Genomic DNA, 288,358 nt, shown 5'->3' with positions numbered 1-288,358 from the left:
GATTTGCTGTGTGTGTCTTTTCACGTACAGTGGGGGGGGGAAAGGCATGTATTAACCAGTACTAGAAATATCTGGGGAACAACTGCTATTTAGTGTTCAAATGAATAAGTAGCATGTAATTCACAATTTTTATCTAAAAGCTTCAAGAAATCCAGATGTAGAATCAGTAGAATTGGTCTCATATAAACCCTTTTAAAGGGAGTCTGTCCGCCTCTAAACCTGAAATTTGGGCATACTGACCCTGGAGTGGCCAAGCGCCTGCATACACATTGTCTGTGCATGGGTTCCTCCTCTCTTGTGTGCATCAGCTGCTAGCTGCACAGAGGATTATAAAGCAGCATGTGGTCATTATACACTGGAAAGAGAGATAAGAGCACACACTGGCATTGTGCTTGTTCTCATCCCTTTTCTGTCGGCATAGATTGTCACTGATTTGTAATCCTGTGTGATAACATTGAGGGTATGTGCACACGTCCGGATTTCTTGCAGAAATTTCCTGAAGAAAACCGGAAATTTTCTGCAAGAAATCCGCATTTTTTTTTTTTCCCGTTTTTTTCACCTTTTTTTAGCATTCTGCAGGCGTAATTAGCTTGCAGAATGCTAAAGTTTTCCAAGCGATCTGTAGCATCGCTTGGAAAACTGACTGACAGGTTGGTCACACTTGTCAAACATAGCGTTTGACAAGTGTGACCATCTTTTTACTATAGATCCTGCCTATGCAGCATCTATAGTAAAAGATAGAATGTTTAAAAAAATAAAAAAAATGGTTATACTCACCTGCAGGCGTCCGTTCCTATAGATGCCGTTGTGGTTCAGGACCTTCCATGACGTCGCGGTCACGTGAGCGGTCACATGACCGGTCTCGACCAATCACAAGACAGTGACGTCATCGCAGGTCCTTCACCGCACACCAGCTTTAGAAACCGAAGCGGCAGCATGCAGCGGAGAGGCGGGAAGACATCGAAGGTGAGTATAGGACTATTTTTTATTTTAATTCTTTTTTTTTTTACCAATTATATGGTGCCCAGTCCGTGGAGGAGAGTCTCCTCTCCTCCACCCTGGGTACCAACCGCACATAATCTGCTTACTTCCCGCATGGTGTGCACAGCCCCGTGCGGGAAGTAAGCAGATCAATGCACTCATAGGTGTGCGGAATCACCTGCAATTCCGCATTTTAATGAACATGTTGCTTTTTTTTCCGCTATGCGATTTTTTCGCGGAAAAAAAGGCTACATTTGCACAAAAAATGCGGAATACACTGAAAATAATGGGAGGCATATGTTAGCGGTTTTTTCGCGTTTTTATCATGTTTTTATAGCGAAAAAACGCGAAAAATACTGAACGTGTGCACATGGCCTGAGGATACCTGCAAACTTGTGCACTTATTTGTTGCCTTCATACAGTAGTGCAGTGTGTGAACTCAGCTGTATAGCTCAAAATCCAAACAAATCAAGACGCGTTAATATATTTTTTGTTTTATTGTATACATAAAGGAACCCATCTAGTTTCATACGGTTTTTATTGCTTTTACATTTCAGATTTGAATATCTTTTTAATTTTGACAACACGTTTGAAATACATGATGATATAGAAGTACTAAAGAGAATGGGAATGGCATGTGGGTTGGAGTCTGGTAGCTGTTCAGCAGAGGATCTAAAGACTGCAAGGAGTTTAGTACCAAAGGCTCTAGAACCATATGTTACAGGTAAGAACCTACTATTACTGTTTCAGATATTAAAGGTATTTTCTCTTACAAGTGGCATATGCGAGCATACCTAGCATTAATTCCCTTTGCCTTTGAGAGAGAGAGAGAACCTTGTCAGAATGCAGCATTACTGCTGCACAAGGTGGCTCTTTTAGTTAAAAACGCCTTTTGGGTGACAGTTTCCCTTTAATTAAAAAAAAAATAATTCAACTCCTGACAAAATAGAATCTTGAAAATGTGCTGCCCACCAATCTTAGAATTGTGTTCTGGCTGGTTGTAGTGGTGCACACTCAGTGTGCATATGTGCTGCACACAAGAACACTTAACATGATTGCAGGTGGTAAACTGAAAGATACTCTGATTGGGAGGTCCATCCTTGGTGATTTATGTAAGTGTCTGAAATAATTTATCCAGAAAAGAGCTAAATATCTGCAAAAGATTTCCTCCAGTAATGGATCACCAAGAAATAATATTACGTTATTTCGAAGAGGCTATGGTGAATAGCATAATTTAAAAACAGGGGACATCCGTTGACAAATGTACTTTTGTCACTGTATCTTAAAGTGCAGAAGACTTTGTAGAACCTTTTTGTGAAAGGCTGGTAGTCCTTAAAGGGTTCCTCCAAAGCCAAGAAGTAATTTTCAATTAATAGATTACCAAAGTTATTAATTTTCAAAGATGTATGTCTTGGTAATATTCCTTACCATCCACTCTGTAATTTAACTTGGGATTCTGTGTATATTACCCACTTCCTATGCATGATGGGATACTCAAACGAATAGTCATCTGCTAGCTGAAACTGCTGTCCCTCCCCTTTCTACCCTGAAACGAAGCGTCATTGAGAAGGGGAGAAAGGTGAGGGCTGGGACATTCCAACCCCGATGACTCTTCATTTCGGTGTGGAAAGGGGAGTGACAGCAGTTTCTGCCGGCCGATGATGAGTCATTTGAGTATCCCATCATGCAATGGGGATTCTGAAACGAATTGTCATAGGAAGTGGGTAATATAAACAGAACCCTAAGGGTATGCTTCCACGGTCCGTATTCGCTGCGGATTGGACGCAGCTGCCAGATGTTACAGCATAGTGGATGACATTGATTTTCACTATGCGTACAGGGACGCCTCCGGCTCCAATGCGTAAACGGACATGTCTTTCTAAACCTCAGCATGTCCGTATATCTTGCGGAGATGCTCCGCCTCCGCAAGACAAATATCACAGTCCAATGTATAGGATGCGGTGATTCCGCTTGTTCAATGAACACATGCGGAATCACCGCGCGTACAAAAGCCGGCAGCGCTTTGGTCGGAGCTGCGTCCAGAGCGCTGCCAATACTTCCTGTGAAAACATACCCTAAATTGCAGTAGAGAGTGAATGGTAGGGAATTTTACCATGACAAGTTTTGTGTGTGTTTTGGACTAACCCTTTAAAAAAAGACAACTAATTTAGGCTTAGTTCACATTACGCCTCTGTGCGCAGCGTATCATCTGCATGCTCAAACGCATGGTTATGCTGCGTTTTTTTGTCCACATATCTTTTGCTGTTGTATCCAGCTGCAAGATGGATCTTGGCATGGAGAGCTTCTATCGTAATCTGGATTTGGAATTGAAATTGGCTTTTGCCTTTGCTGTGGCTTGTGAAGAAGAAAGAAGAAAAGCAAGACTGAGAAGACGTCATCGTCGTGGCAACACCCCATCGTTCAAGTCCGAGAGAGACGTGGAGCCTACCACTCGTTGTACACCGAGCTGTGTGAAAACCCAGGGAGAAGTTTTTCAAATACATGAGGATGTCTGAACAGAGCTTCGACGAATTGCTGCAACGTGTCCAAGAATCCATCACCAGGCAGGACACACAACTACGTTGAGCAATTCCTGCTGAGGAACGTCTGTTGGTGACCCTGAGGTACGTAATTTTGAAAAATAAACACATGTCGTTTGTATTATTGTTGTAACAGCCATGTACTGATTTTTTTTTTTCTTCCTCCATTTTCTGTTCGGCAGATTCCTGGCTACCGAAGAGATCTTAAGATCTCTACATTTTCAATTCCGGATTGGAGTGTCCACCCTTTCTGGAATTGTTGGAGACACCTGCCGTGTTTTATGTGACGTTCTGCGTACAGAATTCCTCCCCCAACCGACATCTGAACTCCTGCTGAAAAATGCAGCAAAATTCAATGAAATTTGTAATTTTCCAAACACTGTGGGGGCTGTGGACGGCAAACACATTCAGATTCTGAAACCGCTGGAAGTGGATCCGAGTATTTCAATTACAAAAAAATACTTTTTGGTTGTTCGCATGACTATTGCAGATGCTGAGCGTCGATTTGTTGACGTTGGCTCATTTGGACGAGGAAGTAACTCAGACTTTCAAAAACTCTGACATGGGCCAACGTTTGTATGGTAATTTAAATTTTTCCACCGCCACAACTTCTTGCGAACACTGAAAAGCCGCCAATGCCGTTGTGGTTGGGGATGACGCGTTTCAAATGTGTGCCAACCTCATAAAAGTCGGGACTTGAATCACACCAAAAGGATTTTCAACTACCGACTGACAAAATCACGAAGAACTGTGGAGTGTGCCTTTGGTTTGCTGGCATCTAAATGGCACATTTTAGGAACACCGATCAATCTAAAAACTGAGACAATTGATGATGTGGTCACAGCGTGAGTTATGCACAATTACATCCTGGCAAAAGAGCGACAACAATTAGAACTTGATGAACCTGTTGCTAGCACTTTGCAGGATTACCGTGATCACCCTCTGAGGACTACAGTGGAAGTTGCCCACATGAGGGAAAAGTTTGCTGCTTACTTTGTTTTGGATATTGGACATCTTGCATGGCAAGACGATATGGTTTAATACAATTTATGTAAATGTTATATCTTTGCTGACTTTACTACTAATAAAACCCCTCCAGTTAAACACCCGTTACAACTTGACTCAACAATACAATACACACTTGTGTTTTCACATAAAGAGACAAAGAAAACACAGGGATTGTGCAAACAAAAGAAACATTTTATTTAACAAACATAACCATCTGTTTATTTTGCATTAAACAACAATTGGGTTTATGTTCGGGGTCTGTATGACTGTTGAGATGTTGTGGACCTTGGGGGTGTTGAGCTGTGATGATTGGGTAACATTCAATGATGATGGGGTTACAGGGAAAGGGGCAATAAATTGTAGGATTGGCTCCTGGATGGGACTGGACACATTGGGAGTAGACGACACATTAGGAGTTGAACTGTGGGAAGGGATAGACAAATTGGAAGGGAGAGAACCAAGGGAAGGTAGTGACATATTAGACAACAGAGACACATTGGGAGGTGGAGGTGGTAGGACCATTTTTGGCTGACATTTCTTGCTCCGGGTCCTTATTTTACGGTGCAACGCCGAGTCACTAGTGGGATTCTTTCTGCTTTTCTTTGTTGGATGAGTGGTAGTTTTGGCCTCTGTAACAGTGTGCTGGCGTGGTGCTGGACTGTGCAGCGTGATGGATGCTGCTTGTTGCAGGGGTGCTTCACTCTGGAGCGTGGTGGATGCTGCTTGCTGCACTCTGGAGTTTGGTGGATGCTGCTTACTGCAGGGCTGCTGCACTCTGTAGCATGGTGTAGCTGTGAACTGGGTTAACAGGCCAGTGATGCTGTGCTTGTTGATGCTGGTAGAATCCGGCCTGCGGCTGATAGCTTTGGGACTGCTGTTGCTGTAATGCCTGGCTGTAAGCAGTCTGGCAGGCCTGCATGATGTTCAGCTGGAGTTCAGGGGTAATGTTTTCAGACACGCCTCGCTCTATTGCTGAAAAAGAAAAAAATGACTTGCTGGTCTCTGAAGGTTTGCTTCCAGGCGGTCAAGGTGTCGGTGACCATCCTGGAAAAGTGTGTTCACCTTTGAACCCACTGTCCAGTCTGTCTCCAATCCCCTTCATCCCATACTGGAAGACTGAGCTTAAGTGAATAAACACGGGCATGACTGACCTCCCAGGCCCTCTGCCACTGATGAGAAGTCCCAACAAAAGCAGTGGCAGAGGGCTGGGAGAGGGGAAAACCTGATGGATCAGCTGCCTGTGAAGCCTGCCTGGTTGCTACATCGCTGGTGGATGATTGGGACAGTATTTTGGGCCTAGTGACGTCCTGTATTCCGAGCATACGCTGGAGTCAAGCCCTCTCAAGGCATCTACAAGAAACGATCCTGTCAGCTTGGAACAAACATCTGTCAAGGCTAGACAGAAAGCTAAAGATCTCTTCAAGCCTGAGAGATTCCCTGTCGTGGTGGACATCACGAGGAGACTTCAAGAAGGAGTGCCATTTGTTCTTGTCCCCTTCGTCAGCATTACTGACGCCGGCCAGATAGGCTCTGGATCGGAAGTGGAAGGTCGGTACCTTCAGAGTACATGGTTCCTGGAAGATAGAGAAAAATCATCCAACAACAGGGAGTTGAAGGCAGTTTGGGAAGCTCTGCAACAATGTCATGACACGATCAGGAATAGTCATATCGGTCTTTTCAATCATTGTCACGACCTGCGTCACCTACAGGCCATGGCAGAGCAAATATTTCGATGGGCAGAGAGGTGTTCTTTCCATCTCAGCAGTTCATCTCAAGGGCTCAGAGAACAAAGTGGCAGACTTTCTGAGCAGGGAAAGACTTAGTTTCTATTCGGAGGCCCAATCAAGAAGTATTTCTCCAGTTAACCCAGAGATGAGGAGTTCCACGCACAGACCTGTTCGCAACACGGAAGAATGTGAAAGTAGCCAGATTTCTTTCCTTAAACCACAGAAGGGGTAGATGCATTGTCTCAAAGTTGAGAAGCAGATCTTCTATATGCATTCCCCCCATTCCCTCTTATACCAAGAGTTTGAAGAAAGATTCAAGAAGACTGAGCCACATTTATATTGGTGGCCCCCCTTTGATCCAAGAGAAGTTGGTTCCTGATGTTATGCCACATGGCCCTGGAAGATGCAGTTCTTCTACAGGACAGATGCGACCTGCTGTCTCATGGTCCCCTTCATCAAGATGCACGCTTTCTACACCTAGCAGCGTGGATCCTAATAGGCAGATCTTAAGCGCCAAGAGGCTATCACATAGGGTAATAACTATCCAAGCAAACAGGAAACTTGTAACATCAGCCATTTATTCCAAAATATGGAAGCGGTTCTGCTCATATGTGAGAATACATCGCAGAATCATCCTAGAATTCCTCCAGATAGGTTTCAATATGGGTTTGAAACCCAGCACGTTAAGGGTTCAGATCTTGGCCCTTAACACATTATTTGACTACCCTCTAGTGCAGTGTTCCCCAACTCCAGTACTCAAGAGCCACCAACAGGTCAGGTTTTCAGGATTTCCTTAATATTGCTCAGGTGATAATTGCAGAACCTGCACAGGCAACCAACAAGTCCATCACCTGCGCAATACTAAGGAAATCCTTAAAACATGACCTGTTGGTGGCTCTTGAGGACTGGAGTTGGGGAACACTATTCTAGTGGATCACCCATGGGTTACGAGATTTATTAGAGCCGTTATCAGGCTGAGACCCACGATCAGGAAAACTGTTCCATGGGACCTGAATCTAGTGCTAGGTGCCTTATGTAAATCACCATTTGAATCACAGGAAGAGGCTAGCACTAGGTTGCTGTCCTTGAAAACTTTTCTCAGTGGCAGTCATGTCTGCAAAGCGATTAGAGGAGATCCAAGCACTATCATTAAAAGTTCCTTATCTGCAGATCTTGGAGGACCGTCTAATACTTGGGCTTGACCCTTCTTTCAGGCCAAAAGTAGTACCAAGGCAAACTTAAACCAGGAAGTCGTCCTCACATCATTCTGTCAACATCCTAACAATGATAGAGACTTTATCATACCCTGGACGTAAGGAGATCAGTAACGCAGTTGAAAATTTGCATAAAAAAGCATAACGAAAAACTGCACGAACTCCTAGTGTGAACTCACCCGAAGTCTGAGTAATCGTTATTCGCTGTGACGTAGAACGGCAGCACCTTGTAGTTTGACCTTCGGAAAGTGCACTCCCGTTAAAGGAAACCTGTCAGCAGGATTGTGCACAGTAACTTTCAGACAGTGTCAGGTTGTTGCCGTTATAGTAATTAAAATGATACCTTGGTTGATGAAATCCGTCTTGTGGTTGTTGTTTAATCTTTATTTTCAGTTTTGAGTTACTGATCTGCTCGTGCTTCGGGGCGGCCTGTGGGGGGGGGGGAGGGGGATCTTCATTTGATGCTCTAATTGGTTATTATTTCTGCATGGCTTCTGACCGGTCATTGATCCATCAGTCACCTGCCCCCTTTTTTTTTTTTTTTTTTTACCCCAATCCTGTGTGTGTATGCTGCAGTGTCCGTGTGTTAATATACTTGCCTATAGCCATGTTATCCGGTATCCAGCACTATTTCCTCTCTTCTGAGTCACGGGATGTGAATTCAGACTCTGGATCACACTGTGTGGGCCAGAAGTTTTTTTTTTTTTTATTATTTTTATTATTAATATTACAATGTAAGCCTATGACGCTCTCTACACTTACATTGCAAAAGCCACTTCCGGGTCACACAGAGCGCAGTGGGATCCAGAGAGTCTGAAGATGGGTGATGTTACTGAGAAGAGGACAGGAGAGGCGCTGTACGTATACTGGAGTAGTTGGCGGTAGGTGAATATATTAACACATTGACTAGACTATATACAAAAGTTAATGGGACTGCTTCTTTAAAGGGAATCTGTCACCCCAAAACTGGCCTATAAGCTAAGGCCATCGGCATCAGGGGCTTATCTACAGCATTCTGTAATGCTGTGGATAAGCCCCGATGTCACCCGCATGATAAGAAAAAGGAGTTAGATTATACTCACCTGGGGGGGGGACATTCCCGGTCTGATGGGCGTCTCGGTCCGGGTCCAGCTCCTCCCATCTTCATGCGATGACGTCTTCTTCTTTGCTGCCTCCACGGCCCCTGTGCAGACATGCTTTATCTGCCCTGTTGAGGGCAGAGCAAAGTACTGCAGTGCACAGGTGCTGGGCCTCTCTGACCTTTCCCGGCGCCTGCGCACTGCAGTTCTTTGCTCTGCCCTCAACAGCGCACATAAAGTACGCCTGCGCAGGAGCCGTGGCAGGCAGCAAAGAAGACGTCATCGTATGAAGATGGGAGGCCCGGACCGCGACACCCATCGGACCGAACCGCAACGGGACCGCCCCTGGGTGAATATAATCTCACTTGTTTTTCTTATCTTGCAGGTGACATCGGGGGCTTATCTACAGCATTACAGGATACTGTAGATAAGCCCCTTATGCCGGTGGCCTTAGCTTATAGGCCAAAAATGGGGTGACAGATTCCCTTTAAGTGATGAAGGAGCAGACCGCTTCAACATTGTGCACCCATTTTAGCGAGATCACCCATGACTAAAGAAATGTTCACTTGTAGAAATGTAGTTTACTCTTTTGGCCACCTGCACTTCCTTCTTTTAAAGCTCAAAGATAGCCAAGACCAAATGCGGTATTACTGGGTAATCCGTATTTATTTGCTTATTCTTCCATGATTTTACTTCCAACAATGGAATAGCTGCATTCGGCACAGTTACATAGAAAACACATTCTTCCAGGTACCATAGCGTAACTGTAGAAGGTCAAGTAGACTGATTGCAAAATTGTATTACTTATTAAGCAGTATATAATTGCCACGATTTTTTTTCTTCTTTTTAGAAATGGCTCAGGGATCCATCAGTAGTGTGTATGTGTCGTCTACTTCAGGTTCAGTGTCGAATGGTCGAAGGTTTTCTGCCAGGTAAAAAGCTTACATTTTCCAAAATGCTTCCCTTATGGCCAATGAATCTTCTTGATCTAGCCACGTCCACAAATTATGGTTCTGACTGTTTTTTTGTGTTTGCCCTCCGTTGAACACTACCTTGCAACGCGTGTTAAAAAATAATCTACGTTACAAGTTGGGTAACTTTGTAAAGACATTGCACCGCCTCCCTCATGATATCTTAGTGATCCTGCTAATTTTTGTGTAATCGGTGTGTTGCTGTTTGTGGGAAAATCTAATTTCACAGTGCACTAAATAAAAATATTGCAGAAGTTCACAGCCAAAAAATGTTGTCATGTGGAATTGAAGAGGTTTTCCCATAAATTAACCCCTTAGTGACAGAGCCAATTTTGTACTTAATGAACAAGCCAATTTTTACAATTCTGACCACGCTTCCTTTAAGGTTATAGCTCTGGAACGCTTCAACGGATTCCACTGATTCTGTGATTTTTTTCGTGGCATATTGTATTTCATGTTAATGGTAAAATTGCTTCAATATGACTTAAGTTTATGAAAAAAAACGGAAACTTGGCAAGAAGTTTGAAAATTTAGCAGTATTAAAACTTTGAATTTTTGTGCCCTTAAAGGGAACCTATCACCCCGTTTTTTTCGGTATGAGATAAAAATACTGTTAAATAGGGCCTGAGCTGTGCATTACAATAGTGTAGTTTGTGGACCCCGATTCCCCACCTATGCTGCCGAAATACGTTACCAAAGTAGTCATTTTCGCCTGTCAATCAGGCTGGTCAGGTCGGATGGGCGTGGCTTCTTCCCCCAGATATTGCGTAGTTTTCCGTTGGTGGCGTAGTGGTGTGCGCATGTCCAACGTCCCCAATCCTGCACGGGGGGGTGAAAATAGCAGCGATGTCCGTTATTCCATTGGTGGTCGGTGGGCGCGGCCATCTTCCTTTGGCCGCGCGTGCGCAGAAGCGGCGCTCTGCTGGCCGCGGCTTCAGGAAAATGGCCGCGGGATGCCGCGCGTGCGCAGATGGAGATCGCGGCGGCCATTTTCCTGAAGCCGCGGCCAGCAGAGCGCCGCTTCTGCGCACGCGCGGCCAAAGGAAGATGGCCGCGCCCACCGACCACCAATGGAATAACGGACATCGCTGCTATTTTCACCCCCCCCCCGTGCAGGATTGGGGACGTTGGACATGCGCACACCACTACGCCACCAACGGAAAACTACGCAATATCTGGGGGAAGAAGCCACGCCCATCCGACCTGACCAGCCTGATTGACAGGCGAAAATGACTACTTTGGTAACGTATTTCGGCAGCATAGGTGGGGAATCGGGGTCCACAAACTACACTATTGTAATGCACAGCTCAGGCCATATTTAACAGTATTTTTATCTCATACCGAAAAAAACGGGGTGATAGGTTCCCTTTAAATCAGGGTTATATCACACAAAATAGTTAAATTTCCAACATTTCTATTCTAGATCAGCACAATTTTGGAAGCATAATTTTTTTTGTTAGGACGTTATAAGGGTTAAAAGTTTTCCAACAAAATTTGCAAAACCTTTTCCTTTAGGGACCACCTCACATTTGAAGTGAGTTTGGGGGTCAATATGACAGAAAATACCAAAAAGTGACAGCATTCTAAAAACTGCACCCCTCAAGGTGCTCAATACCACATTCAAGAAGTTTATTAAGCCTTCAGGTGCTTCACGAGAACTAAAGTAATGTGGAAGGAAAAATTAACATTTTTACTTTTTTCACAAAAAAATTATTATAGACCCAAACTTTATTTTCACAAGGGTAACAAGAGAAAATGAACCACAAAATGTGTTGTGCAATTTCTCCTGAGTTCACCTATACCCCGTATGTGGGGGAAAGCCACTGTTTGGGCACATGGCAGAGCTCAGAAGGGAGGGAACACCGTTTGATTTTTTTGAACCCAAAATTGGCTGGAATCGATGGCGGGTGCGGAGACCCCCCCTGATGTACCTAAACAGTGGAACCCCCCAATTCTAACCCTAATCCTAACCCCAGCGCCCCAGCCATAGCCCCAGCACCAACTCAAATGGAAATAAATACTTTTTTTTATTTTATTATTTTTACCTAACTAAGTTGGTGATAAAGGGGGGGGTTTATTTACGGTTTTTTTTTTATATATCACTGATGGGGTCAATGACAGTGATCAAAATTAACAAATAGGAAAAATCTCGTATTGTTGGCGGGTGCCGGCAGACAGAGCTTGGTTGGCACACTGCGCATGCGCTCGCCATTTTCTTCCCAGAGGAATACTTCGGGTGACAGAGCCGGAGGGTCCAGGGACACCGTAGGTACTGGGGGGCTCGTTGAACCCCATTTCTCTCTCCTCTGGTGTGCTAGATCATATCAGATCAAAGAGAAATACTGTATTTTTCGGACTATAAGACACACTTTTTACCTCCCAAAATGTGGAGGAAAATGGGGGGTGCGTCTTAGTCTGAATATATTGGCTCGGGAGGTGGGGGGAGCGGTATCGGAGGAGCAGCAGGTCACAGAGGCAGGAGCCAGCAGCTCCGGCTAACTCCTATGCCCACTGCTAAAGAGAAATGAATATGCACTGCATTCCACACCCATGGGCGTGGAGGGCAATGAATATTAATTTCTTTCTGGCATAATGGTATGATTGATTGGCCCCATCCCCTTGCTGGTATGATTGGCCCCATCGCAGTCCTTGTATCCATGGCCCCATCAGAAAAGATTAAAAAGAAAAAAAAAAACCCTTACGATTACCTTCCTCCCCTCTTTCGCAGTTGCAGCGTCCTGCTCCGGTGCCAGCAGCTGCTTAATGCTTGTAAGCAGCGCATGGGAGGGACATCATGCGCTGCTCACAAGAAGAGCACAGATGCTAGAATACTCACCCGGGACCATTCATCGCAGAGAGCGGTGAGTATCCATTCCTCTTCAGTAGCGTGCACTGTCAGCCGCCTGCTTCCTGCTGCGGCGGTCACGTGTGCCAATACTTAAGAGAAATGAATATATTGTGAGCGGCACCGAGGAATAAGTACCCTTAACTGCTGCCATTAAAAGGCGTATCAACGGTCGTTAAGGGGTTAAAGCTAATTTTCAATAGATCTTTGAATAATAGCTTTCACATTTGGATGTGTTTAACCCCTTCCCGACCTGTGACACAGCGTATGCGTCATGAAAGTCGGTGCCTTCCCGACCTGTGACGCATATGCTGTGTCACAGAATGATCGCGTCCCTGCAGATCGGGTGAAGGGGTTAACTCCGATTTCACCCGATCTGCAGAGACAGGGGGAGTGGTGCTTCAGCCCAGGGGGGGTGGCTTCACCCCCCCGTGGCTACGATCGCTCTGATTGGCTGTTGAAAGTGAAACTGCCAATCAGAGCGATTTGTCCGCCCCCCTAATTCGTTCTGTCCGCTCCTCCGTCCTCCTGTCCGCTCCCCCCGTGCTCCTGTCCGCTCCCCCCGTGCTCCGGTGCCCCCTCCCCGTGCTCCGGTCCCCCCCCCCCTGTGCTTTTTATTTTCACGGCTCTACGTTATAAACTTATGTGAAACACTTGGGGGTTGAAAGTGCTCACCACACATCTAGATAAGATCCTTTTGGGGTCTAGTTTCCAAAATGGGGTCACTTGTGGGGTGTTTCTACTGTTTAGGCACATCAGGGGCTCTGCAAATGCAACGTGACGCCCGCAGACCATTCCATCAAAGTCTGCATTTCAAATGTCACTACTTCCCTTCCGAGCCCTGACGTGCGCCCAAACAGTGGTTTACCCCCACATATGGGGTACCAGCGTACTCACAACAAACTGGGCAACAAATATTGGGGTCCAATTTCTCCTGTTACCCTTGTGAAAATAAACAATTGCTTGCTAAAACATCTTTTTTGAGGAAAGAAAAATGATTTTTTATTTTCACGGCTCTGCGTTGTAAACTTCTGTGAAGCACTTGGGGGTTCAAAGTGCTCACCACACATCTAGATAAGTTCCCTTGGGGGTCTAGTTTCCAAAGTGGGGTCAATTGTGGGGAGTTCCCACTGTTTAGGCACATCAGGGGCTCTGCAAACGCAACGTGACGCCCGCAGAGCATTCCATTAAAGTCTGCATTTCAAAACGTCACTACTTCCCTTCCGCTCCCCGACGTGTGCCAAAACAGTGGTTTACCCCCACATATGGGGTATCAGCGTACTCAGGAGAAACTGCACAACAACTTTTGGGGTCCAATTTCTCCTGTTACCCTTGGGAAAATAAAAAATTGTGGGTTAAAAAATCATTTTTGAGGAAAGAAAAATAATTTTATATTTTCATGGCTCGGCGTTATAAACTTCTGTGAAGCACTTGAGGGTTCAAAGTGCTCACCACACATCTAGATTAGTTCCTTGGGAGGTCTAGTTTCCAAAATGGGGTCACTTGTGTGGGAGCTCCAATGTTTAGGCACACAGGGGCTCTCCAAACGCGACATGGTGTCCGCTAATGATTGGAGCTAATTTTCCATTCAAAAAGCCAAATGGCGTGCCTTCCCTTCCGAGCCCTGCCGTGCGCCCAAACAGTGGTTTACCCCCACATATGGGGTATCATCGTACTCAGGACAAACTGGACAACAACATTTGGGGTCCAATTTCTCCTATTATCCTTGGGAAAATAAAAAACTCCGGGCTAAAAATCATTTTTGAGGAAAGAAAAATATTTTTTTATTTTCATGGCTCTGCGTTATAAACTTCTGTGAAGCACCTGGGGGTTTTAAGTGCTCACTATACATCTAGATTAGTTCCTTGGGGGGTCTAGTTTCCAAAATGGAGTCACTTGTAGGGGAGCTCTAATGTTTAGGCACACAGGGGCTCTCCGAACGCAACATGGTGTCCACTAACGATTGGAGCTAATTTTCCATTGAAAAAGTCAAATGGCGCGCCTTCCCTTCCAAGCCTTGCCGTGCACCCAAACAGTGGTTTACCCCCACATATGAGGTATCTGCGTACTCAAGAGAAATTGCCCTACAAATTTTAGGATCCATTTTATCCTGTTGCCCATGTAAAAATGAAAAAATTGAGGCTAAAAAAATTTTTGGGTGAAAAAAAAAAGTACTTTTTCATTTTTTACGGATCAATTTGTGAAGCACCTGAGAGTTTAAAGTGCTCACTATGCATCTAGATAAGTTCCTTGGGGGGTCTAGTTTCCAAAATGGGGTCACATGTGGGGGAGCTTCAATGTTTAGGCACACAGGGTCTCTCCAAACGCGACATGGTGTCCGCTAACGATGGAGATAATTTTTCATTCAAAAAGTCAAATGGCGCGCCTTCCCTTCCGAGCCTTGCCGTGCACCCAAACAGTGGTTTACCCCCACATATGAGGTATCGGCGTACTCAGGAGAAATTGCCCAACAAATTTTAGGATCCATTTTATCCTGTTGCCCATGTGAAAATGAAAAAATTGAGGCTAAAAAAATTTTTTGTGAAAAAAAAGTACTTTTTCATTTTTACGGATCAATTTGTGAAGCACCTGGGGGATTAAAGTGCTCACTATGCATCTAGATAAGTTCCTTGGGGCGTCTAGTTTCCAAAATGGGGTCACTTGTGGGGGAGCTCCAATGTTTAGGCACACGGGGGCTCTCCAAACGCGACATGGTGTCCGCTAAAGATTGGAGCCAATTTTTCATTGAAAAAGTCAAATGGCGCTCCTTCGCTTCCGAGCCCTGCCGTGCCCACAAACAGTGGTTTACCCCCACATATGAGGTATCAACGTACTCAGGACAAATTGGACAACAACTTTTGTGGTCCAGTTTCTCCTTTTACCCTTGGGAAAATAAAAAAATTGTTGCGAAAAGATCATTTTTGTGACTAAAAAGTTAAATGTTAATTTTTCCCCTATTTGTTGCTTCTGCTGCTGTGAAACACCTGAAGGGTTAATAAACTTCTTGAATGTGGTTTTGAGCACCTTGAGGGGTGCAGTTTTTAGAATGGTGTCACTTTTGGGTATTTTCAGCCATATAGAACCCTCAAACTGACTTCAAATGTGAGGTGGTCCCTAAAAAAAATGGTTTTGTAAATTTTGTTGTAAAAATGAGAAATCACTGGTCAAATTTTAACCCTTATAACTTCCTAGCAAAAAAAAAATTTCTTTCCAAAATTGTGCTGATGTAAAGTAGACATGTGGGAAATGTTATTTATTAACTATTTTGTGTCACATAACTCTCTGGTTTAACAGAATAAAAATTCAAAATGTGAAAATTGCGAAATTTTCAAAATGTTCGCCAAATTTCCGTTTTTTTCACAAATAAACTCAGAAATTATCGACCTAAATTTACCACTAACATGAAGCCCAATATGTCACGAAAAAACAACCTCAGAACCGCAAGGATCCGTTGAAGCGTTCCTGAGTTATTACCTCATAAAGGGACACTGGTCAGAATTGCAAAAAATGGCAAGGTCATTAAGGCCAAAATAGGCTGGGTCATGAAGGGGTTAAAAAAAAAAAAAAGAAAAGTTTCTGTGCTGAGATAATCTTATAAATGTGCTCTTGCTGTGTAATGGCTGTGTCTGACCGTACAGGTACATGGTCTGATCATACCACAGCTCCTGGACAGAAAGGAAGCAAAATAATATAATACAGACATAGCAGCACAGGGATCACAGCTGATTCTTTCTTTGAGGTAAAACATTGCTTAAAGGGAAGGTGCCACCAGTTTTCTTGTAGTTTGCTTTTTTGTGAAATTAAGCTTTAAAATGGCAATTAAATTTAATGCAATGTTTGCAAACATTTCTATATGGCAAATTTATATGAGGCATCGAGATTACTCGCTAATCCCGCCCCTGCACAGTAGCTCCGCCCCCACAACATCACCACGCATAATCCTGCCCCCCACCCCATTACCACATACAATCCGCACCACATCACCACACACAATCCCGCCCCCCACAAATCCCGCCCCCACCACATCACCACACATAACGCCACATCACCACATAATCCCGCCCCTTCAACACATCACCACACATAATCCCACCCCAACACATCACCACACAATCCCGCCCCCCCACTCCATTACCATATATAAACCTGCCCCCCACCCCATTACCACACATAATCCCGCCCCCACCACATCACCACATATTCCCGCCACCCCACCACATTACTACACATAATCCTGCCCCCCCACCACATTACCACAGATAATCCCGCCCCCCACCACATTACCACACATAATCCCGCCCCCACCACATTACCACACACAATCCCGCCCCCCACCACATTACTACAGATAATCCCGCCCCCCCACCATATTACCACACACAACCCCGTCCCCCACCACATTACCACAGATAATCCTGCCCCCCCACCACATTACCACACATAATCCCGCCCCCCACCACATTACCACACACAATCCCACCCCATTACCACATATAATCCCGCCTCCCACCACATTACCACACACAATCCCGCCCCCCCACCACATTACTACAGATAATCCCACCCCCCCACTACATTACCACACATAATCCCAATCCCCACCACATTATCACAGATAATCCCGCCCCCCCACCACATTACCACACACAATCCCGCCCCCACCACATCAGCACACACAATCCCGCCCTTCACCATAACAGCACACACAATCCCGCCCCCAGCACATCACCACACTATTGTTATGAACTTCATTTTAAGTTAATTTACCACCTGCGTAAGCGCTATTGAATGTTGTCATTATTTACTTTAGTTTAATCACCAGCAGCGTTAATTGGATAGCAATGAGCGTGCCGAGCGTTAGCTGGCTGGAAACATCTAGTATTATATATTTTCTTACAAATATATACAATTACCACTAGGGGGAGCATTTTCCATTTTAGACCTCAAGCAGCAGTAGGAAGACGTACCAGCTTTACTGTTAGCTGTAAAATTGGGGCAGCAACTGATGACATCACAATTTCCCTCCCCTTTTGGGTGTTCTAGTATCCCTGGGGCAGAATGAAGAGCAGCATCACAGGGCAGCGCCATTTTGCGTGTGACAGCCCTGTGATCTGCTATCATCAGCAGTTACGGTCTCTCTCTCCCATCAGTCTTCACATCTCTCTCACCCAGACTACATGTATCTCGCCCCCCTCCACAAGTTCACTGCAGACCAGCAGCTCCTTATCTTAGCTGAGGGATGAGTCACAGCTCCTGCTGACGGCTCCTGCTGGGATAATGCTGATCATACACTGTTCCTCCTTGATGTCTTTGCAGTCTGATACTCTGCAGCTTTTCTCCAGCATTTTACTCCTATCAATCCAGTATCTGTTCTGAAGCAGTACTGCTTCTGTTAACATATCCTAATGACAGGAGACAAATTGACAGCCGAGGGCTCCATGAAAATGGCAGCAGAACACTCCCACTACTGTGAATTGTGCAGCCCACAAAGGCGTGCCCAGTTCACAGCAGTGACTGCTCCATTACAATAGATAGGGTCAGTGGCAGTCTGTTATCTCCCATGACCATGGGGTACCGTATTATGACACTGATAGTGTTGTGCTGCTGCTGTGAAAGCAAGATGTCAGCCTCCAGTGCTTTCTTTAAGCTCCTATAACACACAAAATGTTTCAAATGCAATCAAATCTTTGTTATAACAGCATTTTATGCTACATTACATTGATTTATCAATGATCTACAAACGCGGTACCTTCCCTTTGAAAACAGGCAGTGAAATGTTTTACCTCACAAAAAGAATCAGCTGGGATCCCCTGCTATAGTGTCTTTATACTCTCTTGCTTCCTCCCCTGCCCAGGAGCTGTAGTGTGATCAGACCATGTCCCTGTATGCAAAAACAAAGGACAAAAACCGAACTAATGCCCAAATAAATTGAATTTATTTTGAAAAGATAACACTACATAAATTGGTAGGGGGGGGGGGGGGGGGGATGAAACCACAAAATGGGGCACAAACGGAGATACAGCAGCATATAACAGTCCCAGAATATTACAGTACTGACATAATATGAGTAAATAAATAAATAAATGCATATATATCATTAAAAATAGGACTGGTAAGTCTTAATGTTACTCTATTTATAACAGCATAAAGTGCAAAAGAAGTATATACCAAAGTGCAAAGATAAGTGCAAATACAAAGTGCACAGGTGCAAACATAAGCTGCTGGAGTAACTAATTAATGCAGGTAACTGCTAACTGGTATATGGTATATTGGGCACTAATACAAGTATCATTCCAGGTACCGCTCATAAATGGTTAAATATTTTACGTATATAACAATCAGTAGTAAGGGGTAAAGGAAAGCGCAGCATTTCAGGTAAATCCTGCTCTGGGCAGTCTCCTGGATGTGCCGGTCCCCGACGTGCGTTTCGGCGCAAGCCTTCCTTCCTGGACCCTGTATGGTCAGACACAGCCATTACACAGTACACAGCAGGGGCATAATTATAAGATGATCTCAACACAGGAACATTTTATTTTTAACAAATCCAATTGTGGAAGTTATTTTTATTCTAAGATGTATTAATTTAAATCTTTGTTCACAGAAAACCCCTTTTATTCTAAGTTCACACTATGCATTTTTTTTCTGCAACAAAACCCGCACTCTTTGCAGAAACGAAGCAGCGTCAAAAATACATGTTTTGGTGCAGATTTTGTTGCGTCTTTCAGGATCCCAGAGTTCAGCTTTGCCTCCGCCACAGAAGCATGAACACAGGTCACCAATACAATACATATCTTCATGAAAAAATACACATACAAATGTAACAGCTGAGGGAGGTGTATTGGTTTGGAATAATTTACCTAAGACCCTGGCAGTGCATTGAGTTTGTAGGACACTATTTAACTTTCACTCTTTGCTCAACCATTGAGTTACTCAGGCATTGTGCACCCTCACACCTTGGTCAGCCACAGGCATTATTCAATTTCACACCTTTTGTTAGCCAATGTTTACTTTGCATGCATCACTAATTTAATTCAACTCTACTAATCCAAACTGCCATCTCAGGTGGCCAAGAGTTTCATATACTATATACTTCTGTACTTCCTTTCTTCATTTTGTTAATTTTGTCTCTGAAAGTGACATGCTTTATTTCCCCCAAAAAAAACATGCAAAACAGAAAAAATGATGACAAAAAAGTGTGTACATGAGATTTCTGAAATCTTATAGGCTTTGCTGATACTGTGAAAAACGGCTGAAAATCAGCATAAAAAAGCGCCCATTGTGAACTTAGCCTATAAGGGTATTCTCAAGTTGCTTCATAAGCAGCTCAGAGTCTGTCAGTGACTTATGAATCTACATTGTTATCACTATATTTGCATATAGAGATAACATTGCATTTGAACAAGCATAAATGTCTCAGGAAAGTTAGAGCCATGATCATAAACTTCCCATGTCAGGAGCTGAAGGAAAGGGAGGTGAGCAGCTAACTGCTTCATAGAAATCAATGTACTGGAGAAATGTGGCTTGGATGTTAGTGTAACTCGTCTCCTAGAATGTAACTACTGCACATACTTGACCAGGCTCTCTGAAACCAGCTGTACATGGTGTAAGCTAAAAGCTCTCACAGCAGGTAGAAAATGAAAATCAATTGCCCACTTGCTTGTTTTCTTGCTGTCTAAAGCAATGTAATAAAATGAGACTACCCCTTCAGCAAAACTGAATGCGACCATGGAAAGTTGTACAGGGCAGTCAATGGGGATCCAGTTTTTGGCCAATGTTGGCCTGTCAAGTTTATTATAGAGATTCTCCCGGAATAAAAAAAAAATGTAAACCACTAAAGCAAATGTAATTTTTCATTCATTAAATGCCTTTTTGATTAGCAATTTATATTCATTTTTGTGTAGAATTAAAATGTCCTTCTGTTTGTTACACTAGCCGTAATTGTTCTAGAATTTTGATAGTACAGGTAGCTGTGAGGTGTTGGTAGCTGCAACCCCCTTCATGTCTAAAGAGAGGCTGCTCATACTACTTTTCCACTGCTGACTAGCATAATTTTCTGATCTGACACTGGAGATAGCAGATGTTTTGAGATAAGATGGTGCTCACACTGCTGTACATGAAGTCCTTGTGACTGATCTAATACTGGAGATGTCAGGGGTGCTCAGCTAAAGCGAGGCTGCTCACGCTGCTGTCCACCCATCTATCTGATCAAATACAGTGATATCAGGTGTGTTGAGGTATGAAGAGGCTGCTCACACTGCTGCCTGTATATCTGATCTAATAGTGGAGATATCAGGGGTGCGGAGGTAAGAAATGGCAGCTCACACTGGTGTCCACTATGTCTTTCTGAGTGTTGAGTGACTGCTATGACCTGGTGATAACCTATACAATGAACGGTCATCTCCGGGTCACAGCAGCATCCCTGCTTTCAGAGAGGCAGGGTGGAATTCAGTTTCAGCTGCCTTTTCTTACCTCAACACTCCTGGTATCTTCTGTATAAGATACCCATGTGGACAGCAGTGTGAGCTGCCATTTCTTATCTCCACACCCCTGATATCTCCACTGCTAGATCAGATATACAGACAGCAGTGTGAAGGTACCTTCACACGAAGCGACGCTGCAGCGATAGCGACAACGATGCCGATCGCTGCAGCGTCGCTGTTTGATCGCTGGGGAGCTGTCACACAGACCGCTCTCCAGCGACCAACGATGCCGAGGTCCCCGGGTAACCAGGGTAAACATCGGGTTGCTAAGCGCAGGGCCGCGCTTAGTAACCCGATGTTTACCCTGGTTACCAGCGTAAAAGTTAAAAAAACAAACAGTACATGCTCACCTGCGCGTCCCCCAGCGTCCGCTTCCTGACACTGACTGAGCTCCGGCCCTAACAGCAGAGCGGTGACGTCACCGCTGTGCTTTCACTTTCATTTTAGGGCCGGCGCTCAGTCAGTGTCAGGAAGCAGACGCTGGGGGACGCGCAGGTGAGTATGTACTGTTTGTTTTTTTTACTTTTACGCTGGTAACCAGGGTAAACATCGGGTTACTAAGCGCGGCCCTGTGCTTGGTAACCCGATGTTTACCCTGGTTACCAGTGTAAAACATCGCTGGTATCGTTGCTTTTGCTTTCAAACACAACGATACACGGCGATCGGACGACCAAATAAAGTTCTGGACTTTATTCAGCGACCAGCGACATCACAGCAGGATCTTGATCGCTGCTGCATGTCAAACTAAACGATATCGCTAGCGAGGACGCTGCAACGTCACGGATCGCTAGCGATATCGTTACAAAGTCGTTTCGTGTGAAGGTACCTTGAGCAGCCTCTTCATACCTCAACACACCTGATAATCCCTGTTTTGATCAGATAGATGGGTGGACAGCAGTGTGAGCAGCCTCTTCTTCTTATCTTAGCACCCCTGGTATCTCCATTATTAATCACATGTCAGGGTGGACTGCAGTGTGAGCAGCATCTTTGTTTTCAACGCACACATGGTTTACTAATAAATCAAAATATACATTGCGATCACATCTTCCTACATATAAAGAGAGGGGGTAGAAAGGGAAGAGCTTCCTACTACACATGCCCACAGGCAGATGTCTTACTAACATTCTAGAACAGGTTTCTGTTAGTGAAACAAGGTGGCGAGCAATTTAGTGATTTGCTAATTATTTGAATTTAGGAATTTATTTAGAAGTAGGTTTCCTTTAGCTTTTTTTTCCATTCCCACTAAACTCGTATAATCCTGAAATCTAAAATGATGCAAAAAACTGCACCAATCTGCTCAAAGTAGTCACTGGTAATAAAGGCCCCAAATTATTAGGCACATTTTATTTGACTTTAACCCCTTCATTACCCAGCCTATTTTGGCCTTAATGACCTTGCCGTTTTTTGCAATTCTGACCAGTGTCCCTTTATGAGGTAATAACTCAGGAACGCTTCAACGGATCCTAGCGATTCTGAGATTGTTTTTTCTTGACATATTGGGCTTCATGTTAGTGGTAAATTTAGGTCGATAATTTCTGAGTTTATTTGTGAAAAAAACGGAAATTTGGCAAAAAGTTAGAAAATTTCGCACTTTTCACATTTTGAATTTTTATTCTGTTAAACCAGAGAGTTATGTGACACAAAAGAGTTAATAAATAACATTTCCCACATGTCTACTTTACATCAGCACAATTTTGGAAACAAATTTTTTTTTTGCTAGGAAGTTATAAGGGTTAAAATTTGACCAGTGATTTCTCATTTTTACAACAAAATTTACAAAACCATTTTTTTTAGGGACCACCTCACATTTGAAGTCAGTTTGAGGGTTCTATATGGCTGAAAATACCCAAAAGTGACACCATTCTAAAAACTGCACCCCTCAAGGTGCTCAAAACCACATTCAAGAAGTTTATTAACCCTTCAGGTGTTTCACAGCAGCAGAAGCAACATGGAAGTAAAAAATGAACATTTAACTTTTTAGTCACAAAAATGATCTTTTAGCGAAAATGTTTTTATTTTCCCAAGGGTAAAAGGAGAAACTGGACCACGAACGTTGTTGTCCAATTTGTCCTGAGTACGCTGATACCTCATATGTGGGGGTAAACCACTGTTTGGGCGCACGGCAGGGCTCGGAAGGGAAGGAGCGCCATTTGACTTTTTCAATGAAAAATTGGCTCCAATCTTTAGCGGACACCATGTCGCATTTGGAGAGCCCCCGTGTGCCTAAACATTGGAGCTCCCCCACAAGTGACCCCATTTTGGAAACTAGACCCCCCAAGGAACTTATCTAGAAGCATAGTCAGCACTTTAAACCCCCAGGTGCTTCACAAATTGATCCGTAAAAATGAAACAGTACTTTTTTTTCACAAAAAAATTATTTTAGCCTCAATTTTTTCATTTTCACATGGGCAACAGGATAAAATGGATCCTAAAATTTGTTGGGCAATTTCTCCTGAGTACGCCGATACCTCATATGTGGGGGGTAAACCACTGTTTGGGTGCATGGCAAGGCTCGGAAGGGGAGGCGTGCCATTTGACTTTTTGAATGGAAAATTAGCTCCAATCGTTAGCGGACACCATGTCGCGTTTGGAGAGCCCCTGTGTGCCTAAACATTGGAGCTCCCCTACTGGTGACCCCATTTTGGAAACTAGACCCCCCCAAGGAACTTATCTAGATGCATAGTGAGCACTTATAACCCCCAGGTGCTTCACAGAAGTTTATAACGCAGAGCCGTGAAAATAAAAAATAATTTTTCTTTCCTCAAAAATGAATTTAGCCCAGAATTTTTTATTTTCCCAAGGGTAATAGGAGAAATTGGACCCCAAATGTTGTTGTCCAGTTTGTCCTGAGTACGATGATACCCCATATGTGGGGGTAAACCACTGTTTGGGCGTACGGCAGGGCTCGGAAGGGAAGGCACGCCATTTGGCTTTTTGAATGGAAAATTAGCTCCAATCATTAGCGGACACCATGTCGCGTTTGGAGAGCCCCTGTGTGCCTAAACATTGGAGCTCCCCCACAAGTTACCCCATTTTGGAAACTAGACCTCCCATGGAACTAATCTAGATGTGTGGTGAGCACTTTGAACCCCCAAGTGCTTCACAGAAGTTTATAACGCAGAGCCATGAAAATAAAAAATAATTTTTCTTTTCTCAAAAATGATTTTTTAGCCCACAATTTTTTATTTTCCCAAGGGTAACAGGAGAAATTGGACCCCAAAAGTTGTTGTCCAGTTTCTCCCGAGTACGCTGATACCCCGTATGTGGGGGTAAACCACTGTTTTGGCACACGTCGGGGTTCGGAAGGGAAGTAGTGACGTTTTGAAATGCAGACTTTGATGGAATGCTCTGCGGGCGTCAGGTTGCGTTTGCAGAGCCCCTGATGTGCCTAAACAGTAGGAACTCCCCAAAAGTGACCCCATTTTGGAAACTAGATCCCCAAGGAACTTATCTAGATGTGTGGTGAGCACTTTGAACCCCCAAGTGCTTCACAGAAGTTTATAACGCAGAGCCGTGAAAATAATAAATGTGTTTCCTTTCCTCAAAAATATTTTTTTAGCCCAGAATTTTTTAATTTTCCCAAGGGTAACAGGAGAAATTTGACCCCAAAAGTTGTTGTCCAGTTTCTCCTGAGTACGCTGATACCCCATATGTGGGGGTAAACCACTGTTTGGGCACATGCCGGGGCTCGGAAGGGAAGTAGTGACGTTTTGGAATGCAGACTTTGATGGAATGGTCTGCGGGCATCATGTTACGTTTGCAGAGCCCCTGATGTGCCTAAACAGTAGAAACCCCCCACAAGTGACCCCATTTTGGAGACTAGACCCCAGAAGGAACTAATCTAGATGTGTGGTGAGCACGTTCAACCCCCAAGTGCTTCACAGAAGTTTACAACACAGAGCCGTGAAAATAAAAAATCATTTTACTCTTCGCCACGACAGCACCCCACTGGAGAGAGGGATCCGCCCCGCAGGAACAGGAAACCTATTGAGAAATAAAATGGGGCGGTCCGCCTCTCCTCCTCAGTTTAGGTTTCCTGTTCCTGCAGGAACGACAGGATTTCTATGAAGATAAAATACCTGGGCATGCAAGCCGCCTGTGCGGTGTCTTTTAAGAACGGCAGGGGCTGCAGTCCAGAGGCAGCGTCGGGGGAGATCCGTTTGACGGCTCCCTCCTCGCCTGACAGAAGCCCGGATGATGACCTGGTCCGGGTAGGGCCGCCGGGCATCATTTCCTAAGCAGGTGGCAATAGCAGGCGCCGGAATCCTCGCTGATCAGGTGAGGACAGCGTTCCGGAAGTGAGTCCGGGGCCCGGACTGCGCACGCGCCGACCACCACCAAGGATTTACCCGGAAGTATAGTTTGAACTTCCGGACTATCCAAGCTGCGGCCGGCGGCGGGGGGAAGGTGCGGTCCTTGCGCATGCGCAATATGGAGGACGCTTAGGCGCCATATTTAAATCAAATGAGCGCCACTATCTGGCGATGTAAGATGTCATCCCCAGGTGCCATGGACCCTGAAACAGGAGACCAAGTACCCCCTGCCAAAGATCGTCCCAGCAAAGGATCTTCAGACACCGGTCATAAGAGCGGTTCGGTGGTCAGATCCAGGACAGGATCTCGGGCTTCTGATCCGGTATTATCAGCTTCACTGGGTGAGTGTGAGTGACTCTACCTATTAAGCTAATGCTATTTCCCCTCTCTCTCTCTCCTCCCTTCCCTCCTTCTCTCAGCGCACGGGTCAGGGGAAAAAACGTGAAAAAACAAAACATAAAGAATGTGCTCTATGTAGCCAGCCCCTACCCGACTCATACCCCAAAAAACTTTGTCAAGGCTGTATAACTGAAACCACACAAGGAGCGGCAATGTCCATTACGGACTTGCGTACCATTATCAGGGAAGAATTAAGAGCTATATCCCAAGATAAACCGCATAAATCCAAACCCAAAATACCGACACCCTCGTCAAATTCAGACAGTGACCAGGTTGTGTGTTCAGACGCCTCCTTATCATCATCATCATCATCATCTTCATCGTCTGAAATTGAGGGACGTCCTTGCTTCCCGGTGGAAAGTGTGGACAATTTAGTGAAATCAATACGAGACACTATGGGGTGTGAAGAGACAAAAGGAGCACAAACCACGCAAGATATAATGTTTGCGGGTTTGGCAGAGAGAAAAAGGAGATGCTTTCCGGTCATACCGGCAGTAAAAGCGTTAATAAAAAGGGAGTGGGAAAAGCAAGATCAGAGAAGCTTTTTACCCTCATCGTCAAAACGAAAATACCCGTTTAGTGACGACGAGCTTCTCACATGGACAAAAGTCCCTAAAGTTGACGCTGCTGTAGCCTCTACCTCGAAGCAGTCAACTTTGCCTGTAGAAGATGCGGGACTGCTCTCGGATCCTCTGGATCGCAAAGCCGAGTCCTCCCTAAAAAGATCCTGGGAGGCAACTACGGGAATATTTAAGCCAGCAGTAGCAAGCACTTGCACAGCCAGATCAATGCTCATATGGATAGATCAATTGGACCAACAAATTGAGAATAAAACCCCAAGAGAGAAATTACGGGCAGCCATCCCCTTAATACGGGGTGCAGCAGCCTTTATGGCGGACGCATCCGCGGACTCCCTTCGGTTAGCGGCAAGGTCTGCAGGTCTGGTAAACAACGCAAGGCGTGCACTATGGATGAAAAGCTGGAAGGGCGATGCGCAGTCAAAATCGAAAATATGCGCCATCCCATGTGAGGGTGAGTTCCTCTTTGGCAAAACTCTAGATGACATACTAAAGAAGGCGAAAGACAGGGAAAAAAGCTTTTCCTGACTCTTCCATTCCCTTTTATAGGAGAGCCTTCAAAAGGAGACCGTTTGGCAAAAGAAAGCAAACGGATAGGTCTACAACATGGACCGCTAAAGATGAAAAGCAGAGAGGTACCATGTTCAGAAGACCCAACCCCTCAAAAGATAACAAATACTGAGGATATACCAGTTGGGGGTAGACTGAAGTTTTTCACTACTCAATGGGAAAAGATAACATCTAGCTCGTGGGTTTTAAATATCATCCGAGATGGAATTAAATTAAAATTCTCTCGTGTCCCCCACGAGTCTTATATTATAACATCTTTCAGCTCGCCTATACAGCAACAGGCGTTAGAGCTTGAAATTCAAACCCTATTATCAAAACGGGTCCTAGTCCAAGTTCCGGTGGGACAGGAGGGTAGGGGGTTCTACTCTCCCCTATTCTTAATTTCTAAGCCCGACGGTTCTTTCAGGACAATCATTAACCTTAAAAAACTCAACTTATTTATCGAAAATTATACCTTTAAAATGGAGTCCATTAGATCCACCATAAAGCTCCTCTTCCCAAATTGTATGATGGCGGGCATTGATCTAAAGGATGCTTACTATCATCTCCCTATTCATGATAGATACCAAAAATTCCTCAGAGTGGCGGTAAAAATCAACAACGAGGTTCGTCACTTCCAGTATGCGGCTCTGCCCTTCGGCCTCTCAACAGCGCCGAGGATCTTCACCAAGATAATGCTAGAGGTGATGTCCTATCTTCGCCAGAAGGAAACTTTGATTGTGCCCTATCTGGATGACTTTTTGGTAATAGGAAATTTAGTTACTCAATGTTCTGATCGTTTAGCTCATGCAATTTCCTCCCTACAGGACCTGGGCTGGATAATCAATACCGAAAAATCCAGACTCACTCCACTTTCCCGTCAAGCGTTCTTGGGGTTCCATTTAGACTCTATATCTCAAAAGTGTCTTCTACCACAGGTAAAAATTCAACTGATCAGACACAAAGTCCTAGCTGCAATAAACAAACCACGTACATCCCTAAGACAGGCCATGTCATTATTAGGGTCTCTTATCTCTTGTATACCTGCAGTAAGATGGGCTCAACACCATACTAGAACACTGCAACATCAAGTTTTACAAGAGGATAGACGGTTATTGGGTCACCTAAATACAAAAATAACCTTATCTCAAGAGGTTTTAACTTCCTTAGAGTGGTGGCTAGACTCAAACCATTTGATGAGTGGGGTTCCATGGGTAATAACACCATCTCACATCATAACCACTGACGCCAGTCCTTATGGTTGGGGCGCTCATATGGGAAATGATTACTGCCAGGGATTATGGAACATGGAGGAAAGCTGCAGCTCCTCAAACTTCAAAGAGCTAAATGCTGTAAAATACGCCTTATATCATTTCCTCCCACAGCTTCGGGGGAAAGACGTCAGAGTCCTGTCCGACAACACCACCACGGTGGCGTACCTAAACCGGCAAGGAGGTACGAGATCAGAAACTCTGATGTCTTCTGCTACAGAAATTTTAAACCTAGCAGAAAGTCATCTAACATCCCTTACTGCATTGCACATAAGAGGAGCAAGCAATCAGCAGGCGGACTTTTTAAGCCGACACACCCTGAGACAAGGAGAGTGGTGTCTAAACCAGCAAATATTTCTGGACATAATATCTCTTTGGGGCCGTCCTCAGATAGATCTTTTCGCCACAAGAAAAAACAGAAAAGTCCGGAGATTTGCTTCTCTATATCCAGCGGATCACCCGGACATTCTGGACGCTCTCCAAGCCCCTTGGCAGTTCAGTCTGGCGTACGCGTTTCCTCCGATCATATTGCTACCTCAAGTTATACGCAAAATCAGAGAAGAAGGGGCGAGAGTTGTACTGATAGCTCCATTCTGGCCCAAGAGACCATGGTTCTCATGGCTACAGACTATGTCGGTCTCAGATCCTTGGGTCCTCCCCTCAACGCCCAACCTTCTCTTCCAGGGTCCGTTTTTCCACCCTCAGGTGGACAATCTCCACCTGACGGCCTGGAACTTGAGAGGCAGATGCTAAGATCGAGAGGATTCTCGGGGGGTTTAATTGATACGCTTCTCCATAGTAGAAAACCCTCTACTACAAAAATTTATACAAGAGTATGGAGAAAATTTTTTCAATTCCATACATCTACCAACACATCAGAGATTCCGATACATTCTATCCTGGAGTTTCTTCAAAAAGGGAGAGAACTAGGTCTAACTGTAAACACCTTAAAGGTTCATGTTTCAGCACTAGGAGCCCTCTATGGCCATAACATTGCGGGGGATAGATGGGTATCCAGATTTATTACGGCCTGCGAAAGAATGAATCCAGTTAACATACCTAGAATTCCACCCTGGGATTTAAATTTAGTCTTACAAGCCCTAACAGACTCTCCATTCGAGCCAATAGACTCAATACCAATCAAATGTTTATCACTAAAAACGGCCCTCTTGGTAGCACTGACTTCAGCTAGGAGAATCAGTGACATCCAAGCACTCTCTATAGATCCACCTTTTTTGTTAACTTTTCAGGATAAGTTAATTCTTAAACCAGACCCTTCCTACCTACCCAAAGTAGCGAAAAAATTCCACAGGTCACAAGAAATAATCTTGCCCACTTTCTTCAGTAATCCCTCCACTCCTGAAGAACAAAAATATCACACTCTAGACGTTAAAAGAGTAGTGTTAAAATACATTGAAAAGACCAGCAGCTGGCGACAGAGTAGGGCTCTGTTTATTTCCTTCCAGGGAGTCAAGAAGGGTCATGGAGTAACAAAAAGCACCTTATCCCGGTGGATCAGAGAGGCTATCAGACTGGCTTACTCCGCGAGGAAAGAAATCCCTCCGGAAGGCATAACGGCACACTCCACCAGAGCGATGGCATCCTCCTGGGCAGAGAGGGGAGACGTCCCGATTTAAACTATATGTAAGGCGGCAACGTGGTCAAATCCTTCTACATTTTATAACCACTATAGGCTAGACCTATCGTCAACTTCTGACCTAGACTTTGGCAGGACTGTCCTCAGCACGGTGGTCCCCTCCCTAGGTGATGGTCTCTGAAAGATCTCCAGTGGGGTGCTGTCGTGGCGAAGAGTAAAAAGCCGGATTACTCACCGGTAATGCTCTTTTAGTGAGTCCACGACAGCACCCTCTTACATCCCTCCCTATATTAACATAATGCATATTATTGGAGTAAAATCCTTTTAATCATAAGCAAATAAGTTTAAAGAACGAAATAAATGATATTTGCCTAACACTGGCGGTCCTCCGGGTACTCTGAAATCAAAACTGAGGAGGAGAGGCGGACCGCCCCATTTTATTTCTCAATAGGTTTCCTGTTCCTGCGGGGCGGATCCCTCTCTCCAGTGGGGTGCTGTCGTGGACTCACTAAAAGAGCATTACCGGTGAGTAATCCGGCTTTTTTCTTTCCTCAAAAAAGATGTTTTAGCAAGCAATTTTTTATTTTCACAAGGGTAACAGGAGAAATTGGACCCCAATATTTGCTGCCCAGTTTGTTAGTACGCTGATACCCCATATGTGGGGGTAAACAACTGTTTGGGCGCACGTCAGGGCTCGGAAGGGAAGTGGTGACATTTGAAATGCAGACTTTGATGGAATGGTCTGCGGGCGTCACGTTGCATTTTTAGAGCCCCTGATGTGCCTAAACAGTAGAAACACCCCACAAGTGACCCCATTTTGGAAACTAGACCCACAAGGAACTTATCTAGATGTGTGGTGAGCACTTTCAACCCCCAAGTGCTTCACAGAAGTTTATAACGCAGAGCCGTGAAAATAAAAAATAATTGTTCCTTCCTCAAAAATTGTTTTAGCAAGTAATTTTTTATTTTTGCAAGGGTAACAGGAGAAATTGGACCCCAACAGTTGTTGCCCAGTTTGTCCTGAGTACGCTGGTACCCCATATGTGGGGGTAAACCACTGTTTGGGCGCACGTCGGGGCTTGGAAGGGAGGGAGCATCATTTGACTTTTTGAACGCCAGATTGGCTGGAATCAATGGTGGCGCCATGTTGCGTTTGGAGACCCCTGATGTGCCTAAACAGTGGAAACCCCTCAATTCTAACTTCAACACTAACCCCAACACACCCCTAATCCCAACTGTAGCCATAACCCTAATCACAACCCTAACCCTAACACACCCCTAACCACAACCCTAACCCCAACACACCCGTAACCCTAATCCCAACCCTAATCCTAACCCTAATCCCAACCCTAACCCTAACCACAACTGTAACCCCAACACACCCCTAACCCTATCCGTAACCCTAACCACAAGCCTAATCTTAACCCTATTTCCAACCCTAGCCCTAATTCCAACCCTAACCATAAGGCTATGTGCCCACGTTGCGGATTTGTGAGAGATTTTTCAGCACCATTTTTGAAAAATACGCAGGTAAAAGGCACTGCATTTTACCTGCAGATTTACAGCGGATTTCTAGTGTTTTTTGTGCGGATTTCATCTGTGGATTCCTATTGAGGAACAGGTGTAAAACACTGCGGAATCCGCACAAAGAATTGACATGCTGCGGAAAATACAACACAGCGTTTCCGCGCGGTATTTTCCGCACCATGGGTACAGCGAATTTGGTTTTCCATAGGTTTACATGGTACTGTAAACCTGATGGAACACTGCTACGAATTTGCAGCGGCCAATCCGCTGTGGATCCGCAGCCAAATCCACTGCAGATCCGCAGCCAAATCCGCTGCGGATCCGCAGCCAAATCCGCTGCGGATCCGCAGTCAAATCCGCTGCAGATCCGCAGCCAAATCCGCACCGTGTGCACATAGCCTAATTCTAACCCTAACCCTAGTTCTAACCCTAATTCTAGCCGAAACCCTAACCCTAAGGCCAGGTTCACACTGCGCTAGCAGCAGCCCGTTCAGCACATATGTTAACGGGCTGCTGCTAGCGCAAGTGGCGACGTTTGCATCGCGCTAGCGCAGATAGAGCATCTGCTAGCTCTATCTGCGCTAGCAGTGACGGACCCGGAAACGCTGCAGTCCGCCTCTCTGGGTCCATCACTCAATGACGGCACATCCCTAGCGCACAGCCATTTTGGGCGTGCGCTTGTGATGCGTCCGACATTGCTGTCAATGGCGGCTGTAACGGACTACGTTATACCGCGTTTATGCCGCGGTGTAACGTAGTCTGTCAAACGGACTGCTTAGGCGCAGTGTGAACTAACCCAACCCTAACCCTAGTGGGGCAAAGAAAAAAATAATAATTCTTTATTTTATTTTTGTCCCTACCTATGGGGGTGATAAAGGGGGGGGTTATTTATTTTTTTTTATTTTGATCGCTGTGATAGAACCTATTACAGCGATCAAAATGTATCTGTAACGAATCTGCCGGCCGGCAGATTCGGCGGGCGCACTGCGCATGCGCCCGCCATTTTGGAAGATGGCGGCGCCCATCGAACAGACGGACCGACACCGGGAGGGACACAGGTCGGTAAGTATGAAGGGGGGGGGGGGGGTGATCGGAAAGCGGGGGGGGGGGGTGATCGGAAAGCGGGGGGGGGGAGCGGACAGCGTGGGGAGCGCACAGCAGGACGGAGAGGAGCGGGGGGCGCTATATGACAGGACGGAGGACCGGAGGGGAGGAGATCGGTGGGGGGGGGCTGATCACGATCTCCAGCCATGGCTGATGCTATTGCAGCATCAGCCATGGCTGGATTGTAATATTTCACCAATTTTCAGAAATATTACTATCGCTCTGATTGAAAGTGAAAGTGAAACGTCACTTTCAACAGCCAATCAGAGCGATCGTAGCCACGGGGGGGCGAAGCCACCCCCCCCTGGGCTAAAGTACCACTCCCCCTGTCCCTGCAGGCCGGGTGAAATTGTAGTTAACCCTTTCACCCGGCCTGCAGTAGCGCGATCCGGCCATGACGCATATGCTGCGTCACAGGTCGGATTGGCACAGGTTTTCATGACGCATACGCTGCGTCAAAGGTCGGGAAGGGGTTAATGCAATTCCATTTAATGGAACCTTCCTTATTATATGCAGTCTTATTTGAGACAGGATCATATAAAGAAGAAGCTAGGCAGAATAATATAAAGCTTTTTTGTAGTATATTCGGTATAACGTGTGTTTTATTTAGTTAAATCCCTGGGTCGTCCTACTCAGTGATTAACAGACAGTCTTCCCTGTATGACTATATGCAGAGATAGCGGTCAGTCACTGAGTGTGACTGCCACAGAGATTTTCATTAATAAAATGCAAGTTTTGCTGAAACTGTTCTCAGAAAAATGTATATCAATCTTATCAGCTCCTGCTCTATAACCATCTCCTTGCAGATCTGGTACCATTTTCATCTTCTCTGGCTGTATTCTCATATCTGTTTTTCAGACTGTGTGGACAATGCTTTCTGGACCCCTCCCACAGATTTCCCGACACAAACGCAACAGCCTCCTATTTAACTGTGAGGCTGATTAGTTAGGGATAGGAAACCCACAGGTCATCCAGAAATCGCAGTGTGTGTATGGACCATGAGACAAGGTCATGTGAATTCAACCCGAGCCCAGCATATAAAACTATCTTAATAAGTCGCCCCTAAAATCTCAGAAAACTTTATAACAAATCTGTTCCACAGAATAAGTCTATGTAGGTCCCTGAAAGTTGAATAAAGTGATACCTTCATATCTGCAATCTGATGTTTTATTAAAGAGAAATCCACATTTTTCTTATCTGTAAACGAGGTTTTACGATCTATGGGCTGGTGATAGATCTCACTGAGAATCTGCCTCCAGAGCTTATTTTAAATGAAAGGGGCTTTACCAGTGTGATGTGTAATGACCGCTCTCTGCTCTCCTGAGCTACATGTCTCACACTGGTAACACCGCCATTTCATTACAAATAAGTTCTGGAGGCAGAGTCTCACAGAGATCTAAGTTGGGCCTATGTTACTGAACACCTAATGTGCATTTCTCTAGAATAGTACATTGGATCACTAATATCAAGGTATCATTTTATTCGTCTTTATGACCTGCATCACTACATAGACTGCTTAGGAGGCTTGGCCCTTCTGACAGATTCTCCCTTTAACATATTAGGCTGTGGATAATATTTGTTTGCACACAAAATGATACAATGCTTTGTTTTGCAGTGACTTGACCACAGATGGGATGCTGGCAACCAGTTCCAATGGGTCACAGTACAGCAGCTCCAGGGTGGAGACACCTGTCTCTTATGTTGGAGAGGAGGAAGATGAGGACGATGATGACTTTGAGAATGATGATGATGACTGATGTGAAATGTGTTCAGTAGAAAAAAAAAAAGCTAAAAGAACTTTGTTTTGTGTGTTTCTTTTTCCTCTTGTTTAACATCACTGCTGAGAAAAAAAAAATTGCTAAGGCAACTTATTGTAACAAAGCAAAGGTTTTTCTAATCTAGGTGATTTTTCCTATTTCCATTTTTGTGCAGTGACTGTTTGAATACATTTATTTTTATTCTAAATGTTTTTTTTTCTGCCCCTTAATATTACATCATTTCATCACTGATGTATTGTCTCTTGAGATACAGAATAAAATGTCCTGCTTATGTGGAAAGAAATGAAACACAATGTTCAGATTTGGCGTTTACTCAGTTCAATAATGAGGGGTAAGGTATGGTTTTATGAAATCATGCAACTTCCCAAGACACTTTTTTTTTTTCAATTTGCATATGAAATTCACATAATTTAAACTATAGCCATTTTTATGCTTCCTATTGTATATGTTTTGGAGGAAAATGACATACATTTTCTGGCAAAGGATTCTTCTGCAATGCTGGAGCAGCCGTGTGAAAAGTCCAGAAGGTTGCTATATACAGTATATAATTATAAATATTGCTTATAGTATAATTTGCCTGAATTCTTCCAGGTAAACTTTTAGATTTTTTTGTTATCTATATATATATAGTTTACATAATTATCATTTTAATGTGTTCTGAAGCAAATGTTTTGTATTTGTTTCCTAAACATGCATTCTAATCTATTATAATGTTAAAATTACAGCGTTTTTAAGCTTTTTTTTTTTTTTTTCTTCGCCCCTTGCCCTTCTGGATTTGTGAATCGTGTTTAGCAGTTCATATTTTATATGATGAATTTCAAGGCAAGCTGTGGTAGTTTCAGATAAATTCATGAAATGGTTGACTGCACAAATGCTTTCAGCTGCCTGCTGAAATACAATAATCTTTTTATTGGAACATAAATACTTATGTAATTTTATTAACTATACAGAGACTTATAAATGATTTGTTTAACTTGGCACTGTTAGTTTTATTAATAAAAAAGTGCATGGGCATTAAAAGTTGCTTTTTAATTTCAAAGAAATTTGTTAAAAAAAAGTCTGAAACTTGCTTAAAGAGAACCTGTCATCAGGATTATTCATGTTAAACCAAAGGTACAGGCATAATGGTGCATTCATACTCATTTAATAGGTAGCTTCAATGTAGAAATCTGCAGCCTTGTTTTTCTTAAATCCTCAGAAGTTTTGGATTCCTAAACTCTACGTGCATTATGGCAAAACTGTAGGTAGGTTGTTTGGCTCTGCCATGGCCCCTCCGCTGTCTGTTATCTTTACCTTCTTCAATTAAATTTCTCGCTGGCTCTTGCGCAGATTGATCTGGTGGCTGACGTCAGGAAAATGGCGCATGTGCAGATCAACTTCCGGTGGTTGACCGTAAAATGGTGCCTCTGGCGGCACATGCCCAGAATGAGATCTTGACTCTCCATTGAGCCGAAATCTAAATCTGCGCAATTTTTCTGAAGCCCACCACCGGATCAGTCTATGCAAGCACCACCTGCAGCTAGGATGGCACCAGCACAAAATTTAAATGAGAAAAATGGGTACAAGAGGCATCGGAGGGGCCATGGCATGGAGCCCTACCTACAAGGTCCTGCCCCACAGAAACGTCTAATGATGGATTAAGAAAAACAAGGTTGCAGATTCTACATTGAAGGTATCTATAAAATCAGTATGACAGTCCTGTTATGTCCATATATTTAGTTTAATAAGGATAATCCTGATGACTGGTTCTTTTAAAGGGCATTTTAATATGCAATTATTTCTTTTCGAGCTTTCCTGTGTTTATAAAATATATTTTTTATTTTTGCAATATTGAAGAAAATAAATGCGGCACTCACAGTTCAAATGAATGTGAAATAGTCCTTTATTCCATACCTTGGGATTAGGACTAAAACCTGATGTGCAGGTTGGCATGCAGGGAGAGGCAGAGTGCACACTGGCCGTTTCACGTCACAACACTTCAACGGGATGGCACAATGATGCTTTACATGTGCTGTCCAGTTTCAATGCGGTAACTGGTAGGAAGAGCTTTGGGTATACAAGGAAATCACTAATGGTAAAAATGGACACACTGATCTGATCACTTCTTGATGGTTTTTTCATGCTATTTTATGTCCTAATGCCTTGAACAAAAATGTTCTGCCCTTCTCTTGTGTCCATAATTTTCAACAACGAGAGAGATTCTGTTTTATAAACTGTTTACAGACCATAGCTTTTGCTGTAAATTACAACTAAGGAAATGGCAGGAAAATGCTACTAGAGGAGCTAAATTTTATATGGGATTAATCCGAATCACTTTGAATAATGGCAGCTGTGTACTGACTAACACTGAAGTTCAAATTCCCCTACCTTGCTAAATTTGATTTACGGTGAGTACATTTAGGCTGTGTGCACACGTTGCTGATTGTTCGCGTTTTTTTCGCGATAAAACTGCAAAAAAACAGCATACAATATGCATCCCATCATTTAGAATGAATTCCGCATGTTTTGTGCACATGATGCATTTTTTTCCACGAAAAAAAACGCATCGCGGTAAAAAACGCAGCATGTTCATTAATTTTGTGTGTTTTTTGCGGATTTCCCACTATAAAATGCATTGGGAAATGTCCGGAAAAGAACGCATCAAAAACGCGCAAAAAACGCATGCAGATTTCTTGCAGAAAATTTCATGTTTTTCTCAGGAATTTTCTGCAAGAATTCCTGAACGTGTGCACATAGCCTTACACAAATCTAAGTATCAGAGCTTACAATTACAGGAAAGAAAGGTACTCTGTTGGCCATATGAACTTACACTATAGTAGAGTACCCAGTGACTGTGGAGATGGGAAATTACTCCGCCATACAAACTATGCTCTACTTTGATCTGGTTACTCTTTCAGATTTATTTTTTTTTTCAACTTATGGGTGACATGGCGGGAAAAGTTCAGAAACTATTTTTGGTGATATATATATATATACATACTTATATTTTTAATATGACAAAAACCTGTCATTTTAACACATGTGTAGACTTTTTAATATCCACTGTGTAATCTTTATATTTACCTTGTTAATGTCTTCACATCCTGTTCCATCCAGATGTGTCCGGATCCCAGAATTCCAAGCGACGGAAGTTCACCGACCGCCATATTGGGACACCCAATTGATGGCTGTCTCAATATGTAAACTGCTGGTGGTACCAGCCTCTTCCACGGTACCACCAGTGGAACACCATCTCGGGTGTACACACCAATTGCACGCGCTGTATGCGCCATATGCACAACGCACGCAGTATACGCCATATGCACCCCACACGCACTATACGCTGTCTCCACACACTGTATACGCCGTACGCATCACACACAAACACTGTATACACCGCACACAGCCTCTTGCGCGGTACCACTAGTGGAACACCGTCGCGAACACGCCACCAGGATCAGCTGAATGATTCGCTGCCATCTTTGTACAGGAGGATCGCATGGGCAGTTTTAATGTGACTGCCGCTATCTGTCTGCACAAAAAATGGCGGTGGTCTGATTTACTGCGCCTGCGCGAATTCCGCGCAGTGAATCATTCGGCTGATCACGGCGGCAGATGCGCGACGTGTCTACAGGCAGAGGAAGGCCGGTCACATTAAAGGGATTTTCCCACGAAAGAAAGTTCATTTTAAAAATTGTCTGACTGGGTACGGAGCATACCACATCTCCTTGGAAGGGGAGGAAGCAAAAGACAATACTGACATTACAGCAGGGGATCACAGTGGATACATTTTGTCAGGTAAAATATTTCACTGACTGTTTTTAAATAATATTTTACCTCGCAAAATGTATCCTCTGCGATCAAAGCGCACAGGGGTGAGAGAGACAGAGCAAGGGGGGGAGAGACCGCTCAAACGGGACAGCACATGATGGGAGAACACAGCTCAGGAAGGAGAGAGACAGCAGACAAGGGGGATAGCACATGGGGTAGACAGGTCAAAGAAAAGAAGAGAGCACAGATGGGAGAAGTCAGCACAGGGGGAAAGAGTGGATAAGTGGATGAGCACATATGGGGGGGGGGGGGAATTCTCAACACTGCAAAGCCAGTCCCCATCGCGACATTACCTCCCTCCCGATGCGATAGTATTGGGCCTCCAGCTAGTTTATTATAAATGCTAAGCTGGTTTCTGGATAAGGTTCCATGTATATGAGCTATATTGAAGATTGACAAAAGAAAAAACAGATCACCACCAAGTAACTGGGATCCACCTGTATTATGTCAAATAGAGACTGGGACAACCAAGAAAAATAAACATGCCATATACACAGGGATCACCATAAAATAAACAATTCTTTATTGGTACATAAGATGGCAACATGAAAATTTAAAAATCCACAAGATGACACATAATAAACATCAACACACAATAGTTGCAACCATATATCAGATGACACCCATTCACACCTTGAGTTCTTCAGTTTTCGTTTTGTGTTCCCCTTCTTTCCATATGCATAACGTTTTTATTATTTTTCCGTCAATATGGCCTTGTGAAGGTTTATTTTTTGCAAGACGAGTTGTATTTTTGAACAACAACATTGGCTTTGCCATACAGTGTACAGGTAAATGGGATATAAATTCAAAGTGTTGTGAAATTGCAAAAAAAAAAAAAATGCAATTCCTCAAATTTTTAACCATGTTCACTAAATGTGAAAACTGACCTGCCATTATGATTCCCCAGGTCATTACGAGTTTATAGATACCAAACATGTCTAGATTTTGTTTTTAAGTGGTGAAAAAAGTGCAAAGTTTATAAAGAAAAAAAATAAAAAGGCACCATTTTCAGATACCTGTAGCATCTCCATTTTTTTGTGATCTGGGGTGGGAGAGGGCTTATTTTGCTTGCCTAGCTGACATTTTTATTAATGCTATTCTGGGGTTGATGCAATGTTTTACTCTTCCGTTACTGCATTTTAATGTGGCGACCAAAATAACGTTATTCTGGTGTTTTTGATTTTTTCCTGATCGGATTATTTTTTGTATATTGATGTGGCTATTCTGAAATCGGCGATATCAAATGTGTATTTTTAATTTTTTAAATTGTTTATTTTGAGTGGGGGTGATTTGAACTTACATTTTTTAAAAAATATTTTTAAACTTTTTATTTATATACTGTTTACTGGCTTCAATAGTCTCCATGGGAGACTAGAAGCTATGATCATCCAATTGCCTGTGTTACACATAACTGGGCTCCAGCCCTGCTACCAGCCCTGCTACCTGTAGCTTAAATGCTTATCTGCTATGAGCACAGGGTGGGCCCATAGAAATCTGGCAGTGACAATCACCGAGGTCTCTTGGTCATGTGGTGCGGGTGCTGATGGGCAGAGGTAATGATGCGCTTCTGGTGCGAACATGTTAAGTCGTAAGTTAATCAGTTGATTAAATCAGCTGTCATGTGCAGGAAAAGTTGCAGGCTCAGTGCTGAAGCCTGCATCAAGCGGGGAGGCAACTTATGATGTACCTGTATGTCATAGGTCGTAATGGGGTTAATAGAAAGATATAACAAATAACGGCCTATTTGTGGGGTAAAATGCATATACTGTCAGCACCCGTTATAGGAAATGAATCTCTAATAGTGCTAAATACAACAAATATGTGTAACTAGTATAAAATGCAACTCTGCTAATACGTCTGCAAAAGTTTCACAAGAATGACCCAGCACAAAAATTGGCAAAAATATAGACACCAGTTAAAATAATGTGCAGATGCCTTGCCAATAAACAAATAACTAAAAATAATCCCTCAAATATAATTAAATGTGCAACAATGCTTGAAATGGCTTGTTACATGCACATAGGCCCCTGAGGAAGCCATCTTGGGTTGGTGACACACTTCGCGCATTTCTTCTGTCACAGGACATTACTGACATATGCACGAAATATAGTCTGTTTGGGGAACCAGCCGTTACTGTTCTGTGAGTAGGGCATGGTTTGTAACCTGCTTGATTTGATTGCCATATGCATGCAACAAGCCATTTTGTTTTTTCAGTTGAAAAAGACGACATTGAAATGTGTTGTGAATAAAAAGCCTTTTCCTAATCATCATTTCTGAAGAATTGATTTACTCCAGCAGCGGAGCCCACCTACGTGTTCATCCAACTGGATCCATGATATGATAACAAAGCATGCAAGTTTTGGTGCCAAATGTTGCAAAAATGTTTAGACAGAAGACTATTTTTGACTTTATCCCAAATTCATGAATTTTTTGTGCTGATTTAAAGAATTTTATGAAGGAACTAATACCACAAGACCAAAAAAAGAAAGTGACCTTAAAAATGAATCGGAGCCCAAGTCAATAAATAATTGCAAAGTTGCAGCAAATAATTGTAACATTTCTATCAATTTTATACCTGGAAATTGGTGCAAAATGTTTGAGTTAACATTATAGTTCTCTGCCACCCTCCACCTTTGTGATGATTCATACAAATTCCAAGAGAAGATGAATGCCATGTTCTAGATATAATTGTAAAAATCTACCAAGTTATCATAGTGAATACTGAAACAAGGCTAGCACTCTATTAACCTCTACATGACCCGTCCCCCTTGCTGTGAAAAGGTAATTAAAGTTGGTATCTACTGGATAGCAGAAGGAAGCCCATCACCAGCATGGCTAAGAATGTGGGAGGTGACAGATTTATGGCCGTTACCCCCCCCCCCCCCTTACCCCCCTTTCTGCACAGAACTACAAACCAACTGATGTGAGATCCTTTGTTCCATTCATATTATGAATATTGAGGCTTTTTATGAACACCCAGGGTCCCTAAGGTTCTGAAATTCATTTTTGTAGTTATGACGAAGTGGCTAACGTAACGCATTGTCTTGCGTGAATGGGCGGCTACAGTAACACTTCCAAATTAGATATCAGAAGATGGATGATGCTATCCATACCATGTTTGCTCTCAATGGATAGATAAAATTGTGCTTGGAAACATGACCGTAATATCCCTTCTGGGATCTCCAGTGGCAAATATATTGTGGAATTTGGGAATCCCATAATGTGTAAAGACTGAGCCACATCCCATGACCAGCCCTATTATGAGTCACCGGAGGGGAGTTATATGGGTGTAGCTTGTGTTAATGAAAGCAAATGTCAAACTATAATTTTTGTCAGTCCTGGGAGATACAATTGCGTAATTATCCTGACTGAGCCAACAGAGTGTTGTTCACTGACATATTGGTAACAGCTGTGGGATCTGCATAATCTCCCTGGTATCCTTGAAACAATATTAACCCCTTCATGACCTTGGGATTTTCCATTTTTCCGTGTTCGTTTTTCGCTCCCCTCCTTCTCAGAGCCATAACTTTTTTATTTTTCCGTCAATTTGGCCATGTGAGGGCTTATTTTTTGCGGGACCAGTTGTACTTTTAAACGACATCATTGGTTTTACCATGTCGTGTACTAGAAAACGGGAAAAAAATTCCAAGTGCGGTGAAATTGCAAAACAAGTGCAGTCCCACACTTGTTTTTTGTTTTGTTTTTTTTTGCTAGGTTCACTAAATGCTATAACTGACCTGCCATTATGATTCTTCAGGTCAGTACAAGTTCATAGATAAAAAATAACCTAGTCATGTTAGGTGTCTAAGTGGTGAAAAAAAATTCCAAACTTCGCTAAAAAAAAACAAACAACATTTTCCGATACTCGTAGCGTCTCCATTTTTCATGATCTGGGGTGGGTTGAGGGCTTATTTTTTGCGTGCCGAGCTGGCGTTTTTAATGATACAATTTCAGTGCAGATACGTTCTTTTGATCGCCCGCTATTGCATTTTAATGCAATGTCGCGGCGACCAAAAAACGTAATTCTGGCGTTTCGAATTTTGTTCTCATTACGCCATTTAGCGATCAGGTTAATGCTTTTTTTTTTTATTGATCGGGCGATTCTGAACGCGGCGGTACCAAATATGTGTAGGTTTGATTATTTTTTTATTGATTTATTTTGAATGGGGCGAAAGGGGGGTGATTTAAACTTTTATATTTTTTTTTATATTTTTAACTTTTTTTTTTTTTTTTTTTTTTTTTTACTTTTGCCATGCTTCAATAGCCTCCATGGGAGGCTAGAAGCTGGCACAACACGATCGGCTCTGCTACATAGCAGCGATCTGATGTTCGCTGCTATGTAGCAGAAATGCAGGTGTGCTGTGAGCGTCGACCACAGGGTGGCGCTCACAGCTGCCGGGGATCAGTAACCATAGAGGTCTCAAGGACCTCTATGGTTACTATTCAGAAGCATCGCCGACCTCAGATCATGTGACGGGGGTCGGCGATGCGCTCATTTCCGGCCGGAAGCGCCGGTTAAATGCCGCTGTCTGCGTTTCACAGCAACATTTAACTAGTTAATAGCGGTGGGTGAATCGCGATTTCACCCGCCGCTATTGCAGGCACATGTCAGCTGTTCAAAACAGCTGACATGTCCCGGCTTTGATGCGGGCTCACCGCGGAGCCCTGCATCAAAGCAGGGGATCTGACCTCGGAAGTACTATCCCGTCCGAGGTCAGAGAGGGGTTAAAAAAAAAAAGTCGGCCTACAACTAATCGAAGAGTGAAAAAATAAAATGCTCAAGAAAAGGATCTATACGATGACCCACAGAATGCTTTCAACTTTCTAACTTACAACCACTGGCAAAAATTATGGAATCACCGGCCTTGGAGGATGTTCATTCAGTTGTTTAATTTTGTAGAAAAAAAGCAGATCACAGATATGGCACAAAACTAAAGTAATTTCAAATGGCAAATTTCTGGCTTTAAGAAACACTAAAAGAAATCAAGAACAAATAATGTGGTAGTCAGTAATGGTTCCTTTTTTAACCAAGCATAGGGGAAAAATTAAGTGACACTTTAGGTGTCGATACGCATGGGTCTTGGCACTTGCGCAGCCTACCATGTAACTGATCTAGGGGTGATTCACTTAGCATTATTGGGGTAAGGTACAAAGACCTTTGGTTAAAGCCTTTTGAGAATCTCTACTCTGAGCACTGGGCCTTTTCATGCGCTATTGATATATTCTGGCTATTCCTCACTTGTTTGTATTGTTATAGGATATTCAATTGTGCTAGGTGTATATATAACTTGTCACTCCAAAGAGTTTGTGTTTTTACATTATTACTTAAATTGGATAACTGCAAGCATATACTGGTTATTTAATATTTCAACATTTGGTTTATATGGTATATGCATTAATGGATTTGACTGAAGTGCGCCTTTTGAGTATTTAACTCATGTTTGGGCTAGTTTCACATTTGCGTTTAAATCTGCAGCGTTTAAAACGCATCCGCAAGTGGTGGAAAAAACGCATATAAAGGCGTACAAACGTGGTGTCTTTTAGACGCATGCGGTATCGCATGCGGTTAAAAAAAAGCCTCGTTTGTACGTGTTTATATGCGTTTTTTTTCCTGCGTTTGCGTTTTTGGTGCGCATGATGTGAAATTTCACAAGAGAAAAATCTAGACAACCAGACACCGCCAATGGGACTACAGAGGGCGTGTATTATGGAATCTCTATATATATAGATCCTTGAACAGCTGAAATGTTCAGATTTTGCTCCTGTATGCTGTGTCATAATGGATCTTCGCATGGAGAGCTTTTATTTCAACCTGGATTTAAGAATCAAGCTGTTTCTTGCCTGTGCGTTTGCTTGGGAGCAAGACAGAAATCGCGAAAGATTGGGGAGGAGACAACGTAGGCATTTTTGGAGACACTCCATTATCGAACTACGTGAGAGCCGTGGAGCCTATCACACGCTGTATGCCGAGCTTAATGCCAACCCGGAGAGATTCCATGAATATACAAGGATGTCGCAAGACTCCTGACATGTATGTTTTTGGTATTTTCCTTTCTTTCTTTAGCGTAACCACACCATAAATAGAATAGATTGTAATTTTTTGGGGGGTTTTCTTACAGATTTCTGGCAACCGTAGAGAGTTTATCATCCCTCCACTTCCAATACCGGCTTGGAATATCCACCCTGTCGGGAATAGTTGCGGACACCTGCCGGGCTTTGTGGAATGTACTGCAGGATGAGTTTATACCCCTACCCACCTTGGACATGTGACTTGAAATTGCGGAAAAATTCTGGTGTGTGTGTGTGTGTGTGTGTGATTTCCCCAACTGTTTAGGAGCGGTGGATGGAAAGCACATCCGCATTATCAAACCTGCCAGAACAGGATCGGAGTATTTCAACTACAAAAAAATATTTTTCTGTTGTGCTCATGGCAATAGCCGATGCGAACTGTCGCTTCATCGCCGTGGACATTGGAGCTTTTGGCCGTGGCAACGATTCCCAGACTTTCAAGAACTCGGATATGGGCCGCCGTGTGTATGGCAAAAATTTCAATTTTCCACTGCCACAACCTCTCCCCAACACTCAAGGTCCACCGATGCCATTTGTTATGGTTGGGGATGAGGCCTTTCAGATGTGTGAAAACCTACTGAAGCCCTATTCCAGTCGGGACTTGAACCACACTAGAAGGATCTTTAACTACAGACTGACCAGGGCCCGAAGAACAGTAGAGTGTACCTTTGGCATTCTGGTCTCTAAATGGCGCATTCTTGCATCAGCCATAAATCTAAAAGTGGAAACAGTCGACGAGGTGGTCAAAGCCTGTGTGGTTCTGCACAATTATATAATGGCTAAGGAGCAACCCAACATTGAACTTGATGAACCAGTTGCACACCCACTGCCCGATTTCCAGCATCACCCGCTGCGGTCAACTGCAGCAATTGGTCACATGCGGGACCAATTTGCTTCCTTTTTTGATTCAGATATTGGACGTGTGTCATGGTAGGACAATGTTGTGTAAATGTCCTGTTGTAATTCGATCTGTACCAGTAATTTTCTGCAATGATGATAATATTTCTCATTAATAAACTTTATTTTTGGTTGTGTTGACCGTGTCTCCTATGTATTTCCTCTACAAACCAAGGCTGTCCTAAAACTAGCAGTATTTGGTCTGTATTTAATATCAGTATTTGTAATCCAAAACCAGGAGTGGGTGATAAAGGCAGAGGTGATAGAAGTAAATTATGATATTAATATAATAACTAATTGTTCCACTCCTTGTTTTGGCTTACGAATACTGATATAAAACAGTGGCCACATACTGCTAGTGTAGCAGCCATGTTGCTTTATTGGTAAGCTTGTTGACGTCATTGCGTCCTGATTCTGTTCTGCTTTATCCATTGGACACAGACTGAAGAGACAATGACTGTCAAACTAAAGAGATCTATACTCCTCAAGTCAGGTGTCAGAAATAATGAATTCATGATGCACATATAACAGCTTCATGAATTCACTACTTCTGACACCTGTGCAAGTGAGCATAGATATGCAGTGTGTGACCACCATTGTCCGTTCAATTTGTGTGTAATAGATTATGTACAAAGAAGAGAAAATGGTGGTTATACAAGGCAGTTCTATACTCACCAGGTCAGGTGTCCCAACTACACCTGACCTGTTCAGTAGAGGTCTGCACTGTATTTCCACCATTTTCTCTTCAGACTGCCACACTAGTCACAGACTGAGCAAAAAGAAGAGATTATGGAGATCATACATCTAATATTTTTGGGCCCACCTCATATCTGTATACTAAAGACACACAAAGCTGCAGTCTTTTTTTTTTTTCTCTAACTACTGGAGATAAGATGTGGCCCAAAAAGTAAGTGTGTGGCGAAGTTTCTTAGTTGGCGCACGGTGTGTGTTGCCGGCGGCGATAGACACAATAAACCAAACCTAATTTGGGCAATTCAAATTGTATTTATTTTTTAACAACCAAAAAACTTTATTTAACTGCGCCAGCTTGGGGTAGAGTGATGTAAACGTGGAGTGTGAAGCACTGAGGCCTGGCTAACCGTGGACGACGCAGAGGTGGCAGGAGAAGGGGCAATGAAACAAGGACACTAAACTTCAGGAGGGCAAATTTCCAACGGATGAGAGAGGATCTTGGTGCAATTAACTGGGACGATATCCTGAGACATAAGTACACAAAGAAAATGGGAGACATTTATTAGCATCCTGGATAGGACCTGTGCACAGTATATACCGTATGGGAATAAACATACTAGAAATAGGAGGAAACCAATATGGCTAAATAGAGCTGTAAGGGGCGCAATAAGTGACAAAAAAGAAAGCGTTTAGAGAATTAAAGGAAGTAGGTAGTGAGGAGGCATTAAATAAATACAGAAAATTAAATAAATTCTGTAAAAAGCAAATCAAGGCAGCAAAAATTGAGACAGAGAGACTCATTGCCAGAGAGAGTAAAAATAATCCCCAAATATTCTTTAACTACATAAATAGTAAGAAACTAAAAAATGATAGTGTTGGCCCCCTTAAAAATAGTCTGGGTGAAATGGTGGATGAGGATGAGGAAAAAGCCAATATGCTAAATGACTTTTTTTCATCAGTATTTACAAAAGAAAATCCCATGGCAGCCAATATGACTAGTGATAATAATTCCCAATTTAATGTTACCTGCTTAACCCAGCAGGAAGTACGGCGGCGTCTAAAAATCACAAAAATTGACAAATCTCCGGGCCCAGATGGGATACACCCCAGAGTACTGCAGGAACTAAGTACAGTCATTGATAGACCATTATTTTTAATCTTTAAAGAGTCCATAATAACAGGGTCTGTACCACAGGACTGGCGTATAGCAAATGTGGTGCCAATATTCAAAAAGGGGACAAAAACTGAACTCGGAAATTATAGGCCAGTAAGCTTAACCTCTACTGTGGGTAAAATCCTGGAGGGCATTCTAAGGGATGCTATACTGGAGTATCTGAAGAGGAATAACCTCATGACCCAGTATCAGCACGGGTTTACTAGGGACCGATCATGTCAGACTAATTTGATCAGCTTCTATGAAGAGGTAAGTTCCGGTCTGGAACAAGGGAACCCAGTAGATGTAGTGTATATGGACTTTTCAAAAGCTTTTGATACGGTGCCACACAAAAGGTTGATACATAAAATGAGAATAATGGGGATAGGGGAAAATATGTGCAAGTGGGTTGAGAGTTGGCTCAGGGATAGGAAACAAAGGGTGGTTATTAATGGAGCACACTCGGACTGGGTCACGGTTAGTAGTGGGGTACCACAGGGGTCAGTATTGGGCCCTCTTCTTTTTAACATATTTACTAATGACCTTGTAGGGGGCATTCAGAGTAGAATTTCAATATTTGCAGATGACCCTAAACTCTGAAGGGTAATCAATACAGGGGAGGACAATTTTATATTACAGGCTGATTTATGTAAGCTAGAAGCTTGGGCTGATAAATGGCAAATGAGCTTTAATGGGGATAAATGTAAGGTCATGCACTTGGGTAGAAGTAATAAGATGTATAACTATGTGCTTAATTCTAAAACTCTGGGCAAAACCGTCAATGAAAAAGACCTGGGTGTATGGGTGGATGACAAACTCATATTCAGTGGCCAGTGTCAGGCAGCTGCTACAAAGGCAAATAAAATAATGGGATGCATTAAAAGAGGCATAGATGCTCATGAGGAGAACATAATTTTACCTCTATACAAGTCACTAGTGCGACCACACTTAGAATACTGTGCACAATTCTGGTCTCCGGTGTATAAGAAAGACATAGCTGAACTGGAGCGGGTGCAGAGAAGAGCAACCAAGGTTATTAGAGGACTGGGGGGTCTGCCATACCAAGATAGGTTATTACACTTGGGGTTATTTAGTTTGGAAAAACGAAGACTAAGGGGTGATCTTATGTTAATGTATAAATATATGAGGGGACAGTACAAAGACCTTTCTGCTGATCTTTTTAATCATAGACCGGTGACAGGGACAAGGGGGCATCCTCTACGTCTGGAGGAAAAAAGGTTTAAGCATAATAACAGACGCGGGTTCTTTACTGTAAGAGCAGTGAGACTATGGAACTCTCTGCCGTATGATGTTGTAATGAGTGACTCATTGCTTCAATTTAAGAGGGGACTGGATACCTTTCTGCAAAAGTATAATATTACAGGGTATATATATTAGATTCCTTGATAAGGCGTTGATCCAGGGAACTAGTCTGATTGCCGTATGTGGGGTCGGGAAGGAATTTTTTTCCCCATGATGGAGCTTACTCTTACCACATGGGGTTTTTTTTGCCTTCCTCTGGATCAACATGTTAGGGCATGCTAGGCTATGGGTTGAACTAGATGGACTTAGTCTTCCTTCAACCTTAATAACTATATATGTAACTATATATATGTAAACTACTGGGTCTGGTAGTTCGGGGATGGGGCTTGACACATGAGAGGCTTAAGACGCACTGGAAGGGTGAGCCAAACCTAACATTACAGACAAATTGGGAGGTGAAGGGGGAAGGAATGCTGAGTCCTCTTTTTTTTTTTTTTGCTTTTTTTTTGGTTTGCCTGGTTGTGGGAGGTCTTAGTGGGCTCATAAGGCATGGTGGTGGGTGACCTGTCAGGGTCCGGCTGCACTGTGTCGGTCCATAGTGCTCGTAGAGCGTGCAGCCATGCCAGAGTCCATAGTGCTCGTAGAGCGTGCAGCCATGCCAGAGTCCATAGTGCTCGTAGAGCGTGCAACCATGCCAGAGTCCATAGTTCTCGTAGAGCGTGCAGCCATGCCAGAGTCCATAGCGCTCGTAGAGCGGAAGGCCATGCCAGAGTCCATAGCACTTGTAGAGCGGTAGGCCATGCCAGGGTCCTGCTGCATCGTGGTGGCTGTACAGAAGGCCATGCCAGGGTCCTGCTGCATCGTGGTGGTGGCGGTACGGATGGCCATGCCAGGGTCCTGCTGCATCGTGGTGGCGGTACGGAAGGCCATGCCAGGGTCCTGCTGCATCGTGGTGGCGGTACGGAAGGGCATGCCAGGGTCCTGCTGCATTGTGGTGGTGGCGGTACGGAAGGCCATTCCAGGGTCCTGCTGCATCGTGGTGGCGGTACGGTAGGCCATGCCAGGGTCCTTCAAAATCGTGGTGTCGGCGGTGCGGAAGGCCATGCCAGGGTCCTGCTGCATCGTGGTGTCGGCGGTACGGAAGGCCATGCCAGGCTTCCTGCTGCATCGTGGTGTCAGTGGAGGAGGTCCAAGCAGGAGCAGCAGTTATGGTGGTGGCGGTGGGATGTCCAACTGCACTTGGCATGGTGGTGGTGCTGTAGTGGTGTCCGGCTGTCGAAGGAATTGAGGTGGCCGTGCAGTGGTATGCAGCAGAGGTCGGCATTAAGGACAATCGTGACTGAAGGCACAGGTGGATATGCCGACACTGTCTGCTGGAAATAGCGACTGCTGCATAGCCTGCACGTAAGAAGCATTGCAGGCCTGCATGACACTCAGCTGGAGATCAGGAGTAAGGTGTTCCGACATGCCCTGCTCAATTTGGTTAAAAAAATGATGTGCTGGCCTCTGGAGTTCGGCTTTCACTTGGTCAAGGCTTTTGTTGACCACCTGGATACGTGCATTCAAGAGGCTATGTGAAACATCCATTCGGTCACCCAAAGCCTTGATTGCTTCGTGTAAAACCGAGCTCAAGTGCAAAAACTCGGGCATGAGTGACCTATCCGAAGCCCGCTGCCGGGAGGAGCTAAAAAAAAAAAGGCAGTGGAAGAGGACTGCGAAAGGGGAAGACCTGATGGACCAGCTCCCTGGTCTCCGGTTAGTGTGGAAGGCCCACTTGCCGCGCTGCTGGATGGCTGGGACGGGTCCGTGGCTGTCGGATAAAGGACCGCTCCAGAACCTGGGCCAACAGTAGTGGTGTATGTGCTGTGAAAAAAGAAAATTAATACCAAATATTAACCAGACGCAAAATCCTGTGGAATATAAAAATACAGATTATGGCAATACAATACAACGTAATGCACGTGATAAATACTTACGTTCTCTGGGAAAGGACCGGTCTTAAAAATGCCATGGTATTTGTATCTTCTGATCCTTGCTCCTGAACCACTGGGAACACGGCTCTCTTGACGCAGGTCCTTGTTGAAGCGGTTCTTCATCGAACGCCAACGTGTTTTGACTTTGGCCACCGTTAACAAAACAAAATTGTGGTCAGAAAAAGGACTTTTGGCCATGCTCACACAACTGTGTGTGATGACAGAAACTCCTGAGAGTTTTTCATCACACACAGTCGAGTGAGCACGGCCAAGGTCTCTGCTGCTTCACACTGCAGTGCAATACTTACCAAATGCATTTCGGACCCGTGTCGGGTCACCTCATTCCATAAGCGCCGGATCGTGACGACGTTTGAGTGCAGTGGATCCCGGGTGTCCCACAACGGGACTCGCTCCTGGACCAAGGAGATGAGGAGGTCATTCTCAATGAGATCATCCTCCCATTGGGAAACCTAAAAATTAAAGTTATTAAAGTTTGCTCAATTAACATAAGGAAAAGAAAGAAAAAAAGATGCTGAGAAATGGCATGAATAGGAAAGTCAACATACAAAAGGATTCCAGAAGAAAAAAGTAAAGAAATACGCATGGAAAGAAAGGAAGATTCAAGAGAACAGTCAGACTTGTATACGTACCCGCTGCTGTCTTTCCACCGGACCGTAACTCCACTGCTCCTGCCCTGTCTCTGCCGCAGTAAAAGAAGAGCTCTAAATATTCAAATTGTCACATGTGTAGATGTGACAGTGAATACTTACCAATCTGACGAGGCAAGTACTCACCTCACTGACGTGCTCGACTTCAGACAGCCCAGGAAGAAACTCCTCATGAGAAGAATCCGAAGAAGACATTCTGATGCATGTAGAAAGAAAGAAATGGCAGAAATTAGGACATGTAGAGAAAGAAATGAGAAAATAAAGGCATTGGCTAGGATATACTCACATTGTTCAGAGGCTTGTTTGCTCCAAGGTGCTGTGGTCTGTCTGCTCTGCTTGGCTGTCTGCTGAGTAGTGACCTGCAACTGTCCACACCCTCCCTTTATCACCTTGTATGTGGGGGGTGGCTTATCACTGTCTAGACATGTTTTTCTCTTGTGGAACGCATGCGTTCATGAACGCAACCAAACGCATGTGCTTGTGAACGCATGCGTTCATATAGACAGCAATGCGTTTTTTTGTCGCAATCCTTGCGCAATCGACCGCATGCGTTTCCAGGCGGCAAATTGACGCCTCTAAAAATTACTACATGTTGCATTTCCGCGCCAAGCCGCAAACGACAAAACGACGCACGTGGCAAAACGCGAAAAAGCAAAAACGCATGCGTCCCTAATGTTAAATATAGGAATACAAAATGCATGCGGATATATGCGGTACAAACGCTGCGGACACAACCGCAAATGTGAAACCAGCCTTACTTGGACCCTAATCCTCTGCCCTGTTTGAGGGTTTTTAAATGGTTTTAGCACGGTCTTTGTGTGGGGTTTACAATAAAAATTGTTATATTTGTATCAAAATTATTAGTGTGGCGATCCCAATTTTTGATGCATGCACATATATTCATGTGTAAGTCGACCCAAGTATAAGCCGAGGCAGCTAATTTGACCGCAAAAAACTGGGAAAACGTATTGACTGGAGTATAAGCCCGGGTATGCATTGTCCCCTCATCCCTGTCCTTTTATGCATGGCTCCTCATCCCTATCCTTGTATGCATGGCCCCTCATCCCTTTCCTTGTGTGCATGGCCCCTCATCCCTATCCTTGTATGCATGGCCCCTCATCCCTATCCTTGTATGCATGGCTCCTCATCCCTCTCTTTACATGCATGGCTCTTCATCCCTGTCCTAGTTTGCATGGCTGCTTATCCCCGTCCTTGTCTACATGGCTCCTCATCCCTATCCTTGTATGCATGGCTCCTCATTCCTTTCCTGGTATGCATGGCTTATCCCCGTCCTTGTCTGCATGTCTCCTCATCCCTGTCTTGGTATGCATGGCTCCTCATCACTGTCCTTGTATGCATGGCTTCTCATCCCTAGCCTTGTGTGCATGGTTCCTCATCCCTATCTTTGAATGCATGGCCATCATGAGAAAAGCATAAAAAAAAAAAAACAACTTCCCTGAGCGCCCTCGCAGCATCCTGTTCTGGCTTCCAGCTGCTCCTGCGGCCCGAGCGATCACATGTCCCCGCTCATTAAGGTAATGAATATTCACCACTCTCCACTCACCGGGACACGTGATCGCTCAGCCTTAGGAACTGCTGGAAGCCGGAACAGGATGCTGCAAGGGCACGCAGGGAAGATAAGAGGGGTTTGTTTTTTTGTTTTTTTTTTACAGCTGCTGTGTGCTCTATAAAGGTACCGTCACACTAGGCGATATCGCCAGCGATCCGTGACGTTGCAGCGACCTGGATAGCGATATCGCTGTATTTGACACGCAGCAGCGCTCTGGATCCCGCTGTGAAATTGCTGGTCGCTGCTAGAAGGTCTGCACTTTATTTGGTCGCTAGGTCGCCGTGTATCGCCGTGTTTGACAGCAAAAGCAAGGATACCAGCGATATTTTACACTGGTAACCAGGGTAAACATCGGGTTACTAAGCGCAGGGCCGCGCTTAGTAACCCGATGTTTACCCTGGTTACCAGCGTAAAAGTTAAAAAAACAAACAGCACATACTCACCAGCGCGTCCCCCAGCCTCTGCTTCCTGACACTGACTGAGCGCCGGCCCTAAACTGAAAGTGAAAGCACAGCGGTGACGTCACCGCTCTGCTGTTAGGGCCGGAGCTCAGTCAGTGTCAGGAAGCAGAGGCTGGGGGACGCGCTGGTGAGTATGTGCTGTTTGTTTTTTTAACTTTTACGCTGGTAACCAGGGTAAACATCGGGTTACTAAGCGCGGCCCTGCGCTTAGCAACCCGATGCTTACCCTGGTTACCCGGGGACCTCGGCATCGTTGGTCGCTGGAGAGCGGTCTGTGTGACAGCTCTCCAGCGACCAAACAGCGACGCTGCAGCGATCGGCATCGCTGTCGCTATCGCTGCAGCGTCGCTTAATGTGACGGTACCTTAAGAGAAATGAATATTCATTGCCAGTGCAATGAATATTAATTTCTCTTTAGCAGCGGGCACAGTTGCAGACGCCGGCTCCTGCCTCCTATGACCCGCAGCTCCCCCTCCCCCACCGGCTTCTGGGACAATGACTTGTGTCTAAGCCGAGGGGGGCGTTTTCAGCACAAAAAATGTGCTGAAAAACTTGGCTTATACACTGGCATTTCAAATTCTTTTCCCATTAAACTGTGTACCAATCAGATTAATTTATTTTATATTTTGATCATTTGGACTTTAACAAATGCAGAGATATCAAATGTGTATTAATTTTTTTGTTTTATTTTTAATGGGGCAAATGGGGTTTTTTTTTAACTTGTTTTTAATTATTTTTAAAACTTTTTTCGCTTTTAACTGTACTTGTTAGTCCCGTTAGTGGACTTGAAGCTGCAACCGCCGCTTGTGCTATAAAAAAGCAGTGCATCAGCACTTCAGTGTATAAAGAAAATCATAATTTCCTATTAGCACCGACTTTCACAGGAGGATCGTAATGACAGTCACTGAAGGTCTCTATCTGACCTTTGGCTGTCATGACAATCATTGGCACCCCACAATCACGTCACAGGTGCACCAATGGGCAGGTGGAATGATGCGCTCTCTGCCAGTTCTGTCAGGGATTGATTTTCACTTTTTGCTCATTTTATTCCCGCTCTCCCTTGAGTATTCTATTTTTATTTTATTTAAGATGTATCTGACGGGATTTTCTTGAGGCTGTTCTGCATTATTACCCTGTGAGCACTGCTCTCTTGGTAAAGACTATAAAAAATGTCTAGAACCATATTGCTATGTTCCCACAATGAGTTTTTGGCATTTTTTTAATGGTCTGTTTTGTAAATAAAAAAATGTAATTTATTTTACTTAATGGGTGCAGAAATGGTGCAGAAAATCTGCAACATCAAAACTTACAAGGCTCATTGTGCGAATGTAGCCTAAAAAAAAATACTCAGGGGAGCAGCAAGATTGAATAAGAGCAAAAACTGGCCACTTGTGACCTGGTAACAGGTCTTTTTCAAGGAGCAGGTACGCAACGAGGCAGAAAGCCTTAAAAAGTCCTTGAAGAATAATTACAATAATGCATGCTCAAAACAAGAATGAAAAATTCGATCTCCATTCCTGACCCGTATTTGGTATTTTGCCCTTCCTGCCTTGCTGGAACAGTTCAACGGGAAGTCGGACAAGCCAGGTGCCTTACTTTCCTTCATTGCCGTCACCTCCTGTTGGTCTTGCAGCCATTATGGGTGCTTTAGTTTGTCCAAGATGTCGAAGGAAGATAGTCACACGGTCTCTATCTAAATAAGTTGTAATCTGAGAATCCAACATCTGCAATCCAGATATGTCATCATAAAAATCCTGAAAAACACTCAGAATATCTTTTCACTGTTACTACCAGAGCTATTCTTAACAGCAATTATTATTAGTGATGAGCGAGTGTACTCGTTGCTCGGGTTTTCCTGAGCATGCTCGGGTGGTCTCCGAGTATTTATGGCTGCTTGGAGATTGTTTTCCTCGCAGCAGCTGGATGATTTGCGACCGTTAGTTTGATTACATATGGGCATTCCCTAGCAACCAGGCAACCCTCACGTACTCAGGCTGGGTAGTAGCTGTAAATCATTCAGCTGAGGTGATGAAAACTAAATCTCCGAACACTAAAAAATACTCGGTCACCCGAGCATGCTCGGGAAAACCCGAGCAACGAGTACACACGCTCATCACTAATAATACATTTTTTATAGCACCATTTATTCCATGGCACTTTACATGTGAAAAGGGGGCAAATATAGACATACAATAAACATGAGCAAAAAACAAGTACAGAAGGAGGGAGGGCTCAGTCTGCAGGGGATGGGTGAGGATACATTAGGAGAGGGTAGAGCTGGTTGTGCGGTGGTTCATTAGGTTGAGGATCATTGCAGGCTGTAGGCTTGTCGGAAGAGGTGAGTCTTCAGGTTCTCTTAGAAGGTTTCTATGGTAGGCGAGAGTCTGATGTGTTGGGGTAGAGAGTTCCAGAGAATGGGGGAAGCACGGGAGAAGTCTTGGATGCGGTTGTGGGAAGAAGAGATGAGATGGGAGTAGAGAGGATCGTAGGTTGCATATAGGTAAGTACTGGGAGGCCATGTCACAGATGTATGGAGGAGACAGGTTGTGGGTGGCTTTGCATGTCATAGTAAGGGTTTTTAACTGGAGTCTCTGGACAATAGGAAGCCAGTGAAGGGCTTGGCATAGGGGAGAGGCTGCGGAATAGCGGGGGGGAGACAGGTAGATTAGTCGGGCAGCAGAGTGTAGGATGGATTGGAGTGGTGCCAGAGTGCTAGAGGGGAGGCCAGAGAGTAGGAGGTTGCAGTAGTCAAGGCTGGAGATAAGGGCGTGCACTAGTGTTTTTGTGGTTTCGTGGTCAAGGAATGCGTGGATCCGGGAAATATTTTTGAGTTTGAGATGGCAGGAGGAGGCAAGGGCTTGGATATGTGGCTTGAAAGAGGGCAGAGTTGAGGATCACCCCGAGGCACCGAGCATGCAGGACTGGGGAAAGTGAGCAGCCATTGACATTGATGGATAGGTCTGGTGGAGGGGTAGAGTGAGATGGGGGAAAGATGATGAATTCTGTTTTGTCCATGTTCAGTTTTAGAAAGAGCAGAAAAGGCTGAGATAGCAGACAGACAGTGTGGGATTTTCTGGATAGGTAGATCTGTGTGTCATCGGCGTAGAGATGATACTGCATACCGTGGGATTCTATAAACGCCCAGGCCGAAGGTGTAGATGGAGAAGAGTAGGGGTCCTAGAACAGAGCCTTGAGGAACACCGGCAGACAAAGGGCGAAGTGAGGAGAAGGCATAGGAGAGGGAGACACTGAATGTCTGGTTTGTTAGATATGAGATCCAGGATAGGGCCAAGTCTGTGATGCCAAGAGATGAGAGGATCTGTAGCAGAATGGAGAGGTCCACAGTGTCAAAGGCAGAAGACAGGAGAAGGAGGACAGAGTAGTGTTGCTTGCTCTTGGCAGTTAGTAGGTCATTGGTGACTTTAGTTAGGGCTGTTTCAGTTGGGTGATGGGGTCAAAAGCCAGATTGTAACTGGTCAAATAGGGAGCAGAAGGAGAGGTGGGAGGACAGTTCAAGATGGACATGCTGTTTCAGTACTTTTGAAGCATAAGGGAGAAGAGATATCGAGCGATAGCTAGACACAGGATGGGTCGAGGGAGGGCTTTTTGAGAATGGTGTCTTGGCATGTTTGAAGGATGAGGGGAAGTCACCTGTTGTGAGTGAGAGGTTGAAAAGGTGTGTTAGGGTTGGGATGAAGACCGTGGTAAGGTTAGGGATGAGGTGGGATGGGAGCAGGTCAAGTGAGCAAGTGGTGAGGTGTGATCTTGACAGGAGGGTGGAGAGCTGATCTGTCATGGTGGAGAAGCTGGTTTTGGAGGAACAGGGTTGAGCAGCTAAGAGGGGCATTGGGCGCTGTGGGCGAAAGCTTCCTCTGATTGTATCGATCTTCTGTTTAAAGAAAGAGGCAAAGTCTTCAGCAGAAATGAGGGGAGGGAGGAGATGCAGGGGGATGGAGTAGCGAATTGAAAGTGTTGAAAAGCTGTTTAGGGTTGTAAGACAGGAAGGATATGAGAGATGAGAAGTAAGTTTGTTTTGCATAAGTGAGCGTGTACTTGAAGCTGGCGAGGGACTGCTTGTATGCAGTGAAGTGGTCGGCAGAGCGGGATCGCTCCATCTCTGCTCAGCAACCCTGGAAGCCCGTCTCAGTTCTTTGGTCAGGCTGGTCAGCCAGGGCTGCCTGTTGATTGTACGAGTTTTGCTATGCATGAGCTGGGCAGCCGAATCGAGTGTTGCTGTTATTGTTGTGTTATAAAAATTGGCAGCAGCATCTGTGTCATGAAAGGAAGCTATGTCTGTAAGAGGGAGAAGGGACTCAGAGTGTAAATTGAGGTGTTTGTGATTTCTGCAAGGGTGAGTTTGTGGAGTGGGGGTTGCACACGAGGAAAGGAAAGAGAATGTCAGTAGGTTGTGGTCAGACAGGGGGAGGGGTGAGTTAGATTAGTAAGGGAGCAGAGGCAGGTGAAGATGAAGTCCAGCGTGTGGCCATCTTTGTGAATGGCCTCAGAGGACCATTGAGTGAGGCCGAAGGAGGCAGTAAGCGATAAAAGTTTAGAGGCAGCTGAGGTGGAAGTATCAATGGGGATATTGAAGTCACCCATGATGATAGTGGAGATGTCAGCAGAGAGGAAATGTAGTAGACAGGTGGTGAAGTGGTCGAGAAAGGTGGAGATGGCTAGTTCTGGGGGGCGGTAGATGACAGCCAGCTGGAGATTGGAGGGGGAATAGATGCGGACGGAGTGCACCTCAATCGAGGGAAGAGTAGTGGAGGGTGGTAGCGGGATTCGAGTAAAGGAGCAGGTGTCGGACAGGAGCAAGCCTACTCCACCATGTTTGCTGGGGCGAGGGGTGTGAGAGGTGGAATCCGCCATAGGAAAGCACAGCTGGAGAGGCCGAGTCAGATGGGGTGAGCCAGGTTTCAGTGATGCCAAGGAAGGAGAGTTTGTTGGTGATGAAGAGGTCATGGATAAATGGCAGTTTGTTGCAGACAGAGCGTGCGTTCCATAGTGCTCCAGGTAGGGGGAGTGGGGGCTGGATGAATGGGTATGAGGTTATCATGGTTGGAAAAACGTGTAGAGGCTCGTGGCAGGGGTTTAGAAATGAGTGTGGGGATCTGTTAAGGAGGGCCAGGATTTGGGGATACATCACCAGCAATGAGGAGTAGCAGACAGAGCGTTAGAAGGTGGGAGCAGGATAGGACATGATGTGGCCTTGTGTATCTAGAGAAAAAGGATTGTATGTGGGGGGACAGTTCTGAGGAGAAGGTGAGATGGTTGGGGAGTATGGAGGGAGAATTGAGTAGTTCTTTACTAGGTGGAGGGATTGCAGGAGATTGTAAGAAAGGACGTAGTATGGAGATTAAGGAGAAAAGAAACCGAAACATTGTAGTGGTTTGATATTCTGTTAACTTCCAGTCAATTCCCGCCCAATTCAGTCTAATTCAAAGTAATTAGAAATATGGCATTTGAAAGATACATGGATCAAACTAGAGTCTGGATCAGACTCCTGAATATATCTGCTACTAAGAGGACACAGCTGTGAGGGGGTGTGGCCAGAACACAATAGTAGCGAGCAGGTGCCCTCCCTTCTCCCCTTCTTCATAACTCATTTGTTTAGTAAAGAAATGTTTATTAGCTGCCACTTCAATTGTATGTCCTTTCAAAGCCTCCTGTGCGCCTAGCCATTGCACAAAGGGCTCACTCACCCTCTTACAAGCACTTAGTGAGGGTCTCCCCATATTTCCAAGTTTCCATTTTTTTCTATTGTTGTCATCACACACAACAAAAGTCAGCTGAACCTATGTTATCACTATAATATGTTTGAATATGTTCAATTATCAAAGATTCATTCAATAGGGATATCCAAAATGGAGTAAATGTATAAATCCTCCTATTTCCTACATGGCCCACAACAGTATTGATCTTTATACTCTCAGGGGTGTGGTGAGAAAGTACTCTTGGTAGTCTACCCGTAATGCTCTTAGAAGTGAGAAGTTATTGATAAGACATAGGTCTATAAAAGACAGTTATGGGAGGCTAAATCACAAGAGATGCAGACTTCTGGGTGTCAGGCCCTCCACACATTTATCAGCATAATCTCATCAAGCATATATCCGAATGTAGTAGGCGGTGAATGAGGTCCCTCCACACCTAAACCCAACTGATACCCAATATAGATGTGATATATTATAGTCTCCAAGAAGCAGAGACCTTACATTCGTATAGTTCCCCATGGCTGTATGTCCAATAGCAGGGTCACAGTCCTTCACAGCCCTTATTCACATTTTACATCACTTGAAAAATAAAATAAATTTTTAATACTAGACGTTAGTACCATCCCGAATAGGGTCACCTTGAAGTGGTGGGATGGCCTTTGTTTTTTTTAATCAAAACTATATTAACTACACTGTGTGCAGAATTATTAGGCGAGTTGTATTTCAGAGGATTATTTTTATTATTGATCAACAACTATGTTTCTCAATCAACCCAAAAGACTCATAAATATCAAAACTTAATATTTTTGGAAGTTGGAGTAGGGTTTTTTTTAGATTTGGCTATCTTAGGAGGATATCTGTTTGTGCAGGTAACTATTACTGTGCAGAATTATTAGGCAACTTAATGAAAACCAAATATATTCCCATCTCACTTGTTTATTTTCACCAGGTAAACCAATATAACTGCACAAAATTTAGCAATAAACATTTCTGACATTCAAAAACAAACCCCCCAAAAATTAGTGACCAATATAGCAACCTTTCTTTATGATGACACTCAACAGCCTTCCATCCATAGATTCTGTCAGTTGCTTGATCTGTTTACGATCAACATTGCGTGCAGCAGCCACCACAGCCTCCCAGACACTGTCCCGAGAGGTGTACTGTTTTCCCTCCCTGTAGATCTCACATTTTATGAGGGACCACAGGTTCTCTATGGGGTTCAGATCAGGTGAAAAAGGGGGCCATGTCATTATTTTTTCTTTTTTTATACCTTTACTGGCCAGCCATGCTGTGGAGTAGTTGGAGGCATGTGATGGAGCATTGTCCTGCATGAAAATCATGTTTTTCTTGAACGATACTGACTTCTTCCTGTACCACTTCTTGAAGAAGTTGTCTTCCAGAAACTGGCAGTAGGTCTGGGAGTTGAGCTTCACTCCATCCTCAACCTGAAAAGGTCCCACAAGTTCATCTTTGATGATACCAGCCCATACCAGTACCCCACCTCCACTTTGCTGGCTTCTGAGTCTGAGTGGAGCTCTCTGCCTATTACTGATCCAGCCTCTGGCCCATCAAGAGTCACTCTCATTTCATCAGTCCATAAAACTTTTGAAAAGTCAGTCTTAAGGCCCCGTCTCACTAAGCGATTTACCAACGATCACGACCAGCGATATGACCTGGCCGTGATCGTTGGTAAGTCGCTGTGTGGTCGCTGGGGAGCTGTCACACAGACCGCTCTCCCCAGCGACCAACGATCAGGGGAACGACTTCGGCATCGTTGAAACTGTCTTCAACGATGCCGAAGTCCCCCTGCAGCACCCGGGTAACCAGGGTAAACATCGGGTTACTAAGCGCAGGGCCGCGCTTAGTAACCCGATGTTTACCCTGGTTACCAAAAAAAACAAACACTACAAACTCGCCTTTCGGTGTCCAGGTCCCTTGCCGTCTGCTTCCTGCTCTGACTGAGATCCGGCCGTACACTGAGAGCAGAGCGCAGCGGTGACGTCACTGCTGTGCTCTCACTTCTCACTGTACGGCCGGCAGTCAGTGAGAGCAGGAAGCAGACGGCAAGGGACCTGGACACCGAAAGGCGAGTATGTACTGTTTGTTTTTTTTGGTAACCAGGGTAAACATCGGGTTACTAAGCGCGGCCCTGCGCTTAGTAACCCGATGTTTACCCTGGTTACCAGTGAAGACATCGCTGGATCGGTGTCACACACACCGATTCAGCGATGTCAACGGGGCCTCAACGACCAAAAAAAGGTCCAGGCCATTCTGACACGACCAGCGATCTCGCAGCAGGGGCCTGATCGCTGGTACGTGTCACACATAGCGAGATCGCTATGGAGGTCGCTGTTGCGTCACAAAACTTGTGACTCAGCAGCGATCTCGCTAGCGATCTCGCTATGTGAGACGGGGCCTTTAAGATATTTCTTGGCCCAGTCTTGACGTTTTATCTTATGTTTGTTGTTCAAAGGTGGTCGTTTTTCAGCCTTCCTTACCTTGGCCATGTCCTTGAGTATTGCACACCTTGTCCTTTTTGGTACTCCAGTAACGTTGCAGCTCTGAAATATGTCAAAACTGGTGGCAAATGGCATCTTGATTTTCCTCAATTTATGGGCAGTTATTTTGCACCTTTTTTGGCCAACACGCTTCTTGCGACCCTGTTGGCTATTTGCCATGAAACGCTTGATTGTTCGGTGATGACGCTTCAAAAGTTTGGCAATTTCAAGACTGCTGCATCCCTCTGCAAGACATCTCACAATTTTGGACTTTTCAGAGCCCGTCAAATCTTTCTTCTGACCCATTTTGCCAAAGGAAAGGAAGTTGCCTAATAATTAAGCACAGCTTATATAGGGTTTTGATGTCATTAGACAACACCCCTCCTCATTACAGAGATGCACATCACCTGATTTACTTCATTGGTAGTTGGCTCTCAAGCCTGAACAGCTTGGAGTAGGACAACGTGTATAAAAAGTATCATGTGATCAAAATACAACTTGCCTAATAATTCTGCACACAGTGTAGGTAGCCTTATGTTATTTTCATGCATTGTTGCTATTTACTGCATAGTATTTGCTTATTTGCTTATCTTATTTTTATCTTGGGTTTTGTCTGTTTAGTGGCCAGTGTGAACATGCACCTACATTCTGCATGCACGCCAAAATCTCTTTAGGTTTATACTGTATATCTCAAGGCAATATAGGCGGTGAATGAAGTAATTCCAAACCCGAACCCAACTTATCCCAATATAGATGGGATATATTTTTCTAGTCTCCCAGAATGAGTTGGTATTGCTGGTGTACAAGCAGTGAATAACAATGCTTGATCCAAAACTACAGCAGAGTAGAGAGGGGGACACACACACATTGCTATAATATTCCATGCCATATGTTTTGTACTGTAAACACACTTGTCATCCCTGTGCATCAATTTCCCTCTATAACCAGTTCAAGACAAGGCCATTTACACCAATTTCTGACCAAGCACATTTTAGGTTTTTTTTTGTTTAAAAAGCTCTATTTTTTATTGTGATAAACGGGGATTCAATTTTTTTTATCACTGTCATATTCTCTTTTTTTTCTTATGCTGATATGAAGAAAAATCAGTGGGAAAATAAGAGAAATTTAATAGTACACATGAAAATGAACTTGGGATATATTATAAACAGAGAAATCTTTCTCTGCAGGACTGATAGATCATTCGCAAAATTCTCAATTCTATGTAAAATCTGTATTCAGTGAAGACTGACTTTCCCATTATAGAGAGAGGTGATGGCGGCTACTACAGATACAATTCTATGACACCACAAAAGAAAAATATGAGCGGCACCGACCCTACTCCAACGGTATTATCCAACTATTTTCGGGGAATATCACCAGGTGTGACTCATCTGTAAGCCGCTGACACAAGACCTTGGATGCTCCTTCCAGAAAAAAAAGACTTCTATACATGCAATCCTTGTGAGAAGAATGAGGGCACTCACCAGTCTTCAATAATGTCACTTCTTTATTAACAACAACTCCAGATAAAATTCATGGCCGGGGGAGAGGGAGCCGAAGCTCGTGTGAGCAGGGGAGGACGACGGCCGTTTCGCTCTGTGCCTGCGCTTCTACGGGACCCGTAGAAGCGCAGGCACAGCGCAAAATGGCCGTCGTCCTCCCCTGCTCACACGAGCTTCGGCTCCCTCTCCCCCGGCCATGAATTTTATCTGGAGTTGTTGTTAATAAAGAAGTGACATTATTGAAGACTGGTGAGTGCCCTCATTCTTCTCACAAGGATTACAAGATACAATTCTATGTAGGGATAGCAGAGGAGGAGAATGGAAGAAATCCTCCCCCTTCTCCTCCCTGCCTTCTACATAGGAGATGGCAGTTTTCTTTTATTAGGCTGTGTGCCCACATTGCGTTTTTATGCGCAGCGGAAATGCCTAAAAAACGCATTCCCATGCAATCCTATGGGATTCCACAGTTGCTGTGCCTATGCTGTGTATTTTCCCGCTGTGGAATCGCATATCTGTGAAATCCGCAGCATGTTCATTATTTCTGCTTAATCGCGGTGATTCCGCTGCCATAGGATTGCATTGAAACGCTCACTTTACACATGTGGCTATGCCCACCATGTGTAAAGTGAGCGCTTCATGTGCGGATGCTACCCAGGGTTTGGAGGAGAGGAGACTCTCCTTCAGGCTCTGGGATCCATACTCATGTAAAAAAAAAATTAAAATAAAAATTAGGGATATACTTACCTTCTGATGGCCCCCGGAGTCCTCCTGCCTCTCAGCGGTGCATGTGGTGGCTTCCGTTCCCAGGGATGCATTGGCAAATCACCTGAGATGACGTCGTGGTCACGCGACTATGACGGCACAAAGGTCCTTCGCTCAAAGCATCCCTGGGAACGGAACGTAATATTTCCATTAATATGCTTGGATATACAGCTCTCTGTGAAGAGCCAGCTTCTTTAGCAATGACCTTTTGTGGCTTATCCTCCTTGTGGAGTGTGTCTATGACTGCCTTCTGGACATTTGTCAAGTCAGAAGTCTTCCCCATGATTGTGGAACCCATTGAAACAGATTAAAGGACATTTTTAAACACTTAGGAAACCTTTGCAGGTGTTTTTTGTTAATTTTTCTAATTTACTGAGATAATGACTTTTGGGTTTTCATTGGCTGTAAGCCATAATCATCAACATTAACAGAAATAAACACTTGAAATAGATCACTCTGTTTGTAATAACTCTATATAATGAGTTTCATTTTTTCTAAAAGGGGCGGCACAGCAGAAGCTTTTTAAGAGGCAGGGCTCTATGGGGGACTCCAGCCCCGACGAAGAAGGATCGTATCCTTCGAAACGCGTTGGATTGGTTAATCCACATACGCGCCCGCCCACTAGCTGTGACGTCACACTGTTGCTACGCCCCTTCTCAACGCCGCCACCGCTTCAGCGTTGCTTCCGGCCGGGGCACGCTAGAAGCTGGCAGCTTCTACCTAACTCCCGCGTCCTTCTACCATACCTGACTCACGTGGAGTGAGTCCAGCTCCCCTGATCTTACTATCGTGCAGCGGTGAACCGGACCCTCAGCGCTCTTACCATCTGGCAGTGACAAATCGGACTCTTAGCACATGAAAGATTTGCAGCCACGATACTGTATTGGGATCTAGTAAGTACTCATGTACAACCATTGAAAGCCTTTATTTGCCTATCACTATTCTTGGGGGATTATTTAGCTTTCAATTACCAGCGCAGGTGATACACTATCAATTTCCTGTTTTTCTCAAAGCTCACAGGGTACGCACAGACCCTGTTTTATCACCAGCAGCTATTCCCTATTCCCCGCTCCTCCTTCTCGTTTTTTACTCTCCAAGCGCCAGTGTATTTCTCTTTTTCTTTACATTTTGTTTAGTTTCTGTGCATTCCACACGCAGGCAGCTTGGTTATGGCTATTGACGCTCTCATACATGACAGGGATTTTCGCCGTAGTTATATATTAACACAGTTTTCCCAACATAAACTCTCAACCAACGAGCATGATCAAGTCAAAACCTTATTAAAATCACTAGAAAAACAATTGACTAATGAAATGCGGAACCTTTGGGAGATTGCCTCACTAGAAAAATACGCAGAAGCTGGCATTGTCCCAAAGGGCCTTGTTATTCAAAAGACCCTTGCAGGCGATTTTGGGGATCCTGAAATCCAAAGGGAGTGGGAATCTCTATTTAGAAGTTTCTCTAGTCAAGCTCTCAATTTTATTATTGAGAAACGCCGTACTAATCTTAAAGGGATCAGCCAATCGGTTACACAACTCTTTGAACAATTAAAATCATATAATCATATCGAAGATCTGCATGATCTCACTTCTAACATCATGTACAGGCTCAAAGAAAGAGAAAAAGAAATTATCACCAAAAAAATGAAAAAATTCTCAAGGGACAATCTACCTTTTGAAAATGTAAGATCTATGAATCAATATAGTGAACCTATTCCCAGTTCAGATAGTCATTTTATCACAGTGGACGAATACAATTCTACTCCAACTAATCACCTAGAGGACATCTCCTTGGTATTTTCTACTTATACAAATACGAACTCTACCCAGTATACGCCTGTGTCGGTCCGTACCAAGACTGACTATGGCATTGAGGTGTCTAATTCTCCAGCTAATGAATTAGTTACAAACCCATTTAATAATGAAGCAAATTCTTCAATAATCATGCCTATCCCTGAGGCAAACATTCAAATCCCCATAACCAATAGGTTCTCTCAGTTATCCACAACGATGGATGATTCTGAGGCTACAGCCGAATGGGAACAACCCACCACAAGTACCAATGGTGACACTTCCCACCAAGTTCCAATGAGCAAACCCAATTCAAAATTTCCTACTAAAACGTACCTCAGGCACAAACAAGCACCAGTTTCAATTCCAAGGAAAATACCTAATAGAATGCTCAATGGCACTAATAGGGTCTGTAATATTAGGACCAATAAAACTGTACAATCCACTATCAAACGGGATTTTTTCCAGGCTCCAAATTCAAAACCAAAAGAGGCAAGAGGGGTGGGCAACTCGCCAAAAAGAAAATGTTAAAAAAATCACTGAAAAATCATACACAAAAAATTTTCAATCTCAGCTCGTACCAACTAACCCCCAGTGAAATCAAACTTCTACAAAAAGGTTTAAAATTTGCCCCTGTAGCATCGGCTAATCCCTTTCATCTATACGTCAGTATTAAAAAGTTCATGCGTAATTTAGCTTTGAAAAAATATTTTTTAAAAAAGCAACATACTAGCAATATAACTCAAGCACCTGTAATTAACATCCAGGAGTATTCGCATACAAACTTAGCACCACAATCTTCATTTAACCCTATTAACGAGTACTCTAGTGCTTTTCGGTCTTTTGAAACTATGATTACAGCAGATCTACGAAAATCCTATAAAACTAATCCTAAGCATATTTCATATAACCTAAGCACTAGTGAAAATAGATCCATCATAAATCTTCAAAACAACCATGCCATTGTTATCCGCCCAGCTGATAAGGGCGGGGGAATTGTGGTTCTAGACAGCACCACATATCATAACGAATCACTGAGACTTTTAAATGACGCGGTCACTTATAAAAAATTAAGCTCCAATCCTACTGTAAATTATATAAAAAAACTTAATATTCTAGCCCAAAAGGGTAAAACCTTAGGGGTATTGAACAAAAAGGAATTTCAGTTCATTAACAATCAAACACCTACTACAGCTATGTTTTACCACATACCCAAAATTCACAAGGATGCCACCAACCCTCCAGGTCGCCCAATTATATCAGGCATCAATTGCTTGACCGCAAATTTGTCTAAATATGTCGATCTGCACTTACAAAAATGTATGTCCTTAATTCCAGCGTATCTGAAGGACACCACCCACACCATTCAAAGTTTGGAACCCGTAATTTGGCAAAGCAATTATATTTTGGGAACTTTAGATATTAAATCCCTCTATACGGTAATAAACCATAAAAAAGGGTGTGAGTCAGCTAATTTTTTCTTGCACACTCTGGGGGTATACCATGAAGCCCAGATCAAATTCATAATTGACAGTATTGGGTTCATATTGGAACACAATTTCTTCCAATATGAGAAACAGTACTACCTGCAAACGTGGGGCACCGCAATGGGCACACGTTTTGCGCCTAGTTACGCTAATCTATACGTGGGGTATTGGGAACAACAACATATAAGCAAGGAAGGCGTACTACATCCAGGATTAAAATTCTGGCGTCGTTTCATTGACGACATCCTGTTTATTTGGGAGGGATCTACAACTGAACTTAATTCCTTTATTGTAAACTTAAATAACAACCAATTTGGTTTGGAATTCACCCCGACTATCAGTAATTCCCAGATTAATTTTTTGGACCTCACAATCTATGTGGAACACGGACAACTGAAAACTAAGTGTTTCCGCAAACCAGTAGATTCAAACAGCTTCATACATCTAACGAGCTGTCATCTCCCAATTTGGCTTACCAACATTCCCCGTGGACAATTCACTCGTATTAGGAGGAATTGCACTGATCTGAAGGACTATTATGAGGAGTCCACATACATTACCAAACAGTTTGAAGCCAAAGGCTATAATATACAAACCCTCAACACGGCCCAACAAGCTGTTAGCCGTATATCTAGAGTAAGTCTTGTTCACAAAGTTAAAACAACCAATAATCCTCAGGATATTCAGGCACAATTAAAGAACTTACCCATAATTACACAATTTCATGCAGGGCACAAAAAATTTATAAATATAGTTAAAAAACACTGGCCCATTCTTCAAAGTGATAAAAGTATTGGGGGCCTAATACCCAATAACCCAAGATTTGTGTACACTAAGGCACAAAATCTGGGCCTCCTCTTGGCACCAACAACAAAACCAATTCTTGCCAGGGAAGCGGTACCCGTACAATCATCAGACCCCTTAAGGTGGGGTTTTAGGCCATGCGGCAGATGTTCATGCTGCATACGCACATCTAGGGACAAGGTGGTTCAAACCACATTTACAGACTCCAGTGGTACCACTCAATTCCACATTAAAAATTCCATTACATGCGAATCAATGGGAGTAATCTATATATTACAATGTCCCTGCAATATGATTTATGTGGGCCGAACCAAGAGACATCTTAAAGTCAGGATCAAGGAACATCTTGACAACATTCAGAAGGGCTTCCAAGGTCACCCTCTGTCCCGCCATTTTCTAGAAAAACACAACAAATCTTGTGGAGGGATTCGTTTTTTTGGAATCCAGTTGGTCAAGCAAAACCCAAGAGGCGGTGACTTTCTTAAAGCTATGTCTAGGGTCGAGTCTAAATGGATTTTTATGCTAGACAGCTTAGCCCCTAGAGGATTGAATCATGAAATTGAGTTATATGCTTTTTAATCTACCTCAATGGGAACCATCTATACTAAGCTATACCTCCATATTGTTTTAGGGTCCCAGGGACGGTTCTATTCCATCTTGTTATTTATACTATAATATTTATTTTCAATCTTTGAGCTAGGGCTTTTAATTCATATATATTTTAGGGCCGCTTTTAGCCCTCCCTTTTAAACCATGTATCTATTTGGAGTGGTTTTATTTTAATTTTTTACTCCACCAAAAAATCTCATTGGAGTTTCTATTTATGTGTATATGTCCTACTACTAAGCACGGTCTTATTCCATCTAGGCATTTTTAATATACAATTTATGTGTATTCTTTTGAGTGTAGGTTTCTAATTCATATATTTATTTATTTATATTTTTATTTATGTTTGAGCCAATTTTAGGGCCGGTTTTGTGCCTTCCTTTTATATTGCTTATCTATAGGGTGGGGTATTACTTGTTTTTATATTTTTCCACTCCACTAATAAATAATATTGGAGTTTTTATCTATGATTATGTTACAGCATTCTATTTTCTCTAGTGTTGTCCCATTAGTTTCTAACTATCACCTTTATTGCATTAGTCCTTCATATATATTCTTAGTTGTACTAATCATACAACACATCTCACTATCTTCATTTTAATAAATGGATCTCTTAGCATAGGAATCACGCTGCAACTTCTAATATCTGTTGTAAGGAATGGTAACCTGGGACGCCGGGCATTTTTTCTAAAAGGGGCGGCACAGCAGAAGCTTTTTAAGAGGCAGGGCTCTATGGGGGACTCCAGCCCTGACGAAGAAGGATCGTATCCTTCGAAACGCGTTGGATTGGTTAATCCACATACGCGCCCGCCCACTAGCTGTGACGTCACACTGTTGCTACGCCCCTTCTCAACGCCGCCACCGCTTCAGCGTTGCTTCCGGCCGGGGCACGCTAGAAGCTGGCAGCTTCTACCTAACTCCCGCGTCCTTCTACCATACCTGACTCACGTGGAGTGAGTCCAGCTCCCCTGATCTTACTATCGTGCAGCGGTGAACCGGACCCTCAGCGCTCTTACCATCTGGCAGTGACAAATCGGACTCTTAGCACATGAAAGATTTGCAGCCACGATACTGTATTGGGATCTAGTAAGTACTCATGTACAACCATTGAAAGCCTTTATTTGCCTATCACTATTCTTGGGGGATTATTTAGCTTTCAATTACCAGCGCAGGTGATACACTATCAATTTCCTGTTTTTCTCAAAGCTCACAGGGTACGCACAGACCCTGTTTTATCACCAGCAGCTATTCCCTATTCCCCGCTCCTCCTTCTCGTTTTTTACTCTCCAAGCGCCAGTGTATTTCTCTTTTTCTTTACATTTAGAAATAAACACTTGAAATAGATCACTCTGTTTGTAATAACTCTATATAATGAGTTTCACTTTTTGTATTGAAGAACTGAAATAGATTAACTTTTTGATGAAATTCTAATTTTGTGAGAACTTAGCACTTGTATTTCACAATCTGCAGAATTTCAATGGAATGTGCTGTCTGGGGATCAGCCGGCATGTATCAGACACTGGCTGTGTGGTTTCGGCAATGTGTGTTGACTCTGAAACATTGTGCTGCATTTCAGACAAACGATACCTTAAATACCAGTCTGGGACTAAGCTGCATGAGTGACTAGTCAGCAAGGTTGGTCGCTGACGGTTTCTCCCCTCCCGTTAACCATTGAGTAATGGGGCTCTTCCAAAGTAGGTGTATAGGGAGAGACCTGTCAGACATTGGCAACCTGAGGTGTGAAGCTGCCAGGGACCAGCCTATTCAATACTTACCCGTACATGCTGGTATCCAACTGGCTTTTTAAAGTGTGTGCTTCAGAGTGAAACATACATGGCTTAAAACCCAAAGGCAGTGCCTGGTACATGCTGTTCATGGTTCATCCAGCATATTTTAGCTGTCAGGTTACCTTTAAAGTAACTGCGGATAACATCTTAGGGCTGCGTACCTCAGGACACTTTCAGAGGTCTTGTGGGCTCCATGTCTTGACAGGCTGGATTTGATTTGGTGCTGAAAGTGGAAGATATGCAATATTAGGTGGTTTTAATGTTCTGACTAATGTATACTTTAGACACAAAGCCACAAAAGGACCAGATTGCATTGTACGCCAAGTAATGAAAATGGTCAATTCTCGTCTTATTCTGAATGGTCAGTTACAGATTACTTCAAATGGATTCTGATATGTGGTTTTTCCTCCACAGCTACAAATGCATTAACTGCCCCATGTAAGGAACAGGTTCTCTAAACATAGTAATAGGATTACTGCACTCTGTGCCATGTAAGATCCGATTACTGATTTAAAAGGATTGTAGCCTACTGACAGATTATTTAGCAGGACCTCACCTGGTCTAGGTTTCATAGGATGACTTTTCTGTCAGTCAGACAGAGTCCCATCTAGGAAATAACTGGTAATAAATACGAATACTTTTTTTCCCATGTAGTTTTTTAGTTCATGCTGCCTGTGCATATCAATGAATTAATAAGGCTCCCATCACATCTCTGGCTAAGGTCAGTTTAACACATCTATGTATTAGCATACATGAAGTTATTATTATTGATTCCATGGTGCTGTACATGAGAAGGGGTTACATACAAATTACAGATATCACTTACAGTAAGCAAACTAACAAATACAGACTGATACAGAGGGGCAAAGACCCTGCCATTGCGGGCTTACATTCTACAGGATGGTGGGGAAGGAGACAGTAGGTCGAGGATTGCAGGAGCTCCGGAGTTGGTCAGGGGGTAACTCCAGTAGTGCTGAGGAGGCAGCGGGGTCAGTGCAGGCTGTAAGCTTTCCTGAAGAGGTGGGTTTTCAGGTTCTGTCTGAAGGATCTGAATGTGGTTCATAGTCAGACATATTGGGGCAAAGAATTCCAGAGGATGGGGGATAATCAGGAGAAGTCTTGGAGGCGGTTGGGTAGTGTGGAGGAGAGAAGAAGGTCTTGGGAGAGATTACGTGAGGGAAGATATCATGAGATTAGTTCAGAGATATGGTGGAGACAGGTTATGGATGGCTTTGTAGGTCAGTATTAGTAATTTGAACTGGATATGCTGAGGAAATGGGAGCCAGTGAAGAAATTTGCAGAGGGGGGAAGCGAGGAGTAGTGAGGAGAGAGATGAATTAGTAAGGCAGCAGAGTTAAGGATGGACTGGAGAGGTGCAAGGGTGTTAGCAGGGAGGCCACAGAAAAGGATGTTGCAGTAGTCGAGGCGGGAGATGATGAGGGCATGCACAAGCATTTTAGTAGATTGACGGTTGAGGAAAGGACGGATTCTGGAAATATTTTTGAGCTGGAGCCGACAGGAGGTGGAAAGAGCTTGGATGTGCGGATTGAAGGACAGTGCAGAGTCAAAGGTTACTCCGAGGCAGCGGGCTTCCGGTACGGGGGAAAGTGTGATGTCATTAATTGCGATAGATAGGTCAGGTAAGGAAGATCTATGAGATGGAGAAAAGATGATGAGTTCAGATTTGTCCACATTGAGTTTGAGGAAGCGAGAGGAGGAGGATATGGCTGATACACTCCAGGATTCTGGACAGCAGAGAGGTGACGTCTGGGTCAGAGAGGTAGATCTGAGTGTCATCAGCATAATGGTGGTACTGGAATCCATGGGACTTTGAGTTGTCCCAGGCCAAGTGTATAGATTGAGAAGAGTAGGGGTCCTAGAACAGAGCCTTGGGGGACTCCAACAGAGAGAGGGTGGGATGAGGAGGTAGTGTGGGAGATGCTGAATGTGCAGTTGGAAAGGTATGAGGAGATCCAGGATAAGGCGAGGTTTTTGATGCCAAAGGAGGAGAGGATCTTTAGTAGGAGGCAGTGGTCAACTGTGTCGAAAGCAGAGGACAGGTCTAGGAGGAAGAGTATAGAGTATTGTCCGTTAGCTTTGACTGTAAGTAGGTCAATAGTAATTTTGGTCAGGGCTGTCTCAATTGAGTGATGGGGCGGAAACCAGATTGTAGATTGTCAAAGAGCAAGTTAGATAAGAGGTGGGAGGAAAGTTCTGCCTGGATGTGCTGCTCCAGGAGTTTGGAAGCGAATGGGAGCAGGGATATTGGGTGATAGCTGAACATAGCAGTTGGATTGAGGGTTGGCTTTTTAAGGATAGGCGTGAGTGTGGCATGTTTGAAAGCAGAAGGAAAGGTGCCAGAAGTTAGTGATAGGTTGAGGAGGTGGGTTAGGGATGGGATAAGAGTGGCGGTGAGGTTGGAGAGGAGGTGGGATGGGATGGGGTCGAGCGCACAGGTGGTGAGGTGCGATTTGGAGAGGAGCCAATTAAGTCCCCCTTCAGTGATGTTGGATAGGGAGGTTAAGGGGTTTGGGCATTGGTCTGGTATACAAAGGGGTTGTGGTGGTTGAACAATGAAGATTTGCATCGCTTGGTCGATCTTATTTTTAAAGTGTGTGGCAAAGTCCTCAGCAGAGATGAGTGAGGTTGGAGGGGGCAGTGGGGGGCGGAGGAGGGAGTTAAAGGTTTTGAATAACTGGGGTTGTAGGATAGGGAAGATACAAGGGTTGTGAAGTAGGCAGGTTTAGCAGAGGTGAGAGCAGCTTTAAAAGCGAGTGTTGCTTGTTTGAGTACAGTGAAATCATCTTGCGAATGCGTTTTCTTCCAACGCCGCACTGCAACCCTGGACATTTGCTGGAGCTTTTTAGTGGTGTTATTGTGCCAGAGTTGTCTATTGATACATCGTACTCTGCCATTAACGAGAGGGGCAACCATGTCAATAGCTGATGCGAGATTGGCATTGTAGAAAGCAGTGGCACTGTTTGTGTCGTGGAGTGAGGATATGGTATAAAGTGCACAACATATTCTAAATTAGAAGTAAAATATCCCTTGAGCCTATATTTTCTTCCTATATGGGAATTACAGAAGAAAAGTGCCATATTTAGGTTTGGACAGGAACCTCTGGATATTTTTTTTTCCTTTCAAGTTAGTTAGCTCTATCGAATGTTTCTTTAATTGATCTAGGTTGGCGATACAGCTTGATAGGTGGCTCCTTAAAAATTTCAATATCTTGATGTGCATCACTAATTATATGCCAATGTTTTCTAGCAATATTGGCTATATCCTTACTGTTTTAGGTTCCAAAGCCCCTTTTTGTATAACCTACCTCAGAGATGAGTCCAGTAAACAAATTTGATACAGTTGTCCCTTCTACGCAGAGACAGATATATCATTCCTTCTACGCATCTCTTTGATATAAGATATGTAACATTTATCTTAATATGTTATAATTGACTCTTGGGTATAGTGTGAATTGTTGGCTTGGAGAAAAGATCAGTCACCAGCTGGCCCTCCTTGACATAGTAAAGCTCTGTGTGATGTTGTGCACCGAGATAGTCTATAAAATCATGTCAGGGGGCATCATTACATGACCTGTCCAAATTGTGAAAATGCTGTACAGTGGGGGAAATAAGCATTTGATCCTTTGCTGATTTAGTATGTTTGCCCACTGACAAAGCAAATAGATAATGGTTGCACTCAATTTTATTGTGCTAAGGCAAGGAAATGTGCAATACATGAAATGTGAACAGCATAATGGCTTGTGAAATTTATGAAAAAACACATGAGATTCTTAGCACAAGATTTGGCCAAAAGTTGTGAGCCCATCCACCAAATGTCAAGGTAATCTCAAAACGGATGGGTAACTAACCTGTCTGCCTAGTGTGAACACTTACCTATGGCTAATAACATGGTAAAGCCTGCATTTATAGGGAGGTTAGAACCAACTGTGTTTGGATGTAATTAAAATTACAGCATGGTGAAGGGCAGGGCGTTCAGGTCAGAAAAAGCAATACATAGTAAATATAGAAAAACTGACTGAACAGCCATCTAGTCTGAACTGGTGCATAACCAAAAAGTCTTACATAGCAAATAGATAATGGCTGCACTCAATTTTATTGTGCTAAGGCTCACAACTTTTGGCCAAATCTTGTGCTGAGAATCTAATGTGTTTTTTCATAAATTTCACAAGCCATTATGCTGTTCACATTTCATGTATTGCACATTTCCTTGCCTTCGCACAATAAAATTTAGTGCAGCCATTATCTATTTGCTATGTAAGACTTTTTGGTTATGCACCAGTTCAGACTAGATGGCTGTTCAGTCAGCCTTTCTATATTAACTATGCCCACTGACAAAGACATGAACAGTCTATAATTTTAACCCCTTTCTGACATTAGACATACTATCCCGTCGAGGTGGGGTGGGCCCGTATGACCACCGACGGGATAGTACGTCTTATGCGATCTATCGCAGCTGACATCCAGCACTATGTGCCAGGAGCGGTCACGGACCGCCCCCGGCACATTAACCCCCGGCACACTGCGATCAAACATGATCGCAGTGTTCCGGCGGTGTAGGGAAGCATCATGCTTCCCTGAGACCCCCCGGAGCAACGCGATGTGATCGTGTTGCTCCGAGGGTCTCTTACCTCCTCCTCCCTGCAGCAGGCCCAGATCCAAAATGGCCATGGCATCCGGGTCCTGCAGGGAGGTGGCTTCACAGCGCCTGCTCAGCGCCTGGAGCTGTGCACGTTAGTGCACAGCAAAGTGTCAGATCAGCGATCTTACACTATAACATGATGCCCCCCCCGGGGCAATGTTATAGTGCAAAAAAATATATATTCACATGTGTAAAAAAAATAAAAATATATATATTGTTCCTATAAATACATTTCTTTATCTAAATAAGAAAAACAAACAAAAGTACACAAATTTAGTATCGCCGAGTCCGTAACGACCCGACCTATAAAACTGTCCCACTAGTTAACCCCTTCAGTGAACACCGTAAAAAAAAAAAAAAGAGGCAAAAAACAACGCTTTATTATCATACCGCCAAACAAAAAGTGGAATAACGCGATCAAAAAGATGGATATAAATAACCATGGTACCGCTGAAAACGTCATCTTGTCCCGCAAAAAACGAGCTGCCATACAGCGTCATCAAAGAAAAAATAAAAAAGTTATAGTTCTCAGAATAAAGCGATGCAAAAATAATTATTTTTTCTATAAAATAGTTTTTATCGTATAAAAGCGCCAAAACATAAAAAAATATAAATGAGGTATCGCTGCTTTATCAATTTTACCAAACGTCGAACGGTATAAGCGCCCCCCCAAAAGAAATTCATGAATAGCTGATTTTTGGTCATTCTGCCTCACAAAAATCGGAATAAAAAGCGATCAAAAAATGTCACGTGCCCGAAAATGTTACCAATAAAAACGTCAAAAAACAAGACCTCACATAACACTGTGGACCAAAATATGGAAAAATTATAGCTCTCAAAATGTGGTAACGCAAAAAATATTTTTTGCAATAAAAAGTGTCTTTCAGTGTGTGACGGCTGCCAATCATAAAAATCCGCTTAAAAACCCGCTATAAAAGTAAATCAAACCCACTTCATCACCCCCTTAGTTAGGGAAAAATTAAAAAAATGTATTTCCATTTTCCCATTAGGGTTAGGGCTAGGTTTAGAGCTAGGGTTAAGGCTACAGTAAGGGTTGGGGCTAAAGTTAGGGTTAGGGTTGGGGCTAAAGTTAGGGTTAGGGTTTGGATTACATTTACGGTTGGGATTAGGGTTAGGGGTGTGTCAGGGTTAGGGGTGTGTCAGGGTTAGGGGTGTGGTTAGGGTTACCGTTGGGATTAGGGTTAGGGATGTGTTTGGATTAGGGTTTCAGTTATAATGGGGGAGTTTCCACTGTTTAGGCACATCAGGGGCTCTCTAAACGTGACATTGCCTCCGATCTCAATTCCAGCCAATTCTGCGTTGAAAAAGTAAAACGGTGCTCCTTCCCTTCCGAGCTCTCCCGTGTGCCCAAACAGGGGTTTACCCCAACATATTGGGTATCAGCGTACTCAGGACACATTGGACAACAACTTTTGGGGTCCAATTTCTCCTGTTACCCTTGGGAAAATACAAAACTGGGGGCTAAAAAATAATTTTAGTGGAAATTTTTTTTTTTTATTTTCGCGGCTCTGCGTTATAAACTGTAGTGAAACACTTGGGGGTTCAAAGTTCTCACAACACATCTAGATAAGTTCCTTGGGGGGTCTAGTTTCCAATATGGGGTCACTTATTGGGGTTTCTACTGTTTAGGTACAGTAGGGGCTCTGCAAACGCAATGTGACGCCTGCAGACCAATCCATCTAAGTCTGTATTCCAAATGACGCTCCTTCCCTTCCGAGCTCTGCCATGCGCCACATATGGGGTACTAGCATACTCAGGAAAATTGGACAACAACTTTTGGGGTCCAATTTCAACTGTTACCCTTGGAAAAATACAAAACTGGGGGCTGTAAAAAAAAAAAGGATTTATTATTTTCTCGGCTCTGCGTTATAACCTGTAGTGAAACACTTGGGGGTTCAAAGCTCACACAACACATCTAGATGAGTTCCTTAGGGGGTCTACTTTCCAAAATGGTGTCACTTGTGGGGGGGTTCAATGTTTAGGCACATCAATGGCTCTCCAAACGCAACATGGCGTCCCATCTCAATTCCTGTCAATTTTGCATTGAAAAGTCAAACGGCGCTCCTTCCCTTCCGAGCTCTCCCATGTGTCCAAACAGTGGTTTACCCCACATATGGGGTATCAGCGTACTCAGTACAAATTGTACAACAACTTTTTGGGTCAAATTTCTTCTCTTACCTTTGGGAAAATAAAAAATTGGGGGCGAAAAGATAGTTTTTGTGAAAAAATATGATTTTTATTTTTACGGCTCTGCATTATAAACTTCTGTGAATCACTTAATGGGTCAAAGTGCTCACCACACATCTACATAAGTTCCTTAGGGGGTCTACTTTCCAAAATGGTGTCACTTGTGGGCTGTTTCAATGTTTAGGCACATCAGGGGCTCTCCAAACGCAACATGGCGTCCCATCTCAATTCCAGTCAATTTTGCATTGAAAAGTCAAATGGCGCTCCTTCGCTTCCGAGCTCTGCCATGCACCCAAACAGTGGTTTACCCCCACATATGGGGTATCAGCGTACTCAGGACAAATTGTACAACAACTTTTGGGGTCCATTTTCTCCTGTTACCCTTGGTAAAATAAAACAAATTGGAGCTGAAGTAAATATTTTGTGAAAAAAAGTTAAATGTTCATTTTTATTTAAACATTCCAAAAATTCCTGTGAAACACCTGAAGGGTTAATAAACTTCTTGAATGTGGTTTTGAGCACCTTGAGGGGTGCAGTTTTTAGAATGGTGTCACACTTGGTTATTTTCTATCATATAGACCCCTCAAAATGACTTCAAATGAGATGTGGTCCCTAAACAAAATTGTGTAAAAATGAGAAATTGCTGGTCAACTTTTAACCCTTATAACTCCCTAACAAAAAAAAATGTTGGTTCCAAAATTGTGCTGATGTAAAGTAGACATGTGGGAAATGTTACTTATTAAGTATTTTGTGTGACATATCTCTGTGATTTAATTGCAAAAAAATTCAAAGTTGGGAAATCTTTAAAATTTTCTCAAAATTTCCTTTTTGTTCACAAATAAACGCAGGTAATAGCAAATACATTTTACCACTATCATGAAGTACAATATGTCACGAGAAAACAATGTCAGAATCACCGGGATTGGTTGAAGCGTTCCAGAGTTATAACCTCATAAAGGGAGAGTGGTCAGAATTGTAAAAATTGGCTCGGTCATTAACGTGCAAACCACCCTTGGGGGTAAAGGGGTTAAGGGTAGGTTAAATTTAACATTGAGAGACAGAATATCAAAAATAAAATCCAGAAAATCACATTGTATAAACTATATAAATGTATTTGCGTTTTGCAGTGAGAAATAAGTATTTGATCTCTCTGGCAAACAAGACTTAATACTTGGTGGCAAAATCCTTGTTGGCAAACACAGCAGTTAGACTTTTTTGTAGTTGATGATTAAGTTTGTGCACATGTCAGGAGGAATTTTGGTCCACTCCTCTTTGCAGATCATCTCTGAATCATTAAGATATTGAGGCTGTTGCTTGGTAACTCGGAGCTTCAACTCCCTCCTTAAGTTTTCTATGGGATTAAGGTCTGGAGACTGGCTAGGCCACTCCATGACCTTAATGTGCTTCTTTTTGAGCCACTCCTTTGTTGCCTTGACTGTATGTTTTGGGTCATTGTCTTGCTGGAAGATAAAGCCACGACCCATTTTTAATGTCCTGGCAGAGGGAAGGAGGTTGTCACTCAGGATTTTATGGTACATGGCTCCATCCATTCTCCCATTGATGTGGCGAAGTAGTCCTGTGCCCTTAGCAGAGAAACACCCTCAAAACATAATGTTTCCACCTTCATGCTTGACAGTGGGGACGGTGTTCTTTAGGTCACAGGCAGCATTTTTCTTCTTCCAAACATGGCGAGTTGAGTTAATGCCAAAGACCTACATTTTTGTCTCATCTGACCAGAGCACCTTCTCCCAATCACTCATAGAATCATCCAGGTGTTCATTAGCAAACTTCAGACGGGCCTGCACATGTGCCTTCTTGAGCAGGGGGACCTTGCGGGCACTGCAGGATTTTAAACCTTTACAACATAATGTGTTACTAATGGTTTTCTTGATGACTGTGGTCCCAGCTGCCTTGAGATCATTAACAAGTTTTCCCCGTCTAGTTTTAGGCTGATTTCTTGCCTTCCTTATGATCAAGGATACCTCACGAGGTGAGATTTTGCATGGTGCCCCAGATTGATGTTGATTGACAGTCATTTTGTTTTTCTTCCATTTTCTTACTATTGCACCAATTGTCTCCTTCTCGCCCAACGTCTTACTTTTGGTTTTGTAGCCCTTTCCAGCCTTGTGCAAGTCTATGATCTTGTCCCTGACATCTTTATAAAGCTCTTTGGTCTTGCCTATGTTGTAGAGGTTAGTCTGACTGAGTCTGTGGACAGGAGTCTTTTATAAAGGTGACTATGAAAACTGTTGAAGAAAAGAGCGCAAATAGTGACTTATCTGAGAAGGTTAAAAGGTTAATCCATAGGACTGCAGTCACCAGATGTAGCTTAGTTGAAGCATTGAAAGGATTCACTGCAGCAGATCCACGAGTCCAGGAAGGACCAGCCATTAAATACAGATTGAGAAAATTGTGGCAAATTTCTGTGCTGCTGAATTACTAGAATTCCAGAATTATTAGTACATGTGGCTTTATTATTCTACCTGTGGTGTTTCCTGATGAAGGAGTCCTGAACTCTGAAACGCGTAGAATAATAAAGCCACATATACTAATAATTCTGGAATTCTAGTGATTCAGCAGCGCAGAAATTTACCACAATTTTCCCAATCCTTATATAAAGGTGACTATGTAAGACAGCTGTCTTTAATGCAGGTAACGAGTTGATTAGGAGCGTCTAACTGGTCTGTAGGAGCCAGAACTCTGAATGGTTGGTAGGGGACTCTGGATTATATAGATGATATAGGTTGACTTAGTGGGTTGGGACTATGAGCCTTTACCTCCATTCTGTACAGCAGTTGTATACATTTGTTCTTATATCGTTTTTATTTACATTTTTATCCTTGGGCTTAACAGTTGCCATGACAATCAGGGTGGGCACAGAGGAGGAGAAAGACGTGGAGTCCATTTCCAATGGCGTAAAAATTGCTGTAAAATGTTCTTATATGTATTGTATTTCTGTACCTGCTTGAAAAAGGCTGTATTGCTGAAACGTTTCTATATACTTTGCTGCTCACCATTATTGGAACCCTTTATTTTTTTTCATAGACTGTGCAATATCTTCAGAAATAAATCGATATGTTCCAAAGTTATATCCTCAGGAATTTTTAATTATTGGTCCAAAGTAATACAACAATAAAACGTTGTTTTTCAATTTACATTTTGAAATTTCGAAGAACAAAAAATAATAAATAGCATGCACAGCAATAAAAGCACCCCTAATTAATGCTTGGTTGCACGACCTTTGGCATTAATTGCAGCCTCCAAACGTCTCTTGTAGCCATTTATAAGCTTCTTACACTTCTCAGCTGGTATTTTCTCCCACTCCCCACTCTTCCTTTGCTGCTTGTTCAAGCTTTTGAATGCTTGTAGGGTTCTTTTTCCCAATGGAAAATTTCAGCTAATCTCAAAGATTTTAAATGGGATTGAGGTCATGGCCTTTTTAAAACATCCATTTTTTCTTTTTCAATCATTCCAGTGTACTTTTGGTTATGTTCTTTAGGTCATTGTCTTGCGGGAGGACCCATGATCTTCGACTCAAACTAAGTTTTCTTATACTGAGTATGACATTTCACTCTAAAATCTCTTGATAATTCTCTGATTTCATGATTCCTCCAATATGGTCAAGGCCTTCAGTACCAGACACAGCAAAGCAACCGCACAGCATTATGGATCCTCCACCATGCTTAATTGTTGGTAAAGTGTTATTTTCCTTATAAGCTTCATTGCGCTGTCTGTAAGCAAACTGTTGCTTTGCATTGCCAAATAGCTCTATTTCTGTTTCATATGTCCACATGAATTTTTATTTTTTTGCTAATTCAATTATAGTTGTAGCAGCCATAACTTTCTCAATAAATTACACCTTTCTATTTTGTGTCTGTAAGGCTATATTCACATATAGTATAAATACTGTGATTTTTGTTTTCTTCAAGTCTTATGCAGGTGTCTGCATTGAACTACGTAGTAACAATCTTCTTTTGTTATTGTATGTTTGCTGCATTTTTTATGTTTTCACCTTATTTGATGCCTCTTTCCTTGCCAATTTGAACCAGTGTTTTAATGTGTATTTTATAATACAGAAAAGTTTTGATACTGCCCTTAAAAAAGCAACTGGACTTTTTTGCATGCATTTTTTTTCAGGCTCTGCATATAAGCCTTAAAAGAAAAATAAAAGGACTCAAACCGCACAGTTCTGCAGCATCTTTAGAAGCAGAGAGGATCAAGTTTTCATAAAATCACATCTGATTTGCTAGGAAAGTTAAAATGCAGCACAATTTCTGCACAAAATAAAACATAGTATATGAAACGCAGCATTTACACTACATTTGAAAACTGTTTAAATGTCTAAGCAAAGTGGGTGTGGTTTCATGTATACTCCTTCCCACTCCTGTTTGGTATATTTTTGAAGCATAAAAAATGCATGTAAGACAAATGCAGCTGCATTTTTAAGCATAGAATAAGATTTTCTCTTTTATAAGCTGTATAAAAATTCAGCACCACTATCGGGGTGTGTTTAATACCCCTAGGAGTCCTTTCAATGATATTTATCATATGTAAATTGCCAGTTGTGATCCTCTTCAATCCTCAGTGAATGTCAGAAGTACGGCTGAGCAGTGTGTAGGGCAGGCCAAGAGAAGTAATACAAGAATATTCATAAAGCAAGGCAAAGAGGAGATGCTGAGTAGATGTGGTTTTAACATTCTAGAACATACAGACATATTTAGGAATAATTACTGGGGGGTGCAAGTCTTCAGACCATTCCAGCAGTTTGAAAGGGTAAACCTAGGTTAAAGGTTCCCTTAACTTTAAGCCTTGACTTATGCGGCTTAGTATCTCGGAGTATTTTATTAAACTGGAATTGAGCAAAAAAAATTGTAGGCCACTCTTCCCTTTATTGTAACCTTTATGCTTAAACTTTGATAAATAAGTCTGTGTGACGACAATGTACAATGAAGAATGAACACATTCGCACTGCTAATCAGTGTTACACTTAGGATTTTGTTTGAACTTACTCTACCAATCATACTACTATTTGGGAGACAAATATAGTGTATCATTATATATTGTACATACATTACAGTATCAATTTTTTAAGTCAACAAGTCGTTTTTTTCTTTACTAGCTATGAAGTAGAGCTAGTTTTGGAGGAGTTCCATGGAATAGCTTGTGATGGGCATATGTGGATAAATATGTATGAAATATGTAAATATCTAATGACATTGGTATCTCCATGCATTTGTATTTCTGATCTACATATATCAGTGCTAGTTTACAAAAGAGTATTCAAGTTACTCTTGCTGTGAGTCTGTGATTTGAACATTTTGTAGCAGAGTTCATGCGTTTTGACTGAATGTTGATAGTAAAGTCTTTTCCATGACTAAATTCCTTCTACTGGGCACAGATCTGTGGAGGAGAAGAACAATATTATTTATTATAACTCCTATATTTACGCAGATATTCCACAAATTTAGTCTACTATGTTACAGGATATGTTCATTTTTACTGTACTCATCAATTAAGTATGATTTGTAGTAAAATATATATCCTACTTTTAATTCAGATAGGGCTCAACAATGTAAAAACGTGAAAAGCTCTTCTATGTGCAGTCCTTCTAGGAAATGGCACATTATATTTGATGGTACTGTAACATTGAGGCTATGTGCACACGTTGCGGAATTGCCGCAGAAATGTCTGCGGCAATTCTGCAACTCCCTGCCGCGGGAAATACGCACGTGGAATGGGCATGTGTATTCCCGCTAAACACTAGCTTTTTACAAGCATAATTAGCTTGCATAATGCTAGCTTTTTCCAAGCGATCTGTATCGTTGCTTGGAAAAATGATTGACAGGTTGGTCACACTTGTCAAACATAGTGTTTGACAAGTGTGACCAACTTTTACTATTGATGCTGCCTATCCAGCATCAATAGTAAAAAGATATAATGTTAAAAATAATTTTAAAAAATTAAAAATTGTGATATTCTCACCTTCTGGCGGCCACCGCAGCCTTCCCGATCCTCACGATGCTCGCAGCAACTCTCGTTCCCAGCGATGCCTCGCGTCAATGACCCCAGATGATGTAGCATTATGTGAGACCGCTACATAATCACAGGTCATTGTCGCAAGGCATTACTGGGAACGGGAGCATTTCTAAGGCCTGTGCTGGATCCGGGGGCCGCCAGAAGGTGAGTATATAACTTTTATTTTAATTCTTTTTTTAGGGCGCGGAGGAACGTCTCCTCTCCTCTACCCTGTGTACCATCTGCACATGATCCGCTTACTTTGCGCATGGTGGGCACAGCCCCATGCGGGAAGTAAGCGGATCACTGCATTCTTATGTTTGCAGAATCACTGTGATTCTGCACAAAGAATGAGCATGCTGCGCATTTTTCTGCGATACGATTCCACCACAGAAAAATGTGCAGCATTAGCACAGCATTGCGGAATCCCATTGAATTCAATGGGTTGTGTTGTGTATGCGTTTACGCAGCGAAAAAACGCGGCAAAAACGCATACAATCCGCAATGTGTGCACATAGCCTAAAGATGCAGACCAGGCAGGATTTTTTTTCTATCGCTACACCACCCACCTGATTGTCACACTGTTAATAATATGCTAATGCTGAAAAAAACAAAATCTTCAAAATATCTCAATTCATTCTGCATTGATTTTGTGTGCCATGTGCAAAAACACACACACTCACATGCCTTGACATGCTACCATTGAGGTTATGAGATCATTAATAGTTCTGTGAGGAATGTTCTGACATGCTGAATGCAATTACCAATCAATGACATCCCAAATATGCTTAATGAGAGATCAGGGCCACCATCAGGGCATTACTGCCCTTACTGGCATATGGGGCCCGATAAGCAGAAGGGCCCGCATCAGGCCCCCTCTCCTCTGCTCAGCGCGCCCCAGCGGCGGGCTTCTGCCGGCTCAGTAACTGTCCGTGAGCCCTCAGATGCACAGGCAGTTAAAATTTGTTGTCGTGTGGGAGATTCCCACACGGCAACAGTTAACAGCTGCCGGCCCATCACAGGCCGGCAGCTGATGTGAGCGGGCACGACACCGGCGTATGATGTCACTGTCATACGCCGGAACGACTCTGCGTGCCTCAGATGTATTGAGCCGAGAACATCGCTGTATCTCAGCCAGGTAAGGAGAAACTTTTTTTTATTTTTTTTGTAAAGCTGCGGTATGGGGGTGCATTATACCCCTATGTTTTTGCATTATACCCCTATGGGGGAGCATTATACCCCTATGGAGCTGCATTATATTATGCTGGAGCATTATAACCCTATGGGGCTGCATTATATTATTGGGGAGCATTATACCCCAATGGGGGAGCATTATACCCAAATGGGGGAGCATTATATTATAGAGGTACCTTATACCCCTATGGGGCTGCATTATACCTCTATGGGGCTGCATTATACTACTATATACTACTATATATGACTATAGGATGCATTATACTATTATGGATGACTATGGGGCAATATGGAGAGACATAAGGCAGAATGGGAGGACACATGGAGTCCAGAGTGGAAGGACATGTGGGGTCCAGAATGTGGGATATTATTACTGTAGGGGCTAATTAAAGGATATTATTTTTCAGGATACTGTGAGAGGAGAGACCCTGTTACTGTGCAGTGATCACTTTTTTTTTCCATCTGGCATAGTATAGAGGTTGGGGAATGTTTTTTTTCCTTGTATGTGCCATTATTTTTAATATGTAGTATGGTCATGGCGTGGTGGTATTTGTTCCTTGTATGTGGTATTATTGGTCTCCATGTGGTGGTAATGTTTTCTGGTCCAGGTGTCCGGCGGTCCTGCTGCGGCTGTTCGGCGCTCTGCTGGTGTGTCCGGTGCTTCAGGTGCCTGGACGGTGCTGCCCTGTGCTGCTGCCGTGGTCTCTGGTGCTGTCGGGGCTCTGCCAACATTTTGTGAAAGGCCAGAGCCCTGGCAGTCCCATGATTTCCTGTGCAGTGGGCTCCAGGAAAATGGTCACCGGGGGAGCGGCACATGCGCAGATTGAGATCTCGGGAGATGAGATTTCAGCACTGAAATCTCATATCCCGAGATCTGTGCAGAGATGTCCATCTGCTCATGCGCCGCCCCGCCTGGCGGCCATTTTACCGGAATCCACTGCACAGGAAACCATGGGACTGCCGCGGTGGACCCCGGCAGCACCGGAGACCGCCGCAGCAGCATCAGGCAGCGCCGACCATGCACCCGCAGCACTGGAAACACCAGCAGAGCACCTGGCAGTAGCGCCGCCGGACACCCCTGCAAGGCCACCAGGCACCGGAGACACCCGCAGAGAACTGGATAGCAGCGCCGGACACCCGCAGCACCGCCGGACACCCCTTCATCCCAGCCTGCGGCCTGCAGCAACAGTATCGGTAAGGTACATACGCATTATAAAATGCACCCCCATTTTCCCCCATATTATAAGTGCATCTTATAATCCGAAAAATACGGTACCTAAAATTGTATTGGATATTTTAGCAAATGTATAAAAAGTTACAGTAGAGTAGAACCTGGCCAGAAAAATCTACCTAGTCATGGTGGCGGTTTAAAAAATCTTTTCGCCAAAACAAAAGCTGCTGGCTATGTTTGTGATCTGGTGATGTGAACTGTTAATGTGTGATGGGGAAGACATGGTGCAGAAGTGGAGTTTTTCCAAGAGAGGGTGGTGGGACTGTGGAAGGTTCGAGGGGTGGAGCCTGGGTGGATTTTCAAGGGGGCCCAAAAAAATTTGCCAGTGTGGGGCCTCAAAATTCTTTGTGGCAGCCCTGTGAGAGATATATCCAGAGTAGCACATTTAGCCATTGCAGGCAGTTCACAGTGGCAAGAGCAATATGTGTCCTTGTATTGTCATGTTGAAAAACATCTCCTAGGACACATTATAGATATGGTGATATGACTGGTTATACAACTAAATCAATGCAACTCCGAACTCCTGAAATGAAGGGAAGGGGGTCCTGTCACCGCACACAGTGATTCACATGCTTGGAACACAAACATTGAAGGCTTCAACTTATTTACTAGAAACAGGATTAACAAGAAGAGAGGATATGTTGCATTGTATGTTAGGAAAATGTATATCTCCACAGATCAAAGCTTCAGAGACTGGTAACTCTGTAGAAACTAAGAATTGAAGGAGAGAAGCACAGAAAATAAACACCTACAATAGTGTACTATAGGCCACCATCAGATGTCTCTGTTCTAAAAAAAAGTATAACATAGAGATCATGGGAGATTTTATCTATCCAGATATTTGATGGGAATCTCTCTCAGGCCGGGGTCACACTTATGTATGTAATGCGAGAAACTTGCACATGTTTTTCGCATCAATACCCTGCACTGCCGCTGGCACTCGGGCCCGGAATGTGCGGCTGCATGAATTTCTATGCAGCCACACACTCCGGTCCCAAGCGCCGGCGGCAGTGCCAGGTATTGATGAGAGAGACTCGCGTAAGTTTCTCGCATTACACCCACAAGTGGGATACCGGCCTCAGGCAAAAGTACTGGGTCCAGAAAAATTTTATCTTCTCTTGTTGACAACTTTGTCTTTCAAAACATAGAAGAGACAATAAGAGGATCTGCCATCTTTGATATTCTTACCAACAGGGAGGAAATGGTTGAGGAAGTAAAGGTGGCTGGGAATTTAGGAGGCAGCAATCATGCTGTCCTTGAATTTTGGATTACAAGAGGAGGAAGACCAGCAAGGACTCAGACTTTAAAGGGAACCTGTCACCCCGTTTTTTCGGTATGAGATAAAAATACTGTTAAATAGGGCCTGAGCTGTGCATTACAATAGTGTAGTTTGTGTACCCCGATTCCCCACCTATGCTGCCGAAATACGTTACCAAAGTAGTCGTTTTCGCCTGTCAATCAGGCTGGTCTGGTCAAAAGGGCGTGGTGTCTTCCCCCAGATTTTGCGTAGTTTTCCGTTGGTGGCGTAGTGGTGTGCGCATGCCCAAGGTCCCGAATCCTCTGCCAGGGGATTTAAAAGAGCGCGCTGTTCGTTATTTCATTGGTGATCGGTGGGCGCGGCCATCTTCCTTTGGCCGCGCGTGCGCAGAAGCGGCGCAGAAGCGGTGCAGGAAAATGGCCGCCGCGATATCCATCTGCGCACGCGCGGCATCCCGCGGCCATTTTCCTGAAGCCGTGGCCAGCAGAGCGCCGCTTCTGCGCACGCGCGGCCAAAGGAAGATGGCCGCGCCCACCGATCACCAATGAAATAACGAACAGCGCGCTCTTTTAAATCCCCTGGCAGAGGATTCGGGACCTTGGGCATGCGCACACCACTACGCCACCAACGGAAAACTACGCAAAATCTGGGGGAAGACAACACGCCCTTTTGACCAGACCAGCCTGATTGACAGGCGAAAACGACTACTTTGGTAACGTATTTCGGCAGCATAGGTGGGGAATCGGGGTCCATAAACTACACTATTGTAATGCTCAGCTCAGGCCCTATTTAACAGTATTTTTATCTCATACCGAAAAAACGGGGTGACAGGTGCCCTTTAAGGTTGGATTTCAGAATGGCAGATTTGAAAGGACTCAGAGAGAGGGTAGGAAATGTCCAATGGCTGGATGTTGTAAAGGAAAGAAATGTTTAAGAAAGATGGGAGATTTTGCTAAATTAAATTCTCACCGCACAATCAGTAACAATCCTGAAAAGAAGGAAGAATTGGAAGCATTTAAAGAGACCAGGGTGGATGAACACAGAACTTAATTACTTGATAAAAAGGAAAAAAGAAATGTATATCAAATGGAAAGAGGGGGGCATATCTTATGAAGAATATAATGCGGTTTGCAGGGAATGCAGGGCAAGCGTTTAAAGAGCTAAAGCCAGTAATGAAGTAAGGCTTGTAAGGGAGGATTTTGAGGTTAAGTCTAATGCAAAAGAAAAGTCAAAAGATGCTATAGAATTTTTATAGGATGAAAAGGGTGAAATTCCTATTTTGCATCTGTGTTCTTTAGGAAAGCAATTGTAACATCAACTGATCTTCACGGTGGCATTGAAGGAATAAAAGAATCCACACTATTCATAAACCGAGAGATGGCGAGGGAACACTTAGCTAATTTAAATTAATTTAAATCTCTTGGTCCAGATGAATTACAGCTGTTTACATACCCCGGCAGAATTTTTGCTTTATTGGCCTTTTTCAGAGAATATAAATGATAACACCAAAACTTTTTCTCCACTCATGGTTAGTGATTGGGTGAAGCCATTTATTGTCAAACTACTGTGTTTTCCCTTTTTAAATCATAATGACACCCCAAAACATCCTAATGACCCTGATCAAAAGTTAACATACCCCGGTGATTTTGGCCTGATAACATGCACAGAAGTTAACACAAATGGGTTTGAATGGCTACTAAAACTAACATCCTCACCTGTGACCTGTTTGCTTGTAATCGGTGTGTGCGCATAAAAGCGGAGTGAGTTTCTGGGATCCAGACAGACTCTTGTATCTTTCATCCAGCCACTGACGTTTCTGGATTGTGAGTCATGGGGAAAGCAAAATAATTGTCAACGGATCTATGGGAAAAGGTAGTTGAACTGTATAAAACAGGAAAGGGATACAAAAAGATATCCAAGGAATTGATAATGCAGTCAGCAGTGTTCAAACTGTGACTAACAAATAGAAAATCAGGGGCTCTGTAAAAACAAAATCACGGTCAGGTAGACCAACAAAAATGTCATCCACAACAGCCAGGAAAATTGTTCTGGATACAAAGAAAAACCCACAAATAACATCAGCTGAAATACTGGACTCTCTGAAAACTAGCAGTGTGGCTGTTTCAAGATGCACAATAAGGAGGCACTTGAAGACAAATAGGCTGCATGGTCAAGTCGATAGAAGAAAGCCATTACTGCTCAAATGCCACAAAGTATCTCGCTTAGACGCTTACGCAAAACAGCACAGAGACAAGCCTCAAAACGTCTGGAACAAGGTAATTTGGAGTGATGAGACCAAAATATAACTTTTTGGACACTTTTTGGGCAGATTATCATCTGAGAAAATAAAGAACCTCATCCACAACTACCACAAAAGACTTCAAGCTGTCATTGATGTTAGAGGGGGTAATACACGGTATTAAGAAATGAGGTATGTGAACTTGTGATCAGGGTCATTTGGATGTTTTGGGTTGTCATTATGATTTAAAAAAAGAAAAAACAATGGTTTGACATTAAATTTCTTCACCCAACCACTAACCATGAGTGGAGAAAAAGTTTTGGTGTTATCCTTCATAATCTCTGAAAAAAATGTCAAGAAAGCAAAAATTCTGCTGGGGTATGTAAACTTTTGAGCACAACTGTACATTCTTTGGTACTGAAAGAGTTTGCAGAGGAAACTGCAGAACCACTAACCAGAATCTTTGAAAAATCCTGAAAAACAAGAGAAGTCCCAAAAGATCAGAGAAGGGTAAATATTGTTGCTATCTTCAAAAAAGGAAAGAAGACGGAGCCAGGAAATTACAGGCCAGTGAGCCTTACTTCTATACCAGGAAATATATTTGAACAAATTATTAAACAGCATGTATGTAAGTACTTTGATAATAATACAGTAATTCACCAGAGTCAGCATGGGTTTGTAGCAAACAAGTCATGCCAGACTAATATACTTCTATGATGGAATCACTGACTGGGTGGATCAGGGAAATGCATTAGATTAAGAATATCTCGACTTCAGCAAAGCATTTGATAAATTCTCATACTATCTTTTTTGAAAAAATTTACCAAGTATGGGATTGACAAGGCTACTCTTAGGTGGATTCATAACTGACTCAGTGGTCATACCCAAAGAGTGGTAATAAATTTTTGTACATTCAATTAGAAAAGTGTTTCAAGTGGGATACCACAAGGCTCTGTCCTGGTCCCAGTGTTGTTCCACATTTTTATAATTTAGCTAGATGAGAGAACTGAAGGTAAACTAATCAAGTTTGCAGACGATGCAAAGCTAGGAGGGATAGCTAACACTAGAGAAGATAGGGAAAGTATTCAGAAGGATCTAGATAAGCTTGAACAATGGGCAGAAACTAATAGAATGGTATTTAGCAGGGAGAAATGCAAGATTCAACATCTAGGTAAGAAAAACAAAAATTACATCAATAGAATTGGAGGAATAGAACTAAGCAACAGCACATGTGAAAAAGACTTAGGTAAACTAATAGATCACAGACTGCACTTTAGTCAACAGTGTGATGCAGCAGTAAAACAAAAGGCAAACGCATGTTATTTGTGCATCTGTGAGCAGCAAGTGTAACTTAAATATACTACCATGTTCTAAAGCATCTTCCAATTTGTCTCTTAGGGCTGCTCATTTGAAACATCATTAGTCCACAATTGCAAAAGCAGTTGCAAGCAGTGGGTCTTGGTGATTTACGTGCCCAAGTGCATTCAGTGTGAAAGAACATTCTTCAGACAACCATTAATAACCTCATTGATAGCCTGCAAAGGTGTATAAGTGCATGCATTTCTGTGCATTGTGCTCCTACTCCTCACAGTATAGAGATGTTTTGATTATTATGTTTCCATTTTGTCATCATTTGCATAACATTAACATGTCTATTGAGCCTGAAATTTTCCAGAACTTTTCCTCCTTTGTGTTGCAATTTCAGTATTGACGAGTGTGTACAGTCAGAGGCTGAACTGAAATCTCTACGATTACAACTGTATGACAGGATCTGTGCAATCAATGTCATGATCTGTGATATGAGTTTGTACCATAATGACAAGTACACTATGGATTTTCAGATATAAAACCAATAAGCAAGATAACACTATTTGAATTATATATACTCTGGCAGGATGAATAAAAAATAAAAAACTGAAATGATACTTCAATAACCTTTATCACATTTGACATTTCATTATATAAAAATAAATGCAAGGTAATCATCATTCAAAGTTTAGTTGAAGTTATCTAAAGCAGTGCATGGACATAAAATACATGTTGGCTGAAACAACTAGCAACAGTTGCTGCTGCTCATGATTTTTGGATTAGGTAAAAGAACAAGAAGATAGGTACATATCTTCTTGTTCTTTTACCTAATCCAAAAATCATGAAATGACAATCTGTTTTATTTTTCTCCTCTCCATATACTGCATCAGTTTGTCTGGATTGTTAAAAGCCATTTTAAATACTGTGCTGGGATATTCTGAATTCCCTTACTCAGTACCTTCATTAATTATCAAGAGAAGAGTTAAACAGAACACCAATATAGGACATTGCAAGAAGAGGAGATTGCAAGACGAAACTATTGATTTTAAAGTTCAGTATATGATGCTTAATATGTCCTGTGATAGCGCTACAGAGGAACTGAATAGTGATGAGTGAGCGTGCTCGGATAAGGTGTTATCCGAGCATGATCGAGTGCTAATAGAGGATCTTAGGCATCCTCTAATACTATGCTCAAGTCACCGTGGCTGCATGTCTCGCGACTGTTCGAGAACCCCATCACATGCAGGGATTGCTTGTTTGTTAGGCAAAAAAGTGTCATGATTAAGGGAGCTTAAGGTACCGTCACATTTAGCGACGCTGCAGCGATCTAGACAACGATCCCGATCGCTGCAGCGTCGCTGTGTGGTCGCTGGAGAGCTGTCACACAGACAGCTCTCCAGCGACCAACTATGCGAAGTCCCCTGGTAACCAGGGTAAACATCGGGTTACTAAGCGCAGGGCCGCGCTTAGTAACCCGATGTTTACCCTGGTTACCAGCGTAAACGTAAAAAACCCCAAACACTACATACTTATATTCCGGTGTCTGTCCCCTGGCGCTGTGCTTCTCTGCACTGTGTAAGCGCCAGCCGGAAAGCACAGCGGTGACGTCACCGCTGTGCTCTGCTTTCCGGCCGGCCGGCGCTTACACAGTGCAGAGAAGCACAGCGCCGGGGGACAGACACCGGAATGTAAGTATGTAGTGTTTTTTTTTTTTAACGTTTACGCTGGTAACCAGGGTAAACATCGGGTTACTAAGCGCGGCCCTGCGCTTAGTAACCCGATGTTTACCCTGGTTACCAGTGAAGACATCGCTGAATCGGCGTCACACACGCCGATTCAGCGATGTCTACGGGAGATCCAGCGACGAAATAAAGTTCTGGCCTTTCTGCTCCGACCAACGATGGCACAGCAGGATCCTGATCGCTGCTGCCTGTCAAACACAACGATATCGCTAGCCAGGACGCTGCAACGTCACGGATCGCTAGCGATATCGTTCAGTGTGAAGGTACCTTTAGTCTCCAGAAACGCGTTGGGATTCACACCCACATGGTTTGTAAAGTTTGTGAATAAAGAAACTTTTTCTTCACGAATTCGGTGGAGCTGAACATCTTTCTTCTTTTAGACAAAAAAGTGCCCTATTTTTTATGAAAATTGCCTCTTCAGAGAAAAAGAGGACTTGAACTCTATAGTGCCACCTATTGGAAGTAGCGATCCTACAAGTCACAATCAACCCATTAATGAGTCTTGCAATATGACTTAGGATAAGAGCCAAATCAGTATCTCAATTGCAAATTGAGAGCAACTTCTGCCAACAGAAAGCAAAATTGATAATTAAGTGGCTCAGTGAAAAAAAAACATTGAAATTTTAGAACAGTGCCCTGGAAACTCCTCATGATCTCAGTACCATCGATAACCTGTGAATAAAACTCAAAAAAGTGGGTGGGTAAATGAAATAACAGAAATTGTGATAAACTCCAAGCACTGATTAAGTAAGAATCTATCAGGATTTGACCCAGAAGTTGATATCCAGTATGCCAGGGTGAGTAGCGAATGATTTGAAAAAAATGCTATACATTTTATTGAAAAATGCTATAAATATTGAGTCTTTGCATAAGTTTTATGTATTTTTCAATAAGAGTGAATACTTATGAAATGCTTATAATTGTACTTCAGTAGCCATAGAAACAAATAAAACCCAAAATTTGTCACTATCCAAACTTTTGCCCATGACTGGATGAGACTGTTGAGTTCTGGTCAGCAGACGCGCTCTTGTTCTGGAGATTGCGGTCTGTAAACAGACCATATATACAGTTCAGTATAAGGTTCATTTTTATATACTAGAATTTGGCAATGAATGTTTTACAATCGTTTTACGTTTTATTGTGTTGGTCCTTGTGTATTATCCGTGTATGCATACTTGGAATTAACATGAGTACCCTGATAACTTATCATCTTGCATTTCATCTGCTTATCTCTAAAGTAATTGTTAGCAAATACACGTCCAAAATTTGACTTTCCTCCTGGTTCATTGTTAGTGTACCTTTTGCGTGACGTTTGTAATGAAACGTCGCCACACTGTTCATACCTTGTATTCCAGTTATAGAGGTCAAATTAGTTATGTATTTTAAGCCTGAACGTCACTTTTCCTTCATAGGGATCATGAGGGTTCTCATTTATGATGTGGCTTCCATTAACTTTACAAACAATTTCAATTTCCTTGTCGAGTTTAACATTGGAAAGTTTCACCGCCACTAATGGATTGGTGTAGTTTGGCTGAAAGAAATGAGGGGGAAGATATTGTGAATTTTAGAAAAATAACTAAGACTGGATAACTGGATTTTCACTCTAGGATACCTGTCTCTTCTTTCCATAGTATGGGAAGTACTGTGCACCAAAGGATCCATGCGGAAAATATTCTACATGTCCAAGATCTTGTTCGTCCTATGTGTTGTAAGCATGTATAACATGATTTCATTATAATTAGTAGTACTTTATATTACATTATACAAGCATTCTAGGTCAAAAATTAGGTTCCATGATCAAATGCATAATTTTTCTTTACAGGTCCTAACATTATATACTACCCCAGTTTGTCACTAGCTTGAACACAAAAGTAGAAAAATGGAAACCTGATGTATCCTTTACAAATTAATGGGATAAATCAGCCTTGTTTTGGGTCTGTTATAGCTCAAGCCTCATGCACATTCCTGTATCACTGCTTCCTATAACCTTTTAGATGTTCAGTGACATAACACGGCACTAATTAAAATTACGGGGCTTTACTGGAGCTCCATCGTCCTCTGATTTTTAACAGAGGATTCCTTCTAACATCTTTTGAAGGAATCTGACAACAGAATCTTCAACATTCAGTAATTGAAAACTGGTATACCATTGCCTACTATCTCCTATTCCAAGGTCTATAAAGCAGAATCCCGGAAAATGTAGTAATTGCTTAAAGTCCGATTTGAAAAACAAGACAAAGAAAGCTAACTCCCACTCTAGCCAGAAATGTAAGTGATCAGGAGAAATGTTTGTCAGTTTTATATTCCAATTTTTTTTTTTACTAATATTGGAGAAGAATGTAAAGTAAATAAAAGGAAATACTAGTTTTTATCTTTTTTACATTTCTATTTTCATTTTTTTCATTTTTTATTTGCGCGTGTAAAGAACCATTAAAATATATTTTAAATTGTGTTCTTTCTGTATAAATATTTTTTTATATATTGGATATATGATTTTCTGATGGGTCAGTTCTGGAGACAACGAGTCAATCTGGCAGTGTCTTTTTTTTCCTGATTATTTTTTTTCTTGCTCTTTTGTGTCAACACAAAAGGACATGGAGAGCATTTCTACATTTTAATACATATTTGTACAGCTGGTTTAATCCGTAAGTGCAATTGCTATTTTAGCCCTATTTACAGGGTAACTGCAGAGCTCATCTGAGCCTGACCCAGCAGCTCCTGTTACTTCCCGACACCTGACAATCACATGATGGCGGAGTCAGGAGGAGAAAGAGCTGTTATCTTTCTCTACTGCATACACAGAGCTTGCTTAGGGTACTGTCACACAGTCACACTTTGGACGCTACGACGGCACGATCCGTGACGTCGCAGCGTCGTATGAGTATCGCTCCAGCGTCGTAGACTGCGGTCACACGTTGCAATCACGGCGCTGGAGCGATGCCGAAGTCCCCGGGTAACCAAGGTAAACATCGGGTTACTAAGCGCAGGGCTGCGCTTAGTAACCCGATGTTTACCCTGGTTACCAGCGTAAACGTAAAAAAAAACAAACCGTACATACTCACATTCCGGTGTCTGTCCCCCGGCGTTCTGCTTCTCTCCACTGTGTAAGCAGCAGAGCCGGAAAGCAGAGCGGTGACGTCACCGCTGTGCTCGCTTTCCGGCTGGCCGGCGCTCACAGTGCAGAGAAGCTGAGACGCCGGGGGACAGACACCGGAATGTGAGTATGTACGTTTTTTTTTTTTTTACTTTTACGCTGGTAACCACGGTAAACATCGGGTTACTAAGCGCGGCCCTGCGCTTAGTTACCCGATGTTTACCCTGGTTACAAGCGAACACATCGCTGGATCGCTGTCACACACAACGATCCAGCGATGTCAGCGGGAGATCCAGCGACGAAAGAAAGTTCCATACGATCTGCTACGACGTACGATTCTCAGCAGGATCCCTGATCGCTGCTGCGTGTCAGACACAGCGATATCGTATGGATACCGCTGGAACGTCACGGATCGTACGGTCGTAGCGATCAAAGTGTGACTGTGTGACAGTACCCTTAGTGTTGTGTATACAGCAGCTGGGAAAACAGAGATGGTAATAAACCATCTCTGCCTTTTCTGTGGATAGTCTGAAGTCTTGAATGTTTAACAGATGGTTCTCCGCCCCCAAAGCTGCATGGTCTCATTCAGCTGCTTATTCTGCATTAACATTCTACAGAGTAATATGCAGACCTCTCCAGTGTTTAAGGTCTATAGGCAGAAGCAGCTAAGGCAAAATTATAAAGATCTGGATCACATATCTTCATTAAAGAAGAACGCCACCATTTTTTAATATACAATGTAGGCCATTATCAAGGAATAATGTAGATGCTTTTATATATGCCTTTTTGTATACTTGCTTTATTTGCTGTTGCCTACCATCTTAGTTCCATTTTAGCTTCTGGATGGTTCCTCTAATGCATTATTTCCCTTAATGCTTTTGGTCTTGCAGCAGGGTTGGGTTCAATTCCCTGATGGATATTACAAAGTCTCCTTGTATTCCATGCAATTCAGCTTTCGTCTGTCTCCCCTACTGAATCACCTCTTTTTTTTATATAAAGCTGAAATAAAGATGTAGATTCTTGAAACTGTCTAAAAAGAAAAAAAACCTGCTGTTATTGCCCATAGCAACCAATCACACAGCAGTTACAATTTTTCAAAAGCAGAATACAAAATGAAAGCTGCGTTGTGATTGGTTGCAATGGGCAACAAAGACAGTTTTACTTTTACACTGTTTTCTAAGTCTTACCGTTCGGTATCTTCATCTGGATGCAAGGATACACAGTGGCTCAAGAAGGGCGGAGTTGGGTTAAGAGGGGATGGCTCGAAGAGTTGCCACAATATATTGTCCCAGTTTAATTTTGTTTTGTTTTTTATTGTTTGTTTCTATGCATGAATTGATTTTCTTTTTATTATATTTAAGACTATCTAGAATATTGTTTGCACACATATGCATATGCATGCCGATGTTGGAAGAAGTATCATGGGCGTATCGTCTTTCATTACAAGTGACATTATTCATATACCAGTCCATGATAAAAGACTATGTTTGACTTTATTAGCATTAGGATTTAATGCCAGTCATATTTATTGTGTACCCCTATTTAGATATAATTGTGCTATATACACTGTCAATTTTCTAATCATACTGACATATATATCCTATATATGCAGCAAGTTATGGATTACATTTGTTTTTAATATATACAAATACTGTACTGTTGCACTTTATTTTATTGTTTTGTAATCCCATTATTTGCATGATATGGTGAATGTGCATGTGTGTTCTCTGTGGTGATCTGTGCAGGGCAGCTTTCTGTCAGTAGACGTGTTGCGTTCGCGTGGGATGCAGCCAGGCATCGGCCATCCAATGTAACAGCGTTTGTGGTTGACGAGCGGGTGGGCAGTGATAGACTGCCATTTTGCGGCTGTGCATATGCGCCTACATTCTCATCACCATTTGCCCTCTCCGATCACAAGATCGGAAGGTCCTTCTACATAGTGAGGGACATTTATCACTTTCGGTCACGCCCCTTGAGTAAGCAACTACCATGAAAATGCGTGCTTGGGGAGTCTTGGCTGGTGTCCTACTGATGCAATAAGAATGGGTAATTAACCCCTTAATGACTGCCGATACGCCTTTTAATGGCGGCAGTTGAGGGTACTTAAACCACAGAGCTGGTTTTTAACGGCGCTGAATAATAAGTGTATAGCGCCACCCAGAGTCAGAATTTCTCTGGGTCTCAGCTACTGGGGTAGCTGAGACCCCAGAGAACATGATTCGGGTCAGTTTTTACCGACCCCAATGTTGTGATCACCGTTAATAACAGTATAACGGCGACCGCAAAAAAAAAAGTCTGATTTCCCATTTAATTTCTCTCTCCTCTGAAGTGATCGCACATCACTGGAGAGAGCAATTGGGTCCCCCTATCCCACCGATACCTCCGATCTCCCTGCATCCCTCCCGTGAAGTCCCCCAGGCCGCCGGCATCTTCCAGGGAGAAAATGGTGGGCGCATGTGCAGTGTGCCTGCCAAGATCTGCCAGCCGGCAACAATAAGAACATTTTCCTATTGGTTCATTTTGATCACTGTGATAGACCCTATCACAGTGACCAAATTTAAAAAAATAGTAAATAAAACCCCCCTTTATCAACCCCTTAGTTAGGGAAAAATAATAAAATAAAAAAATATATTTATTTACATTTTTCCATTAGGGTTAGAGTTGGGCTAAAGTGAGTTGGGCTAAAGTGAGTTGGGCTAAAGTGAGTTGGGCTAAAGTGAGGGTTAGGGTTGGGCTAAAGCTAGGGTTAGGGTTGGGCTAAAGCTAGGTTTAGGGTTGGGACTAGGGTTGGGGCTAGGGTTAGGGTTGGGCAAAAGTTAGGGTTGGGCTAAAGTTGGGCAAAAGTTAGGGTTGGGCTAAAGTTAGGGTTTGGGTTGTGGTTATGGTTGGGATTACAGTTTGGGTTGGGATTAGGGTTAGAGGTGTGTTGGGGTTAGGGATGAAGTTAGAATTGCGGGGGTTCCACTGTTTAGATACATCAGGGGGTCTCCAAATGCGACATGGCGCCACCAATGATTCCAGACAATTTTGCATTCAAAAAGTCAAATCGTGGTCCCTCCCTTCTGAGCCCTGTCATGTGCCCAAACAGTGGCTTTCCCCCACAAATTGGGTATCACCGTACTCAGAACAAATTTTGTGGTCCATTTTCTCCTGGTACCCTTGTGAAAAAAGAAATTGGTTCCAAAGTAAAGTTTTTTGTGAAAAAAGTAAAATGTTCATTTTTTCCTTCCCTTTCCTTCTCGTGAAGCACCTGAAGGGTTAATAAATTTCTTGAATGTGGTTTTGCACACCATGAGGGGTGCAGGTTTTAGAATAATGCCACTTTTGGGTATTTTCTGTTATAGTGACCCCCCAAACTCACTTCAAATGTGAGGTGGTCCTTAAAAAAAATGGTTTTGTAAATTATTTTGAAAAAATGAGAAATCGCTAGTCAAATTTTAACCCTTATAATGCCCTAGCAAAACATAATTATGTTTCCAAAGTAGTGCTGATGTAAAGTAGAAATGTGGGAAAAGTTATTTATTAACTATTTTGTCTGACACCACTCTCTGATTTAAAGTACAAAAATTAAAAGTTTGAAAATTGAAAAAAAATTCAACATTTTTGCCAAATTTTCGTTTTTTTTCATAAATAAATGCAAGTTATAGTGAAGAAATTTTACCACTAACATGAAGTACAATATGTCATGAAAAAAACACTTTCAGAATCAGTGGGATACGTTGAAGCGTTCCAGAGCTATAACCTATAAATTGACAGTGGTCAGAATTGTAAAAATTGGCAATAAATACCAAATTGAACTCTGTCATGTTTCCAATATGATTTTTCTAATGATAATATGGAATTAAGCATTAAGAATAAGACTCGTTTATGTTTTTTCATGGTGTTGCACATTCTACAATTTATATGCATGAGTTATAGTGGGATGTTAGGAAAGGGGATCAACCCTATGATTCAATCTATACATTAGATCATATAACATATTATTGATCCTTTCTCTCTGACTACTGGCATACATATAATGCTTACATTGACTGAGCTTTGCTCTGCCCATTGGCTGTCGGCAAAGCATACCATTTGCTAAGAGCAGAAGTACAATAAGGACTATATATTTCCCACTGGTGGAGTCACCCCTTTGTTGTTGATTGGCAGAACTTTTAGTCCAACTACTGTTCTTTTTCTTCACTTAAGATTGTTACGCTATGCCTTATATTTGTTTTTAATAATTGTTCAATAAAAAGGGTTTTTATTAAGTAGCATATACTGTGTTCTCCGTTCTTACATATAAATAGTTTGAATGTAAAATCATGCTGACAGATTCCCTTTAACACTTCAATACAACAGTGAACAAACATAATTGCATTACTTGATTGTAAATCAAACAAACCGTTGAGGAGCAATGTAGAGTTGGGGATGTTTTATTGTCGGGTATGAAATTTATGATCTGGAAAAAAAAAACACAATTTGTTACACATTGGTACAATTTTCTAACATAATTTACTTTCACGGCTAGAAACTTGCAATCTAGAGAATAGACCTTCAATATCTGTCAGCCAAGTGCTTGCCTGGCTAGCAGTCAGTCTTACAGACCTCCGAGTGTGCATGTGTGAAGGGAGTAACGTATTTACCCTGAGAACAAAAGTTTCTGAGTTTGATATTCAACATGCCTGAACTTTCTTTCCCTTGACATTATAAGCTATGAGAAAATTACATGGCCCCCATATATGTACATAAGGTAACTGTGCAGTCTCACCAAAATCAATCGATTTACTTAAAGGGGTTGTCCACTACTTTAAATTAACCCCCCAATGTATCCCCCCGGGGCCCCTGACGAATTGTGCAAATACCTTCCTTAGCCGTTTTCGCCTGTGAGCGGCGCTATGCTGGTGGCTGAGTCCGGGTCACGTGAACCCCAGGCTTCAGCCGCCGCTCATTTCCGCCGATGTCACGTCAATTTCCAGACTCTGGAAATTGACGTGACGTCAGTAGCAGGCGTGACCCCAGGCTCCACAGACAGCAGTCACTCATAAAGAGTGACTGGGCTGTGGGCGGGGCTGAGGCTGCCTGCGGGGCTGTGCTGGGGGCGGGCTAGGCAGGGATGTGCAGGCGGGCGCCGGTGTTGTGCGGTCCCGGGCGGGCGCCGGTGCTGTGCGGTCCCGGGCGCCGGTGCTGTGCGGTCTCCGGCGCCGGTGCTGTGCGGTCCCGGGCGCCGGTGCTGTGCGGTGACGGGCGCCGGCGCTGTGCAGACCGGCGCCGGTATGTGCTGGGGTCTGCTGGGGGGGTGGTCTTTGGGGTGTGTGGTGTGTGTGTGTGTCTCTGTGTGCAGGCATCGTCCGATGGGACTACAAGTCCCATCGGGCTCTGCCTGCTACAGTGGCAGTGAGTGACACATTAGCCAATGATGGGACAGTAGTAGTCCCATCATCCGGCTAATGTGATGAATGTAAAAAAAACACAAAAAAACCACATATACATATACAGTACATACATACATACAACACACACCATGCGACGACACTCCCCATGCGGCGACATGCACCATGCGACGGCATGCAACATGTACCATGCAATGGCATCCGCCATGCGACGACATGCGCCATGCCACGACATGCACCATGCGGCGACATGCACCATGCGAAGACATGTGGAATGCGACGACATGCACCATGCGACTAAATGCGACATGCACCATGCGGCGACATGCGACATGCGACTACATGCGGCATGCAACAACATGCGGCATGCAACGACATGCAGCATGCGACGGCAAGCAGCATGCGATGGCAAGCAGCATGCGACGGCAAGCAGCATGTGGCATGCAACGACATGCACCATGCGACTACATGCGACATGCACCATGCGACGACATGCGCCATGCGACGACATGCAGCTTGCGACGACATGCGACATGCAGCATGCAATGGCATGCAGCATGCAACATGCACCATGCGACGCCATGCGCCATGCGACATGCAGCATGCGACGACATGCGACGACATGCGACATGCAGCATGCGACATGCACCATGCGATGACATGCGCCATGCGACTACATGCGACATGCACCATGCGACGACATGCACCATGCGATGACATGCGACATGCAGCATGCGACGACATGCACCATGCGACGACATGCGCCATGCGACTACATGCGGCATGCAGCATGCGACGACATGCAGCATGCGGCGGCATGCACCATGCAACGGCATGCAGCATGCGGCGGCATGCACCATGCGACGGCATGCACCATGCAGCGGCATGCACCATGCGACGACATGCGGCATGCGACGACATGCGGCATGCAAGTCATGCAGCATGCAACGACATGCAGCATGCGACAACATGCACCATGCGACGACATGCAACATCATGCGACATGCCACATACAGTACATACATACAGTACATACATACATACAGACATACAGTACATATAACATAGATTACATACTCACCATCACTTGTCACTTTGATCCCCGAAGCCAGTGTCATCTGTAAAAAATATTAAAATAATAAACAAACACTATACTCCCTGATCTGCAGAAATCCAATTAAAATGAGTGTCCCTCAACGATCTTCCGTGGAGAGCAGGAGCATCAGATGATGCACCCACTCTCCAGGGGCTCCAGGAACACAATGAGGGGAGGAAGGTATCCTTCCACAATGTATTCCCCACAATGTATTCCTACGCCCCTGTGAGAAAATAGTCCCTAGTCTCACTTTATGGCATTGCTGTGTGGGGAAGTTCCCACGCAGCTTTTTGCCATAAAGTGAGACCAGTGAACTATAGTAACGTCTCAGTGATGCACTGCAGGAGCCATTGTCTCCTGTCAGTGTGTCACTGAAGGTCCTATAGAGCAGTGACATCACCCGATGTCACTGTTCTATAGGAGAGATCGTCGTGGAACACTCGTTATTAATTGGACTACGGCGGACAGGTAGTATGCGGTTTATTATTTTACGTTTTTTGCAGGGGCTGAAGTATGGTAAGTATGGTGAAATGAAGAATATTAAAATACTTTTTCCTAATGTGTGCGTGTTTTATTAACCCTTTTTTAGTATTGGATTAATAACGGATAGGCGTCTTATTGACGCCTCTCCGTTATTAACCCGGCTTAATGTCACCTTACAATAGCAAGGTGACATTAACCCCTTATTACCCCATATCCCACCGCTACACGGGAGTGGGAAGAGAGGGGCTAAGCACCATTTCTGGGGCGGCTGCGGACTGGTATTTGTAGGTGGGGGGGACCAATATCCATGGCCCCTCAATAGGCTATGAATATCAGCCCGCAGCTGTCTGCGTAGCCTTTCTGGCTATAAAATATGGGGGGACCCACGTCATTTTTTTGGGGGGGTCCCCCTATTTTAATAGCCAGTAAAGGCTACGCAGACAGCTGCGGGCTGATATTCATAGCAGGCTACAAATATTGGCCCCCGGCCGTCGGCTTTCCCCCTCTGGTGCAGAAAATTGCGCGGGAGCCCACGCCGGTTTTTTTCCGGTTTTTTATTAAATTAAACGCTCATTAAGGCCTGTTTCACACTTGCGTCGGTACGGGTCCATCGCTATGCGTCGGGCCTACATACTGATGCACGTTGTGAAATTTGTGCACGTCGTGGGCAGCGGATGGAGTTTTTCAACGCATCCGCTGCCCATTTTGAAGTCCGGGGAGGAGGGGGCGGAGTTTTGGCCGTGCATGCGCGGTAGAAAATGGCAGACGCGACGGACGTGCCAACGGTCCGCCAAAACACGACGCATCCGTTGCACGACGGACGCGACGTGTGGCCATCCGTCGCGATCCGTCACTAATACAAGTCTATGGGTAAAAATCACATCCTGCGAGCATATTTGCAGGATCCGTTTTTTTGCCAAAAAGACAGATTGCTAAAAATGCAAGTGTGAAGGTAGCCTTAGAAACATCGGCCTTTCTATTATATATCTATGGATATATCTATCCATAGATATATTTATAGATAGATATATCTATAGATACATAGATGTATCTATCCATATATTTGGCTGCTTTCACACATCAGGTTTTTGCCATGAGGCACAATCCGGTGAGTTTTGAAAAAAAAACGGATCCATTTTTTTCTGCAGGATACGTTTTTTTCTCATAGAGTTGTATTAGCGCCGGATTGCGCCTGATGGCCACACGTTTCATCCGTTTTTTGCCGGATCCATCAAAAAAGCTGTTTCCGCCGGATGGAAAACACATACAGAGGAACGTTTTTTCTGTCCGGCGAAAAAACGCACAGCGATGGATCCAGCAAAAAAACGCATGAAACTGAGCTGTGAAATTATGAATCCGGGCTTGGAATCCATTTTTTCATGCATTTTTCCATTCAAATCATGCACATTTTCCGTTTATTTACTTATTTCAAAAAACGGCATTAAAACCGCGCATAAACCGCACCAAAAAGGCATCAAAACTGCACCAAAAACTGCATCAAAACTGCACCAAAAACTGAATCAAAATTTAGTGCAGTTTTGCTGTTTTGTTGCAGTATGCAGTTTTGGTGCGGTTTTGATGCAGTTTTTGGTGCGGTTTTGATGCAGTTTTTGGTGCGGTTTTGATGCAGTTCTTGGTGCGGTTTTGATGCAGTTTTTGGTGCGGTTTTGGTGCAGTGTTGATGCAATTATGGTGCGGTTTTGATGCGTTTTTTTTCAGTTTTGATGCGTTTTTATGCAGTTTTTTTGCACGGTTTTGATGCATTTTTTAAATCGCTTTTTTTGCGGTTTTTGCACGGTTTTTAGGCGTTTTGGAAAGCAAAATAAAGATGTATTATTGAACAAAAAAAAAAGATTTGTGATGTCATTATTGTCCAACCTCCTCTTTTACATTTGTCCAACCCACACTCCATTAAACACACAGATAGACAGATAGATGATAGATGAAATGGATAGACAGATCTACATATAGATAGATCTATAGATGCATACATCTATCTATTCATATATCTATCTGCAGATGTGTCTGGATAGATATATCTATTGATAGATGTATGGATAGCGTAGGGTGTGTGTCCACTGTCCAGATTACATCCGAATGAGCTGCAGATTGGATGCTGCGTACTTGTAGTCCCATCGGATGATGCCTGCACACACACCCCAAAAGACCCCCTGCACAGCCCCGCACACACCTGAACAGTCCTGCACACACACGAACAGTCCCGCACAGGGCTGTACACATCTGAACAGTCCCCAACACATCCGAACAGCCCGCAGACCCCGCACACACCTGAACAGTCCCGGACAGCGCCGCACACATCCGAACAGCCCGCAGACCCCTCACACACCTGATCAGTCCTGGACAGCGCCGCACACATCCGAACAGCCCGCAGACCCTGCACACACCTGAACAGTCCCGCACAGCGCCGCACACATCCGAACAGCCCACAGACCCCGCCCGCACACACATACACGCACACCATCACCGCCCACACACTTCCATCCTCCCGAGCTGCAGCGTTTCTCGGACCCACATCCGCCGCAAAACTGCAGATCTTTTTTACATCTGCGGCTTTGCTGCGGATGTGCCCAACTCAATGAAAGTGTAAAGTTGCAGAAACGATGCAGTTCCGCACAAAAGAAGTGACATGCTGCGAGAAAAAAAAGCTGCGTTTCGGTGCGGCTGTTTCCGCAGCATGTGCACAACAAGTCTGCGGCTCCCATAGACTTACAATGGTTGTGCACTACACTGCGGATTTGATGCAATTCAGTGCGGCAAAAAACACTGCGGATCTGCAATCAAATCCGCAACGTGTGCACGCAGCCTTAGCATTTAGGGAACCTAGCAAAAAAGTCAAGCAAAAAGCAAGTGTGGGATTGCAGTTTTTTTGCCATTTCATTGCACTTTGAATTTTTTTCACATTTTCTGTTACACGACATGGTAAAACCAATGGTGTCGTTAAAAAGTAGAACTTGTCCCGCAAAAGATAAGCCCTCACATGGCCATATTGACGGAAAAATTATGGCTCTGGAAAGAAGGGGAGCGATAAACGAAAAAAGCTCCAGGAGTGAAGGGGTTTAGAAACATGGATATGGAAATAGACATCTATCTATCTATCTATCTATCTATCTATCTATCTATCTATCTATCTATCTATCTATCTATCTATCCATCTATCTATCCATCTATCTATCCCTCTATCCGTGTGTAATGGAGTGTGGGTTGGACAAATGTAAAAGAGGAGGTTGGACAGAAATGACATCACAAATCTTTTTGAAGCTAGAGGAGGGAGAGGAGGGAGGGGTTTGGGTGTGTTTTGGAGTGGGTGTGGTATGTTCGGGCTTAGAGGCCAGTGCAATGCATCATGGAACTTGTAGTATTAGAGCACAATATCTCAGGAGAAAGGAAGTTGTCGATTAACCCCATGAGAGCTGAATCCAGCACTAAAGATGTGCTGCTACAGCATGATAAAAGGTAATATTGCTAAAATAAACACAGTAGATGTTTTCAGTGGCACATAATAGCAAGATTTATGACAAAAAAAAAAAGGTTATAGTAGTGGACAACTTCTTTAACGTTAATCCAATGAGCACCTTTAGTCACTGATGTAAACTTGCTAATTAAAGCTGAATCTGGGGGTCATGTATTCCAGATTCAGACACAGAATTGTAAAATGTCTGTCACTTAGAGCATCTAGTGTCATACAGCCATTTAGATGTCTCATTTAATTTTCATCTTAAGCATTGCACCCAATTATCATCGCCTATATTCATGATGTGATGCTGACGTCTAAAGACATTTGGCCATGATTCATCACTGATATTTCTCCACCTGTGTGGAATAATAATTTGCTCCCCATCAGTTGTTTTAGTATTTGCACCTTATTTTTAGGTTTTCCTCTTTTGCTCCACATTTTAAGTTGTTTTTCTATTTTAAATCTTTTTTTGACTTGTCCTCAAAAACTTTGCTTATCCAGATGTTTTTAGACAAACTCATGAAACTTTTTATAAAGTTGCATTCTTGCATCCCACTCCAGTCCCTGTCTGGAGAAAAGTTTATGGTGGATTTTTATTTTGGTGTAGTTGAAGACTTTTTGACCTTTTGTGCTACAAAGTCATAAAGCTGGCAAAGGACAAAATTATGGAATTTTATATTAAAGAAAATTCATGAACCACATGCACGACATTGCACAAAAACTTGGCACAAAAAATGTCAATGAATGCCGTAAGACAAAAAAAAGAAAGCTGACAAAAAAGCAAATGATGAATCGGTCCTTTGAATTCTTATGATATGATGACATACTGCAAATCTACCTGGATATTTCACCAGGTCTAAGACAAGACGCTGTGTGAGGGAAGTTCTACTCAATTTGGAAACAGTGATTAAGTTGTATGAACCAGTTTTCATCAATTAATAGCTCATTAATTGATTACGGTAATAGTCAATAATTATAAAAAAAAGTAGGACCTTCCATTAATATAGGTTCTTTAAAAATATTCCTCACATTATTTGATGAACTATGCATCTTTATGTATGTGATATATAAAATTATATATTCTAGCTCGTGGGGTTTTGACATTTACAAATATGCCAAGGTACAATAACAAAGTAAAAAAAAGTGTACCTAATGTGCAACATTGTAAAAATTAAGGAAATTAATGTCTAGATACACACATGGTCAAAATTGTTGGTACCCCTCTTTTAATGATAGAAAAATCCACAATGGTCACAGAAATAACTTGAATCTGTCAAAAATAATAAAAAATAAAAGATCTATGAAAATGACCAAATTAAAGTCAAACATTGCTTTTCAACCATGCTTCCACAGAATTAAAAAAAAATAAAACTCATGAAATAGGCTTGGACAGAAATGATGGTACCCCTGAACATATGACAAAAGGGACATGTTAAATCAAGGTGTGTCCACTAACTAACATCACAGATGTCTACCATCTTGGAATCAGTGAGTGGGTCTGTATATAGGGCTGCAGATACTCAGTGTGCTGTTTTGGTGACATGATGTGTATCACACTCAATATGGACCAGAGGAAGCAAAGGAAAGAGTTGTCTCAGGAGATTAAAAAGAAAATTATACACAAACATGTTAAAGGTAAAAGTTATAAGACCATCTCCAAGCAGCTTGATGTTCTTGTGACTACAATTGCAGATATTTTTCAGAAATTTAAAATCAATGGGACTGTAGCCAACTTCCCTGAACGTGTCCGCAGGAGGAAAATTGATGACAAATCAAAGAGACGGATAATACGAATGGTAACAAAAGAGCCCAGAAAAGCTTTTAAACAGATTAAAGGTGAACTTCAAGCTCAAGGAACATCAGTGTCAGATCGGAACATCAGTGTCAGATCACACCATCCATCGTTGCATGAGCCAAAGTGGACTTCATGGGAGATGACCAAGGAGGACACCATTGTTGAAAAAAAAATCATAACAAAGCCAACCTGGAATTTGCCAAACTACATGTTGACTAGCCACAAAGCTTCTGGCAGAATGTCCTATGGACAGATGAGACTAAAATGGAACTTTTTGGCAAGGCACATCAGCTCTATGTTCCCAGATGGAAAAATGAAGCATATCATGAAAAGAACACTGTCCCTACGGTGAAACATGGAGGAGGCTCTGTTATGTTCTGGGGCTGCTTTGCTGCATCTGGCACAGGGTGTCTAGAATCTGTGCAGGGTACAATTAAATCTCAAGACTATCAAGGGATTCTAGAAAGAAATGTACTGCCCAGTGTCAGAAAGCTTGGTTTCAGTTGCAGGTCATGGGTCTTGCAACAGGATACTGACCCAAAATACACAGCTAAAAACACCCAAGAATGGCTAAGAGGAAAACATTGGACTATTCTGAAGTGGCCTTCTATGAGTCTTGACCTAAATCTTATTGAGCATCTTTGGAAAGAGCTGAAACATGTCGTCTGGAAAAGGCAACCTTCAAACATGAGACACCTGGAGCAGTTTGCTCTTGAGGAGTGGGCCAAAATACATGTTGAGAGGTGCATAAGTCTCATTCACAGTTACAGAAATCGTTTGATTGCAGTGATTGCCTCAAAGGTTGTGCAACAAAATATTACGTTAAGGGTACCATCATTTCTGTCCTGGCCTATTTCATGAGCTTAATTTTTAAAAAATTCTGTGGAAGCATGGTTGAAAAGCAATGTCTGACCTTCATTTGTTCATTTTCATAGATCTTTTAGCTATTTTTACTTTTGTCATATTCAAGTTATTTCTGTGACCATTGTGGGTTTTTCTGTCATTAAACAAGGGGTACCAACAATTTTGACCACGTGTGTAACATAATGATAGACTGGACGAAGTATAGCTGTGGGTAGGTGGGAGCCCTTAGACAGCACAAGCAAATTGGGGTGAAGAGGCAATAAGTATGCTGGATCTAGGAGCATTAGTGAAGAAATATTGGACTTGGAAGACCATGGTACAATTACGACACAGAAAGTACTACACATGGACTATATTAAGCAATAGACTGGAGCTGTTAATTGCTTTCTAAGGGAAAGTATTCTAAACATATGCTGTGGCTGGAAATGAGTAAAAAAATGTGCACTACTCTGGTCAGGCATCCTCTTTTGGGGTTTGTGGCAGCCGGATCAATTTTCACAGTCAGCATGTCATGGCATCGTGTAAGGTCTAGTCAATAGGGGCACTGTCATGGTTCCCAATGGCAAGGGAACGTCAGAGAACTTAAATAACAGACTAGCTCTTGGGTGATGGAATCTCGAGCTGACCGTGAGCTAAACCTACCACACAACTAACAGTGGCCGGGTGACGTACCTACGTTTTATCCCTAGACGCCCAGCGCCAGCCGGAGAACTAACTAACCCTAATAGAGGAAAAAACAGACCTGGCTTACCTCTATGAAAATTCCCCCAAAAAGGAGACAGAAGCCCCCCACATATATTGACGGTGAGTTCAGAGGAAAAGACATACGCAGTATGAAGGTAGGTTCAGCAAAGCGAGGTCCGCTTACTAGATAGTAAGAAGATACAATAGGGAACTTCACGGTCAGCTGAAAACCCTATTAAAATACCATCCAGAAATTACTTTAAGACTCATGTGTCAACTCATGACACCGGAGTGGTAATTTCGGCCCACAAGAGCTTCCAGCTACAGAAACATAACATAACTGTGAACTGGAACAAAAATGCAAACAAACTTAGGACTAAGAGTCCAACTTAGCTGATAGTGGTCTAGAAGCAGGAACATGCAACAGAAAGGCTCTGGTTACATTGATGGCCGGCACTAGAATAACTGAGCAGCAAGGCTAAATAGGATACTCCCACATCCTGATGGAAACAGGTGAACAGAGAAAGTGAAGCACACAAGTCAGTACCACCAGCGACCACCGGGGGAGCCCAAAAACCAAATTCACAACAGTACCCCCCCCTCAAGGAGGGGGCACCGAACCCTCACAAGAACCACCAGGGCGATCAGGATGAGCCCTATGAAAGGCGCGGACCAAATCAGAGGCATGAACATCAGAGGCTGTCACCCAAGAATTATCCTCCTGACCGTAGCCCTTCCACTTGACCAGATACTGAAGTTTCCGTCTGGAAACACGGGAGTCCAAGATCTTCTCCACAACGTACTCCAATTCACCCTCAACCAACACCGGAGCGGGAGGCTCAACGGAAGGCACAACCGGTACCTCATACCTGCGCAATAATGACCGATGGAAGACATTATGGATAGAAAAAGATGCCGGGAGGTCCAATCGAAAGGACACAGGGTTAAGAATCTCCAAAATCTTATACGGGCCGATGAACCGAGGCTTAAACTTAGGAGAAGAAACCCTCATAGGGACAAAACGAGAAGACAACCACACCAAGTCCCCAACACGAAGACGAGGACCAACACGACGACGGCGGTTAGCAAAATGCCGAGTCTTCTCCTGGGACAACTCCAAATTGTCCACCACCTGTCCCCAAATCCGATGCAACCTATCCACCACAGTATCCACTCCAGGACAATCCGAAGACTCCACCTGACCAGAAAAAAAGCGAGGATGAAACCCCGAATTGCAAAAGAAAGGAGAAACCAAAGTGGCAGAACTAGCCCGATTATTGAGGGCAAACTCCGCCAACGGCAAAAAGGCAATCCAGTCATCCTGATCCGCAGACACAAAACACCTCAAATAAGTCTCCAAGGTCTGATTAGTTCGCTCAGTCTGGCCATTAGTCTGAGGATGGAACGCAGACGAAAAAGACAAATCAATGCCCATCCTAGCACAGAACGCCCGCCAAAATCTAGACACGAACTGGGTCCCCCTGTCAGAAACGATATTCTCCGGAATACCATGCAAGCGAACCACATTTTGAAAAAACAGAGGAACCAACTCGGAAGAGGACGGCAACTTAGGCAAGGGCACCAAATGAACCATCTTTGAAAAACGGTCACACACCACCCAGATGACAGACATTTTCTGAGAAACAGGGAGATCAGAAATAAAATCCATAGAGATGTGAGTCCAAGGCCTCTTTGGAATAGGCAAAGATAACAACAATCCGCTAGCCCGAGAACAACAAGGTTTGGCCCGAGCACAAACATCACAAGACTGCACAAAAACTCGTACATCTCGAGACAGAAAAGGCCACCAGAAGGACCTAGCCACCAAATCCCTGGTACCAAAGATCCCGGGATGACCTGCCAACGCAGAAGAATGAACCTCCGAGATGACTCTACTGGTCCAATCATCAGGAACAAACAGTCTACCAGGCGGGCAACGATCAGGTCTATCCGCCTGAAACTCCTGCAAAGCCCGTCGCAGGTCTGGGGAAACAGCAGATAATATCACCCCATCCTTAAGGATACCTGTAGGTTCAGAATCACCAGGGAAATCAAGCTCAAAACTCCTAGAAAGGGCATCCGCCTTCACATTTTTAGAACCTGGTAAGTATGAGACCACAAAATTAAACCGAGAGAAAAACAACGACCAGCGCGCCTGTCTAGGATTCAGGCGCCTGGCAGACTCAAGATAAATCAAATTCTTGTGATCGGTCAATACCACCACCTGATGTCTAGCCCCCTCAAGCCAATGACGCCACTCCTCAAAAGCCCACTTCATAGCCAAAAGCTCCCGATTACCAATATCATAATTTCGCTCGGCGGGCAAAAATTTTCGAGAAAAGAACGCACAAGGTCTCATCACGGAGCAATCGGAACTTTTCTGCGACAAGACCGCCCCAGCTCCGATCTCGGAAGCATCGACCTCAACCTGAAAAGGAAGAGTAACATCAGGCTGACGCAACACAGGGGCAGAAGAAAAGCGGCGCTTAAGCTCCCGAAAGGCCTCCACAGCAGCAGGGGACCAATCAGCAACATCAGCACCCTTTTTGGTCAAATCAGTCAAAGGTTTAGCAACATCAGAAAAACCAGTTATAAATCGACGATAAAAATTAGCAAAGCCCAAAAATTTCTGAAGGCTCTTAAGCGAAGAAGGTTGCGTCCAATCACAAATAGCCCGAACCTTGACAGGATCCATCTCAATGGAAGAGGGGGAAAAAATGTACCCCAAAAAAGAAATCTTTTGAACCCCAAAAATACACTTAGAACCCTTCACACACAAGGAATTAGCCCGCAAAAACCTGAAAAACCCTGCTGACCTGTTGGACATGAGAATCCCAGTCATCCGAAAAAATCAAAATATCATCCAGATACACGATCATGAATTTATCCAAATATTCCCGGAAAATGTCATGCATAAAGGACTGAAAGACTGAAGGGGCATTTGAAAGACCAAAAGGCATTACCAAATACTCAAAATGGCCCTCGGGCGTATTAAATGCGGTTTTCCACTCATCCCCCTGCTTAATTCGCACCAAATTATACGCCCCACGGAGATCAATCTTAGAGAACCACTTAGCCCCTTTTATTCGAGCAAACAAATCAGTCAGCAGTGGCAGAGGATACTGATATCTGACTGTAATTTTATTCAAGAGTCGATAATCAATACACGGCCTCAAAGAGCCATCTTTTTTAGATACAAAGAAAAAAACGGCTCCTAAGGGAGATGAAGAAGGACGAATATGTCCCTTTTCCAGGGACTCCTTAATATATTCTCGCACAGCAGCATGTTCAGGTACAGATAGATTAAATAAACAACCCTTTGGAAATTTACTGCCCGGAATCAGATCTATGGTACAATCGCAATCTCTGTGAGGAGGTAGTGAACCAAGCTTAGGCTCCTCAAAAACATCACGATAATCAGATAAAAAATCCGGAATCTCAGAGGGAATAGATGACGAAATGGAAACCAAAGGTACGTCCCCATGAGCCCCCTGACATCCCCAGCTTAACACAGACATTGCTTTCCAGTCAAGAACTGGGTTATGAGATTGTAACCATGGCAATCCGAGCACCAAAACATCATGTAGATTGTACAACACAAGGAAGCGAATCGTCTCCTGATGGTCTGGATTCATACGCATAGTCACTTGTGTCCAGTATTGTGGTTTATTACTAGCCAATGGTGTAGAGTCAATACCCTTCAGAGGTATAGGAACTTCCAGAGGCTCTAGATCAAACCCACAGCGCCTGGCAAAGGACCAATCCATGAGACTCAAAGCGGCGCCAGAGTCGACATAGGCATCCGCGGTAATTGACGATAATGAACAAATCAAGGTCACAGACAGAATAAACTTAGACTGTAAAGTGCCAATTGAAATAGACTTATCAACCTTCTTTGTACGTTTAGAGCATGCTGATATAACATGAGTTGAATCACCACAATAGAAGCACAACCCATTTTTTCGCCTAAAATTCTGCCGTTCGCTTCTGGACAGAATTCTATCACATTGCATATTTTCTGGAGCCTTCTCAGAAGACACCGCCAAATGGTGCACAGGTTTGTGCTCCCGCAAACGCCGATCAATCTGAATAGCCATTGTCATGGACTCATTCAGACCTGTAGGTGCAGGGAACCCCACCATAACATCTTTAATGGCATCAGAGAGACCCTCTCTGAAATTCGCCGCCAGGGCGCACTCATTCCACTGAGTAAGCACAGACCATTTACGAAATTTTTGGCAGTATATTTCAGCTTCATCTTGCCCTTGAGATAGGGCCATCAAGGTTTTTTCAGCCTGAATCTCTAAATTAGGTTCCTCATAAAGCAACCCCAAAGCCAGAAAAAACGCATCCACATTGAGCAACGCAGGATCCCCGGGTGCCAATGCAAATGCCCAGTCTTGAGAGTCACCCCGCAGCAAGGAAATTACTATCCTAACCTGCTGTGCGGGATCTCCAGCGGAGCGAGATCTCAGGGAAAGAAATAATTTACAATTATATTTGAAATTCAGGAAACGAGATCTATCCCCGGAGAAAAATTCTGGTATAGGAATTCTAGGTTCAGATATAGGAGCATGAATAACAAAATCCTGTAAATTTTGAACCTTCGTAGCCAGATTATTCAAACCTGTAGCCAAACTCTGAGGATCCATTTTAATCAGGTGAGATCAGAGCCATTCAAGGATTAGAAGGAGAGAGAGAGGCAAAGGCTGCAATTAGAGCAGAAATGCAACTGAGTAAACTATAGAGCAAGCTCAGAAGGAAAAAAAAAAAAAAAAAAAAATCTGCAGACTTCTTTTTCTCTCCTTTCTTCTGCCAACGGTTTTAACCCTTGGCCGGCCATACTGTCATGGTTCCCAATGGCAAGGGAACGTCAGAGAACTTAAATAACAGACTAGCTCTTGGGTGATGGAATCTCGAGCTGACCGTGAGCTAAACCTACCACACAACTAACAGTGGCCGGGTGACGTACCTACGTTTTATCCCTAGACGCCCAGCGCCAGCCGAAGAACTAACTAACCCTAATAGAGGAAAAAACAGACCTGGCTTACCTCTAGGGAAATTCCCCCAAAAAGGAGACAGAAGCCCCCCACATATATTGACGGTGAGTTCAGAGGAAAAGACATACGCAGTATGAAGGTAGGTTCAGCAAAGCGAGGTCCGCTTACTAGATAGTAAGAAGATACAATAGGGAACTTCACGGTCAGCTGAAAACCCTATTAAAATACCATCCAGAAATTACTTTAAGACTCATGTGTCAACTCATGACACCAGAGTGGTAATTTCGGCCCACAAGAGCTTCCAGCTACAGAAACATAACATAACTGTGAACTGGAACAAAAATGCAAACAAACTTAGGACTAAGAGTCCAACTTAGCTGATAGTAGTCTAGAAGCAGGAACATGCAACAGAAAGGCTCTGGTTACATTGATGGCCGGCACTAGAATAACTGAGCAGCAAGGCTAAATAGGATACTCCCACATCCTGATGGAAACAGGTGAACAGAGAAAGTGAAGCACACAAGTCAGTACCACCAGCGACCACCGGGGGAGCCCAAAAACCAAATTCACAACAGGGCACTCTACAGAACAAGAAGTGTCAGCCTACTTTGAGGTTCAGCTGACAGAGTGAAATTGCAGGATTTCAGGATTTTTTTTCACCAGTAGAGGGTTATTCACATCTTTGCCTTTTATGGCCAAAACAGAAATAATTATTTTTAGATCTGTGTCTTGGATACCAAAATGCATTCATATGCTGTTAGCTTAGCTGGTAACTAATAACTAAGAGTTACAGTAATAGTGTAGCAAAGCGAGTTGCAATGTTAGAGTAACACCCAAGTTACAGAAACATCATAGCTCTCTTTTCTACACTATTGCTACAGTTCCCATTCATTCCTATAGAAGTACTCTCAAAGAACAAAGTGCAGCTGTGGTCAGCTGTTTATTAAACCCATCTCTGGAGGCCAGGTGTCATTAATACTACACACACTCACGCATAGGTCTGGATCCATGCAGATTCCCCAGAACACACTGTTGGCTGGCTATAATGTTATCATAACACACCCACTACAGGGGGACGCCGCACCCACAACCAACTTGTCCTGTACAGACTAGAAAGACCTTAGCCACACAACTCAAAAACACCACCTCAGACCTGACTCCCAAAAAAGGACATCGAGGGGTTTCTCGTACCTCCTGAGCAACCAGATGGGAAGCCGAGACATACTGCCAACAAGAGGAGAGGAAAATGTACAGGAAGATATGAAAACGCAAGGTGAGAAAATTAAAACAAATTCGTATAAGGTAGAGAGGGAAAGCTAAGGTAACAAGAATAACCTCCCAGAAACCTAAAGAGGTGAAAGGAAGAGAAACTGGGAAGGAAAGCAAACAGACTCACTACAGGAATTCAACTAGTGTTTACCAGGTAGGTGGTTGAAGTTTGGTCCATTAGCGATCTGTACTCACCTTGACATCATGATATCACTCGCCTTTCCTTTGTTCAGAGCTTCGTCAGCTGTTCTTCCCTGCGATCTGAGCTCCTATTGCTTCTTTCTTCAGTAGTAACTGCTCTGAGCGTGTGCTACCAGTCAGGGCACAGCTCAAACACTTCCACAGCACATATTAATTTCCTCGCCTAACGGCCTTGGACTGTCATCAGGAGGTACTTCTTCAAGTTTATTAAGCAAAGACCCTTTTTTACATCGGACCTATTCTTACATGTGCTACACACATTAATTAACTGCTGCGTATAAACTTTTATAGCGACACCAGTCACTTTATAGTCTCTAAACTGCAAAGTGCCACGACTTTGAAATAATCTATGTTTATTTGCATAATGTTATTTTTGAAATGTTATAAATCGCCTTATATGACTCGCTTTTAGGCGTAACTAGGTATTTTATTATTCCAATTTGGTTCTAGCAATCTCGAGTGTTTATATTTATGGACTTCAATAATGTCAAAACTTACCCGGTTGATTTTTATAAAGAGACAGGGCTTTCCTGATGCAAAGCCAAATGTGGGATCCTTATCATGAGAGCAATCTCCAAGCATATCAGTTGTGAACTGACAGGCACGTTTAGTATTTTCATTCACCGTTAGAATAGATTTGACATCGGTAGCGTTGCTGCAGTCCTTGTTCTTCATATCCGCCTGGTTGGTTTTGTTGTACACTGTAATTTATTATGAAATTAAGTTAGTTATGGTATACAGCATAGATGCCCATAGTTGTTATTAGTGATAACCCTGTTGCTTCATCATGTTCATTTGGGTCTATTTGTGCAATATGATCAGACAGCATTCTCCCATTGAGTTTTGCAAAACTCCTTCCAGACAACTTTTTGCTAAGACAACTGAATATAACTTTATTTCTCCTTTTATATATTATCTGATGTACAAAACAATGGTTCAATTTTCATCTTATCATTTGATGAGGCATAGCTATTACATAGATTTTCCTTCACCTAGGGAAAGATTCAATACCTTGTTCAAATACTTTATCTAACCTTGGTCAAGACACAGTGAAATATTAAAAACATCAAATTCTGTTACATCCTTCTATACCTGTTTGTAATTTTGTGTTATGTTCTATGGGCCCCATACATTGTCAAAAAATAATGGGTAAGACAAATTAAATTAATGAAAAAAAAGTCACTTTTTGCTTTTCAAATATTATTTTTAGGATAAGTAATAAAGCTCAGTGGAAATAATCAACACATAACCGGATATTAATTCTTCCTATCTTTAATTTGCCTTCTGTTAGGCTACAAGATAGTGATTCAACTCTATACTGTTTTCATCATCTATGACTCCTAGAACCAATCCTCAGATAATTCAACTATTAACACCAATCTGCGATGGCTTTTATGCTTAAAATAGCATTAACTAAGTACCGTATGTTACTTATTGTACCATTACTATTTCCTTATACTGAACAAAATATGCCCATTGTAGAGTGGCCTTTTATTGTAGCCAGCCTATGGCACAACTATGCAATAATCACGCTGTCTAATCGGCATCTGGATATGCCACATCCATGAGATGGATGGATTATCTCGGCAAAGGAGAAGTGCCCACTAACACAGATTTAGACAAATTTGTGAACAATATTTGAGAGAAAAAGGCCTTTTATGTACATAGAAAAAGTCTTAGGGTATGTTCCCACGGTCAGTAAACGCTGCGGGTTGGACGCTGCGTACATCCCCAGCACCCAGATGTTACAGCATATTGGATGATGTTTCAAGAAATCCCATGTCCACTATGTGTGCACCGATGCCTGTGGCTCACCTGCAGAGACGGACATGCGACTTGTCTTTCCAGACCGTAGCATGTCTATTTATCTTGCGGAGACGCGAGTCTCTGCCATATAAATGCCACACATACAATGTATTGGATGCTGTGATTCCGCACGGTTCAATTAACACATGCGGAATCACCTCGTTCAAAAGCCAGGAGTGCTTTGGACGCAGCAGACATGTGCTGCGCCCAAAGCGCTGCCGATTCTTGACTGTTGGCACATACTCTAAGGCAGTGTTCCCCATCTCCGGTCCTCAAGAGCCACCAGCAGGTCATGTTTTCAGAATTTCCTTAGTATTGCACAGGTGATAATTGCATCACCTGCACAGGCAATAATTCCATAAACTGTGCAATACTAAGGAAATCCTGAAAACAGACCTGTTGGTGAATCTTGAGGACCGGAGTTGGGGAACACTGCTCTAAGGCTATGTGCACTGGTTGCTTGTGTAAAATTCCGCATGGTTTTTAGGCAGATTTGATGTGGATTTTCATTCAGATTTTCATGTGGATTTTCTTGCGTTTTTGTAAATGGATAGAGCTAAATAAAGATATATTATACAAAAAAAAGAATTGTGATGTAATTTCCTTGTTCAACCTCTTCAGCCAGATACCCTCATTAATATTAAATAAAGACACACGCGCACACACACACACACACACACACACACACACACACACACACACACACACACACACACACACACACACACACACACACCAGCCTATGTAGGAGCATTAACATATTTAACCTACATATGCTGTAACAAAAAAGCAACTGTCAGGGTATGTTCCCTCGGTCAGTAAACGCTGTGGGTTGGACTCTGCATAATCCGCAGCGGCCAGATGTTACGGCATAGTTGATGGGATTTCAAGAAATCCCATCTCCACCATGCATGCACTGACGCCTATGGCTTCCCTGCGGAGATGGACATGTGGCACGTGGACATCTCTGCAAGATAAATATCATCCTTCCAATGTATTAAGCCCGGTGATTCTGCATGGTTCAATGATCACATGCGGAATCACCTGCGTTCAAAAGCCCGCTTTGGATGGAGCGGACATGTCATGTGTCCAAAGCGCTGCCAGTTGCTGACCGTGGGAACATACCCTCAGAGATCTGCGTGAAATGCAATATCTGTTTATTTAAAAAAAAAAATGTTTTCAAAATTACATGGGCTCGCACATAATTTTAATAACCAGCAAAGGGAAAGCAGACTGCTGAAGGCAGATGTTAATATTCTGGGAATGAGCCAATAGCCATAAAGATACCCAAGCTATTAATATCAGCTCACAGCTGTTTGCTTAGCCTTTACTGGCTAGTTTACAGGGGAACCCCAGAAGAAAATTGACATGGGGTCCCCTATACAATTAAACCAGCAAAGACTAGGCAGACAGCTGCGGGCTGATATCAATAGCCTGGAAAGGGACCATAGATATTGGCCCCCCCAAGCTAAAAATATCAGCTCTCAGCCGCACCAGAAAAGGCACATCTCTAAGATGCCCCAATTCTGGCACTTAGCCTCGCTCTTCCCACTTGCCATGTAGCGGTGGCAGGTGGGGTTCATATTTGTGAGGTTGAGTTCACCTTTGTATTGTCAGGTGACATCAAGCCCACAGCTTAGTAATGGAGAAGTGTCTATAAGACACCTATCCATTACTAATCCTACAGTTAAAATGGTAAATAAAGACACAGCCAGAATAAAGTCCTTTATTTGAAATAATCACACAGACTCCTTTATTGAATCTTAATTTACCATACTTACTGAACGCCTAATCCCCGACTCCCTCGTCTCCTGCAACAAAAATAAAATAATAATCCAACATATAATACTCCTTGTCCGACGGTGTCCATTACCGAGTGTCCCAAGACGATCTCACATGCAGAACAGTGTGTGACCGCTCTACCTGGCCTCCAGCGATACACTGACAGGAGGTAATCCCTCCCGCAGTGTTTCACTGCACTGCCGTGAGAGTTCACTGAAGTTCATCAGCCCGGGTGCTCTCACATATGGCAAAGTTCTCACACAGCGGTAGTGCCGTAAGTGACAGCACCGGAATTGATCAGCTTATACACTGCAGGAGATATTACCTCCTGTGAATGTATCGCCAGAGGCCGGGTAGAACGGTCACATCTCCCAATGTGACTTTTCTACATGTGAGATCGCCATGGGACACTTGGATTACCTTGACTACAGCAGACAGGGAGTATATGTTGGTTTATTATTTTACATTATTTCTAGGAGCCGAGGGCGTCGAGGATTTGGTGTCAGGTGAGTATAATGGATTTTTATTGTTATGTGAATATGTATGTAATTTTACTTTTCTTTTTTTTTTAACTTTGAGCATAGGCGCCGGCGGATGATACTACTCTCCCATCAGCGGCACCTGCTTTTACTGTTATCAGTGACAGCAGACATAGCCGGATGGGAGCAGTAGTCTCATCGGCCCACGCCTGCTTTTTTACCACAGGTCACCGCTGCAGGTCACAGTCAGCTGTGGAATCACCCTGAATAATTCCGCAGCGCTGTGACTGACAGTACCTGCGGTAGGGTTACCGCACACAGCCACACACACAGAGACATCTGTGCATAAACACAGACATCCGCAGACACACACGGACACCCGCACACACACACACACACACACACGCACACACACAGAGACACACACAGACACCCACAGACAGACACGCACATATTCTCCGCTCACACACTCTTCCACCTTCTGACATCATTTCTTTTTCTTCAGCATTTTTGCCAGCACATCCGCAGCAAATCCGCAAACCTTTTTACACCTGCGGGTTTGCTGCAGATTTGACTGACTCAGTGGAAGTCAATGGGTGCAGAAACGCTGCAGATCTGCAAAAAGAATTGACATGCTGTGGCAAATAAAATGCTGAGAATAAGGACAGAAATTTCCGCAGCATGTGCACAACAATTCAGGAATGCCATTGATTAACATTGCTTTATAATCCAGTGTGGATTTATAGCATTTCCGAGCGGAAAAAACACTGCAGAAATGCAACTAATCCACAATGTGTGCACATAGCCTAAGAGTTCAGCTCATGAAAAATGGGAGCAAAAGTGTTTTGTTTGTAAAAGAAAATTGATATATATCATGAACTCCGCACACTGCATATATAAGATCCGCTTGTGTGGGACCTGCTTACTCTGCTGGCCAGCAGAAACATCTGAAGAGAAATGGTGTGGGGAAAAGGAAGTGCAACCACTTACCAAAAGTTATACATATTCCTTTATTTGGTATCCAAATAAAAGTTTCTGATAGTTAATCAACACATTTCTGATGCATTTCCGGTGCTGAACTGCGCTCTTAATCATAGAGAATTTTTGTTCAGTATATTTACTTGATGTAGGGCCTATGTTCATCTTGTTTTTTTCTTGGGGTTTGTCTGTGAAATGGCCACAGTGTGAATGTGCTCTTACACTTACATGTGCACCAGCTTATAGTCCGGCTCAGGTTTTTGGTTTTGCTGTAATTTTTTGTACTTTGTGCAAACACCGGGACGTTGCCCCATTTCTGAGATAAGTATTCCATCTGCGTAGCTTCCCATGGATGGGTGTCTTATTCGGGGCTGCTTCCTGCTCTGCCCTTATTCACATTGACATGGTATGACACATGGTAAGGTTTCATTACTAGACAGGTTAGGACCATCTCACTGGGTACACCATGACATGGTGGGATGAATTTATGCCTTTTGTGATCAAAATAGCGTTAACTAAGTACAACATGTTATTTACATGTACTTTTACTATTTACTCATTGACTTGTTGTAGGGTCTATGCTCATCTTGTTTTTTTTTCTTGGGTTTTGTTATTAACATCAATCTAGGCACATTGATGCATTATTATGTCAACCTTTTGTAAAAAAAAAAAAAAGCCTCAATGTTGCAAAAAGATGATTGATAAGACATACCTGATAGAAATTTGCATAGACTTTTCACAATTCCTTCATAGGATTTTTCATTTGAGATGTTGTAGAAAACTTCAATTCCTTCTTCTCCATATACATTTGGCCGCATTGTCACCCCTGTCCAGCACAATTGTACATTTGAGTTTGTACTTGCAGGCATTTTCATTTTAGCGCTTTATATAGCAGTGCTTTCTATCTTAATGTATGGTGCATAGAAAAAATCTACACACCTGTTAAATTACCAGGTTTTTGTCTTCAATATCATACCAAGAAAAATAATTGTAGAACTTTTTCATCTCTAAAAGTCACCTTGTATAATTAGTACAATCCATTAAGAAACAAAATGAAATCTTTTCAGGCGGAAAAAAAATAAAGAACTTAAATAATGTAGTTGCATAAATTTGCACACCCTTTAATAGTTTCTTGATTTACCCTTTGAACTTGGGACAGCATTTAGTCTTTTTAGTAGGAGTTTATCAGCATGGCACATCTAGAACTGACAATCTTTGTCCACTCTTCCTAGCAGTAGCGCTCCAAATCTTTCAGATTGTGAGGGTATCTACTTTATACAACACTCTTCAGATCACCCACAGATTTTAAATTGGATTCTGGTTTGGGCTCTGACTGGGCCATTCTAAAACATTAATCTTCTTATGGTGAAGTCATTCTTTTGTTTATTTGAAGATATGCTTACGGTTGTTGTTGCACTAAAAGGTGAAATTACTCTTCATCTTCAGCTTTTTTACCAGCGACCTGAAGGTTTTGGTACAATTTTGGCACTGCTCATAATTTCCTCCACAATGATAAAGCCTCAGCCCCAGCTGCTGAAAAACAGCATAATGCTGCCTTCACCATGTTTCACTGTGGGTATGATGCATAGCTTTTTGATTATGATGAAAAAGTTGAACCTTAGGCAAATGAGCCTATAACACATTCTCCCAAATGGTTTTGCCAGACTTAATGTAGGTTTTAGCAAAACATAGCTAGGTTTGAATATTTTTCTTTGTAAGCAAAGGAAGAAAAGGCTTCTGTCTTGCCACCCTACCCCAAAAACAAAAAACAACTTTGAACAATGAGATCTCTTTTCTGTGTTGGAAGCTGTTTGCGGACCATGGTTTTTGCTTTAAAATGCAGCTAAGAAAATGTCAGGAAAATCCTACTAGAATAGCTACTGTTTACATGGGGGTTAATCAGAATCACTCTAAATGATGGCTTCTGTGAACTGACTACTATCTAACATGACCTTACATGTGATTGGCTAATTCTGAGCACAATCATATCTCCGATTATATGTGGTTGTTCACACGTATGCAAACACAATATTTTAGTTCTGTAATTGTTATGCCTCGCCTTACAATTATTTCAGTTTGTTTCTCAATTGACTTGTACAGATCACTGGTGACTTTAAAGGTGAGAGAATTTCTGATACAATTTTTTTACATGACAAAAATTTGCCATTTTAACAGGGGTGTGTAGACTTTTGATATCCCCTTTATCATCGATTGACTGCACTATTTTATACAGATGCATCTAAGTTTGAAACACATAGCTCATAATATTCTTTTTTTTGTTTACAAAGGCAATCTATTTGCTATGGAAGGACAGAGGTATATAATGGGAGATCATCATGACATATATACTCAATGTATCAGGGTGCACAATAACTTATTTTTTATACAACTGTATGAATTTCCAATTTTCTATATTTATTACTATTACCATAGAATTTGAAATCAGTGTGATACGGGATAATTTTGGAAGGCGATGGTGATAAGATAAAGAAGATTTTTAATATTTGTGTGAAAATTCCCAGTTTTTAACATGCAGAAGGCCTCTGAGCTCCAGATAAACAATATCATAAAAGATGTATACAAAAGTCTTGTGCTCTACTATTAGGTTATGTTTGTCGCTCCAACATGTGATATAGTCATATTCAGCTTTAACATTAATAAAACAACAGAATCTCCCTGGTGAAAATCATGTCCTGGTTCTTAATACCTGATTAAAATTACCTGGTGACTGCAGTAGATCTTGGTAATCTGGTTCATAAGGGCTGAGTGTTTTCATCAGAGAGTAGATGGAAAGCGCAAACAGTCCAATCATAGCAAAGTAAAAAGCCACATAGTAAAGACTAATATAGACTGCAAAAAAGAAGCATAACTGTACAATGTTTAAATGTTTCCTACACAAAAAATCTGCAAGCATAAGACAGTATGTTTTTGGGTTAACAGAACCTTATATCATCATAAAAACACATATTAAAAAGGGATGTTATGGTTATTTTTTCTTTAACAGAAATTGTCACTTTACTTATGCTCCAACTACAGGCAGAGTGAATCAGAGGCTGAATGCACGGTTGCAGCCAGGAATGTTTTTCTCTCAAATGCTCCGGTGTTTCACAAAATATATAGTTTGAAGAGCTGGCCGGGTACTATTGGAATAGTCAAGAGTAGTCCAATGCTGCCTCTGGTAGGTTTCTTTTTGCACCTCTCTAGATGTTTGACGTGATCTCTCCCAATGTGTACATGCAGGGCCGGCGTCAGCACCCGGCGTACCCGGGCAAGTGCCCGGGGCCCTGGCGAGACAGGAGGGCCCATCCAGGGCCGGCGTTAGGGGCAGGCAGCTGCCAGTGCCTAGGGCCTCGCTCCCCCAGGGGCCCTCAGCTAGCGGCACATCATGCAGCTGCTATGGGGCCCCTGTGAGGCAGGGGCCCGCCTGTCGCAAGCGCCAACTCCCCGCCACCGCTTTGAACTTTACCGGCGTCTGCCGGTAAAGTTCAAAGCAAATGATGGAGGAGAGAGCATCACCTGATGCTCCCACTCCCATCATTCCCCACTCTGCCTCTGACACTTACGCTGCGGGTGCGCGATGATGTCATCGCGCACTTGCTGTGTGTCAGGCAGTGCAGCAGCAGCCGCCGAGACCGGAGCAGGGAGGGAGCAGCGCAGCGCGGGAACATTGAGAGGTGAGGAGTGTTTTTTTTTTTTTTTTGGGAACTATAACAGTGAGTACTGGACTATGGGGCCATTCTTGGGGGGAGGGGGGCTGTACTGTATACTACATCTCTGTGCTATATACTACATGGCTGTTCTATATACTACATGGCTGTGCTATATACTACGTGGGCCGTGTTATATACTACGTGGGCTGTTATATGCTACGTGGGCTGTGCTATATACTACATGGCTGTTCTATATACTACGTGGGCTGTGTTATATAATATGTGGCTGTGCTATATACTATATGGGCTGTTATATGCTACGTGGGCTGTGCTATATACTACATGGCTTTTCTTTATACTACGTGGGCCGTGTTATATACTACATGGGCTGTTATATGCTATGTGGGCTGTGCTATATACTACATGACTGTTCTATATACTACGTGGGCTGTTATTTACTACATGGCTGTGTTATATGCTACGTGGCTGTGCTATATACTATGTGGCTGTGCTATATACTACGTGGCTGTGTTATATGCTACGTAGGCTGTTATATACTACATGGCTGTGTTATATGCTACGTGGCTGTGCTGTATACTACGTGGGCTGTGTTATATACTACATGGCTGTGTTATATGCGATCATGAATCATGGTATGTGTTAAAGGGGGGGTCCACTGATACTCTTTTGCCCGGGGCCCTCAAAAACCTGGAGCCGGCCCTGTGTACATGTCAGAGAGACCTGTTAATCAACTAAAGCATTGGGGGAGAAGGCAGCCTTGGGTACTGCCGGACATGTCTTGTTTATTCCTATGGTCCCCAGCTGGTTCTTCAAACTGTAATTTCTATGAAACACTTTGTGCAGCTGCATATTACCTTTAAGTGTTAAAAAACAAAAAAGGGTTCACATACCTTTACTATTAAATTAATATGCAGATGCACTAATACGCTGTGGCAAATATAAAAACATGGTCGTGAGCAATTGCAACAAAAATTCATGGTCTGTGTGAGGAATGCCTCTAAGCGTCCATCTGGCGCAAGAGATGGTGATCCCATAAATATACACACACAATATTGTGCAGCAGTGTTAGAAAAATGCCAGCAATTAAAACAGTGTAAATTAACAACAATTAAAGTTAATAAAAGAGAAGTGGTGGCTGATGGGAGTATTCATCAGCTGGCACCTCTGCTATAAATAAATAAATAAATAAGAAAAAATGGTGTGGGTTCCCTGTATTTTTGATAACCAACAAGGCAAAACTGACAGCTGCAAGCTACAACACTCAGCTGTCAGCTTTAGCAAAACTGGTTATCAAAAAGAGATAAATAATAAAATAAACAGCATGGGTTCCTCCCCATTTTTAACAACCAGCCAAGCTAAAGCAGACACCTGGGGGCTGGTATTCTCAGGCTGATAAGGGGCCATGGATATTGGCCCCTAGGCTAAAAATAGCACCCCTACTACCATCAGCCACCACCTGCTCTGTTATTAGCGGCAGCAGGTGTAGGCTGATGGGAGTAGTAGTCTCATCAGTCAATGCCTGTGACCATAGGTAAACTTCTTACCTTCAGTCACAGCTGCTGTCATCTGACAGCCTGGGATCTTACCACCAATCAGAGGCAGAGTTTGATGCACTGTCATGCACATGACAGCATGGCAAACACTGGATGTTCAGGCCTATTATTCATGTGCATGGGGTCCAGGTTCGGTTTGAGTACTGTTTTGGTACCGAACCAAACTTTTTTTTTGAACTGTTCCTCCAAACCAGTTGGACCCGAACATCCAGGGGTTCATCCATCACTAATACTGTATTAGCAAGATCTCTCCCAGGCAAAGATTTCAAAGTAGACTGGGGGTTTTAAGATGGGCTGTTCAAGCTATTTTGAAGAAGCACCAAGAGATGAGAATTGTTGAAGACTGTAGACACAATGGTCAGTCAAGAAAACAGTGCAGCAGATGAAAGAAGCATCCTGCTTACTTTCCTTCAAAATCAGAAGATGTCTATGAGTGGCATTAGCTCAGAATTGGCAGTGAACACTGGGACCCAGTTACACCCATTTACTATTCATAGCAGTTTTGCCAGAAATGGTCTTCATCTCTGAATTGCTGCCAAAATGCCAAACCTTTGGTATGGAAACAAGGCCAAATGACTAAACTCTGAAAACTCGGCTGCAAAAAATAGCAGCAGATACTCTGGACAGATGAGTCAAAATCTGAAATATTTGGCTGTAACAGAATGCAATTTGTTTGCCGAAGGCTGGAGAGTGGTACAATAATGAGTGTCAGCAGGAAACAGTAAAGCGTGGTGAGATTCCATGCAAGTTTGGGGCTGCATATCACCAGAGTTTGGGATTTGGTCAGAATTAATGGTGTCCTGCTGAGAAATATAGTCAGATACTTATCCATCATGTAATACCATCAAGATGGTGTCCTGCAACAAGGAGTCCTACAAGTGATATATTCCCCCAAAATCCCTGATTTCGAGAATATTGAATCTGACTGGAATGACATGAAATAACAGAAGGATTTGCACAAGCCAACATTCTCAGAATATCTGAGGTTTAATTTTTCAAGATGTTTGGAACAATTTCCTTGCCGATTTCCTCCAAAAACTATATGCAAGTGTACTTAGAAGAATTGATGCAGTTTCGAAAGCAAAGATTAGCCACACCAAATATTGATTTGATTTAGATATCTCATTTGTTCATTCATTTTGTATTTTGCTAATTGATAACACCATTCCTGCCTAAAACATTTGCACAAGACTGCATATTTGTTCCTAATATTGATGTAGGACTATATTACATTCCTATATGATTATCTTCTTCTCCATGTCTGAAATGTAAAATAGGTCTGTTAATAATCCAAATGGCAGCCATTTTTGATTAGGCATACTATGCTAGAACACACTATGCTAGAACACACTATGTATGAATAATTTGTCAGAATTCTGGTTTTAGCCAGTTTTACATACAGTAGCTATGAATAAAAAGCATTTGGCTTGTCAATTGTTATTACAAAAATTGTACAAAAATACATATACATGCTGTGAAATCTTTGAAATCTGTGAAAAGAAAACCTTTTCTCTATGGAACGTTGAAGCTTAACTTGTACTCCTTTGCAAAAAAAGTGAAAAGTATCTTTAACATTACAAGAAATGGGTCTATCGCTACATCTTTTTAATACAGAAAGGTTTAGTGAAATATATTTTTTAAATATCATTTATTTTTTGTAATGTGTTTTAATGTATTTGGTTATATGATCAATTAATTATATCATTTCTATTAGTCATTTTTGGCATGGCTAAAAAACATACCCCATTTGATTAATGTTCTTCCCATCAGCTCTCCTGTGTCAGAGTTCCATACAAAGCGACCAAAGTTTTCCATTCGCTGGCTGCATGTCTTTTTTTCATTAAATGTCGCCATTTCGGGTGACCGAGATTAAACCCCTTCTGCTGCACAGGGAATCCAACCCAAAAGCGGCCTCTGGTCATTCTCTTTCCTCTTTTATAGAAACTTCTGAAGGTTGCTTAGATGTCACCAAGTACTTCCATCAAATCAGATCTTCCTGCATTAGCATTGTTATCTCCTTGCTGCTGATATCACACACTAAAGAATTTGTGGATATCACATGCCCTTCCATTTTCTCCTACATGATCCATTATCTAACATAACTCATTTTCAGCACTTGTGTAAGTTCACCTTGATTAGTTTATGTACCTTGATAAGAAAACTAGAATCCATGCAAGATTTGCGTTATTTAATTAAATGTTGTTTGGCAAAGACAAGCTGAATGTCTGTGTTTCGAGTGTGTGTGCTGTAAAAAAAAATGAGTACTGCATTAACTTAATATCCAAAAATCTGTGGACTACTGAACAATCTTTACATATGTACAGGGGCGGACCTTCATAGTGGCAGACCACACGGCCCGCTATCGGGCACCGGCCCCCACTCTCCCCGCCCACTGTCACAATTTCAATGGTATCTGCATAACCAAGCTGTAGTCTTTATTGGAACTATTTTGGGATGCATAAGGGTAAGTTCACACTAGGCGTTTTGTTGAGCTTTTTGTCCTGCTGCAAAACTTGATCTCTTGGCAGGAAAGAAGCTGCAGAAAAAAAGCATGTTTTCCTTGGTTTTTCTTGCGTTTTTTTCTGTGTTTTTGCTGTGTTTTTTGTGGCGGTTTTGGCATGTTAGATTTGTCTTTTGTGCATTCTGATAACGTTTAGTGTTGAAAAAAAATACTATTCCATAGAACCAGGTTTTGGCACAAAAAATGCAGCAAAACCTGATACCTGAGTTTTTGGTGCGTTTTTTTCAGCGTTAATTCACCACTCAATCAAGTCAATGGGTGAAAAAAGCTGAAAAAACGATGAAAGAAGTGACGTGCTCTATTGTTCTAAAAACCATGCAAAGCACAAAATACCGATGACAAAAAAACCAAGGTGTGCACATGAGATTTCTGACATCTCATAGGCTTTGCTGGTACTGTAAAATGCAGCTGACAATTTGCATAAGAAAATGCTAAAAAAAAGCCTAGTGTAAAGTTAAGGTACCTTCACACTAAGCGACGCTGCAGCGATACAGACAACGATGCCGATCGCTGCAGCGTCGCTGTTTAGTCGTTGTGTGGTCGCTGGAGAGCTGTCACACAGACGGCTCTCCAGCGACCAACGATGCCGAAGTCCCCTGGTAACCAGGGTAAACATCGGGTTACTAAGTGCAGGGCCGCGCTTAGTAACCCGATGTTTACCCTGGTTACCATTGTAAAAGTAAAAAAAAAAAACACATACTCACATTCCGGTGCCCGGCGTCCGCTTCCCTGCACTCCTCCTGCATCCTGTGTCAGCGCCGAACATCTCCGGCATCTCCCACAGAGCACAGCGGTGACGTCACCGCTCTGCTTTACGACCGAAATGTCGCTACAGGAGGCAGAATAAATGTAAGCTCCTATTTTTTCATCATCCATTGTGGCGCTGTCTCTTTGTTTTTTGTCATCTGAATCACGTCATTAGGAAATTTAGATGGAAACCCTGATCTAAGTGTTCAGCATAGCGCACAGGGTAAATGTGATCCAAAATGTTATGTAAAATGTTCCCAATAAAAGCTTCAACTCAATCCACAAAAAAAAGCAAGTCCCCACTCAGGTCCATCATCTGCCAATAGAAATATAGGGGTCTTCCATGTTACTGGTAGCACAAAGGCTCTGGAAAAGCGCTATGGCTCCTCAGTCCCCAAAAGGAATCCAACAAATTCTGCACTCCCAAATTCAAATGCACCTCTCTGTTCTGAGCTGCAGTGAGCCTAAACCACATTTGGAGACCACATGTTTGGCATTTCTGCAGCAATCAGAGCACGCCTAATTTACGGGTACACTACAATATACCGGGCACTAGAATTCACTGCTACTTGTTTCTGGAAAACACCCATGAGTCAAAATCATCACTACACATGTAGATAAATTCCCAAAGAGGTGTAATTTCCAAAATGGGGTCACTTGATGGGTATACTGCTCCTCTAGCACTTAGGAACTCTGTATATGGAGTCTGCAAACTATGCTAGGAATATCTGCACTCCAGGAGGTAAATAGCGCTCCTTCCCTTCCGAGTCTCACTGTGTGGCTAAGCAGTACTGTCCAGCCACATATGTGAGAAATTTTGGTGCCATTTTTACCCATTTTCCCTTGTGAAAATGTAAAATCTGGGGCTAAAATAAAATTTTTGTGGTAAAATCGTAATTATTTTTTCTTCATTGCCCAATGGTATAAAATTCTTAGACACACTCGTGGTGTCAATATGATCACGTACCAGAAACACTGACACATGTAGACCAATTCACATGAATGGGTCTGTGCACATGTCAGTGTGTTTCCGTGTGTCAGTGTGCCACACATGTAGACATGTCCATTTTTTACCATCAGTATGGGTGGCAAAACGTCACGCACACTTGCACACAGAGAACACACATTGATGTCATCCATGTGACACGCATCAGCACCGGGGAAGAAATGTTACAGTAAGCGCTGTTCCCCAGCGGCAGGTGCTGAAGACAGCTCTCATCATTCTCCCCTGCTCTGCCAGCGATCGGCGCGAGCAGAGGAGAATGATGACAGTTCTATTAAAGTCAGAATGATCACAGCAGGTGGGGGCTTTAGGGACTATTACACCCATCAACTTACACTTGCTGCCGCTAAGATTTGTAATCTTGCCTGAAGAAGGAGCCACTGTGCTCTGAAAGCTTGCAAACATATTGTTTTCTGGTTAGCCAATAAAGGTATCACTCCTAGAATACTTCTGTCATCATTGGGCAGAAAAGTATTCACATCGACTTGCTGCCGCTAAAAACAATGACAGCAGGAGCAGATGATCGGGGTATTCCTCACCCACCGCCTGTGATATAGCAAAATAAATGAATGAAAAACCCAGCATGGGTTCCCCCCTATTTTCTTTAACCAACCAGGCAAAACTCACAGCTGGGGGCTGCAACCCTCAGCTGCCAGCATCAACAAGGTTGGTTATCAAGAATAGAGGGGTCCCCACGCTGTTTTTTTAATTATTTAAATAAATACTTTAAAAAAGGGCGTGTGGTCACCACCATTTTTGACATCCAGCCTTCCTAAAGCAGACAGCTGGGGGCTGGTATTCTCAGGCTGGTAAGGGGCCGTTGATATAGGCCCCCCAGTATAAAAAATGAAGACCGCAGCTGCAAAAAAGGCACATCTACTAGATGCGCCAATTCTGGCGCTTTTCCTGGCTCTTCCCACTTGCCTTGTAGCAAGTGGGGTTCATATTTGTCGGGTTAATGTCACCTTTGTATTGTCAGGTGACATCAAGCCCATGGCTTAGTAATGGAGAGGTGTCTATAAGAGTCCTCTTCATTACTAATCCTATAGTTATATGGTAAATAAAGACACAGCCATAATAAAGTCCTTTAATTGAAAAAATGACAGACTCCTTTAACCCCTTAATCCCATATGACGTACTATCCCGTCAAGGTGGGGTGGGCTTTAATTCCCACCGACGGGATAGTACGTCATAGCGATCGGCCGCGTTCACGGGGGGAGCGCGGCCGGGTGTCAGCTGACTATCGCAGCTGACATCCGGCACTATGTGCCAGGAGCGGTCACGAACCGCCCCCGGCACATTAACCCCCGACACACTACGATCAAACAAGATCTCAGTGTTCCGGCGGTATAGGGAAGCATCGCGCAGGGAGGGGGCTCCCTGCGGGCTTCCCTGAGACCCCTGGAGCAACGCGATATGAGCGCGTTGCTCCGAGCGTCTCTTACCTCCTATGCCTGCAGGCCCCGGATCCAAAATGGCCGCGGGGCTGCATCCGGGTCCTGCAGGGATTACTTTAGGGTCCAGAGCAGGTGCTGGTAAGCCTGCAGCGCAGTAAGTCTGATCGCTGATCTGACAGAGTGCTGTGCAAACTGTCAGATCAGCGATCTGTGATGTCCCCCCCTGGGACAAAGTAAAAAAGTAAAAAAAAAAATTCCACATGTGTAAAAAAAATAAATTCCTAAATAAAGAAAAAAAAAATTATTCCCATAAATACTTTTCTTTAAATAAAAAAAAAAAACAATAAAAGTACACATATTTAGTATCGCCGCGTCCGTAACGACCCAACCTATAAAACTGTCCCACTAGTTAAGCCCGTAAGAAGTGAACACCTAGTAAACACCTAGTGAACACCGTAAGAAAAAAAAAAACGAGCCAAAAAACAACGCTTTATTATCATACAGCCGAACAAAAAGTGGAATAACATGCGATCAATAAGACCGATATAAATAACCATGGTACTGCTGAAAACGTCATCTTGTCCCACAAAAAAAGAGCCATGATACAGCATCATAAGCAAAAAAATTAAAAAGTTATAGTCCTCAGAATAAAGCGATGCCAAAATAATAATTTTTTCTATAAAATAGCTTTTATCGTATAAAAGCGCCAAAACATAAAAAAAGATATAAATGAGATATCGCTGCAATCGTACTGACCCGAAGAATAAAACTGCTTTATCAATTTTACAAAACGTGGAACGGTATAAACGCTTCCCCCAAAAAAGAAATTCATGAATAGCTGGTTTTTGGTCATTCTGCCTCACAAAAATTGGAATAAAAAGCGATCAAAAACTGTGACGTGTCCGAAAATGTTACCAATAAAAACGTCAACTCGTCCCACAAAAAACAAGACCTCACATAACTCTGTGGACCAAAATATGGAAAAATTATAGGTCTCAAAATGTGGAGACGCAAAAACTTTTTTGCTATAAAAAGCGTCTTTTAGTGTGTGACAGCCGCCAATCATAAAAATCCAATATAAAAAAAGCTATAAAAGTAAATCAAACCCCCCTTCATCACCCCCTTAGTTAGGGAAAAATAATAAAATTAAAAAAAATGTATATATTTCCATTTTCCCCATTAGGGTTAGGGCTAGGGCTAGGACTAGGGTTGGAGCCAAAGTTAGGGTTAGGGTTGGGGCTAAAGTTAGGGTTAGGGTTGGGGCTAAAGTTAGGGTTGGGGCTAAAGTTAGGGTTAGGGTTTGGATTACATTTACGGTTGTGATTAGGATTGGGATTAGAGTTAGAAGTGTGTCAGGATTAGGGGTGTGGTTAGGGTTACCTTTGGGATTAGGGTTAGGGGTATGTTTGGATTAGGGTTTCAGGTAGAATTGGGGAGTTTCCACTGTTCAGGAAAATCAGGGGCTCTCCAAACGCGACATGGCGTCCGATCTCAATTCCAGCCAATTCTGCGCTGAAAAAGTAAAACAGTGCTCCTTCCCTTCCGAGCTCTCCCGTGCGCCCAAACAGGGGTTTACCCCAACATATGGGGTATCAGCATACTCGGGACAAATTGGACAACAACTTTTGGGGTCTAAGTTCTCTTGTTATCCTTGGGAAAATAAAAATTTTGGGGGGCTAAAAATCATTTTTGTGGTAAAAAAAAAAGATTTTTAATTTTCACGGCTCTGCATTGTAAACTGTAGTGAAACACTTGGGGGTTCAAAGTTCTCACAACACATCTAGATAAGTTCCTTGGGAGGTCTAGTTTCCAATATAGGGTCACTTCTTGGGGTTTCTACTGTTTGGGTACATCAGGGGCTCTGCAAATGCAACGTGACGCCTGCAGACCAATCCATCTAAGTCTGCATTCCAAATGGCGCTCCTTCCCTTCCGAGCTCTGCCATGTGCCCAAACAGTGGTTCCCCCCCCACATATGGGGTATCAGCATACTCAGGACAAATTGGACAACAACTATTCGGGTCCAATTTATCCTGTTACCCTTGTGAACATACAAAACTGGGGGCTAAAAAATCATTTTTGTGAAAAAAAAAATTATTTTCACGGCTCTGCGTTATAAACTGTAGTGAAACACTTTGGGGTTCAAAGCTCTCAAAACACATCTAGATAAGTTCCTTAGGGGGTCTACTTTCCAAAATGGTGTCACCTGTGGGGGGTTTTAATGTTTAGGCACATCAAGGGCTCTCCAAACGCAACATGGCGTCCCATCTTAATTCCAGTCAATTTTGCATTGAAAAGTAAAATGGCGCTCCTTCCCTTCTGAGCTCTGCTATGCGCCCAAACAGTGGTTTACCCCCACATATGGGGTATCGTCGAACTCAGGACAAATTGCACAAGAACTTTTGTTGTCTAATTTCTTCTCTTACCCTTGGGAAAATAAAAAATTGGGGGCAAAAAGATCATTTTTGTGAAAAAATATGATTTTTTATTTTTACGGATCTGCATTATAAACTTCTGTGAAGCACTTGTTGGGTCAAAGTGCTCACCACACATCTAGATAAGTTCCTTAAGGGGTCTACTTTCCAAAATGGTGTCACTTATGGGGGGTTTCAATGTTTAGGCACATCAGGGCCTCTCCAAACGCAACATGGCGTCCCATCTCAATTCCAGTCAATTTTGCATTGAAAAGTAAAATGGCGCTCCTTTCCCTCCGAGCACTGCCATGCGCCCAAACAGTAGTTTACCCCCACATATGGGGTATCAGCGTACTCAGAACAAATTGTACAACAACTTTTGGGGTCCATTTTCTCCTGTTACTCTTGGTAAAATAAAACAAATTTGAGCTGAAATAAATTTTGTGTGAAAAAAAGTTAAATGTTCATTTTTATTTAAACATTCCAAAAATTCCTGTGAAACACCTGAAGGGTTAATAAACTTCTTGAATGTGGTTTTGAGCACCTTGAGGGGTGCAGTTTTTAGAATGGTGTCACACTTGGGTATTTTCTATCATATAGACCCCTCAAAATGACTTCAAATGAGATGTGGGCCCTAAAAAAAAATGGTGTTGTAAAAATGAGAAATTTCTGGTCAACTTTTAACCCTTATAACTCCTTAACAAAAAAAAATTTTTGTTCCAAAATTGTGCTGATGTAAAGTAGACATGTGGGAAATGTTACTTTTTAAGTATTTTGTGTGACATATCTCTGTGATTTAAGGGCATAAAAATTCAAAGTTGGAAAATTGCGAAATTTACAAAATTTTTGCCAAATTTCCATTTTTTTCACAAATAAACGCAAGATATATCGAAGAAATTTTACAACTATCATGAACTACAATATGTCTCGAGAAAACAGTGTCAGAATCGCTATGATCCGTTGAAGCGTTCTAGAGTTATAACCTCATAAATGGACAGTGGTCAGAATTGTAAAAATTGGCCCGGTCATTAACGTGCAAAAAACCCTCGGGGCTTAAGGGGTTAATAATCCCAATTAGGGTTGAGCGAAACGGGTCGATCATTTTCAAAAGTCGCCGACTTTTGGCTAAGTCGGCGTCTCATGAAACCCGATCCGACCCCTGTGCTTGTCGGCCATGCGGTACGCGACTTTCGCGCCAAAGTCGCGTTTCAATGACGCGAAAAGCGCCATTTCTCAGCCAATGAAGGTGAACGCAGAGTGTGGGCAGCGTGATGACATAGATCCTGGTCCCCACCATCTTAGAGAAGGGCATTGCAGTGATTGGCTTGCTGTCTGCGGCGTCACAGGGGCTATAAAGGGGCGTTCCCGCCGACCGCCATCTTACTGCTGCTGATCTGAGCTTAGGGACAGGTTGCTGCCGCTTCATCAGAAGCAGGGAGAGCGTTAGGCAGGGTCCACTAACCACCAAACCGCTTGTGCTGCAGCGATTTCCACTGTCCAACACCACCTTCGGTGTGCAGGAACAGTGGAAGCTATTTTTTTTTTTTTTTCCCCTCAGCGCTGTAGCTCATTGGGCTGCCCTAGAAGGCTCCGTGATAGCTGTATTGCTGTGTGTACGCCACTGTGGAAACCAACTGCTTTTTTCAAAGCACATATCCTCTTGTTCCTTCCTTTCTGCACAGCTATCTTTTTTGTTTGTCCACACTTTTTATTTAATTTGTGCATCAGTCCACTCCTATTGCTGCCTGCCATACCTGGCTTACATTACTGCAGGGAGATAGTAATTGTAGGACAGTTTTTTTTTTTTTTTTTTTTTTTTTTTTGTGGGAGATTAAGATTGGCATTTCTGCTACAGTGCCATCCCTGTGTGTGCCATCTCTCACTGAGTGGGCCATAGAAAGCCTATTTATTTTTTCCGTGATTTGTGTTCTAAAATCTACCTCAACACAGAAACACTACATCAATCAGTGGGAGAAAAATATTGGCCTCAGTCAGGGCTTGTGTGCCACTGCTGTGTGTGCGCTATCTCTCATTCAGTGGGCTATAGCAAGCCTATATTTTTTTTTTTTTTTTTTTTTAATATTATTTGGTTTCAAAAGTCTCCCTGAAAAAAAAAAAAAACCTAAAAAAACAGTGGGAGAGTAATATTGCCCTTTCAGCTTGTGTGCCAGTCTTGACTCCTGGGTGTGCCACCTCTCTCCCTCTCATTCAGTGGGCCATAGAAAGCCTATTTATTTTTTTTTTTAAATATTATTGGGTTTCTAAAGTCTCCCTGAAAAAAACAAAAAATACATAAAAAAACAGTGGGAGAGTAATATTGCCCTTTCAGCTTGTGTGCCAGTCTTGACTCCTGGGTGTGCCACCTCTCTCCCTTTCATTCAGTGGGCCATAGAAAGCCTATTTATTTTTTTTTTTAAATATTATTGGGTTTCTAAAGTCTCCCTGAAAAAACAAAAAAAACCTAAAAAAACAGTGGGAGAGTAATATTGCCCTTTCAGCTTGTGTGCCAGTCTTGACTCCTGGGTGTGCCACCTCTCTCCCTCTCATTCAGTGGGCCATAGAAAGCCTATTTATTTTTTTTTTTAAATATTATTGGGTTTCTAAAGTCTCCCTGAAAAAAACAAAAAATACATAAAAAAACAGTGGGAGAGTAATATTGCCCTTTCAGCTTGTGTGCCAGTCTTGACTCCTGGGTGTGCCACCTCTCTCCCTCTCATTCAGTGGGCCATAGAAAGCCTTTTTTTTTTTTGGTTTTTTTAATATTATTTGGTTTCTAAAGTCTCCCTGAAAAAAACAAAAAAAACATAAAAAACAGTGGGAGAGTAATATTGCCCTTTCAGCTTGTGCGCCAGTCTTGACTCCTGGTTGTGCCACCTCTCTCTCTCTAATTGTGGGCCATAGAAAGCCTTTTTTTTTTTTTTTTTTAATATTATTTGGTTTCTAAAGTCTCCCTGAGAAAAAAAAATAAATAAATTAGGTGGGAGATTAATATTGACATTAGTGCTTGAGTGACAGTCCTGCGTGTGTGTCATCTCTGTGATTTTGTGCCACAGAAAACAGAGTGTGTAACATTGTGCCTGATTTTCCTTGTGGTCTCACCAACCTGTTAAGGGATATTGAAATCATACTGAAGTTATAGCTCACCGTGTAAGTTGTTTGATAGCAACAAATAAAGTTACTTTGGTTAAGATTTTAAAACAATGAGGAAGTCTGGTGCAAGAGGTCGTCGTGGGCGTTCATTGTCAGCTGGTAATGATGGTAGTGGTAGTGGAGCATCAGGTGGTCGTGGGGATAAAAATATTCCACCTAAGTCTGGAGCTGTGGAGCCAGTTTCGTCGTCAGGCTACACAAGGCCTCGAACGCTCTCTTTTCTGGGAGTAGGAAAACCGCTTTTAAAGGCGGAGCAGCAACAGCAAGTTTTGGCTTACATTGCAGACTCAGCCTCTAGCTCTTTTGCCTCCTCTTCCGAAACTGGTAAATGTAAAAGCAGCGCGTCGCTTGTGGATGTTCACGGTCAGGGACAAGTCGCTTCCTTGTCCTCCTCAGCAAAAACTACAACAAGAGAGAAGGATGCAGCAGGCGACACAACGGGTCACTCCATGGAGCTCTTTACACATACCGTCCCTGGCTTAGAAAGTGAAACATTTAACAGGCCATGCCCATTACAAGTATATTCTGACATGGAGTGCACTGATGCACAGCCACAGCCAGAGTACTATGCTGCTCCTTTGACTCAGACCACCACATTGCCCTCTCAGGGTACAGATCCACAATCAGACCCTGATGAGACTATGTTGCCCCGCCACGAACGCTATACCACCGACCGACACAGTGACACAGACGAAGTTGCACACGAGCTCGAAGAGGAGGTAATAGATGACCCAGTTATTGACCCCGATTGGCAGCCATTGGGGGAACAGGGTGCAGGCGGCAGTAGTTCAGAAGCGGAGGTGGAGGAGGGGCCGCAGCAGGCATCAACATCGCAACAGGTTCCATCTGCCGGGCCCGTATCTGGACCAAAACGCGTGTCAAAGCCAAAACCTGTTGGAGCACAGCGTTGCCATCCGGTTAAAGCTCAGTCTGCAATCCCTGAAAAGGGATCAGAGTCTAGGAAGAGTGCAGTCTGGCATTTTTTTAAACAACATCCAACTGATCAGCGCAAAGTCATCTGTCAAAAATGTTCAACTAGCTTAAGCAGAGGTCAGAATCTGAAAAGTCTAAATACTAGTTGCATGCATAGACACTTAACCACCATGCATTCTCAAGCCTGGACTAACTACCAAACGTCCCTCAAGGTTGTAGCACCCTCGGCCAATGAAGCTAGTCAGCAACGCAACATCCCTTCCGTCACTGTAAGGCCACCATTTTCCGCACCACCGGCAGTATCTGTGCAGGTTTCTTTGCCAGCCAAAAGCAGTCAGGGTCAGGGAATCACCAGTTTTGTAGGAGGAAATATTGCATGTAGGGCACCGGCGGAAACAATACCGTCTCCAACCGTCTCTCAGTCTGCCATGTCCACCGGCACACCCGAAAGTTCCACGATCTACAGCTCTCCAGTCCAGCTCACCCTACATGAGACTCTGGTTAGAAAAAGGAAGTACTTATCCTCGCATCCGCGTACACAGGGTTTTAACGCCCACATAGCTAGACTAATCTCGTTAGAGATGATGCCCTACCGGTTAGTTGAAAGCGAAGCTTTCAAAGCCCTGATGGAGTACGCTGAACCACGATACGAGCTACCCAGTCGACACTTTTTTTCCAGAAAAGCCATCCCAGCCCTGCACCAGCATGTTAAACAGCGCATCGTCCATGCACTCAGGCAATCTGTGAGTACAAAGGTGCACCTGACTACAGATGCATGGACCAGTAGGCATGGCCAGGGACGTTATGTGTCCATCACGGCACACTGGGTGAATGTGGTGGATGCAGGGTCCACAGGCGACATCAATTTAGGGACAGTTGTGCCTAGCCCACGGTCTAGGAAACAGTTGGCTGTAGGCGTTCGCACCCCCTCCTCCTCCTCCTCGTCCTCCTGCAGAAGCTACAGCTCTTCCACAGAACGCAGTCGGCCAACCACTCCATCGGCAGATGACACTGTTGCACACCAGTTGTCCCATTATGGGCCAGCTACTGCCAAGCGTCAGCAGGCTGTATTGGCTATGAAGTGTTTGGGCGACAACAGACACACCGCGGAAGTTCTGTCCGAGTTCTTGCAACAAGAAACGCAGTCGTGGCTGGGCACAGTAGATCTTGAGGCAGGCAAGGTAGTGAGTGATAACGGAAGGAATTTCATGGCTGCCATCTCCCTTTCCCAACTGAAACACATTCCTTGCCTGGCTCACACCTTAAACCTGGTGGTGCAGTGCTTATTGAAAACTTATCCTGGGTTCTCCGACCTGCTCCTCAAAGTGCGTGCACTTTGCTCACATATCCGACGTTCGCCTGTACACGCCAGCCGTATGCAGACCTATCAGCGGTCTTTGAACCTTCCCCAGCATCGCCTAATCATAGACGTTGCAACAAGGTGGAACTCAACACTGCACATGCTTCAGAGACTGTGCGAACAGAGGCGTGCTGTTATTTATTTGTGGGAGGATACACGGGCAGGCAGTAGGATGGCAGACATGGAGTTGTCAGGTGTGCAGTGGTCGAAGATACAAGACATGTGTCAAGTCCTTCAGTGTTTTGAGGAATGCACACGGCTGGTTAGTGCAGACAACGCCGTAATAAGCATGAGCATCCCCCTAATGCGTCTGCTGATGCAAAGTTTGACGCACATAAAGGAGCAGGCGTCTGCACCAGAGGAAGAGGGAAGCCTTGATGACAGTCAGCCATTGTCTGGTCAGGGCAGTGTACAGGACGAGGTAGCGGGCGAAGAGGAGGTGGAGGACGAGGAGGATGATGGGGATGAGTATATTTTTAATGCGGAAACTTTCACGGGGGCACAGGAAATTGGTTGCGTGTCACGGCCGGGTTCTGGTTTTTTGAGGGACACAAGTGACGTAGATTTGCCTGCAACTGCCCCTCAACCAATCACAACCGGAGATTTGACAAGTGGAACTTTGGCCCACATGGCGGATTATGCCTTACGTATCCTACAAAGGGACACACGCATTACGAAAATGATGAACGATGACGATTACTGGTTGGCCTGCCTCCTTGATCCACGCTATAAAGGCAAATTGCAAAATATTATGCCACATGAGAACTTGGAACTAATATTAGCAACCAAACAATCAACTCTTGTTGACCGTTTGCTTCAGGCATTCCCAGCACACAGCGCACGTGATCGTTCTCACACGAGCTCCAGGGGGCAGCAGACTAGGAGTGTTAGGGGTGCACACATCAGAAGTGGCGTTGGACAGAGGGGTTTTCTGACCAGGTTGTGGAGTGATTTTGCTATGACCGCAGACAGGACAGGTACTGCTGCATCAATTGAAAGTGACAGGAGACAACATTTGTCCAGTATGGTTACTAACTATTTTTCATCCCTTATCGATGTTCTCCCTCAACCGTCATTCCCATTTGATTACTGGGCCTCCAAATTAGACACCTGGCCAGAATTGGCAGAATATGCATTGCAGGAGCTTGCTTGCCCGGCAGCAAGTGTCCTATCAGAAAGAGTATTCAGTGCTGCAGGGTCAATATTAACCGAAAAAAGGACTCGTCTGGCTACCCAAAATGTTGACGATCTAACATTCATTAAAATGAACCACAACTGGATTTCAAAATCTTTTGCCCCACCTTGCCCGGCCGACACCTAGCTTTCCTATGAAAAGCTCTTGCCTGTGAATTACTTTTCTAATGTCTAATTTGCTGCTGCAGATTGTACAGCATACGACATGTTTACACCTCCCTAAATGGCCAAACTCCCCACACGGGGCCGTGGTATCGCGACTTGGCGCAAGCACCCGTGAGACTGCTGTTTGTCTGAAGAGGTGGGTGTGCTCGCTTTTGGTTGACGGCATTGCTACTGGGTCCCTCATAGTACAATGTAGTGTCTCTGGCGGTGGTGGTGCGCACCCAACGTCAGACACACCGTTGTAACATGAGTGGCCCTGGGGCGGTCCCGCCGGCCTCAAGAGAGTTCCCCCCTACCCCAGCTCAAACTGGGCTCTACTACGTGCAAAATTATGTCGCACAGCTCCACCAATCTTTAGTCTATTCGCTGACATCATTCAATGTCTGGCACTGACAATACAAATTTGTAGACATCTATGATGCAACTTAAAGTAGTCTGTGTCTGTGTCCTATATTGGCACCATTAAATAGTTACTGCCAAATTACTATGTCAGAAACACAGCAGATGAGCCCACCCCTGTACCTAAGTATGCCATCTTTTTTTTTGTTTTGGTTGTTTTGCGAGACATTAACATCTATTTATATTTTGGGAGTACTGGGACAGACACTCCTTGCACTACTCCTCCACTCAGCACCAAGCTGCCTGCCCGTGTATCCATGTAACCGCTGTAAAACTGCCATGAGCCTATTGTTTGTTATTTTAGGCCTTTGATAGCCTGTCTGCGGTCCCTACTCCTCCACTGACCACCAAGCTGCCTGCCCGTGTATCCATGTAACCGCTGTAAAACTGCCATGAGCCTATTGTTTGTTATTTTAGGCCTTTGAAGCCTTTCTGCGCTCCCTCCTTCCACTAGTCCTCCACTGACCAGACCACTGCTGCCCGTGTACCCCTGGAACCAATTTTAAAGTGCCTACAGCCAGCCCATTTTATTGTGTTAGGCCTTCGAAGCCTGTCTGCGGTCCCTCCTTCCACTAGGCCTCCACTGACCAGACCACTGCTGCCCGTGTACCCCTGGAACCAATTTTAAAGTGCCTACAGCCAGCCCATTTTATTGTGTTAGGCCTTCGAAGCCTGTCTGCGGTCCATACTTTAAATACTCCTCCACTCAGCACCAAGCTGCCTGCCCGTGTATCCATGTAACCGCTGTAAAACTGCCATGAGCCTATTGTTTGTTATGTTAGGCCTTTGATAGCCTGTCTGCGGTCCCTACTTTAAATACTCCTCCACTCACCACCACCAAGCTGCCTGCCCGTGTATCCATGTAACCGCTGTGAAACTGCCATGAGCCTATTGTTTTTTTATGTTAGGCCTTTGATAGCCTGTCTGCGGTCCCTACTTTAAATACTCCTCCACTCACCACCACCAAGCTGCCTGCCCGTGTATCCATGTAACCGCTGTAAAACTGCCATGAGCCTATTGTTTGTTATGTTAGGCCTTTGAAGCCTTTCTGCGCTCCCTCCTTCCACTAGTCCTCCACTGACCAGACCACTGCTGCCCGTGTACCCCTGGAACCAATTTTAAAGTGCCTACAGCCAGCCCATTTTATTGTGTTAGGCCTTCGAAGCCTGTCTGCGGTCCATACTTTAAATACTCCTCCACTCAGCACCAAGCTGCCTGCCCGTGTATCCATGTAACCGCTGTAAAACTGCCATGAGCCTATTGTTTGTTATGTTAGGCCTTTGATAGCCTGTCTGCGGTCCCTACTTTAAATACTCCTCCACTCACCACCACCAAGCTGCCTGCCCGTGTATCCATGTAACCGCTGTGAAACTGCCATGAGCCTATTGTTTTTTTATGTTAGGCCTTTGATAGCCTGTCTGCGGTCCCTACTTTAAATACTCCTCCACTCACCACCACCAAGCTGCCTGCCCGTGTATCCATGTAACCGCTGTAAAACTGCCATGAGCCTATTGTTTGTTATGTTAGGCCTTTGAAGCCTTTCTGCGCTCCCTCCTTCCACTAGTCCTCCACTGACCAGACCACTGCTGCCCGTGTACCCCTGGAACCAATTTTAAAGTGCCTACAGCCAGCCCATTTTATTGTGTTAGGCCTTCGAAGCCTGTCTGCGGTCCATACTTCCACTAGTCCTCCACTGACCAGACCACTGCTGCCCGTGTACCCCTGGAACCAATTTTAAAGTGCCTACAGTCAGCCCATTTTATTGTGTTAGGCCTTCGAAGCCTGTCTGCGGTCCATACTTCCACTAGGCCTCCACTGACCAGACCACTGCTGCCCGTGTACCCCTGGAACCAATTTTAAAGTGCCTACAGCCAGCCCATTTTATTGTGTTAGGCCTTCGAAGCCTGTCTGCGGTCCATACTTCCACTAGTCCTCCACTGACCAGACCACTGCTGCCCGTGTACCCCTGGAACCAATTTTAAAGTGCCTACAGTCAGCCCATTTTATTGTGTTAGGCCTTCGAAGCCTGTCTGCGGTCCATACTTCCACTAGGCCTCCACTGACCAGACCACTGCTGCCCGTGTACCCCTGGAACCAATTTTAAAGTGCCTACAGCCAGCCCATTTTATTGTGTTAGGCCTTCGAAGCCTGTCTGCGGTCCATACTTCCACTAGTCCTCCACTGACCAGACCACTGCTGCCCGTGTACCCCTGGAACCAATTTTAAAGTGCCTACAGTCAGCCCATTTTATTGTGTTAGGCCTTCGAAGCCTGTCTGCGGTCCATACTTCCACTAGGCCTCCACTGACCAGACCACTGCTGCCCGTGTACCCCTGGAACCAATTTTAAAGTGCCTACAGCCAGCCCATTTTATTGTGTTAGGCCTTCGAAGCCTGTCTGCGGTCCATACTTCCACTAGTCCTCCACTGACCAGACCACTGCTGCCCGTGTACCCCTGGAACCAATTTTAAAGTGCCTACAGCCAGCCCATTTTATTGTGTTAGGCCTTCGAAGCCTGTCTGCGGTCCATACTTCCACTAGGCCTCCACTGACCAGACCACTGCTGCCCGTGTACCCCTGGAACCAATTTTAAAGTGCCTACAGCCAGCCCATTTTATTGTGTTAGGCCTTCGAAGCCTGTCTGCGGTCCATACTTTAAATACTCCTCCACTCAGCACCAAGCTGCCTGCCCGTGTATCCATGTAACCGCTGTAAAACTGCCATGAGCCTATTGTTTGTTATGTTAGGCCTTTGATAGCCTGTCTGCGGTCCCTACTTTAAATACTCCTCCACTCACCACCACCAAGCTGCCTGCCCGTGTATCCATGTAACCGCTGTGAAACTGCCATGAGCCTATTGTTTTTTTATGTTAGGCCTTTGATAGCCTGTCTGCGGTCCCTACTTTAAATACTCCTCCACTCACCACCACCAAGCTGCCTGCCCGTGTATCCATGTAACCGCTGTAAAACTGCCATGAGCCTATTGTTTGTTATGTTAGGCCTTTGAAGCCTTTCTGCGCTCCCTCCTTCCACTAGTCCTCCACTGACCAGACCACTGCTGCCCGTGTACCCCTGGAACCAATTTTAAAGTGCCTACAGCCAGCCCATTTTATTGTGTTAGGCCTTCGAAGCCTGTCTGCGGTCCATACTTCCACTAGTCCTCCACTGACCAGACCACTGCTGCCCGTGTACCCCTGGAACCAATTTTAAAGTGCCTACAGTCAGCCCATTTTATTGTGTTAGGCCTTCGAAGCCTGTCTGCGGTCCATACTTCCACTAGGCCTCCACTGACCAGACCACTGCTGCCCGTGTACCCCTGGAACCAATTTTAAAGTGCCTACAGCCAGCCCATTTTATTGTGTTAGGCCTTCGAAGCCTGTCTGCGGTCCATACTTCCACTAGTCCTCCACTGACCAGACCACTGCTGCCCGTGTACCCCTGGAACCAATTTTAAAGTGCCTACAGTCAGCCCATTTTATTGTGTTAGGCCTTCGAAGCCTGTCTGCGGTCCATACTTCCACTAGGCCTCCACTGACCAGACCACTGCTGCCCGTGTACCCCTGGAACCAATTTTAAAGTGCCTACAGCCAGCCCATTTTATTGTGTTAGGCCTTCGAAGCCTGTCTGCGGTCCATACTTCCACTAGTCCTCCACTGACCAGACCACTGCTGCCCGTGTACCCCTGGAACCAATTTTAAAGTGCCTACAGCCAGCCCATTTTATTGTGTTAGGCCTTCGAAGCCTGTCTGCGGTCCATACTTCCACTAGGCCTCCACTGACCAGACCACTGCTGCCCGTGTACCCCTGGAACCAATTTTAAAGTGCCTACAGCCAGCCCATTTTATTGTGTTAGGCCTTCGAAGCCTGTCTGCGGTCCATACTTCCACTAGTCCTCCACTGACCAGACCACTGCTGCCCGTGTACCCCTGGAACCAATTTTAAAGTGCCTACAGCCAGCCCATTTTATTGTGTTAGGCCTTCGAAGCCTGTCTGCGGTCCATACTTCCACTAGGCCTCCACTGACCAGACCACTGCTGCCCGTGTACCCCTGGAACCAATTTTAAAGTGCCTACAGCCAGCCCATTTTATTGTGTTAGGCCTTCGAAGCCTGTCTGCGGTCCATACTTCCACTAGGCCTCCACTGACCAGACCACTGCTGCCCGTGTACCCCTGGAACCAATTTTAAAGTGCCTACAGCCAGCCCATTTTATTGTGTTAGGCCTTCGAAGCCTGTCTGCGGTCCATACTTCCACTAGTCCTCCACTGACCAGACCACTGCTGCCCGTGTACCCCTGGAACCAATTTTAAAGTGCCTACAGCCAGCCCATTTTATTGTGTTAGGCCTTCGAAGCCTGTCTGCGGTCCATACTTCCACTAGGCCTCCACTGACCAGACCACTGCTGCCCGTGTACCCCTGGAACCAATTTTAAAGTGCCTACAGCCAGCCCATTTTATTGTGTTAGGCCTTCGAAGCCTGTCTGCGGTCCATACTTCCACTAGGCCTCCACTGACCAGACCACTGCTGCCCGTGTACCCCTGGAACCAATTTTAAAGTGCCTACAGCCAGCCCATTTTATTGTGTTAGGCCTTCGAAGCCTGTCTGCGGTCCATACTTTAAATACTCCTCCACTCACCACCAAGCTGCCTGCCCGTGTATCCATGTAACCGCTGTAAAACTGCCATGAGCCTATTGTTTGTTATGTTAGGCCTTTGATAGCCTGTCTGCGGTCCTTACTTTAAATACTCCTCCACTCACCACCTAGCTGCCTGTGTATCCATGTAACCGATGTAAAACTGCCATGACTGCCTACTGTTTGTTATTTTAGGCCTTTGATAGCCTGTCTGCGGCCCCTACTTGCAATACTCCTCCACTGACCACAATGCTGCCTGGAGTGCCTGCCTGTGTATCCATGTAACCGATGTAAAACTGCCATGACTGCCTACTGTTTGTTATTTTAGGCCTTTGATAGCCTGTCTGCGGCCCCTACTTGCAATACTCCTCCACTGAGCACAATGCTGCCTGGAGTGCCTGCCTGTGTATCCATGTAACCGATGTAAAACTGCCATGACTGCCTACTGTTTGTTATTTTAGGCCTTTGATAGCCTGTCTGCAGCCCCTACTTGCAATACTCCTCCACTGACCACACCAATGCTGCCCGTGTACCCCTGGAACCTATTTAAAAGTTCATAGAGCCTAGTTATATATTTTATTTACTATTAATAAGGCCATGATGGACTACGCTGTACCACGCTACAAGCTAACCAGTCGACACTTCTTTTGCGAGAAAAGCCATCCCAACCCTCCACCAGCATGTAGAAGACCGCATTGTCCATGCACTCTGGCAATCTGTGAGTACAAAGGTGCACCTGACAACAGACGCATGGACCTGTAGGCATGGCCACGGAAGATTACGTGTCCATTACGGCGCAATGGGTTAATGTGGTGGATGCATGGTCCACAGGGGACAGCCTACTAAGTCTGTCTGCAGTCCCTAATTCAAATTGTCCTCCACTGTCTAAATCGGAACTTCCACCTTCTGGCTTTCGGCCTATAGTATCAGAAATTAAACTGCATTTGGCCTTCAACTTTGGTTAGGGCCTACTAACGGCTTCTGCCCCTCCCTGGTGTTGCCCTCAACTAAATAAAGCTGAGCTTCAACCTTCCGGCTCTCATTATGTGGTTTTAAAAAAAAAAATGGTGGTTAGGGCCTACTAACGGCTTCTGCCCCTCCCTGGTGTTGTCCTCAACTAAATAAAGCTGAGCTTCAACCTTCCGGCTCTCATTATGTGGTTTTAAAAAAAAAATGGTGGTTAGGGCCTACTAACGGCTTCTGCCCCTCCCTGGTGTTGTCCTCAACTAAATAAAGCTGAGCTTCAACCTTCCGGCTCTCATTATGTGGTTTTAAAAAAAAAAATGGTGGTTAGGGCCTACTAACGGCTTCTGCCCCTCCCTGGTGTTGTCCTCAACTAAATAAAGCTGAGCTTCAACCTTCCGGCTCTCATTATGTGGTTTTAAAAAAAAAAAAAATGGTGGTTAGGGCCTACTAACGGCTTCTGCCCCTCCCTGGTGTTGTCCTCAACTAAATAAAGCTGAGCTTCAACCTTCCGGCTCTCATTAAGTGGTTTTAAAAAAAAAATGGTGGTTAGGGCCTACTAACGGCTTCTGCCCCTCCCTGGTGTTGTCCTCAACTAAATAAAGCTGAGCTTCAACCTTCCGGCTCTCATTATGTGGTTTTAAAAAAAAAATGGTGGTTAGGGCCTACTAACGGCTTCTGCCCCTCCCTGGTGTTGTCCTCAACTAAATAAAGCTGAGCTTCAACCTTCCGGCTCTCATTAAGTGGTTTTAAAAAAAAAAAAAATGGTGGTTAGGGCCTACTAACGGCTTCTGCCCCTCCCTGGTGTTGCCCTCAACTAAATAAAGCTGAGCTTCAACCTTCTGCTCCAAATTACCATTTTAAAAAATGCAATAGGCTTTTCCGGCCTACTAAAGGTGTCTGCCCCTCCCTGGTGTTGTCCTCAACTGAACAAAGCTGAGCTTCCACATTCTGGCTTTCGCCCTATACTATCAGATATTAAACTGCATTTGGCCTACTAGTGTGGTTAGGCCCTTGAAACAGTGTCTGCTGCTCTTGGGTTTGCTACTCCACTGAACAAAGCAATGCCGCCTGTTTAGTCCTGTTACCAATTTTGAACTGCATGTAGCCTACTTTATTCTTTGGCCCTATATCTGTTTCCTCCTCATCCTGCCCATTGCCCAGCCACTGCTAAATGAGTCTGCTGGTACATTGACCTAGACCACTACATTCCCCTTGTACTCTACACAGCCAGAATCTGTCCCTGCTGAAAGTAAGGTTCCCCTTCCCGCATGTTATACCACCTTACACAGGGACAAAGAGGAAGGTGCAGATGAAAGTGCAGGTTCCTTCATCAGGTGGGGGGGCATACTCGTTGGCGACGTCACTGGCACAGGGCCCCTCAGAGTACGCAAAAGTGTCGCTGCTGGTGGGAGGCGCCCCCGCCATGCAAACACACCGCCGTACTTTGAGGGGCCCTGTGCCAGTGGCAATGCGAACGAGTGGGCCCCCCCTGCTTGCTCAGGATCACAGCACTTGCAACTTTTAAATACTTACCTTTCCCTGCAACACCGCCGTGACGTAGTCCGCATTTCCTGGGCCCACGAAAAACTTGAGCCAGCCCTACTCCCCCCACAACTTTCCCCCAATTCCCTATGCCCAACTATTATTATACAGTTAATTAAGATTGGCAAGCTTCAGAAACAAGAATGGATGTTTTTGGCATTAAAATGGGCACTGTAGGTGTTTTCCTGGCCTCCACTCACTGCCGACTATGCTTCCCCATTGACTTGCATTGGGTTTCGTGTTTCGGTCGATCCCCGACTTTTAGCGATAATCGGCCGACTGCACTCGACTCGACTCTGGACAAAATCGGGTTTCCCAAAACCCTACTCGATCTTAAAAAAATGAAAGTCGCTCAACCCTAATCCCAATTAATCCATACTTATGACATAACCCCTTAATTTTCCTTTGGTCATATAGACCAATAAATAAATCTGTTTTCATTGGGGATCTCCATCAACAGGCCCCAGACTTAGAATACTATAGAACAAAGTATGTCCAGTTATTTCTAGTGTCATTCACAAATGTACCGGTACTTTCCTAACTTGGAAGTTACATGGTTGATATAGACCATTCTTCTAGACCAGATCATGACAACAGCAATAAAGACTTTGGCACAACAATTAAATACCTTAAATGAAAAGGGCAGGGAGGTGAACTTCTTTGGGAGAAGCAAAGCGGAGGGGAGAATAGAATTTTTTTTTTTTAAATAGGGGGAGGGTATTCCAGAGGGAGGAACTATTATTGAGGGAAGTAGATAATAATACTAAAGAAAATGAGGGAGGGGAAGGGAAAAATAGTGTGTGAGGAAATAATACTCTTCTTTTGATATGATCTCTAGTGTTGAGTATTCCGATACCGCAAGTATCGGGTATCGGCCGATACTTGCGGTATCGGAATTCCGATACCGAGATCCGAAACTTACCGCATATCGGATACCGGAATCGGAAGTTCCCAGAATTCAAACAGCACGAATTCAGCCAATGAGGAATGATTCCAAGTGTGGGCACATCCTGTTCAGCATGGTGGGCATGTAACTACTGGCAAGGCTGTGATTGGCTGCTAAAATGATGTCATGATGCACTATAAAAAACGCTGCCGCCCTTTCTGGCTCACCCTGCTGTGAATTCAGTTAGACATAGGACGCTGTGTTCTGACTGAGGGCTAGTTGAGCTAGCGATTTGCTTCTTTGTGCTTTTCCCAGGCTAATTTAGCAACCGCTGTGTGTTCACCTTGCTTTTGCCTTGCAGCGCTGTTTTCTCAGCGATCTGCAAGGTCTCTCTGTGTGTGTGTGTGAGTGCAGCCCACTCTCTAGTCTGTGTGCAGCCATAGCCTGTTGTATTCAGCTCAGGGTGGTTCACTGTCTCATACTGTTCTATCCATTCCATTGTCCTTTTTTGCAAATAGTGCAGCCCGCTGCACATTTTTTCAAATACTTCCTATTAGTGGCTTTCCACCCTTATCCAGCTAAATTGTGGAAAAACACTACATAGGATAACGTAGAGGAGGTTTTTTGGGCCTTGCAGCGCCGTTTACGGCTGTCTGCACGGTCTCCGTGTGAGTGCAGCTCGCCCTGTAGTCATTTCAGCCCCCCAAAAATAAAAAAATAATGAAGTTCACCAAACACACCACTTTACAGTTGTGTAGGCCACATTAGGTCATATTAAAGTCTAGTCCACACTTTAGAAAATTAGTTTCTTATACCTGTTAGGGGCTGTTCAGGAATAAGCACACTAAGCCGTTAGTACTTTTCTGCTTATCTTTATCAGTCAACCAAGATGAAGAAGGCAGGGAGTTAGGGTATGTGCACACCTCAGGATTTCTTGCAGAAATTTCCTGAAGAAAACCGGAAATTTTCTGCAAGAAATCCGCATTTTTTTTTTTGCGTTTTTTTACCGTTTTTTTTCGCGTCTTTTTTAGCATTTTGCAAGCGTAATTAGCTTGCAGAATGCTAAAGTTTTCCAAGCGATCTGTAGCATCGCTTGGAAAACTGACTGACAGGTTGGTCACACTTGTCAAACATAGTGTTTGACAAGTGTGACCAACTTTTTACTATAGATGCTGCTTATGCAGCATCTATAGTAAAAGATAGAATGTTTAAAAATAATAAAAAAAATAAAAAAATGGTTATACTCACCCTCTGCAGACGGCCGATATCCTCAGCGGCGTCCATTCCTAGATGGTGTGGTTCAGGACCTTCGATGACGTCGCGGTCACGTGAGCGGTCACATGACCGGTCTCGCGACCAATCACAAGACAGCGACGTCATCGCAGGTCCTGAACCACATCATCTATAGGAACTGAAGCGGCAGCATGCAGCGGTGAGAGGCGGGAAGACTCCGGGGGCCATCGAAGGTGAGTATATCACTATTTTTTATTTTAATTCTTTTTTTTGACCAATTATATGGTGCCCAGTCCGTGGAGGAGAGTCTCCTCTCCTCCACCCTGGGAACCAACCGCATATAATCTGCTTACTTCCCGCATGGTGTGCACAGCCCCGTGCGGGAAGTAAGCAGATCAATGCACTCCTAGGTGTGCGGAATCCCCGCAATTCCGCATTTTTAATGAACATGTTGCTTTTTTTTCCGCAATGCGATTTTTTTGCGGAAAAAAATGCAACATTTGCACAAAAAATGCGGAATACACTGTAAATAATAGGAGGCATATGTTAGCGTTTTTTTCGCGTTTTTATCATGTTTTTATAGCGAAAAAACGCGAAAAATACTGAACGTGTGCACATGGCCTAAGGCACGTGGGCATGGGCGCGGAGCAGGGAGAGGACGTGGGGATTCTGTGCCTGCTGCGGGCATCAGTGACTCATCATCACCCAGTTTCAGCAGGGAACAGTCCTTCATGCGCAGCTTTGTCGGAGAGCGCCGTACACCGCTGCTGCGTGAAGACCAAATTGAAGCCGTTGTCGGATGGATAGCAGCTAATGCATCGACTTCAATTAGTGCCACATCCTCTCAGGCACAGAGCACTGGAGAGCACCCATCTGTCTCTTCACCACCTGCCAAATTGCCCAGGCAGTCAGAGAGCCCAGGACAGGAGCCGTCTCTACTTCTGTTCTCTGAATCTCTTGGCTTGGAAACAGGGGGCCAGCCAAGCAGCATTGGAGAAATCGAAGAAGAGGCAGTGTGCAGTGATGCCGAACAGCTTTTTCTCTCTGAGTCTGAAGAGGCGGGTGGGCCAGTGCCTCCGGTCACCACACCGCAGTACGCATCTGCTGATGACACTCAGGTGCCACTTTCTGGTGCGTGCTGTGCTGCTGAGACTACCCAGGAGGAGCAGTTGGTGGCAGAGGGTAGTGTAGATGATGAGGTCCTTGACCCATCATGGCGTGAGGGACAGGAAGGTGGTGGGAGCAGCTCTGAGGAAGAGATTCCCCGAACGGGCCAAAGAGGGAGAGGGATGGGGAAGACTGCGGAGCCCGTAGCCTCCACTTCGGCACCCGTTAGGAGCATGCCTCTTCCAACAGCCAAAAAGGGCGCTCTCAAGACTTGCAGTGCCTGGGCCTTTTTTGACACAGTTGCAGATGACATTTGCTTTGTCAAATGCAAGGTGTGTCATCAGAAAATCAAAAGAGGGAGAAATGTCAGCAGCCTCAATACCTCAAATATGTGGAAACATGTGCGGACCAGGCACACGGCGGAGTTACAAAAACACTGAAGAGCTAGGCCAACCAACAGCGGCAGCTACCACCTCTTCAGCTCGTGTTGCCTCTTCCTCCAGCTCACACACAGCTGGTTCAGCTTCCTCCCAGGATCGCCATGGAAGAACCTCTGGCACTGTTGTCCAGAGACCCACTGTAATTCCTCCCGCAGCACCACGTTCCCAGTCATCCTCACACTCCCAGCCCAGTCTACAGCCATCGGTAGTACATTCATGGGAGAAAAGGCGGCCTTTCTCGGCAAACCACCCACGAGCACAGGCTCTGACTGCAGGCATTGCCAAACTTCTGTCACTGGAAATGCTGTCATTCAGGCTGATGGAGACTGACAGCTTCTGTGACTTGATGTCATTGGCAGTCCCACAGTACAATGTGCCCAGCCGCTTTTATTTCAGCAGGCAAGCCGTCCCTGCCCTGCACAAGCATGTGGAGGGACACATAAAACACGCGCTACTGAACGCCATCAGTAGCAAGGTCCACCTCACCACCGATGCGTGGACCAGTCACCATGGACAGGGGCGATACCTTTCCCTCACTGCCCATTGGGTTAATGTTGTTGAGCCGGGTACAGATCGTGCGAGTGGCGCAGGACGTGTCCTGCCCACTCCAAGGATTGCAGGAATCCAGTCTGTACGCATTGACTCCTCCTCATACACAAGTTCCTCAGAATCATCGCTGCAGGAGCCGTCACAGTCCACCTCCACTTGGACCCGTGAACGTTTACCTGTTACGACCGACATGAGCACAGCCGTGGCCAAACGTCAACAGGCCGTCTTGAAATTAATTTCTTTGGGGAATCGAAGCCACACAGCGCAGGAGCTCTGGAATGCCATCAAGCAGGAGAGCGATGTGTGGTTTGTGGCAGCGAATCTCCAGCCAGGCATGGTAGTGTGTGACAATGGCCGAAATCTGGTGGCAGCTCTGGGCCTCGGCAACCTCACTCACATCCCATGTCTGGCACATGTGCTCAACTTGGTCGTGCAGAGCTTTTTGAGGGACTATCCGGATCTTGATGCACTGCTGCACAAGGTCCGCCTAGAGTGTGCTCACTTGCGGCGTTCCAGCACGGCAATATAGCGCATTGCAGCTCTGCAGCGCCGATTCCGCCTTCCGGAACATCGCATCATATGTGACCTACCTACCAGGTGGAATTCCACGTTACATATGTTGGAGCGGTTGTGTGAGCAGCAGCAAGCAGTAATGGAGTACCAACTGCATCAGGCGCAAAGTCGTCGCACTCCGCGCCGTTCAGACTTCACAACCACAGAGTGGGCCACTATGAAGGACATCTGCCAGGTTTGCGTCCCTTCGATTATTCCACGCGGATGGCAAGTGCAGATGATGCACTAGTCAGCATGACTGTCCCCCTTATCTGCCTGCTTCAACAAACACTGCAAGCGCTAAGGGATGATGTTGTGGAAGAGGTGGAGGATAAGGAGTCACCATTTCCATCAGCTTCTGGACAGTCAGTGCCACGTGGTTCCTCACAAACGCGTAGGCAGGGGACAGTTTGTGAGGAGGATGAGGAGGAGTCAATGGAGGAGGAAGACATCCGTCCAGAGGAGGGAGTTACACAATTGTCCAGTAGTCAGTGTGTACAGCGAGGGTGGGGTGATGATGAGCGGGCAGAGCTCACGCCTCAAGCAGGGGTCAACGTTTCTTGGCCAGTTGGCAGTCTGCAGCACATGGTTGATTACATGCTGCAGTGCCTGAGAAACGACCGGCGCATCGCCCACATTCTCAACATGGCTGATTATTGGGTGTACACCCTCCTCGATCCTCGCTACCGGGACAACGTACAAAGCCTCATCACACCGTTGAACCGGGATCGTAAAATGCAGGAGTACCAAGACACACTGGTGAATTCCATCATCTTCTCCAGTCCAACTGAGAGAAGAGCTGCTAGTGCTTTACAAAGCAGCTCAGTGCGTCCAGGCAGTGGAGGAGGCTCTGCACAAAGAGGGAGCAGAAGCAGTGCCTCTGCCCAAGGCAAGACCAGTATGGCCCAACTGTGGCACAGTTTTGTGTGCCCGCCACAAATGTCTACACCATCACAGGTGGCTCCAGTCAGCAGGAGGCAACGGTTCCGTCAGATGGTGACAGACTACATGTCTTGCCCTCTTACTGTACTCCCAGACAGCTCTTCCCCTTTCAAGTTTTGGGTCTCTAAGCTGGATACATGGCCAGAGCTAAGGCTGTATGCATTGGAGGTGCTGGCTTGCCCTGCGGTTAGTGTATTATCGGAACGCGTCTTTAGTGCTGCAGGTGGTGTACTAACAGACCGTCGCATGCGACTATCCTCCGATAACGTTGACCGGCTTACTTTCCTGAAAATGAACCAGGCCTGGATCTCGCAGGAATTTGCCACTCCTCTTCCTGATTAAATAATTGGGTGACTGTCTACAGTATCCAGGTCTCCTGTTGTGTTCATCTTTCTACCACCTGAGCTGTAATTCCTTGGCTCCAACACCGCCAGTTGAGGCTCAGAAGTGCAGTCAGCACAGTCAAAACATACGACCCAGTGTTATTGGGTGTCAGTAACGTCAGCTGATCCCCAGCTGTGTAGCCGGCAATGTGTCCTGCGACCGCCACGCTGACACAACAAATGAAATTGAAGGGAACCTGTCCCCCACCAGGGGTTTGTTACTGAAAGAGCCACCTTGTGCAGCAGTAATGCTGCACAAGGAAAAGGTAGCTATTTTTGTTTAGCTCCTTGCACACGCAGAACTTAACACTTATAAAATGTGTCCACTGATACCGTAAAACCGTCCCGGAGGTGGGACTTTCCTTCGTAATATGATGCAGCACAGCCGTCATTCCTACCCCCTTGGCGCCGTGCGCCAGCTCCTCAGCGTTGTTTGATTCTGTCCCGGAGCCTGCGCTGTTATGTTATCCCTTGGCCAGGCACACTTAGCGCTGCCCCTCTTCTGACATCATTTGGTGTCAGGCTGACTGCGCCTGTGCGGCCACGCTGGCCGAGATCCCGCCTCGCAGTGTCTTCTGATTTAATCACACTGCGGGCCTGGGATCCATGGGCATGCGCAGTGCATATCTTCACCTCCGCCTCTCACTCATCTCCCTTTGCCTTCTTCAGACTGTGCGCCGTCAGCTGATCCCTAATAGCATGCCACGGCCATGATGCCACACAGTCTGAAGAAGCCGGAGGGAGGGGAGTGAGAGGCCAGGATATGCACTGCGCATGCCCATGGATCCCAGGCCCGCAGTGGGATTACATTAGACGACACTGCGAGGTGGGATCTTGGGCAGCGCTGCCGCACTGGCACAGCCAGCCTGACACCAAAAGATGTCAGAAGACGGGCAGCGCTAAGTGCGCCTGGCCAAGGGATAACATAACAGCGCAGGCTCCGGGACAGAATCAAACAACGCTGAGGAGGCGGCGCACGGCACCAAGGCGGTAGGAATGACGGCTGTGCTGCGTCCCATTACGATGGAAAGTTTCACCTCCGGGACGGGCTCATGGTATCAGGGGACACATTTTATAAGTGTTTAGTTCTGTGTTTGCAAGGAGCATAATGAAAAGAGCCACCTTTTCCTTTTGCATCCTTTGTGCTGCACAAGCTGTCTCTTTCAGCTACTAACGCCTTGGGGGGGGGGTTTAAAGGTTCCCTTTCAACTTGCTCCAATCAGGCTTCGGCCTACACTGTGTTCCTCTGCTCCTCCTGCTGTCCCTTGGCTCTAACACTGATAGTTGGTGCCTGGAAGTGCTGGCTGCACAGTTAACACTTGCTGCCGTGTTATTGGGTTTCAGTAACGTCAGCTGATTCCCAGCTGTGTATCTGGCAAAACAAATCTGCTCCTCCTGCTGTCCCTGGGCTCCAACACCGCCAGTTGGTGCCTGGAAGTGCTGTCCGCACAGTCAACAGTCGCTCCTCTGTTATTGGGGTTCAGTAACGTCAGCTGTTCCCGAGCTGTGTGTGCGGCAATACCTCCAATCTGCTCCTCCTGCTGTCCCTGGGCTCCAACACCGCTAGTTGGTGCCTGGAAGTGCTGTCCGCACAGTCAACAGTCGCTCCTCTGTTATTGGGGTTCAGTAACGTCAGCTGCTCCCCTGCTGTATATCCGGCAACGTGTCATGCGACCGCCATGCTGGCACACTAACAGACATTTACATGCCTCCAGTGCAGGCTTCGGCCTACATTCTGCTCCTCCTGCTGTCCCTGGGCTCCAACACTGCTGGTTGCTGCCCAGAAGTGCTGTTTGCACAGAGCCAAACACCTCACCAATGTGTTAGTGGGGTTCAGTAACGTCAGCTGCTCCCCTGCTGTGTATCCGGCAATGTGTCATGCGACCGCCACGCTGGTACACTAACAGACATTTACATGCCTCCAGTGCAGGCTTCGGCCTACACTCTGCTCCTCCTTCTGTCCCTGGGCTCCAACACTGCTGGTTGCTGCCCGGAAGTGCTGTTTGCACAGAGCCAAACACCTCGCCAATGTGTTAGTGGGGTTCAGTAACGTCAGCTGCTCCCCTGCTGTGTATCCGGCAACATGTCATGCGACCGCCACGCTGGCACACTGACAGACATTTACATGCCTCCAGTGCAGGCTTTGGCCTACACTCTGCTTCTCCTGCAGTCCCTGGGCTCCAACACTGCTGGTTGCTGCCCGGAAGTGCTGTTTGCACAGAGCCAAACACCTCGCCAATGTGTTAGTGGGGTTCAGTAATGTCAGCTGCTCCCCTGCTGTGTATCCGGCAACGTGTCATGCGACCGCCACGCTGGCACAACAACTTAAATTAAAGGGAACCTGTCCCCCCCCAGTCGTTTGTTACTGAAAGAGCCACCTTGTGCAGCTGTAATGCTGCACAAGGAAAAGGTGCCTCTTTTTGTTGTGCTCCTTGCACACGCTGAACCTAACACTTATGAAATGTGTCCCCTCACACCGTAAAACCGTCCCGGAGGTGGGACTTCCCTTTGTAATGGGACGCAGCACAGCCGTCATTCCTACCCCCTTGGCGCTGTGCGCCTCCTCCTCAGCGTTGATTGATTCTGTCCCGGAGCCTACGCTGTTATGTTATCCCTTGGCCAGGCACACTTAGCGCTGCCCCTCTTCTGACATCATTTGGTGTCAGGCTGACTGCGCCTGTGCGGCCGCGCTGGCTGAGATCTCGCCTCGCAGTGTCTTCTGATTTAATCACACTGCGGGCCTGGGATCCATGGGCATGCGCAGTGCGTATCTTCACCTCCGCCTCTCACTCTTCTCCCTCCGCCTTCTTCAGACTGTGTGCCGTCAGCTGACCCCTAATAGCATGCCACGGCTGGGACGCCGCACAGTCTGAAGAAGCCAGAGGGAGGGGAGTGAGAGGCCAGGATATGCACTGCACATGCCCATGGATCCCAGGCTCGCAGTGGGATTACATTAGACGACACTGCGAGGCGGTATCTCGGGCAGCGCGGCCGCACAGGCGCAGCCAGCCTGACACAAAATGATGTCAGAAAACGGGCAGCGCTAAGTGCGCCTGGCCAAGGGATAACATAACAGCGCAGGCTCCGGGACAGAATCAAACAACGCTGAGGAGGCGGCGCACGGCACCAAGGGGGTAGGAATGACGGCTGTGCTGCGTCCCATTACAAAGGAAAGTCCCACCTCCGGGACGGTTTAACGGTGTGAGGGGACACATTTCATAAGTGTCTAGTTCAGCGTTTGCAAGGAGCATAATTAAGAGCCAGCTTTTCCTTTTGCAGCATTAGTGCTGTACAAGATGGCTCTTTCAGCAACAAACGCCTGGGGGGTTAAAGGTTCCCTTTCAACTTGCTCCAGTGCAGGCTTCGGCCTACACTCTGCTCCTCCTGCTGACCCCGGGCTCTAACACCGCCAGTTGGTGCCCGCAAGTGCTGGCTGCACAGAGAAAAACACCAGCCAATGTGTCAGTGGGGTTCAGCAACGCCAGCTGTTCCCCTGCTGTGTAGCCGGCAACATGTCCTGCAAACGCCACGCAGACACAAAGCTGACTCCAGTGCAGGCTTCGGCCTACACTCTGCTCCCTCTCCTCCTGCTGTCCCCGGGCTCTAACACCGCCAGTTGGTGCCCGGAAGTGCTAGCTGCACAGAGAAAAACACCCGCCAATGTGTCAGTGGGGTTCAGCAATGCCAGCTGTTCCCCTGCTGTGTAGCCGGCATCGTGTCCTGCAAAAGCCACACAGACGCAAGAACTGAAATTGAAGGGAACCTGTCTCCCCCCCCCAGGCGTTTGGATGTATAACATCCACCTTGTGCAGCAGTAATGCTGCATTTGTACATGGTGGATCATTAAGTTATTCTCCTTGCACACGTCGAACTCAACACGTATAAAATGTGTCTACTGAGACCATGAAAACGTCCCTGAGGTGTGACTTTCCTTTGTAATGACACACAGCAACCCCCTTGGTAGCGCTGCCCATCTTCTGACATCATTGTTTGGCTGGCTGCGCCTCTGCGGCCGCCCTGCCCGACACAACGCCCCTCGGTATCTTATTTATTTTGACTGCGAGGGTGTGACTGATGGGCATGAGCAGTGCATATCTTCGCCTGTCACTCATCTCCTTCCGCCTTCTTCAGACTGTACGGCTTCATGGCCGTGGCATGCGATAAGGGATCAGCTGACGCCGCACAGTCTGAAGCAGGTGTAAGGACATGAGTGAGAGGTGAACAAATTTACTGCACAAGGCCATGATTCCCAGTCCCGCAGTGTGAATTAATGAAAAGACACTGCGGGGCTGGGATTCATGAGCATCGCGAACCGCACCGGCCGACATGAAATGATGTCAGAAGACGGGCAGCGCTAACAGCGCAGGGCCAAGGGATAACACAACAGCGCAGACTCCTGTACAGCAAATTGCGACGCTCAGGAGGCCGCGCTAAGCACCAAGGTGGTTTATTTCACAGCTGTGCTGTGTCTCATTAAGAAGGAAACTCCCGCCTCCAACACAGTTTGACTGTATAAAGGGCTAAATGTTATACGTGTTTCATTCAGCGTGTGCAAGGTGCAAAATTAAAAGAGCAACCTTTGACTTGTGCAGCATTACTGCTGCACAACGTGGCTCTTCTAGTTTGTAACACCTGAGGGGGGGTTAAAGGCTACCTTTAAAATTGGTTCAATTAGGCTTCGGCCTACACTCTGCTCCTCCTGCAGAGCCTGGGTTCTAACACCGCCAGTTGGTGCCCGGAAGTGCTGGCTGCACAGAGAAAAACACCCGCCAATGTGTCAGTGGGGTTCAGCAACGCCAGCTGTTCCCTCGCTGTGTAGCCGGCAACGTGTCCTGCAAATGCCACACAGACGCAAAGCTGCCGCCAGTGCAGGCTTTGGCCTACACTCTGCTCCTCTGCTCCTCCTGCTGACCCTGGGCTCTAACACCGCCAGTTGGTGCCCGGAAGTGCTGGCTGCACAGAGAAAAACACCCGCCAATGTGTCAGTGGGGTTCAGCAACGCCAGCTGTTCCCCTGCTGTGTAGCTGGCATTGTGTCCTGCAAACGCCACGCAGACACAACTGACCTCCAAATGCCTCCAGTGCAGGCTTCGGCCTACACTCTGCTCCCCCTGCTGACCCTTTGCTCCAACACCGCTAGTTGGGGCTCTAGGAAGACAATCTTGAATAGATCCCCATCCTGGTTCCAGTACCGTTAGCTGGTTCCGGGTAGAGCCTTTGGCTAAGGTGCCTCCTTCTGGGTATCAGAGTTCCACCAACGTCAGGTGGTCCTTGGTAGTGCTTTCAGGCACGGGTACCTCCTGCTTAGTAACCGGGTTCCAGTAACGTCAGCTGGTCCTCGGTAGTTCCATTGGCTCTTGGACCTTCGGGTAGCCATCCGAGTTCCAATTCCATCAGCTGGTTCTCGGCATTTTCTCAGCCTTCTTGTACCTTCTGCTACATTTCCAAGTTCAAGACCCTAAAGACGACGACCCGGAAGACCGAGAAGCAGAAGAACAAGAGGCTGCAGAACAAAGAGCAGAAGAACATTAAGCATAACACTAAATATCAGAGCAAAAGATATTATCTAAATTATAAGCAGAAGAAGACTAAGCAGTGTATGGGGGTGAGTCCGTTCCTCCTCGTGGTGCCCCTGGATAAAGCCTGATGCTGCAGGCCAAACTGAACGCGGACAAACGTAACTCTTTTGTGACAGGCAGAACGGAAGGTGTAATCTTCAAACTTTTATAGATAACAACTACGGGAATGCCTGTCACAAATAAGAATATGATGAAGAAGTTGAATATGAAGAAAAATAATAGTTAAATAAAAAGAATATGAACAATGTAAAAAAAAAAATAATAGGTAGAAGATGAAGAAGAAGATGAATAAGGTGAAGAAGAAGTTGATGTCAAAGATGCTGATGATGAAGAAGAAAGTGTGGGAGAAGTAAAAAAGAGGGTGAAGGGCGTGGAAGTAGTGAAACATCAATATCTGACAAAATAAAAAAAATCTTAACATAGTCAATATCTTTGTAACTCCGAACGTCTTAAATTTTTTTTAACATTCCTGCTATTCTATTTGATTGGGCTAAACCTCTATGCCTTTAATGTCTCCGCCACCTCCCCCAATACATCCTACATTATTCTTATTTGTTTTCCTTCATGTAGAATGAACCTACAAGGAAAGAAAGGGTTTATTTTAATTCCGATATTTTCGTCCCATTGACTTGCATTGGTATCGGGTATCGGTATCGGCGAGATCCGGTATTTTGCAGGAATCGGCCGATACTTTCCGATACCGATACTTTCCGATATCGGAAGGTATCGCTCAACACTAATGATCTCCAACCTCTCAGTTCTTCCTGAGGCCAGCGTGTATATGGTAGTGCAATGATGTCATTACGCCTGCACGTCACAGAAAAGGAGACTGGAGATCTCCTGCAGCTCCACTGCCATTCTGTATTTCTGGCAGGAAAGCTTCAGGAAACCTCTCTGTTGGGAGATGTATGCCACCGATGGTGGCGCACAAAGCATTATAATGAGGGCAACCTGGCCATGCACCCCCCCCCCCGGATCATTGGACCCTGGGCGTTAGTCCAATTGTCCTCATTTTAATCTCCCAATGCTATCTATCTACCTGCTGTCGAGTTTAACAAAACTTTACATTTTCATCATATACACTATCAGATTTCGATTTGTGGCTAAATGTATTGGTTGCAAGGATTAATACATAAGACCTGTAACTATCAAATGAGGAATTTTTATTTACATGACAATAATATACTGCAATGGTAGAACAGAGTACACTTGCTAGAGATAATGATGGAGGGAGAGAGAATGAGAGTGGAATTATCTACCTAAGTGGATAAAGAGTTTACAGAGGTGTTGAGTCAGGGGTATTAGTTCCTCACCTGTCATTTAGCTATCTCTTTTAATAAGCCATTCGTGTATATTATATACAGAATCTGGATTACTATCTAGGTGATTTTCAATGCACATTGCTTTTTTCTACTGTTATTTTTGTATTTATTTTTTGGGACACTTTTGGGTATGAGTTACTTGACATATTATTTTTTCATGTACAGTTAAATGGACATGCAATTCCCAATTGAAGACTTAGTCTATAATTCAACCTCAATCAAAGGGATTTTGCTAAGCCTGCAGGTACTGAATGCAGTCGGCAGATCCTACTTTCAGTGAAGATTTACTTTCTGTAGCTGCCAAGTGGTTCATGTTTGGTTTGGGAGACTAAACAATCAAAGATGGATTTTGGAGCACTGGAAACAGTGGTAGCCAATTCTGCATATATTACTGCACGTGGCAGCTTTGATGGGGGCTTCAATCCTCAAATTACTCGGAACAAGAAGTTTCGTGCCAAGCTTAAGCTGCCTCCACCCTCCGAGTGTGAACATCTGAAAAATCAGCTTGACCTGGAATTTGAGAATATTTGTGAAAAGCAGCCCATTGGCAAAAAGCTTTTCCATGAGTTTTTGGGAACAGTTGATCAGTTTGTCCCTGCATTGGAGATCTGGATTGATATTGAGGATTACGATACTGCAGAGGATGATGATCGTTTGCAGAAAGCCAAGAACATTATCAGCAAATATCTTGATACTCATTCTAAGGATTTTTGTTACTATTTAGATGCAAAGGCCATTGCACAGGCAGTGGAGGAATGCAGTAAGGTCCCTGATGAGCTTTTTAAACCACTGCTTCAGTCTACCTCAAATTATTTAAGGGAAAATGCATTTCAACAATACAAGGAAAGCAAATACTTTTCAAGATTCCTTCAATGGAAATGGCTAGAATCTCAACCTGTTGGATCGGACTGGTTTATGGACTTTCGAATTCTTGGAAAAGGTGGATTTGGGGAAGTGTCGGCTTCCCAAATGAGGGCAACTGGTAAAATGTATGCTTGTAAGAAACTCAACAAGAAACGCTTGAAAAAGAGGAAAGGATTTGATGTAAGCATGTGATTACTCATAATTACTGAATGTGATCTACTTATCACTGTATGAGGGCTTGGTTTTTTGGAATGAGTTGTGTTTCTCAGTGGCATCATTTTGGAGTTCATATCACTTAGTAATAAGCTTTATAGTATGGAATATAATCAAAATAACAATTTTGATACTTTTTTTGCGTTATAAATTTTACGCTATTTGCCATGCTGTATAAATAAAGTATTAACCTTATTCTATGGGTCAGTACGAATACAGCAATACCAAATTTATATGGTTTTATGTTTTATATTTAATGAATATACTCTTTGAAAAAAATAATTTGTTTTGGGGTGATTTTCACAATTTTCCATCAGCAGATCTGTATGCTGGATTATTTGCTGCTGGATTATTTGCTGCAGAATAAGCTGCAGCTTACATTAGTGCTGTTCTGTTGTACATATGACTTTTTGGTCATTTTTTGTTAACATTTTCAGAGTCAAAAAGAACAAAAAGCTAGCAATTCTATTTTTTGTTGATTTTATGTTAAACACCAATGATTGTTCATAATAATTTATTATGTTATCTTTATTCTGCAGGTATATGCAGTCATTACATTTTTTTTTACAGAGTTCACCATGCAGTAAAATTGACTTAATGTTATTCTGTGGGTCGATATGATTATATTGATACCCACTTTACTACGTTTTCACAAAAAAAATTACTTTAAAAAAAATCCCTTTTTTTTGGTCATCATATTGCAAAAGCCCTAACTTTAAAATTTTTATATTTGTAGAACTACGGTATGTCAGGGATTATTTTTTGTGTCAAAACCTAGCATTTTTATTGGCACCATTTTGTAATACATGTGACTTTTTGATTACTTTTTTTTAATTATTATTGACCCATGATAAATTAAAATGACACCTATAGCATAGTTTGTCATTTTTTTATGGCAATTTATGGTATGAAATGATATTTGATACTGTTTCACAGTACAGTTCTTTACAAACGCGACAATACCAAGTACAGTATGTGACATTTTTGAGGAAAGATTTTTTTTTTTACAGATAGTTTTTAACAATAATTTAGGTTTATTTGAAATTTTTATAACACTTAAAAGATTTTTTCTCTTTACCAGTCCCACAAGGGAACTTGGACAAGCAATCCTTTGATTGCATTGATAATACACTGCATTACTCATGTATTGCAGTGCATTATCTCCACAGTCAGTCTTTGGGCTCATATCCATCACTGTAAACAAAAAACGGTCCAAAATTGATCCAGAAAAGTGGGACGAGTATCATGCAAGTGTCATGCAATTTTCTTGAGTGTACAATGCAATTTTTATCACCTAGCATGCGATCCAATTGCAATGCAATTTTAACATGAGCTTTTACATAGAGTAATTTTCTATGTATTTAGAAAAATATTTAGAATTGAGAGTCCTCAGTGGTTGATACCTTTTAATGGCTAACTGAAAAGATGGTAACAAACTACAAGCTTTTGAGACTATTCAGGTCTCTTCATCAGGCATGGACTAAAAGAAATTCTGGAGAATCACATATTTATGCACAATACAGCCCTGAAATAATACCATAGATAAGACAGGTGAAGCAGAATTACTGTTATGTGAGAGTGATAAACAGTTATGTCCATAAATATTGGAACAGTTCATAGATAAGGACGTCTTAATGTTTTATGGTCATCTGAATGGGTCTGGTACTGTGTTAAGATGCCCCCACACGGTCTGAGGAGCAAATTCCTTAATTGATGTAAAAAGTCATACTGTATGTAATTTACACATCATTTTCAAAGGAATTTTTTTTTAATCTTATATACAGACATATATGTATATATATATATTTATATACTGTATATTAGATATACAGATAGATAGATATAGAAAGATAGATGGATACAGAAAGATAGCTAGATATAAATATGTGAGTTATATAATCAGTGATTTGCATGTGTAGCTTACTATACATGTATTTTATTATTAACCCCTTCATGACCGTGGGATTTTTCGTTTTTCCGTGTTCGTTTTTCACTCCCCTCCTTCCCAGAGCCATAACTTTTTTATTTTTCTGTCAATTTGGCCATGTGAGGGCTTATTTTTTGTGAGAGGAGTTGTACTTTTGAACGACATCATTGGTTTTACCATGTCGTGTACTAGAAAACGGGAAAAAAATTCCAAGTGCGGTGAAATTGCAAAAAAAGTGCAATCCCACACTTGTTTTTTGCTTGGCTTTTTTGCTAGGTTCACTAAATGCTAAAACTGACCTGCCATTATGATTCTCCAGGTCATTACGAGTTCATAGACACCCAACATGACTAGGTTATTTTTTACCTAAGTTGTGAAAAAAAATTCCAAACTTTGCTAAAAAAAAAAAAATTGCGCCATTTTCCGATACTCGTAGCATTTTTCATGATCTGGGGTCGGTTGAGGGCTTATTTTTTGCATGCCGAGCTGGCGTTTTTAATGATTCCAATTCGGTGCAGATACGTTCTTTTGATCGCCCGTTATTGCATTTTAATGCAATGTCGCGGCGACCAAAAAAGCGTAATTCTGGCGTTTCGATTTTTTTCTCGTTACGCCGTTTAGCGATCAGGTTAATGCTTTTTTTATTGATAGATCGGGCGATTCTGAATGTGGCGATACCAAATATGTGTAGATTTGATTTTTTTTTATTGATTTATTTTGATTGGGGCGAAAGGGGGGTGATTTAAACTTTTATATATATATTTTTTTTTCACATTTTTTAAAACTTTTTTTTTACTTTTGCCATGCTTCAATAGCCTCCATGGGAGGCTAGAAGCAGGCACAGCACGATCGCCTCTGCTACATAGCAGCGATCTGCTGTTCGCTGCTATGTAGTAGAAAATCAGGTGTGCTGTGAGCGCCGACCACAGGGTGGCGCTCACAGCTACCGGTGATCAGTAACCATAGAGGTCTCAAGGACCTCTATGGTTACAATGGAGAAGCATCGCCGACCTCCGATCATGTGACGGGGGTCGGCGATGCCGTCATTTCCGGCCACCCGGCCGGATGCGGTAGTTAAATGCCGCTGTCTGCGTTTGACAACGGCATTTAACTAGTTAACAGCGGTGGGTGAATCGCGATTTCACCCGCCGCTATTGTGGGCACATGTCAGCTGTTCAAAACAGCTGACATGTCCCGGCTTTGATGCGGGCTCACCGCGGAGCCCTGCATCAAAGCAGGGAAGCTGACATCAGACGTACTATCCCGTCCGATGTCAGTAAGGGGTTAAATAAATGATTTTCTGAAAAAAATGGCGTGGGCCCCCCTCGAAATTTTATTAGCCAGGAGGTTGGAGGTTGAAAGCGGACAATTGGGGCAGGTGTTTATAGCCTGGAAAGGGGGTAATACCTGTGGAGCTTCCCTGGCTATTAATATCAACTCACAGCTGTATACTAAGCCTTTTCTGGCTATTAAAATGGGAGGCCCGACAAAAAATGACATAGGGATCCTCCTATAATTAATAACAAGCAAAGGCTAGGCAGACAGTTGTGGGTTGATATTAATAGCCTAGGAAGGGACCATGGATATTGGCCCTGTCCCAGATTAAAAACATCAGCTCTCAGCTACCCCAGAAATAGTGCACTCATAAGATGTGCCAAATCTGGTACTTAGCCTCTCCCTTCCCTCTTGCACTGGTGCAGTGGCAAGTAGGGTGATAGTATTGGGTTTGATGTCACCTTTGTATTGTCAGGTGACATCAAGCTCAGGGGTTAGTAACGGAGAGGCATCTATAAAATGCTCCCATTACTAACCCCATAATCAAATTGTCAAAAAAATAACACCCAGAATAAAGTATTTTATTTGAACAAATTACACATTGACTCTAAATTAACCAAAAACACTTATACTCATATTATGCCCAATCCGCTGAAGCCAATGTGGGACTCATAGATTAATATTGGTCAGCGTGCAATCCCATTTTTCTATAGGATTGCACTTGTCTGTTTTTCTCACAAATAAATATGACACTTTGACTGACAGCGAATCAAGTCCCACCCCCAGTGATATCTGATTGCCTGAGGATTATGGCAGAAAAGGAGGCCATTGTCAGGCCTCCCTATTGCCATGGCAACCATTAGCACCCTGCAATCGCACTGCAGTGGTGCCGATGGGCTGACCGATTGCTAAAAGGCCACTGTCACTACTGACAATGGCATATGAGGGGCTAAAGTGCTATGACTAGGCTATTTACGGCCTCAGGACTTGCAGCAGGATGATGGGCACAACTCCTGGGATGCAGTCATCCAACGGATGTAACTGTACTCTTGATTGCAGGAAATGAACTGCAGTCTGGATTTTTGATCACGTCTATTTGCAGGACTGCAGGGTTAATGTAACTCATGAACAGCATGCCCTGCTCATTATTTGTGATCCAAAGTTGTGCCATTTGGAATGTTGCATTTTATTTATTATTTATTATGCTTTGCTTGTATAGTGCCATCATATTCCACAGCACTTTACATACTTTATCCTCGCTCCCTCTAATGGGGCTTACAATCTAAATTCCCTATCAGTATGTCTTTGGAATGTGGGAGGAAACCAGAATACCTGGAGGAAACCCTCGCAAACACGAGAACATATTAATTCTTTGCAGAAGTCCTTGGTGGGATTTGAACCCAGTACCCCAGTCCTGCAAGGCTGCAGTGCTAACCACCGAGCCACCCATTTTGCAATATAATCCCTGTTGCATAAAAATGTTATTTATTTAGAGTAAAATCTTACACATAATTACAATTGACGTTTCCACCCCAAACAAAATGGCCTTTCATAAACCTTGAAAAATTTGTGAGCGTTACCCATTTTTGTGGGGCAATCATTAAATGCATATATTCTAATTTTTTATATTCATATTCTTGCCAGTGTAGGTCACATTATTATATGTATAAATTGTTAACGTAATTTTAGAATCTGACTGAAAATAATGTCGTCTTTAGCATAATGCATCTCTTACTACATTTGCTGTTTTGGAAATTTTGTGAAACCCTCTTCCCAAAAAACTCTGAGACTTTCCTGTTAAGAACAGTTATGTAATATTCAAACCTCATTGTGTTAATGTAGCAATTATATAGAATGCAACATTTTATGCTGGAGGGCTAGTGGCACTAAGGTCATTGAGGTCAGTAAGTTTGTGAAACAACAGCAGAGATATGTGACATAATCATTTTGTATCCATTGTATAAACATTATGATATATAAACAACTTTTACAAATGGGTCAAAGTAATCTATTACCAGGAGTTTGAAATGCTACCAATTTACATGGTTGTTTTTCCATGTCCTATGATCTTAAACATGTATGCTGCGGGATATAAACATTTATAATGATACAACAGGTTTATGCTTAGTTTTTACTTCTCCAAACAAACATTTTAAATTGGTCCTAAAAAAATAAAATATTTTGAGAGATATATTCTGTACATTTCTGTCACATTGCTTGAGTTGTGAGTAATGAAATGTTGTAACAATGAATGAGTATTCCACTATGTCAGCATTATGGATAACAAGCCCAGTTATAACACAAAAGTAAGACTTTTTCTTTGAATTTGTGTACTCTTTTGACTACATTTACAAATCACCACGGAATCTTGTAAAATAAATTGCAAGCATAAAAAGGATCTTTCACCCAATTTTTTAAATTTAAATTGAGTACTTTCTCCAGTTGGTGCTGGTACACTGATTTTGGGACAGTTTTTCCTTTTCTTCTGTGGGTGCGGCCATGATCTGATTGGTCAGCATCATAGGAGAATAACCAAACACCAACAGAGAATTCCATGGTACACAACCAGTTGGTTGAATGGAAAATTTGCACCATTGTTGCTGAGTGAGCATAGGTTTGGAATGGAGCAGCACAGAAGAGAAAGAAAAACTGCTTCAGAATCAGCGCAGCATCTGCAATTGGAGAAAGTACTCAGTTTAAATTAAAAAATCTAGCCAAAGCTCCTTGGTGCCTAAGACTTTTTTCCAACTGACCCTGCTAATCCACTTCTGTCCTTGCTATTTCTTCGCGTCCCTCCTCTGCAAATCTCTTCATTGTCTCACAATTCCACAACGTATCCACTTCAAACTAGTAACACTGACCTACAAAGCAGTCCATAATCTGTCTCCACTATATATCTCTGAACTAATCTCCCGATATCTCCTACCATGTAATCTCTGGTCTCTTCCCAAGACCTCCTATTCTCCTCCACAATCGTACGTTCTTCATCCAATCGCCTGCAAGACTTTTCCCAAGTATCCCCCATCCTGTAGAGTTCTGTGGCCCAACACATCCGATTATACCTACATTTGGAACTTTCAAGCAAACTTGAAAACCCATATCTTCAGAACAGCTTACAGCCTTCAATGACCCCGCTGCCACCTCACAAATACCAGAGCTGTAGCAGCCACCAAACCAACTGTCTCCTTCCCCATTATTTGTGTTTTGTATGTAACCCGTCCTCATGTACAGCACCATGGAATAAAGGGTGTTCTAAAAATAAATAATAATAATAATAATTCCAGGATTATGTTCCAGTCTTCACCCCTGCCCTCCTTGACGGTGTACACATAGCAGAAATCTGCAGCAGTTTGCACCTGTGTTTCATCATCAGAGATGTGCTGCGGTCAGGTTCAGTGTTAGGGGTAGGCTAACTAGGCACTTGAGTAGAGGCTACACTCCCACAGGGGCCCTCACCAGTATGGAGCACTGTGTGGCCATTATACAGTATTGAGCATCATGTGTGGCCATTATACAGTATGGAGCATCATATGGGGCCATTATACAGTGTGGCGCACTGCGGGGCTATTATACAGTACTAGATGGTGGCCCGATTCTAACGCATCGGGTATTCTAGAATATGTATGTCCACGTAGTATATTGCACAGCCCACGTAGTATATTGCACAGTCCACATAGTATATTGCCCAGTCATGTAGTATATTGCCCAATCACGTAGTATATTGCCCAGCCACGTAGTATATTGCCTAGCCACGTAGTATATTGCCCAGCCACGTAGTATATTGCCCAGCCACGTAGTATATTGCCCAGTGACGTAGTATATTGCCCAGCCACGTAGTATATTGCCCAGCCACGTAGTCACGTAGTATATTGCACAGCCCATGTAGTATATTGCCCAGCCACGTAGTATATTGCCCAGCCACGTAGTATATTGCCCAGCCATGTAGTAAGTAGTATATTGGTCAGCCACGTAGTATATTGCCCAGCCATGTAGTATATTGCCCAGTAACATAGTATATTGCCCAGTGACGTAAAATAAAAAAATAAACATATACTAACCTTCCGAAGTGCCATTGAAGTCCTGGCGCCTGTGTATGGTGCACGCGGCAGCTTCCGGTCCCAGGGTTGGTATGAGCGCAGGACCTGTGATGACGTCATGGTCACATGACCGTGACGTCATGGCAGGTCCTTCTCACGCAGGCGCACAGAACCTGTGATGACGTCGCGGTCACATGACCGTGACGTCATGGCAGGTCCTTCTCGCGCAGGCGTGCAGGACCTGTGATGACGTCGCGGTCACATGACCATGACGTCATGGCAAGTCCTTCTCGCATAGCATCCTTGGGCACCGGAACCTGCCGCTTGCACTGCTGAGGACACTGCGCCACGTCGGAGGGTGAGAATAACCTTTTTCTTTGATTATTATTATTTGCAACAGATCTTTTTACTTATTGATGCTGCATAGGCAGCATCAATAGTAAAAACGTTGGTCACACAGGGTTAATAGCTGCGTTAATGGAGTGCGCTACACCGCGATCCATTAATGCTGGCATTAACCCTGTGTGAGCACTGAATGCGGGGAGGAAGGAGCGGCCATGTTGCCGCCGGACTGTGCCCGTCGCTGATTGGTCGTGGCAATGGTCGTGGGCGTTTTGCCACGACCAATCAGCAACTTGGATTCCATGATAGACAGAGGCCGTGACCAATGAATATCCGGGACAGACAGACAGGCGGAAGTACCCCTTAGACAATTATATAGTAGATGGAGCATCATGTGTGGCCATTATACAGTACTGTGCATCATGTGGGGCCGTTATATAGTATGGAGCATCATGTGTGGCCATTATACAGTATTGAGTATCATGTGTGACCATTTTTTATTTGTTGTCACCGGGGGCTTTGAGACCCCAATCATAGCAATGAAAAGGTATTAGGGTTATCATGGCGTCACCCAGGGCCGGACTGGCCATCGGGCACTTCTGGCAAATGCCAGAAAGGCCGGTGCCAGTAGTGGGCCGCTGCACTGTTTCTCCCCCTCCCCCCGCCAGTGCCGCCGCCGCATTTAACTATACCGGCATCTATGACGCCGGTATAGTTCAATGCAATGATGGAGGAGAGAGCATCTGCTGACACTCCCTCTCCCATCATTCCCCGCTCTGCCTCTGATAGTACACTGCGGGTGCGCGATGACATCATATCATCGCGCACCTGCTGTGTCCTGGGCAGACTGCAGCCGCCGAGACAGGAGCAGGGAGCAGCACGGGCAAAAGGAAAGGTGAGGAGAGTGGGTTTTTTTTTTAACTGGACTGTGGGGCCATTATCGGGGGGGTTGGTGGGGGAGAGATGAGATGTGGGCTGTGCTGTATATATCCCTGTGTGGACTGTGCTCTATATATCTCTGTGTGGGCAGTGCTGTATATACCCCTGTGTGGGCTGTGCTGCATATACCCCTGTGTGGGCTGTGCTGTATATACCCCTGTGTGGGCTGTGCTGTATATACCCCTGTGTGGGCTGTCCTGTATATACCCCTGTGTGGGCTGTGCTGTATATAGCACTGTGTGGGCTGTGCTGTATATAGCACTGTGTGGGCTGTGCTGTATATAGCACTGTGTGGGCTGTGCTGTTTATAGCACTGTGTGGGCTGTGCTGTATATAGCACTGTGTGGGCTGTGCTGTATATAGCACTGTGTGGGCTGTGCTGTATATACCACTGTGTGGGCTGTGCTGTATACTACTACGCGGGCTGTGCTATATTATGCAGGCTGTGCTATATACTATGCGGGATTTGCTATATACTATAGGGGGTATATTATATTCTATGGGGGAGGCCGTGTTATATACTATGTGGCTGTGTTATATACTATAGCAGGGGTATATTATATTCTGTAGGGGAGGCTGTGTTATATACTATGGGGGTATATTATATTCTATGGGGGAGGCTGTCTTATATTCTATGGGGGGCTACATTATATATTATGGGGAGGTGGGCTGTATTATATTCTATGGGGGCTGTATTAGATTTTATGAGGGATGATTGCATCATACTCTGATGGGGCTGCATTATATTCTATGGGGAGGTGGGCTGCATTCTATTCTATTCGGGGCTACATTAAATTCTATGGGGGGCTGTATTATATTTATATTCTATGAGGGGTGATTTCATCATACTCTATGGGGGGGCTGCATTATATTCTATGGGGGGTTACATTATACTCTGGGGTGGCTGCATTATACTCTGTAGGGTGGTGGCTGCATTATACTGTATGTGGGCTGCATTATACTGTATCGAGGACTATGGGGAATACGTTATACTATATGAAGAACTATGGGGTGCATTATACTATGGGAAGTGAATTGTACTACATGGATGACTATAGCGGTGCATTATACTATATGGAGCACTATGAGGAGTGTATTATGCTCTGTGGAGGACTGAGCAGTGTATTTTAATATATGGAGGACTATAGGGAGTGTATTATACTATATGGAGGACTGTGGTGCACATTATAATATATGGAGGACAATGGGGTGTATTTTACTAAACAAGTAAAATGCTGCATATTCAGATTGTTTTTGCCGGAACAAAAATCATTGTTCTCAGCAGCACATCGCCAGCGTAAACTGTAGATGTGCTGCTGATAACATGACACTGTATGGTAATCTGTTAGTGATCGTTCTGTCCCATCATCCTGTCTCAGACGGTGGAAAGAGGCCGGGAAACAAGCGTTGAACAACTTCAGTATGGACGATCAAACTCATTTAGCGGCCTGAACTCAGCGCATCTAAATACAACCGAAATGGTTTTGTGTGATGTGCAATATGTTAGCATTTGGGGCCCCATTTTAAACTTTGCCTAGGCGTAGGGCCCCACTTTGCCTAAAACCGGTCCTGCCTACAAGTGTACAAAGATATTATACAGTCACCATGTGACAAGTGGGCCTGTGTAACTTCAAATGCCAGGGCTGAATTTTAGTCCCAGTCCGGCCCTGGCGTTACCTCTTCTTATTAGCCCTTTTGGCAGTGAGTGGTTAATCAATATTTACTTACCAATTGGCGCTGAAAAAGTTAATTTAAAATAACGATTGCAGATCTGCATGCCATATTTATCTCAGATCTCTTGGGCAGAATGGTTGTATACCCCCTTTATATCTGTGAGAATGAAATCATTGGTGGCCAGTGGCTGCAATTTTTCTGCAATCCTAATCCTTTGATCGACTTAATTAATGTGCTGTTCTGTCTGCTCTGCAGCTTCCTATTCGGTGTGCAGATAATATGTAGACCTTTCTTCAGCTTCAAGAGGCAGCTATCAAGCCCCTAACATTTGTCAGTCAGGAAGATGAGGGTCCAAGTCAGGAGCTGGCTGGGTCGGGGGACAGAGGGGCATATGCTCCCCGGGACGGCCACTAAGTAGCAGATTAAGGCTATAGGGGGCCGGCCCTTTTTTATATGTCTTGGCTGGACTCATCACAGTGGAGCAGACATACCTATTGCTCCCTGGGTGTGTAGAGGGAGCGCAGCTGCATTTTCTTCCTACTGGAGAGGAGTTTGTGGGCGGATCAGACAGGAGGCCTCAGTGAGTATGAGCTTCAGCTCTCTGTACAGTGAGGAGCTGGATGCTGCTCACCTCCCGATAAGTCCAGGACCAGGTCCTGTATAGTGTCAGCGGCCACTCTCCTGATGACGAGATTCATTGCAGAAGTGTAGATACATGTATTTTGCCTACCAAGGTCCAAGTCTTTTATGATTTTTTCATTTTTTTGTCCGTCCGGTAATTATTTTATTGTTACATACTTTTTGATTAATTCTTCCAAGTTCAGGCACATTATGTAGTGCCATTTGCCATATAATAAATAAAGACATTCTTTTACATACGTTATACTGTATGTCTTGGCCTTAATTTTGATATTTTATATTTTCTATATATTGTTTATCATATTTGATTTCCAATCTTGGTGTTTTTGTTTTTCTATATACAGTAATAAGTATGTCCTGGGCCAGGATTGATCAGTCCAGTGAATATAACATTGTATATCTGTGCACCTAGTATACCACTGTAGTATAAAGAAAAATACAGACATCAGCTGTTATTCAGTATGCACACTGCCATATATCGGTATATACAATACCTACAACAATGTGGATACTGTATAACAGCATATCAAGTGTCAGTGATATATTTATCCTGTATGTTTTGTCTGTCTTTTCTACAGCTAATTTGATTATTAATAAAAATTGACCTTTTTCAAACCATCATGCTCTGTATCCTCTCCTTTTGTACACTTTTATAATCTGATGTACTCTGCACAATTTACACATAACATCACATTATAAATTCATACACCAGTAAAACCAAAAGCATTATTTTTATTTATTATTATTTGCCTCTAGATAAATTCTTTGAAGGATGTAGATTCGAAAATGGGGATATTTGTGCTTTTTTTCATTGTTTAGGCACATCAGGGGTTTTCCAAAAGGCGTCCACAGATAATTCCTTCAAAATCTGTGTTCCAAGAGTTGCTCCTTCTTTTTTGAGCTTGGCAATGTGCACAGACAGTAGATTTCCACCACATATGGGGTATCAGCATGCTCAGGAGAAATTGCACAACACATTTCCGGGTCCATTTTCTCCTGTTACCCTTCCGATAATGCAAAATTTGGGGCTAAAACAACATTTTTGTGGAAATAAATTGCAATTCTAGTTTTTTCCTTCCATATGGCATTAATTGCTGTGAAGCACCTAAAGGGTTAATAAACTTATTGAACGTGGCTTTGAGCACTTTTTACGTTTTTTAAAATGGTGTCACTTTTGGGTATTTTCTGTCACATAGGACCCTCAAAGTCACTTCAAATGTAATGTGGTCCCTAAAAAAGTTGATTTTGTAAATTTTCTTGGAAAAATCATGCAAATTGTCTCTTCAGAGAGGAAGAGAACTAGAACTCTAGTGCCACCTATTGGAAGGTAGAGACAAGAGTCTGAAGAGACGATTTGCATAATTAGCATATTTCCCAGAGGAGCATTGTGGCTTTAAGTCTCCTCATCTCGGTATGCTTAGCATGTCAATCTCCGCAAGGAGAAACAATACTTCTTGGATCCCGGTCGGACACCTCTCACACAGCCAAACCAGATCTCCACTTTGCACTGACGAGGGACAGTACCCCGAAACACAGTGTCTGCAAATTGAGATTCTGGTTTGGCTATTATCCTAAGTCATGTTACAAGGCTCGTTAAAGGGTTGACATTGACTTGTAGAATTGATACCTTCCAATAGGTGGCACTAGAGTTCTAGTTCTCTTCCTCTCTGAAGAGACAATTTGCATAATTGGCATATTTCCCAGAGGAGCATTGAGGCTTTAAAGGGAAGGTGAGATCAAAAAAATCTTTTTTCCAGCGATTGAAAAAATGTAAAGAATTAATGTTTACATTTTCTTAAAAAATATTATCATTTGTTTATAATTTAGTAAAATATGAAAAATAATTTTAAAAGGTTTGGCATTTCCATTTTTAAACACTAGGGGGAGCAGCTAATGAAATTTGACAAAAACCTAGTGTACAACTAGCTCACATTACTGCACTGCAGTAATTATGGGCGGAGTCTGCTGACATGTGTGATGTCACTCCTCTCCTCCCCTTCTAGGTGTTTGCTAAGGGATAAGAGGGGATGATATTCAGGAACCCAGTGAGCAGCCATTTTGTTGGTGACTGCAGAGTAAGGCTGCCGTCACACTATCAGTATTTGGTCAGTATTTTACATCAGTATTTGTAGCCAAAACCAGGAGTGGAACAAATAGAGGAAAAGTATAACAGAAACATATGCAGACCTTCTGCATTTATCACCCACTCCTGGTTTTGGCTTACAAATACTGAGGTAAAATACTGACCAAATACTGATAGTGTGATGGCAGCCTAATACTGACAAGTAGACAGTCACCGAGGATGGCAGGCAGCAAGGATTCTGGGAGATATGTGGTGGAGGAAGCAGGGTGACAGCAGCACAGAGTATTTCAGGAGAGCAGTGTGCTGGTCTATGGGGGGGCACCATGTTCAGTGCGTGGAGCAGCCAGGGATTGTACATAGAGCGCTGTCTTTTATACACATAGATGGACCGTCTGCTCCACAGAAATCCAGGAAACATTTCTGCGGATTGATGGCCTGTTCTGATTCAGACTTTGCATGCAAAGACCCCATTCCCCTCCTCAGATCCTGTCTTCTCCATCCTGTCCTGGCAATGTGTGAAAGCGAGGTTACAGGCGCAGTACGGGGTGATGCTGGGAAGGAAATGTAGCCATATAGTAACGATAAAAATGAGACGCCTCTCTTCAGCTGCCTCACCAGCCCTCCCCTGACTGCACCTAACTGGAGGTCATGCTGCCCCCTCTATTACCCCAGACCCACGTGCAGCTGCTCAACCAGAACAACCCTAGAATGGGTCCCCTTTATGAAGATAATACTGCCATAGTGTTCTCACATAATACCGCCATATATATCACACATAATACTGTCCTATAGTTCTCACATAATACCATCATATAGATCACAAATAACGACGCCATAGTGTTCTCACATAATACCGCCATATAGATCACACATAATATCGCCATATAGATCACACATAATATCGCCATATAGATCACTCATAATACCGCCATATTGAGCACACAATACCGCCATATAGAGCACACATAATACTGTACTATAGTTCTCACATAATACCATCTTATAGATCGCAAATAACGACGCCATAGTGTTCTCACATAATACCGCCATATAGAGCACACATAATACCGCGATATAGAGCACACATAATACCGCCATATAGAGCACACATAATACTGTCCTATAGTTCTCACATAATACCATCATATAGATCGCAAATAACGACGCCATCACTCAACTGAAACTGCCCTAACTAAAGTGACCAATGACCTACTAACCGCCAAGAGCAAGCAACACTACTCTGTCCTCCTCCTCCTGGACCTGTCTTCTGCCTTCAACACTGTGGACCACTCCCTCCTGTCACAGATTCTCTCATCTCTTGGCATCACAGGCTTGGCCCTATCCTGGATCTCATCATATCTAACAGACCGGACATTCAGTGTCTCCCTCTCCCACACCACCTCCTCATCTCGCCCCCTGTCTGTCGGTGTTCCCCAAGGCTCAGTTCTAGGACCCCTACTCTTCTCCATCTACACCTTTGGCCTGGGACAGCTCATAGAATCCCACGGTTTACAATATCATCTCTACGCTGATGACACGCAGATCTACCTATCTGGACCCGACCTCACTTCCTTACTGACCAAAATCCCACAATGTCTGTTTGCTATTTCATCCTTCTTTTCTGCTTGTTTTCTAAAACTGAACATGGACAAAACAGAATTCATCATCTTTCCCCCACCTCACTCTACTCCTCCACCCGACCTATCCATCAATGTCAATGGCTGCTCACTTTCCCCGGTCCCGCACGCTCGGTGCCTCGGGGTGATCCTTGACTCTACCCTCTCTTTCAAGCCACATATCCAAGCCCTTGCCTCCTCTTGCCGATTCCAACTCAAAAACATTTCCCGGATCCGTGCATTCCTTGACCATGAAACCACAAAAACACTAGTGCATGCCCTTATCATCCCCGCCTCGACTACTGCAACCTCCTACTCTCTGGCCTCCCCTCTAGCACTCTGGCACCACTCCAATCCATCCTAAACTCTGCTGCCCGACTAATCCACCTGTCTCCCCGTTACTCCCCAGCCTCTCCTCTCTGCCAGGCCCTTCACTGGCTTCCTATTGCCCAGAGGCTACAGTTCAAAACACTAACAATGACATACAAAGCCATTCACAATCTGACTCCTCCATACATCTGTGACATGGTCTCCTGTTACCTACCTACATGTGCAGCGCCCCAGAGTCCTGGTCGTTGCAGTACTGTGGCTCCGCCACTATGGAGAGCTATGGTGCGTCCGATGGCACTGAAGGAGTTCATCTGATCAGGTATCACAGACACCAATACATTTCACAGCCGGGCCTCCGGGGGGAGCTAAGGGTGCTATTCATTAGGCCACTCCCCACCATAGTGGGTAAACTGGGGGTCAGGCAGGAAGTTAGATCAGAAAGCTGACTGGGTTGGAACCAGGCAACACCTTGTGGCAGAGGGTGTTGTAGGGGAAGATACAGTAGGGTCTCTGTTAGGGGTGGGATCCTGACAGAGGCTTGGCAACGAGAACGAACGTAACGGGACCGTGCCTGCTCCGGGTAGCGGCGGTGCCCAAGAAAGGATTAGAAGAGAGATAGATTGTGCTAAGTGAGAAACGGGATCACGCAAAGGAGAAATACCAGTAGGAGTCGTGCTGTAAGACCGAAGCAACATCCTACTGAGGCGCACTACCGGTGGCCGGAACGCCGAGGGAGTAGAATAACATTCAGCTTCAAGCAATACTCCAAACAGCGGCAGGACAGTCAGTCTCAGGCGGGCTGTCTAACTCAAATCACCTATGAAGTCTTGGGAGGCAATTGTGGGAGAGGGGCGTCTCTAGGGTCCCGGAAGGGGATCACGCAAAGGAGAAATACCAGTAGGAGTCGTGCTGTAAGACCGAAGCAACATCCTACTGAGGCGCACTACCGGTGGCCGGAACGCCGAGGGAGTAGAATAACATTCAGCTTCAAGCAATACTCCAAACAGCGGCAGGACAGTCAGTCTCAGGCGGGCTGTCTAACTCAAATCACCTATGAAGTCTTGGGAGGCAATTGTGGGAGAGGGGCGTCTCTAGGGTCCCGGAAGAACTCCAGGCCTACCCGTCAAACGGGTGCCGTTCCTACCCGAACCTCAGGGAGGGACGGAGGATTAGCAGAACATCATCTAGTCGAGTTGTGAGGGAACTTAAGAAACAGACACAACAGTTGTGGGGTACGTTCCGTAAGCACAGCAGGGAAGGACTACAACACATAGCGCTAGGGGGAAGGCACAGATTTCCTCCTGTGAAGAGAACTCTGGAAGTGTCATTGGACCGGCCGGACTTGCGCAGCCTGGTGAGCCATATTCTGGACTGAGGACTCAGAGATCTTCAGTAAAGAGGTAAAGAGACTGCAACCTGGTGTCCTCGTTATTTACCGTGACCTGCACCCCACAACTGCACCGTTACAACACCACTTATTGCACCGGACGTCCCCCACTGACAGACAGGGCCACGGACCGGGTCTAGCCACCGTGACAACCCCAGGACTGAGACCCAGAGGCCCGGCTCCGGGTACCCCTCGGCCCTGTGGCGGTGTGGGGGCGCTCCAACTTGGCGTCACGAACAGGATCTACTTAAGCCTGAGGAATCAGGTCATGTGTGCCTTGGAACTGTGATTTGTTGTGCTTGGACTGTACTTTATTGAGTGGACTGTGCTGTGCTGTTAACCGCCAAAACCGCCGCCATTGCAGCGCTGAGGAGAGGCGCAGGAGAAGAAGAGGGGCGTGGAGTAGGCGTAGACAAGCTAGAGAGCGCGAAGGGCAATGGCCGCCCAGTCTAAGCATTTCCTGGTCCTGAGGACGTGTCCGTCAACGGCCGAGGTCCGCCTCCTGATCCTGTTTGGAGGGTGGAGACCATGGAGACGGGGCCACCCACGAAAGAGACCGCGGGAAGAGGACACCGAAGGAAGAGAAAAGATGGCGACACCGAGAGCACCGCGTGGGACTGACCCGATCCAGCCTGAGGCTGCACCGCCCGACACAGCCCCAGATGCACCAGCGTTGCGGGAGCTGACCCTTACGGAGCTACTGACGGGCCGATCCCCCTTGCCGCCGTCGGCGGAGTGTGTAGCTGCAGCCGAGGCCCGCCAGCTAGCGCGCCACGTGGAGGCCGAGGCCCGCGTGCTCGCTCGGCTGGGCCAACCCACGGAGGTCCGTTTGACTCCGGTGTCCCCTGCTCCTCCTGACCCGGCCGCGGCTGAAGGTGCGCTGCAAACACAAGGCCTGAAGATTATGCCAGAGGCCGAGCACCTGCGGCGCTTGATGGCTGCATGGCGGAACCGACCGCAACCGGCAGCCCAGATTGATTTGGCCACCGTCGCGGAGGTCCCATCGTCCCACTGGGGTGTAGTGGTCTCCTTCAACCCCCGATATGGACGAGGGGTTATACAGGAGATCGGGGAGCCGCTACAAGTCCACGTGGACCGGAAGGAGGTCGAGCACTGCGGAGGAAGGTTTGCCCGCGACCTGGAGCCCGGTGATGCCGTGACTTATACCCGGTGGAGGAGAGCAACAGGCGAAGCTGGGTGGATGGCACGGGGCATCCAGCAATGCGTTGCGCTCCAGGCCGCCGCTGAAACAGCTGATGATGAACCTCCTGCCGAAAAGGCCAAAGAACCCGACCCGGCAGAGCAGCAGAGAACCCGGACCCACCATGTGCCGTGGGGGCGAGCAGGATCCTCGGTGAGAAGAGCATCACGGCGAGGGATCTTGTCGTTGCTGGGACCAGAGCCACTTCCTGGTGAGGCAGCGCGGCCCATTGGCCTGGTGAGGCCCGGAAGAAAACCATCTGCTGCGCCAAATGAGTAAGCATGAATGCTTTGGAAATGTACATAGTTCTCTCTTTAACTGTTTGCTTACTGTTGCTGCTAAACCCGTCCAGGGTTAATTCCTTATGGATCCCTCTGCTGACCCGGGATCCTTGTTGTTTTGTTTATGTTCTCAAGTTTGCACAAAAGTTTACAGAACTGCAGTAATCATGGACCGTGCATGATACAAACTTTTTCTTGTAAATAGTTTGCACCTTATTAAAGGCGCTTCCTACTGGTTTTACTTAGAAAGAGACTCTTTGCGAAGATACCGCACCGGAGCCTTTGCTGAGTATGGACTGGTAGCTAGAGAACAAATGCTACCTCCTAAAGACTTGGTCCCTTCTTAAAGGGGACATCCACGTGTATATTTGAAGAACCGTATTGCTTTAAGATTGATGGATAGCAATAATGTCTTGATGAGCGAAAGTGATGATAATTCTTACATGTAAAAGTTATATGTATTTGATTGGTTAAATGTAAAGAAATGCAGATGATGTTTCCAGAAAGAAGGCTAGAAGAAAGATGCAGAAGGCCCGTAGGGGTAGACAGAGTGTCCTGCATAGTCGGTAGAAAGAAAGTAGTAATGAGGATTGATGTTATAAGGGGATAGTTGATAATGTTGATAAGAAACTGGGGATAGAAGGTAAACCCTGAGTCCTCCATAGTAAGTTAGTTATTGTAAAGAAAGAGTTAATAATGTGTTACAGAGGACAGAAAGTGAACCCGTAGGGGTTAGGTAGTGAGTCCTCCTAGGAGCCATACGTAGATGGCTCAGTGCTTCTAAAACTGAAAGTAATGTTATGATCTATACTGTGTATAGAAGTTGAAAAGGCAGTAGGCCCTGGCTGAACGGGGCGGTCCTGTAACAGAAAGGAGAGGCAGTAGGTCTGGTGCCGATAGGACAGGCGGTCCTGCAGATTCAAAGAAGGAGAATGAAAAAGTTAACTTACCTTATAATGTGATTATAGGAAGGTCTTTGGTGGATACAGAGTGTATGTCCTTAAAGGCAATGTTAAAGTATTGTTCAGCAATTTTTGCACTTAGTAGAATACCCGGTTGGGTAACAGGAGTTATTTATAGCCTGTAATTTATAATGTTTAACCATGTTTTGTAACGTTCAAGTGTCCTCACCTCCCATAAAGGGAAGCTTGTTCAAGTATACGTATTGTTATTTGCACTCAACAAAAATTGTATGTCTTTTTGCTAAACTTGTATTGTTGTTTTCTTCCCAGTCCCGGAGTACTGTGTTTAACCAGGGGGGAGTGCAGCGCCCCAGAGTCCTGGTCGTTGCAGTACTGTGGCTCCGCCACTATGGGGAGCTATGGTGCGTCCGATGGCACTGAAGGAGTTCATCTGATCAGGTATCACAGACACCAATACATTTCACAGCCGGGCCTCCGGGGGGAGCTAAGGGTGCTATTCATTAGGCCACTCCCCACCATAGTGGGTAAACTGGGGGTCAGGCAGGAAGTTAGATCAGAAAGCTGACTGGGTTGGAACCAGGCAACACCTTGTGGCAGAGGGTGTTGTAGGGGAAGATACAGTAGGGTCTCTGTTAGGGGTGGGATCCTGACAGAGGCTTGGCAACGAGAACGAACGTAACGGGACCGTGCCTGCTCCGGGTAGCGGCGGTGCCCAAGAAAGGATTAGAAGAGAGATAGATTGTGCTGAGTGAGAAACGGGATCACGCAAAGGAGAAATACCAGTAGGAGTCGTGCTGTAAGACCGAAGCAACATCCTACTGAGGCGCACTACCGGTGGCCGGAACGCCGAGGGAGTAGAATAACATTCAGCTTCAAGCAATACTCCAAACAGCGGCAGGACAGTCAGTCTCAGGCGGGCTGTCTAACTCAAATCACCTATGAAGTCTTGGGAGGCAATTGTGGGAGAGGGGCGTCTCTAGGGTCCCGGAAGAACTCCAGGCCTACCCGTCAAACGGGTGCCGTTCCTACCCGAACCTCAGGGAGGGACGGAGGATTAGCAGAACATCATCTAGTCGAGTTGTGAGGGAACTTAAGAAACAGACACAACAGTTGTGGGGTACTTTCCGTAAGCACAGCAGGGAAGGACTACAACACATAGCGCTAGGGGGAAGGCACAGATTTCCTCCTGTGAAGAGAACTCTGGAAGTGTCATTGGACCGGCCGGACTTGCGCAGCCTGGTGAGCCGTATTCTAGACTGAGGACTCAGAGATCTTCAGTAAAGAGGTAAAGAGACTGCAACCTGGTGTCCTCGTTATTTACCGCGACCTGCACCCCACAACTGCACCGTTACAACACCACTTATTGCACCGGACGTCCCCCACTGACAGACAGGGCCACGGACCGGGTCTAGCCACCGTGACAACCCCAGGACTGAGACCCAGAGGCCCGGCTCCGGGTACCCCTCGGCCCTGCGGCGGTGTGGGGGCGCTCCACATGCAACCTTCGATCATCTCATGATCTCCTTCTCTACTCCTCTCTCATCTCTTCCTCCCACAACCGCATCCAAGACTTCTCCCGAGCTTCCCTTATACTCTGGAACTCTCTACCCCAACACGTCAGGCTCTCACCTACCCCGGAAACCTTCAAAAGGAACCTGAAGACCCACCTCTTCCGACAAGCCTACAACCTGCAGTGATCCCCAGTCTACTGAACCGCCACATGACCAGCTCTACCCTCACCTAGTGTATCCTCACCCATCCCCTGTAGACTGTGAGCCCTCGCGGGCAGGGTCCTCTCTCCTCCTGTACTTGTGTGTGCCTTGTTTTACTCATGCTTACTGTACTTGTCTATATTTGCCCCTTTCACATGTAAAGCGCCATGGAATAAATGGTGCTATAAAAATGAATAATAATAATAATAGTGTTCTCACATAATACCACCATATAGATCACACATAATATCGCCATATAGATCACTCATAATACCGCCATATAGAGCACACAATACCGCCATATAGAGCACACATAATACTGTACTATAGTTCTCACATAATACCATCATATAGATCGCAAATAATGACGCCAGTGTTCTCACATAATACTGACATATAGATCTCACATAATACCGCCATATAGAGCACACATAATACTGCCATATAGAGCACACATAGTACCACCATATAGATCTCACATAATACCGCTCAGCAGACAGTATCACACAGGAGAGGATTAGATACACAGCTCAGCAGACAGTATCACACAGGAGAGGATTAGATACACAGCTCAGTCAGTATCACACAGGATAGGATTAGATACATGGCTCAGCAGACAGTATCACACAGGATAGGATTAGATACACGGCTCAGCGGACAGCATCACACAGGAGAGGATTAGATACACAGCTCAGTCAGTATCACAGAATAGGATTAGATACATGGCTCAGCAGACAGTATCACACAGGATAGGATTAGATACATGGCTCAGCAGACAGTATCACACAGGATAGGATTAGATACACAGCTCAGCAAAGTATCACTCAGGAGAAGATTAGATACACAGCTCAGTTAGTATCACACAGGATAGGATTAGATGCATGGCTCAGCAGACAGTATCACACAGGAGAGGATTAGATACATGTCTCAGCAAAGTATCACACAGGAGAGGATTAGATACACAGCTCAGTCAGTATCACACAGTATAGGATTAGATGCATGGCTCAGCAGACTGTATCACACAGGAGAGGAGTAGATACACAGCTCAGCAAAGTATCACACAGTAGAGGATTAGATACACAGCTCAGCAAAGTATCACACAGGAGAGGATTAGATACACAGCTCAGTTAGTATCACACAGGATAGGATTAGATGCATGGCTCAGCAGACTGTATCACACAGGAGAGGATTAGATACACGTCTCAGCAAAGTATCACACAGGAGAGGATTAGATACACAGCTCAGCAAAGTATCACACAGGAGAGGATTAGGTACACAGCTCAGTTAGTATCACACGGGATAGGATTAGATGCATGGCTCAGCAGACAGTATCAAACAGGAGAGGATTAGATACACTGCTCAGCACAGTAAAACACATGGGAGGAGATAACTGCTCAGAGTCAGCACCACAAAGGAGAGGATTAGATTGCCCCTCCCCACTGATACTTACTTCACGGCTCCCTGCTGAGTCCTTTCTCCCTCCAGTCCTTGGTCTCCTCCTCCTCCTATAACTGCAGGGCTCCTGTGATTATCCTGGGAAGCTGGAGCTCACAGCACACTGTGAGCTCCAGGAAGATGGCGCTGATCTCCTGCCTGTGCTGTGGTGTGGACGGCTCAGGGGGCGTGGCCAGACACAGCAGAGAGCAGCTTATAATGCTAGGTATGGGGTCTGGCGCAGACCGCAGATGTCTATGCCCAGGGCTGCCGTATTTGCAGAGTGTAAGTGTCGTGCAGCTACACTTACACTCCCGCAAAGCAAAATGGAGGCGCCCAGTGGCTGAAAAAAAATTAATAATAAAAAAAATGTTAAAGTTAAAAAATGTAAATTTGTATTAAAAATAATTGTTTATATAAACAATTATTTTTAATACAAAAAATAAAATGCGGCACCTTCCCTTTAAGTCTCCTCATCTCGGCATGCTTAGCATGTCAATCTCCGCAAGGAGAAACAATACTTCTTGGATGTTGGAAAAATTAGAAATTTCTGATAAACTTTTAACCTTTCTAAGTTCCTAACCAAAAAACTTAAGTTTCAAAAACTATCCTTGCTGATGTAAATTAGACATGTAGTAAATACTATTTATTAACTGTTTTCCGAGGTATAACTATCTATTTTAAGGGCATAAAATTTAAAAGTTTGAAAATTGCTAGATTTTTTTTTTTTCTCCAGTTTTTGATATTTTCATAGATAAACACAAATCATATCAACTTAAATTTACCGCTAATATGATGTACAATGTGTCACAAAAACAATCTCAGAATCGCTAGGATACTTTAAAGTATTCCAGAGTTATTTCCACATAAAGTGAGACTGGTTAGAATTGAAAAATGTGGCCTGTTCATGAAGATGGAAACAGGCTTTGGGGGTCAAGGGTTTACAAATGGTCACATTCCCCTATATGAGGCATATTTATTGTTTCATTGTATTAACTTTAAATGTAATTTAAATGGTTGTTTTTCATTATTACATTTTTATTTGTTTTTATATTTGAGCTGATTAATATAAGCGGAGTGAGACTGGCTGCTCAACCTTTTTCCGTGCAGGAACAGATGAGGAATAGCCCATTTTCAGGTGAGCTGACTATTTGTTCTTTTTTTATATTGACCCTTAGGTACATAGCTAATTTTCATTTTAGCATTTTCATTTTTTCCGTCTTTTTCAAATACTTTTTAATTTTTTTCCTCTTATCATAGATGTATGAGAATTTTTTTGGTGGAAAGAATTGTAGTTTTGAAAGATATCATTAATTTATAATGTAAGAAAAAATGGGGGGAAAAATTCCAATTACAGTGAACTGGTGAAAAAACCCACAATATTGTTTTTGGGATTTGCTTTTACAAATCTATCATCATTTTTTATTTACCTCGTCTGAGCGCAACATAATGTATGGAAAGATACTCTGATTCCAGCAATGTATAACTTAGCTAGGTGCAGCAGTTGTGATACAATCAGAGTTTTTAGATGTAGCAGAGCTCAGAAAGCTAACAACTCCAACACCCATGATTAGCAGATTTCTGTGTACATTGTATATTGACAATAAGCTGCTAATCAATGCTGGGTGGCGGAGATGGACCAGGATTCACACGAGATGTAGTCATGATAATCTCCTGCTGATAAAACACTCACTGTATTGAAACAATAGCACCTAGTCTAATAAATGACAAATGCCTCAAATCAGTGTCTCAGCCTGACCTCATACTGTCCTCAGATTAAATAGCAAACACTTACTGACAGATTCCCTTTAATTTTGAGGTAAAAATCACATGGAAGCACTGAATCTCCAGGTCAGTATGATTATGTTGATACCAATCATGGATAGTTTTTATTTTACTATTTTAGTGGCTAAAATTTGAAGTTTGAGAAAAAAGTGGTTTGTGTTTTCTATGGACTCATGTGAGAGCTTGTTTTTATTGCAACAAGCTGTAGTTTTTAATGATACCAGTTTGGGGTCCATACAACCCTTGCCTATGTATTGGTTGATTCACTACAAAAGTTCAAGGTGGGCCTGGATACCTTTCTTGAAAAATATATTTCTACAGGTTATGTATACTACATTCTGTGATGGGATATTGATCCAGGGAACTAGTCTGATTTGAAGTAAGTTTTCGCCTATCATGGGGCCTGGGCCGGGACAAGGTATTTTGGTGCCGCCCTAGGCAGATGAAGCCAATGATGCTCCCCCGATGAGCCCTCAGCCCCCAAGCAAAAGAATGAGTAGAGACTAAGGGTACTGTCACACAGTGGTACTTTGGTCGCTACAACGGTACGATCCGTGACGTTCCAGCGATATAGTTACGATATCGCTGTGTCTGACACGCTACTGCGATCAGGGACCCTGCTGAGAATCGTACGTCGTAGCAGATCGTTTGAAACTTTATTTCGTCGTCAAGTGTTCCGCTGTGGCGGCATGATCGCAGCGTGTAACAAAGGTGTGCACGATATTCCCAATGTCCCGTATGACTTCTACATCGCAACTACGTCATGAAATTATCGCTCCAGCGCCGTGCATTGCAAAGTGTGACCGCAGTCTACGACGCTGGAGCGATAATCAAGCGACGCTGCAACGTCACGGATCGTGCCGTCGGAGCGATCAAAGTGCCACTGTGTGACAGTACCCTAAGGTGACAGGACCCCACCTACCTTCAATGGGTCAGGAAACAAGCTCTGATGATGACTTCCACAAAAACTGTTACTTTTTCACTCATATATACTACAAGTAAAAAACTGGTGTACTTTAGGGATAAAGTTCAACAGTGAGTGCAATTTCAAACTTAGATATGTGAATCTATTTGTAATCTTGCCTGAAGAAGGAGCCACTGTGATCTGAAAGCTTGCAAACATTATTTTCTGGTTAGCCAATAAAGGTATCACTCTGAGAATACTTTTGCCATCATTGGGCAGAAAAGTATTCACATCAAACTTAGATATAGAATCATTCAATGTTTGGAGAGCATTTACAAAATACAAGGGACAAATAGCGATATTTATCCCTGACTTCCTATATTTTAAATGTCAAACACAAGGACAGTCATGGAAACTAAGGTTGCCTAACTATAATAATGGGCTGTTTGGTTTTTATTAAGGTGTCCAGCATTTGATAAATAGCCTAATGGAAACCAAACAGACTCCATTATAGATAATGGGATATGTATGAATTTTTTTGCTTCCGTCATGCGACAAATACAATCTTCAACAAAACCAATAAGGGTCCTGGTGATGGCTTCATATACTGGTGGGCATTCTGGTGTCAAATTCCTATGTTCTAGTGATGTTCATGCAGTGATGGTTTTTCTGCCAGAACCATCATCAGTACATGAATATGAAACCGAAATCATCATCAGCACATAATAGAACACCAAAGCCATCAATAGACATACATATGGCACCAGAACTATCATCAGTAAATAAATAGGTCACTAAAACCAGCATCTCTACATGAATACATCAATAGAACGACCATCAGTACATGAATACAGCACCAGAACCACTTAGTACATAAATGTTCACCAGAACCACCATCAGTACATAAATACATTACCAGAACCACCATCAGTACATGAATGCATCACCAGAACCATAATCAGTACATAAATACATAATGAGAACCACCGTTAGTAATTAATTACACAAGTACCATTATCAGTACATGAACACATCACCAGAACCACCATCAATACATGAATGCATCACCAGAACCACTATAAATACATAACCATGCTTACTACATCAATTAATTGTAATCTGAAGTCTGCCCCGTATACATTTGTATCGCGTGGACCTATAACTCCTATTATGTCCTTAACAATGGTATGGAGATGCTGGGAGTGGTTATCAGTCATTATCAGGCTGTGGACCATAAATGAACCACAGTACTGATGACTAGTGTTGAGCGATACCTTCCGATATCGGAAAGTATCGGTATCGGAAAGTATCGGCCGATACCGTCAAAGTATCGGATCTAATCCGATCCCGATACCCGATCCCAATGCAAGTCAATGGGATGAAAATATCGGAATTAAAATAAACCCTTTCTTAACTTGTAGGTTCATTCTACATGAAGGAAAACAACTAAGAATAATGTAGGATGTATTGGGGGACGTGGCGGAGACATTAAAGGCACAGAGGTTTAGCCCAATCTAATAGAATAGCAGGATTTTGTTTTGTTTTTTATGACGTTCGGCGTTAGAAAGATTTTGACTATGTTAATTTTTTTTTAATTTTGTCAGATATTGATGTTTCACTACTTCCACGCCCTTCACCTTCTTTTTTACTTCTCCCACACTTTCTTCTTCATTATCCTCATCATCAGCTTCTTTGACATCAACTTCTTCACCTTATTCATCTTCTTCTTCATCTTCTACCTATTATTTTTTTTGTTACATTGTTCATATTCTTTTTATTTTACTATTATCTTCTTCATATTCAACTTCTTCATCATATTCTTATTTGTGACAGGCATTCCCGTAGTTGTTATCTCTAAAAGTTTGAAGATTACACCTTCCGTTCTGCCTGTCACAAAACAGTTACATTTGTCCGCGTTCAGTTTGGCCTGCAGCATCAGGCTTTATCCAGGGGCACCACGAGGAGGAACGGACTCACCCCCATACACTGCTTAGTCTTCTTCTGCTTATAATTTAGATAATATCTTTTGCTCTGATATTTAGTCTTATGCTTAATGTTCTTCTGCTCTTTCTTCTGCAGCCTCTTGTTCTTCTGCTTCTCGGTCTTCCAGGTCGTCGTCGTCTCCGGGGTCGTCGTCATCGGGGTGGTCTTCAGGGTCATCGTCTCCAGGGTCGTCGTCATCTCAGTGGTTGTCGTCTCTGGTGTCGTCGTCATCTTAGGGGTGGTCTTCCGGGTCGTCGTCTTTAGGGTCTTGAACTTGGAAATGTAGCAGAAGGTACAAGTAGGCTGAGAAAATGCCGAGAAACAGCTGATGGAACTGGAACTCGGATGGCTACCCGAAGGTCAAAGAGCCAATGGAACTACCGAGGACCAGCTGACGTTACTGGAACCCGGTTACTAAGCAGGAGGTACCCGTGCTGAAAGCACTACCAAGGACCACCTGTCGTTGGTGGAACTCAGATACCCAGAGGGAGGCACCTAAGCCAAAGGCTCTGCCCGGAACCAGCTGACGGTACTGGAACCATGATGGGGAGCAGAAGGTACAAGAGCAAAAGACACTGCCGAGAACCAGCTGACGGTACTGGAACCCGGATGGGTAGCCGAAGGTCCAAGAGCCAATGGAACTACCGAGGACCAGCTGACGTTACTGGAACCCGGTTACTAAGCAGGAGGTACCCGTGCTGAAAGCACTACCAAGGACCACCTGACGTTGGTGGAACTCAGATACCCAGAGGGAGGCACCTAAGCCAAAGGCATGGCCCGGAACCAGCTGATGGTACTGGAACCAGGATGGGGAGCAGAAGGTACAAGAGCAAAAGACACTGCCGAGAACCAGCTGACGGTACTGGAACCCGGATGGGTAGCCGAAGGTCCAAGAGCCAATGGAACTACCGAGGACCAGCTGACGTTACTGGAACCCGGTTACTAAGCAGGAGGTACCCGTGCCTGAAAGCACTACCAAGGACCACCTGACGTTGGTGGAACTCGGATACCCAGAGGGAGGCACCTAAGCCAAAGGCTCTGCCCGGAAACAGCTGACGGTGCTGGAACCAGGATGGGGACCTATTCAAGCTTGTCTTCCTAGAGCCCCAACTAGCGGTGTTGGAGCAAAGGGTCAGCAGGGGGGGCAGAGTGTAGGCCGAAGCCTGCACTGGTGGCAGCTTTGTGTCTGCGTGGCTGTTGCAGGACACGATGCTGGCTACACAGCAGGGGAACAGCTGGCGGTGCTGAACCCCACTGACACATTGGCGAGGTGTTTTTCTCTGTGCAGCTAGCAGTACCGGGCACCAACTGGCGGTGTTAGAGCCCAGGCTCTGCAGGGGGAGCAGAGTGTAGGCCGAAGCCTAATTGAATCAATTTTAAAGGTAACCTTTAACCCCCCCTCAGGTGTTACAAACTAGAAGAGCCACGCCTTATGCAGCAGTAGTGCTGCACAAGTCAAAGGTTGCTCTTTTAATTTTGTTCCTTGCACAAGCTGAAGGAAACACGTACAACATTTTGGCCCTTATACAGTCAATCTGTCTTGGAGGCGGGAGTTCCCTTCGTAATGAGACGCAGCACAGCTGGCAAAAATACCACCTTGGTGCTTGGCGCGGCCTCCTGAGCATCGCATTTTGCTGTACAGGAGTCTGCGTTGTTGCGTTATCCCTTGGCCATGCGCTGCCCGTCTTCTGACATCATTTCATGTCGGCTGGTGCGGGGCTGGGATTCATGGCCTGGCGCAGTACATATGTTCGCCTCTCGCTCGTGTCCTTACACTTGCTACAGACTGTGCGGCGTCAGCTGATCCCTTATCGCATGCCGCGGCCATGAAGCCGCACAGTCTGAAGAAGGCGGAAGGAGCTGAGTGACAGCCTGGCGAAGATATGAACTGCTCATGCCCGTCAATCACACCCTCGCAGTCAAAATAAATAAGACACCGAGGGGCGTTGTGGGTCAGGGCGGCCGCAGAGGCGCAGCCAGCCAAACAATGATGCCAGAAGACAGGCAGCGCTACCAAGGGGGTTGCAGCGTGTCATTACAAAGGAAAGTCACACCTCCGGGACGGTTAAATGGTCACAGAGGACACATTTTTGACGTGTTCAGTTCCACATGTGCAAGGAGAATAAGTTTATGAGCCACCTTGCACACATGCAGCATTACCGCTGTACAAGGTGGCTGTAAAACATACAAACGCCTGGGGGAGGGGGGACAGGTTCCCTTCAATTTCAGTTCTTGTGTCTGCGTGGCTGTTGCAGGACACGATGCCGGCTACACAGCAGGGGAACAGCAGGCGGTGCTGAACCCCACTGACACATTGGCTGGTGTTTTTCTCTGTGCAGCTAGCAGTACCGGGCACCAACTGGTGGTGTTAGAGCCCAGGGTCAGCAGGAGGAGGAGAGGGAGCAGAGTGTAGGCCGAAGCCTGCACTGGCGGCAGCTTTGTGTCTGCGTGGCTGTTGCAGGACACGACGCCGGCTACACAGCAGGGGAACAGCTGGCGGTGCTGAACCCCACTGACACATTGGCGAGGTGTTTTTCTCTGTGCAGCTAGCAGTACCGGGCACCAACTGGCGGTGTTAGAGACCACGGTCAGCAGGAGGAGGAGAGGGAGCAGAGTGTAGGCCGAAGCCTGCACTGGCGGCAGCTTTGTGTCTGCGTGGCTGTTGCAGGACACGATGTCGGCTACACAGCAGGGGAAAAGCTGGCGGTGCTGAACCCCACTGACACATTGGCGAGGTGTTTTTCTCTGTGCAGCTAGCAGTACCGGGCACCAACTGGCGGTGTTAGAGCCCAGGCTCTGCAGGGGGAGCAGAGTGTAGGCCGAAGCCTAATTGAACCAATTTTAAAGGTAACCTTTAACCCCCCTCAGGTGTTACAAACTAGAAGAGCCACGCCTTATGCAGCAGTAGTGCTGCACAAGTCAAAGGTTGCTCTTTTAATTTTGTTCCTTGCACAAGCTGAAGGAAACACGTACAACATTTTGGCCCTTATACAGTCAATCTGTCTTGGAGGCGGGAGTTCCCTTCGTAATGAGACGCAGCACAGCTGGCAAAAATACCACCTTGGTGCTTGGCGCGGCCTCCTGAGCATCGCATTTTGCTGTACAGGAGTCTGCGTTGTTGCGTTATCCCTTGGCCATGCGCTGCCCGTCTTCTGACATCATTTCATGTCGGCTGGTGCGGTTCGCGATGCCCATGAATCCCAGCCCCGCAGTGTCTTTACAGTGTTTGACACTGCGGGGCTGGGATTCATGGCCTGGCGCAGTACATATGTTCGCCTCTCGCTCGTGTCCTTACACCTGCTACAGACTGTGCGGCGTCAGATGATCCCTTATCGCATGCCGCGGCCATGAAGCCGCACAGTCTGAAGAAGGCGGAAGGAGCTGAGTGACAGCCTGGCGAAGATATGCACTGCTCATGCCCGTCAATCACACCCTCGCAGTCAAAATAAATAAGACACCGAGGGGCGTTGTGTGGGTCAGGGCGGCCGCAGAGGCGCAGCCAGCCAAACAATGATGCCAGAAGACAGGCAGCGCTACCAAGGGGGTTGCAGCGTGTCATTACAAAGGAAAGTCACACCTCCGGGACGGTTAAATGGTCACAGAGGACACATTTTTGACGTGTTCAGTTCCACATGTGCAAGGAGAATAAGTTTATGAGCCACCTTGCACACATGCAGCATTACCGCTGTACAAGGTGGCTGTAAAACATACAAACGCCTGGGGGAGGGGGGACAGGTTCCCTTCAATTTCAGTTCTTGTGTCTGCGTGGCTGTTGCAGGACACGATGCCGGCTACACAGCAGGGGAACAGCAGGCGGTGCTGAACCCCACTGACACATTGGCTGGTGTTTTTCTCTGTGCAGCTAGCAGTACCGGGCACCAACTGGCGGTGTTAGAGCCCAGGGTCAGCAGGAGGAGGAGAGGGAGCAGAGTGTAGGCCGAAGCCTGCACTGGTGGCAGCTTTGTGTCTGCGTGGCTGTTGCAGGACACGATGCCGGCTACACAGCAGGGGAACAGCTGGCGGTGCTGAACCCCACTGACACATTGGCGGGTGTTTTTCTCTGTGCAGCCAGCACTTCCGGACAGCAACTAGCGGTGTTGGAGCCCGGGCTCTGCAAGTGGAGCAGAGTGTAGGCCGCAGCCTGCACTGGAGCAAGTTGAAAGGGAACCTTTAACCCCCCCCCCAGGCGTTTGTAGCTGAAAGAGCCATCTTGTACAGCACTAATGCTGGAAAAGGTAAACTTAGCTCTTTTAATTATGGTCCTTGCACATGCTGAACCTAACACTTTTGAAATGTGTCCCCTCACACGGTTAAACCGTCCGGTCGGTGGAACTTTCCTTTGTCATTTGACACAGCACAGCCGTCATTCTTACCCCCTTGGCGCCGTGCGCCTCCTCCTCAGCGTTGTTTGAATCTGTCCCGGAGTCTGCGCTGTTATGTTATCCCTTGGCCAGGCACACTTAGCGCTGCCCGTCTTCTGACATCATTTGGTGTCAGGATGGCTGCGCCTGTGCGGCCGCGCTGGACGAGATCCTGCCTCGCTGTGTCATCTAATGTAATCACTCTGCGGACCTGTGATCCATGGGCATGAGCAGTGCATATCCTCGCCTCTCACTCCCCTCCCTACGGCTTCTTCAGACTGTGCGGCGTCACGGCCGTGGCATGCTATTAGGGATCAGCTGACAGCGCACAGTCTGAAGAAGGCGTAGGGAGATGAGTGAGAGGCGGAGGTTAAGATATGCACTGCTAATGTCCATGGATCACAGGTCCGCAGTGGGATTAAATCAGAAGACACTACGAGGCGGGATCTCGTCCAGCGCGGCCGCACAGGCGCAGCCATCCTGACACCAAATGATGTCAGAAGACGGGCAGCGCTAAGTGTGCCTGGCCAAGGGATAACATAACAGCGCAGACTCCGGGACAGATTCAAACAACGCTGAGGAGGAGGCGCACGGCGCCAAGGGGGTAAGAATGACGGCTGTGCTGCGTCATATGACAAAGGAAAGTTCCACCTACCGGACGGTTTAACCGTGTGAGGGGACACATTTCATAAGTGTTAGGTTCAGCATGTGCAAGGAGCACCACGAAAAGAGGCACTTTTTCCTTTTGCATCATTACTGCTGCACAAGGTGTCTCCTTCAGTAACAAACGCCTGGGGGGGGGACAGGTTCCCTTAAATTTAACTTGTTGTGCCTGCGTGGCGGTCGCAGGACACGTTGCCGTATACACAGCAGGGGAGCAGCAGGCATTACTGAACCCCACTAACACATTGGCGAGGTGTTTGGCTCTGTGCGGACAGCACTTCTGGACGGCAACTAGCGGTGTTGGAGCCCAGGGACAGGAGGAGGAGGAGGAGGAGGTGGAGGAGATAGGAGGGATTGCCACACACACAGCTGGGGAACAGCTGACGTTACTGAACCCCAATAACAGAGGAGGGACTGTTGGGACTGTGCGGACAGCACTTCTGGACGGCAACTAGCGGTGTTGGAGCCCAGGGACAGGAGGAGGAGGAGGAGGTGGAGGAGATAGGAGGGATTGCCACACACACAGCTGGGGAACAGCTGACGTTACTGAACCCCAATAACAGAGGAGGGACTGTTGGGACTGTGCGGACAGCACTTCTGGATGGCAACTAGCGGTGTTGGAGCCCAGGGACAGGAGGAGGAGGAGGTGGAGGAGATAGGAGGGATTGCCACACACACAACTGGGGAACAGCTGACGTTACTGAACCCCAATAACAGAGGAGGGACTGTTGGGACTGTGCGGACAGCACTTCTGGACGGCAACTAGCGGTGTTGGAGCCCAGGGACAGGAGGAGGAGGAGGTGGAGGAGATTGGAGGGATTGCCACACACACAGCTGGGGAACAGCTGACGTTACTGAACCCCAATAACAGAGGAGCGACTGTTGGGACTGTGCGGACAGCACTTCTGGACGGCAACTAGCGGTGTTGGAGCCCAGGGACAGGAGGAGGAGGAGGTGGAGGAGATAGGAGGGATTGCCACACACACAGCTGGGGAACAGCTGACGTTACTGAACCCCAATAACAGAGGAGCGACTGTTGGGACTGTGCGGACAGCACTTCTGGACGGCAACTAGCGGTGTTGGAGCCCAGGGACAGGAGGAGGAGGAGGTGGAGGAGATAGGAGGGATTGCCACACACACAGCTGGGGAACAGCTGACGTTACTGAACCCCAATAACAGAGGAGCGACTGTTGGGACTGTGCGGACAGCACTTCTGGATGGCAACTAGCGGTGTTGGAGCCCAGGGACAGGAGGAGGAGGAGGTGGAGGAGATAGGAGGGATTGCCACACACACAGCTGGGGAACAGCTGACGTTACTGAACCCCAATAACAGAGGAGTGACTGTTGGGACTGTGCGGACAGCACTTCTGGACGGCAACTAGCGGTGTTGGAGCCCAGGGACAGGAGGAGGAGCAGTGGAACACAGTGTAGGCCGAAGCCTGATTGGAGAAAGTCGAAAGGGAACCTTTAACCCCCCCCAAGGCGTTTGTAGCTGAAAGAGCCAGCTTGTGCAGCACAAAGGATGCAAAAGGAAAAGGTGGCTCTTTTCATTATGCTCCTTGCAAACACAGAACTAAACACTTATAAAATGTGTCCCCTGATACCGTGAGACCGTCCCGGAGGTGGGACTTTCCTTCGTAATATGACGCAGCACAGCTGTCATTCCTACCCCCTTGGCGCCGTGCCCCGGCTCCTCAGCGTTGTTTGATTCCGTCCCGGAGCCTGCGCTGTTATGTTATCCCTTGGCCAGGCACACTTAGCGCTGCCCATCTTCTGACATCATTTGGTGTCAGGCTGGCTGCGCCTGTGCGGCCGCGCTGGCCGAGAGCCCGCCTCACAGTGTCGTCTAATGTAATCCCACCGCGGGCCTGGGATCCGTGGCCATGCGCAGTGCATATCCTCGCCTCTCACTCCCCTCCCTACGGCTTCTTAAGACTGTGCGGCGTCACGGCCGTGGCGTGCTATTAGGGATCAGTTGACGGCGCACAGTCTGAAGAAGGCGTAGGGAGATGAGTGAGAGGTGGAGGTTCAGATATGCACTGCGCATGTCCATGGATCTCAGGCCCCCAGTGGGATTAAATCAGAAGACACTGCGAGGCGGGCTCTCGGCCAGCGCGGCCGCACAGGCGCAGTCAGCCTGACACCAAATGATGTCAGAAGAGGGGCAGCACTAAGTGTGCCTGGCCAAGGGATAACATAACAGCGCAGGCTCCGGGACGGAATCAAACAACGCTGAGGAGCCGGGGCACGGCACCAAGGGGGTAGGAATGACAGCTGTGCTGCGTCATATTACGAAGGAAAGTCCCACCTCCGGGACGGTTTTACGGTATCAGTGGACACATTTTATAAGTGTGTTAAGTTCTGCGTGTGCAAGGAGCTAAACAAACATAGCTACCTTTTCCTTGTACAGCATTACTGCTGCACAAGGTGGCTCTTTCAGTAACAAACGCCTTGGGGGGGGGGACAGGTTCCCTTACATTTCAGGTGTTGTGTCAGCGTGGCGGTCGCAGGACACATTGCCGGCTACACAGCTGGGGATCAGCTGACGTTACTGAAACCCAATAACACTGGGTCGTATGTTTTGACTGTGCAGACGGCACTTCAGAGCCTCAACTGGCGGTGTTGGAGCCCAGGAATTTAAGTTCAGGTGGTAGAAAGATGAACACAACAGGAGACCTGGATAACGTAGACAGTCACCGAATTATTTAATCAGGAAGAGGAGTGGCAAATTCCTGCGAGATCCAGGCCTTGTTCATTTTCAGGAAAGTAAGCCGGTCAACGTTATCGGAGGATAGTCGCATGCGACGGTCTGTTAGTACACCACCTGCAGCACTAAAGACGCGTTCCGATAATACACTAGCCGCAGGGCAAGCCAGCACCTCCAATGCATACTGGCTTAGCTCTGGCCATGTATCCAGCTTTGAGACCCAAAACTTAAAAGGTGAAGAGCCGTCTGGGAGTACAGCAAGAGGGCAAGACATGTAGTCTGTCACCATCTGACGGAACCGTTGCCTCCTGCTGACTGGAGCCGTCTGTGATGGTGTAGACTTTTGTGGCGGGCACAGAAAAGTGTGCCACAGTTGGGCCATACTGGTCTTGCCTTGGGCAGAGGCACTGCTTCTGCTCCCTCTTTGTGCAGAGCCTCCACCACTGCCTGGACGCACTGAGCTGCTTTGTAATGCACTAGCTGCACTTCTCTCAGTTGGAATGGAGAAGATGATGGAATTCACCAGTGTGTCTTGGTACTCCCGCATTTTTCGCTCCCGGTTCAACGGTGTGATGAGGCTTTCTACGTTGTCCCGGTAGCGAGGATCGAGGAGGGTGAACACCCAATAATCAGACATGTTGAGAATGTGGGCGATGCGGCGGTCGTTTCTCAGGCACTGCAGCATGTAATCCACCATGTGCTGCAGACTGCCAACTGCCCAAGAAACGCTGTCCCCTGCTGGAGGTGTGATCTCTGCCCGCTCATCATCACCCCACCCTCGCTGTACACACTGACTACTGGACAATTGTGTAACTCCCTCCTCTGGACGGATGTCTTCCTCCTCCATTGACTCCTCCTCATCCTCCTCACAAACTGTCCCCTGCCTACGCGTTTGTGAGGAACCACGTGGCGCTGACTGTCCAGAAGATGATGGAAATGGTGAATCCTCATCCTCCACCTCTTCCACAACATCATCCCTTGCAGTGATTTTTCAAGCAGGCAGATAAGGGGGACAGTCATGCTAACTAGTGCATCATCTGCACTCGCCATCCGCGTGGAATAATCGAAGGGACGCAAAACCTGGCAGATGTCATTCATAGTGGCCCACTCTGTGGTTGTGAAGTCTGAACGGCGCTGAGTGCGACTTCTTTGCGCCTGATGCAGCTGGTACTCCATTACAGCTTGCTGCTGCTCACACAACCGCTCCAACATATGTAACGTGGAATTCCACCTGGTAGGTAGGTCACATATGATGCGATGTTCCGGCAGGCGGTGTCGGCGCTGCAGAGCCGCAATGCGCGCTTTTGCCGTGCTGGAACGCCGCAAGTGAGCACACTCTAGGCGGACCTTGTGCAGCAGTGCATCAAGATCCGGATAGTCCCTCAAAAAACTCTGCATGACCAAATTGAGCACATGTGCCAGACATGGGATGTGAGTGAGGTTGCCGAGGCCCAGAGCTGCCACCAGATTTCGGCCATTATCACACACTACCATGCCTGGCTGGAGATTCGCTGGCACAAACCACATATCGCTCTCCTGCTTGATGGCATTCCAGAGCTCCTGCGCTGTGTGGCTTCGATTCCCCAAAGAAATTAATTTCAAGACGGCCTGTTGACGTTTGGCCACGGCTGTGCTCATGTCGGTCGTAACAGGTAAACGTTCATCACGGGTCCATGTGGAGGTGGACTGTGACGGCTCCTGCAGCGATGATTCTGAGGAACTGGTGTAAGAGGAGGAGTCAATGCGTACAGAATGGATTCCTGCAATCCTTGGAGTGGGCAGGACACATCCTGCGCCACTCACACGATCTGTACCCGGCTCAACGACATTAACCCAATGGGCAGTGAGGGAAAGGTATCGCCCCTGTCCATGTTGACTGGTCCACGCATCGGTGGTGAGGTGGACCTTGCTACTGACGGCATTCAGTAGTGTGTGTTTTATGTGTCCCTCCACATGCTTGTGCAGGGCAGGGACGGCTTGCCTGCTGAAGTAAAAGCGGCTGGGCATATTGTACTGTGGGACTGCCAATGACATCAAGTCACGGAAGCTGTCAGTCTCCACCAGCCTGAATGACAGCATTTCCAGTGACAGAAGTTTGGCAATGCCTGCAGTCAGAGCCTGTGCTCGTGGGTGGTTTGACGAGAAAGGCCGCCTTTTCTCCCATGCCTGTACTACCGATGGCTGTACACTGGGCTGGGAGTGTGTGGATGACTGGGAAAGTTGTGCTGCAGGTGGAATTACAGCGGCTCTCTGGACAACAGGGCCAGAGGTTCTTCCACGGCGATCCTGGGAGGAAGCCGAACCAGCTGCGTGTGAGCTGGAGGAAGAGGCAACACGAGCTGAAGAGGTAGTAGCTGCCGCTGTTGGTTGGCCTAGCTCTTCAGTGTGTCTTTCTAACTCCGCCGCGTGCCTGTTGCGCACATGTTTCCACATGTTGGAGGTATTGAGGTTGCTGACATTTCGACCTCTTTTGACTTTGTGATGACACACCTTGCATTTGACATAGCAAATGTCATCTGCAACTGTGTCAAAAAAGGACCAGGCACTGCAAGTCTTGGGAGCGCCCTTTTTGGCTTTTGGAAGAGACATGCTCCTAACGGGTGCCAAAGCGGAGGCTGCAGGATCCGCAGTCTTCCCCCTCCCTCTCCCTCTTTGGGCCGTACGGGGAATCTCTTCCTCAGAGCTGCTCCCACCACCTTCCTGTCCCTCACGCCAAGATGGGTCAAGGACCTCATCATCTACACTACCCTCTGCCCCCAACTGCTCCTCCTGGGTAGTCTCAGCAGCAGAGCACACACCAGAAAGTGGCACCTGAGTGTCATCAGCGGATGCGTCCTGCGATGTGGTGACCGGAGGCACTGGCCCACCCGCCTCTTCAGAGGAAGAGAGAAAAAGCGGTTGGGCATCACTGCACCCTGCCTCTTCTTCCATTTCTCCAATGCTGCTTGGCCTGCCCCCTGTTTCCAAGCCAAGAGATTCAGAGAACAGAAGTAGAGACGGCTCCTGTCCTGGGATCTCTGTCTGCCTGGGCAATTTGGCAGGTGGTGAAGAGACAGATGGCTGCTCTCCAGTGCTCTGTGTCTGAGAGGATGTGGCACTAATTGAAGTTGTTGCATTAGCTGCCATCCATCCGACAACGGCTTCAATTTGTTCTTCACGCAGCAGCGGTGTACGGCGCTCTGCGACAAAGCTGCGCATGAAGGACTGTTCCCTGGTGAAAGTGGGTGCTGATGAGTCACCGGTGCCAGCAGTAGGCACAGAATCCCCACGTCCTCTCCCTGCTCCGCGCCCACACCCACGTGCCTTACTCACTGCCTTCTTCATCTTGGTTGACTGATAAATATAAGCAGAAAAGTACTAACGGCTTTGTGTGCTTATTCCTGAACAACTCCTAACAGGTATAAGAAACACTAATTTTCTAAAGTGTGGACTAGACTTTAATATGAGCTAATGTGGCCTACACAAATGTAAAGTGGTGTCACTGGTGTGTTTGGTGAACTTTATTATTTATTTATTTTTTGGGGGCTGAACTGACAACAGAGAGAGCTGCAGTCACACGGAGACCGTGCAGACAGCCGTAAACAGCGCTGCAAGGCCCAAAAACCCTCCTCTACGTTATCCTATGTAGTGTTTTTCCACAAGTTAGCTGGAGACGGGTGGAAAGACACTAATAGGAATTTTTTGAAAAAATGTGCAGCAGCCTGCACTACTTAAAACAAAAGGAAAATTGATTTTACGGTATGACGCAGTGAAGAACCCTGAGCTGGAGACAACCAGGCTATGGCTGCTCACAGACTACAGGGCGAGCTGCAGTCACACAGAGACTGTGTAGACAGCCGTAAACGGCGCTGCAAGGCCCAAAAACCCTCCTCTACGTTATCCTATGTAGTGTTTTTCCACAAGTTAGCTGGAGACGGGTGGAAAGACACTAATAGGAATTTTTTGAAAAAATGTGCAGCAGCCTGCACTACTTAAGACAAAAGGAAAATTGATTTTACGGTATGACGCAGTGAAGAACCCTGAGCTGGAGACAACAGGCTATGGCTGCTCACAGACTACAGGGCGAGCTGCAGTCACACGGAGACCGTGCAGACAGCTGTAAACGGCGCTGCAAGGCCCAAAAACCCTCCTCTACGTTATCCTATGTAGTGTTTTTCCACAAGTTAGCTGGAGACGGGTGGAAAGACACTAATAGGAATTTTTTGAAAAAATGTGCAGCAGCCTGCACTACTTAAGACAAAAGGAAAATTGATTTTACGGTATGACGCAGTGAAGAACCCTGAGCTGGAGACAACCAGGCTATGGCTGCTCACAGACTACAGGGCGAGCTGCAGTCACACGGAGACCGTGCAGACAGCCGTAAACGGCGCTGCAAGGCCCAAAAACCCTCCTCTACGTTATCCTATGTAGTGTTTTTCCACAAGTTAGCTGGAGACGGGTGGAAAGACACTAATAGGAATTTTTTGAAAAAATGAGCAGCAGACTACACTACTTGAAAAAAAAAAAAAAAAAAAAAAAAAAGAACAGTATGAGGCAATGAACCACCCTCCCTGAACTGAATACAACCAGCTATGGATGGCCTATGGCTGCACTCAGACTAGAGAGTGGGCTGCACTCACACACACACACACACAGACCTTGCAGATCACTGTGAAAACAGCGCTACAAGGCAAAAGCAAGGTGATTAGTAGGTGAACACAGCGGTTGCTAAATTAGCCTTTGAAAAGCACAAAGAAGCAAATCGCTATCTCTAAACTGGCCCTCAGTCAGCAAACAGCGTCCTGTCACTAACTGAATTCACAGCAGAGTGAGCGCAAAATGGCGCCAGCGACTTTTAAACTGCATCATGACATAATTTCAGCAGCCAATCACAGCCTTGCCAGTAGTTTCAGGCCCTCCATGCTGAACAGGATGTGCCCACACTTGGAATCATTCTCATTGGCTGATTTCGTACAAATTTGTGCAGTTTGAATCCTGGGAACTTCCGATTCCGGTATCCGATACGCGGCAAGTATCGGATCTCGGTATCGGAATTCCGATACTGCTAAGTATCGGCCGATACCCGATACTTGCGGTATTGGAATGCTCAACACTACTGATGACATGCCAACAGGATAACAAATAAACATTTACATCCAGGTACCTTATAGAAGACATCTTCTTTTCTCTTCTCTCTTTCAACTCCATGTTGTCCAGACTACATGATAACTTTTTACATCCTCATTTTATCTTTGCAGACTTCCTCCTTCTCTGGTTTTCTGCAGCACATCCCCACATGGTGCCCTTAAAAAGAAGTTGTAATTAAGTGTTAATAAGTGCACTCTGCATAAAAATATGTATTCAAAGACCTAAATAAGTCTCCTATGGTATACGGCCACCAAACAGTTTGCCTTAATGAACTATAAAAAACCCACTGTCTACCATTATCAACTATAACAGCCACACTGTCCACCCTTATGTACTATGGTCCATACCAATCCCCTCTCCACTGTTTTTCCTTACACTCTCTATATCTCTATACTGCACCCCATTGTGCTAACCTATTTACATACTGTGCCCTCGTCTTGATCCTGCCACAGGCAATTGGCAACTGCTTTATTGGATTTTTGCCTTCCAACATCTTGAACTTGATAGACTTATGTATATTAAACAACTTAAAATCTCTCCTACTATATTAAAACAACTTTATAAATATTAAAAAGAGGAAGCTTTGTATGGCAGGGATAGGTCACATGTGAAGGAGCAGGGGTTCTGTACCTAATTCGGCTTACTATTTAATCTGCCTTGCTGTGGAGGTTGGCACCCTCAATGACCCTATTGTGAACTACAAAAAAGTGACACCACTGTGAGAAATAAAATGCAAAAGCCTATGTGACTCAGACCACAACATGAGATATCTTTTACAATACATTTGTGGGATATAATCCCATAAAAAAAATCTCTCGCTCTCTCTATATATCGTATATACTCGAGTATAAGCCGACCTCCTAATTTTGCCACAGAAAACTGGGTAAGCTTATTGACTCTGAGTATAAGCTGGGTATGTATTGGCCCCTCATTCCTAATCTGGTATGTGTAGTTCCCCCCTTCCTCTCCTGCTCAGCTCTGTGTGGCTCCCCCTGTTGTATGCATGGCTCCCCCTGTCCCCTCGTATGCATGGCTCCCCCCGGTCCCATCTTGTTTGCATGGCTCGGCTCCCCCCTCCCATCCTTGTATGCATGGCTCCCACCGTCCCATCTTGCATGCATGGCTCTCCCGTCCCATCTTGTATGCATGGCAGGGTTCCCCCGTCCTCCCCCGTCCACCCTGTCATACTCACCCTCCTCATGCCGTTGCTGAACGTCCTTGCATCTCCATTGTTCCAGCGCTGCAGCTTCTTCCTATGCTGAGCGGTCAAGTGGTACCACTCATTAAGGTCATGAATACATGCTCCACGCCTATGGGAGTGGAGTCGTGTCCATATGCATTACCTTAATGAGTGGTACCACATGACCGCTGAGCACAGGAACAGGAAAGAGCTGCCAGCGCCAGGATGGAGATGCAGCGACGGAGGGTCAGTATTGATGTCTTCTGGAAGCCGATGGCTGCAGCTGTCACTGTGCTACAGTCGCTAGGTCCCCACTCCCCCTCCCCCGCCGGCTTTCTGGACCATGACTCGTGTATAAGCCAAGGGGGGCATTTTCAGCACAAAAAATGTGCTGAAAATCTCGGCTTATACACGAGTATATACGGTATATAATCACATACAAGTGCTTCTCACTAAATTTGAATATCATCAAAAATTTAATTTATTTCAGTTCTTCAATACAAAATGTGAAACTCCTATGTTATATAGAATCATTGCAAACAGTGATCTATTTCAAGTGTTTATTTCTGCTAATGTTCATGATTATGGCTTACAGCCAATGAAAGCCGAAAAGTCATTATCTCAGAAAATTAGAATACTTTATAACACCAACTTGAAAAATGATTTTAAAATCCGAAATGTTGGCCTACTGAAATGTATGTTCAGTAAATGCACTCAATACTTAGTCGGGGCTCCTTTTGCATCAATTACTGCATCAATGTGGCGTGACATGGAGGTGATCAGCCTGTGGCACTGCTGAGGTGTTATGGAATCCCAGGTTGCTTTGATAGCAACCTTCAGCTCATCTGCATTGTTGGGTCTGGTGTCTTTTATCTTCCTCTTGACAAAATCCCATAGATTATCTATGGGGTTAAGGTCAGGCGAGTTTGCTGGCCAATCAAGCACAGTGATACTGTTTTTAAACCACGTATTGGTACTTTTGGCAGTGTGGGCAGGTGCAAAGTCTTGCTGGAGAATGAAATTTCCATCTCCAAAAAGCTTGTTGGCAGAGGGAAGCATGAAGTGCTCTAAAATTTCCTGGTAGATGGCTGCGCTGACTTTGGTCTTGATAAAACACAGTAGACCTACACCAGCAGATGACATTGCTCCCCAAACCATCAGTGATTGTGGAAACTTCACACTAGACCTCAAGCAGCTTGGATTGTGTGCCTCTCCATTCTTCCATCAGACTCTGGGACCTTGATTTCCAAATGAAATGCAAAATATACTTTCATCTGGAAACAACACCTTGGACCACTGAGCAACAGTCCAGTTCTTTTTCTCCTTAGCCCAAGAAAGACACTTCTGGCATTGACTATTGGTCATGAGTGGCTTGACACAAGGAATTTCTATTCACACTACTAGTGGTGTACCGCCAATGGCGGCAGACCATGCGACTGCTAGGGGGACCCCTGCAGGTTGGCTAATAATGAGGGCAATCTAGCCTGTTTATCCGGCCTCAAGGGACCCCTGGCCAGATTGCCATGTGTGGCAGGCAGGGAGAGATCCCTGCAGCTCCACTGCCTACAAGAGAAAATGGCAGCAGTTATTCCACAAAGTATTGATTTCTGAACTCTTCCTGAGGTAAAATATTAGTATTGTTGTTTCTAAATGATTAAGAACTTGTTGGTTTTTTTTGCATTATTTGAGGTCTGCAAGCAATGCATTTTTTTGGTAATTTGACCATTTCTCATTTTCAGAAAATAAATACAAAATGTATTGCTTAGCACTTCGAAGACATGTTGTCAGTAGTTTATAGAATAAAAGAACAATTTACATTTTACTCAAAAATAGATACTTGGGTGAAGGAAATACAAGATAACCATGCCAACAAATTAGCACGTGATTTGAAAGATGTTCAAATGAACAGAATATATCAGTGGAAAAGACCATCAACGATTGACTCTTCCCGTACCCAGGCTACATCTATATCATCTACTCCATCATTGAGTGAATACTCTGATGCCTCTGCCTCGTCCTCTACATCAAACAACGACACATCCAAACGTAAACGACATTTACGTAGCACACCCTACAAACGTAACGCAGATTACTCTTCTGACGATAATCGTCTAAAGGTAATTAATAGGGTTGAGCGACTTTCATTTTTTTAAGATCGAGTAGGGTTTTGGGAAACCCGATTTTGTCCAGAGTCGAGTCGAGTGCAGTCGGCCGATTATCGCTAAAAGTCGGGGATCGACCGAAACACGAAACCCAATGCAAGTCAATGGGGAAGCATAGTCGGCAGTGAGTGGAGGCCAGGAAAACACCTACAGTGCCCATTTTAATGCCAAAAACATCCATTCTTGTTTCTGAAGCTTGCCAATCTTAATTAACTGTATAATAATAGTTGGGCATAGGGAATTGGGGGAAAGTTGTGGGGGGAGTAGGGCTGGCTCAAGTTTTTCGTGGGCCCAGGAAATGCGGACTACGTCACGGCGGTGTTGCAGGGAAAGGTAAGTATTTAAAAGTTGCAAGTGCTGTGATCCTGAGCAAGCAGGGGGGGGGCCCACTCGTTCGCATTGCCACTGGCACAGGGCCCCTCAAAGTACGGCGGTGTGTTTGCATGGCGGGGGCGCCTCCCACCAGCAGCGACACTTTTGCGTACTCTGAGGGGCCCTGTGCCAGTGACGTCGCCAACGAGTATGCCCCCCCACCTGATGAAGGAACCTGCACTTTCATCTGCACCTTCCTCTTTGTCCCTGTGTAAGGTGGTATAACATGCGGGAAGGGGAACCTTACTTTCAGCAGGGACAGATTCTGGCTGTGTAGAGTACAAGGGGAATGTAGTGGTCTAGGTCAATGTACCAGCAGACTCATTTAGCAGTGGCTGGGCAATGGGCAGGATGAGGAGGAAACAGATATAGGGCCAAAGAATAAAGTAGGCTACATGCAGTTCAAAATTGGTAACAGGACTAAACAGGCGGCATTGCTTTGTTCAGTGGAGTAGCAAACCCAAGAGCAGCAGACACTGTTTCAAGGGCCTAACCACACTAGTAGGCCAAATGCAGTTTAATATCTGATAGTATAGGGCGAAAGCCAGAATGTGGAAGCTCAGCTTTGTTCAGTTGAGGACAACACCAGGGAGGGGCAGACACCTTTAGTAGGCCGGAAAAGCCTATTGCATTTTTTAAAATGGTAATTTGGAGCAGAAGGTTGAAGCTCAGCTTTATTTAGTTGAGGGCAACACCAGGGAGGGGCAGAAGCCGTTAGTAGGCCCTAACCACCATTTTTTTTTTAAAACCACTTAATGAGAGCCGGAAGGTTGAAGCTCAGCTTTATTTAGTTGAGGGCAACACCAGGGAGGGGCAGAAGCCGTTAGTAGGCCCTAACCACCATTTTTTTTTTAAAACCACTTAATGAGAGCCGGAAGGTTGAAGCTCAGCTTTATTTAGTTGAGGACAACACCAGGGAGGGGCAGAAGCCGTTAGTAGGCCCTAACCACCATTTTTTTTTTTAAAACCACATAATGAGAGCCGGAAGGTTGAAGCTCAGCTTTATTTAGTTGAGGACAACACCAGGGAGGGGCAGAAGCCGTTAGTAGGCCCTAACCACCATTTTTTTTTTAAAACCACTTAATGAGAGCCGGAAGGTTGAAGCTCAGCTTTATTTAGTTGAGGACAACACCAGGCAGGGGCACACAGACAGACTCCTTTAGTAGGCCTGAAAAGCCTATTGCATTTTTCAAAATGGTAATTTGGAGCAGAAGGTTGAAGCTCAGCTTTATTTAGTTGAGGGCAACACCAGGGAGGGGCAGAAGCCGTTAGTAGGCCCTAACCAAAGTTGAAGGCCAAATGCAGTTTAATTTCTGATACTATAGGCCGAAAGCCAGAAGGTGGAAGTTCCGATTTAGACAGTGGAGGACAATTTGAATTAGGGACTGCAGACAGACTTAGTAGGCTGTCCCCTGTGGACCATGCATCCACCACATTAACCCATTGCGCCGTAATGGACACGTAATCTTCCGTGGCCATGCCTACAGGTCCATGCGTCTGTTGTCAGGTGCACCTTTGTACTCACAGATTGCCAGAGTGCATGGACAATGCGGTCTTCTACATGCTGGTGGAGGGTTGGGATGGCTTTTCTCGCAAAAGAAGTGTCGACTGGTTAGCTTGTAGCGTGGTACAGCGTAGTCCATCATGGCCTTATTAATAGTAAATAAAATATATAACTAGGCTCTATGAACTTTTAAATAGGTTCCAGGGGTACACGGGCAGCATTGGTGTGGTCAGTGGAGGAGTATTGCAAGTAGGGGCTGCAGACAGGCTATCAAAGGCCTAAAATAACAAACAGTAGGCAGTCATGGCAGTTTTACATCGGTTACATGGATACACAGGCAGGCACTCCAGGCAGCATTGTGGTCAGTGGAGGAGTATTGCAAGTAGGGGCCGCAGACAGGCTATCAAAGGCCTAAAATAACAAACAATAGGCTCATGGCAGTTTTACAGCGGTTACATGGATACACGGGCAGGCAGCTTGGTGGTGGTGAGTGGAGGAGTATTTAAAGTAGGGACCGCAGACAGGCTATCAAAGGCCTAACATAACAAACAATAGGCTCATGGCAGTTTCACAGCGGTTACATGGATACACGGGCAGGCAGCTTGGTGGTGGTGAGTGGAGGAGTATTTAAAGTAGGGACCGCAGACAGGCTTCAAAGGCCTAACATAAGAAAATGGGCTGGCTGTAGGCACTTTATAATTGGTTCCAGGGGTACACGGGCAGCAGTGGTCTGGTCAGTGGAGGAGTATTTAAAGTAGGGACCGCAGACAGGCTTCAAAGGCCTAACATAAGAAAATGGGCTGGCTGTAGGCACTTTATAATTGGTTCCAGGGGTACACGGGCAGCAGTGGTCTGGTCAGTGGAGGAGTATTTAAAGTAGGGACCGCAGACAGGCTATCAAAGGCCTAACATAACAAACAATAGGCTCATGGCAGTTTCACAGCGGTTACATGGATACACGGGCAGGCAGCTTGGTGGTCAGTGGAGGAGTATTTAAAGTAGGGACCGCAGACAGGCTATCAAAGGCCTAAAATAACAAACAATAGGCTCATGGCAGTTTTACAGCGGTTACATGGATACACAGGCAGCTTGGTGGTGAGTGGAGGAGTAGTGCAAGGAGTGTCTGTCCCAGTACTCCCAAAATATAAATAGATGTTAATGTCTCGCAAAACAACCAAAACAAAAAAAAAAGGTGGCATACTTAGGTACAGGGGTGGGCTCATCTACTGAGTTTCTGACATAGTAATTTGGCAGTAACTATTTAATGGTGCCAATATAGGACACAGACACAGACTACTTTAAGTTGCATCATAGATGTCTACAAATTTGTATTGTCAGTGCCAGACATTGAATGATGTCAGCGAATAGACTAAAGATTGGTGGAGCTGTGCGACATAATTTTGCACGTGGTAGAGCACATTTTGAGCTGGGGTAGGGGGGAACTCTCTTGAGGCCGGCGGGACCGCCCCAGGGCCCCTCATGTTACAACGGTGTGTCTGACGTTGGGTGCGCACCACCACCGCCAGAGACACTACATTGTACTATGAGGGACCCAGTAGCAATGCCGTCAACCAAAAGCGAGCACACCCACCTCTTCAGACAAACAGCAGTCTCACGGGTGCTTGCGCCAAGTCGCGATACCACGGCCCCGTGTGGGGAGTTTTGCCATTTAGGGAGGTGTAAACATGTCGTATGCTGTACAATCAGCTGCAGCAAATTAGACATTAGAAAAGTAATTCACAGGCAAGAGCTTTTCATAGGAAAGCTAGGTGTCGGCCGGGCAAGGTGGGGCAAAAGATTTCGAAATCCAGTTGTGGTTCATTTTAATGAATGTTAGATCGTCAACATTTTGGGTAGCCAGACGAGTCCTTTTTTCGGTTAATATTGAACCTGCAGCACTGAATACTCTTTCTGATAGGACACTTGCTGCCGGGCAAGCAAGCTCCTGCAATGCATATTCTGCCAATTCTGGCCAGGTGTCTAATTTGGAGGCCCAGTAATCAAATGGGAATGACGGTTGAGGGAGAACATCGATAAGGGATGAAAAATAGTTAGTAACCATACTGGACAAATGTTGTCTCCTGTCACTTTCAATTGATGCAGCAGTACCTGTCCTGTCTGCGGTCATAGCAAAATCACTCCACAACCTGGTCAGAAAACCCCTCTGTCCAACGCCACTTCTGATGTGTGCACCCCTAACACTCCTAGTCTGCTGCCCCCTGGAGCTCGTGTGAGAACGATCACGTGCGCTGTGTGCTGGGAATGCCTGAAGCAAACGGTCAACAAGAGTTGATTGTTTGGTTGCTAATATTAGTTCCAAGTTCTCATGTGGCATAATATTTTGCAATTTGCCTTTATAGCGTGGATCAAGGAGGCAGGCCAACCAGTAATCGTCATCGTTCATCATTTTCGTAATGCGTGTGTCCCTTTGTAGGATACGTAAGGCATAATCCGCCATGTGGGCCAAAGTTCCACTTGTCAAATCTCCGGTTGTGATTGGTTGAGGGGCAGTTGCAGGCAAATCTACGTCACTTGTGTCCCTCAAAAAACCAGAACCCGGCCGTGACACGCAACCAATTTCCTGTGCCCCCGTGAAAGTTTCCGCATTAAAAATATACTCATCCCCATCATCCTCCTCATCCTCCACCTCCTCTTCGCCCGCTACCTCGTCCTGTACACTGCCCTGACCAGACAATGGCTGACTGTCATCAAGGCTTCCCTCTTCCTCTGGTGCAGACGCCTGCTCCTTTATGTGCGTCAAACTTTGCATCAGCAGACGCATTAGGGGGATGCTCATGCTTATTACGGCGTTGTCTGCACTAACCAGCCGTGTGCATTCCTCAAAACACTGAAGGACTTGACACATGTCTTGTATCTTCGACCACTGCACACCTGACAACTCCATGTCTGCCATCCTACTGCCTGCCCGTGTATCCTCCCACAAATAAATAACAGCACGCCTCTGTTCGCACAGTCTCTGAAGCATGTGCAGTGTTGAGTTCCACCTTGTTGCAACGTCTATGATTAGGCGATGCTGGGGAAGGTTCAAAGACCGCTGATAGGTCTGCATACGGCTGGCGTGTACAGGCGAACGTCGGATATGTGAGCAAAGTGCACGCACTTTGAGGAGCAGGTCGGAGAACCCAGGATAAGTTTTCAATAAGCACTGCACCACCAGGTTTAAGGTGTGAGCCAGGCAAGGAATGTGTTTCAGTTGGGAAAGGGAGATGGCAGCCATGAAATTCCTTCCGTTATCACTCACTACCTTGCCTGCCTCAAGATCTACTGTGCCCAGCCACGACTGCGTTTCTTGTTGCAAGAACTCGGACAGAACTTCCGCGGTGTGTCTGTTGTCGCCCAAACACTTCATAGCCAATACAGCCTGCTGACGCTTGGCAGTAGCTGGCCCATAATGGGACAACTGGTGTGCAACAGTGTCATCTGCCGATGGAGTGGTTGGCCGACTGCGTTCTGTGGAAGAGCTGTAGCTTCTGCAGGAGGACGAGGAGGAGGAGGAGGGGGTGCGAACGCCTACAGCCAACTGTTTCCTAGACCGTGGGCTAGGCACAACTGTCCCTAAATTGATGTCGCCTGTGGACCCTGCATCCACCACATTCACCCAGTGTGCCGTGATGGACACATAACGTCCCTGGCCATGCCTACTGGTCCATGCATCTGTAGTCAGGTGCACCTTTGTACTCACAGATTGCCTGAGTGCATGGACGATGCGCTGTTTAACATGCTGGTGCAGGGCTGGGATGGCTTTTCTGGAAAAAAAGTGTCGACTGGGTAGCTCGTATCGTGGTTCAGCGTACTCCATCAGGGCTTTGAAAGCTTCGCTTTCAACTAACCGGTAGGGCATCATCTCTAACGAGATTAGTCTAGCTATGTGGGCGTTAAAACCCTGTGTACGCGGATGCGAGGATAAGTACTTCCTTTTTCTAACCAGAGTCTCATGTAGGGTGAGCTGGACTGGAGAGCTGTAGATCGTGGAACTTTCGGGTGTGCCGGTGTACATGGCAGACTGAGAGACGGTTGGAGACGGTATTGTTTCCGCCGGTGCCCTAGATGCAATATTTCCTCCTACAAAACTGGTGATTCCCTGACCCTGACTGCTTTTGGCTGGCAAAGAAACCTGCACAGATACTGCCGGTGGTGCGGAAAATGGTGGCCTTACAGTGACGGAAGGGATGTTGCGTTGCTGACTAGCTTCATTGGCCGAGGGTGCTACAACCTTGAGGGACGTTTGGTAGTTAGTCCAGGCTTGAAAATGCATGGTGGTTAAGTGTCTATGCATGCAACTAGTATTTAGACTTTTCAGATTCTGACCTCTGCTTAAGCTAGTTGAACATTTTTGACAGATGACTTTGCGCTGATCAGTTGGATGTTGTTTAAAAAAATGCCAGACTGCACTCTTCCTAGACTCTGATCCCTTTTCAGGGATTGCAGACTGAGCTTTAACCGGATGGCAACGCTGTGCTCCAACAGGTTTTGGCTTTGACACGCGTTTTGGTCCAGATACGGGCCCGGCAGATGGAACCTGTTGCGATGTTGATGCCTGCTGCGGCCCCTCCTCCACCTCCGCTTCTGAACTACTGCCGCCTGCACCCTGTTCCCCCAATGGCTGCCAATCGGGGTCAATAACTGGGTCATCTATTACCTCCTCTTCGAGCTCGTGTGCAACTTCGTCTGTGTCACTGTGTCGGTCGGTGGTATAGCGTTCGTGGCGGGGCAACATAGTCTCATCAGGGTCTGATTGTGGATCTGTACCCTGAGAGGGCAATGTGGTGGTCTGAGTCAAAGGAGCAGCATAGTACTCTGGCTGTGGCTGTGCATCAGTGCACTCCATGTCAGAATATACTTGTAATGGGCATGGCCTGTTAAATGTTTCACTTTCTAAGCCAGGGACGGTATGTGTAAAGAGCTCCATGGAGTGACCCGTTGTGTCGCCTGCTGCATCCTTCTCTCTTGTTGTAGTTTTTGCTGAGGAGGACAAGGAAGCGACTTGTCCCTGACCGTGAACATCCACAAGCGACGCGCTGCTTTTACATTTACCAGTTTCGGAAGAGGAGGCAAAAGAGCTAGAGGCTGAGTCTGCAATGTAAGCCAAAACTTGCTGTTGCTGCTCCGCCTTTAAAAGCGGTTTTCCTACTCCCAGAAAAGAGAGCGTTCGAGGCCTTGTGTAGCCTGACGACGAAACTGGCTCCACAGCTCCAGACTTAGGTGGAATATTTTTATCCCCACGACCACCTGATGCTCCACTACCACTACCATCATTACCAGCTGACAATGAACGCCCACGACGACCTCTTGCACCAGACTTCCTCATTGTTTTAAAATCTTAACCAAAGTAACTTTATTTGTTGCTGTCAAACAACTTACACGGTGAGCTATAACTTCAGTATGATTTCAATATCCCTTAACAGGTTGGTGAGACCACAAGGAAAATCAGGCACAATGTTACACACTCTGTTTTCTGTGGCACAAAATCACAGAGATGACACACACGCAGGACTGTCACTCAAGCACTAATGTCAATATTAATCTCCCACCTAATTTATTTATTTTTTTTTCTCAGGGAGACTTTAGAAACCAAATAATATTAAAAAAAAAAAAAAAAAAGGCTTTCTATGGCCCACAATTAGAGAGAGAGAGGTGGCACAACCAGGAGTCAAGACTGGCGCACAAGCTGAAAGGGCAATATTACTCTCCCACTGTTTTTTTATGTATTTTTTGTTTTTTCAGGGAGACTTTAGAAACCCAATAATATTTAAAAAAAAAAATAAATAGGCTTTCTATGGCCCACTGAATGAGAGGGAGAGAGGTGGCACACCCAGGAGTCAAGACTGGCACACAAGCTGAAAGGGCAATATTATTCTCCCACTGTTTTTTTAGGTTTTTTTTTTTTTTTTCAGGGAGAATTAGAAACCAAATAATATTAAAAAAAAAAAAAAAAATAGGCTTTCTATGGCCCACTGAATGAGAGGGAGAGAGGTGGCACACCCAGGAGTCAAGACTGGCACACAAGCTGAAAGGGCAATATTACTCTCCCACTGTTTTTTTAGGTTTTTTTTTTTTTTTCAGGGAGAATTAGAAACCAAATAATATTAAAAAAAAAAAAAAAATAGGCTTTCTATGGCCCACTGAATGAGAGGGAGAGAGGTGGCACACCCAGGAGTCAAGACTGGCACACAAGCTGAAAGGGCAATATTACTCTCCCACTGTTTTTTTAGGTTTTTTTTTTTTTTCAGGGAGACTTTAGAAACCAAATAATATTAAAAAAAAAAAAAAAAAAAAAATAGGCTTGCTATAGCCCACTGAATGAGAGATAGCACACACAGCAGTGGCACACAAGCCCTGACTGAGGCCAATATTTTTCTCCCACTGATTGATGTAGTGTTTTTGTGTTGAGGTAGAATTTAGAACACAAATCACGGAAAAAATAAATAGGCTTTCTATGGCCCACTGAATGAAAGGGAGAGAGGTGGCACACCCAGGAGTCAAGACTGGCACACAAGCTGAAAGGGCAATATTACTCTCCCACTGTTTTTTTATGTATTTTTTGTTTTTTCAGGGAGACTTTAGAAACCCAATAATATTTTAAAAAAAAAATAAATAGGCTTTCTATGGCCCACTGAATGAGAGGGAGAGAGGTGGCACACCCAGGAGTCAAGACTGGCACACAAGCTGAAAGGGCAATATTATTCTCCCACTGTTTTTTTAGGTTTTTTTTTTTTTTTTCAGGGAGAATTAGAAACCAAATAATATTAAAAAAAAAAAATAAATAGGCTTTCTATGGCCCACTGAATGAAAGGGAGAGAGGTGGCACACCCAGGAGTCAAGACTGGCACACAAGCTGAAAGGGCAATATTACTCTCCCACTGTTTTTTTATGTATTTTTTGTTTTTTCAGGGAGACTTTAGAAACCCAATAATATTTAAAAAAAAAAATAAATAGGCTTTCTATGGCCCACTGAATGAGAGGGAGAGAGGTGGCACACCCAGGAGTCAAGACTGGCACACAAGCTGAAAGGGCAATATTACTCTCCCACTGTTTTTTTAGGTTTTTTTTTTTTTTCAGGGAGACTTTAGAAACCAAATAATATTAAAAAAAAAAAAAAAAAAAAAAAAAATAGGCTTGCTATAGCCCACTGAATGAGAGATAGCACACACAGCAGTGGCACACAAGCCCTGACTGAGGCCAATATTTTTCTCCCACTGATTGATGTAGTGTTTTTGTGTTGAGGTAGATTTTAGAACACAAATCACGGAAAAAATAAATAGGCTTTCTATGGCCCACTCAGTGAGAGATGGCACACACAGGGATGGCACTGTAGCAGAAATGCCAATCTTAATCTCCCACAAAAAAAAAACAAAAAAAAAAAAAAAACTGTCCTACAATTACTATCTCCCTGCAGTAATGTAAGCCAGGTATGGCAGGCAGCAATAGGAGTGGACTGATGCACAAATTAAATAAAAAGTGTGGACAAACAAAAAAGATAGCTGTGCAGAAAGGAAGGAACAAGAGGATATGTGCTTTGAAAAAAGCAGTTGGTTTCCACAGTGGCGTACACACAGCAATACAGCTATCACGGAGCCTTCTAGGGCAGCCCAATGAGCTACAGCGCTGAGGGGAAAAAAAAAAAAAAATAGCTTCCACAGTCCCTGCACACCGAAGGTGGTGTTGGACAGTGGAAATCGCTGCAGCACAAGCGGTTTGGTGGTTAGTGGACCCTGCCTAACGCTCTCCCTGCTTCTGATGAAGCGGCAGCAACCTGTCCCTAAGCTCAGATCAGCAGCAGTAAGATGGCGGTCGGCGGGAACGCCCCTTTATAGCCCCTGTGACGCCGCAGACAGCAAGCCAATCACTGCAATGCCCTTCTCTAAGATGGTGGGGACCAGGATCTATGTCATCACGCTGCCCACACTCTGCGTTCACCTTCATTGGCTGAGAAATGGCGCTTTTCGCGTCATTGAAACGCGACTTTGGCGCGAAAGTCGCGTACCGCATGGCCGACAAGCACAGGGGTCGGATCGGGTTTCATGAGACGCCGACTTAGCCAAAAGTCGGCGACTTTTGAAAATGATCGACCCGTTTTGCTCAACCCTAGTAATTAACCTAAGTACTCATTTCCTCTCTCAGAGTGATCTTAAGGTCCTTCATAAAGGCCTTTCCTTCTGTCCCAATTCTCAATTTGATCTTTTCTCCGCTACTAAAGACTTGCACATTTTTGCAAGGTCTCTGATGTTCAAAAAAATATTTCCATGATGAAGCTTCATATGAACTGTTTCCAACAGATACGGAACAAACGGCACTACAAGTCCTAAATGAACTTGCTCATGAAAATCTAGTACCTGAGGGAGGTAAGATTCCTACCTGTATTGCACCACGCTTGAAAAGTTTCCCCCGTTTTCTACTTGTTCTAATATTGACTTGTTTGTCAAAATCGTCAGTGAAGAATTTAAAAAGATCCCTCGCTATATCAATAATGGTAATCTAAATTTTGAGGAACGTAAAAGTCTTCAGAGACTGAGTAATCTACCTGAGGTTGTGATCAAACCCGCAGATAGGGGGGCAACATTGTGATTTGGCCATCCTCTATGTACGAGGCTGAAGCCTTCAGACAATTGAAAAATAAAACATGTTATAAAAAACTTAATTACAATCCGTTGTCATCCTTTACATCTGCATTAAATGTCATCTTGAGTAGGGCCAACAGCGAGGGTACTATATCCAAAGAATTATGTCAAGCATTGATGATTAAAGAACCACGTATACCTATATTTATAGAATAAAAGAACAATTTACATTTTACTCAAAAATATACCTATAAAGAGAAAAATCAGACAAACTGAAAATTTTGCAGTGGTCTCTTAATTATATATATATATATATATATTGTGATGCAGTGACCCCTGTAACAGGTAGGGGGCGCTGCATGGTCTCCCCGGTATGTGCACGGAGGCGTATTGAGGCCGTGAGAATCGACCTGCAGTGATGTCAGGATCACGTGACCAGCCCAGGTGATCCATTACTGTGGGTGTGCTTACGGGTACATAATGTGGCCAGGGCGTGGGTCACATGGTTCCTGTGTGGTTCCAGTGTTTGGACCTGTTAGGTCCAAGTGCAAGGTCCTGGAAGCCTGTGTTGGAAGACCTGTGAGGAGGCTTCCTGGAAAGCACATGGTTTGGACCTGGTGGCCTGTGGTGTTGGACTAAGTCCTGAATAGCACCCAGACAGGCCACATGCCTCTGTGTTGAACGGTCCCAGGTGGGATGGACGTTCTGAAGACCACAGTGTGATCATGGTCCTGGACGGTCTGTGTGAGAAGCTCCTGTGAGTGGAGTCTTCTTGGAGCACCTGAGAGACTGTGGACCTGGATGATCGGTGTTGGGGAAGCTACCGGCCTTCGGTGGCTCTGGACTGACTGATGTGTGCCGGCCAGGCAAGTTGGTGAACCCTGTAACTGTAAGGCAGTTTCCCCAGGAGAGAGGACTGACAAGGAGTCAGCAGATGGAGCAGGAGCTCCTATAAGGTACCTCCATAAACTATTGGTGCTTGTAACCTGAACTGTGTGGTAACCCACGGCAACTGGTCAGTGAGGACCAACGTGTTTAGTTGCCACAGAATAAGAGCCTGAAACTTGAAGTGATGTCCTGGTTCAGTATGTAAATGGACTGCTCGTGGTATGGTTTATGAGGCATAATAAACCGTATGGACTGTTTTGTTTTAAAAACCCGTGCCCGTGTGCTGAATATCGCGGCCAAGCGAGTGTCCCCCAACACACTCAGTAGGAATAGTCTTACATTTGGTGCTCGAATGCGGGCAATGATCCAGCACGCACACGTGGGAGCTAATTGCTGTGGCTCGGCGGGGCCACGAAGATTGCGTCTGGCTGTAACTCGGCGGGGTTACGAAGCTGACAAGTGTCTGGCTGTAACTCGGCGGGGTTACCAAGGGGACAAGCGGCATCCTGTGGATTGGCGGGTCCACGAAGTCGGCGGTAGAGCCTTGTGAGGCATAGCTGCAAGTTACAGCAAGAGGTTCCACAGCAGACGGAGCTGCAGTGGCTTGTGGTTGGCAGCCGGAGGTGCCGGTTGTATATGACTGCAGCGGGAGCTGTGGCAGTACCAGCAGGAGCTGGTGAAGTGACATATAAAAGAAAAAAAAAATTTGTAATTTTTTTTCTCTCCCTTTTCCTCCAAGTTGTGCTGACTCTTAAAGGGCCAGTACAAGCCCAGAGACAAAGGGGTGTACTGTGCGAACTGGGGCCGGAGTGCCGTGAGGAAGTCCACGGGGTGTATCCCAGGGTGGGGAGTATCCCTAATAGTGAGCGGTGACCCCAAATGGAGATGGTTGCCCAAAAGGGGGCGGAGTCCCAGAAAGGGGCGGTAACCCGAACTGGGGTAATGGCCCAAAAAGGGGTGGAATCCCGAAGGGGGGCTGAATCCCGAACAGGGGTGGTGTCAAAAAGCAGAGCACTTGTCCGAAAAGGGGGCGGAGCCAAAAAAGGGGCAGCAATCAGTGAGGAGTCACGACTGTGTTCTTTTTGGCTGGATGGAGAGTGTGCGCGGGCGTTGATAGACCCGGGGAGAGAAGCGTCTTTGCTGAGAACCCTTCCAGAAAATTCTGTGTCACCTGGGGACACTAAATATCTCCAGGTAGCCACTATCTACATTGTCGTAGCAGAGGTTTCCACATACCATGAGGTGGCTGTAGTCCCGAACCTGCCGTGTCCTATGGTAATAGGACAAGATTTGCAAGCACTGTGGGAAAAGGGTGAAGTGTTTGTGGATGTAATGTGGATGGGTGGTAGTAATGTTGAGAAGGCGCCCCCTAGAGTTGACAGTCCTAAGGTAGGCCTGACCAAGGGAAAAGGTGCGACTGCTCAACTAAGTAACCTGACGTCACCCGAAGTGTGCCACAATACGACTGGTAGTGGTCTGGTGGATAAAACAAGTGGAGCTGACACCCAGACAGAGAGTGACTTGCTGACCCCCATCATACTGTAGGGTGTGACACAGACTCTGGGGGTGACTGTGACAAGTCACGGCCAGTAACAAGCGCATGTGCCATGCTGACAGGTGGAGGACGGGGTCCAGGACCTGTGGTGACAGGTGGAGGACGGGGTCCAGGACCTGTGGTGATGGGTGGAGGACGGGGTCCAGGACCTGTGGAGACAGGGGGAGGACGGTGTCCAGGACCTGTGGTGACGGGTGGAGGACGGGGTCCAGGACCTGTGGTGACAGGGGGAGGACGGTGTCCAGGACCTGTGGTGACAGGTGGAGGAAGGGGTCCAGGACCTGTGGTGACGGGTGGAGGACGGGGTCCAGGACCTGTGGTGACGGTTGGTGGTGACTCCCATTCAGACGGTGATGCCAGTGGGAAAGAGTGCAATAAGGTTGACTCAGGTACAAATGGCAAGTCTTCCTCCCGTCGCCGGAGAGGCAAAAGGGCTGAACCAGTTGCACCCTGTGAAGAATTGACGGAAGATGCTGAGGACCTGGGGTGTATGAAGTACTCTGAAGTCCCAGGGAAAAGGGACGAACCTAATGATGTCACCGCGGAGACCCAAGAGAGGGCCGACCCTGACAGTGCAGAGTCTGAGGGTGCAGAAGTGGAGGAGGCCACCAAGGAAGTGGTGCCTGAAGTAAATACCTCTTCAAGTGATGGATGTTCCACCAATCCAGAGGATGGGAAAAGCGAGATAGAATTGATTAAAGAGACGGTGAAAGACCATGTTGAACGAGAAAGGGTCCTGAGACAAGCGGCTGAGCACAGGGTGGATGAGCTGGAGAAGGAAGTCTCTGAGCTCAGAGGTCACCTGTTCACTTGGCAAAGTATGTATGAGACCCTAAAGGAAGACATTGTAGTGCTCAGAGAAGCACTAAAATGCCCTCTACAAGGAAAAGAGGTAAAGGACGCAGACTTCCCGTGCCAGTACCTGAGTGGTAATGAGGTGAAGCTGCTAATGCCCATCTTGACCAGGGGTCTGGAAGGGGGTGAAGTTGAAGAGGAGTTGGCACTAAAAGCAGAACAAGATAGTCACCCGGTTGTGACAGGTGTCTTGATGGAAAGGTCCATGGCAAAGCAGGAGCCGTCCGTTCCTGAAGAAAGTGAGACTCCGCTCTTCAAGTGCGTGATAGATGTACCCCAAGAGGCGCAAGATGCATGTGCCAGTGAGGGTGTGCATGAGGCCTTTAAAAAGGCAGTAGAAGCGTGTAGTGTGCACTGGGCACTGGAGACGAGACAGTTGGTGGTACTGTCTACTAAGGAAGTCACAGTGAAGAGGGTGGCTGTCCTGAGGGACATGCACCTACAGTGCCTCCGCATGAAACAGATGATCCTGTTGAGGAATAATGAGGCCACTCGATGTTTGGAGCAAGCCAGGAAAGCTCAAAGTCGTCTGGGCTTGGTAAAGGACACAGTCCAAGTGCCCAGAGCTCTGGTAGCGAAGCTCATTGGCAGATTTGGGAAAGTAATGCAGGAGATGGTGGATAAATCCGGTGTGAAAAGACTGAGGATTCCGGCTGAAGACGAGGCCCAGGTGGGTGAAGATGGGATGGTGTCATTCCTGGTTGTCGGGTCCAAGGAGAGTCTAGGGAATATCCGGATGCTCCTGAGGTATCGCGTGGCATACCTGAGAGAAGTAGAGCAGCTAAGACTGTACAGACGGCAGGTCAATAAACAGCTGCAGAACATAAGGTGGCGGCTGCCTTCTTCCCAAGGATGTTCGGAGAGACAAAGTGGTCGAATATCTGAAAGTGGCAGTTCTACTCCCTGTACAAACCTAAGGGGCATGAACAGTAGTAGACGTAGTGATGGAGGGTCAGACTCTGGTCAGTTGCTAGTCTCGACTGTAAGTGGGACTAATGACCGCACCAACCGTGGGTGGCGACCCTGGAGAGAAAGGTCGAGTAAAGAGACAAACTTGACCAAAGGTTTGGTGACACAGACAGACTGTGACTTAAGGGCCAAAGCTCAAGGCCTACATGTTGACCGCTGGGGGCGGGGTAAACTTAACAACTGGATGGTTGTGTGTGATGCTCAAAACCGACTGAGACAGTTCTCTCGACTGGTAAGGCAAGGTAACGTGCGTGACATATCCCGTGACCCCACGTGTATGACAGGTGTTCAACCCCACAAGCTTGAACAAAGGGGGGGGATATGTGATGCAGTGACCCCTGTAACAGGTAGGGGGCGCTGCATGGTCTCCCCGGTATGTGCACGGAGGCGTATTGAGGCCGTGAGAATCGACCTGCAGTGATGTCAGGATCACGTGACCAGCCCAGGTGATCCATTACTGTGGGTGTGCTTACGGGTACATAATGTGGCCAGGGCGTGGGTCACATGGTTCCTGTGTGGTTCCAGTGTTTGGACCTGTTAGGTCCAAGTGCAAGGTCCTGGAAGCCTGTGTTGGAAGACCTGTGAGGAGGCTTCCTGGAAAGCACATGGTTTGGACCTGGTGGCCTGTGGTGTTGGACTAAGTCCTGAATAGCACCCAGACAGGCCACATGCCTCTGTGTTGAACGGTCCCAGGTGGGATGGACGTTCTGAAGACCACAGTGTGATCATGGTCCTGGACAGTCTGTGTGAGAAGCTCCTGTGAGTGGAGTCTTCTTGGAGCACCTGAGAGACTGTGGACCTGGATGATCGGTGTTGGGGAAGCTACCGGCCTTCGGTGGCTCTGGACTGACTGATGTGTGCCGGCCAGGCAAGTTGGTGAACCCTGTAACTGTAAGGCAGTTTCCCCAGGAGAGAGGACTGACAAGGAGTCAGCAGATGGAGCAGGAGCTCCTATAAGGTACCTCCATAAACTATTGGTGCTTGTAACCTGAACTGTGTGGTAACCCACGGCAACTGGTCAGTGAGGACCAACGTGTTTAGTTGCCACAGAATAAGAGCCTGAAACTTGAAGTGATGTCCTGGTTCAGTATGTAAATGGACTGCTCGTGGTATGGTTTATGAGGCATAATAAACCGTATGGACTGTTTTGTTTTAAAAACCCGTGCCCGTGTGCTGAATATCGCGGCCAAGCGAGTGTCCCCCAACACACTCAGTAGGAATAGTCTTACATTTGGTGCTCGAATGCGGGCAATGATCCAGCACGCACACGTGGGAGTTAATTGCTGTGGCTCGGCGGGGCCACGAAGATTGCGTCTGGCTGTAACTCGGCGGGGTTACGAAGCTGACAAGTGTCTGGCTGTAACTCGGCGGGGTTACTAAGGGGACAAGCGGCATCCTGTGGATTCCGTCCACGAAGTCGGCGGTAGAGCCTTGTGAGGCATAGCTGCAAGTTACAGCAAGAGGTTCCACAGCAGACGGAGCTGCAGTGGCTTGTGGTTGGCAGCCGGAGGTGCCGGTTGTATATGACTGCAGCGGGAGCTGTGGCAGTACCAGCAGGAGCTGGTGAAGTGACATATAAAAGAAAAAAAAAATTGTAATTTTTTTTCTCTCCCTTTTCCTCCAAGTTGTGCTGACTCTTAAAGGGCCAGTACAAGCCCAGAGACAAAGGGGTGTACTGTGCGAACTGGGGCCGGAGTGCCGTGGGGAAGTCCACGGGGTGTATCCCAGGGTGGGGAGTATCCCTAATAGTGAGCGGTGACCCCAAATGGAGATGGTTGCCCAAAAGGGGACAGAGTCCCAGAAAGGGGCGGTAACCCGAACTGGGGTAATGGCCCAAAAAGGGGTGGAATCCCGAAGGGGGGCTGAATCCCAAACAGGGGTGGTGTCAAAAAGCAGAGCACTTGTCCGAAAAGGGGGCGGAGCCAAAAAAGGGGCAGGAATCAGTGAGGAGTCACGACTGTGTTCTTTTTGGCTGGATGGAGAGTGTGCGCGGGCGTTGATAGACCCGGGGAGAGAAGCGTCTTTGCTGAGAACCCTTCCAGAAAATTCTGTGTCACCTGGGAACACTAAATATCTCCAGGTAGCCACTATCTACATTGTCGTAGCGGAGGTTTCCACATACCATGAGGTGGCTGTAGTCCCAAACCTGCCGTGTCCTATGGTAATAAGACAAGATTTGCAAGCACTGTGGGAAAAGGGTGAAGTGTTTGTGGATGTAATGTGGATGGGTGGTAGTAATGTTGAGAAGGCGCCCCCTAGAGTTGACAGTCCTAAGGTAGGCCTGACCAAGGGAAAAGGTGCGACTGCTCAACTAAGTAACCTGACGTCACCCGAAGTGTGCCACAATACGACTGGTAGTGGTCTGGTGGATAAAACAAGTCGCCAGAAAAGGAGGGGGCCCAGACACATTTCTTGCACAGGGGCCCCAAGCTGTCAGCGTCCACCCCTGTGCTGTGTTGTGCCATGTGCCTTTATTTAAGTGTGCGTGCGGCCATCACTCTGTACCTGGCTCCTCCTAACTCTTCCTTTCTAGTCCTGCACTGCTCTAGGCTGAACTGTCTGGCTGGATGCCACGCCTCCGGACTGACGTGGCTTTCCAGCCAAGAGAGCAGTGTATGCTGGGCCCGGCCGGAAGTAGTTGCACATGTGAGGGCGGCTACAGGCTGTTGCAGGTGGAGCGTGAGGAGCTGAGGCTGTGTGGAAACGCAAAATAGTGAGCTGGGCCTGGCGGTGAATTATTTTTTTCTGGGGGAGGCCATTCAGAATTTTGCTATGGGCCCCATGATGTCTATGTTCGCCCCTGCACACCACTATTATAACATCATTTTATGCCATCTTCTCTAAGTGCCAAATTCCAGTATATTTAATCAAATAAAACCGTGTTGTATTGCTCCTTCTACAATTTTTCATCATATTTTAGATCTACCAACTGATTACACTGCTAGGACATGCAAATCATTATACTGCTAGGACATGCAAATGATTACATGAAACCAGGCTAACCTTATAACCACAACTGACTGTACTGTAACAGCAAATGTAAAGTCCCTGTGAAGAACACCTGACCTAGTTAAAGTATACGTCAGCATAGAGTAACACAAGTCATATTAGTAGATACTGCTGTTTCTTTTACATGCCTTTGTACCAGTTGTATTTGTTGCTCACAAATTAGATGGTGTCTCTGTACTTACAGTTCTTAAAGGGAATCTGACAGCTTTTACATGCAGCCCGATACATGGGCTGCATGTATCAGACCCTGACTTCATGATTTCATCCATATACTGTACGTTTAACTGTCTATACATGCACTCAGGAAGTGACCCATCACTCCAGGGCAGCAGAAGGGGATACGCCGTTCGAATAAATTTCAGTGAAGCTCAGCCCCTGGTGGATATTAAACTATGTTTTTCTCTGAAATGCTGCAGTATTTCAAAGTTAAGCATTTGTGGCTGAAATCGTGCAGCCAGTGTCTGATACCTGCAGCCCATGGTTGTGAGAAATTTAGCATCACAGCCACCATCAAAATAGGAATACATGACCAGAACCACCATCAGTATAGGAATACATCGCTAGAACCACTGTCATTGCTGATATACATCACCAAAACCACCATCAGTACAGAAATGCTTCACAAGAACCACCATCAATACAGAAATAGAACATCACAAAAACCATCAATACACAAATACATCACCAAAACCACCAAAAGTCTAAGGCAGCTAATGAACCAGTGACTGGCCATTTGGAAATTTTTTGAAAACAGCTGAACACTGCAGCCAATTACAGACTGCAACAGGGCTGGAACTTCTCAATGGTGCAGACACAACTTCCAGAGCAACCTGCTATGAATCCGTTGTGGTGCTAGAAGGTGAGTATGTCTCCTTTTATTAAAAAAAATTAATTTACTGTTATATAACACCCTTAAAGAAGCACTACCATCAAAAATGGTATTAATTCTCTTAATATATTGTTGTCATCATATTATATAGCACTTCTACCCACTTAATTTTTCTGTTTTCTATTAGGTCTATGACATCACAAGATGAAAAACTGTCTCGCTGAATCCTTTTAAAATCTATGTAGAAACAGGAGGTAAATTTCACCTGTATGACTCATTAGTCACTGCAAAAGTCAAGGGCAGAGGGAGGGGAGAAGCAGTTGGGTCAGGAGTTGAAGAGGGGGATGATTTCTTCACGGACAAGATACTTCTTGTTTCTACATAGAGCAGAGAAAATAATAATAATAATAATAATCTTTATTTATATAGCGCCAACATATTCCGCAGCGCTTTACAGTTTAACAGTTTCAAACACAACAGTCATAGGTAACAACGTTAACAATACAATAATAAAGCAAAATAAGACGACCCTGCTCGTGAGAGCTTACAATCTACAATGAGGTGGGGGAGATACAAAGTACAGATGTGTATTTACAATGATGTATTTACAATGATGGTCCAGCCATCTTCAGGGGGTGGGGGGTGGATGGAGATAGTGAATGGGCTACACACACACAAACATAAAATGACTTTGATTAGTTAACATGGTAGGCCGATGTGAACAAATGTGTTTTAATAGAAGAATAGAAGAACTAACATGGTAGAAAGGAAAAATTAGCAATTGTAAGTACACAGTGCAATATAATGTGATATGATGATTACAATATATTAAAATTAAAACTTGTTGGGAGTCCTTCTTTAAAAAGTACCATACAAATTAAATTTAATTTGTCTTTAAATAATCCTTAAGTAGCCCCCAAATGTTTTTTTTCTAAATATATTCACTTACAAAAAGAATGAAAGTATCATTTCGCAGTCTATAAATACTCCACCAATTTCAAAGTTATGTGTCCTGAGATTCCGACATGCTGAGCATATTCACACAATGTTCCGTAGTAGAACTTGGGTCAGAATGGGAAATCTAACTAGTTATCATGAGATCTCACAATTTTAACTAAGAAAGTGCTCTCTGCAGCTGTAAAGCAAAAGGCAGTGCTCAAATAGTCAAAACTGTGATATATCGTGATAACTTATGAGATGTTGTGAAAACCTGTGAGATCTTGAGTTCTGACTATACCTGCTGCCATGGAAGGTTGTGGGAAAACATTTAGTATCTGGTGTTCCCACAACCAGGAAGTATGGACTCAATTCCTACTGGAGAATCAAACCCTTTACAAGTTGCAATTTGGTATCTTATTCCATAATTGGAAAAATACTAATTCTAGTGATAGCAAAGGATTATTTATATAAAAATAATGAGAGAAATTTATCAAGCTAAAAGTGCCAAAATTCTGGCATTATATGCACATGGGACGTTGCAGCCAGTGAGTTTTGCAGGGTGGCTTTTGAGGTCAATGTGTCTCCGCCCGTGTGCTCTAACAACGTGAGCCATGTGGATGGGGCTTTTTGGGCTATTTCCTGGAAAGCAAAATCGAGACGGTTAATCAGCTGCTGAATCTAGAAACTTTTGTCATTGTTGTTTCAAAGTACACATTGTGAATGAAAGCAGCGCCGGATTTCTGTATGTCTACAATTAGTGGTATCTACTTTTTATCTGACCCTGTATTCGTATAATGTTCCGTAAAACTTGTGCATAGAAACCAATCCCTAACTGGAAGACATCATAAATATTATATAAAGTAATAAATATAACCTCGGGTTAAAGGATGTTTCTGCATTGTTATTATGCCAATTGTTGAGTAGAGTGAAAAATGCAATTTTTTATGCAAATGCCAAATCAAGCAAATCAATCAAGCCTTTGTCAGACATAAATAAAAACTAACAATAATGGAACAAAAAAAAAACTGCAAAAACTTGATAGATGTGACAAGATGCAAAAAGAACACCCCAAAAAATAAATTAGAACTTGCTTCCTAAGGTTTCACTGACTAATATTAGTATTGTTAAAAATGCTGCTCTACATCATTTTTCCTAATAGATATATTTTAAGGATATAGCAATTTTATTACTTTGTTCATTTCCATATTTTAAAAGCTATTATGTTGTTTTAATCAATATACCATAGCTGTAAGAGGAGTTGCTTTTTGCTGCATTGTTACATTTTAAATGTATAATTCTGAGGAATATATAATATACAGAATGTGTGTCTATGGAGGGTAATAGAGCAATTCCATCATTGTTTATTTTCTATTTAAATGCATCTGACAGTTTGTAGCAATACATCAGTTTATAGTAGAGCTGGAGGGTTGCGTATTCTGTTTAGTGAATCCACATATCAGTGTTTAGCAGGACTAGTTATTGTTGGCAGTGTCTCAATTAAAACATAAGTGTACTAATGGTTGTGAAAACCGAAAAGAACTGAAACACAAAGTGGGTGATTCATCAGGACCAGCGATTCTCTTGCCAGTCTTGATGAGGGGGTGTTTTGGAGCAGATATTTCTACCTTCCGTTTGAAATTTCGTGCCAGCGGCGTCCTTGCCGAGGGCAGTGCGTGTATCGGTGGGCTAACTCCAGTTCGTACTCTCTCTCATCTTTTTGCTGTGCAGCCTCTCGCTCAACCTGGACCTGTTGCCTCAGCCTCCTGCTCAGCCTCGGCCTTTTGCTCTGCAAACTCATACTCGGCTTGGTGTTTTCATAGCACAAGCTGTACTTACATATGAGAACACATTGTCACTTTTGCTTCAGAATGAGTGGCAAGCAAGTGTTCATTCTACTCTGGGAGCTGTGGTTGCTGCTGGAACCCTCCCAGTCGGGCAGTTCTGGAACCAAATCCATAACTGGGTATCTTGGTGTTCCACTGGTCCTGAGCTCTGGGAGCACACTGTGTTGGTGCCTTGCATCATCTTTAACTAAGGCTCAGATCAACATCTTTGGTTTTACCCATTCCATTGAGACCTTGCTTTTCCCTCAAATGGATCAGCACAGCTTTAACGTTTTTCTTATAAGCAACTGCCACCTTAGCAGTCACTTGCCAAATAAAAGAAAAGAAAAAAAAACAAGAAGGGTGGGTACTGTTTTTAGGTATGTCTTAGTAAACAATATTAAGCACTGACTTTGTCATTGTAGACGGGTTGCTCCTCGCAAGCATTGCACCAGTACATAAGTGCAAGGGTTAAACTAATAAACCAGGCATTTACTACTCTAATAAAAATTTATTCCACTGCTTCCCACCAATTTGTCTCAAACACCACTAGCTCATGACACACATGCCTCGTTTGCTACCATAAAGAAGGTCTCTGCTTCCCACTCACTCACCCACTCATCTATGACAATAGGCTAACAATGAGCTAAGCACACCCCACAGACAGTCCCCACATCCATGACAAACTTTACTCTGTCACCATTCACTCTTTTACCAGGTAGCGAGATGCCTGTACTGGGTAACACACTCGTACACATGCATACCCAATGTTCCCAAGCTCCTGAATGATTCACTACTTTTATTCTGGCTACAAGGTAACATAACCAAGCTATTTCCTTTCCTCAAGATCTTGAGTATGTTAGATCAAAAAAGGACAAACTTATTAAATATTTGATTTAATATACAAAAAGGGTACAGTGCTTAAAAAAAGTTTCAAAAGATGGAGTAATAAAAAAATCATATACACAGGCAAAAACAGTATAAAATAGAAGGGATAAAATACCGATACGTCTTATGAATTGGACCCATTCTGGTACAGGAAAATAGACAGATCTACAATACTCTTTGCTTATCCTGGGGTCTATCAGGGATATTCCTTAAGGTACCTTCACACTGACCAACTTTCCAACGATAACGATAGCGATCCGTGACGTTGCAGCGTCCTGGATAGCGATATCGTTGTGTTTGACACGCAGCAGCGATCAGGATCCTGCTGTGATATCGTTGGTCGGAGCTTAAAGTCCAGAACTTTATTTGGTTGTCAGATCGGCGTGTATCGTTGGGTTTGACAGCAAAAGCAACGATGCCAGCAATGTTTTACAATGGTAACCAGGGTAAATATCGGGTTACTAAGCGCAGGGCCGCACTTAGTAACCCGATATTTACCCTGGTTACCATTGTAAAAGTAAAAAAAAACACTACATACTCACCTTCTGATGTCTGTCACGTCCCCCGGCGTTCGCGCTGCTGCTCAGAGCTTCCTGCACTGAATGTGTCAGTGCCGGCCGTAAAGCAAAGCACAGCGGTGACGTCACCGCTGTGCTTTAGGGCCGGCGCTTACACAGTGCAGGGAAGCGGACGCCGGGGGACGCGACAGGCACCGAAATGTAAGTATGTACTGTTTTTTTTTGCATTTACACTGGTAACCAGGGTAAACATCGGGTTACTAAGCGCGGCCCTGCGCTTAGTAACCCGATGTTTACCCTGGTTACCCGGGGACTTCGGCATCGTTGGTCGCTGGACAGCTGTCTGTGTGACAGCTCTCCAGCGACCACACAACGATGAAACAGCGACGCTGCAGCGATCGGCTTCGTTGTCTATATCGCTGCAGCATCGCTTAATGTGACTGTACCTTTAGATGACATCTTATAAAGGGTCTCACCAAACACCTCACTCTTCCCTTTGCTAAGGTGAGAGGGAGATGGCTGATTAGTTTCAAGTCTTATCTAATTTTACCCATCATTTCTGCTGTTGGCCATATTTTCCTGACGGAACCTCCTAGAGAAACAATATGGCTGTCATATTATCGAACATCCTTTAAGTATTTTATACATACCATACATGGATATGATATATCCATAATTCAGGGAGATATTATGTTCCTGTGGGTTGACAGCTACCAAATTTTTTTGCTATTTTACCCACAAATGCAAATATGCTCCCCGATTATGGATATATCCATGGATTCTGTAAACGGAGAATTATGATACAAAAAACCTTAACATATTTTATACCTTAGTCTGATTAGAAAGTACAGACAGAATGGCTGCAGAAGGTGAAAGCATTGATGTGCTGTGTTTACAAATTGCTGAATGGAAAATAGACCCTAACTAAAGATTCTGAGATTAATGAAACATAACTTTTAATGGTTAAATTATTAAAGTAATAATAAGAATTGTGCTCATTAAAAATACACAACAGTTATTGATGTCCTAACTTGATGTATTGATCATGCAATATAGACGTAATTCCTCCTCATGCAGTGTGGCTGTTAACTGCTGGGGGCTATTGCTATTGCTAAGGGTAAGTATTAGGAGATTCTTCCCTGTTATTGTTAATTCTGCTATTGATAGGCGATCTCACATGGGGTAGGTATTAATCAATTCCTCCCTTTATGTGAGTTAAAGTGATCATTTCACTGGCTGACTATTATCAATATCTCCCCATGTGAAGCCTATCAACAGCTTCTAGGACATCAATTATTAAAGGATTTTAGCCTTGGCGGACCACTCTTATGTGATTGTACAATAAAGTGGACTAACTAGTCTAAAATCAAACAGCTGCCCCCCCAACATGTTTCCCCATTGCTGTCTTCTTTAGGGAAATGAGGCTGCCAATGGTCACCATATGGGACCTACAGGTTTATATAAGGTTGGTCCATGAAGTCATAAAAGGTCATCCTATCAAGGGAGTCTAAAAACTGGACCAATCAGGGATATTTGGAGGTTGAAATAAGGTTGTTACTAATAGGTTAAACACAGTATCAATCAAAGAGCAAGGACTTATAGGTACTTATGGCACAAAAACGTTCTTACCTGGCCAATAAAACTATGTTTTATGGAGGTCAAATTTAGTAACAAGCCAGTCCAAAGAGTTGGAGCAATATAGAAACCAATGAAAATATCATTCCGGGTTATTTCTTTGGAATGCTGAAAATATTGAAAAGTCAGTTTACCAGCATGTGTGTGCTTTCTCCCCAGTGCCTACCAATGCCCCACACTGATTGAGGTGAGCAGCCACGAGAAATAGAAAAAAGGAAGGAAGAATCCAGCGATGGGCGGAGGGGGCTAAAAAATAACTTTTATTGAAATGCTATTAAAATGAGCAACACATATTGTCGGGCACTAATACACTGTTAGGAAAGATCGACGTGTTTCGACCTAAGTCTTAGTCATGATCTAATGTAATTCTACAGTTTACAGCTTGTTTTTTGGGTTACTGAGTGGCTGCTGAAAGTCTGGGTTGCGGAGTTGCAGTCCAAGATTGACTGGTTACCTAGAAAAGGAGTACTTGTTGCTTGCAGGCCAGCTTCAGTTCCTTGTGCTTTTCCGATACTGCAGTCAAAGCTGCTTCTGCCAGCAGTATATGAACACGTTCAGTTCAGAGCAACAGGACAGCCATGCTGCTGGTCCAAACTGTCAATCTTCAGGAGCGCACTGGCCCCAGCAACCAGTAAGCTAAGAGTGAAAGGAGCGGGCACCCCTGAAGAAATAAGATTAGAATATTCTTTTAAAATCACATTCTAAATTCTGGTCGATGATGTCAGTTTCTAGCAATCACACCATAGCAGAGTGATCCATTTAATTTTTACGGAAGGTGATAATAGTTGATCATCGAGATGCAGTAAATAATAACCCCTATTGATGACCTAACATAAAAATAGGTTATCGATTTAAAAGTAGATGACAGCCCCTTTAAATGAATATTGAGTAAAACATATACAGTATACTGAATAAATGTAATAATTATAGGGGATAACTCAGGAGACTCTTTGCGTGGAACAAGACAACTACAGGACACAGTTTTATAAGTGGTAAAGTCTATATTATCACACGGTGATTCAAACAGGTGCAGAGAGAAACTCAAGTCCACAACACTTGGTGTAAATATTAAACGCAGCTTAACAGTCTATTGGAAACTTCAGAGGAAAATGCAATCAAGCAGAAAGTCTATGAAGCACAGTTATTCTTGAGGATACTTGACACGAATAAGTCCTTGTCTTAGTCCAAACACAGATAGATATGCTTATAAGGCAGTTCAAATAATATCTTAGCTCAACCAGGGAGGCCTGGTTAATAGTCTCAGGTTTTTGCGGAGCAGCAACAGCTTACATGTCCAGCAGATGCAGATGGAAGTAAACACGAGCAGCAGATGAAGGAGGATTACTGGAAACTGGTGTATGCAGCAGGAACTCAGAGCAGAGTAGCAGGATCACCACACAGGTTCACAGGGGCAGGTATATAGCCAGGGAGTCACCAGAGTCAGGAGCTGGATGCAAGGCAGAATACTCTAGCACAGATTGAAGACTGGGGTGGAGTTTTATAGCAGGAAAACACAGTGCACATGAGACCAAAGACGCCATCTTGGAAAAGGGCAGTAATGCACAAAAGGTAATAAAAATGTTCAGAGTCCTGACAATAAATATACTATATGTATGGCTTTTGTGCTATTTTTGATCAAAAACAGTATTACCAGAAACTCTGTGTTATTTAGATGCCCTTTTTTCTTTTAACTTATTTACAGCAGGGTTTTTGCTCATTTTTTCTCTTGTAGGTTTTATATGTTTTTTGTCCAATGTGAACATGCGTTTATAAGCTGCATGTGTACCAACTCAAGGGAAGCTCAATTTTTGTGTTTTTTCTTTGTATTATTGCATTCTGTGCAAATCGGGTGTGGCCTCCCTGGTTCTGAGCTAGAGATCTACTATATAATTGTCTAAGGGTCACTTCCTTCTGTCTGTCTGTCCCGGATATTCATTGGTCGTGGCCTCTGTCTGTCATGGAAATCCAAGTCCCTGATTGGTCGTGGCAAAATGGCCACGACTAAAGTTGAGCAACTTTTACTTTTTTCGGATCGAGTCGGGTTTCGCGAAACCCGACTTTGTCAAAAGTCGGGTCGGGTGAAATCGGACAATTATTGCGAAAAGTCGGGAGCCGACTGAAACTCGAAACCCAATGCAAGTCAATGGGGAATCAAAGTCGACAGTGAGTGGAGGACAGGAAAACACCTACAGTGCCCATTTTAATGCCAAAAACATCAATTCTTATTACTTAAGCTTGTCAATCTTAATTTACTTTATAATAATAGTTAGGCATTGAAAACTGGGGGTCATTTGGCTAAAGTTGTGGGGGAGTATGGCTGGCTCAAGATTTTCGTGGGCCCAGGAAATGCGGAATACGTCACGGCAGTGGAGCAGGGAGAGGTATTTCAACTTTGCAAGTGCTGTGATCCTGAGCAAGCGGGGGTGCCCACTCGTTGTCACTGGCACAGGGCCCCTAATAGTACGTCGGTGTGTTTGACGGCGGGTGGCGCCTCCCACTGGCAGAGACACTTTTGCGTACTATGAGGGGCCCTGTGCCAGTGACATCGCCAACGAGTATGCCCCCCACCTGCACTTTCATCTGCACCTTCCTCTTTGTCCCCGTGTAAGGTGGTATAGTATGCGGGAAGGGGAACCTGATTTTCAGCAGGGTCAGATTCTGGCTGTGTAGAGTGCAAGGGGAATGTAGTGGTCTGGGTCAATGTACCAGCAGACTCATCTAGCAGTGGCTGGGCAATGGGCAGGATGAGGTGGAAACACAGATATAGGCCCAAATAATAAAGTAGGCTAAATGCAGTTCAAATGTGGTAACAGGACTAAACAGGCGGCATTGCTTTGTTCAGTGGAGGAAAACTGTAATGAGTGGCAGACACAGTTAGTAGGCCCAAATAATAAAGTGGGCTAAATGTCTGCCAAAAAATTGTTCATAAATAAACAGGCGACATTGCTTTGCTCAGTGTTGGAAAATTGTAATGAGTAGCAGACTAAGTTAGTAGGCCCAAATAATAAAGTGGGCTAAATGTCTGCCAAAAAATTGTTCATAAATAAACAGGTGGCATAGTTAGGTACAGGGGTGGGCTCCTCTGCTGAGTAGCAGACAGTGGTAGTAGGTGCAAAGTATTAACTGGTCTAAATGGAGGCCAGGGCCCCTGTATATTTTAGCTATCATCTATCATGTCATCTATTGGCAGTGCCATTGAAGGATTTAACAGCACAGACTACACAGTGGTGGAGCAGGGAGAGGTAAGTATTGCATGTGGTAGAGCACTGTTCGAGCTGGGGGGAACACTCTCTCGTGGGCGGCGGTACTCGCGCAGGGCCCCTCATATTACCACCATTGTCAGAGACACTTCATTGTACTATGAGGGACCCTGTGCCAGTGCCGTTGCCCAAGAGTGGGCTCACCCACCTGTCCAGGCAAACGGCACTCGCATGGGTGCTTGCGCCAGGTGGTGACCACAGCCCTGTGGGGGGAGTCAGCCCATTTAGGGAGGTATAAAAATGGCCTATGGTGGACATTCAGCAGCTGCAAATGGAGGAATTGGAGAAGTCAGTAAGAGGAGGCCAAAAGCAAGACATTTTTTCAGGCAAGCTACGTGTCAGCAGGGGAAAGTGGGGCAAAATAATTTGAAATCCATGAATGGTTCATTTTAATGAAGGTTAGATCATCAATATTTTGGGTAGCCAGACGTGTCCTTTTTTTGGTCAGTATTGAACCAGCAGCACTGAAGACTCTTTCTGATAGCACACTAGCAGCAGGGCAAGCGAGCTCCTGTAATGCATATTCTGCCAATTCAGGCCAGGGGTCTATTTTAGATGCCCAGTAATCAAAGGGGAATGACCTGTGCATTCCTCAAAACACTGAAGGACTTGACAGAGGTCTTGTAGCTTCGACCACTGCACACAAGACAACCCCAAGTGCCTGCCCGTGTTTGTGTATCCTCCCACAAATTAATTACAGCACGCCTCTGTTCGCACAGCCTCTGAACCATGTGCAGCGTGGAGTTCCACCTTGTTGCAACGTCTATTATTAGACGGTGCTGGGGTAGATTCAGCGATCGCTGATGGTTCAGCATACGGCTGGAGTGTACGGGCGACCGGAAGATGTGCGAGCAAAGTCTTCGCACCTTCAGGAGCAGGGCTGGTAACTCAAGATAACTTTTGAGGAAGCACTGCACCACCAGGTTTAAGGTGTGAGCCAGGCAAGGTATGTGTTTCAGTTCTGAAAGGGCTATGGCAGCCATAAAATTCCTTCCGTTATCACTGACTACCTTGCCTGTCTCAAGATGTACACTGCCCAGCCATGACTGAGTTTGTTGCTGTACTCGGCCAGTACTTCCGCGGCGTGTTTGTTGTCGCCCAAACACTTCATTTGTAACACAGCCTTCTGACGCTTACCACTAGCTGTTCGATAATGGGACACCTCGTGTGCAACACTGGCAGCCGCAGATGGAGTGGTCGTGCGACTGCGCTCTGTGGACGAGCTTTCGCTTCAGGAGGTGGAGGAGGAGGAGGGGTGGCGAACGCCTACAGCCAACTGTTTCCTAGACTGTGGGCTAGGCAGAACTGTCCCACTATGGCTGTCCCCTGTGGATCCTGCATCCACCACATTAACCTAGTGTGCCGTGATGGACACGTAACGTCCCTGGCCATGCCTACTGGTCCATGTCCACGTTTGGTAGTTAGTCCAGGCTTGCAAGTGCATGCTGTTTAAATGTCTAAGCATGCACGTTGTATTTAAATTTTGAAGATTCTTCCCTCTGCTAAAGGTCTTTGAGCATTTCTTACAGATAACTTTTGACTGATCATTCGGATCTTGGTTAAAAAATTCCCACACTGCACTCTTCCTACTATGGAATACCTTTTCAGGCATTGCACGCTGTGCTACTTTTACCGGATGGCCACGCTGTCCTAAAACTGTTTTTGTTTTTGACAAACGTTTTTGGCCTGATACGGGCCTGCCAGATGACAGCTGTTGCAATGTAGATGGCTGCTGCGGATCATCCTCCTCCGCTTCTGAGCTATTGGCAGCGGCACCCTCTTCCCCCAATGGCTGCCAATCTGGGTCAACAACTGGGTCATCTATCACCTCCTCTTCAATGTCATGTGAACCTTCCTCTGTGTCAACGTGTAAGGTGCTATAGCGTTCGGGACGGGGCTCCATAGTCTCATCAGGGTCAGATTCTGGCTCAGTACACTGTGAGGGCAATGTAGTGATCTGAGTCAATGGAACAGCATAATAATCTAGCTGTGGCTGTGCATCAGTGCACTCCATGTCCGATTCATCTTGTAATGGGCAGTTAACAATTTCCCTTTCTAACCCAGGCACGGTATGTGTAAAGAGCTCCATGGAGTCACCTGTAGTGTCGCCTGACGCATCCTTCACTTTTGGTTTGGGTGAAGGACACAAGGAAATGTCTTGTTCCTGACCGGGAGCATCCACTGACGACTTGCTGCTTTTATATTTTGAACTTTCTGAAGAGGAGGCGAAAGAGCTAGAGGCTGAGTCAGCAAGGAAAGCCAAAACTTTTTCCTGCTGCTCTGGCTTTAAAAGCTGTTTTCCTACTCCCAGATAAGGGAGCCTTTGAGGCCTTGTGTAGCCAGACGATGACGCTGGCTCAACACCTCCAGCCTTAGGTGCTATTGTGCTTTTGCCACTACTACCAGATGCACCACCTTCACCACCATCAGTACCAGCTGGCAACCACCGCCTACGGGCTCTTCCACCAGACTTCCTCATTTTTTTGGAAAATCTAACCAAAATAACAACTGTTATATGGTACTGTAAAACAAGGTAGAAGGTGTATATAAACTTGTTGAGAATTTAAATCTCCCTTTTTTTTTGGGGAGACTAAACCAAAACTCAGGCCCTGTGCATAAAACAACACAATGTAAGTGGCAGAAAGTGGCTGGCTGATATATGACAAACTAACAGGACTGAAGTATATCCACTTTGTGAGAATTTGAATCTCATTTTTTTTGGGGGGAGACTGAACCAAAACTCAGGCCCAGTGTATATAACAACGCAATCTAAGTGGTAGAAAGTGGCTGGCTGACATACGACAAACTAACAGGACTGAAGTATATCCACTTTGTGACAATTTGAATCTCCTTTTTTGGGGGGGAGACTGCACCACAACTCAGGCCCAGTGTGTAACACAACACAATGTAAGTGGCAGAAAGTGGCTGGAAGATATATGAAAAAATACAAGGACTGTAGTACAATTTCAATCTCCCTACAATGATCTCCTGACGAAGCCTTAGTGGCGAAATGCGCGTTGAGGTGCCCACCAGCGTGACAGCAGGGGAGATACACCAGCTTTACCTATGGCCACAGGTACTACATGAATATTTGTTCATGCTATGACCAGTTGTGACTCTTTCACAAGTTGGTGACTATACTTAGGTATAGGCTTACATAAGTTCCACTATTTGTGTATTGTGTTAGGGACTTATGCTATACTAGATTGTGGCCCGATTCTAACGCATCGGGTATTCTAGAATATGCATGTCCCCGTAGTATATGGACAATGATGATTCCAGAATTCGCGGCAGACTGTGCCCGTCGCTGATTGGTCAAGGCAACCTTTATGACATCATCGTCGCCATGGCAACCATTATGACATCTACGACGATACTGTGCCCGTCGCTGATTGGTCGAGGCCTGGTGGCCTAGACCAATCAGAGACGCGGGATTTCTACGTCGATACTGTGCCCGTCGCTGATTGGTCGAGGCCTGGCGGCCTAGACCAATCAGAGACGCGGGATTTCCAGGACAGACAGAAAAACCCTTAGACAATTATATATATAGATTAACTAGATTGTGGCCCGATTCTAACGCATCGGGTATTCTAGAATATGCATGTCCCCGTAGTAAATGGACAATGATGATTCCAGAATTCGCGGCAGACTGTGCCCGTCGCTGATTGGTCGAGGCAACCTTTATGACATCATCGTTGCCATGGCAACCATTATGACATCTACGTCGATACTGTGCCCGTCGCTGATTGGTCGAGGCCCAGGCGGCCTCGACCAATCAGAGACGCGGGATTTCCAGGACAGACAGAAAAACCCTTAGACAATTATATATCTACTAGACTGTGGCCCGATTCTAACGCATCGGGTATTCTAGAATATGCATGTCCCCGTAGTATATGGACAATGATGATTCCAGAATTCGTGGCAGACTGTGCCCGTCGCTGATTGGTCGAGGCAACCTTTATGACATCATCGTCGCCATGGCAACCATTATGACATCTACGTCGATACTGTGCCCGTCGCTGATTGGTCGAGGCCTGGCGGCCTCAACCAATCAGAGACGCGGGATTTCCATTATGACATCATCGTCGCCATGCTGTGCCCGTCGCTGATTGGTCGAGGCCTGGCGGCCTCAACCAATCAGAGACGCGGGGTTTCCATTATGACATCTGCGTCGATACTGTGCCCGTTGCTGATTGGTCGAGGCCTGGCGGCCTCAACCAATCAGAGACGCGGGATTTCCATTATGACATCTGCGTCGATACTGTGCCCGTCGCTGATTGGTCGAGGCCTGGCGGCCTCGACCAATCAGAGACGCGGGATTTCCAGGACAGACAGACAGACAGACAGACAGACAGACAGACAGACGGAAAAACCCTTAGACAATTATATATATAGATATATATAATTGTCTAAGGGGTACTTCTGTCTTTCTGTCCTTCTGTCACCGTTATTCGTTCGCTGATTGGTCTCGGCAGCTGCCTGTCATGCAGCATCAATAGTAAAAATATGCATATTAAAAATAATAATAATAAAAAAAAACCTGCTATACTTACCCTCCGCCGCCTTTCTCGCTCCTCGCCACGCTCCCCGGACCGCTCCATTACAAGCGTCAGCTTGCGGTGAGGTCCCGTCCCAGGGCTGGTGTGCAGCAAGGACCTGCCGTGACGTCACGGTCATGTGACCGCGACATCTTCATAGGTCCTGCTCCCACCAGCCCTGGCACTTGCAATGGAACTCGGCTTCAGGAAAATGGCCGCCGCGATCTCGATCTGCGCACGCGCGGCATCCCGCGGCCATTTTCCTGAAGCCGAGCACTACCATCTGCACAGGATCCCAGGAAGAGGAGAGGCGGGACGCAGAGGAGCAGCGACAAGAATGGTGAGTATGATACACTATAAGAGGCCCTCGGATCGTTAGGTGAGTATGTTTATTTTTTATTTTTTGGACCTGTCACATACGTGCCTCGGTAATATACTACGTCACTAGGCAATATCCTACGTGGCTCTGCTGTATACTACAAGGCTGGGCAATATACTACGTGGCTGGACAATATACTACAAGGCTGGGCAATATACTACAAAGCTGTGCAATATACTATGTGGCTCTGTGCAATATACTACGTAGCTGCGCAATATCCTACGTCGCTGTGCTGTATACTATGTAGCTGGGCAATAGACTACGTGGCAGGGCAATATACAAAGTGGCAGGGCAATATACTACGTGGCAGGGCAATATACTACGTGGCAGGGCAATATACTACGTGGCAGGGCAATATACTACGTGGCTGGGCAATATACTACGTAAATGGGCAATATACTACGTGGACATGCATACTCTACAATACCCGATGCATTTGCATCGGGCCACCATCTAGTATAGATATATATATACTAGATTGTGGCCCGATTCTAACGCATCGGGTATTCTAGAATATGCATGTCCACGTAGTATATGGACAATGATGATTCCAGAATCCGCAGCAGACTGTGCCCGTCGCTGATTGGTCGAGGCAACCTTTATGACATCATCGTCGCCATGGCAACCGTTATGACATCTTTTTTTTGCAGGGACAGTGGAGGCTATATTTTTGTGCATCAGCTCTGTAGCTTATTAGGCTGCCTTATAAGGCTCCCTAATAGCTGCATTGCTGTTTGCACGCTGCTGTGCAAACCAACTGCTTTTTTAAAAGCAAAAATCCTGTTGCTCCTTTCTGCACAGTTATCTTGTTTATTTGTCCACACTTTTGTGTGCAGCAGTCCTTTTTATTGCTGCCATACTTGCCTGAGATCATTAAAACCTATGAATTTATACTTCCAAATATATAAAAAAACTCCCAAAAACATCAATCGATGTATTCACATTTTACCTATCGCCACATAGCCCTAGATTTGCCACAACATAATAATGTTGCTTAGTGCATCCTGGGCTATATAGATTGAAGAGGAGACCAAATAATAGTCTGTACATATATAACGGAATATAGCAAATTTTGTTATATATATATATATATCAAAATAATACGTAAAATCATATGGACAAGTCAAATACTGTGAGCAAGTACAAAGAAGGCAATCCAAGACAAAACAACAACATCCACCATAGTGGGACTAGCCGGGGGTGCCAATAAGCCAAAGGTACTAGAGATGGAACACATGAAAAACCTCAATGAGAGGAAACATAAATATACCTATGGTGAAGTATATAGATAGCTGAGACCAGGGATATCAAATTATATCTACACAAGTGGAGAAACTATACCAACATATCATCATCTATATATATAATTGTCTAAGGGTTTTTTTGTCTGTCTGTCCTGGAAATCCCGCGTCTCTGATTGGTCGAGGCCGCCAGGACTCGACCAATCAGCGACGCGGGATTTCTACGTCGATACTGTGCCCGTCGCTGATTGGTCAAGGCCCAGGCGGCCTCGACCAATCAGAGACACGGGATTTCCAGGACAGACAGACAGAAAAACCCTTAGACAATTATATATATAGATGATGATATGTTGGTATAGTTTCTCCACTTGTGTAGATATAATTTGATATCCCTGGTCTCAGCTATCTATATACTTCACCATAGGTATATTTATGTTTCCTCTCATTGAGGTTTTTCATGTGTTCCATCTCTAGTACCTTTGGCTTATTGGCACCCCCGGCTAGTCCCACTATGGTGGATGTTGTTGTTTTGTCTTGGATTGCCTTCTTTGTACTTGCTCACAGTATTTGACTTGTCCATATGATTTTACGTATTATTTTGATATATATATATATATATATATATATAACAAAATTTGCTATATTCCGTTATATATGTACAGACTATTATTTGGTCTCCTCTTCAATCTATATAGCCCAGGATGCACTAAGCAACATTATTATGTTGTGGCAAATCTAGGGCTATGTGGCGATAGGTAAAATGTGAATACATCGATTGATGTTTTTGGGAGTTTTTTTATATATTTGGAAGTATAAATTCATAGGTTTTAATGATCTCAGGCAAGTATGGCAGCAATAAAAAGGACTGCTGCACACAAAAGTGTGGACAAATAAACAAGATAACTGTGCAGAAAGGAGCAACAGGATTTTTGCTTTTAAAAAAGCAGTTGGTTTGCACAGCAGCGTGCAAACAGCAATGCAGCTATTAGGGAGCCTTATAAGGCAGCCTAATAAGCTACAGAGCTGATGCACAAAAATATAGCCTCCACTGTCCCTGCAAAAAAAAGGTGGTGTTGGGCAGTGGAAATCGCTGCAGCACAAGCAGTTTGGGGGTTAATCTTCCCTCCCTAACTATATCCCTTCTTCTGATGAAGCTGCAGCAACCTCTCCCTATGCTAAGATCGGCAGAAGTAAGATGGCAGTCGGCGTGCACGCCCCTTTATAGCCCCTTTGACGCCGCAGAAAGCAAGCCAATCACTGTCATGCCCTTCTCTAAGATGGTGGGGACCGAGACCTATGTCATCACGCTGCCCACACTCTGCGTCCTCCTTCATTGGCTGAAAAATGGCGCTGAAAGCGTCATATGAAACGCGACTTTTGCGCGCAGATCGGCGACCTCATGGCCGATTCCACACTAGGATCGGATCGGGTTTCATGAAACCCGACTTTGCCGAAAGTCGGCAACGGGCACAGTCAAGCAGCAAAATGGCCGTTCCTTACTCCCCGCAGTCAGTGCCCGGCGCCCGCTCCATACTCCCCTTCACTCAGCGCTCACACAGGGTTAATGGCAGCGGTAACAGACCGCGTTATGCCGAAGGTAACGTACTCCCTTACCGCTGCTGTTAACCCTGTGTGTCCCCAACGTTTTAGCTAAGTCTTCTGGGTAATTTCGCAATGCAACCTGGGAACGGAAGATGACGGCAGCCGCGTGCGGCTCGGTGGAGCTTCGGTGGATCCCAGTGGGTGAGTATATCACTATTTTTTATTTTAATTATTTTTTTTAACAGGGATATGGTGCCCACACTGCTAAATACTGCGTGGGTTGTGTGATATACTGCGGGGGCTGTGCTATATACTATGTGGCCAGTGTTATATACTACATGGGCAGTGTGATATACTGCGGGGGCTGTGTGATATACTGCGGGGGCTGTGCTATATACTACATGGGCAGTGTTATATACTGCGTGGGCTGTGTGATATACTGCGGGGGCTGTGCTATATACTACATGGGCAGTGTGATATACTGCGGGGGCTGTGTGATATACTGCGGGGGCTGTGCTATATACTACATAGGCAGTGTGATATACTCTGGGGGCTGTGTGATATATTGCGAGGGCTGTGCTATATACTACATGGGCAGTTTGATATACTGCAGGGGCTGTGTGATATACTGCGGGGGCTGTGCTATATACTACATGGTCAGTGTTATATACTACGTGGGCTGTGTGATATACTGCGGGGGCTGTGCTATATACTACATGGGCAGTGTTATATACTACGTTGACTGTGTGATATACTGTGGGGGCTGTGCTATATACTACATGGGCAGTGTTATATACTGCGGGGGCTGTGTGATATACTGCGGGAGCTGTGCTATATACTACATGGGCAGTGTGATATACTGCATGGGCTGTGTGATATACTGCGGGAGCTGTGCTATATACTACATGGGCAGTGTGATATACTGTGGGTGCTGTGTGATATACTGCGGGAGCTGTGCTATATACTACATGGTCAGTGTTATATACTACATGGGCTGTGTGATATACTGCGGGGGCTGTGCTATATACTACATGGGCAGTGTTATATACTGCGTGGGCTGTGCTATATACTACGTGCCCTGTGTTATACACTGCATGGCCTGTGTTATATACTGCGTGGCTGCTATATACTGCGTGGGCTGTGTTATATAGTGCGTGGGCTGTGTTATGTACTGCATGGCCTGTATTAATGCATCGCGTATTCTAGAATATGTATGTATGTATATATCAGCCACATAGTATATAGCACAGGCCACGTACTATTTGTCTGCTATATACTACATGCCTCCTATATACTACGTTGCCTGTGCTATATACTATGTAGCTGCTATATACATACATACATACTGTCACGGGGAGACTAGGTGAGCGAGAGCTAACAACCCGAGCCTCTGCAATTTCCCTCAGACTAGGGAAATCTTGACTGACCCTCTACCTGGAGTTTACACTGATGGTGTGCATGTCCAGGCCTCGAACCTCACCCTGTCTCCTGTTTCAACCCTAGGCTGAAACCTCCGCCCACCACCCAGTGAAGAGGTAATACACCAATACCCACAGTTAGCACAGACAAGGATAAAGGAAAATATACACCATGCCGCAGTCACTCAGGAAAACACTATAAATGTGCAGGGCAAAATAAATACAAATATAGGAAGGAGTAAATAAGACTAAGGAAAATACACCACCAGCAACGAATCTCCAACCACCAGCTCTCCACTCCAGACCGAGATAACAACGCACAAGACAGAAGCTATAATCGGCGACGCCCAATGATCAGGAGAACTATTTAAAGGCAATGGGCATGGCCCAGCTTCCAATCCGAGGATAAGGTAAATTAACCCCAGAACAGCTAGACAAAATCTAGCCGATGCCAATGAGCAAATAGTGGTCAAAAGCGGAATTACCACTGTCTGTCGAACGACCTGGTCTGAACAGCGTCCGAAATGACACATACATATTCTAGAATACCCGATGAGTTAGAATCGGGCCACCATCTAGTTGTATGTAAGGGTCCCCCAGACTGGTGTTCCACTGGTTGGGCCCAGTCCTTTTGTCTGCCTTTATTCACACTGAGGTCAACATTGACACATGGTAAGGTTTTACTATTAGACAGTTTAGGACCGTCCCGATCAGAGTTACCTTGTCGTGGTGGGATGGCTTTTGTGGTATTTTTGATCAAAAACAGTGTTACTAAAACCTCTGTGTTATTTAAATGCACTTTTTGCTTTTTATTTACTCAGTTACAGCAGGGTTTTTGCTCATTTTTTCTCTTGTAGGTTTTATATGAGTAAATATACTGTACATGTTCTGTGATACCCCTTTGTTACTCCTTATAAAACATACTGCATTATACCTAATGCAGGCCCTCAGTAACTTGAAGAAAACATCCTTTTGATGTTGGAGTGTAAATGTTTTTTCTTTAAGTGTTTCTTTAATTACTACATTATAGAATACCACAAAATTACACAAAATTCTATTCTCTATTTACAGGGTGCCATGGTGGAAAAACGGATTCTGGCTAAAGTGCATAGTAAATTTATTGTTTCTTTGGCATATGCGTTCCAAACAAAGAATGACGTCTGCTTAGTAATGACTCTGATGAATGGAGGTGACCTGCGGTAAGTTGTACAATTTATGCTGTAGAACATCCAGTTTACTTTGCTATATCAGCACTTTATTAAAGGAATTAAAGACAGATTTGTTGTTTTTTCGTTCTGTAGAGTACTATGAGACTTGTAAAAACATGCAATACTCATTCACGCCATGGCCTTTTTTCATTTTAATTGTTCCTCCCTTTCTTCCAAGAGCTATAAATTTGTATTTTTCAGTCTATATAGCCATATGACAGGTTTTTTTCTATGGCACAAGTTGTACTTTTGAATAACACCATTAATTTTACCACATAGTGTACTAGAAAACAGGAAAAAAAAATCCAAGTGAGTTAAAATTGCAAAAAAAGTGATACTGGCTATATGGTTCTCCAGGTCAGTATGCATACACAGATACCAAACATGTATAGCTTTTTTTATTAAGTGATGCAAAAAAAAAAAAAAGGACATTTGTAAGAATTTTTTTAGTTTTTGCTGCCTTTTTTCAGGATCTGGGAGTGTCTGAGGGTTTATTTTTTGCATCCTAAGCTGAAGTTTTTACTGATACCGTTTTGGTATAGATAAAATGTTTTGATTGCATTTTTGCAGCGTTGGGGCAGCCAAAAAACTTTAATTCTGTAGTTTTGATTTTTTTTCTTGTTACGACATTTACTAATCGGATTAATTTATTTTATATTTAGATAGATCGGACATTTCTGAATGCAGCTATACCAAATATATGTATTTTTTTATTATTTTATTTTCAATGGGGAAAAAGGGCTATGATTTTAATGTTTGTGTATTTTATATTTTTTCACATTTTTAAAAACTTTTTTTCACTTTTTGCTGGATGTTAGAGGCACATGATGTCTGATTGATTAACTCAGCTGTCATGTAAGGGCAAAGACGCAGGCTTGGCTTGTGAGCCCGCATGAAAGGCAAAGATATGACATACAGTATGACGTACCTTTAGGGGTTATTAAAGGGTTGTCAGCTGGACCCTTTCACTAGATGTGAAAACATAATGTCCCATGTAATATTCGCTATGTTTTTTAAAATAAAGGAGTCCTTGCAAGCCTAGTCAATATCTGTCATAAGAATATAAGAATGGTTCACAACAGGGTTATCCCATTGTCATCTTAAAATAATAAGATGCTAATACTGAAACAGGGGGAAGTCTCAAACGTTTAATTCAGTATTCACAAGTAGCGTAAATGCTATGTAATTAGAGCTGCATTTTTGCAGAAAAACCCCTCTGCAATTTTACTGTCCAAGAACAGTGGATGTGATTTCTTGAAAACTCCGTCCCACTGTGCATCTAAAGACGGTGCTGAACTGTGTGTTTTTTTTGTGAACTTCTCTATAGGCTTCTATGGAGATCCTAAAAACCTGCATGTATGAAAACACAAATTGGGTGGGGAGGCACCAAGAAAATCAGTCAATACGAATTTAAAAAAAATGCAATAAATTGAGTTGTTATTCCCACATACAGTGGGGAAAAAAGTATTTAGTCAGTGATCAATTGTGCAAGTTCTCCCACTTTTAAAGATGAGAGAGGCTTGTAATTGACATCATAGGTAGACCACAACTATGAGAGTCAAAATGAGAAAACAAATTCAGAAAATCACCTTGTCTGATTTATTTTGCAAAATATGGTGGAAAATAAGTATTTGGTCACCAAAAAACATGCAAGATTTATGGCTCTCACAGACTTGTAACTTCTTCTTTAAAAGGCTCCTCTGTCCTCCACTCATTACCTGTAGTAATGGCACCTGTTTGAACTTATCAGTATAAAAGACACCTGTCCACAACCTCAGTCAGTCACACTCCAAATTCCACTATGGTGAAGACAAAAGAGCTGTCGAAGGACACCAGAAACAGAATTGTAGCCCTGCACCAGGCTGTGAAGACTGAACCTGTAATAGGCAATCAGCTTGGTGTGATCAAATCAACTGTGGGACCAATAATAAGAAAATGAAAGACCTACAAGACCACTGATAATCCCCCTCGATCTGGGGCTCCACGCAAGATCTCACCCATGGGGTCAAAATGATCACAAGAACAGTGAACAAAAATCCCAGAACCACAAGGGGGACCTAGTGAATAACCTGCATAGAGCCGGGACCACCTTAACAAAGGCTACCATCAGTAACACACTACGCCGCCAAGGACTCAGATCCTGCAGTAACAGACATGTCCTCCTGCTTAAGCGAGTACATGTCCGGGCCCGTCTGAAGTTTGCTAGAGAGCATTTGGATTATCCAGAAGAGTATTGGGAGAGTGTCATATGGTCTGATGAAACCATTGTCTCACTGTTTGGTAGAAACAAAACTCTTCGTGTTTGGAGGAGACTGAATGCTGAGTTGCATCCAAAAAGTACCATAGCTACTGTGAGGCAACATCATGCTTTGGGGCTGTTTCTCTGCACAAGGGACTGTAATAACGTGCAGGTACTGAGTATGTCACCACGGAACAGACAGACCAACAGTTGAGGGGTTTAATAACAGAAATTAGGTTCTCCTCTTTCTCTCTCTCTTCTGGAGCGCAGCTGCACCCGGCTCTGCACGCTGCTCTTTCTCCTGCATGCGTCCCTTTCCCGCTCTCTGGCTGCTTCCTTCCTGTCCCAGTCTACAAGTCTCTCCCCTAGGGAACCTGCGGCACAGCTCAAAGGTTCCGGGCACAGAGCCGAGAAGGTAACCGCCCCCAGACTCTTCTCGTGCTTTTAACTCCTTACAGGACCAGGATGACTGATCCTTGTAAATGAAAGAATGAATGGGGCCATGTATCGTGAGATTTTTAATGCAAACCTCCTTCCATCAGCAAGGGCACTGAAGATGAAACGTGGATGGATCTTTTAGCATGATAATGATGCCAAGCACACCGTCAGGGCAATGAAGGAGTGGCTTCGTAAGAAGCACATGAAGGTCCTATTGTGGCCTAGCCAGTCTCCAGATCTCAGCCCCATAGAACATCTTTGGAGGGAGTTGAAAGTTTGTGTTGCTCAGCGAGAGGCCCAAAACATCATTGCTCTAGAGGATATCTGAATGGAGGAATGGGCCAACATACCACCAACAGTGTGTGCCAATCTTGTGAAGGCTTACAGAAAACATTTGACCACTGTCATTGCCAACAAAGGATAAATAACAAAATATTAAGGTGAACTTTTGTTAATGACCAAATACTTATTTTCCACCATATTTAGCAAAAAAATCTTGCCAAATCAGACAAGGAGCTTTTCTGGATTTGTTTTCTCATTTTGATTCTCATAGTTGTGGTCTACCTATAATGTCAATTACAGGCCTTTCTCATCTTTTAAGTGGGAGAGCTTGCACAATTGGTCACTGTCTAAATACTTTTTTCCCCACTGTATTGTACAATGGGTTTACTGCACTACGGCTAGTATCTGACAGTGGGATCCTGAACTACAGTGTTGAGACCCTTACTGATTTCTAGCACAAATAGCATTTCAGCAAAACGCCATTCAACAAATTCCGAAGGTGCTGGAATTCTTTACAAGCTTGTCAACCTCTTAGTGCTGGGTTTAGCAGGTATATTAATGAATAATAATAATTATTTAGATATAGAAACAATTATTATAATTGCATTATTTTTGAACAGTGCTACTGAATATACCTAGTTTAATGCACAAAAAGATCATAAATGATATTACTATAAAGTTACTATATTGTTGCTATGGTTGCCATTCATTCAGTATTTATAATAGGGAAAGGTAGAGGGAACCACCATAAGCATAAACATAAACACTTAAAAAGCACAAATAGCCATAACGGTATAATGGACCACAACACTATAGTGTTGGAGTCTAATCCACCCGACTGTAAGATGATACATAAGGAACCAATATAGAGTAAGCCATGGTATTATGAATGTGAAATTCTGCCAAAAAAAGTCTGGAGTCTGTATTAAGAGCACGCTAAAAAGATCAATTAAAGGTGCTACACAGTTATGCTGCTACAAAATATAAATTGAATGCAATGCTGTACACTACACAGCCTAATATTCAATACAAATTCAACATATGTAATAAATGTGTAACACCCCAGGTAACCGGTTGTTACAGTGGTATTGCCTTCCTCATGGGGAGGGTGATGCCATGCCTGGAAGTGATGAAGGATCCCTTTAACGGGTAGCACATACATGCAACATGTTCTGACTCCAGGCCAGAAGGGGGAGCTCTAAACTTGGCTTGAGGGTGGCTTCCCTATATATTCTGGCTGGAGGAAGAGTTAGGAGGAGAGTCAGGAAGAGAGATGGAGCCATGCAGACGTAAGGTGCTGCAGCTCCCGTGAGGAAATCTGGAGCCGTGCAGATGTGAGGTTCTGCAGCTCTTGAAAAGGAAAGAGAGAGACAGAACAGTCTGTAGAGAGTGTGAAGGAGGAAAAAGCAAAGGAGGGGAGCTGGAAGGGAGCTGCCACTGAGCTTCCTCCACGCTGAAGCGCAGGAAACAGATGGCCGGAAGACCAAGGTTGTGGGGGTAACTGTATGCCCCACAGCAGAAATTGGCAGACAGGAGATTGCAAGGCACCTGTCCACTATTAACACTCAAAGACACAGCAGCGCATAGAGCCCGGAGTTATAATTAGAGACTCCTGTAAAAAGGCTCGAGTTGCCTGCCACACTGGTAGTGTCCTACCAAAATGGACAGAGAGAAAGTGAGGACCTTGTGTGAAGCCTTAGGCAGCAGGGGACTACAACACAGCGCAGAAAGGAAGGCTTCCAACCCCACCTGGATAAGGGAATCTCTGAATGGCTTCAGGCTGGCCGGACTGAACCGTCACCTGTGATCTGTACCGTGGACTGTGGCCACTTTATTCCAGTAAAAGGTAAAGAGAATGCAACCTTGTGTCCTCTGATTCTTTCTGGCACCATCTTTGCCCACTACACTGTAGCCCTGGGGACTAAGCTTCACCTGTGGGAAGTCATACCATCCCTGCTGCAGTACCATCATCCCCAGAGGACCCTTTAAGCAGCGTTGGTCATCCCTGACCAAATACCACAGGTGGCGTCACGAACACTCTTTATTCAAACAACCCCTTTAAAGACCTTTCCTTTAATTTGGACACCCAGGGCCACGGACCGGGTCGCTGCCACCGTGACTACCACTTTAACAACCACTGGACCCGGTACCGAGTATTCCCTAGGCCCTGGTGGGTGCTCCATCTGTGTCATACAAACAGCAAGGGATGTGGAAGCCACAAGAAGAACGACCATACGAGAAAACTATAAACAATAAAAGCAACTCTTTATTGAATATAAATGTTAAAAAACAATGAAATATGCAAAGCACAATACATGAGACAAAAATGGGACAAGGATGGAAGAGATGGCAACGGCCACAACACGACTACTACCATGTAGATGTAAAGACGTGCAGACCCAGCATGAACTCCCTCAATAGATAAACAATGTGAATATGGGGAGAGGACACCACTAGGGCAAAATGGCTGTGATGAAAAACCAAAATGACAAGATAAATGATCTCCGTTCCCCTGAGTGTCCCACCAAATAATAATTGTCCCTCACACAAGGGGACACTGTATAGACATATATTAATGGTTCAGGGGAAACTTATCAGGAGGAACAGCCATTGCCACGTAAATGTGACAACCCACCAAGCTTAGGACCAGTGTACTAACAATGTGACCTATACAACAGACAGCACACGCTGTATATCTATGTGTTGTTTTATTTTACCTGGTCCAAGGTGGTGCATGCACAGGTGTCCGATGAGCGGCCTGCACGTCAAACCCGACGCGTGTTTTGGAGCAGAGGCTCCTTCGTCAGGGGGCCGCCATCGTCATACAAACAGCATGCACTATTGGTGCTGCAATAATATCCTGTGCTTAATAATATTAGATCTTATTCAGACATACCATATACACACTAGACTTGGAAATTGTACAGATAAGAATGTCAAGGCTTAAAAATGTAACCTGTTCAGACAGACATGGATAAGATACCCCAGGCGTATCACCACTCAGAACCGTGGCTTCATCTGGGGTAGATTGGTAGCTATATATACACAAAACAATGTTGCCAGCTTCACCATATCCCTACATCTCTGATCAATCAAGCATAATCTGGCATTTCTGATGCTGGCACGTGTCAGTTCTCTCTCTCTCTCTCTCTCTCTCCTACTATTAATTGAATTTCTTTATTTTTCACAAACTACTACATTAATATTTTTCACTGCTGCAGTGGTACAACACTTAACTGTCTGGAATATTTGTCCTATGCTTTTAAACTTTCTCTTCCTATCCCTATTAGTGAGCTGTGAGCTCTGGCACCCTAAAATGGATGCTGCAATCCTTGGCTTGCCATTTGGCCTGTAGCTGATGAAACCTTGTTTGATGTTCCTCGTATATGTGAATTTCATAAAATTTGACTTAAATTTACATGAATTTATTTGCTTATTTCCAATTTATATTTAATTTTAAATATAGATATATTTTAATTTTAAATATAGATATTTTCCTTACTTTCTATATATAATTATCACATAATCTCACACTTTATCATATTGCTATATGATTATTATTAACTTTTTTCTTTTAATTTAGAATTATTAACTTTTATTTAAAACCTTGTTGTCTCTAGGTTTCACATTTACAACGTTGATGAGGAAAATCCAGGGATAGATGAACCCAGAGCATGCTTTTATACTGCACAGATTATATGTGGGATGGAACATTTACACCAAAACAGGATCATTTATCGTGACCTCAAACCAGAAAATGTTCTACTGGATAACGATGGTATGCTTATTTTAGATGGTGGTAACTCTTAAAAAAACATTTTTATGTCACCAGCCCCCCAAAATATTTAGGAACTAATAGTATATACAGTGGCGTGTAAAAGTTTGGGCACCCCTGGTTAATATTACTGTTATTTGCTACTTGTAAAACACCCTTTGGCTTTTATGACCTGCTGCATACATGATGCATAGCAAGATACCAGCTTCTGGCACTGTTTCCTAGGAATGTTAATCCATTCTTCATGTACAATGGCCTCCAGTTCACAAATATTCTTGGGTTGTCAAGAAAGTGGCCCAAAAGTAAACAGAAGAGATCATTTCTTTGTATAAAGAAGGAAAATATACATAAAGATAGAATGGGATGAGATTAATTTGCCTATGTATACATATTTGCAGCTGGCCATAAAAGCTAATAAGAATCGACAGTTCGATAGCTCGAACACCAGGTGTTTCTCACACTGTCATGTGCATGACAGCACAGCAAACACTGCCTCTGATTGGTCGTAAAATCATTACCGCTGGTCAGACAGCCAAGGTTCCCATGTTGTCAAATGACAGCGTGAGCCCGCAGCTATGATTGGAGGTAAAAAGTTTACCTCCGGTCACTGGCGTCAGCTGATGGGACTACTATTACCATCAGCCTATGCCTGCTGCCGCTAATAACAGCGAGAGCAGACAGCGGCTGATGGGAGTATTCATCAACTGATGCTTGCACTATAAATAAATAATAATAAAAAAAATGGTGTGGAATCCCCTGTATTTTTGATAGCCAGCCAGTTAAAACTTACAGCTGTGGGCTGTATCCCTCACTGATTGGTTATCAAGAATAGAGGGGTCCGCACACTGTTTTTTTAAATTATTTAACAAAATAATTGAAAAAAAACTTAATGAGGTCTCCTCCATTTTTGACAACCAGCCAAGCTAAAGCAGACAGCTGGGGGCTGGTATTCTCAGGCTGGTAAGGGGCCATGGATATTGGCCCCATCCAACCTAAAACGCCAGTGACCAGAGGTAAACTTTTTAGCTCTAATCGCAGCTGGGGGCTCACGCTGTCATTTGACAGTGTGGTAACTGCGGCTGTCTGACTGGCAGTTGTAATTTTACCTCCGGTCTGAGGCATTGTTTGCTGCGCTGTTATGCACATGTGAATGGGGTCTGGGTTCGGATCCGGGTACTATTCTGGTAACCGAATCCGAACTTTGTTTAACATGCAGGGGTCCGCCCATCTCTAATAAAGATGCTTATCATAAAAGTGTTGAATAATTCTGAAACTGCAGGAGTCAGTACAAGTTGCATTTTGCAATTTGTACAAACCAAAAAGGGGTGATACTCAAGAATAATAGAATAATCCAATAGACAAGAGTTGATAATCAGGACACCTTGGATAAAAGAAGAGATTTACATACGGAAAGAGGGGGCCATATCTCATGAATGGAGAGGCCCAAAAGGAAAATAATTGCAGATTCAAACGAAAAGCATATATTACACGAGGTAAACAAATTACCTTTCTGGCAAGTGACTATTGGCCTCTTGGTCTATATTTATTTTTATCATGGCCATGTAAAGTAAAATAGTAATTCTGACAGTGGCTATCCTGCTATGTATCTGTATTTTTAATGTGAACAATTTTTTATGTTACCAATTTGCAAAAATAATTGGTTTGGATATTATGTAAAGTGGCATTTTCAGTAGAGGCTTTCTGTTACTTTGTATTCATGTTTTATGCAAGTAATAGAAGAGCTCCCTACATTTAGCATCTACTTGTGGTATTTTCAATATATTTCCAGACAAATTTTATAATGCAAGGTAAATATTATAGACAGGCATGCGGGAACAGTATGTGGTATGAAAGAATAAAGTCTGTGTTTACTTTTCAGGGAATGTCCGTATTTCTGACCTTGGGCTGGCTGTACAATTGAAAGAGAAGAAAAACAAAACTAAAGGCTATGCTGGAACTCCAGGTACAGAGCATATAGAATAAAACTAGCTAGTTTTTGCTCCTATTTTATTTCTGCTGCTCCCTTGATTATTTAATTTTTTTAACCCCCATTCATTAAATGACGTACAGTTACATCATCTGTCATTCCCCTGCCTTTGGTGAAAGTTCGCAAACTTGCATATTTCCTGGCGTATGATGGATGATTTATTCACCCACCATCTGCCTCTAACAGCCGCCGGTGGAGTAGAGCTTCCCCTGTGGCTGTTAACATGTTAAATGCAGCTGTCAATCTGTGATAGCGGCATTAAGACTTTCTAATAACTCTTTTAGTTTGTCTGTGCACAGTTCTTTTCAACAAGCTCCAGGCCGTTTCCTGGTTGCCTGTGTTTTCCAGTCTCTGATTTACTTTTCTGTGGCTTCCAGTAACCCTATTACAAGTCGGTGGTCTCCAGGGTTTCACCTGTTTGTCTTTGGCTTGAAGGAACACTGCTGCCTTTCTGGGGTCTCCAGGTCTTAACTTGTTTGTCTGTGGCTTCCAGTAACCCTGCTTCATGTCTACCTACAGCTTCCAGGACATTTCCTGTCCGCTTGCGGTTTCCCAGACTTTATGAACACTTTTAATTTGCCTTTCTTTTTTTGCCTTTGCTATACGTATGTCCACTTGTGGCTTCCAGGACGCCTCCTGTCCACTTGTGGCTTCCAGGACCCATTGAACACTTTTAGACAGCTTCTTCTACATTTCTGCCTGCAGCTTCCAGGGCATCTCCTGTCTGCTTGTGGTTTCCAGGACTCCTTAAAGACATTTAATTTGCCTTTGCTACGCGTCCACCAGTGGCTTCTAGGAACTGTGCTACCAGTCTGCAGTGTTCCAGATGTCTCCAGTTTGTTTGTGGCTTCCAGTAACTCTGCTATCTGCTTCCTACATGGAAAACCCGCCTGCTGCCCCAATGCCCATGGCCCGTGTGCCCACAAAGACCTTGGGCTTAGAGGATCCACCTCATATAGTGAGCCTACTTTGTCTAACAGTTATCCTGTTTCCCAATACTCTCTTAATAGCGTTCTTTAAGCACAGAGTGCTTTGAAGTCTTAAGGTACTGTAACAAAACAGTCCGGGATCGCCTTTGCTGGGGTCAAAGGTCACGTGGTTTGTGCATTGAATTCTGAGGCGACAGCAGGTTTCCAAGTTGACTAACCTCGGGTCAGGTTTATTAAAGTGAAAGCAACATAGGAAAAACAAAACATAAAAATAAATCCTAGCCTGTCCGGCACTAACTAAACAAATAAGCTGCTATCTAACAACTGGGGGGGCTTCTCCCACCCAGCTAACAACACACAGTCCCTGAGCACAGCTCTCAGTCACGTTTGTCTCACACAGACAGGCAATCTGTGTGCCCCAGGCTGACACCGGAAACCCCCAGCTGGTCATGCTTTATTCCTGCACTCATTAACCCATCATTATCCTGAATACACTGAGCGGTCGAATTCACATAGGACAAATACCTGGGCGAGATATACCTGCCCCCGACTACCAGACCGACATGATTCTTACATATCCTCCACCCCTGCTCAGACCACTCAGGTCGAGCAAGAACACTCTCGAAACAGTGTACTCGGGACAGGGCATCAGCGTTCCCCATTTGCACCCCGGGGCGGTGCTCCACCGTGAAAGAGTAAGCCTGCAGGGCAAGGAACCACCGGGTTATCCGACTTTTACGGTCTTTGTGGAGGTGCATCCACTTGAGAGGGGCATGGTCCGTGACCAGCCTAAACTTCCTACCTGCCAGGTAATACTTGAGGGAGTCGAGAGCCCATTTAATGGCTAGGCACTCTTTTTCAACCACAGCATACCTCTGCTCATGTACATTCAGTTTCCGGCTGAGGTAGAGGACCGGGTGTTCGACTCCGTCCCTCACCTGGGAAAGTACAGCTCCGACCCCAGTATCAGAAGCATCAGTTTGGACCACAAACTCGCGGCTGAAATCAGGAGTCACTAGTACGGGCTTAGAGCACAAAGCTCGTTTCAGGCTGTGGAAGGCCTCTTCAGCCGCTGAGGACCATTTTACCATGACGGAATCCTTTCCTTTGGTAAGATCCGTCAAGGGGGTGGCCATGGCTGCAAAATTGGGTATGAACCGGCGATAATAGCCGGCGATCCCCAGGAAAGCTTGTACTTGTTTCTTGTTCACTGGTTGCGGCCAGCCCTGAATTGCCTGTATTTTGTCGATCTGTGGTTTAACCACTCCTCTGCCAATCACGTAGCCCAAGTATCGGGCTTCTTCAAGCCCGATGTGACATTTCTTGGGGTTCGCCGTTAAGCCTGCGTCTCGCAGGTCATCAATCACCGCCTGTACCTTCCGGAGGTGAGTTTCCCAGTCCATGCTGTAGATTACGATGTCATCCAGGTAGGCCGAAGCGTACTGTCTGTGGGGCCTCAAGACTCGATCCATCAATCTCTGGAACGTTGCTGGATCTCCGTGAAGTCCAAACGGCATGTAGACATACTGAAACAGCCCTTCCGGGGTAGCAAATGCCATCTTCTCTCTGGCCGCCTTGGCCAGAGGAATCTGCCAGTACCCCTTTGTTAGATCCAGGGTTGTAATATATCGGGCTTTGCCAAGCCGGTCGATTAACTCATCGACCCGAGGCATAGGGTACGCATCAAATTTAGAAACCGCATTCAGTTTCCTAAAGTCATTACAAAACCGTATGGAGCCATCCGGCTTAGGTATCAATACGATTGGACTGGACCAGGCGCTGTGTGACTCCTCAATGACTGCTAAATCCAACATTGCCACCACCTCCCGGGAGACGGCTTCACGGCGTGCTTCCGGAATCCGGTATGGCTTCACATGAACTGTGACACCAGGCTCTGTAACAATCTCATGTTTCACCAGCTTAGTCCGGCCAGGTTTTTCCGAAAAAAACTGTCGGTTCTGTAACAAAAACTGCTTAACCTCAGATTTTTGTTGTTCCGAGAGAGTCTCGGCAACCTGTACCTCCGGTACGGTAGGTGCGTAAACCGGACGGGGCAGATCCGCCGTTAGGGCAGAGCGGTCTTTCCAGGGTTTTATCAGATTCACATGATAAATCTGTTCTGGTTTTCTCTTACCGGGCTGGTACACTTTATAGTTCACTTCACCAACTCTTTCCATGACTTCAAAGGGGCCCTGCCATTTCGCCAGAAATTTACTATCCACTGTAGGGATTAGGACCAACACCCTATCCCCGGACGCAAATGTACGGACCTTAGCGCCTCTATCATAACTTTGCCTCTGGGCTCCCTGGGCCCGTAACATATGGTCCCTAACCATGGGCATGACAGCGGCAATACGGTCCTGCATTTGTGTTACATGGTCGATCACCGTTTTAAAGGGAGTGACTTGACCTTCCCAGGTTTCTTTCGCGACGTCCAACAGTCCCCGGGGACGTCGGGCGTATAACAGTTCGAAAGGCGAAAACCCCGTGGAAGACTGGGGAACCTCCCTAATGGCAAACAGTAAATAGGGTAGCAAGTAATCCCAGTTCTTCCCATCTTTGTCTATCACCTTCCGGAGCATCTGTTTTAAGGTTTTGTTGAACCGCTCAACCAGGCCATCTGTTTGAGGGTGATAGACAGACGTACGCAACTGGTCTATTTGTAAGAGCCTGCAGAGCTCCTTCATCACCCTTGACATAAAGGGAGTCCCCTGGTCGGTGAGTATCTGTTTTGGAATTCCCACCCGACTAAACACTTGTAGCAACTCTTTGGCGATCGTTTTGGTAGCAGTGTTACGCAAAGGGATGGCTTCTGGGTAACGAGTGGCATAGTCCATGATGATGAGGATATGTTGGTGCCCACGTGCGGACCAGGGAAGGGGCCCAACCAGATCCATCCCAATTCTCTCAAAAGGGACCCCAATGATAGGGAGGGGTACCAAAGGGCTACAGAACCGAGTTTTAGGCGCAGAGATTTGGCACTCTGGACAGGACTCACAATAGTTACGCACATCATTATGTATTCCGGGCCACACAAAACAATGCGATATCCTTTCTGTGGTTTTCTGTACCCCCAGATGTCCCCCCATTATATGTCCGTGGGCCAGGTCCAGTACATTCCGCCGATAAGGTTTGGGTACCACTAACTGTTGCACAATATCTTCCCCTTTTTTCTCCACCTGGTAGAGTAAATCATTTTCAAGAACCATGTACGGGTACGCTAGCCTAGTGTCAGGTTCTACGGGTACCCCATCTATCATTTTTACATTTTTCCTAGCCGGAGTCAGGGTAGGATCTCTCATTTGCTCGCTGTGGAAGTCATCCAACTGGACTCCCAAATCTGGTAGGCAGGGTGCTGGATGGCTGTCTGCCTCCGCCTCTCGCTGAGTTTCCTCAGTTTCCTCAGTTTCCCCCGCCATAACTGAGAAGGGGAACTGAAGGTTAGATTCAATAACCTCCCCAGTAACGTCTGCCTGTGGGACCTCCTCTAGGAGTTCGGGACCTCCAGATGGCATGGGAAAAGATTCACAGCTACGGTGAAGGAGCAACTGATTGTCCCACAACTGCCAGAAATGGGGAAAATCCCTGCCCAGGATTACATCCTGTAACAATGCGGGAACGAGTCCCACTTTGTGTTGCACAGACCCATAGGGAGTGGAAATCGATATGACCGCCGTTAGGTACGAGCAGGTGTCACCATGCACACACGTTACAGAAAATTTGTCAGACGAACCCGATGGAAGTGCCACCAGACTAGCTTTCACCAGAGTCACCACACTTCCAGAGTCTAGTAACGCCACAACACTTTTCCCATCAACAGATAATTCACACAGGTGTTTCGCTATATCATTTTGACCCGCATTCACATTCACTAGCCGTGTAACCAAAGACATGCGTTTCTTAGAGTCTGTAACATCGCACTGCATGGGTTCAGTGGTAACAGGACAGTTCGCAGAAATATGGTCCTTCTCATGGCAGCGGAAACACCTAACAGGCCCCCTATTGAGCCCACCGTCCATCACTCTCGGTCTCGGAGTGCGAGCAGCCCCGTGTTCCTCCCCCACAGTTTTTGGCTATTTTCCTTCACCCGTAGTCGCTGGAACAGTCTTACCGGTTCCACGAGGAGAAGGCACAGACCGGGTGCCAGTGGTTTCGTCGGGAAGTCCTTCTGCCACGGAATAACGCTCGACCAACTCCACAAGTTGATCCGCTGTCGTGGGATTTCCTTGGCTTACCCACCTTTTCAGCGCTGGAGGTAGCACTCTCAGATACTTGTCCAGGACAACCCGCTGAATTATTTCTGGGGTTGTCAGTACCTCGGGTTGCAGCCATTTCTTTGTCAAGTAGATCAGGTCGAACATCTGAGACCGCGGCGGTTTATCTGGCTGGTATATCCACTGATGTACCCTCTGTGCACGGACAGCCATCATTACACCTAGCCGGGCCAGGATCTCAACTTTCAGCTTCTCAAAGTCCTGAGCGACTTCCGGGTCCAAGTCATAGTAAGCTTTTTGGGCCTCGCTGGAGAGAAACGGAGCAATCAAATCGGCCCATCGTGCCTTCGGCCACTTTTCCCTCAACGCCGTCCGCTCAAACGTTGTCAGGTATGCTTCGACGTCTGCAGCCGTCATGTCCACTAATTCCTTCAGCTGTACGGCCATCAAGCGATTAGCTTCATGTTGTGTGGCAGTGGCCTGCACTAGGGCTTTCACCACATCTTCCATACTGTCGCCTGTGCCACGTGTTGCCCGCAATTCTCCACCACAATGTAACAAAACAGTCCGGGATCGCCTTTGCTGGGGTCAAAGGTCACGTGGTTTGTGCATTGAATTCGGAGGCGACAGCAGGTTTCCAAGTTGACTGACCTCGGGTCAGGTTTATTAAAGTGAAAGCAACATAGGAAAAACAAAACATAAAAATAAATCCTAGCCTGTCCGGCACTAACTAAACAAATAAGCTGCTATCTAACAACTGGGGGGGCTTCTCCCACCCAGCTAACAACACACAGTCCCTGAGCACAGCTCTCAGTCACGTTTGTCTCACACAGACAGGCAATCTGTGTGCCCCAGGCTGACACCGGAAACCCCCAGCTGGTCATGCTTTATTCCTGCACTCATTAACCCATCATTATCCTGAATACACTGAGCGGTCTAATTCACATAGGACAAATACCTAGGCGAGATATACCTGCCCCCGACTACCAGACCGACATGATTCTTACAGTACCTTCACACTAAGCGACGCTGCAGCGATACAGACAACGATGCCGATCGCTGCAGCATCGCTGTTTAGTCGCTGTGTGGTCGCTGGAGAGCTGTCACACAGATGGCTCTCCAGCGACCAATGATGCCGAAGTCCCCAGGTAACCAGGGTAAACATCGGGTTACTAAGCGCAGGGCAGCGCTTAGTAACCCGATGTTTACCCTGGTTACCAGCGTAAATGTAAAAAAACCCCCACATACTCACATTCCGGTGCCCGGCGTCCGCTTCCCTGCACTCCTCCTGCATCCTGTGTCAGCGCCGAACATCTCCCGCATCTACCACAGAGCAGAGCGGTGACGTCACCGCTCTGCTTTACGGCCGGCACTTACACAGGATGCAGGAGGAGTGCAGGGAAGCGGACGCCGGGCACCGGAATGTGAGTATGTGTTTTTTTTTTTTACATTTACGCTGGTAACCAGGGTAAACATCGGGTTACTAAGCGCGGCCCTGCGCTTAGTAACCCGATGTTTACCCTGGTTACCAGTGAAGACATCGCTGGATCGGTGTCACACACACCGATCCAGCGATGTCTATGGGAGATCCAGCGACGAAATAAAGTTCTGGACTTTCTTCTCCGACCAACGATGGCACAGCAGGATCCTGATCGCTGCTGCCTGTCAAACACAACGATATCGCTAGCCAGGACGCTGCAACGTCACGGATCGCTAGCGATATCGATTAGTGTGAAGGTACCTTTAGACGCTTGTGGCTAGCCCATCTAAGAAAGGGGGAGTGTCTCAGACTACAATAGAGCTGTACACAAAGACTAGACTCTCCCTGCTCTCAGAAGGAGCAGCCCAAGGCAGGGAGAGTGTCTCAAACTTTCAAAACACATATTGTAGCCACTTTACATGCATAAAGAGCGTACTGGAATTCAGAGGAAGGGTAAGTTCACACAGGGCGTTTTTGCTGCTTTTTTTTTCTGCAGCAAAACCTGATCTTGGCAGGAAAGATGCTGCGTCAAAATGCAGATTTTGGTGCGTTTTTTATTGCGTGTTTGGTGCATGTTTGGTGCGTTTTTTTGGCTGCGTTTTTTTTCTCTTTGTCCATGCTAATGTCCTTGAATTTTCAGCAGCAAAAATGCAGCAAATAATGATACCTGCGTTTTTGCTGCGTTTTTTTCAACACCCATTCAAGTCAATAGGTGAAAAAAGCTGAAAAACGCAGCAAAAACGCTGAAAGAAGTGACATGCTCTATGTCCAAAAAAATGCAGCAAAGCACAAAATACTGATCACACAAAAACCCAATGTGTGTGCATGAGATTTCTGAAATCTCATAGGCTTTGCTGGTACTGTAAAAAGCAGCTGAAAATTAGCATAAAAAACGTAGCAAAAAAACGCATTAAAAACGCCTGTGTGAACTTACCCGAACAGTTCCAGAAAGGCTAAATAGCAGGCCACCAGATATTTTTAATATGCATTATGCATTTATTATGACATTTTTATTGTGAGATGAGGTCGCTTTAATGTATCTCTGCAGTGTGTAACAATTTATTTGCTAAATTCTATTCTTTCATACATGGGCTAACACAAATCTTTCCAGGGTTCATGGCTCCTGAGCTGCTAAATGGAGAAGAATATGATTATTCTGTGGACTACTTCTCTTTGGGCGTAACTTTATATGAAATGGTTGCTGCCCGTGGCCCATTCAGATCAAGAGGAGAAAAGGTAACTAAATATTATCAATATAACTATATAATTCAGACCAGGTCACTTTTAGATGATATTTTAATATTCTACTCTATGCAGATACTTTTTATTCCAAAATAATATTTATTGATAATGAATGGCATATTGTTATAAGATAAATTATAGAATTAAAGGGGTTCTCTAGGACAAACATGTTGTTGACCTTTCTTTTGGATAGGTCATAAATATCAAATTGATGTTTAGCCCACAGCCAAACACCCTCCCCCCACAACACCACTAACCTGTTATGTATTCTGCCATCGGCCAGACGTAAACTATGCACAGAGCAATGCACATTGCTTAGTAGCTGACTTTGGGTACTGCAGTTTATCTCCCATTCATTTAAAGCTGCACCAACATTTATTATTATTTAACAATCTCCAGCCATGGTGACTTGATGGATGAATGATCTATAGGAAAATCGATCTTGTGCAAACCTAGATAGGTCCACCAGGGTCTTCTCTGATGTTATTTTGATTTTATCAAGCAAATAAGTTGCTGGTCTTCCTCTTCACCCTGTTCCTTCTATTTCTCTGACCATAATAATCTTCTCCAGTGATTGCTTTCTTCGTTTGATGTGTTCAAAGATGGGATGTCATACCTTGGTTATCCTTGCTTTGAGTGTCATGTCTGGCTTGATTTGTTCTAATTGATTTGTTTGTTCTTCTTGCCATCCATGGTATTAGTTACAGCCTTCTCCAGCACCACATTTGTAAAGCGTCAATTCTTCTACTATTTTGTTTCTTTATTACTTACTTACTTACTACTTTATTCAGATTACTACAAAAAAGACCCGACTATGTACGAGCCGTGTTTTCGTCGTCAGTGAAATGTTTCTCAATTTGAATAACTTGTCCAGTGACGTCCCGGTTGCACCTGGCAGTAGTCAATATCTTTGGCTTCTTTGTGTTGAGTAGCAATCCCATGATCAAACTTTCCTTCTTGACAGTCTGCAATAAGTCCTTCATTTAATCTAAGTTTGTTGCTCTCAATGTTGTATCGTCTGCGTATTTAAGATTGTTGATGATTCGTCCAGCAATTTTGATTCCTTCTTTTTTAGCAAGTCCAACCTTCCTAACAATAGCTTCTGCATATAAATTGAAGAGAAATAGTGACAGGAAGTAGCTGATGCCTCGCTCTACTTTGAATCATGCCACGTTGCTGTGTTCCATTCAGACTGTTGCTTTTTGGTAAAGTTTCCCAATGAGGCTGATCTGATGGTTTCGGCACACCCATATATTTCATGGTATTCCAAAGTTTCTGGTGATCAACACGGTTGAAGGCTTTGCTGCATTGAATGAAGCAAAAATAGTTCTTGTTGTTGTATTCTTTGGCCTTTTCCATCCATTATTCATCTAATGTTAGCAATTTATTTCTTTTTCATCTGCCTTTCTGAATCCTGCTTGCTCCTCTGGTACCTCTTTGTCAAAACTAAGGCAGTAACCGTCTTTGTAGGATCTTCAGTAGTATTTTGCTGGCATGCGGTAGTCTGATAGTTTCCATAATCAGTAGCATTTCTCTTCTTCGGAATAGGGATAAACACGGTTCTTATCCAGGCCTAGTGTCATTTACTAGTTGTTCATATCTGTTGACACAAGCACGTGATGATATCAACTATTGCTCCAGAAGACTTTATATTTTCACATCCAGGTGCTTTTTTGCCTGACAGAAGCTTTAACGCAGCAATGACTTCATCTTTCAGGATGTTTGGCTCTCTATCGTTTCCAGCTTCAGTTTCTTTCCGAGTCATTCTAGCAGTGGTGCTCCATGTACTTTTTCCACCTTTCCTTGTTCTATTCTGGCTTAGTTAGTTTGTTCCCGTTAGCGTAATTCAACATGCCCACTCTTGGTTGAAACTTTTGTCGTATCTCTATGATTTTTAGTCATGCTTTTCTGGTCTTGCCCCTCAGATGTTTACTTTCTATCTCTGTACATATCTTTTTGCAATAAAGTTTTTTGTCTGCTTGGTTGGCCTTCTTTAGTCTCTTACTAATCTTGTTTGCATCATGCTTGTTACCTTTTGATTTGGCCATTCATTTTTCTTCACTGATTTTTAGGGGCTATTCTGTAAACAATGGCTCCTGGGGTCTATTGTCTTTCTGGCTTCTTCAGTAATAATATTATCTGTGTGTGTTGTAACAAAACACTGTGGGATCGCCTTTGCTGGGGTCAAAGGTCACGTGGTTTGTGCATTGAATTCTGAGGCGACAGCAGGTTTCCAAGTTGGCTGACCTCAGGTCAGATTTATTAACGTGAAAGCAACATAGAAAAAACAAAACATAAAAATAAATCCTAGCCTGTCCGGCACTAACTAAACCAATAAGCTGCTATCTAACAACTGGGGGACTTCTCCCACCCAGCTAACAACACACAGTCCTTGAGCACAGCTCTCACTCACGTTTGTCTCACACAGACAGGCAATCTGTGTGCCCCAGGCTGACACCGGAAACCCCCAGCTGGTCATCCTTTATTCCTGCACTCATTAACCCATCATTATCCTGAAGATACTGAGCAGTCTAATTCACATAGGACAAATACCTGGGTGAGATATACCTGCCCCCGACTACCAGACCGACATGATTCTTACATATCCTCCCCCCCTGCTCAGACAACTCAGGTCGAGCAAGAACACTCTCAAAACAGTGTACTCGGGACAGGGCATCAGCGTTCCCCATTTGCACCCCGGGGCGGTGCTCCACCGTGAAAGAGTAAGCCTGCAGGGCAAGGAACCACCGGGTTATCCGACTATTCCGGTCTTTGTGGAGGTGCTTCCACTTGAGAGGGGCATGGTCCGTGACCAGCCTAAACTTCCTACCTGCCAGGTAATACTTGAGGGAGTCGAGAGCCCATTTAATGGCTAGGCACTCTTTTTCAACCACGGCATACCTATGCTCATGTACATTCAGTTTCCGGCTGAGGTAGAGGACCGGGTGTTCGACTCCGTCCCTCACCTGGGAAAGTACAGCTCCGACGCCAGTATCAGAAGCATCAGTTTGCACCACAAACTCGCTGCTGAAATCAGGAGTCACAAGTACGGGCTGAGAGCACAAAGCTCGTTTCAGGCTGTGGAAGGCCTCTCCAGCCGCTGAGGACCATTTTACCATGATGGAATCCTTCCCTTTGGTAAGATCCCTCAAGGGGGTAGCTATGGCTGCAAAATTGGGTATGAACCGGCGATAATAGCCGGCGATCCCCAGGAAAGCCTGTACATGTTTCTTGTTCACTGGTTGCGGCCAGCTCTGAATTGCCTGTATTTTGTCGATCTGTGGTTTAACCACTCCTCTGCCAATCACGTTACCCAAGTATCGGGCTTCTTCAAGCCCGATGTGACATTTCTTGGGATTTGCCGTTAAGCCTGCGTCTCGCAGGTCATCAATCACCGCCTGTACCTTCCGGAGGTGAGTTTCCCAGTCCATGCTGTAAATTACGATGTCATCCAGGTAGGCCGAAGCGTACTGCCTGTGGGGCCTCAAGACTCGATCCATCAACCTCTGGAACGTTGCTGGAGCTCCGTGAAGTCCAAACGGCATGTAGACATACTGGAACAGACCTTCCGGTGTAGCAAATGCCGTCTTCTCTCTGGCCGCCTCGGCCAGAGGGATCTGCCAGTACCCCTTTGTTAGATCTAGGGTCGTAATGTACCGGGCTTTACCCAGCCGGTCGATTAACTCATCGACCCGAGGCATAGGGTACGCATCAAATTTAGAAACCGCATTCAGTTTCCTAAAGTCATTACAAAACCGTATGGAGCCACCCGGCTTAGGTATCAACACGATTGGACTGGACCAGGCGCTGTGTGACTCCTCAATGACTCCTAAGTCCAACATTGCCACCACCTCCCGGGAGACGGCTTCACGGCATGCTTCCGGAATCCGGTACGGCTTCACATGAACTGTGACACCAGGCTCTGTAACAATCTCATGTTTCACCAGCTTAGTCCGGCCAGGTTTTTCCGAGAAAAACTGTCGGTTCTGTAACAAAAACTGCTTAACCTCAGATTTTTGTTGTTCCGAGAGCGTCTCGGCAATCTGCACCTCCGGTACGGTAGGTGCGCAACCCGGGCGGGGCAGATCCGCCGTTAGGGCAGAGCGGTCTTTCCAGGGTTTTATCAGATTCACATGATAAATCTGTTCTGGTTTTCTCCTACTGGGTTGGTACACTTTATAGTTTACTTCACCAACTCTTTCCATGACCTCAAAGGGGCCCTGCCACTTCGCTAGAAATTTACTATCCACTGTAGGGATTAGGACCAACACCCTATCCCCAGATGCAAACGTACGGACCTTAGCACCTCTATCATAACTTTGCCTCTGGGCTCCCCCTGGGCCTGTAACATATGGTCCCTAACAATGGGCATGACAGCGGCAATACGGTCCTGCATTTGTGTTACATGGTCGATCACCGTTTTAAAGGGAGTGACTTGACCTTCCCAGGTTTCTTTTGCGACGTCTAACAGTCCCCGGGGACGACGGGCGTACAACAGTTCGAAAGGCGAAAACCCTGTGGAAGACTGGGGAACTTCCCTAATGGCAAACAGCAAATAGGGTAGCAAATAATCCCAGTTCTTCCCATCTTTGTCTATCGCCTTCCGGAGCATCTGTTTTAAGGTTTTGTTGAACCGCTCAACCAAGCCATCTGTTTGAGGGTGATAGACAGACGTACGCAACTGGTCTATTTGTAAAAGTCTGCAGAGCTCTTTCATTACCCTTGACATAAAGGGAGTCCCCTGGTCGGTGAGTATTTGTTTTGGAATTCCCACCCGACTAAACACTTGTACCAACTCTTTGGCGATCGTTTTGGTAGCAGTGTTACGCAAAGGGATGGCTTCTGGGTAACGAGTGGCATAGTCCATGATGACGAGGATATGTTGGTGCCCACGTGCGGACCGGGGAAGGGGCCCAACCAGGTCAATCCCAATTCTCTCAAAAGGGACTTCAATGATAGGGAGGGGTACCAAAGGGCTACAGAACCGAGTTTTAGGCGCAGAGATTTGACATTCTGGACAGGACTCACAATAGTTACGTACATCATTATGTATTCCGGGCCACACAAAACAATGCGATATCCTTTCTGTGGTTTTCTGTACCCCGAGATGTCCCCCCATTATATGTCCGTGGGCCAGGTCCAGTACCTTCCGCCGATAAGGTTTGGGTACCACTAACTGTTGCACAATAGCTTCCCCTTTTTTCTCTACCTGGTAGAGCAAATCATTTTCAAGAACCATGTACGGGTACGCTAGCCTAGTGTCAGGTTCTACGGGTACCCTATCTATCATTTTTACATTTTTCCTAGCCGGAGTCAGGGTAGGATCTCTCATTTGCTCGCTGTGGAAGTCATCCAACTGGACTCCCAAATCTGATAGGCAGGGTGCTGAATGGCTGTCTGGCTCCGCCTCTCGCTGAGTTTCCTCAGTTTCCTCAGTTTCCCCCGCCATAACTGAGAAGGGGAACTGAAGGTTAGATTCAACAACCTCCCCAGCAATGTCTGCCTGTGGGACCTCCTCTAGGAGTTCAGGACCTCCAGATGGCATGGGAAAAGATTCACAGCTACGGTGAAGGAGCAACTGATTGTCCCACAACTGCCAGAAATGGGGAAAATCCCTGCCCAGGATTACATCCTGTAACAATGCGGGAACGAGTCCCACTTTGTGTTGCACAGACCCATAGGGAGTGGAAATCGATATGACCACCGTTAGGTACGAGCAGGTGTCACCATGCACACACGTTACAGAAAATTTGTCAGACGAACCCGATGGAAGTGCCACCAGACTAGCTTTCACCAGAGTCACCACACTTCCAGAGTCTAGTAACGCCACAACACTTTTCCCATCAACAGATAATTCACACAGGTGTTTCGCTATATCATTTTGACCCGCATTCACATTCACTAGCCGTGTAACCAAAGACATGCGTTTCTTAGAGTCTGTAACATCGCACTGCATGGGTTCAGTGGTAACAGGACAGTTCGCAGAAACATGGCCCTTCTCATGGCAGCGGAAACACCTAACAGGCCCCCTATTGAGCCCACCGTCCATCACTCTCGGTCTCGGAGTGCGAGCAGCCCCGTGTTCCTCCCCCACAGTTTTTGGCGATTTTCCTTCACCCGTAGTCGCTGGAACAGTCTTACCGGTTCCATGAGGAGAAGGCACAGACCGGGTGCCAGTGGTTTCGTCGGGAAGTCCTTCTGCCATGGAATAACGCTCGACCAACTCCACAAGTTGATCCGCTGTCGTGGGATTTCCTTGGCTTACCCACCTTTTCAGCGCTGGAGGTAGCACTCTCAGATACTTGTCCAGGACAACCCACTGAATTATTTCTGGGGTTGTCAGTACCTCAGGTTGCAGCCATTTCTTTGTCAAGTAGATCAGGTCGAACATCTGAGACTGTGGCGGTTTATCTGGCTGGTATGTCCACTGGTGTACCCTCTGCGCACGGACAGCCGTCGTCACACCTAGCCGGGCCAGGATCTCAACTTTCAGCTTCTCAAACTCCTGAGGGACTTCCGGGTCCAAGTCATGGTAAGCTTTTTGGGCCTCGCTGGAGAGAAACGGAGCAATCAAATCGGCCCATCGTGCCTTCGGCCACTTCTCCCTCAATGCCGTCCACTCGAACGTTGTCAGGTATGCTTCGACGTCATCTTCTGCAGTCAACTTTTGCCAGTACCGACTCACATGGATCCTTCTGGACTCTGCTTCCGGGTCTACCTCAGGCATGCTCACCAGGCGCTGCGCCACCTGTTGGAGAAGCTGGCGGTCTGCAACCGTCATGTCCAATAACTCCTTCAGCTGTGCGGCCATCAAGCGATTAGCTTCATGCTGTGCGGCAGTGGCCTGCTGCTGTACGGCAGTGGACTGTACTAGGGCTTTCACCACGTCTACCATACTGTCGCCTTTGCCACGTGTTGCCCGCGTTCTCCACCACAATGTAACAAAACACTCCGGGATCGCCTTTGCTGGGGTCAAAGGTCACGTGGTTTGTGCATTGAATTCTGAGGCGACAGCAGGTTTCCAAGTTGGCTGACCTCAGGTCAGATTTATTAACGTGAAAGCAACATAGAAAAAACAAAACATAAAAATAAATCCTAGCCTGTCCGGCACTAACTAATCCAATAAGCTGCTATCTAACAACTGGGGGGGCTTCTCCCACCCAGCTAACAACACACAGTCCTTGAGCACAGCTCTCACTCACGTTTGTCTCACACAGACAGGCAATCTGTGTGCCCCAGGCTGACACCGGAAACCCCCAGCTGGTCATCCTTTATTCCTGCACTCATTAACCCATCATTATCCTGAAGATACTGAGCGGTCTAATTCACATAGGACAAATTCCTGGGCGAGATATACCTGCCCCCGACTACCAGACCGACATGATTCTTACAGTGTCCATAATTAAATTAGGCTTTCTTTCAACTGTGTGTAGTGATATAAGTCGGCTGTGATTAACATTCCAAAAAACTTCAGGTATGTTGGTCAAATCGAAATTGGAAACTGCCTGTTGTCTAGTACATTTGTGCAGCTTGACTATAATCTTTGCTGTCAAAAGTTAATGATTAGTTTGCTAATTACAAATAAATTGAATCCTGTTCTGTCCATTTCAGCTTTGGCGATGTTAAGTGTTCCTTGGTTCATGGTTTGTACATACCAAGTTCTGGACTTTATGATATCTTTGCAGCTTTTGATCTTCCCTTTAGATAAAGTAATATCAGAACCAATATGCCCTTGTGTTAGGAGTCGAGTTTCCTCTGCTGCACAGGGGGAATCTCGATCCGTGTCTGCTGCGGTCTCCCATTCTCCATCGGCCGCAGTGGAGACTGCTCAGCGGAGACGTCGGTCCCAGCGTCTCACTGAGCCTGATTCTGTGCAAAGGGTTACTGCTGCCTCTCCAGGCTCTGCTATTGTACCCTGCACTGATCTGCGGCGAGCAGGCTTTTCTGGGACGAAGTCCTGCTTTGCTCACACTGAGCATGCCCAGGGTAAGATCTCTCAGTGGAGATCAATGGTCACATGCTCAGGTACTGCAGCCAAATCTATTGGTCCTTCTAGGAAGGTCCTGTAGGTACGCAGGCTCTGTAGCAGTCTCTCATTGGTCCTTTTCAGGAAGGTCCTGTATGTGCTCCAGCTATTTAAGGCTCGCATGGCCGCACGGCCATGCGCTAGAATCTTCCAAAGTTACGTGCTTTGCGCCACTGTGGTCATGTGCTTGAATGTGTTCAGGGACCCGGCTGAAATAAGCCCCTAGAATGCTGGCACCTCCGGCGAGGAGATTGTGTATGAGTGTATTCAGGGACCTGGCTGAAATAAGCCCCTAGAATGCTGGCACCTCCGGCGAGGAGTGTTGTGTGCATGCATGACCACTCTCATCTGGGTAGTTAGCCTGTGCCTCTGTGAGAGTCTAACAGGGCACAGAGCTTTGCTTTCTCGGCTGCTCTTTGAAGTTAACAGAGCTGGTTCATACCGCCATATTGTGCCACCATTCAGTTAGCAGCAGGATCTTTCCTGCACGGTGGATCCCGGGTTGCGAACGCACCAATCCCATCAATAAATATATTCGGTACATTCCGAAAACCCTAACACCTTGCATCTTTTATCTTGACTCGTCATGAGCATTGGTCATACTCAGGTCAACCATGGGCTCTTCCCCAGCTGCAATAAAGTTCTCAAGAACTGCCACTATACTGTACAAAATTGTGGTGGAACCTGGTTATTAGAGAATATCTGGCTATGGTTAAACAGATGGCAACTGTTCTTCACTGCTGTTTTGTTACACACACATTATCTGTATAGTATATTCAGAGTTTTTAGGAGTTCTCTCCCTATGCAATGGAGATACTCGGTACCGGGTCCGGTCGCACTTGGGGGGACGTCACGGTGGCTGCGACCCAGTCTGTGGCCCTGGGTGCCCAATTAAAGGGGAAAAGTCTTTTAAAGGGATTTGTAATAAGTTTGTGTTCGTGACGCCACCTGTGGTTCTCGGTCAGAGGGGACCGATGCTGCTTAAAGGGGTCCTCTGGGGTGTTGTTACTGCTGCAAAGATGGTGTCCCCAGTGCTCCCGGTGTGCTGGGCAGGGATGATGTGTGCCAGCAAATAAATGGAGGACAGAGTTGTAACGTCTTTACCTGGTTTACTGATGGTAGCAGTCCACAGTCCAGGGTACCAGGAACAGATGGTGATGTGGTCTGGCCGGTCTGGAGGTAAAGGTAGATCCCTCTCCCAGGTGAGGTCCGTAAGCCTTCCTACTCGCGCTCATGTGTGAGGTCCCTGATGTTTGTGGCTCGTTCCCCAGCTGCTCACTAACATGCAACCCTTCAGGTTCTCTTCCTTTCCTGGAGCTGCAGCTCACACGTCTGCTGCATGTGCCCTACTGTCTGTTCTCATTTCTCTCTTCCACTTTCTGATAGGAGCTGCAGACTCCCACATCTGCTCAGCTGCACACTTCTCTTACCAGGTCCGCCTAGCTGATGTTCCCATACAAGCTCCTCTCTGGCAATCTCTGTCCAACTCTCTTTCTTTCCAGGGACTGCACCACTTTCTCATGCATGTACGGCCCCTCTGCTTTTCCGTCCTCACTCTTCCACTGTCTCTCCAGACTGAACTAACTCCTCCTCCAGACCAGAATACTTAAAGCTGGGGAAGCTCCCCTGAATCCGGGTTCAGAGCTCCCCTTCTGGCCTGGATTCAGAATGTGTTGAATGTGGGTGTGTTACCTGGTAAAAGGAATCCTCCTTGCCTCCAAGCATGATATCGCCCTCCCCAAAAGGAAGGCAACATCAATGTAACAACCAGTTACCTGGGGTGTTACATATACTTGTGAATCGTCCTTCACAATTGTGAGACACTCCACAAATCCTGTGAGGGAAACGTTATGCCTGAGTGACTTCTGGCTTTTATCTGTGCCATTGTGAACCTATGGGAGGCTACCAGGCTACCCTGTGCCACCACATGTCCTGTCAAGGTTTCTTTTTGAAAACTGCCCAGTCAGTCACCTTATTTTCTGTTATTCAATACCTCCATTAGTCCTCATTGGGCATCCTTTTGGTGTCCATCCTTTTTGTAGCACACAATTGTCTAGTCGACTGACATGGACTGAAAACAGGTCAAACTAAAGACAAACATTCAGCCTTTGGAATCTGTTTTCCTCATCGCAGTGTGTGACACATCAAGGAACAGGTCTGAATAACATTTCCTGGTATAAAAATGCAACCAGAACAGAAGCTAATTTTTATTTTTGCATTGTGAGATTGGCAAAGGAATTGGCCACCACTACTGTATAGCAGCATTGAAGGAACATGTGTAGTACTTACAATCTCCTCCCGATTGAGCTTGTAAGCACTGCTTTCAGGCTGGCCAGAATCACTAGAACACACTTAACAGCTAGTCCCAGCCACCTCCCGGCAATCCCATTGGACCCTGATGCTGCAGAGGCACATATCAAATAGTAGCATTAACGCGCATACCAACAATGCTGGTGGCCTGAACTGTCCATCAAATAGGAGTATCCTTCCCCCAGCAATCAAGAAGTAGAATGTTTGAGGAGTGTTGTGCTCCTTGAGAAATGAGACAAACTGTTTAAAGGGCTAAAGCTGCAAACAGCCTAACTGGTATTAACTTCAGCTAGATCACTAAATGTGTTTCCATGCAGCACTCCAACCTTGATGTGTTGCACCTTCTAAGCTACTCTGGATCACTTGATCTCTACTAGAGATGAGTGAATATGTTCGGGTCCCTCCTTATTCGCCAAGTTGTAGCGCTTACCCAATAAGCTGCAGAGGGAACCCGGATACCTGGATCGCTCCTGCTGATCAGCTGTCCGACGCTGCAGCTGCATGTGTCGCAGCTGTTTCACAGTCACAACACATTGAGACTGTGTGTGTTGGGCTCTACATGCATGTGTTGTAACTGTCACACGGCTGCGACACATGGAGCTGTCGTGCCAGACAGCTGATCAGCAGGAGCGATCCAGGTATCCGGGTTCCACCGGCAGCTTATTCGGTAAGCGCTTAGCTTGACGAATAAGGAGGAAACCGAACATATTCACTCATCTCTAGTCTCTACATCAACCTTACAAGACTCATTTTCTTCCATACTCTCATTTGCATAAGCTACCACCATACTGACAGGGTTTACAGCGTACAATCACAGGCAGACTGTTCTCACAGGTCAACAACAGGATCTTCAGGTATCAGGTGTGAGGTCTCAAAACACACCCTATCTGGTATCAAGTTGAGTTGCCAACTATCCAGAAATTCTCAAGAGATTCCAGAAATTCTTAGACAGTCCAGAAAACAAATAATATATGCAGCAAAAAGGCTATAATCAGAGTAGATTGCTATTGCATCTTTAAGTGCAGACACCTGTAGTCGTAAGGCAATTGTAAAAAAGCAGTGCTTTTCATGTGTGAACATTTTCTTAAATTGTAGGCTATATATTATTCTAGAAATCTCTTTTAGGCATGTTTTTACCCTTCAGCCTTATTGTTTTCAATCCTGACTGTTTAGCAGGCGCCATATTTACCATTGCTAACATTTACAGAACATTTAGGTGACTTTAAATGCATTACAAAGTGTTGCATTGCCCTCTTGTGGTGTACTGCAAGCTATACATCTGGCTATAATGAATGCTGGGCATATTACTTTCACTTTTTGTGTTTGCTTTGCGACCTGTGAAATTACCAATCGTTTTAATTGTTTGATGATCTGTAATCTGGACAATAGTTCAGTTTATACATCAAGTCAGTTTTAATTTATCTTTTAAAATATGAAAACGTTAACTATTTTTCTTAATTATATCTACATAGTTTATCTTATATCAATGATAGGAATTGTGCAGCAATTTACAGTTTTACAAATTGAATAAATTATATGTTTAATAATATTTTTTCTTTTTTTCTCTTGTTTTAGGTAGAGAATAAAGACTTAAAGAATAGAATCCTTAATGATCCAGTAACTTACACAGAAAAGCACAGTAAGGATTGCAAATCCTTCTGTGAAGCCTTACTGGAAAAAGATCCTAAGAAACGTTTAGTGTTTAGAAATGGAAATTGTAATGATCTACGAGTTGTTCCTTTTTTCACAGAAATAAACTGGAGAAAACTTGAAGCTGGTATGTTTAATACTTTCATATACATTACTGAAGAACTTTTCCACCACATTTTTTCATGCTACACCCACAAACTTAAATAGTAACAAGTATTTGTGAAGTGTGTAGGAAATTATACATGATTTTCTAAATATTTTATAAATAGAAATCTGAAAACTGTGACGTGCATTTGTATTCAGTTCCCCTTATTCAATACTTTGTAGGACCACCTTTCGTTGCAATTACTGCTGCAAATCTTTTGGGGTATGGCTGTACCAGCTTTCACCTTCCAGAGGCTGACATTTTCCCCATTTTTCTTTGCAAACTAGCTCTAGCTCAGTGAGATTGGATGGAGAGTGTCTATGAACAGCAATTTTCATGTCTTGCCACAGATTCACAAGGGACTTAGGTCTGGACTGTGACTTGGCCATTCAAATACATGAATATTCTTTGATCTAATCTATTCCATGATAGCACTGACAGTATGTTTAGGGTCGTTGCACTTCTGGAAGGTGAACATATACCCCAGTGTCAGGTCTTTTGCACCCTGTAACAGGTTTTCCTCCAGGATGGCTCTGTATTTAGCTCCATACATGTTCCCATCAACTCTGAATGGTTTTCCTGTCCTTGTTAAAGAAAAGCATCTCCACAACATGATACTGCCACCACCATGATGGTGGAGATGGTATTTTCAAGGTGATGTGCAGTGTTAGTTTTCTACCACACATAGCGTTTTGCATTTAGCCTGGAAAATTCTATTTTGGTCTCTTCTGACCAGATCACCTTCTTCCACAAGCTAGCTGTGTCCCCTATATGGCTTTTTGTAAACTGCAAACCCGACGTCTTATCACTTGCTTTCAAAAATGGCTTTTTTCATGCCACTCTTCCATAAAGACCAGATTTGTACAGTATATGACTAATAGTTATGGACACATCCTCTAATAAGTGCGTGATCTGCTTGCTTGGGATGTCAGTTTAGAATGGACGGCCATGTCTTGGTAGGTTTGAAGTTGTGCCATACGCCTTCCATTGTTGGATGATTTGACTGAACAGTGCTCCATGAGATATTTAGAGTTTGGGCTATTTTTTTATAACCTAACACTGCTTTACTCTTCTCCGCAACTTTATTCCTGACCTGTCTGGTGTGTTCCTTGGTTTTCATGATGCTGTTTGATCCACTTTTTTTCCTTTCTTCCTTTTAATTCCTTTATGGCAATTTATTTTGCTCAATTGAATTATTTCAATTATTGCATTTTTAAAATATTTATTCTATACACGCTACTTAATGTACTTTTTATGTTACTCTTGTATACTATGGATGTCCTTGACAAAGACCACTCATGGTCAAAATGTTGGACACTATCTGTTCTTTTCTTTTACTGCCAAATCAAAATACATTTTGAAAATTTTTCACCACAAGCAGCATCATTCTCATCCCTGTCTGTGCTGAGGTTTTCACTTTATGTACTACAGGATTAGCATCCTTTCCTCATGCATGGCTGCCTGTTCAGCAGTAGTGTTGGTTTCTTCCTATGTGTATGATAAATTACAAAACATATATATATATATATATATATATATATATATATATATATATATATATATATAAAACTCAAAATCTGTAGTAGCCCGCTCTATACAAATCCACAGTTCTCGCCTGATTTGGGTGAAATTTGGCACACCCCCTCTCCACCCACAGGAGCAGAATACTGCGCACGTTAAATTTTGCTAGCATCCCCCCGTCATGAGATTGGGGTTCCCGAAGTTAGGCCTTATACATATAATGGAGAAATGTGAAGATGAAAGTAAAAGTGCTTAGGGGAAAACAACAGTTGTGATTGACAGGGACGAATTATAGCGATGGCACCAAAGAGTCGCTGCTAAATGGGTCGCACCACCACACAGAACACACAAACATTTCACAAACACCATACACTCACAACACATACAACACCCCACAAATACCACAACACCACCCTATAAATACTGCATGCACTCCACACACACACACAAGCACGCAAGAACCACACACGCATGCAAAGACACTCAGATGGATGCACCCTACGTACACGGACGAACATTACTAAGCAGCAATATTGGTCAGGCAAAAACTGCCTCATAGTAAGATTGTCATTATTGCTTACTATACAGGGAGCTTTCATCACTGAAACTGCTGAGGTAAAGTGAAAGCTGAGCTCTGATTGGTTGCTATAGACAACTAGACAAGTCTGCCTGTGAGGCGGTTTTCATTACTGAGATGTGAGCTCCTTCAGGTCATAGTAATATTGTGTGAAGGCTGCTCTGTATTTACTATTCATCCCATTACATCTCTTATCAGTGTCAGGTGAATACTAAAGGGTCATAATACTAAGGACTGTTTTTTAAAATGCCGCCCCAAAAATAACCATGTATTAATAGGACAAGTTCATCCAAAAGCTAAGAAAGTAAAATTGTGTCAAAGAGCTGAGACAAGTGAACAACGTGACTCGCGGCTTGAAAAGAAACGGATGAGACAGGCTACATATAAGGCAGCTGAGACATTAGAGCAACGGGAATATCGTCTTAACAAGAATCTGATAAGGCAGGCTGAAGCAAGGAATATGGAAACATCTGAACAAAAGGATGAAGGTTGTGAAAATGACTGCATACGACATATGCAACGTGTGCAACGATGTAGGCTGGCTGATTTGAGTTTGGAAGCATTTCACTACAACCCAATTCAAAACTATAGGTCACATCAGAAAGTAATAAATGGCAAAATGGGCATAATATGTAAACACTCTAAAGCAAAGAAGTTTAACTTGGAATTGACTGCTATGTGCTGCTCAAATGGCAAAGTCAATTTGCCACCTTTAGATCTTCCTCCTGAACCACTTCTTTATACATGTCAGGAACAACTCCTGAGTCCAAGCATTTTCTGCAAAATATTAGGAGATACAATTCATCTTTCCAGATGACATCCTTTGGTATGACAGCTGTACTCCAGGAAGCAGGGTATATGCAAACTTTTAAAGTCCAGGGCCAAAGATATCACAAAATCGGTTTAGTGCTTCCTGTAGCAAGTGAAGATCCAAAGTTTTTACAAATGTATTTTTTGGGAGACAAACAAATACAAGCTGATAGACGTTGTGAAGCTATGCTTGAGACAAAAAAAGAGATTGTGTTGAATTTGCAAAGATTTTTCCATCAGCACAATCAGTTAGTAAACCTTTTAAAAATAGCCTTAGAAAGAATGCCAAGTGATGAATATCAAGTTGTACTAAAGGTACCGTCACATTTAGCAATGCTGCAGCGATCTAGACAACGATCTAGATTGCTGCAGCATCGCTGTGTGGTCGCTGGAGAGCTGTCACACAGACAGCTCTCCAGCGACCAACGATGCCGAAGTCCCCGGGTAACCAGGGTAAACATCAGGTTACTAAGCGCAGGACCACGCTTAGTAACCCGATGTTTACCCTGGTTACCAGTGCTAATGTAAAAAAACCCAAACACTACATACTTACATTCCGGTGTCTGTCCCCCGGTGCTGTGCTTTCCTGCACTGACTGTGAGCGCCGGCCGGAAAGCACAGCGGTGACGTCACCGCTGTAATCAGCTTTACGGCTGGCCGGCGCTGTTAGAAGGCCAGGTAGAGGGAAGTGCCAGGGAGGCTAGTCCTGATCTGGCACACCCCAATAAGTTTGCTAAGTTGGCAGATGAGGGGGGTGCCAGTACAGGGGTAGCACTGCTGCAGCCAGGCATGTCCTCTGAAAGCCGGAGGAGTATCTGCTCCAGTAAGGAGGGAAATAGGAGAGCAGGACAGGCAATACAGGTGCTGGTAGTGGGGGATTCAATTATTAGGGGAACAGATAGGGCAATCTGTCACAAAGACAGGGATCGTCGAACGGTGTGCTGCCTACCTGGCGCTCGAGTCCGACACATAGCTGATCGGGTGGACAGATTACTGGGAGGGGCTGGTGAGGACCCAGCGGTCATGGTGCGCATTGGCACAAATGACAAAGTTAGAGGTAGGTGGAAGGTCCTTAAAGATGATTTCAGGGAATTAGGCAAGCTGAAAGCAAAAACCTCCAACGTGGTATTTTCCGAAATACTGCCTGTACCACGTGCCACGCCAGACTTTGATATTATGAACAGAGATATTCTGCAAGAAAAAGCTATGATTTGGAAAAATGTAAAGAATTTGTCATATTTAAATAAGCCTCTTTTGGTTGATGACCAAAGTTCAGCCTATATGGCAATTATGGCTCAGATTTCCAGTGTCAATGGGGGACAATTTTTCTAGATGCAGCAGGAGGTACTGGTAAAACATTTTTAATTAATTTGCTGCTTGCAGATATTCGCTCAAACAATGACATTGCCTTGGCTGTTGCATCATCTGGGATTGCGGCCACTCTTTTAGATGGAGGGCGCATGGCTCATTCAGCACTAGGATTGCCCTTTAATCTAGCGCTGCCAGGAAACTCTTGTCTGTAATATCACTAAGGGCTCTGGGAAAGCTAAGGTATTACAAACTTTCTGAGTAATTGTTTGGGATGAATGTACCATGGTGCACAAGAAAGCGGTCGAGGCCCTTGATTGCACCATGAAAGATCTGCGGGGAACTGATTGTTTAACCACTTCATGACCCAGCCTATTTTGGCCTTAATGACCTTGCCGTTTTTTGCAATTCTGACCAGTGTCCCTTTATGAGGTAATAACTCAGGAACGCTTCAACGGATCCTAGCGGTTCTGAGATTGTTTTTTCGTGACATATTGGGCTTCATGTTAGTGGTAAATTTAGGTCGATAATTTTTGCGTTTATTTGTGAAAAAAATGCAAATTTGGCGAAAATTTTGAAAATTTCGCAATTTTCACATTTTGAATTTTTATTCTGTTAAACCAGAGAATTATGTGACACAAAGTAGTTAATAAATAACATTTCCCACATGTCTACTTTACATCAGCACAATTTTGGAAACAATTTTTTTTTTTGCTAGGAAGTTATAAGGGTTAAAATTTGACCAACGATTTCTCATTTTTACAACAAAATTTACAAAACCATTTTTTTTAGGGACCACCTCACATTTGAAGTCACTTTGAGGGATCTATATGCCTGAAAATACCCAAAAGTGACACCATTCTAAAAATTGCACCCCTCAAGGTGCTCAAAACCACATTCAAGTAGTTTATTAACCCTTCAGTTGTTTCACAGCAACAGAAGCAACATGGAAGGAAAAAATGAACATTTAACTTTTTAGTCACAAAAATGATCTTTTAGCAACATTTTTTTTATTTTCCCAAGGGTAAAAGGAGAAACTGGAACCCAAAAGTTGTTGGCCAATTTGTCCTGAGTACGCTGAATCCTCATATGTGGGGGGGAACCACTGTTTGGGGGCACGGCAGGGCTCGGAAGGGAAGGAGCGCCATTTGACTTTTTGAATGGAAAATTAGCTCCAATCTTTAGCGGACACCATGTCGCGTTTGGAGAGCCCCTGAGTGCCTAAACATTGGAGCTCCCCCACAAGTGACCCCATTTTGGAAACTAGACCACCCAAGGAAGTTATCTAGATGCATATTGAGCACTTTGAACCCCAAGGTGCTTCACAAATTGATCCATAAGAATGAAAAAGTACTTTTTTTTCACAAAAATTTTATTTTAGCCTCAATTTTTTTCATTTTTACATGGGCATCAGGATAAAATGGATGCTAACATTTGTTGGGAAATTTCTCCTGAGTACACCGATATCTCACATGTGGGGGTAAACCACTGTTTGGGCGCACGGCAAAGCTCGGAAGGGAAGGAGCGCCATTTGACTTTTTGAATGGAAAATTAGCTCCAATCTTTAGTGGACACCATGTCGCGTTTGGAGAGCCCCTGTGTGCCTAAACATTGGAGCTCCCCCACATGTGACCCCATTTTGGAAACTAGACCACCCAAGGAAGTTATCTTGATGCATATTGAGCACTTTGAACCCCAAGGTGCTTCACAAATTGATCCATAAGAATGAAAAAGTACTTTTTTTTCACAAAAATTTTATTTAAGCCTCAATTTTTTTCATTTTTACATGGGCATCAGGATAAAATGGATGCTAAAATTTGTTGGGCAATTTCTCCTGAGTACACCGATACCTCACATGTGGGGGTAAACCACTGTTTGGGCACACGGCAAGGCTCAGAAGAGAACGAGCGCCATTTGACTTTTTGAATGGAAAACTAGCTCCAATCTTTAGCGGACACCATGTCGCGTTTGGAGAGCGCCTGTGTGCCTAAACATTGGAGCTCCCCCATATGTGACCCCATTTTGGAAACTAGACCACCCAAGGAAGTTATCTAGATGCATATTGAGCACTTTGAACCCCAAGGTGCTTCACAAATTGATCCATAAGAATGAAAAAGTACTTTTTTTTCACAAAAATTTTATTTTAGCCTCAATTTTTTTCATTTTTACATGGGCATCAGGATAAAATGGATGCTAAAATTTGTTGGGCAATTTCTCCTGAGTACACCGATACCTCACATGTGGGGGTAAACCACTGTTTGGGCACACGGCAAGGCTCGGAAGGGAAGGAGCGCCATTTGACTTTTTGAATGGAAAATTAGCTCCAATCATTAGCGGACACCATGTTGCGTGTGGAAGGTATGTAGTGTATGTCAGGTTGGTGTGTGTGGTGTAGTATTCACCACACACACCAACCTGACATACACTATACCAAACTACACACCAACCTGACGTACACGCCATACACACCCACCTGACACACTTCGTCAGGTTGGGGTGTGTGGTGTAGTGTACGTCAGGTTGGTGTGTGTAGTGTACGTCAGGTTGGTGTGTGGTGTAGTGTACGTCAGGTTGGTGTGTGTGGTGTAGTGTACACCATACACACACACCAACCTGACATACACTATACCACACCACACCACACACCAACCTGACGTACACTACACCATACACACCAACCTGACGTACACTACGTCAGGTTGGGGTGTGTGGTGTAGTGTACGTCAGGCTGGGGTGTGGTGTAGTGTACGTCCTGTTGGTGTGTGTGGTGTAGTGTACACCATACACACACACCAACCTGACGTACACTATACCACACCACACACCAACCTGACGTACACTACGCCATACACACCAACCTGACGTACACTACGTCAGGTTGGGGTGTGTGGTGTAGTGAACGTCAGGTTAGTGTGTGGTGTAGTGTACGTCAGGTTGGTGTGTGTGGTGTAGTGTACACCATACACACACACCAACCTGACATACACTATACCACACCACACACCAACCTGACGTACACTACACCATACACACCAACCTGACGTACACTACATCAGGTTGGGGTGTGTGGTGTAGTGTACGTCAGGTTGGGGTGTGGTGTAGTGTACGTCAGGTTGGTGTGTGTGGTGTAGTGTACACCATACACACACACCAACCTGACGTACACTATACCACACCACACACCAACCTGACGTACACTACGCCATACACACCAACCTGACGTACACTACGTCAGGTTGGGGTGTGTGGTGTAGTGTACGTCAGGTTGGTGTGTGGTGTAGTGTACGTCAGGTTGGTGTGTGCAGTGTAGTGTACACCATACACACACACCAACCTGACATACACTATACCACACCACACACCAACCTGACGTACACTACACCATACACACCAACCTGACGTACACTACGTCAGGTTGGGGTGTGTGGTGTAGTGTATGTCAGGTTGGGGTGTGGTGTAGTGTACGTCCTGTTGGTGTTTGTGGTGTAGTGTACACCATACACACACACCAACCTGACGTACACTATGCCACACCACACACCAACCTGACGTACACTACACCATACACACCAACCTGACGTACACTACGTCAGGTTGGGGTGTGTGGTGTAGTGTACGTCAGGTTGGTGTGTGGTGTAGTGTACGTCAGGTTGGTGTGTGTGGTGTAGTGTACACCATACACACACACCAACCTGACGTACACTATACCACACCACACACCAACCTGACGTACACTACGCCATACACACCAACCTGACGTACACTACGTCAGGGTAAGGTGTGTGGTGTAGTGTACGTCAGGTTGTTGTGTGGTGTAGTGTATGTCAGGTTGGTGTGTGTGGTGTAGTGTACACCATACACACACACCAACCTGACGTACACTATACCACACCACACACCAACCTGACGTACACTACGCCATACACACCAACCTGACGTACACTACGTCAGGTTGGGGTGTGTGGTGTAGTGTACGTCAGGTTGGTGTGTGGTGTAGTGTACGTCAGGTTGGTGTGTGTGTGTGGTGTTGTGTATATCAGCCTGGTGTGGGTGAGTTCTGTAGTGGAATATCAGGATGTGGCTAGTCCACGGACGTGTGATGAATTCTGAAGCATTCATTCAAACACAGTCCAGGTTTGTCGGGACACGTTTCACATTGGAAACGAGTTTCCCTTCTTATCCCCCTTTTATAGCACACCCGGCACCTTTCTTTTGCTCTCCCCTCACAGGGAAAATGTTGCCCTGGTACCACACGGGAACCTTGAGTTCCAGGGGTGCAGGGGCCCGCTCCTTCCTCGCCTCCAAACATCAGGGCCTTTATCACCACCTCCTGGAACTGAAGGAAGGTGTTGTTGGTCTGGCCTGCACATCGTGATAGCACGTATGCGTTATACAGTGCCATTTGTACGATGTGCACAGCCAGTTTTTTATACCACACCTTCGTTTTCCGCATGGCACTATAGGGCTGGAGGACTTGATCAGAAAGATCAACTCCCCCCATGTGTTTGTTGTACCCCAGGGCACAGTCCGGTTTGTGGACCTGTGCTGGGGTACCTCGAACGGTGGTGGCCGTGGTGCCGGGACCATTTATTGTGGTCAAGAAAAAGACGTCCCTTTTGTCTTTGAACTTGACCACAAGCATGTTGCCGCTACATTGGGCCCGGCTCTCACCCTTTGGGAGAGCCTGCTCAGTTAGCGACAAAGGGAGACCCCTCTTGTTTCTGCGCACAGTACCGCAAGCGACGGTAGCTCTGGCAGAGAGGGATTGAAAGAGTGGGCTGCTTGTATAAAAGTTATCAACGTACAGATGGTAACCTTTATCAAGCAGTGGGTGAACCAAATCCCACACTATTTTCCCACTCACCACCAGAGCGAGTGGACATTCTGGGGGCTGGATACTGCTGTCCTTTCCTTGATAAACTCTAAAGCTGAGCGTGTACCCTGAGGTACTCTCGCAGAGCTTATAGAGCTTAATCCCGTACCTTGCCCGTTTGCTGGGCAGGTACTGACAGAACTGAAGCCGCCCTTTGAAGTGGATGAGGGATTCATCCACATAAATTTCCCTTTGGGGAATGTACACTTCAGCAAACTTGTTCCTGAAGTGTTCGATGACAGGCCGAATTTTGAACAGTCTGTCAAAATTCGGGTCATCGCGGGGAAGGATGTCAGTGTTGTCCCTAAAATGAAGAAATTTATGAATCGCCTCAAAACGTTTGCGAATCATAACCATGCCATATATTGGAGTTTGATATAAAATATCAGTACTCCAGTATTGGCGAATTTCTGGTTTCTTCACAATCCCCATGTGAAGGACCAGTCCCCAATATTTCATCATTTCTACGGAGTCAACGGGATTCCAAGTAGTAAATGATGAACTTGGGTTTTCGGCAAAAAATTGCAGGGCGTACAAATTTGTTTGCTCCACCATGAGACTGACAATTGACTCGGAGAAAAAGACTTTGAAAAAGTCTATTTCCCTGAGGTTGGCAGTCTCAAATTGGATTCCTGATTGGGGAATGAAATCAGGAATCCGTGGAGCAAAATTTTCAGGGACGGGGGTCCAGGTGAGGGCACTAGTGCTAGGTTGGGCGTGACTAGCACTAGGTTGGGGGATACTCACCCTTGGCTGTGTGTCTTCTCCCCTGGGCTCCAGCTCTCCTCCGCTGGGCTCCGGGCGATTTCTCGTCCTGCGACATCTTGGGGGTGGCGAGTCCGTGTCACTGGAGGAGGAAGAGTGGGAGGAATACAGAAAAGTGGGGTCCTCACCCTCACTATCAGCTTCGGAGGCAAGAAAGGAATATGCCTCCTCAGCTGAGTACAGCCTTTGTGACTGGGACTGGGATGACTGGGATGAGCGGGACATTGTGTGTGTGGTGTGTGTAAAAAAAACTTTATTATAGTGTGCGTGTGTGTATGTGCGAGTGTTTGGTGAAACTTTCCACTGCAGGAGGGGGCTGTCAGGCGCGCGGGGACTGTCAGGCGCGCAGGGGGCAGAGGCGATGCAGCAGCAGATGGAATCGGCGGCAGCAGCAGCAGGGGGTGATCAGGGGGGCAGGGGGTGATCAGGGGGGCAGTGGGTGATCAGGGGGGCAGTGGGTGATCAGGGGGGCAGTGGGTGAACGCCGGGGGACAGGAGGGGGCTGTCAGGCGTGGGGGGGCAGAGGCGATGCAGTAGCAGCAGCAGATGGAATCTGCGGCAGCAGCGGGGGGTGATCAGGGGGACGGGGGGTGATCAGGGGGACGGGGGGTGATCAGGGGGTGATCAGGGGGGTAGGGGGTGATCAGGGGGGGCAGGAGGGGGCTATCAGGCGCGAGGGGCAGAGGCGATGCAGTAGCAGCAGCAAAATGAATCAGCGGCAGCAGCAGGGGTGATCAGGGGGATGGGGGGGTGATCAGGGGGGCAAGGGGTGATCAGGGGGGCAGGGGGTGATTAGGGGGGCAGGGGGTGATGAGGGGGGCAGGGGGTGATCACTGGGGGATAGGAGGGGGCTGTCAGGTGCGGGGGGGCAGAAGCGATGCAACAGCAGATGGAATCAGTGGCAGCAGCAGCAGGGGGTGATCGGGGGTGATTAGGGGGGCAGGGGGTGATCAGGGGGGCAGGGGGTGATCAGGGGGGCATGGGGTGATCAGGGGGGCAGGGGGTGATCAGGGGGGCAGGGGGTGATCACCAGGGGGCAGGCGGGGGCTGTCAGGCACGGGGGGGCTGAGGCAATGCAGCAGGAGCAGATGAAATCTGCGGCAGCAGCAGGGGGTGATCAGGGGGCGGGGGGTGATCAGGGGGGCAGGTGGTGATCAGGGGGGCAGGGGGTGATCAGTGGGGCAGGGGGTGATCAGGGGGGCAGGGAGTGATCAGGGGGGCAAGGGGTGATCACCAGGGGACAGGCGGGGGCTGTCAGGAGCTAGGGGAGCTGGGATGATGGAGCTGGCAGCAGCAGCAGGGGGGGTTGAAAAGGGGGGCAGGGGGTAAGATCGGGGGGGAGGGTGATCAGGGGTGGAAGGTGATCAGGGGGGCAGAGCGCAGAGGTGGATGGCAGAGAGGGGAGTACCTGGCGGCGGCAGCAGGAGCACAGGCGGCAGCGGCGGCAGGAGTACAAGCGGCGGCGGCAAGAGCAGTGGCAGCGGCGGCAATCGGCGGCGATCGGCGGGAGGTATGAGGGAAGGGTCCTCGTTCTCCAGCTTCCAGCAACGGGATGAGTCTGGAGAACGAGGACAGAGCTATTTTACTCCGCCCCTCCAGGTCTGATTGGAGAGCTAGCGTCACAAGGACGCTAGCTCCAATCAGAGCTGGAGGGGGTTAAAAAAAGGTCACCGGGAGCGATCGTAGACCCGGGGGGGCAAAGCCACCCCCCCTGGGGTGAAGTACAGGTCCCCCTGCACCTGCGGGTACGGTGACATTTGAATGACCCCGGTCACCGGACCCGCAGGGAAGCATTCCCGCCATGACGCCACATAGGCGTCATGGGTCGGATTGGCACCGACTTTCATGACGCCTACGTGGCGTCAAAGGTCGGGAAGGGGTTAATGGGGGAAATTGTTGTAATTTTTGCAGGTGACTTCTGCCAGACATTATCTGTTCTTAATGCAACACCAGCGGATGAGCTGAATGCCTGTCTAAAACATTCTTATCTGTGGATACATGTTCAGGAGCAAACTCTTACCACTAATATGCAGGTTCATTTGATGGGAAATGCAACTGTGGACAAATTTACGCACCAGCTACTTTGCCTTAGAAATGACAGGTTCCCTACTGATTCCACTACTGGTCTCATTTACTTTCCGGAAGATTTTTGTGAAATTACATCTTCGGTAATGGAACTTATTGACCAAGCTTTCCTTGATATTTGTATCAATTTTAACAACCATCAGTGGCTTTGTGAACGTGCAATCCTAGCAACTAAAAATGATAAACAAAGCACAAGGTCAATCACTTAATGTAGTCACTAGCCAGCATTAATTTGGAGAGCCAGTTTTTTTCACATGAACAGTTGTACGTTGCTTGCTGTAGAGTGGGTAACCCCAAAAATCTTTTCATATATGCACTTGATGGTAAAACCAGAAACATTGTTTACCAAAAAGCACTACAATAGATAGTTGTTTAACTATAAACCAATTTTACTCTTTTGTCCACGAACTATTTATAGATTACACTGGAGGGAGGGGGGAAGGGTTGCACTATGTTGTTAATTGGGTATAAATGTTTTATATGTTTGTGTAAGATGCATACATTTTCATTTTTGATAAAAAGTAGTTCAAAAGATAGTTGTAATAGTTTATACTACATAATATGCATTGAATATGTAAAATCATTAAAAATGTTGAAATTAAAAAAAAGTTGTTCAACATCAATGTTACAACAAATTAGTAAAATGCCAAAATAATAAATATTTAAAGTGTACATTTTTTTACTGTAGCACTCTGAAAATGTCAGTTTCAGGGTGATACTGAAAATTTTACTTTAGCTACCATAACCAACAATTTAACATATTTTCCACGAGCGAACTTGTTGCGGGTATTTTACTAGTAATTAAATATTTTCTAAAAATAATTTAAAACTTGAGCTAACTACTGACTGAGTCATTTTCTGAGAACATATAGTGCCTTGAAAAAGTATTCATACCTCTTGAGCTCATCCACATTTTTCACTCTACACCCACAAAGTTAAACAAACATTGGTTTGCACCTGGTCCAATGTTATGCTATGGGGCTCTGCACATGTTCGATTTTTTTTTCCTCGGATATTCGGATCGCACTCTACCATGCTAGTCATTGAGTGCATGGGAAGCATTGGACTGCACTCGGATGATACCTGAGTGCAGTCCGATTTCCGCAACTTCATATAATGGGGAAGATGGAGAATGTTTTTCTCCATCTTCTCCTCATCTGAGAGAATCAGAGTTTTAACAGTTCTTTCCCGTATTGCAAAAAACTAATGGGGGTTTCTCAAGCTTCTCCTATAAAACAGTCAGTGGAAAACAAACAGCACATGCATGGCACATGGATGGTATCCTAGTGCTTTTTGATGAACCCATATTTTCATGGACTTGCATTGGTGAGTTTGATCCATGACTTAGATCAAAATCGGACATGTTTTGGTGTGGATAAAACTCGTACATGAAAGCCTGACATCTTGATAACTCCTTACTCTCATCATGCAACATTCAAAGGTTTTGTTGTGGGAGATTAGAGTATTGTACAGTATTTTGGTGTATAGTATAAGGTAGATTATTGAATCTTTATGAAATCACATTTCACTCCTTTCGTTCAATCCGACAGGTATACTTCCACCACCTTTTACCCCTGACTCCAAGACAGTGTATGCGAAGGATATTCAAGATGTAGGAATGTTTTCGACAGTGAAAGGAGTCAACCTTGAAGAAAATGATAAGCAATTTTTCGATGAATTTGCTTCTGGCAATATTCCTATACCATGGCAAGAAGAAATGATTGAGACTGGTATCTACGATGAACTGAATGAAGAAGTGAATGACGTCAGGCGACATTCCACTGCTAATGACAACTCCACTAAGTCTGGAGTATGTCGAATTGCATAGAAAGATTTATCCACCTTCTTCAGATTTGTTAAATTAAAGTTAAATATCTATTTTTCTGAACGTTAAAACATCACATTAGTCTGCTGAAATATTCAGAACGATGAAGCACTTAATTAAAGACATTATATTATGGCATATACACTTGCCTTTCCCGACCTCCCTAGTTAAGAATGTATTACATACATAAAAAGAGGCCTATATGTGGAGCACAGATGCAAACCATCTGCAAGAAAACAATATTCTATAACTTTACTGAAGACATTTATATTTTTCTTATAAAAGAAGGTGTTTTATTATTATAAAATACTTTCTTAACTTTGGATTTGCCAGCACTGGCATGCTCACTATACAACCTTATGAACAAGCTATAGTTGTAATTTTGATTGCACATAATTTGGTTAAAGAAAAGCTGTAGTTTCAATGCTTTTTTGATATCCAAATGTACATTAGCAAGAAATAAGAGACAACTGAAAAATAAGTTGATTGCATTACATGACTACACAGAGGTTATTTGTAGTCTGTAACCATAGAGACACATACATTTGCCTAAGAGCTGAAGTGTTGTCAAATTGTAGAATATTTATTATTTTTAACATGGTTTATAAAGTTACTCCATACTTTAATTTTGTTGCATTAATGCAGAGTAAAGGTTGCAAAGGTGTTCACTGCTCTTAATGAAGATTTTAATTTTAAAATTGTGATAAATATAAGCAAATAAGAGAAAGCATAAAAATGTCCAAAGCTGAACTCAGTTTGTTACTTTAACATTTCAGCAGGAGGTATTCATGAGTTAGTATTCATGAGAGAACTACTGTACTTTAAGTAACACAATGCTGTTAAGATCTCAGCTCAGGGACTGCCTTTGGATGAGATGTAAATTACAAAGTCTTTTGTTTTTGTATTGGAGCCGTATATTACATTTTCATGGTGTTTTATCTGTTGAAAATGATAGTATACTAAAATACATCTGGATATTATTGCAAAAGCTAAGCCTGAAAGATAGTCTCTTTGTTTGGAAACTAAAATTACCATAATTAAACTGTATACAATGTTATTTTTTTTTTGTTTTCTTTAAATCATTTACCCCATTCTCATTATTTCATCATGTATAATATCATAATATGAAAATGACTGATTCTTATTTTTAATCATGTATTAGTATCATAATATGAAAATGACTGATATATAGATAGTTCATCTGATAAGCTTTTCATCTAAAAGACGGCATTTCCTCTTGATGTGTTACACACAGTGCCATTCGTCTTAACGAGATAGGATGCCTTTTATAAAACACTATCGCTACAGCTGCATTTTCCTATTAGATTAAATATTTTATGAAAATAATCCTGTTATCAAAAACGAGAATAAGTTAACAATATTTATAATAAAAGTTTGAACTATTACAATAATTAAATACATTAATTTATAATCTTTTCTGAAACAGTGCATCATAAAAAGGTACTGTCTTTATCTAAATCCTTATTAAAACATTCTTAACAGTTCAAACATCAGTTGAAAAAAATAGTTTTGTTTTTATTGCTGTGTTCCACTATTGAGAACATTTTTTTTATAAGGATTTGAATAGAGAAAGGCAATTTTTTGCTAGATTTTCCTTTGCGGTGGACTGGACTTCAGGAAAATTACTGCCAGCCGGGGGCGGCACATGCACAGGCTGTGGCCTGCAGCAACGCTCCACTCTTGCCCCCTCCAGCGGCGACCCTGGGATCCCGCTTCACCACAGCCACCACACTTGGTAAGCAATAAGACACGTGGATTATAGGAAGCACCACTATTTTATTAAAAAAAGGGTTTTTTTCCTATTTTTCTTCTCAAAATTTGGGGTGCGTCTTATAATCTGGTGAGTCTTATAATCCACAAAATTTGGTAGTTGCTTTGCATTTTTGCTTTCGTTACACATGTACATTTGAAATATGAACATATCTGCTTTGTATACCGCTAAATATACTGTATGGTGTGACTTTGGTAAACTTTTAAATTAAAAATGAGAAAAATTAATGGTTTTCTTAGACAATTAGTTGTCATCTTGTTGGAATTTTCAATTATTACTTTTTAAAATGTTTTCTTTTAGAAGATTGCTCCAACTGATATTACCAATAAGGTTACGCACAGCAGATTTATGCAACAGTCTCATACATCTGACTGAGGTGTGCAAAAATTCAAGCATATGCTACTGAAAGGCTAGGGTCACACCACTGTATGTTCTCTCATCTGAAAAAGTAGGGGCGCTTTTGCTAATCACACTATGATCAAATTATGATCAGAGTTTAATCACAGTTTGATTACAGATTGATCTATTTTTTTAAGATGTGGAGAAAATTAAATTTTTTTTTCCATCTTCTCCATTCCACAGGCTGATTGACTTTCATTGCCGACTGCAATCCAAATATCAGATTTGTGCATGCTGCGATTCTTTCCTTAGACAGAGGAATAACATTGGTCCAATTATGATCCGATATTTTGTCACATGGCACTTGGACTGAAAATATGGTTTATAGCCAAAAAGTTGGATAACAAGTATCCATACACACCATTCAAAAAAGAGGTATAATATAAAAATATAATTTTATTAGAGAATATATAACACAAAAATTCATTAAAATATTAAATAACATACACAGAGTGAGAGGAAAAGAGTATACTCAAGTAAACCACACATGGTAGAGTGGAAAAGTATCGGGTTATGGGTTAGTGCAAAGACTAAGTAACAAATATCTCTACGAGAAAACATATATATAGTATATCTTGCTAATACTAGGTATAACAGATCATAAAGTGCTAATAGTGCCAAAAGTGCAAAGCAAAATATCATATACATAATCTAAGACATACCCATGTCAGAATGAAGTGCCCATCCATGGTACCACAAACGCCCAGATGCGCGTTTCGCGGAATGCTTTCTCAAGGGGAGATGTGTAATATGGTTTTCTGCATCAGCCCAAAGAAGAAATCATCACAGTAATTCCAATATATTCAGCTTCCCTTAATAGGGGAATTAACCCCTTTACCCCCAAGGGTGGTTTGCACGTTAATGACCGGGCCAATTTTCATAATTCTGACCACTGTCCCTTTATGAGGTTATAACTCTGGAACGCTTCAACAGATCCTGATGATTCTGACATTGTTTTCTCGTGACATATTGTACTTCATGATAGTGGTAAAATTTCTTTGATATTACCTGCGTTTATTTGTGAAAAAAATGGAAATTTGGCGAAAATTTTGAAAATTTCGCAATTTTCCAACTTTGAATTTTTATGCAATTAAATCACAGAGATATGTCACACAAAATACTTAATAAATAACATTTCCCACATGTCTACTTTATATCAGCACAATTTTGGAACCAAATTTTTTTTTGTTAGGGAGTTATAAGGGTTAAAAGTTGACCAGCAATTTCTCATTTTTACAACACCTTTTTTTTTTTAGGGACCACATCTCATTTGAAGTCATTTTGAGGGGTCTATGTGATAGAAAATAACCAAGTGTGACACCATTATAAAAACTGCACCCCTCAAGGCTCTCAAAACCACATTCAAGAAGTTTACTAACCCTTCAGGTGTTTCACAGGAATTTTTGGAATGTTTAAATAAAAATGAACATTTAACTTTTTTTCACAAAAAATTTACTTCAGCTCCAATTTATTATATTTTACCAAGGGTAACAGGAGAAACTGGACCCCAAAAGTTGTTGTCCAATTTGTCCTGAGTACGCTGATACCCCATATGTGGGGATAAACCATTGTTTGGGCGCATGGCAGAGCTCGGAAGCGAAGGAGTGCCATTTGACTTTTCAATGCAAAATTGACTGGAATTGAGATGGGACG

The 288,358-nt window shown here is 44.7% G+C and overlaps 3 protein-coding genes and 1 long non-coding RNA gene across 5 annotated transcripts in view; 3 read left to right on the top strand and 1 right to left on the bottom strand.

Moving 5' to 3' along the window:
• Nucleotides 1–34,939, top strand: part of TFDP1 (transcription factor Dp-1) — a 129,202-nt gene extending 94,263 nt beyond the window's left edge. For both annotated transcript variants that reach the window (XM_077296940.1, XM_077296941.1), the window contains exons 10-12: nucleotides 1,539–1,705; nucleotides 9,400–9,481; nucleotides 33,799–34,939. In XM_077296940.1, the coding sequence (XP_077153055.1) occupies nucleotides 1,539–1,705; nucleotides 9,400–9,481; nucleotides 33,799–33,940 (391 nt within the window). In that variant the 3' untranslated portion in view covers nucleotides 33,941–34,939. The remainder of the gene's footprint in view (nucleotides 1–1,538; nucleotides 1,706–9,399; nucleotides 9,482–33,798) is intronic.
• Nucleotides 2,710–4,630, top strand: LOC143818351 (uncharacterized). The gene is made up of 2 exons (XR_013224481.1): nucleotides 2,710–3,605; nucleotides 3,704–4,630. It is a non-coding gene; the product is annotated as an uncharacterized LOC143818351 (long non-coding RNA).
• Nucleotides 34,940–79,423: 44,484 nt separating the features above from the next.
• Nucleotides 79,424–126,833, bottom strand: ATP4B (ATPase H+/K+ transporting subunit beta). The gene is made up of 8 exons (XM_077296954.1): nucleotides 126,667–126,833; nucleotides 122,422–122,550; nucleotides 120,413–120,526; nucleotides 115,154–115,356; nucleotides 98,801–98,857; nucleotides 92,935–93,021; nucleotides 92,666–92,853; nucleotides 79,424–81,735 (listed from the first exon to the last, which is right to left on the bottom strand). Exons 1-7 carry the CDS (start codon nucleotides 126,776–126,778, stop codon nucleotides 92,692–92,694), a joined length of 864 nt encoding a protein of 287 aa, XP_077153069.1. The 5' UTR covers nucleotides 126,779–126,833; the 3' UTR covers nucleotides 79,424–81,735; nucleotides 92,666–92,691.
• Nucleotides 126,834–160,511: 33,678 nt separating this feature from the next.
• On the top strand, nucleotides 160,512–285,810 carry GRK1 (G protein-coupled receptor kinase 1). Its single transcript, XM_077299693.1, has 7 exons — nucleotides 160,512–161,379; nucleotides 241,897–242,024; nucleotides 248,613–248,770; nucleotides 250,647–250,730; nucleotides 258,489–258,613; nucleotides 270,531–270,732; nucleotides 284,240–285,810. Exons 1-7 carry the CDS (start codon nucleotides 160,678–160,680, stop codon nucleotides 284,515–284,517), a joined length of 1,677 nt encoding a protein of 558 aa, XP_077155808.1. The 5' UTR covers nucleotides 160,512–160,677; the 3' UTR covers nucleotides 284,518–285,810.
• Nucleotides 285,811–288,358: the final 2,548 nt, after the last annotated feature.

Source organism: Ranitomeya variabilis, chromosome 3, assembly GCF_051348905.1.
Source record: "Ranitomeya variabilis isolate aRanVar5 chromosome 3, aRanVar5.hap1, whole genome shotgun sequence".
Taxonomy (NCBI): Eukaryota; Metazoa; Chordata; class Amphibia; order Anura; family Dendrobatidae; genus Ranitomeya; species Ranitomeya variabilis.
Note: the sequence above shows the minus strand (reverse complement) of the source record. Positions and strands in the feature narration are given on the sequence as shown.

What these genes read in the sequence shown, in the direction of transcription:
- ATP4B (XM_077296954.1), bottom strand. Translation starts at nt 126,778, where the DNA reads ATGGCGACATTTAATGAAAAAAAGACATGCAGCCAGCGAATGGAAAAC. An exon ending in TCTATGCAAATTTCTATCAG is followed by an intron (nt 115,357 to 120,412) that starts GTATGTCTTATC and finishes AATAAATTACAG; the next exon opens with TGTACAACAAAACCAACCAG. An exon ending in TCTTTATAAAAATCAACCGG is followed by an intron (nt 98,858 to 115,153) that starts GTAAGTTTTGAC and finishes TTTTTTTTCCAG; the next exon opens with ATCATAAATTTCATACCCGA.
- GRK1 (XM_077299693.1), top strand. Translation starts at nt 160,678, where the DNA reads ATGGATTTTGGAGCACTGGAAACAGTGGTAGCCAATTCTGCATATATT. An exon ending in ATGAATGGAGGTGACCTGCG is followed by an intron (nt 242,025 to 248,612) that starts GTAAGTTGTACA and finishes TGTTGTCTCTAG; the next exon opens with GTTTCACATTTACAACGTTG. An exon ending in AGGCTATGCTGGAACTCCAG is followed by an intron (nt 250,731 to 258,488) that starts GTACAGAGCATA and finishes AAATCTTTCCAG; the next exon opens with GGTTCATGGCTCCTGAGCTG.